We start from the raw sequence: 288,358 nt of genomic DNA on the forward strand, positions 1-288,358 counted from the left end.
TCCATCTCAGCAGAAGTGCTTTTGGACAGTGTATAAGAAGAATCAGGTAAAAACAAGGTCACATATCAAACTATCATTATAAAAATATAAACATTGGTATTAAAAATTAAATACTATTAAAAGCAAAATACACAAAACTCAGCCAAAGTGAGAGTGAATCTTTCCACCTCAGTATTGCAGCTATCTAAATATGTCCCTGGTTCCCTGGGACCCCTCCAGGCCAGGTGACATAACTAGGTCTTAAGGGATTTCCAGATGCTACCGGGTTATTTCTTACTAGAGAAAAAAAAAACCCCTTTGATTACTAGCTAAGAGAGTGGAAGAAAGCCAATACAACATAAGGACATATTTGAAAAGCCACACTGGAATTTCCATCTATTGATTTGCTTTTTTTTCTTTTTGCTCTGACCTCTTGATCTATGATTTTATCAGTTTGACCTGCTTTAAATTAATCTGGCAGCCCAGCAGAGGGGGAAAATGTGATTGAAAGTGGTAAGACTTTGCCCTCATAAATTTGAAATGAAGACCAGAGGCCACTTTGCTGAGTTGAGCCAATTGTGGAAATACTTGCGGGCAAGAATTGAAAGCTGGTATTCTTTATCTGAGACAATGTCACAAAGCTTTTGAGTCTGATAAGGCTTCCCTAGATGACCAAACAGCCGGAGTAAAATAAATATAGAGGTATGTGGAAAATAGGTGTCCAATGAGGTAGGATTGAACCATGTTGTTTTTGTGAAGGAAACCGATGGGCCAAAGTTTGAAATAAATCACAAAAAACTCATCTGTTCAGCAAACATACACAAAATAAAAGAATATATATGTCAGAATTGGAGGATAGATTTTGGCAGGACTGAAGAACAACTAAGAATCTAAAATAGGTGTATCCAACCCATGGCCCTCAGGCTGCATATGACTCTGGACATCGTAATGAGGCCCCACAAGATAATAAAAATCTATTAAAAATAAAGGAAGTTTGTTGTTTATAAACAATTATATTAAATATTTTATATGTGGCCCAAGACAATTCCTCTTCATTAAATGCAGTTAATAACTACGATCTAGAAGTACTTTGAGTTCAGGTAGATGTTGCCCAAGTAAGGCCCAGTTGAAACAATTAAAAAAAACTTACTATATTCTTTCTGCTCAGTAGAATTAATATTCTAGCTGTTTATTCTCTTTTTATCCAAAGACGATTCTTCAGAACAATGTGTCGTGGAGCCAATAGGGTTGATCAAAGGCATTCAAGCCCTCTGGAGGAGATATTTTCAATTCACCAAAAAGTAAGCTGAGATCTCAGCAAATTATGGGTATTACGAATTTCAGAGGTTTTATGTGCAGTTAGGAAGTCTATCAAGGGATGTCTTGTTTGCAAAAACATATTCACACAAGAGTAACATTGTCCATATGACTAGAAACTCTGCAAAATGTTTTCTTACACTTTTTTGATCTTGAGTCCCAGACTCCTAATTGGTGAATTGATGTCTGTTACTTTTTAGGTCTGTTACTTTTGGCTATGTCCATTCAGCTGCTTCTTAAAGAAAGCATTGGTCTTCCTATCTCATTTTTAGCTAAGTTTTCTTTCTGTAGCTTTCCATGTGAGATGGTATCATAGCTACACTTATAGACCAGGTGTCCCTTTATTGTGCAAAAGATCAACATTAAATTCCTCCTGCAGGAGAGACTACCTGTTGTTCCAGATCCTTATATGTGTTGCTCTTAATAACATTAATTTTAATATACAGAGAAATTATTGTTGATACAAGTAACTAAATAAATATATCAAGAGGTGACTTGGCAGGTTAACAATGTAAAAACATTCTGGTGATTTGCAGTGGGGACAATTTAGGATACTCATCAAATCAGCAGTTCACTTGAATAAATAGCAATTCATGAATTTTAGTAACTTTCTGATAAATACTTTTTCTTGTGAATTGGAAACAAGACAAACTAAAAGATGGCATTTAACTGTATTTTGTCATTTGCAACAGAAGCAAATTCTGAGTTGAAGGAAAACAAAATTCTTACCTTTTTACTCCTTTTTATTTCAGTCCCAGGAACTATAGATTAGGGCGGGGGGGAGAACTAGTAACACACCAAAGAATTGGATTGCACTGGGGGAAAAACAATGTCAAACATGGGTTAACTATATAAGGAGATCTTTCAGAAGTGTGTAGCATAAGAGCAGCAACTATATACATTGATTTTAATCATAAGTAATATGCAGGACTTGAGTCACAAAAAGGCAGATAATCTCTAGATGGCAGCAAAGAAATATAATTTAAAAAAAAAACTCTTATTCTTTGTTGGCATCTAGTGGTTATGAAAGCCATTTTCCTGTAGTGACTAAGACACTAGAATCCCCTGAATTCTAGTTCTGCCTTAGGCAGAAAACCAGCTAGGGTGACCTTGGATCAGTCTCTCGCAACCTTAGAAAGAAGCATGCAAGGACTTTGAACACCTTGAGAAGAAAAAAGAAAGATTCATATAAGGCAAGTTAAATTCATCTTACTTATTTTCTTGATACTTTATAATCCAAGGGAATTGGATTGTTTATACTTTTTTTTCTATTCTATTATTCTCTTTGTATTATTCTCCTTTCCCCCCCCCCCCACTGCAAATTCTGTTCATAAAACAGAAATCTAAGTCCAGGGCAGAAATGTACAGTAATTTGAGAAAATGTCTCAGACTTGACTCTCCCAAGTTTTCCTGTTGGCAAAAATAAGGAGAGGGGAGACTTGCAAATTTATGTTACTGTAATTTTATAATAAACATAGCATTGCTATTCATAACTTTGGTTTCTTAATCTAGTCTATTTTGAAGAGTTGACAGGTATAATGGACTTTGAGAAAAGAAGAAGAAGAAGAAGAAGAAGAAGAAGAAGAAGAAGAAGAAGAAGAAGAAGAAGAAGAAGAAGAAGAAGAAGAAGAAGAAGAAGAAGAAGAAGAAGAAGAAGAAGAAGAAGAGGAAGAAGAAGAAGAAGAAGAAGAAGAAGAAGAAGAAGAAGAAGAAGAAGAAGAAGAAGAAGAAGAAGAAGAAGAAGAAGAAAGAAGAAGAGGAGGAGGAGGAGGAGAGGAGGAGGAGGAGGAGGAGGAGGAGGAGGAGGAGGAGGAGGAGGAGGAGGTGGTGGTGTGTAGACAATGGTTCGATAAGAGACAACACAACTCACAGGAGAAATTGGAAGTGGCAATTTTTTCAGAAGACACTTTCCCTTGGATTATAAAGGTTTGGGGGAGATGTACTATCACATTCGTGAGCTTTCCTGTAATACCACTTCTCTGAATAAATTCAGCACTGCTCCTTCTTATGGCTGTTATGAAGTCTACAAGACAATGCTATTGGCAGACTGGAGCATGAGTCTAGGCATTCATATCTCTTGATCTTTGCAATTACTTATTAATTGTCTTTGGCACCCTATACAAGTTCTTAACATCCATCTTACACATTTCCATGGAATAAGTTGACCATAATTATAGCTAGCATGATTTATAATTTAGTGTGGAGTAGGCATATATACAAAATAATGATCATTTTCTGAGAGGCTCTGAATTGGTTTTTATTTAATAAAAGAGGTTATATAATGGAGCAACTGAATGCACTACAGAGTCCCATTCCATTTGCAATATTTTAACATTCAAATGAAACAATTTGCAAAGATAAAGATAATATATTTGAACATTCATTAGAAGTGAAGCTTGCACAATGTGATTGCTTGGATTGTTGCAATTTGTCTGGAGCTGCATACCCAATGGCAAAGAACATTTTTTCCCTATAAAAATGTAACAAGAAAAAAAAATATACAAGAGAATACATTAAATCCATTGGAAATTCTCCATAATGGAAGTTAGCTTGCCTCTCCAAAGAATTTCTGTTGGAGGTTATATGTGATTATGATCCTATTATTGGCTATTAAGGGAGATAGTCTATTGGTGTTCTCATCACAAAGCAAAAAGTCTCTATCCATCAGATGGCAAAACACAACTGGTTTGACAGAGGGGTTAAAGAGGCCATCTATGTCAAAATTGAACAGCCCTCAACAGACGGGGAAGGATATGACATCATCTGTCTCCAACCTACCATATAGTCATTTCAACAGTTCCAAGAAAGCTACACACCAATTTTCATCACTCGGGTGTCCCTGAAGACATAGATAAACCTCCAGGTGACCTTAACAACTTCCTAAAAGAATGCAAATGTCTGCAAGGAATATAAATCCTTCCATTCCCCACCATCCAGTCAGAGCTGAAGGAGCTTCTTGGATGAGAAATGAGATGTTTTCAAACAAAAACCAGAAAGTTTTTCAGAAATGTATCTTGAAAAAAGCCCCTTTGAGACAACCATGACCTGGATGACTGAGAATCTCCATAGACATAGTTCTTGTGTGCTCATTCTCAACTGCTACCAAAGTTCCCTGTGTTCTCATCCACCTCAACCCTCAACTCAGTCATGGTGCCAAATGGGGGCAATAAAGCTATGGCAAACTCCTATTAACTAGCCACCTTCAAAGGGCCTTTATGGAGCTCCCACTCCAGCTGGGAATTCATGGGAATACTCCCTTATAGCCAAAACTCTGAAAGAAATCCCAAACATGCAATTTAGATGATCCTGGCTGTGGTCTAGTCCAGAGTAAGCCAATCCTCTACCAAATGAAACAATACACCGCATATCATCAACATACAAAATTATCCCCAAATCATTGAACCAATGCTCCATGGTTCACCAAATTTCATGACAAATGAAACAATTGCACTTAAAGATTTGGTAGGCAAAATATGTATGATTGATTTAGGAAGAGAGAGAGGGGGAGAGACCATGAGAGACTGATTCTTAGTGATGCCTTGCCCAAGCCCAGATATGAGCGTGAGATCTAATGAATTCAATCCTTTATTTGCTTACATCTAATAGACAGAATCTTGCCAGACTAAAGCTATAATCCTCTAAGTTACTATGGACATTCTGAGAGATTCTAAATTGTGGTTACCATCAGCCACACACCCCTCCAGCTCAGAACTGCATAGTTGTTGATCCAGGCCTTTTTCTGTGTTGTCAAAAATTCTTCCTCGCTGCTCCTGCAAGTGCACATTCCATCACAGTGTAGTCAACACAATATTAACATTGAAATTGTCTGCTGGTTCTTCCAATATCTTTTTTTTTTTTTTTGCATCTTCATTCATCTAAACAGGTTGTGTCAGATTCTTAGAATAATGTATTTTGTTTTTCCTCTCTATCAGACTCCGCTCTTTAAAAAAAAAATGATGTAGTCCTCAGAGGTGGTATTCAGCAGGTTCCAACCAGTTCTGGAGAATGGTAGTGGAAATTTTGAGTAGTTCAGAGAATGGGCAAATACCACCTGCCATGCCCACTAAGCCACGGCCACAGAACTGGTAGTAAAAAATATTTGAATCTCACCACTGGTGACCCTTACCCTGGTTGGGTCATTCACTGTCTATCTTCTCTTTTTTCATCCTAAAAGCAGCCAGGCAGGCAAAAAAATCTTGGGATGCTAGAACTAATGAATGTTGATATATGTCTGCGTATTTTCAGAGGAAATTAAAGCAGATTGGATTTACACCAATCTGCATATTGCCAAACATGAGTGGGAAAACATCAATGTAGATATGTATAAATAAGAATAATAACATCTGTATATACATGTAGGAGGAAAAACAAGTTTATAAAGGAAAATGTATTTCTTATTCATTTCTGAGAAGTAAGATTGTAGCTAACTCAGCAACACATTTAAGTAGGAATGCTTTCATGATAGCAATACTCATTATTTTGGTTAAGTTCAACATGTGGTAAGCTGCTCCTATTACATTTTTTAGAAGAATGGAGATTGCTCAGCATTCAGAACAACAGAGTTGGAAGGGACCATGGAGGTCTTCTAGTCCATCTCCCTGCTTAAGCAAGGGGCAATATATTATTTCAGACAAATGGATTTAGCAATCTCTTATTTTAGTATTTTAGTATTTATTTGATTTGTCAATCGCTTGGTATAAGTATCAATATAGGTATAAGTATCAATATAGTTTTGAATACATGAGATAGATACTTATAAGAAAAATAAGAAAACAATAGGACAGGGACGGTAGGCAGGATTGGTGCGCTTATGCACACCCCTTACAGGCCTCTTAGGAAAGGGGTGAGGTCAATAGTAGACAGTCTTAAGGTTGAAGTTTTTGGGGTTTGGGGAAGAAACCACAGAGTTAGGTAGAGTATTCCAAACATTGACCACTCTATTGCTGAAGTCGTATTTCCTGCAATCAAGTTTGACTTGACTGCAGTATATTTTTATAAAACTAAAAAATATTTATAAATTTATAGAATATTTATAAATTTATAAAAATACAAAAAGTATATTTTTATAAAACAGTGTATTTTTATAAAACTGCCATGATGGAGCAGCCACAACTTCTGGATGCAAGCCATTCCATTGATGAATTGTTCTTGTAATCAGGAATTTTTTTCATTAGTTCTACGTTGGATCTCTCTTTGATAAGTTTCAAAATGTTACTTCTTGTCCTGCCTTCAGGTGCTTTGGAGATTTGATTGAACCCCTCTTCTTTGTGACAACTCCTCAAATACTTTGTAAAGTAGGTTACCAGATCTTTTCCCACAAATCACTTCCCAATTTTCCATTGTTTCTGCCTCCCCAGCAGAACCTCTGTAATTCTGGATGGTCTTGAAAAGTTAAGCAGATCGGGAATATTACCATATATGGTGGAAATGTAGAAGAACCAAAGAGTTTTGGCATAGAATCCAGAGTTGGCTTGAGAAGATGATAGGACATAAAATGGAATAGAAACTGGAATTTTTCTTACTCGGAATCATAAAAGAAAAATATAACAAAGAGATGATCTATTTAATAATACACGTGATCACCACAGCAAGATTAGCCTTTGCTCAAAAGTGTTGATGAAGGTGAAATAATAAAAAAAGATACGGACTTGTACTGAGATGGATAAATTAACTTTGGAAATGAAAGACAAAGATGAAACATAGAGTATGGGATAAATTCTATCAATGATGGGAAAAAAACGATCTAGAACCAAAAGATAGGCGAGTTGGGAGAACGGATGATTAGAAATAGAAAATATTGTATAAATGTATACATGTAAAAATGTATATAAAATATGTATTTTATGCCATAATATGCATGACAAACAGGATTGTCAGGATGATCACACCACATCCAATGTTTTTTAATAATTTACTCAATAAAACTTTTGTACTGAAAATTTAAAGAAAAGAAAAGTTAAACAGATTTGGATGGGGAATACCAAGAAATTTCAGACCTGCAGACTTTTTTAAAGACAGCATTAACAAGCATTGATCACTTCCAGCATTAATCACTTCCTTGCTCCTATAGCTGTGAACACATCAAGAAGGTCCAGTCAAGGTCAACCTTTGCTAGTAAGCATAAGCAAATTTTGCCTACCAATTTTCCTGGACAAGAAGTTGAAAGAACAGCCATTTTTTTCACATATTTAGACATATTCATGACTATCCATCAAGATATATAATAAGCAGCTCCCTAAGGACTCATTTTCATCAGCTCATGACCAGTGGAGAAAAAAATGTTTACTCCATTAAAACCAATATACCTTACATTATACACATGTAGTCTATATTTGGTTGCAAACTAGAGCAAATACATTATTAGAGCAATTCTTCATCAAGAATATTCAGTCTGGGGTAGCTTAAGAAAAGGTGAAAGGAGGGGATGTTGAAGCATGCAGGATTATGCATGATATGGAAAAAGTGGACATGGATTTTTTTTCCAGCAGAGTCCAGTAAAAATAATTGATCATGAAATAAAGAAATAAAGGGGAAGGTTATGGCAAAATACGCAATTTAATATGTCTAGTTGATTAGGGCACTTTGATAGAGAAATGGAGATGATGGAGGCGTACACACACACACACACACACACACACACACACACACACATAAAGTGGAGGAGAATATGGCTGGAATTGTCAATAGCTGGATAACATTAATAGGAGAGAACTATTTCACCCACAGTCTGCTTGTGAATCTCTCATAGGCAACTTATTGACCTGGGAAGAATAGTACTCTGAATTAATCATACCTTCAGTCTGATCTAACCTGGCTCATTGGCTTTCTCAATTGAAGAGCTTTGGTCAGACAGGGTGGTTGGTTAGATTTGCTTCCAATGAAAGACAGCTGAGCTCTGTTCTGGTTCTTGACAAAGGCAGAGACTCTGCTCCCTAATTTTATATACATAGTTTTCTCCTGCGTAAAAAGACCTCAGGATCACCAAGCAGATCCTGAAAACTTAAAGCCTTCCATAGCAGGCACTGAAAAAAGCTCCCTCCTCCTCCTCTTTTGTGTTTTTAAGCGCGACATTAAGTACAAAAAGGAGGGTAGGGAAGGATATCTGAAACATGCAAAATGTACATTATGGAAACTTAGTCATAGTCTGTTTGTGCTATACATAGCATGTATCAGGAGGAAATGCTTGCAACTTAACATAGATCTGTTGTTGGAGCAATTATAGAATGTAGGTGGATGCCTCAATAATAACTCTGCACAATCCTAATCAGGAACATATTCTTTTGATTGGTGAAAATAGCTGCTCCCTTTAAAATAAAAGTAAACCTAGAGGAATGAAAAGTATACATTTTCATGTATAAAATCTTCAAGGACAAGATTTCAGCTATTCATTCTTTCAGATTGACAGCCAGATAATCTTGACACTGTTTTTTTCCCCAACATATGATTATCTGGAGGTGGTGTACAGAAATATTCTGTTTTGTATTCTGTTAGCTATAACTATTTAAGCTTATTATACATCTCCGCTTGTATTATGGGGCATAAGATCAAGTTCTGAGCACCAAGGATCAAGTATGCCTATTAGCCAAGTGTTTGTTTGTTTGTTTTTAATAGTTAATAAAATCATATAGGATTATATTTTGCATGTGGTATGATAAAGTTTAACAACATGCATGCAAGTACCAGAGCAGGGGTGGGTTTCTACCAGTTCTGTCCACCTCTGTAGAACCGGTAGCTCTGAAGAGCAGTAGACATAGAACCGGTTCTATGTCTGCTGATGTTTTTGTCCACTCGCCCACCCGGGCTCTTACCTGATCTTTATTTCCTGATTTTTCAACTTCAGCTGTCGAATGAGGCACAGCTGCAGTTAGAAAAGCAAGAAAAGAGGGCTGTTTCAAAGGCTGCTTCTCTGCAGGCAACTGCTGATGACGATTTACAGGCATGCGGCTCACAGCCTGTAGGGAAGCTCATAAATCCCGAACCTGTAGCCAACCCTGTCGTATCCCACCCCTACACCAGAGGATATTTTTTTGTGAAAGTAGAGACCTAAAGGTAGCAGCATTAAACTATCACCATCACTGTCAACATATATGTTTATCCAAAATAAAATATTGCATGCAAAATGAAAGGAAATTGCATTTAGCTTGTTGCATACCTTTGCAATTAGCCTTTTAAATTTTTTCCTGTTTAGGAATAGTTATTTTATTAGAGTTATTTTATTAAATTTTTATTTCTGCTTTCAAGAAAAATCTACATGCCATTTCTACAATTGGCAATATACTGAATTTCAGGACAGGTCATTTAAGGGGAAATTTAAAGTTTTTGCAAGGTTGCAGGTTTAGCAGAGGTAGTTACTGAAAACTTATATCACCTGACAAAGTTTTCTCTCTCTCTTGAGGAACTGTTTGAATTAAAGAATTCAAAACTGTACTTAGAAGCCTAGCTATTGCATTTTTGCTCTCCATATACCTATACACACTGGCATAATACTGTATATATCTATTATGTGCTGATGTATTACATCTTACGCACAGTTTGAAGATTTGTGCTGTGAATTCAAATGAATGTAACCAGGTGCTGGGTCAGGTATTTCTACCCTTTAAATAGGAGTATTAATTATATCTTTTTACAGCTCATTGTTCTGCAAGTTGGTTTCATATATGCAAGCAATGGTGTCAGATTAGAGAAATATTTCTAGTAGCAGTTCTAGTAATAGCTAATAGTGATACAAACAACCTGCTTGAAGTACATAAGCTAGAACACTATTTCTGCTGCTGCTACTACAACAACTACTATTTTTTCATGCCAGCCTCCAATAGTACTAAATAGGAGGAATCATCTCTCTCTCTCTCATCTACATTTCAAACAATTGTATTTTATGAAATTCATATCCTTGGTTTAGTTAGGTTTAATTCTGCAACCGTTTTAGAGTACATTATTTCTCTGTCTAGTTTTTTTCAGTATATGATGAGAATATGACAGAAGAGAAGTAAACATACACCCAACTCTTCCTTTTTATCCTTGTAATCTCTTAATATTGAGTAGAGTTGGGGCAACTGGATGGAACTGAGCATTTACTGGCCATATGCCCTTTCTGATGCCATGCGGAGTTCACAGGAGATAATTTTTCTTTGTGTCCTAGGCCACCATGCCACCCAAGTAAACACAATCCACATATTTATATACAATATATGGGAGATGACAGTGGCCTTATAAGGAAGACCTTACAGAGGAGCAATAGTTGCCTGTGTCCAAAGCATTCTTTAAGTTACGCATGTCTCCTGGCAGTGCTAAATAGCAATAGCAACAGCACTTAGACTTATATACCACTTTACTGTGCTTTATAGCCCTCTCTAAGCGGTTTACAGAGTCAGCATATTGCTCCCAACAATTTGTGTCCTCATTTTACCCATCTTGGATGGATGGAAGACTGAATCAATCTTGAGCCTGGTGAGATTTGAACTGCCAAACTGCAGGCAGTCAGCAGTCAGCAGAAGTAGCCTGCAGTACTGCACTCTAGCCAGTGTGCCACCAGGGCTAAATAAATGACAAGATACAGCACTGCATGTCCTCTTGGGCCTCATAGCCATGACAAACCGAAATATATAAAATCTTTATCTAGTAACTGACTTTTTATTACGTGATTTTTTTTTAACATAGTGAGTTGAGGGGAAAGAATGCCATGGAGTTTCTTTGTCCATCTCTTTGGCAATCTTGATGAGAGCAGGAACTTCAGAAATAGCCAGCAGGGACTGATAAACAGAGAAGGAAATCTGTAAATCTTATCTTCATTTTTTTTTCACAATTTTATCAAACTACACAAGGGTACAAAGACCCAAAATCAAAGCTGATCATTTTGCTTTACAGATGAGATTCCAAAGGATAATTCAATGAATTCCTTTCAATCAAATCACTTCATTTTGTCACTGAGCAAGGATCTCAGTTAGATAATCTTTGACACCCCTTCCAACCAGAGGTGGTATTCAGCAGGTTCTGACCAGTTCTGGAGAATTTTGAGTAATTCATAAAACTAGCAAATACCACCTCTGACTAGCCCCACCCCCATCTATTCTCTGCCTCCCGAGGCCCAAGTGGCTCGGTCTTCTTTTGTTGCCCTGCATAGGAGAAGGGAGCTGGAAAGCAGGTTAGTGGGGTGGGGTGGGAATGGGATTTTGCAGTATTCTTCCTCTAGAGTGGGGTGGGAATGGAGATTTTTCAGTATCCTTCCCCTGCCATGCCTGTCAAGCCATGCCTACAGAACCGGTAGTAATTTTTTTTGAATCCCACCACTGCTTCCGACTTTGATTCTATTCTATATAGCACCAATTAGCCTGATGAATTTGATACAGTTAACAAGAAAATCTGCTTACATTTAATCACGTTCCCTATTTGGTTATGCTCTGAATTACAAGTTGGTGGCAGCGTCTGTAAACCTTCTGGGGACTGCAGTTGAAACTTTGGGAAGTTGAAAGGGCCCTTGGGACAAAGCTTGGGCACCTCTATCTTAAAGAATTTTGATTGTAATCTGCTATCCTTCCACCTTCCTCTTTAATCAGGACAACAGCAATTCTAGGAAGAATAGATCTGGGATTTGTCACTTGCCTCCATACAGATGGAGATGACCCATCTATCATTCCTTTAGCTCTGTCAAAAGTGTAATTTCACTTAGTTCTTCCATTTCTTCTTGGGCTGACCCCCTCTCTGTGAGGTTTCCAATTTCCACTTGTGCCTCTCCTTTTCTGACATTTCTGAAAATCTTTACTGAGATGCCTCGGCTGATGGCAAACCAATTACATTAAAAGCAATTTCCAGGTCATCTTTGCTATTTTCTTCTTAGCATGCCAGTGAAATGCATCGCTTAGGTCAGCCAAGAGCTCTTTGCTATTCAAGAAGTGTGTTCTCCCCATTACCAAGCTTCATGGTTTATACTAATGCTATTCTGAAAATTCCCAAATGTTTCCCCCCCCCTCCAACAATATGTCAAAAGACTTACAACTGTGCTCTCTTTGCCCAGGAAATGAACATCCTAATTGTCTCATTGGTCCATAGCAGATCATCATAGAAAGACTCTAAAGACTCTTAATACTGAAGAGAATGGGCTCCCCACATTTTGACGAGTCGTATTTTAGTATCACTAAACAACACAGAAAAACATTCTGGCTGAAAGCATTGTGCTGAAAGTGTCTATTGGGCCCATCATGATCTCTGGTGAGCTAACTTAATTACAAATCTGCCATGGAAACATCAGCATGGTTCCAAGTGATAGATAGCCATTGTTATCTCCTAAAACACCTCTAAGGAGGCAGATGGAGGATTTAGGTAAATGAACAGAGCAGATGCTGGCAGAAGATGGGTAGGCAGGAAGAACTGCCATAAACTGAGGTTTAAAGAACATTAGGCTTATTGTTGACAAACTATGTTGCTTTCATTTTGGGGTCTGTTTATTTTTTACGTTATCAAACAGAAGTCAGAAATGTACCCCCATAGAAAACCAACCAACTCACTTTTGAATGGAGAACTAAAGGGACATTTCCTTAGGATAAATGCAATTCTTGGAAAATTGTTTATCTCAATAACCAATCTTTCAAGATACTCCTATTCATATGAGATAATGAGTGAGCATAGGACCTTTCTGTTAATTTAAAAAAAACTTTGGAGCATATTTGGAAAATCCTGGATTATGTGCAGGTCACTAAAATCGGCACATTCATTAAAACTAAGACATATTGTGCTTACATTAACTCTCTCTATATTCACATTAAAATAATTTTGGCTACATTATCCAAAGAACAAAATGTGAACTATGGACTATGTATACATGTGATGCTTGTACAGTAAAAATTCATTACTTTATTAAGAGTAGCCATGACATAAATCAGAAGAGCTGTTGACTAGTGTCCCTTTTCTTCCCGGAACCAATTTGGAAATTTCAGAATATTTAAGATACAAAGAAACCCATTATGCACTTTAAAACCAGAACCAGAGAGGAAGGGAGGGAGGAAGGAGGGAGGGGGGAAGAAAATGAAGGAAGGAGGGATGGAGGGAGGAAGGAGGAGGAAAGGAAGGCATGAAGGAGAAGGGAGGGAGGGAGGGAGGGAGGGAGGAAAGGAAAGAAGGAAGGAAGGAGGGAGGGAGGGAGGAGGGAGGAAGGAAGGAAGGAAGGATGTTTTTATAAAAGGGAGTTTCTGGATGCTGCAATTTGGATGCTTATAGACCAGGTGGCTATGAAGCACTGATTTATGACACAAAAACTAAGAATAGTTTCACTTATTTTCATATTCAGTCTGGTATTTTGTGTCTTCCAATCCTATGGAACACAAACATAAAACCTATCTTACTCATTTTCCATACCAACAGACTTACTACTTAAAATGCAGTATTTCTCTCTTTCATTTCTTTTAAATATGTGGGAGATTATGATGCCATAAAGGCAACAATGCTTCACACATTCTATTATTGGTGAAACAGGCACCAGATATTAATTGACCTGAATGTTCTGTTTTAATTTAAAATACAATTGTCTTTGGTTGAATAAGCACAGATTTACCAATGGCACCAATTCTTAAAAGAGGCTATAATCTAGGCAGATAAAATTCCTTGTACAAAAGAATTAGTTTCCTTTTTAGCAATCACCTCTCTCTCTTTATTCCAAGGTCACATTAACTGTTGAAAACAAACTAAAACAAGGTCTGATGTAGTGTGTTATATAAATCCAAAAAAATGACATTTCTTTTCAGATTATTACATTTGTACGGCTACAGATTTTGCATCTCTCTGAATCTTGCCTCTTTTAAATGTTTGGTATCTTTGGGGCATGGTCAGTTAAGAGGATGTTAGAATTACATTTCAATGACCCCTCAAAACCAAGAAAACCTATCTTTGTATATTCCAGGTTACTTATAACCAGATTGTCTATATATTGTGAAGTGTGTGTATAATAGGGTTTCCTCTATGAGAATGTTGATTGCATCTTGTAGAGAAAATCCTATCTATATCTATATCTATCTTATCTTATCTATCTTATCTTATCTATCTATCATCTATCTATCTATCTATCTATCTATCTATCTATCTATCTATCTATCTATCTATCTTCTATATCATCTGTCTGTCTATCATCTATCCACCTCTCTCTCTCTCTCATCTCTATCTACCATGTTTTATTTCTCTATCATCTCTTTATTTCTCTATCTCTATCTAATTTTCATGTATAATCTGCATACACATACACACATACACACCTGATGCAGATTATACACGACTTATCCTGGTCATACCTTTTGTCTTCCAATAAATGGAAGGAATTTATTTAAAAAAAAAATGATTATAACTTTTAAGGAGAAAAAATCAAATTGCCTACCAAATCTTCTTTGACACAAACTGATAGGAAATAGTAAAGTGAAACAAAGTTTTTTTTTTTCTCCTTCTCTCTCTCCGGTTACTAGTAAGCATTTTTAAAAGGTTATTGTTGAATGATCCTTGAGATGCCCTTTTGAAAAAGGGGATTGCTTTGCTCTTTTTTTTAAAGCCTCTGCTTATCCTGTTGTTTAAGCTATTATTAAGGTCATGTGATTCCACATTTTATTATACAAAGAAGCTTTGGCATCTCTTTGGTACTATTTATCAAACATAGTATATGCAGAGTTATAAATTCATTCCTATACAGTATTGCCTGTTGGAATCTAGAAGCTGTTCTTTGAAAATTGGTTTGGCTTTGAGATAGCTGTACAGAACACTCTGAACTACTTTAGGGGGGTGGCACAACCAGTAAACAAACAAATAAATCTCAAGTTGTCTGAAATAATGAATGGCTTCTAGAAGACTGGTCAAGCAAATGCTTTCCTTGTAGAACAATGACTTTGCTAATCTTACATTCACATGAAATGCATAGAGAGATCTGTATTAAAACAATGCCACTCTTTTGTTAAAAACAACAAAAGTTCATTGTTTTTATTCTATTTCTGCACTGATTCATTTCCAAGTATTTTCAACTCACTACTCAGTTTTCATTCTAGTGGCGGAAATAAAATGACACGTACAAGGAAAAATCTTAACATTTTCATGTGTAACAGTAGTGCAATACGGAAAACATATTCTATATATCTTGTAACTGTTTTGATTGAGCCTTCCTTCCCTCCCTCCCTCCCTCCCTCCCTGCAATTCTTATGAGTGAAGTACACATTTCTTCTACTTCCCATTGTTTGTTTTCTCCTTGTCCAGATTAGGAAGTTTGTCTTCCTCACTTTCAAAGAAAAATGAATGGGTATATTAAATTGGGGGTGGGACAAGTATTTTGGTGGCTTTTCCAGCTATACTCACATATTGTACTTAGCCATTGTTTTCATAAATATGGTTCATTAAATCCCCTAGCTTAAGATGGGCTCACCCATGATGCTCATCCATAAACTCTGGCTTGTGAACCAGAAATGCTTAGTCAAACACTATGCACTAAGCCCAACCCAAAGAAATGTCTAATTTCTGGTCCTTTCTTGTTGATGCAGCCTGAATTCTTCTGTGGAACTGACTTTATGAATTGATTTTTAAGGTGAACAATAGCTCTTAACCTTCAGTGAGCCATCATCCTGGGGGTGGAAATTAAAAAGTTTGCAATTGAGTTACATTCCCAATTGGATTTGTTAGTCACACCCCAAGGGGTTTCCTGTAAATGGAAGGAAATAGTATCTTGAAGACCCCAAAGTCTTCAGCCATTAGAGTGATGTTCTGCAATATTAATGAGAATGTTTCCCAACTATTGCCACACATCACATTTATGTTTTTATTTATTCATTTATTTCACATCTTAATTATTCTTATAAATAACTCAAGTGAACATACCTAATACTCCTTCTTCCTCCTATTTCTCCACAACAACCCTGTGAGGTGGGGTGGTGTTGAAGGAGAGGGATTAGTCCAAAGTCACCCAGCCAACTTTCATGCTTTAGGTGGGACTAGAACTCACCATCTCCTGATGATTAGACCAAAGTCAACCAGCTTACTTTCATGTCTAAGGCATGACCAGAACTCAAGTCTCCTGGCTTCTTTCTAGCTAGTACATTAAATGCTAAACCAAACTAGACCAAAATGGCTTAGTTTGCCTTTATAAAGCCTGTTGGAAAATATCTTTGTTACAAAAAAAAAACAGCCAAATGTTTAAATAAATTTTCATAGAGAATCCTGTGATGGGTTTTGGAGTAGCCTTCCCTTCCCCTTTCCTGGCATCGCAGCCTCTTTCAGCATCCTATAATAGAACAGCTTCTCTCATTTTACAGGGCTATTACAAACTCCATCATAGTGAATTATATGGTGGACTAAATCGGATTCCACTTTCCACAAAGCCAGAATATTATCATTCACAAAAAATGTACACATGTAGGAATAATGTACATCACATCTAGCTTATTAGAGCCATAACTATGGAAATCCATTCTCTGGTCTCTGGTGTTTCATCATTAGCAGTTTGGCTGCTCGTGACATCTGCTCCCGAATGGAAACAATCTTCTAGATGTGGTGAGTAGCTTCTTTTTCTTTTCCAACCTTTGAAGGCATGCTCAACATTATGGACTGCTCTTCAAAAGAATGATGCATATTTCTTGGAAGACATTTTTTCAGGCTGCCAGAGTTCCAGGAAATGCTATTTGGCAGGCTATCGAAGCACCATATATAACTCCTATGAAATGTATGCTAATCATTCTTATTTGTCCCAAGAAAGCCTGGCTATAATCCTCGGTAACCATTAGCGTCAGTGGTTTCAATCCACTACCTATTTGGATTGTTACTCAGAAGAATAGTGGAAGTGTTGTAACTGCTACCCTCTTCCTAAATATATCACTCTTTTTCCTTCTGCTTTTACAGGTGAAAGAAAGCAAGGGTGATATCTGGCACCCGACAGATTCCTACAATGCTTTCCTTTCCCTTTTCAATATAAAATAATTTCTATTTTCTTGCTATTTAATGTGACTTTACACATTTATTTGTATGTTTATGGTTTCATTTTAATTTTGTAAGTTGCCTAGAGTCGCCTTGTGGCAAGATGGATGGCAAATTTAATGAATGAATGAATCAATTAATTAATTCCTAATTTCAAACAGTTGATCAGGATTATGAAACTTTCATAGTTGGTCAGGAGGTTCTTGTGTCAAAATGAAAGAAATGAAGGGAAGGGAAGCCAGCTCTTAAGGGGCCTGGAAACTCTGATAAGAAATTACTAGCAAGGCTAAAAAACAAATGGGAGTGAGTACAAGTACTTTTGTAATTGCTATACCTTATCTAGTAAGACCATATTCCTGTTTAGGTAACTACAAAAATGTATATATACTTGCTTGAAATGGCATTCAGGGCTCTTCCAGTTTTATGGGAGAGCCCACCTTTGTCCAGTGCTGAATAAACATGTTATCTAGAAAGAAAATATTGTCTCTTTGTTTACACCGAACCACACCTAGTTATCTGCTTGACAAAACCTTGCCTTTCACTCTTTTCTTCAGCCCTCTAACAGCATCTTACAAACATCAGCCATTGCCAATTCTGAAAGCGATGGCATACAAACGAAAAGATCAGGGAGAGAAGGAGAAAGAAAGATCATAATGAAGAAAAATGGCCAAAAGAGGATGCCTTCAATTGAGGACCAGTATACTGCATGAGTCAAAAAAAAAAGGGCTGTGTAAATATCTACAGACCCCTCACATCCCGGACATAAACTGTTTCAACTCCTTCCCTCAAAATGAGGCTATAAAGCATTGCACACCAGAACAACTAGATACAAGAACAGTTTTTCCTGAAAGCCATCACTCTGCTAAACAAATAATTCCCTCAACGCTGTTCAGCTATTTACAAAGTGTACACTACTATTACTGTTAATCTTCTCATCACTACTTATCATCCATCCTCTCCCACTTGTGATTGTAGGACTGTAACTTAGTTGCTTGTATCCGTACATTTATATTGACTGTTTCCTAGTATGATTTGATTGTTGATTGTACCCTATGGCTATGATTAAGTGTTGTACGTTATGATTCTTGATTCTTAACGAATGTACCTTTTCTTTATGTATACTGAGAGTATTTACACCAAGAAATTCTTTGTGTGTCCAATCACACTTGGCCAATAAAGTATTCTATTCTATTCTATTCTATTCTATTCTATTCTATTCTATTCTATTCTATTCTATTCTATTCTATTCTATTCTGAATCATATATATATATATATATATATATATATATATATATATATATATATATATATATATATATATATATATATATATATTTGTGTGTGTGTGTGTGTGTGTGCATACATATATGTCTTATATATATATATATATATATCCTTCAGTTTTGTTCAGGTATTTTCTCACGTCATTATAGTTGTGCTTTTAAAGTTGTAGCAACGTTTCAGCAGAATCTCATCTGCCATCATCAGGCTTCTGTATTGTGTTACAATACAATTCAATATTGTGTTACAACTATAATGATGTGGGAAAATACCTGAACAAAGCTGAATGCCATACATGTAAGTACCCGTGAAAACTTAAGAAAAGAAATATGTATGTATGTATGTATATATATATATATATATATATATATATATATATATGTATGTATGTATGTATGTATGTATATGTATATGTATATGTATATGTATATAGATATGTATGTGTGTGTGTATATATGTGTGTGTGTGTGTGTGTCTGTGTCTGTGTCTGTGTGTGTACTGCTTCTGCTCTGTGGATGACTGTCCCTGGCCAATCTGAGCAAAATAGCTAATGATTGGTGAGAACTTGGATCAGAGATTTGTAGCTAATACTGTACTAGAATAGAAGTCACTGTTGCTTAAAAAAACTACATGGATGTAAAGACTTCTTCAATGACTTCTTCAGCTTCAACCACAATAATACACGGGCAAAAAACCGATACAAACTCAAGGTAAACTGCTCCAAACTCGATTGCAGAAAATATAACTTCAGCAACAGAGTAGTAAATGCCTCGAATGCTCTATCCAACTCCATTGTTAGAGTCTCAAACCCTCACAGCTTCAACCTCAAACTGTCTACCATGGACGTCACCCCGTTCCTAAGAGGTCCTTAAAGGGGGTGTGCATAAACACACCAGCATGCCTACCATCCTTGTCTCACTGTCCCAATTTATCTGTACTTACTCCCTTTGTTCTTGCTGATGTTCATACTTATACTTGTTATCTTGTACATGTTTGGCAAACAAACAAATAAATGAATCATGGAATCAATTATTAACCAATCCATCATCCTCCACTTAGAAACAAACAACCTACTCTCTAATAAACAGTTTGGTTTCAGGAAAAAACTATCATGTAATCTGCAACTCTTACACTGCAAAAACATATGGACTACATAACTCAATCAGGGCAAAGCAATAGACGCAATCTACATAGACTTTTGTAAAGCCTTTGATTCAGTGGTACATGACAAACTACTCCTAAAACTAAAATCTTATGGTATCTCTGGACAACTGCATAACTGGATAGAAGCATTCCTGTCAAACAGGCAACAAATGGTCAAAATTGGGAGTGTCCTATCAAATTCTGTACCTGTCAATAGTGGTGTCCCCCAAGGCAGTGTTCTAGGACCAACTCTCTTCATACTCTACATAAATGACCTCTGTGATCATATTAAGAGCAACTATGTTCTCTTTGCTGATGATGTAAAACTGTTCAATACCACAGACAATACTGCTACCCTTCAAAAAGATCTTGACTATGTATCAGAATGGTCAAACAAATGGCAACTTCAAATCTCAACAAATAAATGCTCTGTCTTCCATATCGGCAAAAAAAGATCTATCTATCTATCTATCATCTATCTATCTATCTATCTCTATCTATCTATCTATCTATCTATCTATCTATCTATCTATCTATCTATCTATCTATCTATCTATCTATCTATCTATCTATCTATCTATCTATCCATTCTTCCATCCATCCATCCATCTGCTAAATACCACTCACGCATCATCACAAAATCTCCAGAACCGTAAAGCCTACAAACTTGAAATTTGACATGTATGTTCCTCTTGGCTTCTAGGTGCTCACTAAGGAAGGATTTTTCGAAATGACCATCAGAGCATTAGTTATTATTATTAACATGCTCTGATGCTAAGGAGTTCTACTCCCCCTCCCCATCTGAAAAGAAAACACAAGCGGAGGAGAGGAGTTTCAGTTTCACAGCAGCAACAGCTTTAGTAAGAACAGTTGAGCTAAGCCATGCACAGGCTTCTTGCTGTCTCCTTCTTGCTCACACAGCAAATACTGTTTTAGTTTCCAAATAGCCCTCAACTCTCTGAGACACTGACAGGACGCTAGCCAAACGAATACCAATGGTTGCTGGTAGGTAGAGGCAGAATTTTTTTCTCCTTATTTTTCTTCCCAAAAACTAAGCCCGATCACATAGTTTTGTAGCGAAGCAAAGGTATCCAGCTAGTATTTGTATATAGCTATCAGGGGATTTTTTGCTAAGGAGAGAGGGGAGAGGGGAGGACAAAGAAACTGTAGAGTCTTTGAATTTCACATTGCAGACTCCAGGTTGTAAGAATGATGTGGCTTCTTTATATAAAAAGAACAAAAAAAAATGGCCCAGCTTAAAATGATGGTCCCTCTTTATGAATCCTGAGGTTTCCTGAAATTTTGACAATACAGAGCTTTGAGAATGTCAAATGTTTCTTAGATCTCTCTCAAATATCCCAGAATATCCAGACTTCAAAAGAATGCAAAGGTTTTGTGACCACTTATGAATTCTCTGGAGCATTTGGTGCTTTTCCATGGAAGATTAGCAAATGTAATTTGGAGGATATTGTGCAATGGTATCTAGCTCTGAAAAGGTTACTGATCCTTGAAATGTGGAATAGCTAAATAATAATAAAAAAGGTATTTGCTTTGAACCCTTTCCACTCCACAGCAGAATTTCTGTTGATTTCACCCACTAAACGCTATTAGATGAGACCATTTTCACAGGCACCTTAACATTTACCACAGATAGAAGTCTGATTAGCTCCCATCTTTCTTCAGATTCATTTTGTGCTTTAAAATTGCACAGAAACATAATTTAAAGAAGCACCCCATGATATAGGTTATTGCTGCCTTTTTGACTGATGCCAATGAGATTTGTGACATGCTTTGATTCTCCTACAGTGGAGACAATAGCATTTTAGGAAAGGAGGGAGGGAATCTTATTACTGCTGTGGTCTCTGTTGCAGTTTCAATCAAAAAAAGGCAATTGGAAGGTCATATACTTGAGAGCTTCTCTGCAAAGAAACCTGTTAGACATAACATGAAGAAATGTAATCACAGGGAGGAACTACTTGGCTTAAATTTCTGGGCAACTTAGAAAGGTAATTCGACCCACATATTGGAATACTTGTATTTTGGATTGGAACATTGACATAAACCCCAAATTTCATCTATAAAAGCAAACCATATTTAAGTCTCTGTGAGTTTGTGCGTGTGTGTGTGAGCACATAAAAATTAGAATGCAAATCATAGTTTCATTAGTCAGCTGAAGTTCAAATTATCTGTGCATCATCAGATAACATTATCACAAACACCCGGATTTTCCATTGAGCACAACTATTTTATCCGCTCATTAAAATATTTTATTGTTTCTTATTTACTATTAAATCCATCCTGTGCTTTACAGCTTATTGAAGTACCCAATGTGGCTTGCAATATTACACCATTTATAGCCTGCCACCTGCCCTAAGGATCTCAGGGCCAATTACAAGCCATAAAATCCACAGGATAACATCCTGAAATGAAATAAAAAGAAACCATATTTCAGGACCCATAGTAATAGAGAAGTAAAGATTATTATTATTATTTTTTAGAAAGGAAAAGAGCAGACAACCAGGTTTGTAGCTGTTATGTCCAAATGCAAGAAAGGACAGGCAGAACATCCAAAGAATGAGATTCCAAAGAAATGAAAGTAATTTGACTGTTAAATACTAGGAAAGGTCTTCTTCAATAACCCAGTCTTGAATATACAAGAAGACAATGGAGTTCCTCTTGCAACATTATTCCAGCTGATGATCTTACTACTACATTCTGCCTTAGTTTCAAGGGTTTTTTTTTTTTTTTTTTTGTCATCCATATAAAAAGCATTGCAATAGTCTACCTGGGAGGTTACCAGAAAACTATTCTATCCCAGTCTCCCATCCAGAGAAGCTCCCATGTCAGCTCCTAAACCAATTTTTGTGGTTTAGTGGCCTGGTGGTAGGGAGAGAGGGGAACGAGGCCATGTGAGTGGCAGGCTGATGTGCATGTGCAGCTGGTGTGGCCCAGTTGTAAATAGGCCACAGCCTGGTAATTGGCCATAACCCAGGGGCTGGGGAACCTGTCCTAGGTGATGGATAGTTGGGCACTGAGCAATAGAGGCATTCAGGCACCATGTTTGCTCTTTCAAGGATGTGAAACTCTATCCATAGTTTTTTTTAAAAAAAACCAATATTTTTCTCTAAGCCAGCTTACTATCAATGCTTTGGAGATCATTTTACATTCATTTTGTATTTATCAACTGTTCTTATTCATTTTCACGAAGTACAGAAATGTCCCTTCCATTCTCTGTTGTTTTCCTGAGATAGGAGTTGGCCAAGGTGGCTTCTGTATCTTTCATAGGACAATTATTCCCTCAGTGGCCTGAAATCTTGCAGGCCTATATTCAATCAAAAGGGAAGACATCAGAAGATAGAACTCCTTCTATCAAGGCTTTCTCAGCTCAGACAGGAAGCTTACAGAGTAAGGAAAGTTGGGTAACTAAAAAAACAAGTCAGTTAATGAATCTCTCCAGGATCTATTGACAATTAATTAATTATATTATTATAATTAACAACTACTTAATTAAATGGTATCAACATTGACAACAGTAAGGAATAGATTCCAAATTACTATAACACCCCACCCCCCCTTACAGAAACATCCTGAGAAGGAGATTAAAAAAAAATTGCAGAGAAATAACATTTCTAGGAATTTTCCCAGATTAAATAATTGTATATGGCTTATGGAGAACTATATTAAAAATAGGCATTATTTATTTTTAGTGTGTGTGGGGGGGGGGGAGGGGAGAGATGGGATTAACCATCATATGTTTTTGGGATCTCAATCTGCTGAGAGAAGAACATGAGTGAGGAAGAACTTGCAAGAGCTTCCAGTAGCCGTAATTGTATGAGCATTATAGATACTAACATTAGATTCAGTTCTCCAGGTGCTGTACCCCCCACCCACCCCAAAAAATTAAAGGAAAAATAGCAATAGCGATTAGACTTATATACCGCTTCACAGTGCTTTACAGCCCTCTCTCTAAGCAGTTTACAGAATCAGCGCGTTGGCCCCAACAATATGGGTTCTTATTTTACTAACCTCAGAAGGATGGAAGGCTGAGTCAACCTTGAGCCGGTAAGACTCAAATGGTCATACTGCTGGCAGCTGGCAATCAGAGAAGTAGCCTGCAGTATTGCATTCTAACCAGTGCGCCTGAAATTATTTTCAAAAAAACCCAGCAGTTGTGTTATTTCAAAAGGTTCAGAATGGCTGTATTTATCTGAAATCTAGCTGGTCAGGACTGGTCTCATGGCTGTGGGCAGAGTTAGCCTGAAATATTGCATTCTAACCACTGCACCACCATAGTTCTTGGAAGGATAGAAAGAAGGAAAATAAAATTCCCTAAAGAAATGGGGTCTTTTCAGAAAAAGTAAATATTGCGATGAATTTGTTTGTTAAGCATTGAATGCTAAATGGAAGGAGCTGTAGGGGAAAATGTGATTTTTTTTGAGGGTGGGGGGGGGGGAAATATAAGGTCCAAGAAAAGAATATAGATGTGGAGTGAAATCTTCAAGAGGAACCCTTTATACTGCAACATTTTTTGTTAGTTATTTACATGAAAGATTTTAATCTGAACGTCATGCCATCATATGGAACTCTCTACCCCATGAAATTATAACTGCTTGTTAAATAACAAAATAATCTTCTTTTGAAGTAAACATGAAAACATTAAGTGCCATACTGGAACACTATTTCACCCTTCTGCACGCACCCTTCATGCTGTTATGCTTAACTTTAATAAACAGCTATAAATGATCCTGTTTATAGTACATTTTTCAATGTATTTATGTTCTTAAGAATGTGGGAGGGAAGTGACATTTTTAAATAAATTGTAACATTGCTGTTATTACTTGTATCACACAGTCATTTGCTCACTTACATTGATACTCTATAGTACTGCATTCTCATTTTAATATATTGAGCAGAATGTTTTGAGATCAATAATTCAACTTTATTTAGTGGCTTTCAAGGATATCAGAGAAATGAACATTGAGGAAAACCTCCTTCCCACATTTATTTTATGAGTCCTAATGCTTAGTGGCTGATCTGCAAATTACAGATCAGATTATTAGACACACAAGGAATTTGTCTCCGCTGCAAAAACTCTTGGTTTGGCATGTACTGCCCTTGTGTATGCTTGTGAATTGAACATAGAAAAGATAAGATAGAAAGAGTATTAATACTTTTGAAATTTGGTGTTGAAGATGAATCCTGAGATTAACATGAACATTGAAGAAAACAAACCAGTGAATCATTAAACAAGTCAACCCAGAGTTCTCACTCAAGGCACAGATGACCAGTCTCAAATTATCCTACTTCGGACACATTATGTGAAGTCCCAGCTCTCTGGAGAAGGCTGTAATGCTGGGAAAAGTAGAAGGAAAGAGAATAAGAGGATGACCAGCAGCAAGTTGGATGGACTCAGTTACAGTAGCGATGGGTGCACTGTTGGAAGATGAGAAAGACTAGGTTAGGGATAAATCAACACGAAGAAAAACTCTCTATGTGGTTGCTAAAAGTTGAAAATGACTTGATGGCACTTAATCAAACCAAATGAGGGTGTGTGTAAAGGCCACTGTGTTAAATCATGCTATGGTTTAATTGTTTTGACATTGCATCAACCTAGAAATTTTGGGCATGATGAATTTGAAACATGTACAGGTCTTCATAAAATCTAATTCACTTCTGCATCTTTTATTATTATGGTTGGTCACACAGTCAGTTGTTTAGACTGGATTGCCATTTGTCCATCTATTGAGCCTTTCTCAAGGACCTGGCATAAGCAGTTGTTGTTGTTTAACAGTATTAAAGGCACTGTCACAAGATGTAAGATATTCAAGTAAAGCTGCCTTTTGCAATTGACTGGTGGATGGTATTCAAATTCCTTCTTTGGTTTCTTTCATCACAGTCATTCTACTTGAAGGGCAGGAAATTCATATATTGGCTGATATCCACATAATGTACTTATAATTTAAAAGACTTTAAAAGAAATTACAACTCTCTTCAAGATGCAGGTAACACCAAAAGAAACCGTGATCACAAAGAAGGTATTTATAAAAAAATATATTTCCATAAAGTAGGAAACAATACAGGTATTTTGCTTTTTTTTTCCCTTTTCTTTTTCTGAATACAATACATTGAGAATTTTTTTTTAAAAAAAGAAAGCTTCCAAACAGAAATAGGGAAAAAAAGTAAAATGATTTTTATATACCATTTAATTTTATTACACAGACGCTACTTCTAAATGATAAGTTTCCATTACAAATTGAGGATGCTGACAGCTTCCATAGGTGGTTTTCTCTGAACAAGATTTTCATACAGAACTATGAATATTCTAAGGAAAAAAAGAAATAAAAGCTAAGAACATTAGCAGAAAATATATATATATATACACACTGGATCCTTTTCTAGCACAGCAGAAAAACCGTATGATACTTTGTGTGGAATTTTTAAAATTTAGAGTCATTTTTGTTTCTTTGTTTTAATATTCACATGAACTGGTTTACTTCCACCTGTTTGTGCTTGTATTGAACATAGTTAGAAGGCTTATGATATAAATATAAAAACATCCAAAGTTAATTTCCTCTAGGGACATTTTTTTTTTCACTCTCTAGCATTCATTTTTTTACTCCTCTACAGCTAACAATCCTTGTGTTTTGTTTTTGAAAAAGCATGTTTCAAATAACATTCACTATATATAGAAGAAATCACTCTAAAACTTTTGTCAGTGGATGGAATACAATACTTTAGATGGTTATTTTTTTTTCCTTATACACTTCCAAAACCCAACCTTAATAAATAAAAGCAGTAATGGACATCAATAAAATATTTATTTCAAGGATTAAACAAATAAATGCATTCTTTAGCAATAAAACCAGCTTCAGTTTCATATATGTGAGTCCATCCTTCACTGATTCCTTTCTTTTTTTTTTCCCTTATGAAAGTCAAAAAATGATCAACCCGTCTAGAAAACAATCCATATTGTCAGATTTCCTCCCCACAACTGTGGATTTTGAATCCTGTCCCTGGAATGGATTAAGAACATGTGAATATTTTAAGGCTTGACACAATATTTAAAGATGTTATTGTTCGGTCTGTGGTGGTTGTTTTTTTTTTGTTTTTTTTTTTGCAGCCAACAATTATCCTATGTACAACTCTGAGTCACTGCACAGTTGAGGCCAAGAGGTTTTTTTTTTTTTTTAATCAATCCTGTCTTTAAGAAAAGAAAAAATCAGCATTGGAAAGACGACTGATATTGCTTTAAATTTTTATGTTTTTTTCTTTTTCCCTTGTGAAATCTTGGTGGGTAGTAGGGAGATAAACTCTTTGTTCTTAATGGACTCTCAGAAGATAATCTTCTCTACCCCTCCCCCCAAAAGTCCTACAGAAGTCCATTAGGAAGCAAAATACCTTCTCCATTGCATTACTGGTTCCTGTTGCCAAAGATGATGAAAGCTCTAAACCCCATCTTCAGAGTGGTCATGTGAATATAGAATATCCAAAGACTTCTAGACACTCTACATACTTAACGCCACACTCCACGAGACTCGACCTCCTAACATATATATTTTTTGATTTATGCACTTTGTTTTTTGTTTTGTTTTTTTGGTTCAACATTACAATGTAGTTGATTTTAAAAGATGACTGGTGCTAAAGTTGCCCCTAAACAAAAAGCCACATAAGTCATAGTGAACTGTGGTGGCCCTAGAATATTACATGAGAGTTTTAAGTCAAAGACTGGGAAAAATAGTGAACATTTGTAATCCACTGTCAAGTTTCTTTGTCACTTTCCCCCACTGAATATAATTCCCCAAGTCTTTTAAAACGGGGTCCCCATTCACTGAGGTAGTCAAAATTTTGATCTGAGTCTGAAGTTGATGACTCTAAAGAACTTAAGGAACCAGCCACCGATCCTCTTCCCTCATAACCATATATCTGGATTGAGTCATACGGAGGAGCTGTGGGGTCATTATCAGCCTCGTGGAGTCTAACGTTGATAAATTCATCAACGTCAACCCCATTAGGGACTGGTGCCAGGCCCTGCCTGGGCATAAATTGAAGATCAGGTTTAATATCCTTACGGGGTAAAAATCCATTTATTCCGTCTGGGTTCTGCAACGTCGCGATGTCGAATGCCTCGGTGTCCTCTTCACCACCCCCTTCGTCATCGTACCGGATGATGTTTTCTCTCACGTCTTCATCATCTTTAATAATCAGAGGTTCATTCTTATGTCTCCTTAATGTTACAAAAAGCACCACAATGACTGCAAAGGAAATATCACAAAATGGTGAGCCCAGACAACAGTTTCTAATACAAAGTCTGGAATCATAATGAATGGAAGTGAGAAGAAATGAAAACATCCCAAGCACCAAACTATTGACCCTCCATTTGAATCCGTCTAGCAAAAATGAGCTTTTCCCACTCTAAATAATTGATCAACTACTTCTTACTCCTCCCGCCCAACATTTGCCTTCCTCTGGATCATCCTACATTCTGGAAAAGCTGAAAATTCTTCAAGGTTGCTCTTCATAGGACTTAGGTTTATGCTTATATACTTAGGTTGTAAGAGGCTCTTAGGTTAAGAGCCATGGTGGTGTGGTGGTTAGAATGCAGTACTGCAGGCTACTTCTGCTGACTGCCGTCTGCCTGCAATTTGGTAGTTTGAATCTCACCAGGCTCAAGGTGGACTCAGTCTTCCATCCTTCTGAAGTCGGTAAAATGAGGACCCAGATTGTTGGGGGCAATAGGCTGACTCTGAAAACTGCTTAGAGAGGACTGTAAAGCACTGTGAAGCAGTATATAAGTCTAAATGCTATTACTTCCTCTAATCACCCTACATCCCACATTGTAGAAAGGTTGACAATTTTTCAGGCTTTCTCTTTAGCTTGCCTTCATGGGACTTAAGTTTATACTTATACTTCTCTAAAATTTACTATAGCCCTTCAACCACAATTGCTGGAATCAATGGCCCAACCTGAAGCTGTTTTCTCTCTTACATAGATAAAATGTGACACAATCCTTACAAGAAATGTTAATATAGGTATAAGAACATCCAAAGAAATAAATCCCACACACTATCTAAAGCTCCAAGAAATTGTAGTACGGGCGACATGCGTAACACGGGAACACAGCTACATACACTGTCAAGTGTGTCAAGTGTGTCAAGTGTGGCCTTTGGCTATCAAGAAGTTCCGATTTTAATTATTATTAGTTATAATTATTAATTATTGTAATTATTAGTTGTAATTATTTATGTGCCACTTAATTATTTATGTGGAGCTTTTGAGAGTTGAAGCTTAAAATACCTGGAGGACACTAACACTTTTTATCTGTGTTCTCTTAGCATAGATTTACTTCCATCAGGATTTAATTCCAAGTTCAGTTATTTGGAGACAAATTGTATTTCCTTCCCCTCCAGAAAAAGTGAGAAATTTAGCATACAAAATAAAATATTAAAATATCTTTAAATATCTTTAAAATATAGATGCACACTTGAGGTGTGTTTATGTGTACTGTGGAATTAATATTTTGCTTTCTTTAAAAATGGTTGGAGAAAGATTTATGCTTCGCCAAAATTTCTCAAAAACTTTATTCCCCTGCAAAAAAGATACCACTTGGAAACTTTTTCTTCGCTCTCTTGTTTTAAGTTTATTGGTATCAGAAAAGGTATTTTTGTAGGGAGAGTTTGTTGTTGTTACATTTCTTGTAAGGATTGTATAAACCTGAAAGCCCCCAGTTGTCCAGATCAACCAATCTGAAACAAAAAAGCACAATAACAAAACTCCCAGAAAAGTGTCTTCCTGTGGTCTTTCCTCCAGCCTGACGATTAAGTATGAAAAATCAAGGAGAGAAGAAGGGGTATTCATACGCATCTTTGGTTATCTTAAAATTAAATAAATACAATAAAACAACAACTCTACTTGGGAGAATGTTCCCACAATTCTCTTGTCCTTTGGAAAACAAAAACAAATTTATTTCCTAAAATGAACATCTAGATTAAAATACAGGGTATTTTATTTTTATTTAGTTTATTATAATAACAAGGGCAGTTTGGAAAAGAAAATTGAAGACCAGTGAAGTCTTCTACAGATATTGACAAAATAAATTTTGGGTGATTCTGCTTTATTTTCATTCGTTACTAAGAATGCTTTTTCAATATATTTCGTTCTTATTTTTAGCCAAATTTATTTTCGAGCTTCTGTTGGTCTCTACGAGTCCTGCTTTGAAAAAGTCTATTTGAAATCTGAGAGCCAGTGAATCTATAAATGACAGGATGTGTTTTTTTTAGAAAAATAATCATACACAAAAGTGAAAAAATGTACTAAATCACCTATGTACTAAATCAGCTTTCCCCAACTTGGGTTCTCTCCAGATGTATGAACTTCAGTTCTCAAAGCTCTTAGCTGATTGGGGAATTCTAGAATTTTAACTCTATGGCGTTGTTATTTTAGTTCTATTTTTAAGCTTTGCACCTCCAGACTCGGCTTTTCTAAAAAAAAAAAAACTTCATTTATACTAAGATGTTTTGAAACTAGACAGAGATAAGTATTTGAGCCGGAAAGTTTGCCTGATAAAAATATTTTAATGGAATGTCAACTCATTTTCAAGAATGTTTCCTTTCTTTTTATGTCACTATTTTATACTTTTTGCATCTCTCACATTGGGTTAAATTTGTATTAATGCTGTTAGGCATCTGGGTTGCCATTGACAGAAAAGTGGACATAATTGGAAGAAATTAAATGAATGAATGACTTGAATTGGCATATAAAAAACAGCAGGGGTTAGGTTAAATCAATCTATACTCATATTTCTTTCCCAGAAGTTTTCCCTGAGAAGTGCATTTGTTTATTCATGAGATTTATATCTCTCTGATCCAGATAATCAAGGCAGCATACATTTCCTTCTGTTGGTGTTTTTTTCTTCTATCATAATTAGCCTTTGGTATGGTAGGGATATGAATATGATTTAGAAGAAATGCTTTGAATTTCACACAAGTCTAACCACAGAACCCCTCTGCTTTCATTAAAAGAGATGCAGATTTTCTTCAGGCTCAAGAGCTTGAAAAAAAGTTGCGGCTACTTTAAGGGCCTCATTTCAAGGATTCAATGAATGAGCTGAAACAACATTTTTAAAGCTCACACAAACACCCCCCACCCCCCCCAAAAAAAGATGATTTAGGGACCATAAGAAAGATGTCTATCTTCTGAATCATTTTTGAAGTGGGAACACCCAAAGAGAGAACAGACCCAAGTCACCCTATGACCTTTTATGGCCTAAAATGAATTTCAATACTTGTCATCCCAGTTTAACATCCTAATCACTGCAACATTTGTGTCTTTCCCAGCAATATATCCATACGTACCTAAAAGCAAAATGATGCAGGCCAGAATTGCTATTAAAGCACCCATGCTGAGACCGATTGGGAGAACATAAGCTTCAGCATTGCAGGACTGGGCAATGCCATCATTGCTACAGCCACATACTTTAATGGTAAGAGTACTAGTGCTACTCATTGGAGGATTCCCACTGTCACTGATGATGATGGGTAAAAAATAGACTTCTTGTTTCTGCCGGCTGAATCCATTGCGTTTGGTCAAAATGTTGAACGTATTATCTGGAAGGGATGAGATGGACAGAAAATATTATTTTCAGCTTTCCTAAAAGTATTAGTCTTGTGGTACCTTCCTGGTTTGTTTTCTGTGCAAGATTCTAAATATCTGTTATTAATGGAAGGGCCAACATGGTAGTGTTATAATATATGCTGCCTATTTTTTAAATGTTCATTTACCCAAAATATGGGTTTACTTACCTTGCTTGATCTCCCTTCTCCTGGTTTTGTACTGTTGAGACATTTGCATTTGTAAGTGTTGGTTTTCCCTTTAAAATAGGATAATCAAGTTCTTGTGGTCTTTCTTTACTCTTTGTGTAATGCAACCCTGTGTTGTTGTTAGTTGCAAAGTTGTGTCCAACCCATGGACAATATTCCTCCAGGCCTTCCTCTCCTCTACCTTCCCCCCAGAGTTCATTTAAGCTCATGCCAACTGCTTCAGTGACTTCATCCAGCCATCTCATTCTCTGTTGTCCCCTTCTTCTTCTTTTGCCCTCAATTGTTCTCAGCATTACGCTCTTCTCCAGTGAGTCCTTCCTTCTCATTAGGTGGCCAAAGTATTTGAATACAACCCTGTACCTCTACCTTAAATTTATAGCTTCACAGTAGCAATGTGAACATTCATTCATTAGAAGTGCAGCCCTCTTTTGAACAAACTTTCCATTTGAGATATATTTTAATCAAAAAGAGAAATAATGAAACATCAGCATTAACACCTATGCCTTCTCTTAGTTCAGCAGTGCCCAACATTGGCACTTTGGCATCCCGGTGGAGGGAGGGAGGGAGAGGAGAACAGGGCTGTGTGAGTTGAACTGCTCATGTACTTGCATGCACGCCAGTCCACTGCTTGCACAAGTTGAGCTGTGCACATCTGTGTGTACCACACATTGCTTGTGTGGCCCAGTTGTGTATCAGCCACAGCCCAGTAATGGGCTGTGGGTCAGGGCTGGGAACCCTTGTTTTAATCTATGGGTAAGGTGTCCCATACAGGTCCTGGAGATGAGAAAAGGCACACAAGGGAGAAAAGGCAGAGAAAAGGCACACAAGGGAGAAAGGCAGAAATTTGACCATGGATTTAGAAGATCCATTGTAATCCAATAAAGGAGAAAATTTGTTGCTCAGAGCTGAAATGAAGGTTTGTTTGTTTTTTGGTGTTCTCTAAGCTTGGTTGCTTTCTTGAAGAAAATATTGCCCAAACTAAGTAATATCATCAGCGATGGGTAATGGAACATCTGCAAAAAACAGCCAAGAATCAAAGAGCACCCAGGATCCCTCACCCATTGTATTCATTTGGATAAATGGGACAAGCAATGGCTTCAGTACAAATCATTATGTTTTCCCAAAGTGATATTATGTTTATTTTTAACAGCTTTGGGCCCAGTTGTCATCAGTAAAGCACTGGTCATTTAGCTTGTGTATTTGCTGAATTTACTGAGTCCTTTCTTTCATTTAACATGTAAAATATAGCCCATGCTGCAAATGCTCAGGTGAAGTAAATGGTGCCTTTATTTAATAGCAGGTATTATGAGTATATTAAATCAAATAGCTAAGGATCCCTCAAGTAATTATTGAATTCATTTTATTCCTGAATGCATGAGATTTTTCTATTGCATTAGGGAACTCTACATTATTGGCAGGCAACAGCTTGCCCACTATTTCTCACCTATTAGCATCTCTGGGAGAGGCAGAAAACATTTCAGAAATGTAACGTTATTTGATGCATTTCACATTAGCTCTTTATTGCTTTTAGTTGCAGAATTATAAAGAGCACAATGACGGATGTTGGAATGTTCCTACTCAGAAGTCCGCACACTTCAATTTGGTTCCCTCCCCACTCAAACACAATTTTTCATTTTCTTTTAGAAGTTAATTTGCAGATACTATCCAATTAAACTTTTTTAGTAACTCCCCCCCACCCTCAATATGGACTACAGGTTTTGTCTAGACTTTTTTTAATTTCAGGAAATCCCAAGCTTTCTTCCCATTTCTCCATCAAGCCATACTTATGCATAAAGCCACATGGGTGATATTCTATTATCTATATTATCCAGCATCAATGGTTCTTGGATCAGTGGTTATTAATGTTCACCAAATCTACCACCGGTACAGGTAGTCTATTTACAACCATTTGTTTAGTGAATGTTCGAAGTTACAATGTCACTGAAAAAAGTGACTTATGACTTTGTTTCCACCCTTATCACTATTGCAACATTCTTATGGTCACAATTTGGATGCACAACAACTGCTTCATATTTATGATAGTTGCAATGTCCTGAGCTCATGTGATCACCTTTTGCGAGTTTCTAAGAAGTAAGTCAATGTGGAAGTCAGATTCATTGAACAATTATGTTACAAAATTAACAACTGCACTGATTCACTTAACAGATGTGGCAGGAAAGGTTGTAAAATGCGGCAAAACTCACACAAAGGGCTTACTTAGCAAAAGAAATTTTGGATCATACATCAAGGAGTACAACCATTCATTTACTGACAGTTCAAAGTTACAACAGAACTGAAAAAGTAGCTTACAACTGGTCCAAACACTTACAACTACCAGAGCAACCCCATAGTCATGTGATCAAAGTTTGAGCATTTAGCAACTGGCATAAATTTATGATAGTTGCAGCATCCTGGAGTTACCTGATCACCATTTGTGACCTTCTCAAACATCTTCTGCCAAGGAAAGCCAATCGGGGAAACCTCAGTTAAGTATTTAACGAATTCTGATTCACTCAACTGCTGTGATTCACATAACAATTGTGGCAAAAGAGGCAGTAACATTGCGTGCGACTCATTAATAGCTATCTTGCTTAACAACAGAAATTCTGGTCCCAACTGGTGGTCGAAAGTTGAGGACTACCTGCATAAAAAGTCTTTGGTGTGAATTTCTCTCTTGCTGTCTCTCATCCAATCTCAGAAGATTTAATATTCTTACATGATACTAATAGATTCTAGTCATTTTTTTTTAAAATAAGCACGGTTATTTAATGGACACCATCTGTACGAGTATCATTTATTAATCCCAACTGGCAATTTTCAGACTGCCAACTTTTGATCTTGGTGACTTTAAAATCTTTTAGTATAAGTGGAGTAGCTTGCATAAAGGGGAAAATGTAACTACAATAATAGATCTGTCTTCTTGATTGCTTGCTTGCCTGAATTTCTACAGATTCAAATATTTTTTGATTTCTTTTTAGTAGAAAGAAAAACAGAAGAAAAGCAAATAATGGGCCAGACTTATAGCAGCTCTGAAGATTTTTTTTTTTTAAAAATCTGGTAGATACCAAAATAGTTTGACATAAAGCAGACCCATTGAGGTCTTAGATCCATTAAGACTTCTATGGAATCTTCTTATCTGATGGTGATTTTTTTTTCAGGTTCAATCTATCAATTTTTTATTAGTCATAGACCAAATTCACTCTCCCACTAATCTTGAATTCCATGAGATCTCAAAACAAGCTAAACTATTAACTAAACACAGAGAAGGTTGATACACTACTAACTACTACTTACACACAACTAACTAGAGCATACAAAACATTTGCTAAACCAATACTTGAATACAGCTCATCAGTCTGGAACCCGCATTATGTACCTGATATTAATACAGTTGAGAAAGTCCAGAAATATTTCACAAGAAGAGTTCTCAACTCCTCTACTCATTGTAGAATACCTTATGCCACCAGACTTGAAATTCTAGACCTAGAAACCCTAGAACTATGCTGCCTTCGGTCCGATCTAAGTATAGAATATAAAATCATACATTGCAATGTCCTACCTATGGTTCAGCTTCAACCATAACGATACAAGAGCACACAACAGATACAAACTCAAGACTAACTGCACCAAACTTGATTTCAGGAAATAATAACTTCAGCAACAGAGTGGTCAATGTTTGGAATATTCTACCTGACTCTTTGGTTTCTTCCCCAAACCCCAAAAACTTTAACCTTAGACTGTCTACTATTGATCTCACCTCTTTCCTAAGAGGTCTGTAGGGGGTGTGCATAAGCGCACCAATGTGCCTACCATCCCTGTCCTATTGTTTCTTTTTATTTTTCTTATATGTACCCATTTCATGTACTCATAACTATGTCTATACTTATACCTGTAATCTTATAATCACTTGACAAAATAAAATAAATAAATAATAAATAAATAAATAAAATAAATAAAGATGCAACATTCTAAAATATGGTGGGTTAAAGTTGTAGTTCAGAGTATATAAAAGTTGCCTGTGGTTGGGTTTTTAAAACCCTTCTGTACCATATTTTTGTGCAATATTCCCATGTTAATAAGCATATTATTAGAGTAGAATATTTGTAGTTTAGGATTGAACTGTAGAGTCATTGGTGTTCTCCGAGTTTGGTTGTTTTCTTGCAAATGTTTTATTACCCAACTGGGTGATATCTTAGCAATTAGTGAAGGTGCTGTTTGAGATCAAGATCAGAGAGCACCAAGGACTCCAGTAAACAAGTTTTTTTGACCCAGGAATGTTTTATTTGGTTATTTAAAATATGGATTTAGAAACAACTTTAAATTTCATTTATAAATGGAATAGAAATAATGGGAGAATTAGTGAAAAATATTGAAGGCAGTGGAGACTGACAGATCGATGTATATAAGCAACCATTTCCAATATTCAGTTCTTATGGTCTAGTTCTGAATCTGTGTCCAATAGTGATTGGAAATCCTTAGCATTATTACAGCATGATTATTTTAATTTTAATCAAGGATAGTTTTATTTATTAAACTGGACCAATGCAGGGAGGTAAGAATTCAAGGGAGTTTAATGGTCAAACTTAACAAATGTTTTCATAAATTAGATTTAAAACATTAACAAGAAGAAAGACCAAATAGAGGAGAAAGCAAAACTGACAGATTCATCTATCCTTTGATTTGACATATTGCCTTGAGGTTACAGGGTGCTACCAAGGGGTTTAGGCACTTTTTATTGAGTTTCTCCAACTTGAGACTTACAGGCCACCCATCTTCCTGACTTACTAGATAAAATCACTTTATCTGACTGACTTTCCCTTCCTGGCAAACACTTTAAAAATAGCACTTGAAAGCTGAGAAAACAGCAGGTGGCTTTTTGAGCTGTAGACACCAAGGCTACTGCATGAATTAGCTTGGAAACAGGTGTGCAAGAGGATAGTGGGTGTCTTGCTCTCCACTCATCTTCCCAATTAACCTCCTCATCCGTCATTATCTTGCTTTTCATGTATTTTATTTACCTGTGCCTTCCTTAACAAAGTAAAGCACTTTCCATGTGGAAATAAGTCAGTGATTAATACTGGCTCTATGTATTGCTATGTTCTTCAATACTTATTTAGATAAAACTCAGCAATAATAGAAGAGCCAACATATGGGGGAAAGATAAATAATTGTATCTTACTTCTTCCATCCCCTCCCTCTTCTTTCTCTGGTGTTCTGAAAATGGATTTTTTTTCCAAGGCCAAGAGCTACATCTGCCTTTGAGGGATATGGCAAGAGCCACACTTAAAAAAAAAAAAGAACTAGATAGGGTCAGGACAAAAATTGAATTGGAGTTCATATAAATTGAATCAAACAATAAGCTGCAGTTAATACTATTTATTTCCCATGTACCTAATGATTTCTTCTCCAGGTACATTAAAATTTATAATTTGGAAAGACAATTTGAAGGCCTTCATAGTTTAGGATTGTACAGACAGTCCTCTATTTACAACGTTTCATTTAGGGGTCATGCAAAGTTACAACGGCACTGAAAAAAAGTGTCCTAGATATTTTTTCACATGACAGTTGCAGAATCCCCATGGTCACATGATCACAAATTGGATGCTTGGCAACTTATTCATATTTAGGATGGTTGCAGTGTCCCAGGGTGATATGATCCCTTTTTGCGACCGTCTGACAACCAAAGTCAATGGGGGAAACCAGATTCACTTAACAGCCATGCTACTAACTTAACAATGGCAGTGATTCACTTAAAACTGTGGCCACAAAGATCATTATATGAGGCAAAATTCACTTAACAAGTGTCTCACTTAGCAACAGAAATGTTGGGCTCCATTGTGGTCATAAGTCAAGGACTACATGTACTTAGGTAGTTCAGAGAAATGGTCAAAAAAGATAGTCTGTTCACTTATGAAGGACTTCCTATATTCTCCTTTCTTCTCTCTGACTTGGTTACATCATCCTTAAATATATGTAAAAATATCTTTTCTGAAGTCTGCAACACCTCTGATTGCTTCAGTTTTTCTATTTAAAATTAATTTATTCCACTGTGATCAGTTTAGGACACTTTTTGAATGGTAGGGATGGCATTTAATCCCACCTCTTTTTAAAGGAATGTAATGGATGAAGCAAAGTGGATAGAATTAAATCATATTTTTGGTGGAAGTTACAAAAATTTGTCCTTCTTCAAAACTTGTCTATTTCAGGACCCCCTTGGAAAGTTTGGTTTTCTTGCCTCAAAAAAAGTTACAGAAGACCTTCTTATCTATGATATTCAGCAATGTGAGAACTTGTCCAGAAGCTCATGTACCATCCATGATTGAGATTGGTGGCCTTTCCCCACCCACACACACACACAAAAAAAACATTCACAAACCATTGAAATGATCTTTCATCCCTTTGTTGGGTGATCAACCATGAGATCTCTTGGTTAATGAGAAGAGTATAATATTGAAAAAGAACAAGCTGGTTTGTGTGGCATATGAAGGGAAGGAAGATTTTAAGCAGACTTGAGCCAATATTACAGTTGACTTAAAGCAGCAGGTCAACAGAAACAAAAAAAAAAAGGTGCTTTCATGTCAGGCTACATTTGTAGACTGATTTAAAAGAGGAAAATGATAAACAGCCTACATGTTAAATGTCTCTAAGCCATGCTTTTCTGAGAGCACCTGATGTTCCTTTACTTCATGAAACTTTCTTTAATAAGTAGACATCTGCAAGTTTCCCTGCTGTGCAACTTTCCAACTAGACAGCTTACTTTTCTTCTTTCCATTTTTTTTAAAATAACTGTTTAGAAATATCAAATCATTAACAACATTAAAGATTTTATTATAAGTTATCTGTGCTGGATAGGTTGCCTTTGAAAGGAAAGAAAAGAATTTTTAATTGGGAACTTTTACAGCTGGAGACTTGAGCAGCTTTGGCAAAGAACATTTCTTTATGTTTAGATAAAAGTTAGCCAGTCTCAATTGAAAATTGTGATGTTCCGAGTCCTTCTGTGTACTTGGTTAGGAATTACAATATGCTATACTAAGAGGGGCATTAAGTGGGATTTGAAGTAGGAGTTTTTTTGGAATTCCATAGTGGTGTGTTTGTTAGTTTCGAAGTCGTGTCTGTCCCATTGCAACCTATGGACAACGTTCCTCCAGGCCTTCCTGTCCTCTACCATCTTCTGGAGTCCATTTAAGTTCATGCCTACTGCTCCAGTGACTCCATCCAGCCACCTCCTTCTCTGTCATCCCCTTCTTCTAATTGCCCTCAATCTTTCCCCGCATTAGGCTCTTCTCCAGTGAGTCCTTCCTTCTCATCAGATGGCCAAAGTCTTTGAATTTCATCTTCAGGATCTGGCTTTATAAAGAGCAGTCAGGGTTGATCTCCTCTAGGACTGACCGGTTTAATTGCCTTGCAGTCCAAGGGACTCACAGGAGTCTTTTCCAGGACCCTAGTTCGAAGGCCTCAATTCTTTGGTGCTTAGCCTTCCTTATGGTCCAACTTTCACAGCCATACATTGCAACTGGGAAAACCATAGCCTGGATTGTACACACTTTTGTTGGTAGGGTGATGTCTCTGCTTTTTAGTATGCTGTCTAGATTTGCCATAGATTTCCTCCCCAGGAGCAAGGGTCTCTTAATTTCTTCACTGCAGTTCCCATCTGCAGTGATCTTGGAGCCCAGGGAGATAAAATCTGTTACTACCCCCATTTCTTCCCCATCTATTTGCCAGGAATTCAGATGGCTGGATGTCATGATCTTAGTTTTCTTAATGTTGAATTTCAAGCCAACTTTTATACTCTCTTTCTTCACCCACATCAAGAGGCTCTTTAGTTCCTCTTCACTTTCTTCCATTAGAAATTCCATAGTACTAGCCAGCAGTTGGAATAGCTTAGATCTCCTGATTAGTTTGGGGCACCTTTAACTATGCTGTACAGTTTCCCATTTTCATCATTCCATACATTTTGTCCTGGCCACCATCATTAAAGCCAAAGGATCCTGAGAGTTACAGCCTAGTATATTTTGTAGATTTTTTTTTCATAGGTTGTATTCCACCTTCTTAGATCATTTGGAATTTGGAATCAATGGCAAGGCTCCAGCCTATACTATCCAGATTTAGCCACAAAGATAATATAAAGCTTCTAAATCAAGATAAAATGTCCTGGAATGGGCTGAGGCATTTCCTAAATAATGTGTAACCAGAGAATTGGCTAGGTAACGGAGGTAGCCAAATTGTTAACCAAGGTAGAAAGTATGGAAAACACTAAGACAACGTACAAACCAGTTCAAAATCCAAGAAATTAATACCAGGAGTCTAGGGTAAAGTTACTATTCTAATAACAGCATATGAATTTTGTTTTCAGCACTGACTTGCTTCCAAATCACATGCATATAATTCACAAAGAGTATCATGACTCAAAAGTAATTTTAGCTCCAGGGGACATTTAAACACTTTTGAGTCTTTTTACTGGAGGTCTATCTGGCCTCACGTTTCTTTTCAAGGAATCTGGAGCAACTAACAGCAGAAGCAATGAAAAGGGGAAAAAAAGATTGACCAAATAGCTTAGAAAGGATCACATTTTTTAAAGAGTACAATACAGCAGGTTACAGACACCAAGCACAATATAAAAGACTCTTTATGTGAGCTTGACAATAAAGACAGAATTGTCCTATTTAGCCAGAAGGCTGATTAAAATAAATTATGCTACTTGATATTATCACTTTTATTGTCAAGCTCATATAAAGAGTCTTTTTATAAGCTGTTTTAAAGGGTAATGTTGTGGTAACCAAGCTGTATACATGTAGACATTTTCATTAATGTAAAATGATAAATTTTCCATAAACATCAAGAATTTACAATGTATGTTCTGGAAAAATCAAATTGATAGCCACCATAACATTTTATGTTATAAATCTTACAGAACTACAAATGCAGAAACTATTTTATAATTCCAGATTACTCATTTTGTTTTGCATCTTATAACATCATCTGATACACCGGAAACAAATATTACTACAAAGTATCCTGAATTCAGCCAAAAAATCACCTTGACTTGGTTCACTGGAACCATTTGATCTGAAATGATGATGATACTGATATTTAATAGGAACAACATTTAAGAATCTACAATTTCCACATAGAATTCTCTGTTGGGAAGCTGGATTCTGGTATTTGATCCAGATAGGCTCAAGGTTGGCTCAGCCTTTCATCTTTCTGAGGTTGGTAAAATTATGAGCCAGATTGTTGGGGCCAGTATGGTGACTCTGTAAACTGCTTAGAGAGGGATGTAAAATATAAGTCTAAGTGTTATTGCTATTCTGATGGAGAGTGTAATGGTTTTCTTTTTAACTTTAATTTTGATGTTGGCATAGTTTTGTGATCCACTCTGGATTGGAGTTCATAATTTCAGCAGCCATGTAAGTCTAAAAAAGATAAAATAAATTCAGCTTTCAGGGACAATTAGTCAATGTCGTAGCCAATGTCTTAGCCACCTTGAATGCCAAATCTCACTATTCCTTGCCCAGAAATATTATTTTTTTAAAGGGTCTTTCTTGTCCTGCAATAATTTAAAGTCTATACAACACCATTCAACAATACTGGAATTATTTGTAAATGAAACAGCAGAAAATACAGTCATATTACATTTATTGTAAGTGGTAGCATATGAGAAAAATAAGCTTACCCCTTCAAATCTTAGATATCATTTTTTTAAAAGAATCCTGGATCATCTCTTGGTATAAAAATATATAATAGGCTAATGGGTTTATAATCATGTTCAAAGAACAAATAATAGCATTCACATGAGTGATGAAAACAGGTAGAAAAGAACAACAATGAGCTTTTGGCCCTTCAAATGACACCACTATTCCCCATAATGAAATATGACATGGAGATAATCAAATATTTTAAATCTTTGACTCTGGATAGCCGATCCTAAACAGATAGAAAATAATGACATGTTGAATGTTTCTTTTCTGCCCTTTCCTCTTTAACCATCCCCTTTGGAACAAAATGAACTTTAAATAATTATGTGTTTAATTTCCAATTCTGTTCCTTTCAAAATGTCTGAACTTTAGATTCATGCAGATAATTGTCTCTAAAGCATGCCAAAACTTTTCTCTGATATTTTTCATTATTTCATTATTATTTTCTGACAAGAGAATAATATCCTTATAGGATCAGTTCCAGGCTGTATTCCTAGAACTTTTGATTTTTTTTTCTTTTTTTCTAGGAAATTTCACAAAACTTAGGAACTCTAACCCTAATCTGTCCGTTCAGTGTTCTTTTTCTTTCTTTCTCAATTTCTCTTTTCTTTTTATATTTTATCTTATGCATAAATTTAATAAAGTATATATATTTAGAAAAAAACACAAAATTGTATCTCTTGGCCATGTCGTGCAAGGGAATTCACTACAGAAAGCAATGATATTTGGAAGAGTTAGTGGTAAAAGGAAACCAGGCCACCAAAGAACATGATGGCTGTAAACAATCAAAGATGACACCAGCCAAAGCATAGAAAAACTCAAAAGTAGTGCAAGTTCAGAAGATGTGGAAAGAACTGGCCCATAAAATCTCTAAGAATCAGACATGATTGAATGGATAAAATCATCATCTTCATCATCATCATCATCGTCATCGTCATCGTCTTATCATCATCTATTAAGAAAGTCAAGAGCTTTGTTTTCTATATAACATTGGCTTGGAAGATTCTTTCATGTTCCGAGCACAGCAGGTATTTAACTAGGGGCTTTCGCACTGTTCACAGTCTTCCAAAGCCTTAACCATGAACCTCTTCAGATGATTCTGAAATCATATAGTAGAGAAAATCATTAACTTCATGGAAAGCAGTCTGTATTTGCCCTGGTTTTCCAACACATACTATAATGCACTCCATTTCACACAATCCCAAAGTCACCATCCAATGGCCATAAAATCAAAAGAAGGCTATAAGCTCCTACAAACTCTATTTTACTGGAATTCAACATAGTGCTCTCTAGAAGTTTTAGATTTCAAAGTATTTTAACTTTTATTAGCATAGTCAATGATAAAAGATGGTTATCTTTAATAAAATACTTGAAAGGGAGAAAGTTGTCTAGGCCATCCTCTGTCTTTTTCCTACATCAGAACCAAAGTATTCTTTTCTTTTCTTTATATTTCTCTAAGGAACTCAAGGAAACAGAGAAGGAGACTTCCCTTTATTTTATACTAACAACACTGAAACCTTCAGATTGAAGGACCCAAGAGATAATAACAGATTCAAAGTCAATTACTGAGTTCTCTGATCAAATGGAATTCTGAAGTGTTTTACTAGACCAAGACTGATTAACTGGATAACTGATGACGGATAACCATTTAAATTTGACATATTGCCAGGAATAATCCGTGGTAAATGTTGTTCATTTTCTTCCAACCCTTAGTGATCCAAAAAGCCTCCCATAAATAAAAACAAAAACAAAACCAGTTTTATGTCAATAATTGCTGTTTTGATTTCTTATAACTCAATAGAAGAGACTAAAGCTTTGCAAAATTTTGCTTTGACAATTTGATTCAAAGTTCATTCAACTGAAGTGTGAAATCTCCTGAACTCTGATCAATAATTCAGATAAGGTTATCAAACAAGATAAAATTGAAAGCCTTTCAAATAGTTTGATCTGTAGCATTAATTTTAATTAAAAAGTGATTAATGAAAGAAAATGACCATTAGGCATGACATTTTTATGAAATTACATAACAGAGGTAGCATGTTAATGAATACCTAGTGTTTCTGATAATATAAGAAATAAAACATTTATTTGGTTTTGTGAGCTTTCTAGAGGCACTTGGCCAACTGATATCCTGGATGTTTAGATGAAGTAACAGAAAAACAGAACCATTCACATTATGGTTTTGTAGACTGTGTTAAAACTGCCTTTATACTAAGAGGAACCCAAAACTGACATATTTTGTGCGTACAATGTAAAGAGAAAATGACCAGAAATAATTATGCTTTGTGGCAAGTAGAAGGAGAAAACAATGAAGAAAATGTATAAATAGGATTAAAGAGATTACTTGAATGTCCTTAGAAAAAACTATGGGTTACAATTAAATGCCGGTTAAGCCTCAATCCATAGGATCACTAGGAACTGGAATCAACTTGAAGACATAAGAATAATTGGATATGAATAAATCAGATCTTCTCTTTTACTTGTACTTGTTTGTGCTATACTTAATAATTATGGAAAGGAGAGCTATGCTTAATAATTATGGAAAGGAGGAGGAAAATGTCTAGAACCATAGAAGTGAATTTTTCCTTCCCTGGAGAAAAGTTATTTTTGAGTTCAATACCAGAAAAATGTGCTCGAAAGAGAAGATTATTTCTTAGTAAAGCCTGAATTTAGTATTCTTGAAACATTTACATTGATTTAATTTGTCATTCAGCTATTGAATAAAATCTGTCAAAGTCCACCCCACATAATGACCAGCTTCCTTGGCAATTTTATCTTCAGGGCTACAAGCATCCATCTCATCATAAATGCCACCAGACATGGATTAAATCATTCACCAAAGAACCTCACTGTGTAGGGGGATTTTTAACAGCTAAAAGGTGACAAGGCAGGTGACCAATTTAAATGCCTTTAGATCACACGTTCCTCCTCCCAGGTTGGATAATAGCTGTATCAAAAGAATGTTTGCCAGCTTTCCATGACTTCAAATGAAGGCTTATCTGCAGGAATATCCATTGATTTATCATCTACTGGATCCCAATGGTTAATAATAAAAAAGAAGAAGTATAGCTAGACAGGTTGAGGAGAAATTAATTCATATTCTCCCCAGCAATCCACAGTTGGAGAATACTAAATACAGCAATACTCCAGAGGAAGAACAAATGATTGGCACATAGATAGGAATGATATAAAACTGGCAAATTTAATAGTTTCTTTTCATTCTCCCTCTCTCTTTCTCATGCAGTGCACCCCTTTTCCAAGCAAAGGTTCATTTTCTAATACATCAGTTAATAAATTTCTTTCTTTTTTAAAAAAAAAAAGGAAAGCAGTTGCATAGTACGTGTGTGTTTTCCTGTGAGTAAATACTTGCCTATGTGTTTGCAAGCACCATTCCTTAATACAGTATATGCCTTTGCTATATTTTTTTTTCCTAACAGAACACAATTTATTCTTCTGTGTAATTTTTTTTTTTAATTACATTGTGGAATATCAATGTGGTTAATAATGAAGGTAATATTTTTCCCATTGAAGTTTAACAGGAATTTATGCAGTTTACACCACTATTGCTAAAGTACATCCAGAGTGACGTTTGAGTTGTTTCCAAACCAAAATTCAAATATATGCAAATGTTTTGTACTCCCCCCCCCAAAAAAAAAAGAATGTTGAGAAAAATGAACATAAAATCCTGGAAAGCATAAACTCCATTGAAATTTTATGCTTAATACAACAGCAAATCAAATGAATAAACAATGGAAACATGGACCACAATAATCTTGTGATTACCAGAAAAAAAAAAGTGAAGACAATAATACAGAACAGAACAATAATACAGGAACACCAGTTGAATCCCACCCCTGCATCCATCCACCCATCCACCTACTCCCTTATGTCCTTTTTTACCCAGATATTTTTGTTCTACAGCGAAGTTTTACAGTTTACGTTTTAGACTGCTTTCAAATTAACTGAAGTTTGGCACTTTCAGAATTTTTGTTCTGACTTACTTTAGGGATGATTGCTTTATTCCTGTTTTATGTTTTGAAGCAGGCTTTTTTTAACTGTGACTTTTTCCTTGTATACTGTTCAGGGATTCTTTGAGCAGAACAGGAAAAAAATCACCTTCTTCATCATCAATCTTTTTACAGTATTAAGAGCAGAAAAAGAAATGTTAATGACTGTGCCTTTCACAATTAGAACACTATTACAAGGCAATATAAGGAAGGCCCTTGTATGATCATTAGATCCTGGCTCTGTAATCAGCTGGACCCTTTATAAAATCTCACATCACTAAACTTGAACAAATGGTTAGCTTGCTTTTGCCTCTACTCTCCAATAATTCATTATTTATTTGAAGTGAAAAGATTCTTCAATAATTCAGCTGCCAGGATGCTGATTTAATGAGTAAGTTTGAATGCATGTATTTCAAAATCTATTAAATAGGAGATAATGATTACTTAAAAAAAATTGCAAACAAGTCTTGGCATTGCTTCCCCAGAATAAAGGTTATTTACTTAATGCAATGTCATCAAGTCATACAGAAATAGCATCATATCTATTTAAGGATAAAGTGTTCCTATGCCGTTGGGCAACTGAATTTAGAGGAGCAGAAAGTTTCAGAAAAGAAACTGATTGGAGGGGAGAGTTAAGGATTATTTAGCATGCCTAAGCTTTAAAAATGCATGGGTGTGTTGCTTTCCCACAGTTATGAGTTACATTATTGCCATTTTTAATTAAAAGGAGGAGGGGTCTGATCCATGTTTGATGCAAGAAAGTCCGAAGTAGAACATGAATACAGATGGTTGTCCTATCTTCTTTTTTATTTTATTTTTGGCCAAGATCTTTGATCTCTCCAGATAATTGGTTCCAGAAGGGGGTATTCAGCAGGTTCTGGCCAGTTCTGGAGAACCAGTAGCAGAAATTTTGAGTAGTTTGGAAAACCAGCAAATGCCACCTGACTGGCCCTGCCCCAAACTATTCTCTGCCTCCCAAGTCCCAGCTGATTAGCTGGGTCTTCTTTTGTTGCCTTGCACAGGAAAACAGAGCTGCAAGGCAGGTTAGTGGAGTGGGTTGGGAATGGGATTTTGCAGAATCCTTCCCCTTCCATGCCCACCAAGCCATGCTATGCCCACCAAGCCTACAGAAACGGCAGTAAAAAAAAAAAAAATGAATTCCACCACTGATTGATTCTGTTACTGAGTTGGCCTTTACGTTAATTTTATTCTAAAGTCTAAATGAATTATATCCCCTGTCTAACATACAATTACGAGGTGTAAACCCATTTATTGGAAACAAGGTCTTTGGTTTTATATATAGCAATTGATTCAACATTAATGAAAATTTATCTCATGTCTTTCATCGGTCTTGTTTTCTCCTGTGTCAATACACTAAATTCTTTAATTTTTCATTGCAGGTTGTTTCCTGAGTAGTTCCTTTATGGAAATGCAATAATTTGTAACCAAAGCATAATATCCAAAATCATCCACAACATTCTGCAGTAGATGCTCCCAAGTATTCCCAAGAATTCCCAGTATTCTGAGGACTTCGAAATGATGGATGTGCAGACTAAAACTACATTACTATGCAGTTCTATCACACTGTAATTCATAGCCAACAGGTCTCTAGGCTATTGATATAACCTTAAAGACTCCATCTCTTCCTTTGACATGGCCATTAATGAGCTCTGGGAAAATCACTGATTGTGAATAGCAGTTAAAATTTTTGAACACATAAGTACAGTTCTCTTCCCTATCCAAAGTCTGCTGTTGTTATTTAACAGAGGATAAGCCTGAGAATAAATATATCATTAGGGGACAAGTAAGCCTGTAGACAGGCAAGCTACTAGAATATCTACTCATTGCAGAATACCTTATGCCACCAGACTCGAAATTCTAGACCTAGAAAACCTAAAACTATGCCGCCTTCAGTCCGATCTAAGTATAGTATATAAAATCATACATTGCAATGTCCTACCTGTCAATGAATACTTCAGCTTCAACCATAACAATACAAGAGCACACAATAGATACAAACTCAAGGTTAACCGCACCAAACTTGATTGCAGGAAATACGACTTCAGCAACAGACTGGTCAATGTCTGGAACACTCTACCTGACTCTGTGGTTTCTTCCCCAAGCCCCAAAAACTTGATGAATGATGATGAATGAGACTTCATCGAAATGTCACCTAGATACTTCCAATTTTACACAGGAGAAAACCCGAATAACCAAAGATATATATATGTGTGTGTGTGTGTGTGTGTGTGTGTGTGTGTGTCCCTCTCTCTTTCTCTCACATACACATACACATCTATCCATCCATCCATCCATCCATCCACCCTCCCACCCAACCACTCACCCATCCATCCATCCATTTCTCATCCAGATACCTTGAAAGCAAACATTGACCGTGTCATAAAAATTAAAGGCAAATGCTCATAGTAAAAGAGAGAAGGACATTAAGAACATTAGTAATGAACACAGTAAAAAGTACAACCGCCAGTTCTATTTACCTTCATTTTCCTTAATTGTAAAATTCGGGTTGTTGGCCATTTCAGATGGAAGGTTATAAACAAAATAATGTCCATTTTTGGGATCATCCTTGTCAATTACTCTCATGGTATGAATGACCTAAAACAGAAAAACAAATATATTTACATGTAATTCTGAAATGTTCAATATAATACTGGCTAGAAACTGACCAAAATTTAGGTACAGTAAGAGGAATGCAAGACAATTCATCTCCTCTAATGTCAGAACTTTCTCTTATTAACATTCAAGGGATATAACATTTTTCCTAGGGATCAGGGAACTTTTTTTCCAATAAAATGTGTTAAATTTAGGAGATAAAAATTTTACTCTAAGGTGTTATTTTTCCAAGCTTTGGAGAATGATGGAAACACAGAAATAGTGACACTAATTGGCGTTGATTTCAGTGATGGAAAGATAGGCAGATGCTTAATTATCCTATGGAGTTAAATAGTTCTCAGTTTTACTGTTTGACTTCAAAGTAATTCCTTTTGATATAAAGATAACTTTTTAAAGTGTTTTTAAGACTATACTTAGGATGTGTAATTTGAGCTACATTATGTTGTATGTTAGAATATATTTAGTTAAGTTCTCTAGTGCTCTCTTCCTTTGATAAACTAAGCATTTATCAAAATTTTGTCCATGCTAAATTAGGGTGACTACAATGTTGTCATACATTAGTACCCTAAATGCTACATGTCCAATATCTGACTTATCTACAGTCCCTCAGATCTTGTCTAGCAATCTTTTTGAAGAAAAAGTTTGGGAATCGGTAATAATACTACATTTTTACTGATAATTTGGCTCATGGGGCAAATGAAATAATGATAGAGAATTTTTAAAAAATAACATTTTTTTTAAAAAAAATAATAACTCCAGTGGAATACAAACTAGAAATATATAAGAAACATCCTGCATTTTTTCTAACTCACTTATAAATTGTGAAAGTGGAAGAAAATGGGTTTCCCTCGAGATTGTCCACAAGAAAAACCTGAATATGTTTTCTTCAAGTAAATCTTATTTCTCCTTTTTGGTGTTCTCTAATGTTGTGAAGGACAGAAAGAAATTCACTTAACTCTATACCAAGACTGTTTTAAAATTTGTGCCATGATGACTTTATTGGGAGTCTGGTCAGACTCACAATTCAACACACCAAAAGCTTCTCATGATCTGCCTGTAGCATTCTGCAACCTGCCTTGTCACAAATGTGTTTTTTCCCCAAAAGGTAACTCGATAGCTTTTTCCTTGAAGAGGAAGGAGGACACTTTTTGCTTCTCATCCCACAACATATAAGAAGCTTCATCGGTTCTGGCAGGATGGTGGGGCCAAGGAGGGATTAGTTCTTATTACTTCATAGCCCCCACCATCCTGCCAGAACCACTGAAGGGTTTTTTTTTTTTTTGTGGGGGCGGGGGATGAGAAGTGTAACATGTTTGTCTTGTTCCTCCAAGAAAAAAATAGTCCAGTTGCCTTTTGGAAAAGGACCTTGAAGACAACTATGATCTGGATGACAGAGAATCTCCACAAACATTTTCACTGAACCGAACACACTCTCACCGAACCAGTAGTAACACCGGTTGAATCCCACCCCTGAGCTGTTTGTATTTTGAATTTACAGCGTCCGAACAATTTTTCATTGACCAGTTCTCTCTACACTATCAAGTTCTCATTATTGCATCTTCCTTCTCACCTATCTCAGTGCTGAGGGATTGCTTAATAACTGATTACAGTATAATAATGAGTATAATAATGAATACAGTATAATAATGAGTTGTCACTTTTTAACCTTGGAAATTACAACATTAGAAATGGAAAGATCTATATTCTATCTATCTATCTATCTATCTATCTATCTATCTATCTATCTATCTATCTATCTATCTATCTATCTATCATCTAATTTTATCCTAAAAACAATCTGATGAGATAGTTTAGGCTGAGAAAAAGGAACGGCTGTCACCCAGCATTCTCTATGACCAAATGTTGGTTTTCCCTGATCCCAGCCTAGCACTTTATTTATTATAGGAAATTTTAATGGTTGTACAGCTTTGCTTTAATGAAGGCATGGGCAAAATGTCTCTGGTGTCCCTTTACAAAGCCCTATATTGTATCACTTCTAAGGAAGGAATCACATTGGCTGTGGGTTGTTCCTCGATCAAAATGTAAGTGCACAGACAGTACTTGGCCAATGAAGGCACACTTGTTTTTATTGTACAGAGATAACCATATAAAAAAATGTAGGCCAGATACTTAAATAAATGCAAGAATACCCATACTCTATCCTTGAGAATTTCCTCTTTTCTTTTGCAAAACATTTGAAAAAACGGAATAAGTTTTTCTGAAGAAGGTTTTTTTTTTTTCTGAAGAAGAACTAGTTAAACCTACAAAATGTCCTTCACATGTCTGATTTTCAAAAGTGATTCAAAACGTAGTTGAGATACTCAACCATCCCCATTCGTATGACACATTGTATCACTAAGTGTGGGCAAACACAGGCATCATAATGTTGAAAAGTTATGTAACAGAAAAACCACACCATTGTAGTAGCATCTTCCCCCAGTTCCAAGACATAAATAAGTTCTAGGCTTTCTATGAGAAATTCAAATGATATTTTCAAGTATTCTGAAAAGAAAGTACTGAAGACTCTCTCATTGGGTGGGATGGGACAATTTCTTTTCAGAAATTTCAAGGCAAATTCCAGCACTGGGTTAATTTCTGTACTGAAAATGTCTTTTCTTTGCAATATATTTCCCCTCACAAAGGGAAATACTCAAGCATATCTTAAATCTTAATGGATCACATTGAGAGTGATATTTTCCTAAAAGCAAAGAACAAACCATCCATGTAGATAAATGTATATCACAGCTTCTATTTTCAAAGAATGGGTTTGCATGTTTGATAATTTGTAGAGGTTTAAATGGCTGGTATCTGTTTTGTTCTATTTACTTTTCTGATTTATGTCTCCTAAGATGGTAATCATAGCATTTTCAAAAGTCCAGTGAAATTAACTAGTGACAAAGTGGCAGGTAATCTTCTGTGTTTGAATTAGATTACCCATCAGAATTTGGGCATTCCCACCACTAGCCAACATATAGAAGGGGGTAAATGAGAAGAAGCAATGTTAAGCTTGAGAAGAGGGCATGAAACAGATGGAAGGAGACTTGGACAAGTAAAGAAGCCAGCAATTGGGTCAAGATCAAATAATGCATGGCCTACTTTTGAAGATCTATACTTTAGTATAGAATTGAGGATCTGCTAGCCTGATCAGGACAATTCACACAACCCTCTTTTTGCAGCATTCAGAGCATCTCTTAATATTACTTTCAAACTGAATTAGCTTTATGAAAAAATTTAATGTAAACTGAAAGAAACTTAGTTTGGGGTTGAGTCTAGATCAATTCCTTGTTCCTTTACCACCCACTTTGGGGAAGTCAAACCCTATTGTGCTGCTCAAAGCAAAATGAGGCCTCAGCATTCTTGCTGAATTGTAAGAGTTGTTCCAGTCAAAATCTGATATAACAACTACATTTTGATTCCCACAATGGATGAATGGCTGCAAAGGTGATGGAGTTAGCAGAGATGGCTAAACTGACTGCTTTGATTAAAGAAAAAAACCACAGTTGCTTTTTTTTTCTACTTTGAAAACACTTATGTACTTCCAGAAAAAAACTGTCCAAAATTCTGGGAGAAGGGGGGGGGAGAGAAAACTTTTGATGTTGGGTTTTACTGATTAGATAGGTTTGTTGTTATAGAAATGACTAGTTTATACTATTATGTAAAAGTAATAAATTGAAGTTGATGCTATTGTCTTTTTCTACTGCACTGAAGGTAGTTGGAACTCAATGCCTTTTCTTTCTTATCCTCTTTTTCCTTCCCCTTTCCCTCTCCTGTTTTCCTTCTATTTTCTCTTGTATTTTTGTGTTTTATATTATGAATTATTTTTTTAAAAAAAATCTGATATAGCAACTAATACAAAAGGACATTAGAGGACCTGTAGTTGTCTTTCTGTAAGCTACCAAGACTTACTACAACAGCAAGATGGGTGGCATACATATAAAATTAATAAATAATAAATAAATCTCTAGACACCAGAATGAGCATGTGTAAAACTTATCCTCCCCTTTATTGTGAGATAAGAATATTTTATATCAAGCAGCCTCCCCCCAGTTGAAAGGAATGCCATAATAAACATTATTTGAAATCCTTTAAAATGGAATTGAGTTGAAATAGAGTACAATGCCTTAGGAGATAGGAAATAACATTTTATACAAGTGAGTGCTCTTGAATAAAGGATATTTTTGGCTCAGTCCAATTTCTCTCCTTATTCAGATAGCGGGTATGATGACTCTTCTATAGGAGTTTTCTTTCCCAACTGGTGACTAATTAAATTAATTAATATTAGACTGTTGAGTAGAAAAAAGGAGGGGGGGTGCCTAAGTCCTCAAAGTTGTGTAAAGAACACCCAATGCAACACAATATGCTTTTTCAGCAGATTCGAGTTTAGCAGTCAACTGTTACAAATTTGGAATAAAAGTGTAAAGAATTTATCTTGCAATGTTGTATATCAACAGTTTTTAATGTATTCATTCATATCATTGGCAGCCGTTGTTGCCGTTCTCAATTATAGCAGGATTCAAAATAGAACACATGGAGAAATGAACTGCACCAGATAGTTTACCCCGTATATTTACAGACTGCAAATCAGGTTTTCTAAGAGGTTGAGATGTAATCAGCTCCCTTGAGGTGATTCAAACTCAATTTAACTTAGCTGTAAGTTAACCTGCAAATGTGTAAATGTATTCAGTGAGTGCATTTGTCCTTCATGTTATAAGATAGAGATTTAACTTCAGAAAATCTGAGGAATTCAGTTTTAGATTAAAGGAAAGCACCTATAATTTAATAAGTATCTTCCAAGGGTAGTTTATTATAGAATAGAATAACAGAGTTGGAAGGGACCTTCTAGTCCAACCCCCTGCTTAGGCAGGAAACCCTACACCACTTCAGACAAATGGTTATCCAACATCTTTTTAAAAACTTCCAGTGTTGGGAGCATTCACAATCTATGGAGTTGTACCACTGATTCATTGTTCTAACCATCAGAAGTTTCTTCTTAGTTTTAGGTTGCTTCTCTCCTTGATTAGTTTCCACCCATTGCTTCTTGTCCTGCCCTAAGGTGCTTTGGAGAATATAATTGACTTTTTTAAAAAAAGCCCTCAGAAATACATTCATAGTCCTAAAAAAAACTTGTGTCGTTCTGAATTATTGTTCAGTATTGAATCCCAGATATGTATAGCTTGGGTTCCCGATTCACGAGGCTGGAACATAAATGGTCACATCCTGGTTTGCTAGATTATAGTAATCATAACCCTGTCATTTCCAAATTCTTTTTTTTTTTAATGATCCAAAAGAGTAGCAGGAAAACTACAAAAGAAGGCAGGGTTAATTATAGTGAAGAAGAGATAAGTTAAAAAGTTCAATACTTTTACTTCTTTCACATGAAAGTTGAATTTTTTTTACATACTGAATTTGCATAATTTCAACTGCCTTTTAAGGTTGTGATTTCAGTTTATCAGTGTTGTGGTTTTAATTGATGAGATGGGTTAAGAAGGGATTCTTGCCTTGTAAAGCCAGCATTGGTATTATGAGATTTACTGAAATTGGTATGCATAATTAAATATTAAATGGTTTATCAAGATGTGTTCTATCCTAAGAAGTTGTGTGGTTTTCTTTTTGGTTTCCATCCACCTCCATCTCCTTTTCCCATCCATTCTTCTAAGAAATTCACCTGTTCTTTTTATCTTAATGCAATGCTTTTCGAATCTGGATAAATTACCCCAAATCGGGTAAAAGTGTTTTTTCATTGGGTATCAATGCATGTAATCCAAGCCCAATCTGATGTCTGTAACAGATAATGAAGTTGAAGTTTTAGGAAGCCCTAGTCTAGTAGTTATATACCTGCCTTTCCTTCAGCAACTCTCTCTCCATTATCTGCCTTTTCTCAGCTATGTTTTCCTTTCATCATGCCACATAAAATTATACACGGAAATTCTCAGCCTATCATCACCAATTGGAGTTATTTCCTTCTTCCAAATCTATTACTTGTGGGGGTCCTTGCTTCTTGCTGAGCTAGATTGCTTTCCTGCAGACATTTTATTACCCAAATACGTAATGCCATCAGTGCTAGAATGGAATGGGGCTTGGTCACTCCCCATTCACTTCTAGTATTAATGATGTTACTTTGTTGGGTAAGGAAAGGTCATCAAGAAATGGACAAAGCTCTGAGTGCACCAAGGCCCCACAGTTCAAGCCTGAGTTACCTATATCCTCTTTTACTAGTAAGATACGTTGTTAGTCAACATCTTATTACCATTACTTCTAACTCTTGAAGAAGTTAGAACCATCACAAATATTCCATCCTAAGGAAGCTCACTAAGTATGTCCTTGGCCACAGTCTTTTAGCAGTTTGACAGACAAAATTTGTTGTAGCTTTCTAATCAGAAAGTATAATCAGGGAAGGGGACTGGAATGGGATTGGCCGCTTGCCCTAATAGGGCAGCAATCAATCACTGATTCTTCCAATTTACAATATTTCTTTGCATGCTAAAGATAATTCTTTGAAAAATCCTCATCTTAGGGTCACTAGGAAAGTCAGGTGTTCAATCATTCAGCGATATGAAAGATCAAGCAATGATGATTTCTCCCACATAATGCATATTAAATAGGAAATTAAAAAAAAAAAAGAATTGTGCTAGATTGTCCCAATGGCATTTTTCAAAAGGCAACTGTATTTTGTTGACTTTTTTCCATGACAACATTTCGCTTTTCATCCAAGAATCTTCTTTAGTTCTGAAGAAAAAGAATGTGGTGGCGCACATGATTAGTTGAGTTGACAATATCTAAGCTTGTGTTTGAGACCTAAGTACTGCTGTGCGATGATATGAGTTTTCCTCATTTGCTCCAATTCCTGCCAGCCAACCGATTTGAATACATGCAAATGTGAGTAGATAAATAGGTACCACTTCCATGGGCACATTAAAAGGGACATGAAAGGAGCTCCCAACTGAGCATTCTCTGTGCCAGCGGTTACCAACCGGTGTGCAGCCCAATTGATGTGGACTGCACAGAAATCTCACCCCCATAGCACCCCCCCCAAAGCAATTAATCCAGGCTGTGCAGAAACACAAGGCTGCACAGCCCACATGGCCCACGGGAACCCTCCCTGCCCACTCACTCCTTACCCGACAAACTTGCCTCCTAAATTGCTATTTTTCCTTTTTCCGACCATCATCTGTTCTGCTGCGCCAGGAGATTTCAATTAGCTAGGAAGCAGGAAATGGTTGGATTTCTTGCTTTCTAGCTAGTTTTTAGATCTTTGGCTCTGCTTTTAAGCACAGCTGTACCTCCATTAGGACTGAAGATTCTATTATTCAGTGCAGACTCATGGCAAGCAAATTTGAGAGATTGAGCTGGCAGATAGATAGATCACTGAATGATTCTGTGAGCACCTCAATCTGCCTGCCTGCTTTGCTTGATTTTGGGTAAAAGTTGCTCTTTTGTTTATAAAAAAAAATCAATATTTATATAAATATTTAAAATATTTACATACAAGCCATGCCCAGCCAGTCACATGACCACTAAGCCACATCCAAAAATTAGGTCATGCCCACAGAACCAGTTAGTGGTCCCTGGGATTTAAAATTATGAGTTTGGTGGTCCCTGAGGTTCAAAAGGTTGGTGACCCCTGCTCTGGGCAATGGTGATGTCACTGGGCAATCTTTTCAAACTGGAAGCACCTTGGTATTTCTAACCTGAATGAGAGTGCAAGTTCTAAAGAAGCTTCTTGGATGAGAAGCAAAAGGCTTTGAAAGTAAAAACCCCAAGAAAGTCCAGCTGTCTTTTGAAAAGCACCTTTGGGATAACCATGACCTGGATGATTGAGAATTTCCATAGACAATTGCTTTAAATGTTAAGTTCCAATTGAAGGAGTTTTTTTGCTTTGTCTCTCTCACTTTCTAAATACATGCAAGATAATTGGAAGAGGTATTTACATTTGTTCAAGGGTTTTTTGTAAGAAATAACAGCATTTGTACCTGTCTAGTGTGAAATAATAGTAAGGTTCAATTTCTTGCCTTCCTCACTTCAAAAAATGGTATACTATCAGAAGGAAGGAATTAAGGGAGGGAGGGAATAGGGAGGGAGGGAGGAAAGGATGAAGGGAGGGAAGGAAGGATATCACAGGGATAAAAACAAGTGCCCATCATTATATAATTCAGATCAATTGTGGAAGCCATATTTCACTACTCTTATTATTCAATGTAGTAGTTGTTTGTTTGTTTTAACTGCCTGGAAATTCAGACTCTATTATCAGGCAAGCTGTTTTGGTAAATGGTGATTTTAATGACAAACCCCACAAGGCATAAAATTAGTTGGATTAACAACTTAAGTGACATGCTGTCAGTTGTTGTTTATTTAAATCAAAAGGTCACTGCTCAAAAGTAAATCAGGTATACAGAAAGCTGGGGATTTCTGTCACCCATGGATTATAAAATTATTTGTCCTGTGTCACTTTCTAGGAGATAAGGGTAAATTATATCATTCAACACATTTCAACATTATGGGTCTTCCTGGATGATGGAAGTGTAGACATTTGGTGAGTGTTTGGATGGTCATCGGATCAAACAACTGGAAAGAACAATTTTCTCCATCACTTATGTTGAACATGAACTTCCATAATTCCAAGACAGCTGCAGTCTTAAAGTGATGGGATTAGGAATCTAACACACTAGGGAATTCCAAGATGGGAAAAGAGAGTTTATAGAGTTTATTTATTAGATTTATATTCTGGCCTTCCTCTAGGACAGAGGTGCCAAATTCAAGGCCCGAGGGCCAGATCCAGCCCATGGGGTGCTTAGATATGCATTTGGGGCTGCCCTGGAAACAGTGAAGGACAGGCCCATGGTGCCTCTGCGAACAAAAATGGAGGTCGTGGCTCTCCCAAGTTTTTCACTGGCAGAGGGTTGCAGGATGCCACCCCAGCTGAAAACAGAGCTTGTGAGGGCCATGTGTACCTCCCCAGTTCCGTTTTCACTCGCAGAGGGTTGCAGGATACCATTGCAGCCGAAAATGGAGCTCGGGAGCCTGTTTTTGCTGGCAGGGTGCTTGCGCCACCACAAGTACACCTGACAAAAGTGACATCATATGGCCATGCCCACCCCAGCCCTCTGAGGTCAAACACAACTCTCAAGCGACCCTCAATGAAATGGACTTTGACACCCCTGTTCTGTGAGCTTAAAGTGACTTATAGAGTAATCACTTCCCCAAGCTTTTCACAAGTCCTCTGTGAGATAGGGTAGAGAACAAAACTCACCCTGTTCAGCTTTCCTGACTGAAGGATGAATCTTGAATATTTTAGGTCCAAGATTGTAATTTTTAATACACTATTCCACATTGGCCCAAATATGCTTTTTCAAAAGGCATTTGGACTTTCTTTGTTTTTCCTTGAAGATATTTCACTTCTCAACTAAGAAACATCTACAGTTCTGAAGTTCTGTCAGAACCGAAGAAGCTTGAGAAGTGAAACATCTTCAAGAAAAAAACAAAGAAAGTCCAGATGCCTTTTGAAAAAGCACCTTGACCTGGATGACTGAGAATTTCCATAGATATTTCACACTGGCTTTCTATACTGTTGAGTGACACAAACGGCCAGGGGTTGGTGTTACTAAATGGAGTTGAACTTTCAATGGAACAGGGCCAGTTTCACATCAAACCAGATCAACAGACAGGCAATCAAGAGGTGAGGGCGGGGGAGGAGAGCAGGAGAAGAGGGGGAAAGAGAGAGAGAAAACTGCTCAGGGTGAAGAACCAAGGCATATTTACTTTTCCCGTTTTTCCATTTTCGCATAAATACGCTTCATTCCCGGATACAAGTTCAGGAGCGTTGTCATTTACATCAAGAACTTTGATAGCAACAGGTACTCGAGATATTTGACTGGGATTTCCTAAGAGAAGAAAAACACAGCGGAGGGGAGGACAAAAAGAAAAGAGAAAAGAGAAAGGTAAGCATACTTCGTACCATACTACTAATGAACATCCAGGGCCCAAAGTAGATATACATATTTTTTTTTTTTTGTGCTGAAAGCTCAGTGACCCTTTTCTAGTTCTAATAATTGGGCTGATTGATTTCAAATTGGAGGGAGAAGTAAATGAAGATACAGAAAAGGGTAGCATTTAACAAAGGGGAGAAGGGAGGACAAATAAATCACTACTGAAAACAGCTTTTGCTAGAGATTAAGTTGATGAAGACCTTGGATTAAATTGGTAGATGTCTTATTTCTGATGAAGTTTGCATTGTCTTATTGATCAAGAGAATTCTGCATGGAGGAAGAGAGGCTGTAAGCAACCAAGATTTATTTTTATTCTTATCTTTCTCAGTTTACCCTATTAGCCAATCTGGACTACACTTCTATTATTTCAACTTAGTAAAAAGGAAAGGAGAAAAGAAAGGAAGGGAGAGATGGGGGAGGGAAAGAGAGAGAGAGAGGAGACAGAAGGGTTAAAACAAATCCAACAGAAGTGTTCTAAAATATGAAAAGCATAAATAATAGAAGTTGAGAGGAATCATTAAAAAGAAAAGGACAAAGAATATCTGCTACTTATTCAAGATAGTCGGAATATTCTTGGGTTGATTTATTTGATACAGAAGTGGGCTTTTGAACTCATGAAAATTATGCACAGAGGGGGAAAAAGTCTGACCCACATTTATAACTACAATTTATCATACTTCTCTTAATTCATTGCCTGGTTCCTATGTGTGTTTGCTTTTATATATCCTGTTTTGTTTCATACAGTTAATTTTCAAAACAAAGACCCAATCCAAAGATACAGTTTATAATTGTTGCTTATAAATAACATTTGCAGTCTTCTCCTTGACATATCAGGCTTTGAAGGTGACAATTTGCTGAAGATAGAATAGAATGATATACATTTGTTCCATATATTTGAATGCAAGTTAAGGCTACATTGTGCAATTCCATAAGACTAAACCAGCCAGCCTTTGTCAGTATGTCAACTGCTCACTAGCTGCCAAGAAACTATATAAAGAAGAACAGTGAGAATCACTTTGTCATTCACTGATGTATGGTATACGTTGAACATGAAAAAAACAATGTAAGTTCTTATCAGGGTGAGAATCATATCAGGGTACATTCTTATTACATGCTGAACATTCAGAACTCACAAATATGTGCGCACACACAGAGAGAGAGAAAGAGAGAGAGAGAGAGAGAGAGAGAGAGAGAGAGAGAGAGAGAGAGAGAGAGAGAACACATTGAATTTTCAGTGCCAAGTGTCACATTTAAGCACTCAAGATTTCCTTTTATCTAAATTAACAGAACAATGGCAGTTCAAATTTTAGAGACATTATACTGAAATGCAATTAATTAGATAAGCTTCTGAAGAAATTATTTATGTCTCTTGTGGCTGGTCCCAAATGTTTGTCTTTCATCTGAGCCACAAACATGAAACCTACAGTTATTATTCTTAGAAACTGGAAAACAATCTATATGACAATCTATATAACATTAAACAATCTATATAATTTGCAAAACTCACTGGAGAAAAACTTACTGAATACAGAAATTGTCAAGATGGACAGACCAAGAAGATTACTTAAGACACAGCTAGAAAATTATTTTTTCCTATTTCTTTGCTCCTGTTGCTCATGAAAGTTTGATTCACTGCTGCCTGATATGTTACATAGCATGGGAGGGTCTAAGTCTCATTCCAAGTTTTGCTCCTGAAATACAACTACTTTTATTTCAGAGTCGAAGATCATCAGAAACCCTACACTGAATGTCGTCCCATGATGAGAAGTTGTAAGATGCTACATGGAACTAGTCCTTTCAGTGATAGCCTTCTGATTTGTTAATGTCATCCCTGATATATATTCGGAGTTGAGTTGATTGTCTTTTTGGTATCAGCCAAATTTATTTTATTTTATCAGACAGTTTAATCAATGCATGAACTAATGTTAAGCATGCATACCACTTAGAAACTTCTGAACTACTCTAGTTCTTGCTTGTAAAGGTTGTATTGTGTATTTTAATTAGGATATTTAATTGTGCACTTGTATTAGGATCTTTTTTTAACAAAAAACAACATGGTTTAGTATGTCATGAGTTACTCCTCGAAAAGAGATCCTCCAGAAGAGCAAGAAACTCTTTATGCCATTCCTGATTTGTATCCTCAACATGCTACATAGCTGTATTGGCATTATGCTAAATCAGCCTTCATAAGCACAGACAAGCAGAAAAAATTCAATAGGTCATCTTCATCCTTGTGCAATACCACCTCATTTGGCAGTGCCCAGCAGCAATAGAACTTATAATACACAATTAAACTGATATCGACATATTCAATACAAAGGCCTGGATAGTTCTTAAGCATGAACCCTTTTCAAAAAGAGATTGGACAACCATTTGTCTGAAAGGGTATAGGGTTGAACTCTTCTAACTCTGTTATTCTCTTAAGAGGTTTATCATTGTAGCCCAGATAGCAGCATATATAACAAGGTTTTATGCAACAGCATGGAAGATTCATCAAACCCTGGTGGACCAATTTTCTTCAATGTATTCTATGTTACTATAATTCATTTACATGTTAGATACTATTACTTTGTTGTAATTTTAAATGTTATCACATTTAACAGAATTTTAGTATTTACATTATACTGATACTTTAATATAGGCTGCCTCCTAAACCTCATAGATACCAATTAGGTTGTTTTACAAACATATTTTAACTCTGCCTTAAACTTTATTTTATCACCCATTAATATACTACATTCATTCATTCATTCATTCATTCATTCATTCATTCATTCATTCATTCATTCATTCATTTGTTCATTTGTTTGTTCATCCATTCATTCATTCATTCATTTACAGACTGTTCTGCTTGTACCGGTCTATGCCTGCAATAAACTGAATAAGCCTATATGGTACAATGTGGTCCATGTTATTCAGATTTGTGTCCAGATTGGATTAGCAGATGCCTTATATCTTCACCCTCAACTTCACGGTCCATCCACTACACGAGAAGGATGCCACTGAATGGAACACTTACACTTTCAGTCTCCACATTCTACCCCTGTACCTTTATAGGATATCACCAGGTTCTGTCTCATCCCTTCCAGCAACTTTCATTCCTTACTCCTGGTAAGTGATTCCATATTTCTCTCTGTGATCCAAGGCCCCAGTCACTCATGGCTATATTGCTGGCTCCCAAGAGTGGGACATTCCTTGTGCCTATTTCATTGTGCCCATCCTTGACAAGCAACTTCCTTTCCATTGATTTACACAAGCCTTTAGAGGATACTCTTACCCCAAGGGACAGAACAAGTCCCTTTTACGTTGCCTGGAGAACAGTGGGAATTACTTTCTGTTATTGTTCTGTTCTGGAATTTCAAGTGCAAATGCAACTATGCCACACTAATCAAGGCAAGCTAATATGGGCCAAACTTGATTTTATTAAGCTCGAAGTGTTGAAAGCAAACAAAATTTAATTATATCCATTATTTGGCTTCATATCACTTCTCCCCAACCCTAAGGTTTGCAGAGCTAAAGCCCTTCACATTTATATTCACACTGATCAAGATTGTATCTAGTTGTATAACATATCAAGATAATCTATTTCCCAATCACTTGTTTTTACTCTGTGTTGTTTTAATCCTTTTCTCCTCCTTCCTCCTGCTTCTCTCATTGTTATCTTTAATATCTGATGTGACGTGAACAATGTAGAGGGAGGAAGGAAGGAAGGAAGGAAGGAAGGAAGGAAGGAAGGAAGGAAGGAAGGAAGGAAGGAAAGAAAGAAAGAAAGAAAGAAAGAAAGAAAGAAAGAAAGAAAGAAAGAAAGAAAGAAAGAAGGAAAGAAAGAAATGGAAAAGCTTACACAGTTCCAGTTTTGAATAGCTTGGTGTTCAAGAAATACATTCTGAAAGCCAGTCTGGTGTAACAGTTAAAGCACCAGGCTAGAAATGGGAGTCTATGAGATCTAGTCAGCTGGGTGCCATTGGACCAGTCACTTTCTCTGAGCCATAGAAGAAAGTAATGACAAGGCACTTCTGAAGAACTTGCTAAGAAAACTGCATGGACTTGTTCAGGCAGTTGTCAGGAGTCAACACCCCCTCCTGTCAACTGCTACACCCACTCCCCCAGAGAGAGCAGGGGAGAGAGGGAGGGAGGGAGGGAGGGAGAGAGAGATTTGAATAGAAGTTGCATTCTGGAAGACACTTCTGAAGTGGAACGGTATGGAGTAGAACAGATGGTGGGATTAAGACTGCTTGGCAATGTATCCTATATGGTATTTTAAGCACTATCCTTATTTGCCTATTCATTTCCACTCTCATTTTAAGGTAGAACAAGAGAAAACAGAAACAGACAATGGCAAACAGCTTCTAGAGTACTGTCACAAGTGGTCAACATTGCTATTTTTGATTGTTTCATAGGATACCTTTCTTTATAATATGTGCTTGTCACATAGTTTACTAACAATGATAAACTGTATTGAGAGACAACATTATTGTCTTTAAAAAACATATAAAAAAGATAAATCATAATACATTTTCATGCCCTAGGAAAAGCACTCTGCATTCAGAATTTCCTACATTTATTTACTTCTTCAGTGAACTTAATACCACTATTATCCTTTTTCTCATTTATACAAGAAAACAATACAAGATTAGGTATACTGACAGGTTTTTATCCATCAAACTCTCTTTCTTATGTTGTTTTAACAATGCACAGAGCTGCATTTGTATAGAACAAAAAAACTTGTGTATTTCTACAAATGTCTTTTGTAGGAGGGCAGCAGTGTTTAATACATCCCTTGGCTTTGGTAATGCAAAGGGTGATTGGAAAAGCAAATGAAAGTGAAATGTTGAAAATCACAGAGATGAAAACTTTACTTTTGTAAAAACTAAAAAAAAAATACTGAAAAGTCTAAAAAATACTACAAATCTAAAAATATTGAAAACCAGTGTTCTAAAGATTGTGCTACTGGTCTCAGAATGCACAAAGAATAAGACAGAGGTCACAGTGAAATTGTCAAAAAGAGGAAAGGGGCAAAACCAGTCTCTCACTCCTACATATTCCAGGCTTTTCATAGATGTTTATAACTAGCTACATGTGAAATCAATCCTATGTATATTCACCCAAAACTCAGTAACTAACTGCATTTGTGGTCAAATTGTAAGCTATCCAAATACTGAAATTGTATTTAAAATGCACTAATACAGACCTCATTTGGGACTGGAATAGGTGGAATTTAAAAGAATGGTTATTGCATTTCTGACATTTAATACCTACTTCGTTTAATAAGTGCTCAGTGGGCACACTGCCTCCAGTGTAAATGATTTTGGATAGCTTTCAAAAGACAAGCAGCTGAAAATCTATAAACAGTGGCATTGAGCAATCTACAAGTCTGATTAGTGACTCTCCGAGTTTTTCTTGATTCACCTTCATCAGGTGACATATATCTGCCAAGGTCATTTACTATGTGAAGGATCAATAGGTGATCTGGAGATATACAGGCAAAGGTGAATTTTCATTCTTCATTTCCTGAAGTCACAAAGGATTTAGGATTTATAATCACATCAATGCTGAGGTGCCATTAATTAAAAAAAAGCTACCAGGCCCAGTCTCAAGTTTCCCCACCAGATATGAAGTCCAGAGCATGTAAGGCAAAGTAGTCATCCATGTGCAGTTTCCTGGAAACACATCAAACCAAAATAGCTCCTGCAAAGTTTAAGAATAGAGTAGAGTAGAGTAGAGTAGAGTAGAATTGGACAGAACAGAATAGAATAGAATTCTTTATTGACCAGGTGTGAGTGGACACACAAGGAATTTGTCTTCAGTGCATAAGCTCTCAGTGTACATAAAAAAATGCATTCATCGAGAATCATGAGATACAATACTTAGTGATAGTCATAAGATACTAAATAAGCAATCAAATCATTCTAGGAAACTAAATAAGACAATATATATTGTAAAGATACAAGCAACAAGGTTATAGTCATAAGTGGGAGAAGAAAGGTAATAGGAAGGATGAGAAGAAGAATAGTAATACAGTCTTAGTAAATAGTTTGAATGTGTTGTGGGAATTAGTTGTTTAGAAGAGTGATGGCATTTGGGAAAAGCTGTCCTTGTGTCTAGTTATTCTGATGTGCAATGCTCTATCTATAACATCTCCAGGATGTCAGGGGTCTGTAGATATTTTCACAGCACTCTTTTTGACTCATGCAGTATACAGTCCTCAATGGAAGGCAGGTTGGTAGCAAATGTTTTTTTCTGCTGTTCTAATTATTCATTGAAGTCTATGTCTGCCTTGTTTGGTTGCAGAGCAACCAAAGTTGTTCAGTCAAGAGAAAAGAGAGGTTTCTGAGTGAAGGTAATATTCCTATTTGTATATACATCTATCCTGCTGACTCAGGTAGTGGTTACTGCATGCACGAACACTATTAGCTGGATAAAGAATCTCATATCTGCAAATGCATCAGTGCTTGGATCAATTCAGATTCACATTTCTTAGGTTTATTCTGACCTCTGCTGAAATCTCAGGGTTTTAGGAAAACTTCTCTATCATCCTTATCAGAAGATGTTAGGTGAGTGGAACCTTTTCAGTTCTCTTTTCAGTTCTCTGCATAGTTAATATTCCTTAACTGATTTGCTTGTTGGCAGGCAGCATAGACAGAGAGGTTTTTTTTTTTTTTATCAAATGTGCATGGTTATGATACCCAAGAGAAGTGGAGATTTATATCACAAAAATCTAGAAGGACAAACTACTGAAGAAACTTCTTGGATGAGAAGTGAAACATTTTCAAAGAAAACATGAAGAAACTCCAGTTGCCTTTTGGAACAATATCAGAAAGCGAAGCAGATTTTGAAATGATCTAAAAATATGAAAGTGTTGATTAAAAAATACATTAAGGGGGAAAAATGCAAAATGTTAAATCCAAGACAAGGGTAAAGTCTTCTGCAGACAAATTGCTTGGAAAATGAAGTACTATATCTGTTGAATTCATCCTTTGTTATCTCTTCTGTATGTGCTTTAAGAACTGCAGGAGGAAACCAGCCAAACCTGAACATTTTTATATCTATTGATCTCAAAAGGAGAAAGAAGGAGAATGTGCCAAATTCTCTCACTGAAATCAATGACATTTAGATGGTCTCACACTTAAAGAGATCATACAATATACAGCTTTGTTTCCCTGAAACTTTTATTTTCCGAAGAATAAAAATGATTGTTTAATACACAACAAAATGTCAGAAAGTATTAGAGTCATATCTCAAACATATTGGTATTACTTCCTCTGCTCACGCCCCCAAATCAGGAAAATAAACTGTGACAAGAAAATGAAGCACTTATTTCTTTTTAATCTAATGATTTAGTTTGAAGGTAATAAAAGAACAATTACCTTGATTTGAAAAATCTTTGCTTTAATCAGAAATAGCCATTGTCCATGCCTATTACTTAAAATAAGTGATGGATTTATAGTACAAACAGTTATGTTTAGTAGATATATCATAGGGATTCTCTAACTTTGGTGACATGAATCACAGAATTCCAATGCTTTCTCAGTGGGTAGGAAAGTCATTTTTGGGGAAAGCATTTTACTTAATTGTTCAATTTTGGAAAAGACCCCATCTCAGTATCTATATGTGTATGTGAAAATATTTACAGACCCCTCACATCCCGGACATGAACTGTTTCAACTCCTACCCTCAAAATGATGCTATAGGACACTGCACACCAGAACAACTAGACACAAGAGCAGGTTTCCCTGAATACCATCACTCTGCTAAACAAATAATTCCCTCAAAACTGTCAAACTATTTACAAAGTCTGCATTACTATGACTATTCATCTTCTCATCGTTCCTATCACCCATCTCCTCCTACTTATGACTGTATGACTATAACCTTTGGCCACAGAGTTGGCCAAAACACTAATTGCCAGAACCAAATGCCTGGTAGACAAGACACACATAAAGACTGAACTATGCACCCTGACTAAAGTACTGACAGATAACGGCTTCCACAAAAGCAAAATCACTGGCTTGATCCACAAAAACACACTGAGACATAATGGAGACCAAGAAGATGAACAGACCTATGGAACAGCTGTCCTGCCCAACATAAGAGGTACGACAGACAAAATCAGTAAGATACTACACAGCCATCACATCAAGACTGCCTTCAAACCAGACAGAAAAATAGCAGCCATCCTAAGAAACCCCAAAGATAAAATTGACCTGGAAAACCAAGGCATACATGAAGTCCCCTGTGCATCATGCCCTGCCACATACATTGGAGAGACCAATAGAAGAAAATGTACCCGCCTGGATGAACACAAAAATGCAGTAAAAAAGCTGGAACACACTTCCTCACTAGTCCAACACATGAAAGCAATAGGTCATAGCATCGACTTCAATGGCACCAAAACCCTAGCCACTATAGAAAACCCCAGCTACAGAATTATCAGATAAGCCATAGAGATTGAAAAAAAAAGACCTGAAAGCATGAATAAAAGAGATGATTCCACCAGACTGTCAATTATTTGGAAGCCTGCACTCACAAACAAAAAATCTCCACACCACAAGCCAGACAAACACCTGGCCACAAACCCTGATACCTCCAGCTCAAACACACCCCAACCAGCCACCCAGAAGAAACCCAGCTTCCTAATAAATGATACCTGTCCATTTACTCAGAGCCACACTAAAAGCCTCCAATACAAGGAACACTATGCTGCCAGCCAATCAAGACAAAAAAAGCTATAAAACATACAGAAGAGATTAGAAACACCAATCAAGCAGAACACAGCAAACTCCAAGACCAATAAACACAGACCAAGAATCCCAACCAATCAGGATGAAGAAAAAAACATTCTGTCACAGCAGTAGGCTAGCCCCAAATTTAAAACAGAAATGGCTGTGAAAGTCTGACTTACAGATGAACACAATACATGAGCCTGATGATGGCAGGTGAGATTCTGCCGAAACATCGCTACAGGCTGATTTGATAGCTGATTTGTGAAAATATCTACACCAAGTTTCAAAATATGTGATTAGTGGCAATGCCAATGATTTGCTTGTCAGCAATGGCATCTGGGAGAAACTATAATGATGTCACATGTCACACATGCCATCTCATGTCATCAACAGTCAACTGAAATAAATAGTGTATTTTATACCAGTTGTGTAACAGGGTAGATAATATCAGGTGATTTAGGAGATTTATCTTTCCTGCCCTACCTCCTGCGAAACTGAAGCTTTCTTGCACTAATAAGATTCCCTTGCACTAATAAGATTGAAATGAAGTCTATGCACTATAAGCACAGAAAGAAGCATTGTAATTGTGATATGGGTACAACTGCATAGCACTGTGTAAACTTGAATAATCCAATCTCAAGTCTTAAGGAATTCCATTGTTCTCCATATATTACAGAGAGCAAGCATAGTGAAGTGGATGTTATGGAAGTTAAAAATAAATTTAAATACCCACAACATTTGATTTTGTTACAACCTAAAACAGCCATCAATAGAAATATTAATTGTGCACTTAAAGCAGAATCATAAAACCCACTAATGTGTTATTTGTCAAGCCTGAGGAAAAAAAACAGGAGAAGTTAAAACTGCTAACAACTGTCAAGTTTTGGCTGTTCTGTTAGGATTTTCCATAGCAAATCCTGCAATTCAATCCAGAGAAAGAAGTGTAATATAATTCCTTTTAAATCAGTGGATCTGAAACCTACTTTTGGACTTCTTTGGGGTTTTGTACATTCATAATACAGTATGAAAGTAAATTTACAGCTAAATCCTGTTCACTGAAGTATTCTTTTGAAAAAACAAGCAAGCAGCAGAGCATAATTTAACAAGTCCATTGTAAGTCTTTATAATGAAGAGGTGACAGTAAAATATGTTGGAAGTCCAGTCCATGTCTACTGAGATTCTCACTCATCCGGCTCTTGGTTGTTCCAAAGGTGCTTTTCAAAAGCCAATCGGACTTTCTTAGTTGTCCTGAAGAAGCTTCTTGGATGAGAAGCAAAATGTTCTCAAGGAAAAAAGCCAAGAAAGTCCAGTTGCCTTTTGAAATGATGAAAATAATGTAATAATTCCAAGGGTTCCATGAAATTGAACTTGAGGCTGAGGCACAGAAATCTGTCTGAACAAAGTCAAAACAGAGTTTTGTACATAGGAGTACAGACAGAAATTCTAACAGAGGTTTCCCACAACTCGTTCATTCTAGAATGGCTTCTTTAACTCAAAGCTGATAGACCCCTTCCAGTTACAGTTCTGATTCTGGAAGAGGCCACAATTCCTTTATAAGCCTGGCCCTGCAATCTGGCATTTTCCTTCTCTTGGTTCTTTGCTCTTTAATCCAGTTCCAGTGACATTCTTTTGGGATAATAAATTAGGGGATTCCTCCAGCGATTGAGAAATGCAGGTTCCAAGACATGAAAGAGAATGACTTCTTTCTAGATTGCATCCTATGAGACAGAATTACATGCTTCAGGCATAATTCAATTCACAGAATCCCTGTGTTCACCTTCTGACAACTCTTCTTTTTGGAGATGGTCCAGGGAGATCATGGCAAGAAAATGCCACTGAACTGAGTGAGATCAATTTCAAGAGCAGCTTGTATAGCACTGTTGCACAATCCATTTTCTGTCAAAGTATAATCCCCTGGAAGCCATACAGTTGGCAGGCTTGAAGTGTTCTCACCTATTCTTTCTCCCTTCCCTTTGGATGTCTGTATCTTTCTTTCCCCAAGCTGCAGAGAAAGGATTTCTAGATCTTGTGGGATATCTGATTTTTTTTCTTCATTAGGCCTTTAAATTAAGGCTGAGGATGGAGGCACCTGCAAAGGGAGATCTGGAGAAAATGGCAAAAGCAACATCTTCTTGTAAGCTTGGTCCCATTGATATGTGACTGTGATGCCATGCATATAAAACACTTTTATCATTTGGATGAAAACCTCTGACCACATTAACCTAACATCAAAACAAGGGCTACAAGTTGATCCCTTCCTTGCACAGCCTTAATCCTGTTGTGTAACTGTATAAATGATAGGCTGAGCTTTTTTCTTCTGGACCTTCTTTACCGCTTCTCACCCAATACAAGGAAAATAAATTGTGGGAAGCCTTGTCATATTTTTGCAAGATGCTGCTGCAGAACAGTCACCATCTCTGATGTTATAAACATATTGATTTGGCTTTGAATCTTCCTGCAGTAAAATTGGCTTCCAGGGTAAAGTTGACTTTCACTCAAGTTCTCTATTACATGTTAGAGCACAAAAATAGCCAATCCATTTTGCAAAGCGCTCTTGTTAGCTGGATAAAGTATGAAACAACAACAAAGTCTTCAAGTTCAACTTGCTATATGATGTTTGTTACTTCTGAGTCATGCATTTACAGTTAGAGGAAATTCCTGGATGAGAGAGCAAAGACCAATCCCATGAAACCAATTTCACTTCTTTAATATGTACTCTAAGATTGGACTGTACATTTCTAGACCTGAAGAGCTGGCTTGGCCTGTTTTGATCGTGATTTACTCTGTGTCTTAATTTAACATTGCTCCTGATTCACAAAGGACTTTCTACCATCAAGTGTGAAACAGCATTAAAAGGGAGAGAGAGAAGAAAACAAATCAACAATGGCATTAATCATTTCCATGGTTCCATTTTGATGAAACTGAGTAGCTGATTTTTTTTTCCCCTATAAAATATCTACTTAGCCCCTTGGAAGTGAAGTTAAAAGTCCTGTTATCAATGTGATTTTTGTTTCGTTTCTTACCTAGCAATGGTTGAATAAAGGGAAAGGAAGGGAAAAGGGAAAATTGTATTCCATATAGTAACAAATTGTACAAAGGTTGGACCAGTGGTGGGATTCAAAAAATTTTACTAAAAATTGCTAGTTCTCTGGACTACTCAAAATGTCCACTACCAGTTCTCCAGAACTGGTCAGAACCTGCTGAATACCACCTCTGGGTTCGACTGGCTTTATATTTTATTGGCAAATTGCTTGACTAAAAGCTACACATCAGAATGCAGTTTTTCATAAATCCAAAGCCCGAAACCAACTGCATATTATATATTGAATTCTTTCATGCTTCTGGGATTCTATCTCTCATGTCTTTATATGTGTCTATTTAGTGCAAACAATTGCAAAATATTCCACATTCCATTCACCATTTTCTAATGTGAACACTTTAGGGAATCTGCACTGAGAAGATTTGCCTTCATATCCACCCTAAGTCATCAACTCCATTGGACAAAGGTGGATCACTTGCTCTCATTCATGATGGATCTATTCATACAACTTCATATGACAGTTAAAACCACTATCTCTGAAAGCTTTATCTCTTTTTAGACTAGAAAGTAATTGTATGAAATTGATTAGGGGACTGGAGACTAAAACATATAAAGAACGATTACAGGAACTGGTCTTGGCTAGTCTGGTGAAGAGAAGGACCAGGGGAGACATGATAGCAGTCTTCCAGTATTTGAGAGGCTGACACAGAGAGGAAAGGGTCAAGCTATTTTCTAAAGTGCCTGTAGGCCAGACAAGAAATAATGGATGGGAATTTAACAAGGAGAGATTTAACCTGGAAATAAGGAAAAACTTTCTGATAGTGAGAATAATCAACCTATGGAACAGAAGTTGCCCTTGGAAGTTGTGGAAGCACCATCACTTGAGACTTTCAAAAAGAGATTGGACTGCCAGTTAACAGAAATGGTGTAAGGTCTTCTGCTTGGGTGGGGGGTTGGACTAGATGACCTACAAGGTTCCTTCCAAATCTGTTAATCTATTAAAATAATACAAGGTTTCCTGTTTCATCTGGTTGGATTAGATCTCCGAGGACCCTTTCAAAATTTCTGTTCTGTTCTGTTCCGTTCTGTTCTGTTCTTGTCATGAGAAGAGTTACAGGTATGGAATGGACCATCCTAGATTTTCTTCCCTTCTCCAGAAGTCCTAAGAGCTAAGGACCTCAGGAGCAAGTGAGTTGTTTTAGACTGGGCTAATGCTTGTGAACAGGCAGGGGACAATTCAGAATGTAGGTTATCTGTCTGTAGTTTTCCTGAAACTTTTATATTTTTTGAACATATAAACTTAAGGGAAATCTATGAGAAACAAGATGACAAAAGAAGTATTTGTCCTAAGTAGAAATTATAGCCACTGTATCTTTTGCAATAACTCTTTTTTTTTCCAAAGAAGATGCTGTTAAAAACTTTTTGTAGTGAACATTGGTGCCTTTTGTCCAATCTATTTCAAATGTATTATTGTTGCTTAGTTCATTAAAACCACACAAACAATTTGGTCTTCAAAAGATGGGGCTGGTTGCATCTAGAATTTTTTTTTCTTTTTCTGTTCAGTGACTTTGGGGATTGAAATCTCAGTGCCTTTAATTCTTTAGAATAATTCCAAGGCCTAATTTGGCTTGGAAAGTCCATACAGTTTAGGAGCAGAAATAATTGGTTTATGACAAACATGAAATTGACTCCCAGGCTCCAAATAGGGATCTTTCTAATTTTCCAGTAATTAGAACCCTTGATAAATATTCAGTCATGATTTCGGGACGTTACCATTTATCTGTTTCAATCATTATGTTTCTCACATATGCAGCAAGAAGAATTTATTCTACTTCTCTTAGATATAGTTTTCATGCACAGAGACACACATACAGGGGCGGGGGGAGGGGAGACTCCATATTTTCTTTCTCTAACATTAATTTTCTTTTTCCAAATCATTTCTACAAAGCCAAGTTTTTCTTCCCCACAGAATGCTACACAGCTTGGTCTTTGTTTCATTGCAATTCTACTAAGAATAGGCTTTCTATGGTGATAAATGCTGCATTGATGCAAGTTGGTAGGGATTATCTAAAAAAAAAAGCTTAAGATCAATTGTGTTTCTAAATTCCTTCTGTTGGATTCAGTAGCATCATATTCTTCCTGTCTATTTAGTGGGATTATTGATACTAACCAGATGTGATTCAAAGTTGAAGGAGAGATAGCCAAGGAATTCCCAAGACTTCGAAATTAAAATTATTGTCCAGAAAGTAAAAACAACAACATACAGCTTCAAAACTATTGCCAAGAACCCTGTATGTGTCTATCCATGTAATTATCAAACATTGAGGTCAGCTCTAAATTCAGCTGGCTACAATTCATTTAGATTTTTTTAAAAAATCCAAACAAGTGATGTGATAAAAAATAAAAATAAAATTTTACATCTACTTAAGGGCTTGAACATTTGGCTTGAAGCATCATTAGATACTAGATGTTCACAAACATACATCTTTTCTCCTTTCTTTTTACCTGACAGATCCTCTTACATGATGAAGAAAAATTATATGTATGTATGTATGTATGTATGTATGTATGTATGTATGTATCTTTTTAATAAGAATCTACCAGACTGATAATATAATGATTATGGAATTAGAGTAGGACCTGCAAAGCCCACTGATCTTACTCAACCTTGGGAATTCAGTAAATAATTTAGGACCCATCACTTTCTCTTCAATCTGCATCATGAAATTGGCAGAGTGATAACCTTGGAGAAAAGGTTTCTATGAACTACTCTAGAATAAATTTAAGAGCTGAAGACCAACACATTTCTAGATCAGTGGGTTTGAAAGAATTTGAATTTTAATAAGCAAAATAAAATGTGGGAGACAACCAAACTGAACCTGAGCATGGGGTCAAATGCATCATTAGTCTGGCATCCCTGAAAGAGATAAAAGTCCAGTCCAGTCTTTTAGATCCATTGACTCTGATCTGGCACCTATTTGCCCTGACCATTAGTAGATTAGATTCTTATGTGTAGGTTACACAGAATAAATCCACAGTGCTTTCTGAACTCTGTAATTCCTGGTTTCTTGCATCTGAAAACTTATCTATGCTTACTTCCAATAGCTAATCTTGACTTTGATTTCAGGTCCTCCATCTTAAGTAGAAAGTGTCTCTTTAAATAAAAATGTCATTGCAGCCTCTTTGCTAGAGAAAATTCATTCAGTAATGAAGTTGTCATCTTTTCAACAGCACTTGAACATTTATTTTAATTTACAAAAGCCTTTAAAAGAAATACATGATGTCTATTTTACTTTAATGGAACAGAATTTCCGCCCCCCATGCTTTGTGCAACCCCTGCTGTTGCTAATGTGCTTTTGCTTTATGTATCTGAATGATTGTTGTTTTGAACCATTTGCTTTAATTATTAGTACCACTGTTGTTTTACTTTACATGTTTGCAACAAGTAAACATTAACCCCCACCCCCACCCCCAAACCAGCAATAGCAAGAAAACAGAAAACTGCCTGGTCACAGTTTAAAATTTATAGTTTTAGTAATTTAAACAAATACATACATACATAGATGATAGATAGATAAGATAGACAGACAGACAGATAGATTTTATTTGCCCAATCTGGACTTGTTGGTTGGGTTTATTATGGGGGAGTGAGTAAAATTTGGGAGTATAGAATCACAGCTCAGTCTAACAAATTTTTGTTCCATGCAGAAAGAGTCAGGAAGGGGATGGCATCTGTTCAAACTGCTATTTCCCCTAATGTCTAAAAGGTCTACACAGTTCATTTTTCTTCTGTTCTGCAAAGGTCACAATTTTTCCAACTGAAAATAAACTTTCATGTTTTGACTGTTCTGTGAGATCCTTCTATGACCTCATTTGCCAGAAGCATTTCTAAATGTTCTTCTCCCTCTGGTTTGAATTCTCAGCTTCCAGAAGACTACAATTTTCTATGCCAAAAATTAGATTAATCTCTTCTGAAAATGAGAGAATATGGTATGTTTGTGGAATGTACTATTATATATATACATATATAATACACAGATACTAAAAATGAAATCATGTCAGATGTCAATAATCTCAAATGCACTCAAGTTCATTATTAATAAGCTATAGCCCATACTGGACAATGGCACTACATTTTCTCACACATTGAGTAGCAGATCCATAATAATATACAGTTCACTGCTCAACCTGAATTCTTACAAACAACAGGAAACAACAGGTCAGTAACACCAACATGGCAGCCAGTTCCTGCAACAAACTAGCTATGTTCTTGCAACAAACTAGCTATCTACTCATATCTTTACTAAGGACCCATAAAACCTATACACCAGACAAGAAACACCTTCTTCACAAGTTCTTTCTCCAATGTGACATATGTCATCATCTTCCAGTAATGATCCTCTAGATTCTACATAGAATAAACAAGAGAAACTTTGCATAAAATAATTAACAGACACAAGATTGACATCAGAACTCAAAAGGAGGATACCATAACATCAAAGCACTTTAACTTTTCAGGATTCAAAGTGACTTTAGCAAATTGGGACTTTAAGAATACCATCAAGTGAGAAACATCTAAATGTTTTGGGCTATCTCAGAAGGGCTTAACAAACACAATTGATTTTAATGCATTGCAATTGCTAATCAGTTAAGTATTTGTAATCTGTCTCACATGTAACCTTCATCTGCATAAGTAGCTTAACTTTCTTCCTCCCCTACCATTCATTTTCTTAAATCTTACTATTCTGTCAGTGGTGGGGTTCAATTTTTTTTTTTACTACCAGTTCTGTGGGAATGGCTTGGTGGGTGTGGCAGGGGAAGGATACTGTAAAATTTCCAGTCAGAGGTGGTATTTGCTGGTTCTCCAAACTACTCAAAATTTCCACTACCGGTTCTCCAGAACTGGTCAGAACCTGCTGAATACCCACCTCTACACTCTATGCATCCAATAAAGATGTGGCTTATGCTTTCTATAAAATGTTAGTAAGAAAAATAATTTATCAGGCTTTTGATTTATTGCCATGATAGACTAACGCAACTTATTTCCTATATGGTCTGCTGCAAATGTCACCCAGAACAGGATATGTGTTCTGGATATGAACTGGTCTTGCAATAGGCTTGTTAATTGTCAAACTCCACAAAATATTGTTTTTTCTTACTTGTGCTAGGAATTCACCATCTAGCATTTTTTTGTAAAAAAAAAAAAACCAGAATTTTCTCGATTTGCATGTTATAATTCTGCTGAACATTCCTTACAGCAGGTTTATGAGGTTACAAACAATCTGAGTATGTTAAAAAAAATGTATTTAAGTGTTGCAAACTAGAGAACAAGTTTCAGGACCTCTTTCGGCCATGAAAACAAACCAAACCAAAAATCTACCTTACATTATTTAATGGCTCAGAATTGTGTAACACACATCAAATCTATTAGCTGGAATTAGGTCGATTCAGTGCCCCATTGCTAGAAGTATTAATATTTACTGAGTTTTATTGTGCAAACTGAATATATTGTATTGTTGTATCCATCAGACTTCTTTCAGTAATTTATTTATTTGTTCAATTTTTATAACTGCCTGTCTCAATTAATGATTTTGAGACACTTTGCAATTCATTATGTATCTCCTACATCACCAGCCTGAATTGTTTGTATTACTTTTGGCTTGGAATTGTTATAGTAGACCCATTGCCCTTCATTCCCTTTAAATTAATTTTGAACATACAAACATCTTTAAAACTCAATAAATATATTTTAAACAATTCAATGTAGTTTTTGATACTTTTTGAGATTGGTTGTTCAGATGCTTCATCACCCAACTAGGCAACGTAATCAGAACAAGTGAGGGTGGATTTGCTGTGTGCTTCATTCATATTGAAGCTGGTATTTTGGAACCAAATATTTAAAAAAAAAAAAAATCTAGACCTAGAGTACACAAACCTGGTAAAATCTCTATAGAAATGTCTGCATTCCATTGCCAACACTCATTTCTGATTTGAAAATGTATCCATTTACTTGGCAAAACCTTAAAAGGAAAGGCGGGGTAGCCAATGCTTTTTAGCAAACTAAACCAAGTAACTAAGTAAAGGGATTTCTGGCAATGCTTTTTCAGGAGGCTGTTAAATTTTGTATAATGTTTATATCTCATGAAAGGAAAAGGAGGTTGGTCCAAGCATCTAGGTATTATTTCAAAGGGAAAGAGAGAGAGAGAGAGACATCTACGTGCCATAAAAATGTCATTTCACACATGCTGCTGCAGTGTATTCATTAAAAGCATTACTTGGAGCATTTCCCATGCTGTTCCATTCCTGGCTGGCATAATTTTACTCTGGTGGCATATCTGATTAAAAAGAACCACAATAAACAAGAATACATGCAGATTACTCACTATAAACAATGATTTCCCTTTCTCTCTTTCTCTCTCTTTCTCTCTTCTCCCATCCCACTTTTCGGAAGACTAAGTGATAAATTACAATTGTTGGTAGCCTTAGCTCATTGAACCTTTCCAAGAAAATAGGAAACACACAACAGAGTGGCCAAAGACCAAATAGACCAAATAAAAATGAACAATTACTTACTTTCTTCCATTGCTACAATGGTTATATTATGCCATGTGCTAGTTTCTCTGTCCAGCGGTGTGGCCAATGTTATCTTTCCATCTTGAGTATTAATGTTGAATTGTCGCTCAAGGTCAGTGTTCCGATCAATGGAAAACCTAGAGAACAAAGATCCTTATTAAATTATTCAACTTAAATACTTGTGCCTGATCTGAATAGCACAGCTCTCATAAGCTGACACATCTGTTTTTGGTTGAATAGCAGTTATGTAGCGTCCATGGATTAAACAGAGCTCAATAATGATATAATTCAAAAGGCCCAATAAATAAATAAATAAAGATAGACAGAGGATCAGGAAACAGAATTATAATCCATGGAGTAATTAGCAATATGATCTCAGCGTGAAGGTTAGGAGCCGACACTAAGATCAGTCAGTAGCAGTCTTTTAAAAAACTACTGCGAATCAAGAGTTAATTAGATGATCCATCAATTTTATTGGACAATTCCTGTTGTATTTCATCACCACTGCTGATAATTCTGTCAATACATTAAGAGAGGAGGTTGTTTTGTACATGTCTGTGTGTTTTAAAGATGCAGCAAGCATTCTAACAAAAATGACTTTACAGTAATTAGATAAATATGTCATCGCTGTATGCTGTAAACCAATTCTCAAGACAATATCTGCTTTTTTAAAAACAAAATCTTTTCATGGGTAAAATACTTTTAAAAACTGAAAAAAAAAAATTACCATTTTGTGAACTGATCTCATTGGTGTCTCACAAAACAACTTTGATCTGATAGCAGAGCAAACAAGAAGGTACATTATGCAGCCTAAACGCAGAAAGCCAATTTGACAAAGCAAAATATTTCGGTGGTAAATTGTTCAAATGGTGCATTGAATAAAATGGTGATTTAGAACTCCCTAAAAAATTTTCAAGAAAGCTTTTACGCCAGCCCATTTTCATGGAATTGTTTTATTAATGCATTACTTGTAAAAGAAACCAAACTGGGAAATTAAACCTTTAGATTTCTGACAGGTTATGCAGAGAGCAAAAGAGAAAGCAAGTAGGCAAAGGATTGGAGGGGGAAAAAAATGATATTAGTACCAGCAACCACAGCTTTTATGGTTCTACTAAATCCGGAGAACGGAGAATTTAAATACAGAAGCATATTTAGTATCATTCTAAAGTGTGACATCTCCAAACATCACACTAACCCATTTGCATCTATTAATTAGAATTAGCTATCTCATACCACGACTCAGGCTGTTGAATACTTGAGGAATCTTTAAAAATGTTTTTTTCTCTACAAATTTTGTTTTGACCTGATTTGGACCTGATTTGAAAAAAAATGCATTGTATTAAAACTTGGTTATATATCCAAACTATATATTTGTCATACATAAAGGAAAAAGAGGAAAAGGAATAGCAGCAATTGTAAATGTACCATGCCCCTATAACTAAATACCATGCAGGATAAAGCCCACATTTCATCCTGTAACGTTGTAAAATTGGGGAATAAATATGGAACTTCAAGGCCATAAGAACCTTCGATAATAATAATAATAATAATAATAATAATAATAATAATAATAATAATAATAATAATAATAATAATAATAATAATTAGAATGTGCAAATTAATAAGCATAAATTAATTCATTTAAATCAAGGGTCTTCAAACTTGGCAAGTTTAAGACCTGTGGACTTCAACTCCCAGAATTCCTGAGCTAACATGATTGGAGGAGGGATTCTGGGAGTTGAAGTCCACAAGTCTTAAAGTTTGAGGACCCCTGATTTAAATGGCTTCACAGAATTTCAAGAGGAATAGTGTTTTAGTGCTTTTAAACCTTAGGTGATCTGACTGTAAAATGTAGTTTGAGAGGGTATTCATTTTTTTTTAAAAAAAAATGGAGACAGGCATGAAAAGTTTTGCAACCATAACCTGCCTCTTCTAGTATAGAAATATTCCATTGCTGGAGGTTTTCAAAGAATAAGGACACTTCATTTGGGCAGGGGGTTGGGCTTTGTGAATTGATGAGCCAACAGAAGCTCTTTTAAATTGCTGGGTGGACCCTTATGCAAAATACTTTGTGTCAACTGTAGCAACATTATGCCAGGCAAAAAGAAGAGGTAGACCTGAAAGAAGGAAGGTTCTGCCTTCCTTCTTGTGCAGATTGCTTACAAATAGCAGCAATCTGTACAGAGATGAAATGTTGGCATGAGTCTTAGGTAATTCAGCCAACAGCTTCCATAATAATTCAAAAGAGAGATAACCAGGGCATGAACCAACTGCTTAGCCATCTTGGTAGTGAGGAACTGATGGATCCTTTGAATATTTATGAAATGGAAATGAGCACTTTTCATTTTTTTTTTTAAATGGAATGTTTTAAAAGAAACCTGTAGCTAAAGCCTTGAACAAAAGGGAGAAAGAAAAGTGAAGGAACGGAGATGATATATTCAAGATTGGGCTACAATAATGTCTGTCCTCTGTTTGCTTTCATGTTCTATTTAAGACTCATCCAATCAGAAATTCTGCTTGGACATTGAATGTCAAATCATTCAGAGCAGTGACAAAAGAATAAATCCAAAAACCATCAATATGGATGCAATAATTGAACTTGAAAGATAAAATCAAAGAGGGTCCCAAACAGTGAACCTGAGGAATCCCCAGGGATAATGGAAAAGATCAAAAGATCAAACTATTTCATGAAATCAGAAATGCCTAATGCAATAACAAAGCACCCCCTATGTCTTATGATCCCTGAGCTATCTATATATAAGCAATTTGACATTGTCTGAACGTCCTGTACGGAGGGATGGATGGATGAAATTTCCAAATATTCATGAAACTGTGGTTTGATTGTTAAGTATACCAGTTAAATTGCAAGCTTTCTGAAGACAAAACAAAGCAGGATTTCCTTCTGTTCACTGTTCAGTTCAACTTAAGCCCCATCAGATAGATTTTTGAATGATTAAAGAACACATATTTAGAAAGATCACTAAATCTTTCTAATGAGCACTAAATAGGCAACCCTTCCATTAAAATGATGAACTCCGATTTACATCTGGAGCAAAAAGTCATATTTTCAATCAATTTTATTTAGTAACATAAATAATTTTAAGTTATAATCCCCATAGCTCTTTAAACAGAAGCAAAACTGGAGATTTGTGAAATTTTGCACATTGATTTTCAACAATCTCTTTGTGAGATCAAATTGTATTAAAAAGTTTTTTTTTCCTAAAAAACAAAGCCAGTTTATAGGTTGGCGGGAAGAAAAAGCTTTCTTCCTTTGATTTCAGACCAATATATACTGTATATATCACGTACAACGGTTTTGGTAATTATATGATAGTACCGTTCTTTTTAATGAGGATATTGTCAAACATCTAAGCAACATATGAAGGAACATTTTTATCAAATGGAGGAAGGGGATGGAAAGAATCGCTTACTAATTAATAGCTTTTGAAATTGCTTCAGTGATGCCACAGTTTATTGAGTAGTGGTGGCTGCATGCGAAAACTGAGTTTGGAGGGAGTAGATGGCGAGCCACATTTCTTCAGTTGATGGTTCAGAAATATGGATTTGAATGTAACTCTACCTCCTTGCGGATATTCATTTCCACCGGAATGCTGTTTTGTATTGATGCAAATTAAAGCTTTACAACCAAATCTGAACCTTCCCAGCCTTTCAGCTTTTTCCTGCTGAGACGTGAATCACAATATTGATACTGTAAATCACTGTATCTCAGCATTGCCAACCAGAGAGGGCATGCTACTAGGTGACTGAGATAAACAGCTACGGCTCGGGAAGGTACAAAACATTTTATCTGGGGTTTTAAAGCCTGCTGTGTATTAAGAAAATGATTTACTTTTGCTGAAGACAAAATACCCTTCTGGGCTCTATGTGTGGGGGTTGTGTTCATATGCATACACAAATATTCTTTTCTTTAAAAAGAAGAATGCAGAATGGAGAAAGACTAGATCCAAGAACCATTTGTCACCAAAATTTTGAAAAAAAAAACAAGCACAAGTTTGGAACAGTGGTGAGATTCAAAAAAATTTACTACTGGTTCTGTCGGTGTGACTTGGTGGGTGTGATGTGTTTTGGTGGGCGTGGCAGGAAAAGGATACTTCAAAATCCCATTCCTTCCCCACCTCATTAACCTGCTTTCCAGCTCTGTTCTCCTATACAGGGCAACTAAAGAAGAGCCAGCCGATCAGCTGGGATTCATTGGGAGGCAGAGAATAGATGTGGGGGGGGGCAGTCAGAGGGAGTATTTGCCGGTTCTCCGAACTACTCCAAATTTCCACTACTGGTTCTCCATAACTAACCAGAACCTGCTGAATACCAACTCTGCTTTGGAAGTATGGAAAATATCCCTCTTTGAATTCCAGAAAGAAGTGTTGGAAGTATATTATTTTTAAAAACATGGAGAATATAATATTTCAAAAAATTAAACTAACTGACACGAACCTATGGCTTTAATGCGTGGATTAAGACTTGGTTCTTTTTCTTAGATGACACCCTTCTCCAATTGTTCACATATCACTATACTATGCAATTCATCACAGCTCCCCTCAGTTTCAAATTACATTTTAAAAGGACTACATATGCTTGAGATTATAATGATTTTAAATAAAACTATGCCAACATAACTATAACTAAGAACATTTTAGTAGGGTCCTTGGTGCTCTCTCGGCCTGCTTGATTTCTTGCAGAGGTTTCATTAACCAAACTAAGGTAACATGATCAGTGCTACACCTCATTTCAACCCTCGGCTGCAAATATTTTCCTTTATTGGTACATTTCAGAATCGACAAGCGCCAGGGAAATCAGGAGATACAGCTAGTTCAAATTAGTATAAAGTTTTATTGTAAACTTAAGCTCTCTACAAGAATCTAAATTGCTAAAGGTCAAGGGAAATTAGTGGTAGTTAAGAACAGAAAGGAATTTGAGATGAGCTGGACTTAGATCTCTTGTGGGCACGTAGAGACTCATAACTGATGATACATTTGATTCCTCCCTTGGTCATCTCCTGCAACTACAAGTATTTAGCAAACTTTGAGGTTCTAATATGCCCATACTTTGGTTACCCAGGTTCTTATGAAGCAACAGGGCTGCATGGAGATTTGAATCTTCTCTCCAAAAGATATTTCAGAGCATACAAAAGGATGAAAATATACCAACTGTATTTGTCCTCAGGACCATATGATTTGGACAATGAATTTCAAGTACTGAACTTCCATAGCTTGCTTCATAAAAGCAAGCTGGAAATGACTAGATTAGTTCGTCAACTTTAATGCCAGCACAGTAGACAACTAACTCCTGAGATTTCTTTATTTTCATCATAGGATTTGAGTAAAGCGTTTAGGGAAAACTGTCAAACAGAAAAAAAAAAAGCCACATGAAAATAGACACATTGATGAATGAATTGAAGAAACTAGAATTAAGACAAAAACAGAAGCCACTTTGGATTTAGACTAAAAGCTGGAAACTTTTAGTAAATAACTGGACTTAATGGATGGAATTGGACCAATGTGTTGTGAAGATGAAGTTTGCAAATTAAAAAAAAAATATCTTGAAAAAGGTAGTAAACTAGATAAGATGCTGGTTTAGTAACTGCAAAAATGAGTACATCATCATCATCATCATCATCATCGTCATCGTTATCGTTGTTCTTGTTCTTGTTTTTGTTCTTGTTGTCATTCACACAGTCAGCCAGATGATTAGATTCCTTTTTTAAATCCATCTTTCAAGTCTTTATGAGGATGATGATGATGATGCACAAAACAATGTGAAATAAACAGCTGCCTTCATTTATAATCTATCAATATCACTGAATAGTCATCAGGGTTCTTTTTTCAATCCAAACAGTCCACTTCAGCTTGTGTCCAGTTAATATTTCTAGTACTGTTTTGTCTCATAGGTATGGTCCAGGTATTGACAACTTTGATGTTGTTTCTGACATTCATTTTTATCTTTAGCAAATTTCTCATTCTTGATGTATTCCAAGATGTATTCTTTGCTAATCAGATTTTTGACTTGTCCATGCTTGATATTATCCAACTATGAAATGTTCAGATAATTGTAAGTTTTGTCCTGATGGCGCCTGATAGTTTGGTTATACGGCATTTCAATTCCATGACTGTGATTTTACACCAATTTATTGCTACTGTAGCAAATTTCTCGAGGCCAAATTCTGTTGCTGTATCTGTGCTAAACATTCTCACAGTGTTTGTCAATCATTGGATTTCAATTTTAGATTTTCCAAAAAGCTTCAGATTATGCAAATGTGGGATGTTATTAGCATTGTTGCTGTTGGATACCCAACATCTGTTTTCTTCAGAATCAAAGGAAAAGCAATTACAAATAATAAGGGTGGTAATGAATCACCAGGCAGATGCCTCACCTAATGTTGATAAGGACTAATAAAGGCCTTATTTTTTATTTTCAACCATCAATTATTTCTTCCACTGCTTCTAGTTTAATGTTTTTATTGACACCAGTTGTTTCCAAATTTCTGATGATCCAACTATGTGGCAATGAACAAATACGTTGGTACAATTGCCTCTGGTTTCACTGAAATAGCTGGTTTTAGTTCAGTTGGATGATTTGTGCCTCACAGCATTCAATTTTCCCAGTTATTTCTGTTATTCATTGTTTTATGATTTCCAAAGCTTCTTCAACTTTTCTGATGCTGAGCCAATATTTAGTTTTAATTAGACTTGTGTTGAGCGCACAGTCTATATATATTTTCCCCAGTCTATATATATTATTTAAATTACTCGCATCTGACCTTAATTTCTTTACCTTTGTCTCCAGTCTAATTTTCCACTTTGGGACTGAAGATAATTTTGTTTTTAGTTTTTGAATTTCAATTCCCATTTTTGTTGTATTGTAGGCAAGCTGATAAGTCTGTTCAATAGATGATAATCCTTGCAAGCATCTTATTAACATCCATTATAAATGCTGGGTTGTTTTTGGACACTACTTTCAGTGCAGGAAGTCTTTCTTTTGGTAGTTCTGCACCTAACACATTTTTCTTTTTTAATTTTATTGTCTGGAGGTGAGTTTATAGTTTGCTTCATTGCTGGCCTTTGCTGATTCTGTTGTTATTACTTCTATCTTTTATGTAATTCTTATCAGCATTTTTATAATTATTGTTCCTTCAACTCTTCTACTATTGTTTAGGAACTTCCATTTTCACATTTTTTTCCTGAATCTCTTCCAATTGTGCATCCCTGAATAATTTATTTCTGGTAATGAACTTCCTTTGATCTGCTAATAATTACTCAGTGATAATTAATTCTGGATAGATTTAGATCATCATCATTCTTATTTTTATTGAGGATGGCAACAGATGTGTTTCAAGAATGGAGAAGGTAATAAATCAATTTGTTAAATATTATTTTAAATTCTATAATAAGCATCTAGCCATAGTTCAATTTATAAAATTAAATGAACAATAAAAAGTTCTCAGTAAATCAATTATTGAATCTGAAACATATGTCTTTCAACCATCTATGAGAACTATTTCTAATTTATTTCAACATATTTTGCTAAGAAAGGGAGAAAAAGGGGGAAAATCACATGTCTAGATGTCTTACAATAGGCAGATTTACATAACTACATATTATGATATGCTTCAAATAAAATCTCTTTAGAAAGAAAGTTGCATACAGATATTGATTTTTGTACAATCTGTTTCCCCTTCCCATTCACTCTTCTGATCACAGTTCTTTAGCTCACTCATCCAGTTGTGCTAACTACCTCTCCTCACGTCCCTGGATAGTACTGTACTTTGAAGGTCATGTAGAGTCATTGATGATGATTTGACAACATTAATGAGGGCTACAGAACCCAGGAAAATATTATTTGTATCCAAAGAAAACAATACCATATCTGAAAGCAATTTCCTTTTATTTATCCTGAAATATATGGAATGCTAAAGTCTGCACTAAAAGTAAACAACCATAAAATTCTGCTCTACTTAACAATATAGGAGTCTATAATAGGACTGTGTATGCTTCAAAAAACATTTGGAACATGTGTTTTGGATCTTGCACAAGCACAATCTCTCTCATCCCTAAGGAGATCCTGACTTTTCTTAGGGTTTCATGTGAGCCTGAGGTGGGAAAGGATCTCACTGCTTTAAGGAATCTATTAATTAAAATGAATTTGTAGCAGATGACCAGGCAGAATCTGAAGGAGGGGGAGGGGTCAAGCATATCAGTTTAGAGTCACTCTGCATCCACAAGAAACCTAAATTCAACCTCATTTGAATTCTAGTAGGAATTTTACCAACAATTTACCTGGACTGTTCATAGTTCAGATTCTTGTTTACAGATAGTTTGAAATAAACTTGTATTCATTTTGGAACCAACCCTGGCTCCCAATATTATTATTATTTTTTGCCTGACAGAACTGAAATTAAAACATTGACTTGCTCAGAAACCACAGATCAGCAAACAGACATAAAAATAACCTAAAGAAATGCAGGCTGTAAGCATCATAAACATTAGAAAGGCTGAATCAGTATGCATATCAGACAGAATCCAGATGAGAAAAGGGAGACACACATGTCACTTTTGTATATTTAATTAAAACACATGAAATGCCATCATACATGGCGGATTTTATGGGGCAGGAAATGCTCACAAGGCTTAAATAGGGTTATTGGCACAGAAAGATATATACTTTCAATAACCAGTCAGGAATGTCTGCCTCCAATTTTTTCCTCTTGTGACTTAATAACTTGAAATTTCTTATCTGATAAACCACCAGCCCTGTATAATCCTATTGCACAGATGGCGGCTTCAAAGAATTTGTTGTAGGCCTGCACTCATGAGGCAAAGTAACATTTCCAAAGCAATTAAAAATGAAGAAGTGCCTAAAGGTGATGGATTTAAGAACTTTTCCTCACGACATTTTCTGATCAGCCTGAATGTTTATGTAGATTTTTTTTTTTAAAGGAAAAGAAAAAGCACCTTGAAGACTGGCAAATTCAATCTGTAGCATATATTTTCTTAAGCCAGAAAATGATCTTGGAACAGATGCGCTTGATAGCCATTATATATAATTTTTTGGCTAAGGAGGAAGAGGAAGTGAGAGAAATGGAGAAAGTGGATCTTCAATACTGTGCCCGTGGACATTAAACTACACACACACACACACACACACACACACACATTCTTTTAATTATATTTAACATTTAAGCTAGCATGCTGCAAAGCAAAACACCAACATCCAGTATCATTTTTATATCAAAGCATACCGTTGGGTGTATTTGTTTTGTTAGACTTATTATTTCTTGCAATCAGAAGTTTCTTTGCAGTTCACAGTATGACCAAAAGAACAATACAATAAAAGACCTACCAGATATCATTTAAATTATTTCTAATAAAAAAGTCAACCTCTCTCATGGAAAAACAAACAAATGGATTACTAACAATAGTACAGTTGAAAAATAAAGATTGTAGCACTATACACTTCTATTTTATTTGTAAACATGCCCACTGGCTGGTTGGTGGAGGGTGAGCAGGAGAATAAAAATACTAACAATGGGTATCCGAGGAGGCTACAAAATATGGAACATCTTAATTCTGGCAGACATCTTTTATGGCAGTTTTTTTATTGTTTGTTCTTAAGTTTTACAGCACGCTCAGAGGTCCAAAAGAAGCTGGGTGTAGGAAAAGCTGTGGCAGAACCTGGGATTGGAGTTAAAAGACAGACCAGCCTAGAATCTCTACGTAGACACAAATAGACGAAGCCCAGCCACCCTTGAATCCCACTGACCTTTATCTAACTCAAGGAGAGGTGCTAATTCTCAGTTGAGAAGATCCCTGAATAAACACAAGTAGCAATACATCAGTACATCAATTAAATTGGATTTTTACATGTAGACCTTGTCTTTCATGCTTGGCTCAGGGATCCTAATTATTATTTTTGTATATTATTCATCTTTCCTTTTATTCCAGGACAAATTTTTGAAGACCATATCATTTGAAGCTTGCAAAATATTGGGCTCTTATATAAATTCTTCCATTCCCTCACCCTCTTGCCCCCCCACAAAAAAAGTCAGACATAACAGAGAGGATACTGTGAGAAATAGAGACTCTTCAAGAATATTTATTTATTCATTCATTGGCTATTAGTTGACTTCACTCGTTCAGTTGGCTCAATTTAAAGGAACCCACTGGTTTGATGTTAAGGAAATCACCCTCCCCACCACAAACATATTTTTTTTTTTTCAGGAATTACTTCATCTTCTGTTTCTCCCTTCCTTATTTGTTCTTCCATGGCATTCAGAATAACCATGATCAAAGACTGTATAATGGTTGTCCATCAGATGAAATAGAATAATTCTAATCAATATAAATCCAGAATTGAATCCAGAAAAAAAAATGAAAATGCTGAACACTTCATTTTTGTTAAATCCCCCCTAAAAAAAAAAAACCACCAATCAGTTTTAAGATCACTTTAAAAAAAATACCAAGAAATGTAAAATCATCTCTCTCTGGACCTGGAAAGATATTAGACACCAATGAAGCATGGGTATAATAAGGCCACTCAACAGAATTCTGTAATGCAACACTTATTGCAAAATTAAAGACATCAGAATAGTTTAGATCTAGTCACATGGGAAGAGGAACACTGGATGATCCATTAACTTAAGTTTATTAGAAAATGTATGAACACAACACTGAGAGATTTTTACAGTAGCTGCATTGAAGCTTAACTGTCTGCTACAGTTAAACAAAGTGGTGTAGTATGCAGAAATAATTGAAGAACTGGTATTTCTAGGTCAGACAAAGAAAAAAAAATCCTCTTATTTGAAAATCTTGAAAACTGTGGACTGAGTAGACTTTTCTTAGGAGGAAAAATGATCTGACTAAATTTAATTCCTAAGTTCTCCACAGGGGATAAAAAGTCAGACACAACTGGATATTAGAGATGGTATGAACTATTCAGCCCTTTGAGGTAACACAATGGTTAGAGTGCAGTACTGCAGTCTACTTCTGTTGACTGCCGGCTGCCTGCAATTTGGCAGTTCAAATCTCATCAGGCTCAAGGTTGACTCAGCCTTCCATCCTTCTTAGGTGGGTAAAACGAGGACCCAGATTGTTAGAAGCAATAGGCTGACTCTGTACACTGCTTAGAGAGGGCTGTAAAGCAGTATGGAGTGGTATATAAAGTCTAAGTGCTGTTGCTATTACCTTCCTTCCTCCCTTCCTCCCACCCACCCATCCATCCATCACATGCAGTGATTAGAATGTAATGTTGCAGGCTAACTCTGCCCACTGCCAGAAGTTCAACCCTGACCAGTTCAACTCAGCCATCCATCCTTCCAAAGTGGATCAAATGACGAACCAAATTGTTGGGGGCAATAGGTTGACTCTGTAAAGCACTTAGAGAGGGCTGTAAAAGCACTGTAAAGTGGTATACAACTCTAAGTGCTATGACTATTGTTCAGCAGGAAGAATTGTTTTAAAGCAGGAGTACCTTATAGAGCTTGAAGATCCGTCTGGATCGTGGGCCGTCACCTGACCAATCACGGAGTTAATAGCAGCATTTTCGTGCACTTCCAGCAGATAAGTTGGAGATGAAAAGACAGGGGGTTCGTCAGCATCTTCCACTACAATTTTTAATGTTGCCGTATCTTTGAAGGGTCCCATGCTGATGAAACGTGGATCAATATAGACATTACTTGCTTCTATCTTCAGAGTATAAGAATTTTTGGTCTCAAAATCCAAGGGCTGTTAATGATGACAAACACAAAAGCTTTTTCTAGATAGACACAACAGCAAGAACAAGACAATATAGTGCTGATACATCTGCTTCTCCTCCATTTCTTGACATTAATGCAATCCCTTTTCCCTTTCTTTTCTCATGACTGCAAATTTCATGAGTGTTTATTAATGTCTCATTTATTTGGTAAGCCTTAGTGAAACCCCACCAAATTCGAGATTTGCTGTCTCCATTTATTTTTATTTTTTTTAAATAACAAGACATATAAAGATTTCTCACTTGGATTTTTTTTTCTTTTTTTCCCTTTTTTCTTTTTCTTTTGCTACACAATTTTTTTTTTCTGCTAATGACCTACATTGCATATTAATAACTCCACTAATTGTCATTCTATTCACTGTAGTTAAGGAGCAAAGAGAGAGAAATTAGCAAATTTCATGTGGCAGAAGAATTCTATTGTTTGCAGAAATGTGTGCGTGTGTAGGGGGGGAAACCAGACTGAAGGTATTGTTCTTTGATTGAGATCAAACAAGTCAGAACAATTGAGATCTAGTTATATGGGAAGGGGAACACTGTGGTACCCATTTTACTGAAGTTTATAAGAATAGTTGTGTATCATAACCATCAAGAGATCTTTACAATATCACTCTTGAAGCTTAACTTTCTGGTACAGTTAAACAAAGCAGCATTGGAGGTATGGAAAGGTTTTCAAGGTGTGCAACATATGTTTAGCTGTGCTTGGGATTTAACACAATATTAGCAAAAATTGAAGCATTTATGTCTGACAGGCCAACTACATTCAGATGCAAATCATAATAATTCCAATTCAAAAATGGCAAGAACATAATAGTATATATAATGGGAAAGACCTCTGCCTATAATCCCTATGAGTCAAAACAACAACAAACCTCTGAGAAAAAAAAGAAAGAAAACAAATTTGTCTTCATGGCATAAGTGACTTTAAAAAATACATTTAAAGTCCCCATTTAAACATGGCACATGTTCTTTTCTCCTGGCTTAAAGAGACCCCACTATTGGTTTTATGAGACCTTAGAGTTGGTCATTGACAGCACAACTTGCAAGGAAATTCTGTGGCTGTTAAATTGAAGCTCATAGAATTAAGAAGGTGAATATAATTTTTAATCATTGAGAAACTGGTGGAGCACAGTTTTAGAGATTTAAGCAACGTGATCTTTGCTTTCATGGAGGTTTAAGTTTTCATCTCATTACAATCACAGGTTTTAGAGAGGTACCTTGAACAGAAAAAGTTGTTAAGTGCATAAGTGCACTGAAGATCTGAATAATTATGATTATATTAGTAAGCTAGCTAGTTAGTAACTGCTCGTGACCCATAACCTGCCTTTTCACATTTTCTCCCAAAACACTAGACTACAGGTCTCTACTCTTTATTATTATTCTTGGTCACAAAATCAGCCAGATGTTTAGATTGGGTTTAGCATTCTCATCTATCTATCAACTTCCTAAGGATCTGGAGTAGGCAGATGTTGTTGGGTGAGGCTAAAGTTATTGTTGCAGGATATAAGCTGCTCTAAATAAAGTTGCCTTTTCCAATTGACGGATGTTGATTTTGTCAATGTCAATGGGTTTTATTATTATTTTGTGCACAAGGATTCCAAGGGGCAGTATTACGAGACAAGAGAGTCAGCCCTCATACAATGGCTGTACATAGAAGCTGATGTGCAATTAAGTCAATTGTACATGCTATATGCAAAATGATCTTTGTATCAGGAGTGCCAAAAGAAAAAGAAAACAAAAACCTTCAACTATACAGCTTCTCTGTAGAGCGAGAGTGATTGGATATTCATATTCGCAATTTGCCAATCATTTCAATAGGCCTTGGAGAGAAGCACTTCTGATTGGTTTTGCTCATAAATATTTGAAACATGCAGATAAGAAATAATAATAAGAGTTACATGACTTTTTTTTTTTAAAAAAAGAGGCATCACAAATTTTATGACCACCCAAGATTAATATCTACTGCAACTTCAAGAACACTGACATGTAGGGATTCACAGCCCAACCCTTTGATGCCTCACAATGATTAACATTTCAAATGTACAAATTTGTCAAGCTTTAGAAAGATATATAAATTTGCATCACAATGTCCCACAGAATGGAACAAAAAGGAGGAAAGAAACCTAGAGAAGCTTAAATCTGCAATGCAAATACAAAGAGCACAAATAAAAATTCCAGAACTCTTTCATAGAGTCTCGGAAAGCTTAAGTATATATTCATATTTTCATATCTTTTTTAAAAATCAGCAGAGTTTTTGAATCTAGTTCTAATGTAACTTTGCCATTTTTAGTAAACACAGCAAGCACTTGCTTCACTGCCAACTCAGAAATTACTATGCCTTTGTACCGATGAATAGGTTGCTGGAAATCAGCATATACACAATTTGCCAATCACACAACGGTATCATTTGAACTGCTGCAAATTCAGCAGCAATAAATCATACGAGTCCAAAGCGTTTGTCAGCTTAGTGCTCCAAATGCACAAAGTTGTTATTATATGCAGTATATTTGAAATTAAAAACAATAACAGATATGCATCCACTATGGTGTGTGTTACGTGAAAACTATGTGCTTGATTGCAACCAAGGTCTACTAAAGAGTGCTGAACACAGTGGAAACTTAACATCTCTAGAATAATCACTTTTCCTGAATCTATATAAGAAGCAAGTAGTAGCTTCTGGTATAAAGGAGAGAAAGCAACATTTCATGGCTGTGGAAAATATCTTTATTTTGAGCTGAATGACATTGTTCAAATGGAGTTTCAAAACATTAAATATATCTTAGGTTTATCTTATGGCCTCTATGTGTTTCCCACTTCAAAATGAAAGTTCAGCAGTGATATTGGTAGGAGCCACTATTTGGTAACCTACTGCTCCTCTGCATGGAAGAGGAGAAATCACAGTGATTATTTTGCACTCATGACAGATAAACAGGTAACAGATAACAGATAGAGTTGGAAGGGACCTTATAGGTCAACTAGTCCAACCCCCCGCACAAGCAGGAGACCCTACACCATTTCTGACAAATGGCAGTCCAATCTCTTCTTGAAGGTCTCAAGTGATGGCACTCTCACAACTTCCAAGGCAAGCTGTTTCATTGGTTGATAGTTCTCACTGACAGAAAGTTTCTCCTTATTTCCAGTTTAAATCTCTTCTTGTTCAGTTTCCATCCATTATTCCTTATCTGGCCTTCGGGTGCTTTAGAAAATAGCTTGAATCCTTCCTCTCTGTGGCAGCCCCTCAGAAATCGGAAGACTACCATCATGTCTCCCCTGGTCCTCTTCACTAGATTAGCCAAGCCCAGTTCCTGTAACCATTTTTCCTATGTTTTAGTCTCCAGTCCCCTCATCATCCTGGTTGCTCTTCTCTTTTTCTAGAGTCTCAACATCCTTTTTTATAATGTGGTGAACAAAACTGGATGCTGTACTCTAGATGTGGTATTACTAAGGCTTTATAGAGTGGTATTAATACCTCACTTGATCTTGATTGTATCTCTCTGTTAATGTAACTTAGGATTGCATTAGCTTTTTTGGCTGCTGCTGCACACTGCTGGCTCCTATTTAGCTGGTTGTCCACTAAAACTCCAAGATCCCTCTCACAGTTACTGCCATTGAGCCTGTTTCACCTGGTCTGTATGTGTACTTTTGTTTTTTCTTGCCTAAGTGTAGGACTTTACTTTTCTCTACACTGAATTTCATTTTGTCTGATACGGCCCACTGTTCTAGTCTATCAAGATCCATTTGGATCTTGAGCCTATCTTCTTGGGTATTAGCTATTCCTGCCAGCTTAGTATCATCTGCAAATTTGGTAAGTTCCCCTTCTCTCATTGAAGTAGTTAATGAAGATATTGAAGAGTACTGGGCCTAAGACGGAATCTTGTGGCACTTATTTCTCTCTATGTAGACTTAGACCCATTAAGGACTACTCATTGAGTATGGTTTGTCAGCCAGTTGCGAGTCCATCTAGTGGTGGTGCTATCTATTCCACTTTTTTCTAGCTTACTAAGAAGTAGGTTGTGGTCTACTTAAATATGTCAGAAGCACCAAGACAGTTTAGCCAATGACATCACCGTTGCCCTGGGGACACCCAGTTGATGTCACCTTGTCCCTGGCAAGAGCTTGAGTGGCAGCTCTTGGGTCTCCAAAATAGGCTTGCTAAACTCCTGCACAGCATTCCAACCACTTGCATCACTGTCCTCCTAATTATGATAATGATGATTTTCCATCTATTAAAATACTTTGCACCAATTTTTTGGGGGAAGACAGATGCCAAAAATGTCAATTAAACACAATGACGATGGAACACAATCTGTATTAGGAAAGAGTATATTGTTGTTCAGAGGAGGGTTTTTTTAGGGAATTTAATAGATTATTGTAAAATGGCACTCCCTTAATTTGTGTGAGATCTGGACTAGCAGTGAAACTAGTTGGATGGACATTGAGAAAAGGAGTAGGATATAGCATACTGGAATTTACAACCATTGGATTTGGTGATGGCTTCAACAATATTACTAACTTCTTGGAACTAAACATGACACATTCATGTAGTTCTATTGGCAACAATGTGGAAATGGTTTTTCATTATTTTCTTCTGGGATGTGTTTTTTACTTCTCAACTCAATTTACAGTTCTTGGATTTCTTGGTGATCTTCCAAGAAATCTATTAAACAGGTCATAACCTGCTGCTTAGTCTTTTTGATATCAACCATGGTACCTAGGAAATCAAATATATTGAGCTGCTCCATATCTTCTCTGGTCCCCATCCAAAATTGTGCGCCTCTGCTTTAAGAGCTGCTTTGTGTATTGCCAGGGTTCACAAACCCATATTTCTTCCAGTTCCCATGCCATTTACCTTTCTTAATCTAATAATGCCTTCCTGAGATTGAGAGTCAGAGGTGATCTCAAAGATATCCATTCCATCTCCTTCAATAATGTCATAGGATGACTTCGCATTCTCACCAATGTCCAGGTCATTTGCTTTAACCCTTCCTATTGCTTCGCCGACAGCAATGTCTTCCAATACTGAGAAATGATACAAACCTGAGAGAAAGAGAGAGGAAGAGAGATGAAAAGAACAGCCATAGCCTAGCAACCTGAAGAACAGTAAAACTTATTGCATCACCTATTTTCTTCTTGTTCTCTATTTCTTAAATGTGGCAGTTTAGAATGTAGTCATATTTTTACAGCTTTCTTGGGCTATATGTCACATCATATACAGTACACTCTGCAAGAGGATGACAAATAACTAGGTCTAAGAATGATTCATTGTTCTAGCCCACTTATAACTGATACTGCTAATGCAAAACATTCAGCTATTTTCAGCAACAAAATGAAAAGGAAAAAGAAAACATACAACTTTCCAAATGTTTTGAAAACTGTCTACTTATTTATAGATCAGCTGCTAAGGATATAAAAGAAATCTAGCACATATTTCTTTTCATTTTAAATTGTATGGTGCACCAAAGTAAATTCCATTATGGCATGGATGACAGCAACATGGGAATTTGATGCTTTTAACATGTTCAGTTATAACAAAAAAGTAAGAAACGTCAAACAGGTTTCAAAGAATGGTGTAAAACCAAGGTATAATTGGAAAAAGTACTTTTAAAATGAAGTTAAGCCAAATCCTCATTTAAATATACCATATTTAGTGGGGCATTTCTAAAAGAATTCTCTGTTTTATGCTTTTGATTTCAGAAATATATTTGGGTGACTCAAGGTTTGGGGTATTAAAATGTCTAATGAAATATGGGGATGTGGGGTTGGCTATGTAGAAGCTCAGAGCATTTTTAAGTGATTCATGGAAATGCAATAATAGTCAAAACATGTTATATTAAATCTCTAGGTTGACCAGATCTGATGGGAATAGAAGTGGGTGCCTTTAGTCTTCACCCAGGGCCAAATTCTCCATATATGATGGTCTGGATCTTTTAAAATCTTGATGCTAAACTCTGCAAGTGTTCCAATTCTAATGTTCCAGACAAGTGATTTTTCCCATAGGACCATAGAAGGAGATGAAACTCCAATCTTCCTAAGAAACTTAATTAATAACCTTTTTTTATATAACTGGGCAGAAAAACAACGTATCAGTTTCACCCCTCCATGGTATCACAGCAAAAAAAAAAAAAAAAAAACAGTGGAGAATTTATATATTGGCATACTAATTGCTGCAAATTAATTAATGTTTAATTATGGAGCTGAGTAAAGAGAACAAGTATTGCCAAGTAGATGAATAAGATCTGGAAAGTTGTACCTATTTGGAGATGTTTGGCAAAATATCAAAGGAAGAGTATAAATGTAAAATAGAACAATGAACTCTTGCATTAGCTGAAATTTGTTCCTTCCAACTGACTACTTTAATTAGAATGTACCCTTTGTTTACCCTCTTTATTTATTTTATTTGGTCATTCATTCATTTAGTTTGTATCTACCACATTGAACCAAGCATTTTGAACCAACGGCAATACAACAAAACATCCATACTAAATGTAATAAAATCAATAATAATAAAGCCATCAGTCATTCATAGATGCCATCTCAATTACCATAAGCCCTCTAAAAAGCTTCCAATTTTTAGCAATTTTCAGAAACATAACCACCAATAAAAAATATGATTTATGAAATAACATTCCATGCTGTTTATCATATCAGTGAAAAATATCCATAATTGTTTCAAATTGTCTGAGATAATTCAAACATTAAAAAGGGAGATTAAGAATCCTAAACTTTTAAAGAACATTAAATTGAGAATTGCAGAAGTTTCCTCCAAGACCTTTTCATTAAACTAGGACTAGTAGAACATGCTAATGGTTTCACCCATTCCTAATTCAAAACACAGGAAAATATTTCCTACCTGCTTAAACTGGTTTCCAACAGAGTATTTTACATCACCTATCAGTTTCTCATTACTTAGAGAAAGAATGGAATTGTTCATTCTAATGACATCTCTGACTTTTAGTAATGATCTGGAAGCTGGCAAAGCATGGGTAATCTCTGTCTCCTGAACATGTCTACAGATGGCCTAATTATGCATGCTTCTTAGTAATTCACTTGCTTCAGCTCTGGGTAAGAGGTGAAATTACCCATTTCAGGGACTACCTATCTCTGAAACCAATCAAATAGCATTCACGCATACCCGATGAGTCAGACAGTCTTAAATAGAAATACCAGGACTTCATCTTCTCATTTTTTGGTTCCTTTCATAGGAAGAATTTACTAGTGTCATAATATAATTGCCATAACTATTTGCACAGATTATCTCAGTATGTCTCAGAATGGTTATGAAATATATGTACCCAAGAAGCCCTGTTTTGGGGACACACATTTAGTTTAAAAATATTAATAAATCTGTGGGTGAAACAGCATTATGCTAACAACAACAACAAAAGAGTCTTTATTAATAAATTGTTTCATTCTGTTGACAGAATCCAACCACCCAAAAGAGATATATTGAAAGATTTTGAAATCTATTGAATAGAACAGTGGTAGACAACCTGATGCCTTCCAAATGTTTTGAATATTTTACCATTGTACTGTAGCTGATGGTGAGTGGAAGTCAAAACATCTGGAGGGCACCAGAATATCTAACTTTAGGAGATAGCAACTCCATTTTAGGGTTAAGTTTAGGGAGTTTGCTATTTATCTCTAAAGGAAAATAGATTCTATTCAGATTAGAAAACAATGCTATCTGGGATCTGCAGACTTGGAGATAATTTAAAAAACAACAACAACACCCTACTCTGGATCCAGAAAACATTCTTTCTAATGGGTTGGAAGCTAATTGTTGATAATGGCATTTCTCTCCTGAATTGGTTGGTGGACCAACTTCTTGCTGGGCAAATAGGACATATGAATCAGCCTTTAGTCAAAGCTGGACATGTAAGGTTATTTGATTGAAGGCATTGTTAGAAAATAGAGGATGGTGATACACTAGTGTTTGTTGAAGGTATATCCAGATGCCCAGAAAAAAATAAGAAAAGGTAATCTAAGCTAAAATGAAATTAAATGAAATGTATTCTGGGTGATAACAAGGAACATCCTTAGAGGATGAGTGTCAGTTTCCCTTTTGGTGCATGAATGCTTTATGACTTCTCACATCTACCATGACCAGCATGTTGGACATGTCTAAGCCACTTAGTGGCAGCTATTTTATGAAAGTAACCATGGCATATTTTCATCATTACAAACAGTCTCCTTGGCCCAACAGATTTGTCAACCTGAGCTATAGAGGATCACTCACCACACTTTAACATACGCTAATCTTCTCCCAAGTACATTACTCTAGGTAGATGACACTAAACTTCCAGAATTCACTTCTCCCACATGACCTCTGCTAAGAATTCTGGGAAATGACTGCATACCTGCCTAACTACTAGAATGGAAAAGGTGATACCACACAAACATACTTAATACAATTTAAAAATTATTTCTTGTAGCCAAAAGTCATTGAAATTAAACTTCCAATGGTCCTTTAAAACCTAGGTATTTTCCAAGGATTAGATGGGGAAATAGAGTTGCAGTGAAAAGGCTGTGTATTTTTAAAGGTGCTACTTTTATTTCTTATGAATGTGCATTAATTTCTTTTCTCGTTGGTATAAATTTGCCACAGAAACTCAAGACCACCTTATAAAGGTGATGAATAAATTTAATAAATATATTTTATGTCTTGCTCTATTATACCATTATTGGCATAAAATTCAGATGTGTAACTATCCATTTAATGTTGCAAGCTTTGGTTTGGGAAGCTCAAAGACGTTAGTAGAGATTAAACTGTGATTCAATCTAATATTTTGTCCGATTCTCGGAAGGAAATGAGGAAAAAAGGCTGCATGCAACTTTTCTTTCTGCCAATAGCAGCAAAAACAAATATAATATACTCTGTTTCATACATCTCCTTGAAAATCACCATTTGTGATAATTCAAGAGCCTTCGTGTAAAAATAAATATATAGATGAAAATAAAACCATACACTGGAAATGTTCATTTGTAGCCTTAAGATAGAATTGATTTCTTTGTTCCCTACATTCAGATTCTATGCCCATTATATCTTATGCTTATTGCCTAAAATAATGCATTATGGGCTACAAAAACAAAATGGCAGTTAATTATGTACTGTATTCTTTCTTAGTGTTTCCAAGGTTGAAACATAGATAGGGATCTCACTGGCAACCACTAAAATAATTCATAATATACAAGCAAGAAATGGAATTATAATAAAAGGCTATCGCAGGAAATTTTTCAGATGGGTTCTATTGTTTAATTAGGCATTTCCTTAATATATTCAAAAATACATGCCACAACTCATACTCATTTTTTCACTTTTTTAAAAAATCTATAGTTTAAGGATATAATAAGTTGGATCACAGATTCCATTTAAAATGCCAGTACTGGACACAGTTTCTACTCTTAATCAAGATGGTGCCATGGTCTGATATATATTGTGGATACAATCTGAATAGAAAATGAGTCCAAAATTATCTTCACTGAGGTGATTTCAAGAAGCAAACTTATAGAAGGCTGGAGGCTAAAATATATGAAGAATATTTACAGGAATTAGGTCTGTCTAGTCTAATGAAAAGAAGGACTAGGGATGACATGATAGCAATGCTCCAATATTTGAGGGGCTTCCACAAAGAAGAGGGGGTTAACCTATATTCCAAAGCATCAAAAGGCAACACGTGAAAGAATGGATGGAATATAATCAAGGAGAGAAGCAACCTAGAACTGAGGAGAAATGTTCTGACAGTGAAAACAATTATCCAGTGGAACTGCCTGCCTTCAGAAGTTGTGGGTGCTCTATCACTGTAGCAGAGGTGGCATTTAGCAGGTTCTAACCATGTGATGACCCAGGGTGGGATAAAAAAGCAACAAAGTCACAAAAACAGGTGAAGTCCCTTTAATTCCTTCAACTTGGCTTCAAAGCTCCAATTATCATTGACTGGAGAGAAAATTCCCCCACAAACAGTTGCAAAAAGGGAGAACTTCCATTCAAACTCAAAATACATATAAATTATAAATAGAAAAAACAACAATACAAACCACACTGAACAATTAATGAGACAATGTCTTCAAGCCATCCACAGGTATAGAAATACATACACTGTGAAGTATGCCAGAATTCAGATAAGAACTGACAAACTAGAAATATTTTCACGCTTCGCATACAGCACTGGCCCATGCGTAGTTTGTCCTTTTAAACAGTCTCACCGCTGCAGCCCATGAAGGGGATCAAGGCCCTTTCCTCCCCCATAGACCACACCATTCACGTTTCTCCCTTGTCTGCTACTCCCTGCGTGCCCTTAGGATGAAGAGGGGATGGGCCTGGGTCCTCCTCTGACTGCTCAGCCGGCCTCTGCCCTTCCCCAGTTTCCTCCACAACCTCTGGAGCCACACTCCCACTCCCTGTCAGCTGTTCATCCTCTCCCTCGGAGTCAAATTCTAACAGGGGCATGACAGACCAGTTCTGGAGAACCAGTAGTGGAAATTTTGAGTAGTTCAGAAAACCGGCAAACATCACCTCTGACTGGAGATTTTACAGTATCCTCCCCCTGCCATGCCCACCAAGCCATGTCCACATAACCGGTAGTAACCTGTTGCCAGCCAATCAAGACCAAAAAAAGCTACAAAACAGACAGAAGATATTAGAAACACCAATCAAGCAGAACACAGAAAACTCCAAGACCAATAAACACAGAGTCTAGACTAAGACTCCCAACTAATCAGGATGAAGAAAAAAACAATTCTGGCACAGCAGTAGGCTAGCCCCAAATTTAAAACTGAAATGGCTGTGAAAGTCTGACTCACAGATGAACACAATACACGAGCCTGATGATGGCAGGTGAGATTCTGCTGAAACGTTGCTACAACTTTAAAAGCGCAACTATAATGATGTGGGAAAATACCTGAACAAAGCTGAATACCATACATATAAATACTCACGAAAACACACACACACACACACACACACACACACACACACACACACACAGTTTTGCCCCGCAAAATCTGCTGCTCTTGTGAAAACAAGGGCTTCTGTAACTATTGAGTTTTATTTTATTGTACATTATCTATATCTATATCTATCTATCTATCTATCTATCTATCTATCTATCTATCTATCTATCTATCTATCTATCTATCTATCTATCTATCTATCTATCATCTATCTAAAAGCCAAGTACCACTCACTCATCACTAAATCTCAAGAACCGTAAAGCCTACAAGCTTGAAATTTGGCACGTATGCTCCTCTTGGCTTCTTGGTGCTCATTAAGAAAGGATTTTTTGAAATGACCATCAGATCATTAGTATTTCTTATACAGTAATTAACACACTCTGATGCTAAGGAGTTCTACTCCCCCTGCCATCTGAAAAGAGTTCCGTTCCAACTGCCAGTTGCCTCACATTCCGTTACCTTAGTTCAAACTGGCAGACATTCCACTCCTTCATTCAGGAGCAGCCTGGGGCTCCTTACAGTACTAAATGTCGGTACTTCACCTAAATGTCTATGCCTTCCATCTATGGAACTGCTTCTGGACTCAAGGCAGTGGGAGCAATATTTCCTTATGTGTTTCAATCACCGACCACCACTGAGCCAACTGATTGTGAACCAAATTTCTCCTGCATAGCTTGATCACAAAGTTTCATCATGAAGCATGATGAAAACTATCCAGCTAGTTTGATATAAGTGCCCCTAAAATTATTTTCAAGAGAACGCTGTAGTTGTGAAAGTTCACTGTTCATATTTCAAAGGCTCAGGAGGGCTGTATTTATGTGAAATAGCCATAAATACACATGTATATTTTGCTCAGAAACAATAAAGATACATAACTCTCTCAATACTGTCTGAGTTCATTAAAATTTATTGTGAATGTGCCAAGTGTTACATCTTATGAATATTGATTGCCTTCCTGTTCAGTGTGGTTCTACTGTAGCTATGAACATTCTGCTTTTATGCTTGTTTATTTTTATTTTCCCAGAAAATACATGTAACAATGTCTGTGTACCTATATATCTATTATATTTTTCCTCCAGGACTTCAAGGCAATATAAGTAGATATCACTAAGTACTAATTAGGCTACCTGTCAATTTCTGTTTCAAATGTATTCAATACATTCCATGACTGAGTAAGGATTCCAATCTGAATCTCGCCCTAGACCAAGACAATAATTACTATATTACTCTTATTTTCATGAAAATCATAAAAAGTTCTTCTGGCAAATATATAGAGTTGCTGCTGCTATTAATCTTTCCTGATAGCTAATATAGCTAGATTCAATTTCCTGTAAAATCAAACACAAAACTAGAGCTGTTTCATACTGCCCAAAGATTTGAAGCCAATGTGCGCGGAGTTAATTTTTATTCCCTAAAATATCCAATTAGATTAAAACAATGAGCAGCAAACGGATTACAGCCATAGCAGTTAACTGATGGCACCAAAACATTTCCTGTGGGAAACAGATTGTAATTTATCACAATCTGAGTGTGACTTTTAATGTGGTTCAGTCTTTTTTTTAAAAGGTTTGAGGGGCAATATAATATGATAGATTAAATGCTCACTATCAACCAGTATTATGTACAGGAATGGCCTATCCAGCGTAACTATGGAATGAGGAGTATTTTATAATTACTCTAGCTTTAGCTAACACATAACCCATCATTTATGTGCAGTGGTTTATAATGAAATCTTTATTTTTTTCACTTTTAAGAGAAGAAATGAATATTAACTGCCTGTTCAAGTAGATGAATTCCTAGGTTTGTAGATTGGCTCTAATTCCTATTATTGATTCTTTTTTTCTCTTGTTCATCTAGAAATGATTCAACATCTGAGAGATATTAAAATAATATTGTGATTCAACAACCAACTTTCTGATTTTAGCTATGTGATTGTTTTTATAAGCTAACCAGAGTTCTTTTAGATAAGGAGTCAGACAAACCTTTTAAATAAACAAATATTGCAATATAAAACAGCAACCAATTTATAATTGTAACACAATGAGCAGCTACTATACAGGAAAAAATGCTGAGGGAATGACTAAGATTTAGGAGGTGGCCAATTGTGTTTCCATAAATCACTTTACTTATTTACTGAACTGGTCAATATTTTGGTTACACATAATACGCTGACTATAAACTAACCAAATAAAACTGCAAGTCTACTAAGATACAGATGAAAATTAAGGTTAGCACTAACTAGTTTAACATGTGTGACCATACTTGCTCCATCATTCACTAACCTGATTAAGTTGTGTTGGGCAAACAGAAAATCTGTCTTTTTTTTTTTCAATTGTTCTGCTTCCCTTTCATAGACTGGTTATAATAAATGAAAGAGAAAAACAGCTAACAGTGATGGATGCTTATAAGAAAGTTATATCAGAATACACCTATGTCTAAATAAAACCAACCCTTATTATAACTCTCAAAAAGCACCATATAATAGATCAGCAAAGCATAGCACCAAATATGGATTTTGAATTTAAGATCAGCAATTAACTAGAGCTAGTATTGTTTTTCCAGTTTTATCTCCAATTATGCATTGGTCGATTTCTTGCTTTTAACAACAACACTATGTATCTTTTTAGACATGTCACTCATTGACTCTAGCGTAACACTAATCTAACAGGGCTTTGAAAGCATTGGAGATAGCAGAAGGCTAAGAAATAGATAAAGAAAAAGAGAAATGCAGAGAAAGGGGAAAAGGATGGTATGGATATCAATATTACAAACAGATTTGTATTTTTTTTTCCTTATGGATTTCTAGGGCTCACATTTTTGAACTTCTCATTAATTCAAGCCATGACCCTAAAGCTGTGTGACATTACTCAGTCCCAATGCTGTTATATATGAACCTTACATATCAATATTTATTCTCTGTATGTCAGACACCAAAAGTGCCTGTTAGAAGTAGGCATCTCAATAGGATGACTTGTTGGGATAGGGTGACCTGACTTCAAATCAATACTCATCCACCCTTCTCCTTTACACAGGTCAAATTTAAATTTAAATAGCTGCAGGGATCAGTAAACCCATGGCCATCCAGAGATTGTTGGCAACATGATATAAAACAAGTCCCTGTGTTTATAATAAGCATTTTAAGGAGAGACTAAGTACAAGAAGGTCAAAAGACAAACTGTTTGAAGAACAATGAGATTGGATGTGTGATGAGTGCCAAGCAGAGAATTCTTACTTCCTCCAAGCAGGAAAACAAGAGCATTTAGAGCTTCTAACATGGAAGAAAAAGTTTCTATTAGGCTTTTTACAGGCGTAACTTTCTTCTGCTTAGCAACTGGACAAATCTTTCACCCAGTTTATTTGCCCGTAGACTGGGAGGAGAAATGAAAGAAAGGCAATGAGAAGACAAAAGAATCTAACATCTCTGGGTTGCTGATACACTGAATGATGCAACCATTTTATTTCTCTTTTCTGTTGCCCCAGATAGTCATATTCCAAATAGTCATATTAACCTGCTCGGTTGCGAGTTCTAATTGCTTGGCCCAGAACATGCCTAAATCTCACAATAAAAGTGTATTAAACCATGATGTGATCAGTGCGTTTGTTAGTTTTTGTTCTGGAGCTTGTGTGTTCAGTAACTTGACACTTCTTTGGGCTGAGTGGGAATGATTAGTCTGAGATTACACAGCTAACCTCCATGCTCAAAGGGTATATGGGGCTCTATTAGCCCTTCGAGGTAGTCTGGAAAGATGCTCAACCAGGACTAGCGGCACTGTGTTTATTGTAAGGTTACATTTAACAGAATCTTGTGAAACTGAAGGTCCCCTCCTCTCTTTTTAGTCTCTGGAAAACTAGGGACAGTCCCTTCTGAAATGCTCCCTGTGTTTTTCCTCCTACCTGCAGTCTGAAGTATCTGTTATCAGACCATTGAAATATGGTGGCTCAGTGGTTAAAATGCAGTACTACAGGCAAATTCTGCTGACTGCCAGCAATTTGGCTGTTTGAGTCTCATCGGCTCAAAGGTTGTCTAAGCCTTTCATCCTTCTGAGGTCAGTAAAATGAGGACCCAGATTGTTGGGATTGATATGCTTCCTCTGTAAACTGCTTAAAAAGGGCTGTAAAGGCCTATGAAGTAGCACATAAGTCTAAGTGTTATTGCTATTGTCCTGGCTGTGGATCTTCTTCCTGTTCCCCGAAGGCCATTCCCACACACCATCACCGTTTTTCATCCCTAGTCTAACACCTACAGCACTCCACCATTCAACTGTTCTATTTTATGCAATTAGCAAACTTCATAAATCATACACTGTGGTTATGTACAGTATGATGTAAATACAATGGCTGGGTTTCAACTTAAAGAAGACACCCCTCTTTACAAACCACAGTGATTAGATTTACACAGTGTGCCAAGATAAAACCACACAAGGCACTTAGTTCCTTCCAATGATATGTGTATACAATTATTATCTTTCTTGGCCTGACGTCTGATTATTATGGATGCATCAGAAATGTCACTTACTTTGTGCAAACTTTGGAGCATTGTCATTGACATCAGTCAGGGTAATAGTCACTGTGGTGGTTCCAGAAAGTCCACCCATGTGTCCACCCATATCCTTTGCTTGGATGACCACGGTATATTCCTCTTTGGCTTCCCGGTCCATGTTTGAAAGAGCAGTTTTGATGATAGCTGGAGAAAGAAAGAATAAAGAAAATATCATCAAAAAAATGGGAAGTGGGAATTTCATGCAATCTGACCAAAGCTCGATTTAATATTGGGGATGATGCTCTTGAAACTATATCCATTCAAAGGTAACACAAGAAGAACCCATCTGGATAAGGCCACTGGCTTATCTGTACTAACATATTTAATATATATGAAATTTGGGGATCTAGTTTTGGGATTACTCACCTCCTTAACTGTCAGTTGATTTGGCTTACCTGAATGTCTAAGTCAGGGGTGGCAACCTTAAACACTCAAAGAACCACAACCATCCTAACCAGAAGCCCACTGTTCATTCTGGAGCCAACCAGAAATCTGGTTCCCCCACCATACAGTCTTGTCCTAGCATGGCATCTTTTTTCCTCTGCTGACCGGAAGTCTGGTTCCCCCCCCCCCACAGTCTCCTCCTAGCACAGTGTCCTTTCCCCTTTACCTGCCCTAACCGAAAGCCCTATCAACTGATTGGCAACAGAGAGTCACGGCAGAGGAATGAAAGAGCCACATGCAGCTCCAGAGCCACAGGTTGCCGACCTCTGGTCTAGGTAAATATCCACTTTCTTCTTCACTGTTCCATGGATGTCCCTCCAGAAACTGCATGCTCAGTGGCAAAGGTGCCTAACCTACTCAGCACTTTTATCATTCTATGGCTCAGGGTGTATGAGAGCTATGTTTCTTTTGCACCCAGTAAACCACCTACACTTGGAAAGGAGTGTAATTGCCTGCTTCCACTCTACTCCCTGGAGAATGAGGTCAAGGCATGCTAGTAAGGATTTCAGAAGTAGAAACCAGACCACTAATAATAGTCTCTAATAGCATGACTCCACCCAAATCTCTTCAGTTCAGTTCTGAAACCTTCTAAATTCACAATTAATTCTGCAGTTTAACTTCCACATTTGGCTCTCTTGCACTGCATGATGAGCTACTTTGCTTCAGGCAGCCCTGGGAAGGAAGGGAGATGAAGGGAAGGGGAAAAAATTAAAAGAGAACTAATGCCTTCAGAATATAATTATTTACACCTATAGTTTAGCATGGGTAAACAGTTCCCTAAAAACAGGGAGCGCACACACACACAAAACTATCCTGCATTTTATCTTTAATGATCAACTGTTAGTCTTCAAAGATGCTTCAGTTTTAGATTCCATCTATGTTTAAGTCAATCAGATAATTGCCTCTGGCAGTCTTTGTCCCTCTTCACCTAAAGAAAGATATTTCGAATATCAAGGAAATATGAATATTGTTGCTGTCCTTATTACCAAGCCAATGTTTCTATTAGTGATTTCCATTAGGCTGGAAGTGCAATACATTCATAACAACACACAACCAAAGCATGGCCTACTTAGTTCTGGATGGATACCATACAGTGCAGGGTGGCCAATACTATTTATTTTCAGTCTGGCCAGGAGAGATTTGGATGGACAAACAGGTCTCTTAAAGCATCTAAGAGTAGCTTAAACCATGGACATTTGGATGGCTTAAATGGGTGAATTGGGCGACTTAAATCCCTAGATTCTTAGCCTAAAAATGAAATGCTCATATAGAGACCTACAAACAGGATGCAAACATTGGTTTCCCCCATTCCAAAGCTCATCTGTATGAAGAATGGGAGGTGCATTCAGTGCTCTGTGTGTGGGGATAGGGTTAGGCTGCCATTAAGTTATTGTTTTTACTTGCACATCCCAAAGTTTCCCAAAGTTCAGTACTCTGTACTGAACTGCCAGAGGCAATTATCTGAACAACACCCTTAAACACCTGCAAAATGTTGTTATGGATCAGAAAATGACTGTGGTCTACTGGCTATGAGATCAGAACCAGTCTTTATATGTTGGCTTGGAAGGCTACTCTTGAGCAAATTGGCAGAGGCGCCACCCACTTTATGAGATCATTTGCAATTCCTTAGAGCACCCAACTCTGGTTTGGGCTCTGAAACTTAGAGAGGGAAAACCACCATCCTTCCATCAGGTTTGCCCGCAATCTCCTCATTTAAAAATAATAATAATAATAGAAAATATAGACATTAGAAAAGAAACCACAAAAGTCCATTGCAACAAGCTGAATTTCTTAACACTTTCTCTGCATACTGAACATGCAGTCTATAATAATGGATTAGTAGCCCCCCGGGCAGCAGGGATAAAAATGATAATACTGTCAGCTTTTGTGGCAGAAACTATCCATTTCCGGCGAGTGAAACTTGAATTTCCTTTCCTGCTTATTAAATAAATGATTGGTGGTGTCCATTCTTAGAACATCTGGCAGCTTAATGGGAGTACATGAAGACATTGTTTATGTATGTATCTATTTACATATTCTTAAAAATGTGCTAATTGCCTTCTTCGAAAGGAAAAAAGCAAATTTAATTGACGAGTCAGTTAAATAAATATCAGTGACAAAAGTACGGTCTGCAAAACAAGACATTCACAATAGGAAAAGGCAGCTAAAAGGAATGCAGCTTAAACCAACAGGAGAGTGAAACCAATTTTTGGAAGTACATACAACAACATATGTTTCTTTTTCTTTTGATAATATTTATGTTGTGATTGACAGGACTACTGAAAGATACCTGTAGAATATAGAATTTTCCTTACGTTAGGGTAAGAGCCCTTTGAGCATTGAAGTACTCTCATCTTTTTGCTTCCTATATACTGGAAGTCCTCAACTTGCAACCACAACTGACTCAAACATTTCTGCTGCTAAGTGAGACAGTTGTTAAGTGAGTTTTATGCCACTTTATGTTCTGACCCAAACCTTGTTCCAAGGAAACAAACACGAAACAGAGGTAACAGAAAAACCTTTTAATGATTCTTTACGAATTCCGTTCATTCATGGTTAAAAGGCTGTTTCAAATTAATTATCTCTGATAAGAACGAGCCTTGCCAAGGTGGTGTAAGGCTACCAAGAACACTAGATAAAGTTACTAAGAAATAATTCAAACACAAAGAGTCTCCAAACACCAACCAAGATATTTCGAACGTCCACAAGGCTTGAGTGCAAAAGCTTCTTTGCTTCCTGCTAAGAACTGTGGTTTCTCAGCTGGCTTTTATCTCTTGAGGGAGGGGCCATTACCTCGCAGCCTTATTCCTGAGTCGCCCATGCTGATGCAGCTGCTCTTTCCTTCAAGCAGCCCTGCATGCATGCACACTAGGCACAGGCTCCTCGGGGGACTCTTCCTCACTGCTGCCAGCCTCCACAATCTCCGAAGGCAGCATTCCACTCCCTGATGGTCCTGGCCCCATCCCTGCCTCACACACAGGCCCCTCATCTGAGTCCTCGCTCTCTGAGACCTCAGGTGTCTGCACCTGCTGCTGGTGAACCACAAAACTTTATGACCTTTCTTGCCACAATTGCTAAGTGAATCACTGCAGCTTTTAAGTTAGTCATAGGGTGGTTAACAGAACACATTGACTTTGCTTGTCAGAAGGTCACAAAAAGTGATCAAATGACTCCGGAACATTGCAACCGTCATAAATGTGAGTCAGTTGCCAACTTGCGAAGCATCTGAATTCTGATCACATGACCATGGAGATGCAGCAACTGTTGCAATTGTGAGAAATGGGTTTAAGTCACTTTTTTTTCAGTGTTGTTGTAGTTCTAAAACAGGAACTGTTGTAAATCAGGAACTATCTATATAATCTGTTCATTAACTATGAAAAACAGGAAGGTGGTCTAGATAAGCCACGATAATTTCATTTTTGCCTTATAATTCTATGCAAAGGGGGTCAGTGAGCAAATGATAATAAGGCAATAAAACTTAGTTTGAAGCTATGGTTTGCTTTTGATATACGGATTACGAATGTGCCTTAGAGTAATATGTTAATAAGGTACACATGGTTCATTTAGAGTATTTTAGCTTATTCCTCATTTTTATATGTCCCTTGAACTTGTAATCACTCCCCAGGCAAAGAAAGAGTCACTGAAACAGTACAGAAAGCAAATTACAAATTGACCAAATAACTCATAATTATTGTGTTGATCCATTAAACCGCCTGTGGTTTATTTACCCAATCAAGATAAAAATAAATAATGTTTTAATGCGAGACCTGGGCATGAAATGTAGGGTTGCTTGCCACTCAATCAAGATCTGTTTCATATCAGTTTTATGTGGCAGTTTAGCTGGAGGTCTGTTGTATTACCTCTCTTCATTAAAAAAAAAAAAATCACAAGCACAAGCACAAGCAATGTGGTTCTACGTTTTTTTCTGATTTTCTGTAGTAGATCTATTTGCACGTCAAACTTCCCAATACCGTTTGTATTTCTAATGAATGTCTTTTTTTGTCCACATGGTTGTACATGTAGTCCTTGATTTACAGTGGTTCGTTCAGTGACCCTTAGAAGTTACAACAGTACTGACAAAAGTGATTTATAGCCATTTTTCCACACTTATGACCACTGCAGCAGCTCCATGGTCTCGGCTGAAGTTCTGGAAACCATAGATAGGAAATAGGAGTCAGCAAACTGGAAGGTTTGCAGTATCTTTATTCCTCTACGTACACAGTAAGAACGGTTTATTTCGATCCAGGTTAGCACTGGAAGCATCTGCCTTTCAGTGTAATTTATCCCCATACTCACCTAAATGCCTCTAACTCCGCCTTATGCTTGTTTCCCAATCACCCTATTATATCTAACCTTCCATAAACCCTGCATCCTACACCGCTCTCTCTCCTATCTCCGATTCCCAGCTAATTCCTTTTCCCCAATCCGACAGTTTTCCCATTCCAACCCCGCCCCACAGGTGTTCTGGCTGAAAGATGTCCAAAGGCTGCTGGTAGGGATTCCCCTGTCGCCTCCCTCATCGACATCATAGGTTATGTCAGGGCTTCCCCCACCCAACCATGGTTCCACATCCCTTGCTGCTCAGCTGCCCTCAGTGATGTCATCAAGAAGCGCTGAATCTTCCCGAGATTGAAGACGCCGTGGCTGTCCGGTGCCGATTCTCATGGAGCCCGACACACAGTCATGTGAACAAAATTCAGGAGATTGGCAACTGGCTCTTATTTATGACAGTCACAGGGTCATGAGGTCATTGTGGAAGCCAGATTCCTTTAACAAGCGTATTACTAACTTAACAACTGCAGTGATTCACTTAACAATTGCAGTGAGAAGGTTGTAATATGAGGCAAAAACTCACTTAACAACTGTCTCGATTAGCAACAGAAATGTTGGGCTCAATTGTTGTTGTAAGATGAGGATTACCTGCAGTTAACGTATGTATTGTAAAATCTCAAGCACACAGGAATTTAATAAATAATTGTGCACCACCTGCAGAGAAGCTGAGGAACTGAGAATAAAATTAGGTCCTTTAAAAACACAGGCTAACCAACAATCTGTGATCTTTTCATGAAATTCCCTTTTTTAAAACTGTTGTTTCATGAACTGACTTTCGTGAATGCTTTTTAACATCAGGGAAGACGTATAAAACATTCTATGCCCTTGAGTATATAACACAACTCCCACCCTGTATTAAGGAATGAGTATTTCTTTGTCATCGTTTTTGTTTCTTAAACTTCCTTTTTACCAATCAGCTCTTGTCAGCTATGTTTTACACTGCAGATGCTAATAGGTGAATGAATAATTAGGCAACCATTCCCCAGATGGCATGCAGTTCCCCTTTGTCAAACCTATTTCTCTTTATCATAAAACTGTCATAGAGAAACCATTTCACCATCAAATATCTGTTTAGAAAAGGGCAAAACACAATTGTCAGTACTGTGACAGATGTAGAAGATGGCCACAGGGAAAGGGGGAGAGGAACCCCAGCTTTTTTTTAAAAAAAAGAATGAGAATTGGATTTTGGAAAATCAGTTCTGTTTTAAACTGCTTTCAGTTCAGTGCTTATTTGCAGAGCCATCACTCTGATAACATCAAAGGCAAATGGAATTATGTGGAAAAATTCTGGATTACATTTCACATCATTTACTGCCAGTTACAAGAAAAAAGGTTAATGGAGCAAAGAGAGAAAAACAGAACACTGTACGTTGTTAGCTGACTTTAAAATAGGATGGGTTCCCCCCCGAAAAAAAAAATCTAAGAAGAAACAGAAATGAATATTGAGCTAGGGCTAATTGGGAAGTTGGCAAAGTCAACTAATTAAACGTCACTATTAAAGTGGTGAAGGGTTGGGTCTGCTCTCTGAGGTGCGTATTTCTTCATTTTAGAAATTAGACTATACCCCACTTCAGGGGTGCCACATCTGTGCAACGTTTGTGGACAAATAGCAAATGGCAAATCTCAAACAGGGTGCATGTAGTTTTCAGAGTGAGTAGAAATACTAACAAATTGCAAGGAGAATATAACATTTTCTTTCCGCTTTCGCCCCCCGACCCCCTGCAAATCCATATATTTCAATATCTAAGAAGGCAAAACCACAAAATATTTTAACCCTTGAAAACTGTATCACAAAAGTGCTCTTACTTTGGGAATTCCTTATGAGTGATAAAAAAAAAAAAGGTCAGGAAATGATTTCAAGTTAAGTTTGATAGGTCCTAAAGGCAATGTGTGATTGTTGTTACAAATCTATCAATATTTGCATCATTTTTGAACACACACACGCATACACACATACATTCTAAGAGAGGGGGGCAGAGGGAGAGCAGGAGAGAGTGGGGAGGAGGAGGAGGAGGAGGAGGAGGAGGAGGAGGAGGAGGAGGAGGAGGAGGAGGAGGAGGAGGAGGAGGAGGAAAAGACCTTGGTGCTCTCTGAGCTGTGTTGTTTTCTTGTGGATGTTTCATTACCCAACTAGGTAACATCATCAGTGCTAGAAAGGAATGGGGTTTGTTCCCTGTTTATATACAATAGCTTGCCCTGCCAGCATTGATAAGTTTCAGAAGAAGAAGAAGAAGAAGAAGAAGAAGAAGAAGAAGAAGAAGAAGAAGAAGAAGAAGAAGAAGAAGAAGAAGAAGAAGAAGAAGAAGAAGAAGAAGAAGAAGAAGAAGAAGAAGAAGAAGAAGAAGAGGAGGAGGAGGAGGAGGAGGAGGAGGAGGAGGAGGAGGAGGAGGAGGAGGAGGAGGAGGAGGAGGAGGAGGAGGAGGAGGAGGAGGAGGAGGAGGAGGAGGAAGAAACGAACCAACCTTTTTTTTTCCTGATGTACTTCTTCCCATCCACTAAGTAAAACAATGGGTAAATAGACTCTCAGAATCAGTCTTTTATTATTTTCAACATCCTTTCTCAAAACAGAGAGATACAAAGAAAATGACAATGAACAGTAGAAACGACCCTTCTAAGATTACCAGGTTTGCAAAAGCAGCAGAGATTTTTAATGGATCTGCAAAGATTGAATAACAGCTTTAAGAGTCTATCAAATGCTATAGCCTTAAAACTTCAATGTCATCAGCTGGCTTTTATAAACTCCTATCACAGTGATTCCCCCCACCTTCTCCAATGTGCTAATCATGCCATCACATTTGTTAAATCTGCAGAAATCTTTAAATGTATCAGAAACCTGGCAGTCCTCATCCCTGATACTCAGTGTCCATTGCTAGAGCAGCTTCCTTGAATTTTCAAATCTGCAATCTTTGTAAACCATCGTATTACAAGACAAAGGCTGGCAAGTTCTAACTTTTATCTGAACCATGTGCGGCAGCTGGGACAAAAGCCATACAAGAAGATCAGATACTGGTCTGACATGCACAATGTTCCCTTCAAAGAGCGATCTGACCATTTAACATGGTGAATTGCTTCTTCTTCTTCTTTTTTTAAGTTGCTTGGGCATGCTGCCTATAACAGAGACACAGGTGCCCAATCTTGCTTCGTATGCTCCATGAATGCCAAATAATTCCATTTGTGCCCTCCAGATTCTTAGCCTTCTTCAATTTTAGTGGTTTTTCCATAGATTTTTTTTTTTTTAAGCAAAAATTAGCCCACTGTGTTTTAGAGCGTAAACAGCCTGGCACCTATGAACTCCAATGTGGTCAGGCATATTTCTGTTGGTGAGCTCAATTTAACCTTTAAGATTTATAAAATAATAATAGCAATAATGATAATAATTGGGTAAGGGGGCTCTACCCATTAAAAAAAGAAAATACAAAGATATTGTGATGAAACAAGTTTGAAGAGTAACATGATTTATTTTCCTTGGCTCAAAAATTCGCAGGGATGGTGTCCATAGCCCTGAAATGAAAGGGTAGCACCTTGGGAGAAAAAACTACGAAACAATTGAAATGCAAATATATCACACTGATATCAAAGGTCTGTATTGTCAAGGCCATGGAGTTCCCAGCTTTAATGTAAAGCTGGACCCTCAGAAAGCCTGAACAAAGAAAAAGTCATGTCTTTGATTTGAGGCACTGGAGAAAACTGTAGAGAACCCTTTGGAGCACAAGGAAAACAAATAATTCAAGACTAGTTGAAGCAAAACCAAACTGTTCGCTGTAGGCATAAATAATGAAGCTACAGCTTACAGATATTAGACATACAGTGCAAGGGCAAGCGTCATTGGAGAAGATTCTGATGCTTGCAGAAAATCAAAAGCTATTGAAAGGAAGGTCAACAGAAGAAAAAGTGCACAGAGACAGTCAACGAGGACACAAGAAAGTCACAGTCTTGATTATTGAGCTGGGGAAGGAAAGAAGGGAGACCGGGGGAAGGAAGGAAGGAAGAAAGGAAGGAAGGAAGGAAGGAAGGAAGGAAGGAAGGAAGGAAGGAAGGAAGGAAGGAAGGAGGGCTGGCTTGCAAAATTCAGGAAAGGCAATTACCAACTTGCAAAATGAAGGCAAAATGATGTTCTTTGGGTCATGAAGACTCAGAAGGAGTTGAATGATTAATCAACAACAAAAAGAGAGCATAATATGGATAGCTGGGAACAAACTTTACTAATGTACTGTATAGTGAGGAAGAATCTTTTGTGAAACAGACAGTCTTCAACTCAAAAAGGTGCTTCCTGCTGCAGAGACAACAAGATTCTGGATTTCAGGGCAAGAAGATACAATTCTTCTTGATGAGCTCTTTGTGTCAGTTGAACTGGCAGTTTCCATAGATTCTGTGCAAGTGTTTATCTCCTTGCCCAACTACAAATACACAAGAGCAAGCATCTAAATCTATCAGAACAGTCCGGATGTCTTCATGTTCTCATTATTGTACTCATTATATTTCTGGTACTAGATAGGTAACTTTCACAACAGAAATTCTGCCCTGTTTATGTAAGTTCTCTACAAGGTTTAGAACCTCAGTTATTCAACCATCAAAATAATTAATGTGCAAAGGCTAAGCCCCCAAATTAACTCTTTATCCTAAATGAGTAGCAACCGTCTGAAAACATTTCCCATTTCTTGTTATGGATATGGAGAATATCTTTAATGCTGGGTTCTCTTTTCTGGGTGGGTTGCATGGAAAATGTGAGATAGTCTCTCAGATTATTCTCCTCTTTGTAAGCTTTCAAACAATGCTAGAAACCACCCAGCTTCTGAAGCCGAGACTAAAATTTTGAATGAAATGTATGCAGTCACTTTGGCTGAAAGATGACCATCTGCCTTGGATACAGAAACAATGGAACAAGCAGTATTGTTTAAAATAATCAATCTATAGTCATATTCATTTTTGAAATTTATTATATGGAAAAGCTAAGACCTAGATTCTTTTTCTTTCTTTAAAAAAATAGCTTTATTACACTGAAGCTTTCATCCTTTAGATTAGTGCTTTAACATTTTAAGTTCACTCGGTTCACAGGACTTCCCACAAGTCAAATAAGAAAGCAAGCTACTGTCTTAGTATAAGTAAGTGCATCTGGATTGTTATATATATCAGGACAGAATCCTAGTGAGTTAAGTACTCACTGTTTCACTTTTAATTAGGCACAAACAACTTTTTGCGGGGTTTAAGAACCAACTCCTCACTTCTAATGTTAAGGCAACAATATTATGGCCTAAATCAGGGGTGTCAAATTCGTGGCATCATGGCATCGTCATGTATGGTGCCTAGTGCATGACGCATCCAGCCCATGGGCCACGAGTTTGACAGCCCTGGTCTATATGGTCTAGAGATTAAGGCACCAGTCTGGAAACTAGGAGATACTAAGTTCTAGTTCCACCTTAGCTATGAAAGTTGGCTGAGTGATGTTGGGCCAGCCACTCTTTCTTAGCCCAACACACCTCATAGGGTTATTACCATGGGAAAAATAGGCGGAGGAATATATATTGGATATGTTCTTCGCCTTGGTGAAAATCATAAAGGCGGGATAGAAATAAATGAATAAAACTCTATCTAGCTTTTCTTCTTTCCCCATGTCTCTTTCCTCATTTTTTTTCCTCTATCAACTTTTTCTCCATTGTGAAGAAGTAGAAAACCCCAGGATATATAGTGGGATAAATCTCGGTCCATTCCTAATGATCCAAAAAGCTTAGAATGTGTAAAGCTGCTCAGATGCTATGTTTGGTAGCATCTGAAGCATCAAAATTCCCCCAATTCAGTCTAATTCAAAAGGTGGGTGATCTATGGCTATTTAGATGCTAACAAATAATACCCAGAATTCTCATCCAGTATGATCCATGATGAAGATGCTGGGAACTGTGGTTTTACTACCCCTGGATGATCACACTTTGGCTGTCTTCAATGTGATTGGTAAGCAACAATAGGATTACCATGTACCTTTCCTTACACACACCCAGTTTTTTGTTTTCCTAATTATTATGTTGTTGAGGCTCTAATTAAAAAGAAGCCATCTATTTTCTGGGGACATGAAATCTCTTCATCTCCTCCTGCTTTAAACAAATCAAACCTTTAAATAGAACCCAAGTGGTTGTGTTATCTAATTCTAGGACAGTACCTTTGACACTTCTTTTACACAGCTACAAACTGTCCCCTCACATGCCTTCATTAACACTTTTCAAATATTTGAGCAGTGAACCATCATAATTATCTCCTGCTCAATTGTTATCCAACTAATATCGCACATCAGATTCCATCATCTCTCTTTCTCCCTCCCTCCCTCCCACTCATTTTAACACTCAATTATTTTACCCCAGTGAAAGAACTCCAACATCGTTGCAGTATTTCACCAAAGCAGAGTGATAAAATTGCATGCCACAGTAGGAGAAAGAAAAGGTGGGGAGAAAACCTGAAATGTGTCCAAGACTCTTGAAACAAACAGCAGGAGATGCTGGAGATGAGCTACATAGAAACGGTCAATAAATCAGAGATGGGGCCAAATTTTAAATTTGGTAGCCAAAGCTGATGTCTGAATGAAGATTTGGTTCCTTAAGAATCAAAAATTGAATATTTCCTCACAAGGAAATACACTTGTATGAAAGTGCTTTCATTTTCTTATTTCTATAGTTTTAGCCTCCTTGTAACTCCAAACCAAGTACAGTGATTTGAAATGAGGGACATGAACTTTAGAAGAAGAAAGAAATGGTTACTTTACATTAATTTTGAAATATATATGGAATTATCTTTGTCAGATTTATATCTTGAACACAACAAATATATACATAAAAATCATTGAAGATAAAAAAAGCCAGCTCCTTTTTACCAGTTGAAACTATGTTAGAATTCTCTCATAAGATACAACTTATCTGAATCCCTTGAAATTCTGATTCCCTTGTGATTCCCTGATAAAACTTATGCATTACTTTATTTCTCTGCCCTTTCCACTCTGGCTCTCAGACTGTCACGTTTAGAGATAAAAAAATGCACCTCCAATGCAGAACAGATAACAGATAATCAGAGTTGGAAGGGACCTTGTAGGTCAACTAGTCCAACCCCCTGCCAAAGCAGGAGACCCTACACCATTTCTGACAAATGGCACTATTTCTGACAGATGGTACCATTTCTGACAGAGTCCAATCTCTTCTTGAAAGTCTCAAGTGATGGCATTCCCACAACTTCCGAGGGCAAGCTGTTCTATTGGTTGATTGTTCTCACTGTCAGAAAGTTTCTCCTTATTTCCAGGTTAAATCTCTCCTTGTTCAGTGTCCATTCATTATTCCTTGTCTGGCCTTTGGGTGCTTTAGAAAATAGCTTGGTCCCTTCCTCTCTGTGGAAGCCCCTCAAATATCGGAAGACTGCTATCATGTCTCCCCTGGTCCTTCTCTTCACTAGACTAGCCATGCCCAGTTCCTGCAACTGTTCTTCATAAGTTTCAGCCTCCAGTCCTCTAATCATCCTGGTTGCTCTTCTCTGCACTTTTTCTAGAGTCTCAACATCTTTTTTCTAGTGTGGTGACCAAAACTGGATGCAGTACTCTAGGTGTAGTCTTACTAAGGCTTTATAGAGTGGTTTTGGTACCTCATATGTTCTTCAAAGAATATGTTCTTCTTCTTTGTTTTGTCCATATGTTTTGCTTGCTTGTTAGATAAATAACATTTACGTACAGTTGATTATCACAGGAACCACAGAATCAAAGAGAAGTTAAGGGCATCCAAATTCAAATTACAAATAAACCCTGTTATCTTCTTCAAGTCTTTTAAGGTTTATAGGTTAACTCCAATATTACCTGGAGACATCCACTCCTGAAAATCAGACAGCTCCAATCTAATGTACTCCGTTTAATAAACCAACTTCCTCATTATGCACCAGTTTTATGTTTGCATTACCCTCATGGTATATGGTCTCAATTGCCCACCTGTGCAACTACACGGCACTTAATGGTAAGCTCAGATGTTACTAAGGGCATTGCTGAAAGTTAATAAGATTACAAAGATGACCTTGTAAACATTTTTTGGGAGGGGTGTTTAACCCAAATAAAGTAAAACACAACAGAAAACAGTTCAGTCTCTCAGGTCACACCTGCTGTTGCAAAGATGTTAATAGGTGGGAGGTGGGAAGTGGGAAACACTTTTCAGTAGAGGATCAGAAGCCCATAAAGACACTTATATCAAAACTAGTTCAATTGATAGCATAAAGTCTGTTTCCAATTAATGTTCTCATAATGTTTTCTGAAGAGTGAACAGATTTGGTTTCATGACACTCACATTATTCATCCAAATTATGAGTTGGGTTTGCCTGAGATAAGTTTCTCTCAAGTTTCTACAACACATTAAAGTCTGGGCCATATGGATACCATCAAGACAATTTACATCTCCCTAAGAAGAGTTGTGCTGTATTAGATGAAAAGCCAATAGAGCTGATCACTTTGATCGCAATTCTGATTGATCTTTGATCAAGATAACAACCTGTCTCTTTAGGTTCTCTAATAACCATTTACATAATTTACTTATAGAAAGGAGTGATAAAATCATGAAAGGAACTATTATCGTTCAAGTCATCTAACATCCTATTAAAAAAAACATCCTAGGACAGTAGACATTCTCACAGTTTTGGTATGGAATTTTGATTTGAAACCAGTTATGTTGAATAACTTCACAAATTGCTGACCCAATTAATGTGCTAAATGTAAGTAGATGTCTTCAGATCAAATAAACAGTTTGGTGGACTTTTGCACAATGTTACACAACTTAACCAAACCAAAATTGTGGTTCCATCTGAATTTATTTAACTTGACAATTCAAGTTAGATTTGACTGGAGTCATTGAGAGAATTTGAACCAAACCTATATAAATCCATATCAATATCATTATCAATTTATATCTATTAATCTAACCTTCTACAGTGAAAACAAGTTCAACCACAGATAAACTTAACTTTCATATATATTTTCTACTTTTAGTGTAGGAAATAAGAAGAGGAACTCCTGTATAAGGAGTTCCCCAAACTCTGCAAAATGTTATAAATAAGAGAGACAAGAGAGACAAATGCTTTGAAAGACACCAGAAATGTTGAATACAAAACCATCCATCATGGATAAACTCCACAGCTAATTAAGTGGCAGACAACATTTGAAGAAGACACAGTTTTTAATCCAGTAACTAAGGGCACTTTCAGGATCTAGCCCATCAATGGGTCTTAAGAAGATTGTGGATAAAGCTGGTATTATAACCATTATAACCATGTGCTACAAGGAGATTAAGGGATTATTAGTTCTGGATCTGAACTAATATTCATTGGCAAATCTCTTTAGGAAATGAAATGGAAAGCTTTCATTTCTTGGAAAGCTATAGTGCAAACAACTTGAGCCATAGGTAAACTTTCATTTTACACTGTTCATTTGAGAATGAAAGGGAAAGCTCCTAGTTGAGCCCTGATGCTTCAGCTACACATGCAGAAAACCCTAAATTCAGTGCCTGACATATCCAGTTAAAGGCTTACATTTATCACATGGTGAAAGTAGCGATACTTGGCACAACATTATTCCAAGAACTTTGCCTGGAAAACATAGACAATGTGATCAGGAGATGTATAGAATTCATTTTTTTAAATCAGCTTATATTTTTAGGAAGTTGGGATGATTTATTCAACATGAGTAAATTCTTAACATTTAATTCATATTCTTAATAGGCCAATTTCTAGGCTTTTTTGTCAGGTGGTTTGTTTTTAAACAAGAGAAATATTATGCTGTAAATTGTCATATTTGGAGGACTCCCAATTTTGAAGTAGACCTCATGCTACATTCAATCACTATGGCTTAGATAGATATCAAAGTAATGAGTCTGGTATGAGACACCTTCTTGGTGACTGTATCCACATTTGATAATGAAGAAAATATTTCTAAGTAAATGTGTTTCATTGTTCCTTGGGTACCAACTCTTCTTCTTTCTTCTTTCCTCTTCCTCCTCCTCCTCCTCCTTGAGGAATAGACTTAATCTTGCCCTCCTGACCAAAAGTAACTGCTGGTGAAATCTTAACTCTTTGTCCAGGCTGACAAACAGGTATTTTAAAAAAAGATTTCTTTTTTTAAAATATTGATTCATCTTACTTTACTTAATGAGCACTAACTAAAACTTGGACCCTTTAATGTTTATTTCCCCAGAAAAACAAGTAAGATTTTACCATAGTGAAGAGAATTGACAATGTTGCATTACTAACCCAAAAGAACTGCCTAAAACAGATCTTGTAACAACATTTCAAATCTGCAAAGATCTCCAGCTATCCGAGGAACTGCATCTAGCAGAAAGGGGGAAATACGTTATGTAGAAATCCTCTATTAGTCACTGTCTCTGGAGGAAAACAGTCTCATCACAGCTGTTTCCATATCAGTTTGATATTTTCTTTCAAAAATGGCCACATAACAATCTTTTTATTATTATTATTATTTGGGGTATAAACTTTGCCAGACCAATTCTTGAATACAGATCATCCACCTGGAACCGACATTGTATATTGGACATTAACACAATTGAGCAGGTTCAAAGGTATTTCTCAAGAAAACTACCCCACTCCCACACTCACAATAGAATCCCTTATGCCGCCAGGCTTGAAATTTTGGGCCTGGACAATCTGGGACTGCGCCACCAGCAGTCCGATCTAAGGATAGTTCACAAAATTGTCTGCTATAATGTCTTGCCTGTCAACAACTTCTTCAGCCTCAAATACAATAATACATGGGCAAACAATTGATACAAACTCAAGGTAAACAGATACAAACTCAATTGCAGAAAATATGACTTCTGCAACAGAGTGGTCAATGCCTGGAACGTCCTACCAGATTCCAACCCTAACCATAACCTCAAACTGTCTACCATGGACCTCACCCCATTCCTAAGAGGTCCTTAAAGGGGAGGATGCATAAGCGCAGCAGCTTGCCTACTGTCCCCATTTATCTGTATTTACTCTCTTGTTCTTGTTTATGTTCATACTTATACTTGTTACCTTGTACATATTTGACAAATAAATAAATAGCTCCAAACATCTTCAGGAAACATTTGGAAAATGGCAAGGAGGAGAAGAGAACAATAATCAGATTAGGACAGGATTGTCCAATTCCAGGATCAAATAATCAGAACAAATAATAGGAGGGATGGACAGAGAGAAGAGAAGACAGAGACACAGAAGGAGAAGAGAAAAAGAGACAAAGGAGCAGATAAATGCATATCTCTGGGGTTGCAGAAAAAGAACAAATAGCAAACAAGATGAAGAATGACAATGAAAGCCACAGAATGAGGAAACAATGATCCAACTGGTCATGGTTTTCTAATATGTGTATGTTATAGGTATGGTGTGGAGATTAAAGCACCCGACTAGAAACTGGCAGGCAGTGAATTCCAGAATCATCTTGGCATGAATCCAGTTGTGCGATCTTGGAATTGAAGACACTAATATGGTAAATCTGCCACCTCTCTGCACTTCTCAATCACAGGAAGGAAAGATAAATAGTTTCCTTATTGAATCTTTTTTTTGTGATTTAAGTGCAGTCAGTTAGGATAGAGTTCACCAGAAGAGGTTTTTCTATAGTAAAAGAAAGGATAGTCATACATTCATCTCAGCCACTAGTTAAATGTCAGAATCCTCTCATGTGCTTTTCTTTGAAATTCTTCTCTCTGAAAAAAGAAAATAATAATAACAAATTCTCTTTCACTGAAAAAGTGTTTTGGTTTTTCTTGCACAACTCTAAGAGATATTTTCTCTTTGCAAACATCTACTTTGTCATTCAGATCTGTAGCCTGCCCACCGTTGTTGAATATTCTCTGTATTTATTTTACCTCTGGTGAACATAGATATTATAAAATCTGCAAAACTACTTTCTCAGTGAGGCTGTGAGAACTCGGTATCATTTATATGTTTTATGCATGGGAGTCTCTGGAAAGTTTAAAATTCAGAGTGCCACAAACTGCTGGAAACTCTACCCCTCTTTTATCAGTTACTTCTGGCTTTCCAGCAACCTCATGTAAAACCTCATAAAAACACTCATGGTGCATATCATTTATTATCACACTTATTACTGAGAAGTGCTCCTATTGTCAAAAAAAGGGCTCTTTTCCAGCAAATTTCTCATCTTTTGCAAATATTTATGTGGTAAAGAAGAAGGTTTCTTGAAAAACCGATTGCCTACTTTTTTAATGGTGTGTGTGTGTGTGTGTGTGTGTGTGTGGATAGATAGATAAATAGATAGATAGATAAATCTTGCATTTAAAAAGTAAACAATTGTTTATTCAAGAAACTTATATATTTAAGAAACCTATATTGCAGTGGGATGAACAGCAAACAAACTTAATAAATTACTAAATCAATAAATTCCCTACCAGGAGGTGACTGAATTTTATGTCACAAAATTGACTTCTAAAGAAGATTGAAGTACATTGTATGTATTATGTTTTGAATAGTCAGAGCTTCTAATTCAACAATGTCATTCATTAGGAAGGAAAAAAAAGTCTCTCTTATCTCTTGAAGTTTTAAGAATCTTGTGTATTCATCTGAAATTTAAAGAGGGCATTTATATGGAAGGAAAGAAGGAAGGGAGGGAAGGAGTATTTTAAATAAAAAAATACTAATAAATAAATAAAATGTAGCAACACACACACAGACACACACACATAAGAAGCCATGAAAGAAATATTTATGCCTGAACCATTCAAAAGAAGAGCAGAAGACATAAAATTGTTTGGTGCACTGAAAGGCCATTTGAATCCAAAGAGTTCCACAATATTGTTTTCTGCAGCACAGTTCCTGACTGCCAGTATTAAAAATGCTGGTTCTACTCAAGAGCATATCTGTATATGCGCAAAGAGAGATTAAGAGAGCAAACATCTTCATAGACATCTTGTGCATAAGAAATATCACAGCCTCTGCACGTTTTAACTCCCTCTGTGTATTTAAAACCTCTTCCCCTCAAATCCAGAGATCGAAAACAAAAATGATTCTGACTTAATTCTTTGAACTCTAAAGGTACATTGCAGTGCTACTTACATGCTCTCACATAATGAAAATGGTAAATGTTAAAATTTCTTGTTCTGTTTTAAGGACAAGCTATGCTAATATAAGGGCACTTTTATCTTAAAGAATCAAGTGTATCTCTCACTCATCCCTTATCTATTGTCATTCTCAGCCAAATCTATAATCTAAAGGAGTGAAGCTGCATTTCCCCCGTCATTTAGTTCATAGTGCTGTGGAATCTCCTCCCTTCCCACTGCTTCCTGTTCATTTTTCTTCTTCTTTTTAAAATAAATTTTATTAAGTTTCCAAATTTTAAAAACATAAAATAAAACTTTATACATCTTCTTTTGATTTGAAAGCCTTAAGGCAAGGTCTTTAACTTTCTTCAAGACCTTGTTTGCTAAAAAAAATGGTACATGAACCTGCTTTGAACCATATTATTGTGGTTCATCTAGCCTAGTATATAATCTAAGCTGAGAAGGCTACATGGTGCTTTTCCCAGAGTCTTGCAGGAACTCCTAGAGATCTCCACAATTGTTACCAAATGGTAAATATTGATGTGAGAGAAATACAAAGGGAGTCCTTAGCCCAAAAGTTCTAGAGTCTACCCTGAGAGACTAGGAGAAAACCACATTTCACAGAGTCCTTGAGAAGATAAGATTTAGAATGAGAATATTGATTAAAGCATTGGACTAAACCTGGGCATATTCAGATTCTCAGCTACAAACTTGAGCTGGACTTTAAAACTGAATTACTGCAGAAAGTCCATAAATAGGGGAAAATCTTGAACTCTGCCTTAAGCTCTTTAAAGTAAAGGTAAATGTTCCCCTCGCACATATGTGATTGTTGTTTCCGGCTGAAAAGGGCGGTGCTCATCTTCATTACAAAGCCGAAGAGCCAGTGCTGTCCGAAGACATTTTCATGGTCATGTGGCCAGCAGGACTAAATGCCAAAGGTGCATGGAATGCTATTACCTTCCCACCAAAGGGGTCCCTATTTTTTAATTGCATTTTTACATGCTTTCTAACTGCTAGGTTGGCAGAAGCTGGGACAAGTAATGGGAGCTCACTCCGTTATGCGGTGCTAGGGATTCGAACAGCCAAACTGCCAATCTTTCTGATTGACAAGCTCAGCATCTTAGCCATTGAGCCACCGCATCCCATATGCATAACTAAGGTTCTAAACCTTATAGAGGATATACTTTACATTTATTTACTGGGATATAAATGAAACCAATTACTAAAAAAATATAAATTTATCATTCCAAACTGGAGATGTCAGAGATTAAAAACATAGTCTCTTGGGTGAAAAACACATATTTTCTCAGTAGCCCTTTCTTCTGTGTGTGAGCTAGTAAACTGGTTTATTTTTGTAATCACAAGTGATAATGTAAGAATGCCACAAAATTCAATAAAATAATAAATAATATCTTTGTTACACAACTTCTTCCCCCTCCATAAAAGTAACACAACTTTTTTGCCTCCATAAAAGTTAACACAAGTGAGGTTTTATGACTGTAACAATAATTTGCATTCACAAATACTATCAAAATGAGTTCCTGTTCTTCATAAAGCAGACTAATTCACTGTTTGCTTTCTTCCTCTTACCATCTTAGTTACCTCAACAAAATTTATAAATGTCCTTGTTTCATTTTAAAGTTTCTGTTTTGTCAGTCCTTTGGGTGGAAGAGTGAGAAATGACTCACCTACTTATGCTCCACAGATTGACTAATGTTAGCAGCCATCCACCTACACATTATGTTTAAAGGCAGGACACAAAACAGCATTGGGGCAGCAATCCTTTTTCTCATATCGCATATGAAAGTCAGTTGATATCCTGAAGCACTTACCTGTGTGTGGCTCAACTGAAAAATAAGGTTGTCCTTCCAAAATGCTGTAGACTAGCTTGGCACTGTTTCCATAAACGGGATCATCTGCATCGGTGGCTGTTACTTTAGTAACATAAGTACCTAAGGGCAAAAAGAAATGAATATTGGATTTTGTTCAAGGCTCTGAAATATGTGTCTCCCAAATATCAGTTCCATTGTAACTTTCAAAGGTTGTAAGTTGAGGACTACCTGGAATCAGGAAAGCAAAATAGAAACAAATGAACAGAATGAAGCATCCGTGTTCAGAGACAATAAACCTCTCGTTGCAAATGAAGAGAACAGTGGAATCTTTCAGCAAGACCATGATCCGAAATTTACTTTCAAATGAACCAAGAAAACCATGAAAGAATGAGAAAGTCTTGAGGATGCTCTTCAAACTCCCCAGATTTGAATATCTTAAATTTACAAAGCCTGCAAGGATATGTAAAAATGTTTCTAATCTGGAAGTATGCTTCAAGGAAGAAGAGGGGGGGGGGATCCAAATTAGTAGAAAAATGGCTAAGATAGTTAAGATAGCTAGACTACATGAAACGTTTTGAAGTCATCTTTTCTGTCAAAGGAAGAGTTGTAAGGAACTCCCAAATTGATAATAGAGAATTGTTTGTGGTTTTCTTTCATGTTGTCTTTGAAAATAGATTTAACTAACGTTAGGCAAAATGAAGAAAAACTTATCAGCTCATCAAAGTAGAAACAGATAAATACATGCAGGCACCTCCCAAGCCATTAGAAGCTCAAATATGAATATAATTCTTCCAGTAATCATACTAATAGAATAAGAAAGCAGAATGATCTGGAAGATAAATATTCATTTTTAATATCATACCAATGTGGTCCTGTACATAGTAAATATTGTATTAATCTTGCTTTAATGATGGTAGATTCAGTAGTAAAATGTTTATCCTTGTGCACTGATGTAAGCATTGATCGATTTAATTATATTTATTAGGCTGCACAAAATAGTCATGCTTTATCCCAAGATCTTTTGCACCAAGGCAATAACACAGACTCCCTTCATGCTTCCATTAGAATTGTCAAGACAGGGCCCTTGCTTCACTTAAACACACACACAAACCACACATAGTGGTTTATGTACATGTGGTATGTGAGTCCAGATTTGACAGGCAAAGCAAAGCACAGTGTTCATTTTGCTCTGCCAGTTAGAAGCCATGTGTTGTGACACTTTTCAAAAGAGCTTAGAAATCTGCTTTGATCAACATGAAGTGTCCCTTTGAGGCTTTCTGCAGCCCTAATATTTATGTGCCATTCTTTGATTTTTTTCTAAATCCACTGCACATACAACATTGAGGTGCTGTGTCCTAAAATGTTAATTCAACAATACAAATCAAATCAAATTTTAAAGCTACCCTCCCTTCTGCAGTCAAAGGGATAATCTCCATTGATTTCTGCTGGCCTTCTTCTTGTTCATTGACTTTTTCTGCAGTGAATCAAGTCCTATTAATTAATCATCCCCCCCTCCCCCGTTCAGTTTGAACTGATCTGCTTTAGCTGGACTGTTCTGATAAAAACTGCATCTCTTGAGTATCCTAGTTCCAGCCTTGTTATCAATCAAACCAACATCCACATCCTTTAGATGTACTTCCAGAATTCTCTAACCAATATGAACATTGAAATCTAGACATGTGAAATATACTTAGGTTGGCAAAGAGTTAAACAGTGGTTTTCAACCTGTGGTCCATGAATCAATGGAGGGGAATGTGATATCCTCACAGGACCTCCATCTCCTGGGTATCTGTGAGAGCTTGAAGGAATATTATGATTTAAATCTTGAATTAAGATTTCAGGGTCCATGGTGAAGAAAAGGTTGAGAACCACTGAGTTAAACTGTAGTTTACGAATGACCAAAAACATCAGTATTTTTTTAAAAAAATATATTAATAAAATAAGGCGCAGAGACTCTTCAATGAAACCTGCAATAGGCCTGTAGTGCTTTGGAACTATCAAAATTATTCCTCGTTTAACATAAGATATTTTGTACATTTCACTGAGAAGCCAACTGATCCATGCTTCTTGGAATAAGAGGCAGAATGGAATACAGCCAAGATAGAACAATTTTCAAAGATGTCTAATAATTCGCAGCAATCTCAGCCAAAAAAGAGAGAGATTTTTCTTCAGAGAGTCTCAATTTAAAATGGTGCATTTTAGAACACATTGTGAAGTGAGACTGCATGCATTGCAAAAGGGTTGAGCCATGCATGAATATACAGCATAGGCTGCAACACGTTTTTTTCTATTCATAAAGAAAAAGAGTTCTATGTTTTCAGTGTAAAAATTTCAGGGACAAATAGCGTAATTTTATTTTAGAACAGTTACATTATTTGAGGTATCTTTTTAAATACTTTGTAGAGTGCAAAGCTACCTATCGGAATTAAGTGGACTTCCTAGCATTTGGGAAATAATCATATCAAAGGACTACAAAACTATAGATGAATAATATAATATATCATATTCCATTTAAGTTTTTTTTCAGGAAGAGATTTCAAAGAACTTGGCAGTGGTTCAGCTGCCAAATAGAAAACCAATGGTTTGAACGTGATATATTTTCTTTCTCTCATTCCCAGGTACAACAGCTTGAGGTAGCTATAGCCAGATTCTGAATATCATTTATTTTCTTTTCAATCACTTCACTTCACTTGGTTTCTTTTACTTTGCTTTGTTAAGAGAGTTCTTTCTTCAAAAAAAAAATGAAATAAAAGCCCTTTCTTTAGCTTTTCCAGGTCACTCTTTTGATTTTGGTTGCAGAAAAAGCTAAACCAATCAAATCTGAGTCAATTCTCCCAGCTTTGTATCCCACATATCATTTACATCTATCTATTTGAAAAGGAGTGATGACATTAATGCTTAGTGTGTCTAAAAACAACTATCAATAAGAAAAGTTGGCGGACAAAAGCTGATATGCATTCCTAGGCACACAAACTTTGACACAAGTCCCAGTTCTTACTTCTGAAAAGACATGTTTAGCATCTCATTAAGACTTGGCTTCTCCACAGGGATTCAGCACCATTTCCAGGAATAAAATTCAGTTTATCACTTCCAAGTCAATCATTCCAGCTCCAGAATTGGCTCAATAAACCTAATTGCCACAGGAACTGTCTAACTGAAACCAAATAATAATAAAAAGCTCAAATAAGTCCACTGGAAGCTTCACAAAGTAGCTAGCCAAAAATTTCTGGATGCATAGCGTAGGAGCATATAAGTGATTTTAGAGTGCAACTGTGAGTTAAGCCTGTATGTATGTATGTATGTATGTATGTATGTATGTACATAGATAGATAGAGATAGAGATAGAGATAGAGATAGAGATAGAGATAGAGATAGAGATAGAGATAGAGATAGAGATAGATAGATAGATAGATAGATAGATAGATAGATAGATAGATAGATAGAGATTATTATATAAGCTGTATACTCACTATTTTACATTGTAGCCAAGTGTCATTTCTTCAGTGTTGTCACATGAAAAGATATACTTAAATATATACAAAATGTGAGGGGTGTACTAACTTCTGTGATATACTGTAGATATATAGATCAATATGAAACCTCATCTGTGGGATGCAAGCAGCACATGAAATCACGTCCCCTCCGGTCCACAGAGAAACCTCTCTCCATGGAAGCAGTCTCTGATGCCCAAAAGGTTTGGTGCCACTGTGTTACATAATCTATCTTTATAATTATATAATCTAGAGCCTCGGTGGCACAGTGGCTAGAGTGCAGCACTGCAGGCTACTTCTGTTGACTGCTGACTGCCTGCAATTTGGCAGATCGAATCCCACCAGGCTCAAGGTTGACTCAGCCTCCCAGCCTTCCAAGGTGGGTAAAATGAGAACCCAGATTATTGAGGGAGATAATGCTAACTCTGTAAACCACTTAGAGATGGCTGTAAAGCAGTATAAAGCAGTATATAAGTCTAAGTGCTATTGATATTGCTATCTTATATATTTTCAAGCAGTTGCTGAAGAAGCCTCACTTCATTCGGCATTTACTTCACTGTCTGAATCTCATGCCTGAAATTTTCTCCTCTCTTTTTGTGTGTGTGTGTGTGTTGAATATAAAGGCATCACTTTTCATAGCCTATCTTCAGTACCTAAAGGTTAAGGTATGAGTTTATTTGTTCCATAAAGCATTAATTACTTTATTTAAGCCTGTCCATCATAGCTGGTCTGTGTTCAGCACAAATACCTACAATTGATAAATCTAGAAGGCTGAGAGATTAAATATTCATCATATGATTTCACATTGTTTTTGTAATGTTGAAACTCCTTACACATTTTGGAACCAAATCTTTATGTCCTAAGATTTAAGGAAGAGAGTCCATTTCTTGTTTAAGCATGTAATCAGCTGAGTCTAGCTCATGTATCTCCACAGTTTGTGTTTTAATCACAGACTGTATTCACATGGAGATCTGTTGCTATAATGAAGACGTATTAAACCTTAATAAATCTCACACAATGGATTACCTCTTCCAAAATTGAAACTGGGGCTTTTAAGATTAGTTTGTATTGCAAGCCACAATAATCTAATTTGGCTGTTGCATTAAAACATACTGGAGTAGACTGACACTAGCATTTTCACCTTCCCACAGAGCCTCAAGCCATGTCATTGTTTAGTAATGTCTCCCCAATGTCTCTCTTGCATTCTCAGTGACAACCATGTTGCCTGACATTCACAAACTTGGAAAGTCCCCAGAGTGAAAATTGCAAGGAAGAAAGTATTGAATTAATCATTGCTGAGAACATCATGCAAGCAAATTGCATAAACCAAACTAAGAACCTATTTTGGTCTAGTGGTTAAGTTACCAGGTGAGAAAGAAGGAGACCATGAGTTCAAGTCCCATCTTAGCCATAAAATCTTTGAGCCAGTCATTCTCTTTTAGTCCATCCCACTTCACAGGGTTATTATTCTGGGGAAAATCACAGGAGGAAGATGTGCTGATATGTTTGCCACTTCGAGTTATTTGTAAAAATAATACTGGTGGGATACAAAAAAAGAAATGTGAATCCACTCTTCTATATAAAACTGTAAGCTCTATTCCAGCATCCTCCTCTTCTGTTACTGTTGCTAGGGTTGCTATTTAATATTATCTATAATTTATTTCATCACATATAGACCATTTAGCATCTGTAAACAGCTGGCAGACACTGACTTTTGAGATTCAGCACAGTATTTGACAGCATTCAACCATGTCCTGTAATGGATACTGAAATAAGTATGTATCTGTATGTATATGCATATGCATATGTGCTGCATATATGTACTTTTACTTATTACTTTATTGTAATTACTTACTACTTATAACTTACATGCTTATAGTTTTATGTATGTATAGGTGTTATGTCTCCTCTTGGAGATTCAAACGAACAAACACAAAGCAGCCGTTTCACAATCAAATCAAACTGTAGAAAATAACAAGATAACGGCTGGCAAAAAACTGTTAGGACTTCCCTTCAAAATTCAAACAAACAGAGATCTCTTTGCAGTAACGTCCTCATTCAAAATAGACATTTTGTTTCTGGCAAAAGGCACCAGCTCAGCTGTGTCCTTTTATACCCATTAAGGCAACGTGCTAATTAACTGGCTTGCCCTTCCCTGGTTCTGACGTCAATCCACGATCTAACAGTCATCAGATTCAAAGTTTCTTAACAGTACCAATCCTTCCAATCACAACACATAGGTATACATTATAATTTTACTTATTGCTTATAATAATTAGTTATTATAATTTACTTACAAGTAACTCTAACTTTTAAGTTATAATAGTTACTTATGATTTTATCTTTTTTATTAGGTATTTGAGCAGGAAAAATAATTCATGGGTGGGTTTTAAATGTTAATTAAAAATAAAATAAAGCCCATCCATAAAGTCTAGCCATCCTGTAGAGCATTTACTTTAAAAAAAAAATCACTTATTTTGCAAATGCTGGAGTTTAAAAAGTTGACTAATTTTGCAGGTTTATTTCCAACCCAATATCTCAAAGTATTTCATGCTATGTATGATTGGATTAAATGTTACTTTTTCTTCTTCTTTCTTTTCATTTTAAAGAATAGCATGCTAGGGAAAAATAGTGATTAAAAGGGCACAAAAATGGCACAGAAGCACAAATTATCCTGTGAATTCACACTTAAAGGAAAGTCCTCAAATCTGCCCTAGAGATACGTGTTGCACCTGGATTCTACTGCAAGCAGACCTATAAATGCTCTTTATGGGAGTTGCACTTTACTCTGCTTTCCTAGTCTAGGTCAACCACTCTATAAAAGCATGTTACCAGCATCTCTGTTTCGATGACCCCAAAGCAGTGGTGGGATTCATTTTTTGTTACTACCGGTTCTGTGGGGCGTGGCTTGGTGGGCGTGGCAGGGGAAGGATACTGTTTATCTATTTAATTCAGGGTATTTTCTGAGCTTAACTTTCTTCTGCCATTGTCACCACAAACCTATTGAAGTAAGCCATTCTGCATTTGAGACATCTCTATTTTAAAGGAAGTGGCTGTTATTATCTAAATTGCACTTGATGTTGCTTATAAGAAGATAAGATGTTTTGTAAAAGATGACTGCAATAATATCAGAATTATTTTTCTTCCTTTCAGCTACACAATTAATGCTCTTTTATTCAATATTAGCACATTTGGGATAAATATATACAGAACTTTTAGCACATTATTTTTAACAGCCTGCTGAATATGTGCTAATCACACAGTAAGTGCTGACTTCAAAGAAGAAGAATGTATATTAATTAATAACTTGTAATATGATTTAGATGTTAACCTTAATTCACCATTTTATTCTGTTTGTGTCATGCTGAGATTTCACTTTGAAATCCTTTTTTTTTTTTATTTCACACCAGGGAGAGAAGATTAATGGAAATCTCATCCATGTCATCCTGCATAGAATCACCAACTATTCTACTCTGCTTTATTTCTTCCAAGTGCAAAATCATGCATTTGCCCCCTAAAGCATAGCAAAATACCCATTGCACAGAAGACAAATTGATGTTGCTAAAAAAAAAAAAAGACAATTTAGAATTATAAAGAACAGACAAAACACCCAACCACCACCAAGAAATAATCCAGCTAACATATACCTTTCATAAGTTGGGAATGTGTGCCAAAATCTATAGCTATTAGCTACTTCAGTTGGGAAATGAATAAACCTTGGAATGAAAAAAAAATTGTAAGAAGGAGAACATCTTCCACTATTGCCCAGGGTCCTCAGCTAATTTTAATGATATTGGAAACCATTGGAAAGGCAGGGAGATATTGGTAGGGTGAAAACTTATTCATGCCAATGATTATCTTGTTGAAAGTTTTTATTCATTTATTTACTTTATTTTGTCAACCTTGAATTGCACCATCTTCGGTCTGATCTAAGTATGGTATATAAAATCATACATTGCAATGACTTACCTGTCAATGAATACTTCAGCTTCAACCATAACAACACAAGAGCACACAATAGATACAAACTCAAACTTGATTGCAGGAAATAGGACTTCAGCAACAGAGTGGTCAATGTCTGGAATACTCTACCTGACTCTGTCGTTTCTTCCCCAAACCCCAAAAACTTTAACCTTAGACTGTCTATCAACCTCACCCCTTTCCTAGGAAGTCTGTAGGGGGTGTGCATAAGCGCACCAACTTGCCTACTGTCCCTGTCCTATTGATTCTTTTTATTTTTATTATATGTATCCATTTCATGTATTCATAACTATGTTTATACTTATACCTGTTATCTTATAATCGCTTGACAAAATAAATAAAATAAAAAATAAAATAAATATAACAAAGATTCATTTTCTTATTGTGTTTAAACATAAATTAGTCCTATATATTTCTAGTCAAAACATATTAAAATCCCCTATAAAGTAAAGATATGTTTCTTCTGTAGTGTTCCATTCTCACTTTTTTTTAATGCAGAAGTCAGGGGACCAAATCTTCACATTACTCAGAAAGAAAATTGCACAAACACCTTGGAGGTGGAAAAGTATGGATGGCAACTTGCCACTGAAATGTGAATATCAAGAGAGAGGCGAGGGAAGCTTACATGCCCTAAGGGAATTTGCTCACAGCATTTGAAATGTTCATGCCTTAATTTTCAATGAAGGGGCAATTTTGTTGAAATATTGCAATGACTGAGAAATAAAATAATGGAAATATATATACCCATAGTATATAGCCTAAGAGGACTATTTCAGCTTCTACCTCTTTTTCTCCTCCCATCACTAAACTCTAGGAAAATATTTCCACTTTGCATCTTACAACATGTGAACAGTTTCAACCATATTTCAACTGAGAAATTGTAAACATCCTAGACCAAGCTGAATCCAAAATTGCTGGGGAATTCCTGGAAACTTTGTACTCAGACAAATCAGCCATCAACAGGCACATAGAGATAAACCACATTTACAAACCCCTAAAAATGTCTATGGGGATTCTCAGTCATCCAGGTCATGGTTGTTCAAAAGGTGTTTTTTTCAAGAGGCAACTGGAGTTTCTTGGAAGAAGCTTCTTGGATGAGAAGCAAAATGTCTTCGAGGAAAAACAAAGATAGTACAGTTACCTTTTTGAGAAAACCATTGAAAAGAAAAAGTAAAAAAGCTAAGAAGGAAACAAGAAGACCAGAACACATCCACTTCACTACCCAACACCCAGATAAACAGGGAGTAACACTAGATAAACAATTAAGCAGAAAACTATATCCTGATGAAGGAAGTACCAAGGAGAAAACTATACCACCATCAACATGGCAAGGCAACCTATTGTTTATAAACAAGGAGAAAATCTCACACTCACCAGTAGTGCTGAATTTACCAAATCAGATAGTGAATATCTATTAATTACTAAAATTTTGCAAATAATATTTTTTCATGATCCAGAAAGGCTATTTTAAGTATGTTTAGTATCCCTAAACACAAACACACACACACACACACACACACACACACACACACACACTCAACTGACCACAGGAAGAAGTGATAGTTTATCTATAAAAGAGAACTAGAGGGTATCTAATCCTGAAGTCAACCCCTTTCCTGTTCTAGATTATGTAAGTTTTCTGACCACAATAATATTTGCTTAACTTCTTTCTCCTTATTTATCATCTCATAGATAGCTGTTGTCATGGCAACTCAGTTCCTTAGACTAATGTTACTATAATCTTTCAGAAATCTGTCTAAATTGTTGACATGCAAATTTTTTGAAACAACTCTAAGAAGCATTCTGTTTACTTCTATTCCATTAAAAATACATTTGATTCATGCAATGGTTATCCTTTAGATCAGAAATCATCATTCTGTTGTCTTATAAAAAATCCCAGCTGGTTTTATGTGGTCCTCCTAAACCTAGTTTCAAAAAGGTTCCTTTGAGCAAGCAATTCACATTTCTATCCAGACGGTTTCATTTTGTTTTTTTGTTTTTTTTTCTAGGAGACTATAGCTAAGGAAAGAGAGTGAGGGAAAAAAGGAACTATCTCCCAAAGAAATCCATGAAGAGTCAAGAGAGAGAGAGAGAAAAAAAAATATTAAAGACAAATTCTGTGTGGCCTTAGTCATTCTGACTCTACCTTAACCTTGTTTAGAAGAAGTGGATTCTTAAAATAAATGATTGTCCATAGAATGCATGTAGTCCTCAATTTAGTTGTTAAGTGTGTTTTCTCCCATTTCATGACCTTTCTTGCCACAGTTGTGAAGTTAGTAGCACAGTTGGTAAGTGGATATGGCTTTCCCATTGACTTTGCCTGGCAGAAAGTGGACAAAAGTTGATTACATTAGCCCTGGACACTGAGGTCATCATAAATATGAACCAATTGCCAACCATCCACATTTTGATCACATGACCATGGGAAGGTTATAATGGTCATAAGTGTGGGAAAAAAAAGTCATGTCACTTTTTTCAGTTCTAACTTTGAATGGTCAATAAATGAAAGGTTCTAAGCTGAGTTGTATCAGGAAAACAAAATAGAAATGAATGAATAGAATAAAATATTCATGTTCAGATTTGATTCCCCCCACCCACCCCCCAAAAAAAAATGAGTATTTCGGCTATGCAAAGCCTGTAAGTATACGTAAGAATGTTTCTAATCTGGAAGAATGCTTCTGGGAAGAAGAGAGGGAGAGGGAACCCAAATTAACAGAAATATATGTGTTGGCTACAGGAAATGTTTCAAAACCATCAAGGAAGAGTTATAAGAAACTTCCAAACTGGTAAGGGAGAATCTAATTTGTGCTTTTCTTTCATTATCATCCATCATTCATTTCTTTCATTTTCTTTCATTTGTTTCTTTTTTTTTAATATGTATCAGGTCCAATGAAATCCATAATTTATTTGAAAAATAATAAAAATATGTATGGTAAAAGGTAGAAGCTATCCTTGCACATACGTGCAAGTCGTTTCCGGCTCTAGTATGAGAAGATACTAGAGTATCATACTCTAACATGTATGAGAAGGCACCAACAGACAAATTCCAAGCAGGTTGCTTATCTGTTACACCAGCATTAATCCCAAAAAACTTTGAACAAAGTCTTTAACAGAGGGCTATTTTGCTTATAAAATATGGGGGGGGGGGGATTTTGCAGGCAATGAAAAGTTCTAGGGAAGCACCCAAAGCAGGAGCAAAGTTTGCCTTGTTCTTCTGTTAAATTGTTTATTTCCTATAGCAGCAAAAAAAAATGTATCTGTATTATCCAAAATTATTACTGAATGCAAGGAAATGTAAGCCAAGACAAACAGTCCCCAAAGGTGTGAAATACATGGCTAATGATCAATTCAATTCTGTACAGTTAACACGTACTTTTATAATAAAATAATGCAGCTATATATCATCCCCCCATTCAAAAACATAAACAAGTATATGTTTCTTTCTAAGATTATGATGTCTATTGTACGCTGTTGTTCTGGCTTTTTCACAAAGATCAAAACTGGTTGAGTATCAAAGCAGATTCAGAAACCTTTGCTAAGCTTACAATGGAAAGAAACTGTTTGGAAATAGGTGCAATCAAATGGTGAAACCAGCTGGTTTATAAAGGCTGATTCTTGAAGAAAGTACCATTTGAGATCTACTTTATTGTCTTATCTGTATGCAAGGAGGACCATTATCTGCCTGGATTTCAGGCAAAGATAACGGAACTGAGACCAAACCACCATGGCTGGTTTATGCCATAATCTTTTTTATTATGTCAGTCATTTTATTATGTCAGTCAGCCAGATGTTTGGCATTTTACCAATTTGGCATTTTACCAATCAAAACTTTCCCAAGAACCTTGGATACTCAATTCTTCTTCAAATTATGAGACAAATCATTGCAATTCTAGAAAGTGTAAAAGAAGTACGAGAAGAATAAGCGAAATATTCAACCTGATGTTTAGAACTGGTAAAATTAAGCTGCCTTCTTCGGATTATTATTATTTTAATATTGTGATTACAACAATTTGGTAAGATACAAAGGTACAAAAATCTTTTGGCTTGACAGCTAAAGTATCTGTGAGTAAAAACATCTAGTTTCCCCTAAGTATTTCAGGGGGAAATCCCAGGAACTCTCTTTGGTGCACGCACGTGTGAGACAAACCAGTACTTCTCAATATGACACAACAGTGCCACCTAAAGCATCTGGTAACCCCAAGCTATCAGCCCTAAAGAAACCAAGTTCGTATTTTCTTTTCCAAAACAGCTTTTCTAAGATGATCCTTGGCATTGCTGATGAAAACTCAGCCGCATCTTTATCATTCCATCAAAATTTGTTAGAAAGGTGCATCGAACCAACAGATCCATGACATCAGAGACAGAAGATTTTGCTGCACTGACAAAGCAATATTCAATCCATCAAGTTATCAAGCTATCAGTTGCTTCTGCATTCCACTGAAATGAGTGATCAGATAGAATAGAATAGAATAATGGAGTTGGAAGGGACCATGGAGGTCTTCTATTCCAACCCCCTGCCTACGCAGGAAACCTTACACCACTTCAGACAAATGATTATCCAACATCTTTTTTAAAAAACTTCCAGTGTTGGAGAATTCACAACTTCTGGAGGCAAGTTGTTTCAGAAGCAGGAAGTTCTGCTTAACAGTTTCTACATAGGAGGACAAGATAATTTCTCTTCATCTCCTCTTCATCTCCTCTAAAAATGCTGAATATTGATAATAAGGGGAAAATATTGATCTGGGAACAGACCGTTCTCCAGGACACTTTCCTCCCCTCAGGACTGTGCATTTCTTTTTTTCTAGAATCAAATTCTCCAAACTAGAAGCAATTTGAGGGGTCAGAAACATGGTATTTCAGATTACAACAGGCTTGTTTCAGAACCATGCAATCAAAATTGAGCTATTTCTGGAGGATTTGCATTTGGAAGCCAACAACCAAACCGCCCAGAATGGTATGGTCCTGGAGGATATTCAATGTGGTCTCGGAGAAACCAAAATTATTTAATTCTGTGGCACATTCCATTTTTGGATCCATTAATTCTGCATTTCCCTACTGGTAATCTAGTTCTTACTTATAGGAGATGATCAGGTTGAGCTCAAGGGAGGGGTCAAAAGTGTCATCACCCTTGAGTCTCTTCACACCCACAAGAGACCTAAGTCCAGCTCACCTTGAATTTCATTGACTTTTATCTACCACCAATTTGCTTTGACTGTTAGTAGTTCAGATTCTTGTAGGGAACATAACCTTGCAATAAACCTTTATATTCATCGAGCTACCTGCATTTCTGATTTTTTGTGCTTCACAATATTACTCAAAATGTTACAAAGATATTAGATGATTCCATATCTTACAGTTGGATTTGTTTTGAATCTGAACGTTGTCACTTTTACTTTTTTTGTTTGCTAGAAGTCAGTGGCTTTCATTCCTGACACAGGCAACAGAAAATTAAATAAGATTCTACTCAGTTTTCACACTTAACAATGAATAATCCATTTTGGGGAGAATTGTGCAATGATTGAGTTCATATAATAAAGTAATTGGAGGTGCAGTTGATTAATTATTATTTGTCATACAAACACAACCATCCACTAGACAATCATGGCTTACTTAAACACAAATTAGTCTGACTCCAACACATATAAGAAACTGTTGTCTCTCCCTTTTGGATGGATCCTGCCTGTGTGGTTTATGAAGTGAAAAAGAAGTCAACTTTGCCACCTTTACTTGGGAAAAGATCAATTTGATCTTGTTCTCTTATGCAATGAAAACTGGGATTGCTGTTTCTTCCTTGTGAATATCCAAGAAAAGTTGTAAACAGTTCAAGGCCTGAGAATCACACATAGCCACTCAATCCATTCTTGCAATCCCTAACATTGCCAAAAATCAATAAAATTCTGTCCAACTATGTTGAATTTAGAAACACACAATGCCTTAAGTAGATTTAATATTCTTTTTTTAAAAAAGAGGGAAAAGAAATCATCCTAGAAAGAATGAGGTCCTAACACTAATACTTCTGTGTTGGAAGCACCAAAGTGTCTCTGTGTTGAAATGATTTGTTGGTGACATCATGGTTGCCCAAGGGAAGCCCAGTTGGAGTCTCCTTTTGAAGTGGTGCCCATTTATCTGCTTGCAGTCACCTGCTTTTGAACTTCTGGGTCACCAAAGCTGAAGTATGTGATGGGACTTCACCCTGCCTCATGGCAGTAGCAAGTCTTCTGATCATCATCCCAGCCTCCTAAACTCATTAGCCATTGTGTTTCTTCACCATAAAATCTATCCATATCTCTATCCCTATCCATATACGTCTCCCATTATTCACTGCTGATCTAACCACTGCACTCTACAGCCTTCCAAAAAATTGTACTTATGGTCTCTTAAATAAGAACCTGTTACCCATTTCTACCCTGAATAGTCCATGATGGAATCTATGAAGCCCTCAAATTATGAAGACACAGTACAAGCCTTTTCATTTTTAGATAATGGTACAGTGTTATATGCAAGATAAAGAGTGAGAACATTAATCTTTCCAGCATCCCGCAAATAAAAGGCTTCTTTTTTTCTCAAGATCCCCGAGTTTTCTTTGCAGAGTGCTGGAGAGATTAATTCATTCACCCTTCTATCTTGCTTATAACTTTGTGTCATTATCTAAAAATGAAATGGCTTGTACAACATCTTTGTCGCTTGAGGGCTTTGCAGCAGACACAAGTTTGCTACATCCAGGGCATGCAGCATCATACAGCAATATTATTTCAAAGCATGAATGTTTCATGTGGGAAGGAAGGAAGGAGGGAAGGAAAGAAGGAAGGAAGGAAGGAAGGAGGAATGTCTTTGTATTTCCTTAGATTGCTTAAGTATTTATTTCAATTTTCTTTTTTGTAATATTTTTGAGCTGAGTTGCTGGTTGGAGGCAATACAATTGTTAATGTTAATTTGTTTTCTGTCACATCCTTCCACATTTTAAGGCCCCCATGTTTCAGATAGGAAAAAGCCCCAAAGGAGGACTCTTGAACAATTCTTAGGATTTCATAAAAGCACAAGAACTATATGAGTCTGAAGTCCATTGAAGGAATTGAATTCATCTTTGCCAACTCATGATAAATGAGTTGGCAAAGATAAATGGAAGACCACTGGGTCCACCCATGAAAATTTCTTAAAAGCTCTTTTCCTCTTGGAATAGCATTTGAAAGCAAATTCTTGAATAAGAACTGGTAGAAAAAGAGAAACACAAAGAGAGAAAGAGGGGAAAACAGTATTGCTATTTGTTCCTTCCCTTTTTCTATGCAATTGTTCCAGATTTTAAACAAACCATCCATCTGTTCTGTTTTCCAAACTTGGACCAAATAAGTGTTTCATTTTTTGTTTGTTTGTTTGTTTGTGTATGCTTCTGAATCAGTGTCTGTGAGTATCTGGGCTAGTGTGATGACCTGGGGCATGGCACAAAGGCAACACAGTCACATTAGTAAGAAGAGTCCCTTTGATGCCTCCAACTTTGCCCCCAATGTCCAGGTTACCTTTGGCTGGAGAAAAAAACTCTCCCAGGAACAGTCTTTAAGTGGAGGAAATTCAGTCTGAAAACAAAGTACATCTAAACTGTAAATAAAAATCCACACAAACCATGCTGCAGTAATTAACGGGACAGGGCAGGATAAGGAATTCCAGACTTGAAAGGCCAGCAAAACACACACAGTTGGGAAGATGCCAAGAACCCAGATAAGCTTCGACAATAACAGTTAACTCACAATTGGCTTCCAACAAGTTGCTGCACGCAGCTTCCTTTTTTAAACACTGTGTTCCCAGCTGCAGCTAATAAAGGGAATCAGGGCCCTTTCCTCCCCCATAAGCCACACAACCCATGTTGGTCTCTTCTCCATTCCTCCCTGCATGCTCTAGGATGAAGAGGGGGTGGGCCTGGATCTTCCTCTGAATTCTCTCTGCCTTGCTCTACCTCTTCCCTGCTCTGCCCAGCTGAACTTTGCCCTTCTCCAGTTTCTTCCATAGCCAACGGAGCCACACTCTGACTACCTGTCAGCTGCTTGGCCTCCCCCTCAGAATCAGATTCCGACAAGTGCATGACAGCTAATCCATGCAGTTTTCTTGGCAAGCTTTCTTGGAAATGGTTTCCTCTTGACTTCTTCTTCCTAGGGTGGTCAGTCTAAGGTCATCCAGTTGATTTTGTGCCTAAAGTGGAATTGGAACTCATGGTCTTCCAGATTCTAGCCTGGAGCCTCAACAACTACACTAAACTAGATCTCAGTTGCTTTATAGAAGCTCCAAAAATGGACATGAAAGCAATAGCTCCTTCTTGCTGTTTTTTCTTCTCCAATTTCTGATATTCAGAGCTCTGGACCATGAATTTCCTTTAGCTATCATGGCCTTTCACTTTGACTTCTATGATTTTGTCTTCTTTAGCATAATCTCTTAAAGCTATTAAATCTCCTATCTTGGAGCATTTCTTTTATCTCTTTCAAATCGGTCACCAAGTTCACTAAATGTCTTCGATGAAAAAGTAGGATTTTTCTCTTCATTATAAATTCTCTTCCCTTTTCTCCATTCCGTGAATCACTTTTAATTTTTATTACGGTAACATATAATTACAAATAATTTTTAGCAGATAATAATTTGGGGGAGATGTATTTCTTTTATTCTTTAAAATTGTAATAATAATTGATGGTATTACTTTTGTTTTTTAAGCATGTGCTAAGATTACACTTGTGAAATTGTCTTGAAGCTTTGACAATTAAATTAAAGTTGGGCTCCAAGTCAGGAATTTATCGAAATTGGAAATCCTCTGTTATTAGAAGTATAATTATCCTAGAACAATTTAGGAAAAATAAAGTCTCCCTCTTGGACTTATGAGTTGAAGTTGCTGTTTGGGGATGAAGCTTGAAAAACACACCCTATGTATTAAATATATCTCCCTCTGTATCTCCGTATAACAGAAATGGTAATGTTGAGTTTCAAAAGATAAAACACAGATATACACACACTAAGTTACCTGCCTTTCAAACCTCAAAGCTATCTAGAGCACCACTGCATGTTTAATTCTGAATTTTCTGTATTTTATGAGAGCTTCATTTCAAACATAAGAACAAAGTATGTAGAGAAATAAAATTGAATAAACATACAGGTTCAATTATGGCAGTAGCTTGAAAATGTGCATATCAAAAAAGGACAAAAATGCAAAGTTATAAAGTTATACATTGACATGAAATATAAAAAAATGCAGAATACCTTTGCAAAATATATTTTTCACAAATGGGGTGATTTAATGTAGGCCACTGCTGTTGCATAAACTTAGTTATTCTTCAGTGGGTATGTTTTATTGGTATATCCACTTGAGAGCATGGTCTTCATTGTATGTCTAAAACTTGCAACATGTCTAGTAAATTCTGAGCAATTAATGTAGAATCCTCAACTTAAAAGTATTTTTAAAATTATTTTCAAGACTCTCCTGATTTCACCTCCAGCCTTCCACTGCACTGACAGTTTTTTTTCCCTTACAAGAAAATACTTAACATTGACTAAAAGCATGAAGAAAGCCAGTGAATGTGGCAGCAACAGGAAAGCTATTAAGAATAGTAACTGGCTCAACTTTTGAGTCTTGAATTTTCTGCTACATCAAAGGTTAAAAGGCAGAATTAACTGTTTACACTGAACTGCCTTTACAGCCATTTGTAGTTGGAGCAATTCAGTGAGACATGCACACAATACTTAAGAACAATCATCTCAGATTGAGGGCTTGCAAAGGAAAGAGCTAAACACCTATTACTCTGAGCTTCTACTGTGCATTCGGTTGGGAAAAGGACACTTTGAAAATGTTTCTCACGGTTTTTACACAACTGTCTTCATGCAACTGTCCTCCTATCTCATTTTCTGTAACGCAAGTGAGTAGCTAAGATTTCCCTCTCTACAGCTACATGGACAATTGCTGCGAGCCATAATGGCTATTATGTTACCACCTGGATCAATGGTGTCTTGCCTATGAATTATCAGTTACTGAAAAACAACACTGAGTCACAACTACTATGGGAACCAGAATACTAAGCTAGAATGTCCCAAAGGTGCTTTTTTGAAAGGCAACTGAAAATGTTTTGCTTCTCATCCAAGAATCTTCTGGATTATTCTGGATAGAAATGATCATTCGTTTGGAAGAGACTTAACAGAGGCCATCTATGTTAACATGGAGGAGCCTTCTCTCAATAGAGGAGGAAAGATAAGACACTACCTAGTTCCTACCTATTTCCTGCCTACAATATAGTCCCATGATGGCGAACCTATGGCACGCGTGGCAAAGCTGGCATGCAGAGCTATTTGTGCTGGCACGTGAGCTGCAGGCAAACTTACCTCCCTGTGTATGCGCGCAGCTGCCAGCTGATTTTCAGCCTCCCAGAGGCTTGAGGAAAGCCTTTGCAGGCCGAAAAACAAGCCCATTTTGTCATTTCCTGTATTTCTGGAAATACCGGAAGTGATGAAATGGGCCCCTTTTTCCGCCTGCAAAGGCTACAGAAGTTTTCTTTAAACCTCTGGGAGGCCAAAAGGGCCTCAAACGGGCTGAAAATCAGCTGGGAGGTGCAGTGCAGGTAAGGGGGTGGTGGCGGGGGATTGCACATGCATTTGCAGGGGGGGACGTGCATTGCCTTGTGGGTGCTGGCAGGTGAGTGCGCGCACACTTTTTGCCACAGGAGCCCAAAAAGTTTAGTGACCACTGATATAGTCCTTTCAGAAGTTCTGAGAAGATTCTACCTTCATTTGCAATCTGATACAGTTGATCCTGAGGGCTTAGATAAACCCCCAAATGGCCTCAAGAGCTCTTAGGGAGAGTGATAATGACCAGATGACTGCAGAGGAAATGCAATCTTCCACGCCCTTCCCCCCTATTCTTGTTAGAATTAATCTTTCCATCGTGCCTACTATCCCCACCAGAAGCAAAGAAGCTTCTTGGGTGAGAAGGAAAACATCGTTGTTTCCTTCCTCAAGGGAAAAATAGTCTGGTTGCCTTTTGGGGAAAAAAAAAAAACAGTTTTGGGACAACTATAACTTGGATGAATGAGTATCTCCACAGACACTAAGATAGAATGTGTGACATGATTTGGAAGAGTTCCTAAGGAACTCTGAAATAGCTTTACTGCTGTTTGATGCAAATGAAAACAGCCCTGTTGTCCTGATATTCTTCCTGCATTTTTTTTTTCCTTTTTCTAATTTCTTCTGTTGAACGGGAGAAAATCTCCTTTTAAAATCTCCTTTAAAGAGAAGGGAAAAAAATCATTGACATTTGTAGGAGGTAAGTTGGTTTCCTCGCCAAGTAATTGCAAGAAGATTGATGAGCATGTTTCCCATTTTTCACTGGGCAATCACCCTTTCAACAGCTTTATTAGGTTCCGGCATGTATTTCAATAAAATTCCTAAGAAAGAAATCAGAAGGAAATGTGTCTCATTGGGCAGTCAGGGAGAGCCATGGAAATATATGCATGCATGCATACTTTCACACACATACACATACACACACACACACACACACATACACACATATCAGAAAACAAAACCAACTATTGCCTTCTCCATTGTGTCCTTTGATCAAGTGCACTGAAAAGCATTGTAAAGAAATTCAAAAGAAAATACTCAAGCACTCTGAACAAAATGTAGAAAACAGACATTTCTTTTGCTAGGGGAAAAAAAACAACTTTTTTTTAGAAAACCCTTTTGAAAACCCATTCAGACTTCACTATAGCATTATAAAATGATAGCAAACTAAGCATGGGTTGCTTTTAAAACCAGGCAGTAGGGAAAATTACTTCAAGCACCGTTCATGGGAAGGATTAGATGGACTATTTTTTTTAAAAAAAAAAATCAAGCTAGTAAAATTAATGGACCCAAAGCTGATAGTGGTTTGGGTATCCCCATCTACTCCTATCTACTAATTCATTGTTTTTATAAGGGGGAAATCACATTGGCATAAAACAAAATTCCACTGATCTCGATTACTGTGAGAAGAAAGTAAGTGCAAATGAGTCTCAAATAAACACTGTCACTTCTCAGTCCAAAAAATATTATCTTCTCATTCAATGTTCTCCATAACAAGCTACTCTGATCTCAAAATGACATCGTCACAATTTCATTGCATCAGTGGTTGCACCATTTCCACCATTACCGAATCATATGCATGTCGTTATTGGCTTTCATCCCATCTTGGGGTGCTCATCTTCTTATTTTGCAAACATCTCAGTCAAAAGATGAGGTGCTGACAATTCTATCCCTGCTCCATATAATACATCTCCAGATCATCACCATCTTCTCTATAGTCTCTGAAACTCAAACTAGGAAAGGATGAAGAAATAATGATATATTGCATAAACTTCCTGCCAAGTTTTTTTTTTTTTTTGTGAGCTTCAAGAAAAATCTTACTTTCCTGATGATAGAAATGTACAGCTTAACTCAATAAACTTTTCATTTGATGAACAACATCTTACCCAGGAAGCTATCTTTCATATGCTTTGCTTTGAATAGTAGCCATTATTAACATTCACTCAATATTCCATATTTTCTTTGTTCTTTGTTCTTTTCTCTTTTTAGTGCCAAGTGTTTGCATTTTCTTGCCAACATGGTGGCAAAAACATGTAAATGTCTAAGCCATAGCCTTTCAGTGCCCTGGGGTATAATTAAAGGAGCTTAACATATTAAGCACACGTTTGAGTCACGGACACCAACACAATAATGGAGAACTCCTATGCCAATTTCGACAGAAGCAGTTGAAAGGAGCAAAGGCATTCCAACTACAGAAGAGCTGGAATTGACAAGCCAGCTCAATCTCAACTTTACAAATGCTTCTGGGCCCACTCCAGTTAGTACAGACGATTGCTTTTTAGAACTGATTGTGCTGGCTGTCAGAAAAAGAGCATCATTGGCCTCTTACACTCAGTGTGGATGGCTGTACTTCTGCTTTAAAACTGCAATAGGACAGTCTATTGTTGTTAGATCCAAGACATGACACAACACTGAGAATAAAGCATCCAGGCATTTTTCCAAGTAAACATTTATGGGCAGATAGCCTTGACAGCTTTATAGAAATTGCTGAAAGTCACATTGTTGGCTACCTTCAAATGAAACAAAATTTCCTCGGAATGTCTATGGGCATGTATACAGAGAGAGAAAGACAGAGAGAAAATTTGCAAAGGAAACTGAGAAATGGTAAACAGGAATTTACAAAACCTTCTTCTGGTCCTAGTTAGCATGGTGAACAGTGAGGAACATGGAGAGATTCCATTCCTCATTTGAAATGTCACAATCTGTCATTATTATATAATTATATTTCCTGTACTTTATTCTAATAACTCTGTGAAGTAACAGGCTATTAAAAAATATGATGGCTCAGATCATGTCATTTATTTTCACAACAATGTGTGGATTTGAAGCTGGGTCTGCATGATTCTGTCCACCTTTGTTATAATGTGAAAAAGATCTCTAAAGCAGCAGACTTTATTTGTGCAATTTAATTAATATTCATTTTTTATCAAAAGCTGAAGGATGAATTTGAAATCTTCAGGTATTCTCCTTGAAGTAGATTAAACTGAAAGCTTAAGATCATAGAAGGTATTTTCAGATTAATTAATGATCACTGTAGTCCAAATAAGCAGTTTTTGTTGATAGGGAAACTGATGGGTCAGTTCATATTTGATATGCCACATGGTTGAACATGTACTTATCTATAAATTTGAAGTGACATTTGCATTTATCTCTATTAAAAAGAAGGCAACTGGATATTTGTTTCTCAATATATAGATCATCGTGTCTATCAAAATTTCTAACTGTATTAGTATGCCCTCCGCTCCAGTTAGCAAATGTCACTTTGTCCAACAATTGAGCCGTCCTGCCAACTATAACTTTGTGCAAGGATTCTCACCAAACAACATATTCCAGTATGCAAAGCTTCATTACCAGAAAGGTGTTTTTGTCCCCCAAAGTAGTCCCAACAAATCTCCCCTATGTTTTCAGTACTTCTTATTTTGCTTTGCATTCTCTTAGTTCAAACAGCTAATTGAGTAACATCCAACAATGGACTTTTTGCTCTCAGATAGATTTTTCACAAAATCACTGTGAGCTAATTATATTTCAAAAGAAGTGGGCGTATAGGAGAAGTTAACATGTAACCATAGATCCTAAGTGCTGCACATGAACTAGGGGAAAAAAAAGAAATTATCCAGATAGATAAATATTAACCTAACGCTAATGGTATCAACAAAGAAGTGCTGGAACAAATATTGATAAACAGTTTCAGCAACACTATTCTCACAACACCTGAACTGTAATGCAAAACAACTTAATTGTTCACCAAACAATTCAGCTTTCAGAGGGATGAGAAATAATTGTTTGGAAAAGAAAGCTCACTCAAACACAAATCTGGAAATGCAAAATCAGGAAGGAACAAAACGCTTTGTGAAGAAATGTGGAAAATCTCATTCTGGCATACATACCTACAAGAGACATTTCTGGAACAGTTGCATGATATGGGCCATCTACAAATTCTGGTGGGTTGTCATTAATATCTTGGACCTTAATAATGAATTCTGAAGGAGGCTCCAGTGGTTTGCTTGTATCCCTATCGACTGCTTGAGCAGTCAACGTGTACTCTGCTTTTTCCTCCCGGTCAAGTCTTTTCATGGCATGGATGTCTCCTGTCTTGTCATTGATCACAAAAATAGTCCCAGCACCATCGCCTGACAAGATGTACTTGATCTTACTGCTTCCTGGATCCATGTCCGTGTGTAGCTGAAATTATAAATAAGCAATTTGTTTATTGTATTCATTCAGCTCCCCAGCTTTCTCCCCTTCCCCGCTGGTATTTTTATCCAAGATCTATTGAACAGTCTTAAAATACACAAGTTATAAAATTTGCATCCATGTTGAAAATCATACATATGTTTCTGCAAAGGTGTAAATCACTCTGTTTAGTCCAACCAACTGTTCTATCAATGCCTTCTGTTAGCCCTCAGAGATAAGCAACATTTCAAAGCACCTCTAATGCATCTGTGAAACTATAAGAAAGTAACGTTCATTAACCACTTTGTTATTCAGACATTTATCTGGGAAAGTTTTGACTTTCAGTTTTCGGGGGACAGGGTTATATCTGAAGACAGCCAAATTTGATCTTATTTGTTTTGCTTAATTTGAGTCCTGGCAAAGGGTTATTTAATCTAATGATTAGAATAAAAAGGAAAGATAGAAGTATCATTTCTAATGAACTGCCAAACTGAAAATCAGCTAAGATAGGATTCTTTGTGAGCATGCTGCCTGAATAGTAAGTTACTCTCTATTCTCTGGATATTATGTATTTTCATTGGAATCATGATTAATCACTTTTCAAGTACTTTCCACAGCTTGAGGATTTACTCATCTCTGCAAACTGGTCTTTTGATTTCTAGCAGCACACTGTCAATTTCACAGCAGCTTATATTACTACATATGAGGACAGTTTTGTCATGTTTCCAGCCACTGACTCTCTTCTCGTTCTCATAAGGATACAGACCCAAACAGAAATACTAAATATAGTTACCTCTCGTTGCATCACCAATGAATGAAATCTCTTTCTACTTAATGATTCCAAAACACTAACTGATCATTAGAAATATGTGGAGATATTAAAGGTCTAGCTATCCAGTCTAGATGAAATAGCTTTTCTTTCTTCATTGGAAAGGCTATGTAGGTTATATAGATACAGGGGCTTCACACTGTTGAAGCCTGGTTGAAGATGTTACTAAATAATTCAATTCAATTCAATTCAGTTTATTATAGTCATAGACCAAATTCTTCAGTGTACTTCATGATGATTCTAGATAAGTTTATTAGATTTAAACATATTTATCTTGTTTATTTCACAAAGAGCCACCTGAAATGTGAAATATTAGATAACAGCAGAAAGAAAAGCAAGCTTTTCTTTTTTCCTAATAAATCTTCACTTTTGCTGCTGGAAGTCTAAACACAAGCTAATCTATCAATTCATTTCCTCCTTAATGTTAGTAATTCACTACGACAGTAATTATTTCCTCCTGTTAAAATCAATAATACATGTGGCAAAAAAAATAATAAAATAAATGCATTATCAAGCCAGCTATATGAAACTCCCAAGTCATTTTTTAAATAATAAACTAATTATAAAAAAATAAAAAATAAAACCATCTTTAAGAATGTTTCAAAATCTATGTCACTTTTCCTATTTTTTTAAAGTCATTAAACGTACTAATTTTATCTCCCAGGATGTAATTTCTTAAGTATCATAAAATATGTATGAGGATGTAAAGTCATTGTTAGGATTCAAAATTCTTTTCTCATGTCAAAGTTAAAGATAATTAGGTTCATAATTATGTGGGCCCACAATGAACAATAGAAAAGAATATAGGATGAGTTTCCTCTACTGCTATTGTGGAGATATACACTTTAAAAAAAAAAAAACCTACTATTTGTATCTGTAGCAATATCTTTGGGTTCTAGTTTCCAGCAAAGGAATTTAAGATTGTTATATTGGATGGGTTAGGAATTAAATGTATTTCCATAAATCTGCATATTACCCTTTGAAGACTGAGGTTGTTTTTTCCAGTTGCCTATTTCAGATGATCAGCCTTCATAATGCATGCATATATCCACAAGAGTGGAGTACTCCACTTACAATAGTTCACTTAATGATCATTCAGTTACAAATGGCACTGAAAGAAGTGACTCATGATCATTTTTCACACATGACCATTACAGCATCCCCATGGTCATGTCATCAAAATTCAGACACTTGGCAACTAACTCATATTTCTGGTGATATTGTCCTGGGGTTTGTCATGCCCCTGTCGGAATCTGATTTGTATGGGGAGGCTGAGCAGCTGACAGGGAGTGGGACTGTGGCTCCATTGGCTGTGGAAGAAACTGGGGAAGGGCAAAGGCCGGCTGGGCAGAGCAGGTAAGAGGTAGAGCAGGGGAGAGGGAATTCAGAGGAAGATCCAGGCCCAACCCCTCTTCATCCTAGGTTGCATGGCTTATGGGGAAGGAAAGGGCCCCAATTCCCTGCATTAGCTGCAGCTGGGGGAAAAAAGTGTTTAAAAAGAGAAGCTGCGCACAGCAAAGTTGTTGTGAGCAAATTGTAAATTATCTGGTATCTTTGAGGCTTATCTGGGTTCCTGGCATCTTCCCAACTGTGTGTGTTTTGCTGGGCTTTCAAGTCTGAAAGTCTTTCGCTTGCCCTGTCAAATTAATTACTGCAGCCTGGTTTGTGTGGATTTTTATTTACAATTTGTATGTACCTTGTTTTAGACTGAATTTTCTCCAGTTAAAGGCTGTTCCTGGGAGAGTTTTTCTCCAGCCGAAGGTAACCTGGACATCGGGGCCAAAGTTGGAGGTATTAAAAGGAATATTCTTATTTATGTGACTGTGTTGCCTTTGTGCCACACCCTGGCTCATCACAGGGTCAAATTATCAACTTTTGCAACCTTTTGACAAGCAAAGTCAAGGGAAAGCCAGATTCATTTTACAACCGTGCTACTCATTTAACAACTGCAGTGATTCACGACAATTGTGGCAAGAAATGAGGCAAAATACACTTAAATGTCTCCCTTAGCAACATAAACTTTGGGCTCCATTGTGGTCATAAATCTAGGACTATCTATATATAGTATACCAAAACTATCTTCATCTTGACTAGGGTCATAGCTGCTCTACAAACAATCATTTATTTGCTCATTATACTAAGGATAACATCAGGGCTGTCTTACCAGCATTATGGGCCCCGGGCAAAGCAGTGTACTGGGGCCCCTACATCAACTACTCACCGGAATAAAAATGTAAATGTTCAATAAAATTAAACATATATTTGAATGTTAGTATTAATAAAAAATGCAGTAAGATGTAATAAATATGTTGCTGTATGTATATGATACATTGAAGGGGTTAACATACACAGATTAGTATGGGGCCCCTATGCTCGTGGGGCCCATGGGAAAGTGCCCGTCAGTCCCATGGTTAAGACAGCCCTGGACAACATGACTCATTTTTGGCTTGGTATACTATTTACAAAACTGTGATGTCTTGGGTGTGTTGGAAACAAACCATGATAGCTTGCTGCACTGTAGGTATCCATATAATTTTAGGAGGTTTATTAAAATGTTGCAAAAATGATGATTCAGTACAACCTTTGACTCAGTCACCATCTCAAAATGGTTTCAACTAATTTCTACATCCTCTTTCCCATTTGATATCTTTCAAAGGAGATGGAAGGATTAGCTGCAATTTTACTCCAATTAGATTGTGTTCTATCACCACAGACTCATTCAATGATGACAAAATGAATCATCTGAGACACTGAAGTTCTATCGCAGAAGAATGTACAGTAAGTATGTGTACAAAACACTCCCAGTTAGAGGTAAATGTTTGTTTAATAAAAAGGGAGAACAAGAGGACTTTTAAACCTTTGTGAGACAGAAAGTTGTCATGACAGTCTTAATAAAAGTCAACAATACAAAGGCTCAATACTATTAAAATATGCATTATATTTAAAGCCCCAGTAGCTTCTTTAATCTCTATAGAAATAAACAAATATAGATCACATTGGGGATCTGAGTTTCTCCCTCATCCAAAAGGAAACAAAGTATGAACAATTTTAAAAAACAAATATGCACACAAAATAATACAAAACATTTGAGAATTGGATACACAATTCCAGGTGAACACAGAAGAAGGTGAGATATCAGATGAAATAGCTTTACAATTCTCTCCTGTAAAACTTTCTTCAACTGAAGCTCAACTTCTAATGGCTTCATGGACATGTCCATCTCATTTTTTTTCCTGGCAACAATATAAAAGTAGTTTGCCTTTTCCAGAAACATTTCTTTCAAATTTCTTACTCTAGAATTACTCCATTCAAGGAGTAATTATCTAAATAAGATTCATCCTGCTCAACTTTTCAAGATAGACTAAGGTTAGAAACGAATTGGTTTATTGTTTTTTCTTCTTTTCTCTTCTCTCTCATTCTGTGTTGATCCTTGCAAACTACCAAACTATTTGAGTACTAAGAAGCCTAGGTTGTAAACGTTTGAATTGGCTACTTGTGTTATATTATCACAATTTGGATGCTGATTCAGGCTGGGATTATGAGGTGTACTTGTTACACGGATCACACATTACGCTATTACATTATTAAATGTTTCAATTCAGCCACATTGTAAAGTTTATTGTTTAGTATAAATATACATCTAAGCTTAGTAACCTATTCTACAACTTGTAAGAAAATAGCTTATTCTACTTGTCAGTAAGCAAATTATAGTTTTGCATGCTTGCTTCTTCAGAATCTTTCAAAATATCCATCTAGCTTTCTTCCAGAAGGCGTTAACTTTTAAAAGAACCAGTGGCTTGTTCAAGGAACAATAGATCATACTGAATTGGAACTTCAATTTGGAGAAGAAATTTCCTCCCTTGAAAATAAATGAATTACTGTTTCCCTTGAATGCTTATGCTGGTAAATGATCATTTAAAGGATATGTCACTGATGAATGCATTTATCATTCTTTAGGTGCCAAAAGTCACCGGTGGTAGTATAATATGTTCTCCTTGCCACCTAATGGCTTTTCCTCTATTGAGTGAATACAGAAATCATAAAGGACAAATAAGAATAATAAAGATAGGGATAAGAGCACAGCATGAAGAGGTTGTTGAATTATTTGAAGCAGTGGTGTATATTAATAGATTCTAAAGGTGTTGACATCTCTCACTTTTGAGCTTGTAAGCTTAGACTACCTGGCATCTGGACAAAAAATGAAATAGAATTTAGGAATCAAAATCAGAACATTGCTAGGATTGTTAAATCTGCTTTCTCTCCCAAATTTATTGGTGAATGAATCTGCCAATGTTTCTCAAAATTTTTCACAATAGCCATAGGGAATCTCTGATAGCTACAGTTGAACTTAAAATGGGTTTCTAAGTATTCAGTTTTGGTTTCAGATTGCTGATTTAAACACACACACAAATAACATATTCTCTGTTCCAATTATCTGCTTTATTCATTATGTATTATTTTGTTAGGTTCACCATGTATTCTACTTACAACTCTAACTGACATATTGATGGAACTATCCAAATAGTTAAGGTATTTTGATATGAACTAATAAACAAATGGGAATGTAAACTTAGTCCAAGGCAAATTGCCCACCAGAAGGAAACAAATTAAAAATAAAGTATACACACATAATTTCACCCCATTTAAAACAAAAAAGAATTTAAACACTTAGTTCACCCCTGCTTATTAAAATAATATATAGTATGAGTTCAGATTTCATAGTTTGCAAACTATGGATTATGGATTAGTGTATTGTTTGAACCCAATCAATGATACTCAACAATTCAGTAACAGCCCAATTGAATGCTGTATATTATCTTGGATTATCATATTCATACAAACTAGTACTGGAGTTTGTCAACTTCCTGTCATCATCCCAATCAATGAACTCAGGGAAGTCAGGACTATGATGCTTGGATCAGATTCAGAAAGTCCTTTATTGAGCACATCATATCAGCACTTAGAAAGGTGAATCTAGCTCTAAATTATTCTGGCACTTAGGGATAGTTAAAAGAATGAAATCTCCCTGTCCCCTTTTGTCTCTCAGATCACATGGGCCAATCAGTCCAGATATAGGTTCCCGTTCAACTTCAACAGGTGTCCTGTCAAGCCTGAATTTAGTTTGGTGGTGGAATAGCATGAATAAAATGGTTCTTTGAGGAATTTAAATGCGTCTGATTTCGTTTTATGATGATTGCATTACTTGGAACCTGACATGTCCATTGACATCACTTTGGTTCCCATGTTGGCTGCTGGATGTTATGGCTACCCAGATGAGGCACCACACTCCTAAATTCTCCCACCCCTCTCCCTGTGAATGGCAACCAAGAAACAAAAAAGAAGTAAGCATGAGAAAGAATGGCTTTAGCTTAAGTAATTTTGCAGGTTGATCCCCACAATCTACAGTCGATCCTGAATGTGTGCCTGATTTCCTGCATTGAACAGAGGATTGGAATTACAGAGCTCTCTCTCACTGTGTGGTGCTAGGACTGACCCAATTATATGTTCAAGGAGATCGAGTGGGACAACTTGCCACAGTCAACTCATCATGGCCAACTCACTGCAGGACAACTTGCTGCAGTTCAACTCAGTGTGGGACAGTTTAACAATTCTGTTTAATTATTTAAAATAAATAAAAAATATTTTAATTTTTGCCAATCACATTTTATTTTTATGTCCATTCTTTAACGTTTTTATTCTACCATTTTTTATATATATATTAGTGTATCTTTTGTCCCACAACCAGTTGTCAGTGGTGAGTTGGCTGTGGTGAGTTGTTCCACAGCAAGTTAACTGTGCCAATTGGCCATAGCGAGTTGGCTGTGGTGAGTTGGCCTCGGCAAGATAGCCATGGTGAATTGGCCATGACTAGTTGTCATAGACCCCCTAGGAGAAATTCACATGAGCAATCTTTTAAAAGGATTCTTTATGATACATGAATGCAACTGGAGAACAAGCTGTCCATTTGTAACCATAATTCTGTCTCCTAATCCATCTCTGAAAATGTGATTCCTTTGGTTCTCTCATTTCTTTCAAAAAGGCTAAATGACTAACAGCTTATCACAGTGGGCCTCATGAGTCAACCATTCTGCTGTTTTATTTTGAAAATCTCTATAGTGTTGGACAATATAATGAAGCCTCCTCCATTAAAAAATAAATTTACACTTCTCCTAAATTGAATTCATTTCCCTCTTCTGTGTGAATGCTGATATAATAAAAGAGACTAAAACTGTGACAAATACTGTTCTGTTCTAGAAGTTCTTCAAATTTCAAGATGTAGTTTACAATTTCTATCTGCTCATGTAACATGTAAACAACTCAGGGCAACATGGGATTAATTGTAATCTGCAATGTTTTTCCCCTTTTCTGGATTGGCAGAGCTAGCTTGGCTAATTTTGTTTTGTTTTTTTTGGGGGGGGGCAGGGTTAGTTTGATGTGCTTTGTCTAATTGTTTTTTAGTCAGTTTTGCACTTTGTAATTCTGCACTCCCATTTTGCAAAATAATAATAAACAAGTAAGAATGTTCAGGTTTTGAGTTATAGGAATCAGTATCCTGCTTTAGCACTGAGCAAATCAAATAGAACAAATGAAACTGAGGATAAATCCAGAAATCCTAGCTTAACTTGGGTGCTGAACACTGTGAACAGAAGCATGGTTATTAATTCAGACATCAGTGCCTAGGAATCCAGATTCAGTACCAAGGAATTCAGTGCCTGGAAATTCAGGATTCAGTACCTAGGACAGCAATCTTGCAATTGAGGTAAAGGAAGAAGTGATAACCATTGTTAAGTATCACCAATAAATGAAATTTCTCACCAATTTTTCAGGACAAATATGTTGGTTATGTCAACAACCTGCAGTCCCTTAGGTCTAAGACTAAGAAGCATGAGGCTAAAGATGGGTTAGATCACTAACAAAAAGAAAGAAATGACTTAAATAAACTGCCATGTGTATAAGAAGGTCCCATGTTTTATGATGAGAGAGCATTCAACCCCATAAAACAGCTTCATTCTAGCATACAATAAAGATTTGAATCAAGTTTGAGCTATAAAGCTTTTAAAGACTATCAGAATTTAAAGTTTGGTCCAGAGCAGTTGAGTGAGTATTTTGTTTTAACAATGGTTTGAATGGTACATGCTCAAAGTTGGGAGCAGCACAGTCACATTCACATCCACATTTCTGGAAAAATTACAAGGCTTAAATGTGGCTCCAGATGAGATCATCACCTTTGGTTTAGCATCCCTATTTACATCCAACCCCCCCCCAAAAAAAACAACAACAACAACACCCTACCATATAAATATATTTTTAAAAAAACTAAAAGAAGAATACAACACAGATGAGAAGAACCTAACCAGGACACAAATCATGAAGCTATTCCAATACTGCCAACATACCTTCTCCACATTCAAAAGAGAAATGTATGAACATATAAAAAGGGCAATCATGGGATCCCTAATATCAGGAATTACTGCAGAAACTGTCCTGTGTGAACTAGACCACCATGCATTTCAAAACTACACACCTAAATTCTGGTGTTTCTACGTAGGCATGTTTGTCAGCATCCAAAGAAACACACTGAAAGTCTTTCATATGCTCTTGTCAGTTAACAGGAGTTCTGGCTTATCAAATACTTAGGAGATGAGGGCTTGGCAGCACAAGGAAATGACAGCCAATTGCCAGCCATCAACACACCAATCAGCCATGACATAAACATGACTCACATAACAGCCCAAAGCACATATTCCAGTGAGAAAAGTTCCCTGAAAATGTGCTCTAAAACCTTGGAAGAGTAAATCCCTGGTCCAAGTGACTGATTCAAATACAATATCTAGAAATATAGCGTTCCTTTCTTCAATATAAAGCAATCATACACAAACACAACTTTATGGTTCTAATATCTAGAAGAGCCTTCTGTACATATAATAGATATGGAAAATGATGTTTTGGTCAAGGCTCGGAACAACAGAAACAGCTTGATTAAGTCAAAACATCTTAATCAGAAGAATCATATCAATCCATAAAACAATATAACACTTGAGATAAATTAAAGGCATATTTTGCTTCTTCTAGAGAGCAGATTTTGAGCTTTATGTTCAACAAATCTACAAATCCTTCATTTAGAATGCAATGGGATATAGTGTACCTCTTTAAGTTTTGGAAATTTGGAAATGAAATATATATTTAGTAAATTCTTTTGAAATTTACTAATAATAGCATCTTCCTAAAACCTACTGATGAATGATTCTGCATCCAGTGATTCCTGATTTAGTGATGGTAGATACCCTATGCTGTATGTCCATCCATTATGGGTCATTATGTGCAACTATGTTTTTGATTATCAAGTCTGTTGAAGAACAAGATCTAATGGCGTGCAAGATGGATAGCAGCAAATGTTGTATCCAATATTTAGTGTACACATGAAAGAATAGATAAAGGAGAACATTAAGGACACACAAAGAAATATAATCTGAAGGAATAAGGTCTATACAAAAGCAATGCTAAAGATATCAGTTATGATCAATACTCTAGTTATCAGTTATGATCAAAAGTCTACTAGCACATATGTTTATAAAGCAAAGCATCTTATTACTGTCACTTAGATAAACAAACAAATCAAAAAGCTGAAAGCAGCAATAATCCATTTTTACCAGTTTTTTTTAAGTGGTAATAAGCCAAGATAAAGACAGTGGTGGCTGCCAGTTTCTTGAAGTTTTATGACAATGCTGCTCTATTCATTGGTGCTTAATATAACAACCTAAGTGTTACAAACATTCACAAAATGGTTCCATGGCACACATAGGCCAAAAAAAAAAAAAAAAAGATTCACATAGAACAAAACTAGGAAAAATAAAATAAATAAAATAAAAGTATCATTAACACACAAAAGAGGACACAGTTCCATATAGGATATTGAGGGTTTTTTTTTTTAAAAAAAAATCAAGTATAGACCCAAAGATTAAGGATGAGAATTGGCTGTAAGACTTAAATGAGTATACATCTCTTTCTTCCTGTTTACATCCTTGTATTTCAATTACTTTCCACTCTGCCCCAGAAGGCCTTACCTGGATTTCCTAAAACTAATTCACTTCATTTTGAGCTTGGCTACTTATCTTGGCCCCAGACACAGAAAAACATTCCCATGGAAAAGAAGAATATTCTTACCACTTCTTTCACTCTATATACTTTGACTCCTTTACCTCAATTTGAGCTCCCAGGGAATTGAAAGGGAATTTGGAAAGAGTAATTTCTTTTTTTTTAATTTCATCTCACATCTTTTATGAACTCTCAGGAGACAAATCAGTTCTGAAAATGCCAGGCAGAGACCTCAAATATTTGGTGGTTTTTGTTGGCACTTCTAAGCTACTCAAGTATAATATTTTAAAAAAAAAAATGGTTATGGAGTCCTTTTTGCAGATCTTATGAAAAAAAAAGTAAGCATGGGAAGGATCCTCATACCTTAGCTCATTGTTACTAACTCACACTAGGTGTTCTAGTAAAGTATTAAAACATTAAGGGAAAAAAAGAACGGAAGAATTCAAAAACATGCCAAGAAGGGCATCACTCAAGACATTGTAAGTCTCTTACAAAACTGGCAGGGCACATTAAGTTTTGAGCTAAAAAAAAACACGCAACCACGAGCTATTTAACATCCAGATACCCCTTTACCGATTACAACTTATGACAGCTGGATTAATAAACAACCAAGACAGTGTTCTCAAAACATGTCCATCAAGAAATAACAAGTTATGCTTGACTGAGATAACTTTATCTTCAAGCATGCTCTGAAAGTTTTTCATTTGCTGAAAGCCATTTTTTGCTCCCAGTGAAAACACAAGGCATATCTGACTAAATTTGACAACTGCAGAATGGTTCCTTAGTCAGGTTATGGAGCAATATAAAGGACTGAGGGTAAATTGGGAGAAGGAGGGGAAAAGTGCCATAGAGGGTATACCCCTTCCAAGTTACATCCACAGAAGGATGTTCTGTACCTTATAAAACAAGCAGTTATATACATTCAAAGACACAGAGAGGGAAGGTCCTAAAATGTAGACAAATGTCCACAGCAGGCCATTTGTGGGACACCAGAGGCTGCAATATTACTTCTTCTTTTATGCCATTAGTACAACAGAAAGAACAGAAAGAAATTACAAAACTTTTAGTGGGAGGAATCTGGCAAGCCGATTTTTGCCATTTGCTAAGGGACAAAAGGATCTTATCACAACCATGGCAACTGTGCTCTCTCACTAAACAAAAGCTCCTACGCCACAGATATTTTAGTTGTTTTTAATTTTATTTTATGTTTCCTCTACAGAATAAACATTTATTACTCCGAGGGCAAACAGACATCCAACACACCACTGGATTAAGAGACGGCATCTAGCCCAAACTGAGCCAATGATTGGAAATGCTTCATGAAGATTAATAACCATAATTATTAACAATGATCAGGTTTCTATTTATTTGCTTCCTAGATTTATGTGTATCCTGCTTTGCTTTCAAGAACTTTACTTCTTTCTTTCTTTGTCCTCCCTTGTAACCATAACAACTCTATGACCAAGGCTGGGCATAGACAGAATGGCTGGCCCACAAAATCTAATGAAATTCATGAATGATATTGGATTTGAATCCAAACTCCCAAGTTCTAATTCTCTGTGTTAATTGTTATACTGAAGTCTTCCCTTATTAATTATAATTGCTAAATTGGAAGCCAATATTAATCACAGTATGTCATTCCTATGGGGTGTGCATATTATTTATTCTTCTTAGACATTTTCCAGAAGGCCAGCTGCTCATCTAGGAGTTCCCTAATTATGGAATGTTGTCTGTGATTACTGACAATGGAAATTGCTTTGTTTTGCTTTGTTTTAATGATAACTTTTGTTTAGTTTTCTCCTTTGTTATTTTTACAATAAGGTGGTAATCATATCCAAACATCTACTTCCTCCTATTTTCTTCACCATCATAAGTCTCCTAGGTGACTTAGGTTGAGAGGAGAGTGACTGGCTTTCATGGCTAAAGGCAGGAGTTGAACAAACAGTCTCTTGTTTTCTAACATGGTACCTTAACTGCTATAACAAACTGGTTTTTGCTTGTTTGGTGCCCAGAGTGTCTTTATATGATAGGCATCATGTAAATTGGACAAATAAATCTAAATTTATGCTCAAGTAAGGATGAGGAACTTTTTAATGTATCAGTCTTAACAATATGAATATAAATTGACAAGAGATGATATAACAGAATCCTGAAATGTGATAAAGGTGTGCAAAATGAACAGGCAGATATTGAAATCATCACAGTTATTATGTTTGCCTATTGTGTGTTTTTTTTAAAGTAAGAGACCTTGGTGGCAACCACACTTTTATCACCTCGAGATTGTCTTATTGCAACGTATTGTATCTGAGGTTGACACTCGAAAATTCTGGGTGGTACTAAACATGTCAGCCAGATAAGTCAGCCAGTATATTATATTGGCTTGGTCTGGTTGCCAATATGCTTCTGAATACAGTTCAAAAAAATGGCTTTGATGTATAAATCCCACTATGTTTTGGGTTCTAGGTATCTTTAGCTAAATATCTTATCAATGTTGTCTATTTTTTAAAATTTTGGGAGAAGGAGGTTTCTTAGTTCAATCCTATTTTTAGTTAAATGTTTCCCTGATATTGGTGTAGTGAATCATGGATTATGTTTTCACTTTTACTTATGTGAGTTGCCCAATGTTGTGTGAATTAAGACATCCAATCAATAAATCAACCAACTGATCTTGCAAAATAGAATAGCTGTGCCATTCTCTAATCTATTATTTCCCATTATAGAACAATAGATCCAAAATATATGCTGCAGAGAACTAAGGAGGAGTATGGAATTTTGTCTTGTTCTAAGCTTATGACTTCAAGAAACTAACATTATCTAAAATTCCTTGTAGATTACTTATCCTTACATTTTTGGTGCCCTGATTTAAAGCAGTTTGCTTAATATATATGCATGTGTACTTGTGCATACATGTCCACACAAACACCTATTGGAAAAATAACTGCCTCCTTGAAATATCTCTTTCTCTCACTCTCTCCAGTAAAGTATTGACAATTTATTCTCCTTTTTTAAAAAAGGGGATCAATAAAATAGTCAATAGAGTTGATTCTACAAAGCACATCAGACAAGAATTTAACAAACATATAACGGTCTCAAATTACCAAAGTTGCACTTGTACCCTTGATAATCACAACTGGGAAAAAAAAAACAATATCCATCAAAACCAGATAATGAGACCCCAAAAATAATCTCCTGAGATGGCCAGGAATCAAATTGGAAAGAATATGAATGATTCTAGCTACAAGCTGTCTCGCAAATTGGTCACAGGGTTAAAGAACCTTATACTACCACCACCATCCCAAATCAAACAATTGCTTGACCAGCAAAAATACAGGATTAGTTTTATATATATACTCTTTTACTGTCCTTTATATATCAGCTGGCAGGGGGCTTTAACTCATTGATTAATCACATTCATGGAAGCTTAAACAACAAAATTACAATTTTGTTCTTAGGTCACAAGGATAGTCCCAGATGACCGCACACTTTTTTCCAATATTTCCTGAGCAAATGAAGAGACAGACTCCTTGTTCACTTCACATTGTTCAAAAAATAAATGTGTTGATACAGGGAGCAGAGATCGGTACAACCGACTTTTAATTCTAATCTACCAATACTGAATTGTATATCTCCAGAGCACAAAAAAGAAAAGCTTAATTTTAGGAACATGCAGGTATAATGAATTTTATGTTAATTGTTGAAAAATTGGGCCTCTGCTCTCCAGATTTCAATTATCATCTTTCACCCTGATAGTCTTCTTCTACTTTTAATAGATATTTCACCATGGTTTGGAGAATGGTGAGTTATTACAAAGTTCTTCAGAAGATGCTAAATGTAAAAAACTTCACAATCAAATTTTCAGAGTGCACACTTTCACTTCTTAAGCATACCTAAAGCTGTGCAGAATTTTCTCCTGGGCTAACCTCAAATGTCCACACTATACTTTCCAAATTCTGGTTTGACAAGATATGTATCTATGACAAAGCTTTTGTGATCAGTAGATCCCTAGTTGCTAAAATCATCAATAATCCTTATTCTTAGGCAACATTTTTTCTCTCTAGAACAGAAATGTGAGTCCCTCCTGTAAAATAAGAATATGATGAGCCAGATGGTTGAATGTGCCAGAATGATTTGCTATGTACAAGCAGACATGACTCTTTGTTCTAGTGCATTGTTCCTCTATTTGTTAAGCCATGAGACATTGTCTTGGATAGGATAATTTAATGCAGATTTGTATATAAAATAAAGTTAACCAATAAGCAATGCACATTGGTTAACTTTATTTTATATACAAATCAGATACTCAAATCCATACTAATTTCTTCTTAATTCTTCACTGACTGGCCTTTCATTTTGGAGTATGAAAAACAACAACACTATCCTTAAATCGTCAGTTAAAAAATAGCAAAGCTCCAGGACACTGCGGATCTGTTTTTCCTCCTTGTTTATCCAAAATAACGCCATTTTTCCAGTCCCTAAGGTTAGAATAACTAACTCCTTAAGAAGTCCAATACATATGAAAAGAGGATAAGACCAACCTGGATAACTATGATCTAATCCTGCTTGGTTGTAATTAGTACATTATATGCAAAAATCTCTTCCAAAATTTTTCTGATCTGATAATCTCCCCCCAAAAAATTATTGTCAGAGGATACAGAAACTTCTGACCATATTTTTTGATAAATGATCAATGGATTTACACTGCACCATCTGCCTGCAAAATATTACAGCAATAGGTGGCAATATTAAACAAACAAACAAACAAACAAATAAATGTAAATCTGTCCACACTGTAGCCATAGATTTGAGGATGGATTTCAACTAATTTTTCAGAACAAGTAATGGCAAAAAAAAAAAAAAAGCTTCTTCTATGAATTGTTGTCTTCTTAACTTAATGATAATTTACTCAAAACATTAGATGCAGGTCTACTGTGTCAATGGTAGAGAACTGAACCAGTTTATACTCATTATCTTTTCAATGACTCAATGATAAAAGCTCTCACTGCACTTGAATTTCACCTTCCATCCTTAATCCTTAGTCTAATTTCCATACTATTATATGCTGATGATACCGTCATTCTCTGCTTTACAAGTGGGGCTGAGGTGAAGTGTTTGTATACTGGCATCATTCTGCACAACCTCATGCTAGAAATCAATTATTCAAAAACCAAGCTCGTGATATTCCTAAGGCATTGTTTTAATCTGCCTTGCACATAGAAAATTAACAACTCTATTGATTGAGCAGGTAAAGGCTTACAAATATCTCAGCGTTTATTTCCAACCTATCCCTTCAAAGGGCATTCACTGGCATTCCAAAACATCTTCCCCTTGATGAACATAACAGGGACATATAACAATGTTCCTTCCAAGATTGAGTATCTTTCTGATAGTAAATCTCAGACAGTTATCTTCCTGGCTTGCCCAATCTATCATTCCTGGAGAGTGGAACCCATTTAATTGCTGAATACTTCAATTGGCATCAAGAGAACTTTTTATTTAAGTGTTCAGTTGAGCCTTCAGAAAAGTGGCTAAAAGTTGTAGTATAGCCATTCCTGTGCAAAGCTACTGGGATTAATTAGAATTTACATACTATAAAAATGTATATTTTACCATGTTCTTCAAATGTTATTCAGTACTCAACTTCCTACCTTTCCCATTCCTTCTCTTGGTTTTTATTAGCAGGCATTTATTTATTTTATATTGCATTGATATTTTCTCCCTATAAGTTATTTTAAGCATCTGGCCTTCAGTGGCAATAAAACAGATATTTCTCTTAGCAGGCAGGTTAAGGGCAATGTCCATTTTTTCCCCCTTAATTACCATCCCTTTTTGTCGTTTAATATGGTAGCTCCTAATTTTTCAGTACATTATCTGTGTTATATTATGCACAGACTTGTGTTGGTGTATGCATTATAGTATCTGATTGTTGAAGGATATTGATTAATAAATACAAACATCTAAATTTTATATAATTTAAACAGAATTACCCATGTGCTTATTAAATGTAGATTTTTTTTCCACCCAACCTTAACTTATCTTGATGTGATTACTTATTCTCACAGTCCAGTCCGCCTCTGAGTTATAGATGTGTTAGTTCTTATCACTGAAGCACAATGCCTATTTTTCATGGGTGAGATATATTAGCAGGCAGATAACTTGATCTATGTGATGCTGAAGCACCATCTGAGATTGGATTTTAAAGATGTAGAATAAATGCTAGATGAATGCCAACAAGAGCTGCTTATCTCATTCATTTAAGGTCTTTAAAGCATTCGATAATATGGGTATTTTCCCAAAATCCATGAGTAGAATGTCAATTTTCTTGTTTACACCACAATAAAGTTGAAAAGATGCCTCCCCTCCAAATTGCCTGCAACAGACAGACTCGATACATGGGAGAGGGGGGGAAAATGCCCCTAATTTTCATGATTTGTTATAAGTAACTAAAAGGACATTAGGGCAATCATCTACATGAAGTAAATAATAACTTGTTTTTGATGTAGTCTAGGACTGTGCTGCCAAGTATATAAGCCTTAAATGAACATACTTATTCTAGAGGCAACCTATTATAGAAATCTAGAACAGAATTCTCAAGCCATCTGGGATCCCTAAAAGGGACCTTTTTTAAAAACAGCATTTTGTCTCAGGTGATACATAATAATAAATGGTGCATTGCCACTTTAAGAAAAATCCCATAAAAATAACAATGCATGCATACATAATCCATGCATACATAATCCACCTAACATGGTTGTTGTGGGGAAAACAGGAGGAGGAAAGTGTGTTGGATGTGTTTGCAGCCTTGAATTATTTGTAAAATAATAATAATAATAAAGGTGAGAAGCAAATGAAATAAATACACAACCCAGAGAGGCATGGGTGCACACAGGGGTGGGCTGCTGGGGGCTCGCCAGGGCTTCAGAGAGCCCTTAACCCCACTTCTGGCTGGCCCCGCCCCTCCCAGGAGTCCCCACGTGGCCTGTTTTGGCTGCAGATAAGTGCAGGGTGCATGTAGAGGCTCAGAGAGGATGAAAAATGGACCTCCTGGGCCCATTTCCAGCTTCCAGAGACCCTCCAGAGCCTTGGGAGGCAGTTTTCACACCCCCACCTGAGGCTCAAGGAAAGCCTCTAGAGCCCGGGGAGGGCAAAAACCATGGTGCAGGAGGCCAACAAGGCCACGCCCACCATGGCCACATCCACCCAGCAACTGGGCAGAGAATCCTTTGCTAAAATTTTTGAAGCCCACCCCTGGGTGCACACACACACACACACACAATTGTATACATACATGCATACACACTGATTTTATTTTATATGTGTTTTGCTTTGAAAAAGTCAGTTTGCCATAGTGGTTAAACGTCAGTATAGAAACCAGGAAACTGATTTCTAATCCCACTTAGAGACAAAGCCAGTTAGGTAGCCTTGGGTCAGCCAGCCCAAGAAAGGAGGCAATGACAAACCACTTCTGAAAACTCTTGCCAGAAAAACTCCGGGCACTTGTCTCTGTGAGAATTGGATTGACTGAAAAAAGTGTCTTGAAAAAGCTTTGCTTTGACTGCTCAATGAAGCCAAGAGCTGTGTTTTGAAGTAGCAAACATCTATTACAGCAAAGCTTAAAGATATTTCCAAAGATGAAACTGGTGCCACCGCTGGGATTCTTGATTAATTTTACAGAACTCGGTGGCAGCAAATTCTACACATTCATCCCCACATTCTAGAATAGAGTAGAATAATAGGAGAGGAGAGGACAGGAGAACACAGAACAGAATAGAATAGGACAAGATATAATAAAATAAAAACTTCATTGTTAAAATGAAATTTCATTGCATTCAGCTATCAAAAGATAACCATTATGCATATACCCACATAAATTACACACACACACACACACACACACATATATATATATATATATATATATGTTTTCTGAGGTTCTCGGGTATTTATATGTGGATCTTTGGTTGTTCGGGTTTTCTCCGCGTAAGATTCAAGTATCTAGGCAACGTTTCGATGAAGTCTCATTCATCATCTTCAGGCTTCTGTCTCCGGCTCTGTGCTTTTCAGAGTAATGTGAGATTGCAGCTGCTTCCTCCTTTTAACTGCCAGTGGGGTGGGACTTGATTGGGTGGGGGCTTGGCTGTGTTCTGATTGGGTGGGGTGTGTTCTCATTGGTAGGGGTTTGGTTGTGTTCTGATTGGTTGGGGGTTAGCCGTGTTCTGATTGGTTGGGCGTGTTCTGTTCAGGTGGGGGCTTGGCTATGCTCGGTTAGTCTTAGTTGCTGGGGATTTGAGCTGGAGAGTTGTGATCTTGCTGTTTGGCTTCTAGTTCGTGGTCCTGTTGCATCTTCATAGTGGGTGTCGGTTTGCTTCATGTATGGCTCGGAGGGGTTTGAAGTGGGTAGTGATGCAGCTGTAGTGCAGCTTCTGGTCCATGGTCGTGTCTCATCTTCTGAGTGGGTGAGAGTCTGTTTTCTACATGGAAGTGTGGTGGTGGCATCTTGTGTGGCTCTTATGGGTGTGGGTCTGGTGTCCTTCTTCATGTTAGGTACTCGTCTGTTCATGAGGCGGGTTTCCAAATGGCTGGAAGGCGGGAGGTGTCATCTCGTTTGTTCATGCTGTGTGGGCGTTTTTCTATCTCTATGGCTTCTCTGATTATTCTGCTGTTGAAGTGTTCGGTTTTGGCGATAGTTCTGGTATTTTTAAAATCAATTTCATGTCCTGTGGCTTTGAGGTGTTGGACCAGGGAAGAGGTCGTTTCTTCTTTTTGATTGAGTTCTTATGTTCTTCAATGCGTGCATTTATTCTTCTGTTAGTTTGTCCAATGTATGTGGTAGGGCAGGCAGTGCAGGGGATTTCGTATACTCCTTGGTTTTCTAATTCGATTTTGTCTTTGGGGTTTCTTAGGATGGTGGATATTTTCTGTTTGTGCAGAATGCTGTTTTGATGTTGTGTTTTTGGAGGATCTTGCTGATTTTGTCTGTAGTGCCTTTTATATATGGGAGGAGGGCTTTGCCGTTTTCTTGTTCTCTGTCTTGGATTTTGGTTGGGGTTTCTTTTTGGATTAGGTGGGTAATCTTCTTTCTTTGGAATCCATTGGCTGTAAGTACGTTGGTGAGAGTGTGTAGTTCGGTTTTTTGGTGTTGTTCATCGGCTAAGCATTTTGTTCTGGAGATGAGTGTCTTGGCTACGGAATTGATCTGTGCTGGGTGGTGGTGTGAGAGTGCATGTAGATAGCGGTTAGTGTGTGTTTTCTTCTGGTAGATGGTGTGTCCTAGGGAGCCATTGGATCTTTTGTATACCAAGACATCTAGGAAGGAAAGAAGGAACCCCACTCAGACCAATAGTCAGCTCCATAGGCTCACCTCTACAAAACCTAGCCAAATTTCTCGCCAAACAACTACAACCTTATGCAGAATCCATCAACTCACACGTAAGAAACTCATTCCAGTTCATCGAGATCATAAAGAAACAAAACTTACAACCTAGCGACCTACTAGTAAGCTTCGATGTCATATCCCTCTTCACCCAAGTGCCAATAAAAGAAGCCTTGACAGCCATCCAAAACAAATACAACCCCCCCAAGCACATCCTAGATCTAACCAACCACTGCCTATCCAATACATACTTCACCTACAATGGACAAAAATACAAACAAATAGAAGGAGCACCCATGGGATCACCCCTCTCACCTGTCATCGCTAACCTCTACATGGAACACTTTGAAACACAAGCTCTAGAAAAATACGACCACAAACCCAAACTCTGGCTCAGATACGTAGATGACACCTTCATAATCTGGCCACATGGGAAAGAAAAACTGAACAACTTCCTCACACACCTCAACAGCCTACACCCCAAAATACAATTCACCATGGAAACAGAAGCCAACAACCAACTTCCTTCCTAGATGTCTTGGTATACAAAAGATCCAATGGCTCCTAGGACACACCATCTACCAGAAGAAAACACACACTAACCGCTATCTACATGCACTCTCACACCACCACCCAGCACAGATCAATTCCGTAGCCAAGACACTCATCTCCAGAACAAAATGCTTAGCCGATGAACAACACCAAAAAACCGAACTACACACTCTCACCAACGTACTTACAGCCAATGGATTCCAAAGAAAGAAGATTACCCACCTAATCCAAAAAGAAACCCCAACCAAAATCCAAGACAGAGAACAAGAAAACGGCAAAGCCCTCCTCCCATATATAAAAGGCACTACAGACAAAATCAGCAAGATCCTCCAAAAACACAACATCAAAACAGCATTCTGCACAAACAGAAAAATATCCACCATCCTAAGAAACCCCAAAGACAAAATCGAATTAGAAAACCAAGGAGTATACGAAATCCCTGCACTGCCTGCCCTACCACATACATTGGACAAACTAACAGAAGAATAAATGCACGCATTGAAGAACATAAGAACTCAATCAAAAAAGAAGAAACGACCTCTTCCTGGTCCAACACCTCAAAGCCACAGGACATGAAATTGATTTTAAAAATACCAGAACTATCGCCAAAACCGAACACTTCAACAGCAGAATAATCAGAGAAGCCATAGAGATAGAAAAACGCCCACACAGCATGAACAAACGAGATGACACCTCCCGCCTTCCAGCCATTTGGAAACCCGCCCTCATGAACAGACGAGTACCTAACATGAAGAAGGACACCAGACCCACACCCATAAGAGCCACACAAGATGCTACCACCACACTTCCATGTAGAAAACAGACTCTCACCCACTCAGAAGATGAGACACGACCATGGACCAGAAGCTGCACTACAGCTGCATCACTACCCACTTCAAACCCCTCCGAGCCATACATGAAGCAAACCGACACCCACTATGAAGATGCAACAGGACCACGAACTAGAAGCCAAACAGCAAGATCACAACTCTCCAGCTCAAATCCCCAGCAACTAAGACTAACCGGAGCATTAGCCAAGCCCCACCTGAACAGAACACGCCTCCAACCAATCAGAACACGGCTAACCCCCAACCAATCAGAACACAACCAAACCCCTACCAATGAGAACACACCCCCACCCAATCAGAACACAGCCAAGCCCCCACCCAATCAAGTCCCACCCCCACTGGCAGTTAAAAGGAGGAAGCAGCTGCAATCTCACATTACTCTGAAAAGCACAGAGCCGGAGACAGAAGCCTGAAGATGATGAATGAGACTTCATCGAAACGTTGCCTAGATACTTGAATCTTACGCGGAGAAAACCGAACAACCAAAGATCCACATATATATATATATATATATATATATATATATATATATATATATGTATATGTATATGTATATGTGTATGTGTATGTGTATATGTATGTATGTATGTATGTATGTATGTATGTATGTATGTATGTATATATATATATATATATATATGACACAGAGAACCATCACCATTGTACACATATATATGGGGGGAGAAAGAATCCTGCAAGTTTATAAGACAGATGGCATATTATTGGCACAAGGAACAAAGCTGTTACAGAATCTAGTTATCATGCTACAAATACTTTGAAACCTCCTCCCAGAGGGGAGCAACAGAAACAGACCATAAAATAGGTGTATGGGGTCTCTAACAATGCTTTGAACTCTAAGCACTTAGTGCTTATAAGTAGTATGCTGAATAATGGGAAACAAGCTTCCTATAATCTTCTTGGTTGTCCTCACCACTCTCTGTATGGACTCTCTATCTGAGGCACTTCTAAAACCAAATCAGACAATGATGCAGTTTGTTAAACTTTCTCAATTGTGCCTCTGTAAAAAGTGACCAGGGCAGAAAGACAAAGTTGTTATCTTTTCATCTGATGCAGGAAATGCAAACACTGGTTTCCACACTTCACTGAAAATAACATATAAAAAAATCAAGTCAGATTGTTAGTTATAAGCAGCCCCAGATACTTAATGATTACTTAACATGAGCTTCAACACACCCTTGCTCCTCTTCCTTTAATCCCATCCTCTTGTTAACAGGAGGCATAGATTATTTTGGAAAAGTGAATAGCGCTTTTTGCACAATAGAAGACCTGGTTACAAATTATGAGGCTGAGCCCTAACAACATACAAGCAACAATGACATCACATCACAACCTCTGTTGCAAGTGTACAAGTGACAACCTCATCCTGTACATCAGGTCACCACAGGTGCTCAACATTGGCTGCTAAAGTAGGAAACTGCAAGCGTGTGTGTGTGTGTGTGTGTGTGTATGCTTAATCAGTCATGCATTAAAGTATTTTGGGTTATTCCTTCCAAGAATACAAGCACCACATGGATTCATCATAAGCATGTCTTCTAGCCAAATGTACTCAAGGAAAAGCTATTGCTATGAATGGGGAAATTAATAAATAAAGCGGGGTTTCTCAGAATACTTTAGTTTACTGGAAATCTTTGTGCCTGCCTGCCTGCCAACTGGAGATTCTTTCCTGAGATTTCGTGTTTCCTCTCATTATTGGCAGAAATACATTTTCTAGGATAGCACCCAAATTATGGAATTCACCTTCCAGGCACATTACCATGACATCTTCATTGCTACCCTTTGAGTCTCGACTATTGTTTATTTCAACTTTTGATTGTTTTCCAGGATCATTATCTTCTCCTCTTCCTTCTCCTCCCTCCTTATCATTATCCTTTGTTTCTAATTTATATATTCTGGCATGGTAGTTTTATTATGATGCTTTTAGCTTTGTAAATTCCTTTTTCAGCTTCCTGATGTACATGGGGTTCATAAATTCTCAAAACAGGGGGAAAGGGAATGAGGTTACATGGTCAGTCCAGGAAAATAGAAGCATCTCATAAGAGAGATTCATACTGCTCTTATTGTGTGAGATGATTTTATACCAGAAACAAGGAAATACCTTTGTGTGCTGTTCTTTTACATATTGTATTCCAATAAGTTTCTATCCTAAATTGTGTTTATACTGTATTGTTAACCAATATACAAGGAAGAGGCTTATTGCTGAAGGAGATTTTAAAAGGTAGCACATAAATAAATTTACAACTTACATTAAAATTACGTTCTTACATTAAAAACTCAAATATACATCTGTTTTAAAGGAAACTTGGCACACTACATATTAAAGTAAATATTTTATTCTGTTCCATTGTTCATAGTGTTCTATTGTCAGCTGTGCAAACAAACTCTTTAAATTAAAGCAGTGTCCCCAAGATAAAATTTTAGTCTTCATTCTTGTATAATCAAAGGAAGATCTGTCTGTGTGGTTTAATTTAATAAATGAGGCATCATATCCAGCACTAAGAATAATAAACTCTCATCTGAAGCAAGTATTTTCATAAATTCATGCTGTTAAAAACTGCTTTCTATCAGAAATGGCCCAGACTCCTATGGTTTTCATTCAGATTTCCAGATTTAAACAGCAGGAGGGATTCTGTCCATGTAAAATATACTCTTATCATTACAGAATACCTCTCTGGTACTACAGAACTACTAGCCATAGTCATGTGGGGGAGGAGAGCAAATGGAGAGAAAAAAAGAAGAGGAAAAAGATGTTTTTATCTCTGGCTAAGAACAGAACAGCTATAAATTTGTGATTCCCTTCTATCCAATTTTTTTGCAGTCAAGTGTTTCACATTTTTATGCTACACAAGTTCCACATAATGAACACAGATGAATAATAAGCCACAAAGGCACCAAAGCCTCTGCCACAGTTGTGCATTTTTTGAAACAAAGCAGATTATGTTAGCAACTTGAATCCAAACAGAGGCACGAATCTTACCACTTGTGAATTAGATTTACTTGCAAGTAAATGTATAGAACACAGATCCAAGATTGAAATTCAGATTCCCAGTAAGATTCAAGGAATATAGATTTATATAATAGTCTAGGAAGATTCGCAGACATCCAGGTCATGGTTTACATTACAACACAGTCCTTTCAACAGTTCCAAGAAAGGTACACATCCATTTGCACTATTCAAGTGACTTTGAGTCTGAGGGCATAGATAAACCACCCAGTGGCCTCAACGACTCTCTCGGAGGGAGTGCTACTACCAGGTGACTGCAAAGAATATAAATCCTTGCATTCTCCACCATTCAGGCTGCAAGGAATATAATATAAAACCTTCCATTCTCCACTATTCATGAAGAAGGTTTTTGATAAGAAGAGAAATGTCTTCAAGGAAAAAAAAAAAAAAAGGCCAGTTACCTCTTGAAAAAGCTCCTATGAGATTTATATAATAGCATTCCATGCCTGAATTTTTATACCCATTAACTTTCTAAATGAAAAAAATTGTCAGCTGAACCCAGTTCAAAATGTCTGTGTCCCACTGAAGAAAAAAAATGCATACTTTTAATATGTGCTTATATTAAGACAGAAAGAGTAAGACGGGAATGAGATTAGGTAGCATTTCTTAATAATGGGAATTATTTGTTAAGAGTTAAAAAAAAAGGATTAAATATTATCAATTAAACAGTTTTACTATTTCAGGGAAGCAGCAGAATACAGAAATTGTTAGTCAATATAAACTACATGATGATCCAAATCCAATTTATGACATTTTTAAAAATACTAGCTGTTAAGCAGATCCAACTTCCTAATTGGACCTTTTTGCAAAAAAAAAAGGTGGGGCGGGGTGAAAAGAAAAGCTTAAAAAAATGAAAATCATTTTAAGAAGAGACTGGACAGCCATTTGTCTGAAATGGTATAACGTCTCCCTAGGAGCTGCTGATACAGTTCTACAGAGGAATGACAGTTTTTTCCTGAATGCCATCACTCTGCTAAACAAATAATTTGCCCAACACTGTCAAACTATTTACTAAGTCTGCATTACTACTACTATTAATCCTCCCATCACTCCTTATAGCCCATCCCCTCCCACTTGTGACTGTATGACTGTAACCTTGTTGCTTGTATCCTTACAATTTATATTGATTGTTTCCTAGTATGATTTGATCGCTTATGGTGCCCTATGACTATTATTAAGCATTGTACCTTGTGTTTCTTGACTCCTGACAAATGTATCTTTTCTTTTTATGTACACTGAGAGCATTTGCACCAAGACAAATTCCTTGTGTGTCCAATCACACTTGGCCAATAAAGAATTCTATCCATCTATCTATCTTGAGAAGAGGGTTGGATTAGAAGACCTCCAAAGCCCCTTTCAATTGTGTTATTCTGTTAACTGATCTTAGGAAGACAGGCAGAGACACTGATTTCTCAACACCTACACACCCACACACCCACGAATTCTCTGTCATCTGCATTGGCCAAATTCAGCTGATACAGCTGATATAACTGTACTCCACTTCCCTGCTCCCTGGTTACCCCTGAATAATTATGAAGAACACTCAAAACCCATTTCCAATCCACTTCATATTTCGACTTGTTGCATCTCTATTTAGTTAGAATTAATTTCAAGGAACTCTGCTTATGGCTGCATATGAAAGACTGTAGAAATGCAGAATCTGGTGGGGTGATTTTTTTTTTTTACCTGACTAAATGCCAGCAGCATATTTCTATGTCAACATAGCTCCAAGTCACTGTATCAAAAGGAGAAAACCAATTCCCTAAACCCATAGAAATTATTATCTGCCGCTGAAATCAAATAATGGAATATCAAAATTAGAGAGCTTGAAATGCCATTTTCAAGACAAAGTAGCCCTTGTAGAATAAATTATACGTATGCCATCTGACAAAAATAGTCAAGTGGAAAACATCAAGCTGTCGGGAACTCACAGTCCCCTCAATAATTCTCTCTGTGGCTATGTGTGTGTCAGTGCGTGTGTGTGATGATAGACTTCTCACTTGTTCCTTAAGCACATTTTAATCCTCTGGGTCCTTTTTAAAATTGAGTATGCAGGGATAGCAAAGTAATGTAGTATATAATGTGTTGGAATTGAATCCAAGGAGTTCCAGCTAGAAGACTTCATTACACTTCTTTGGCCCAGTTGCCTCACAACTATCTCTCAGGTTACTTTGCAAGGAGGATAAAATGTAGGAAGAGGATGCCCATGTATGTTATAGCAATAGCACTTAGACTTATATACTGCTTCCTAGTGCTTTACAGCCCTCTCTAAGTGATTTACCCAGCATATTGCCCCCAAGAAACTGGATTTTTCCAACCTTAGAAGGATAGAAGGCTGAGTCAACCTCAAACTGGTCAAGATCAAACTCTTGGCAGTGGGCAGAGTTAGCCTGCAATACTACATTCTAACCACTGTGTCAGCATGTCTCTTATATTGAACTCCAGGAGGAAAGAAAAGATATAAATATAAAATAATAATAATAATAATAATAATAATAATAATAATAATAATAATAATAATAGTGAAAAACATCAAAATAACTGCTCTCATTCCTATATTTAATTCTGCTTCATTGTTCTTGAAAATGCCATGCTACTAAGATACTACAAAGTGCTCGGACCTGATGCAGGCAGAAAAAAGCACCTCAGTCCTATTAATTAAATTAGCCTTCGCCCAGGGCAGCACGGTGGTTCAGAAGTTAAAACACTGGGCTTTTACCTGGAAAACCATCAGCCCAGGTTTGAGACCTGAACACCATACAATCAAGTGAGCTCCGGTCCTTCCCCCCACCTCCTGCCATCCTAGCAATTCAAAAGCATGCCAATACAAGTAGATAAATAGGTACCATTTCAGTAGGAAGGTAATAGCACTCCATGCTAGCCAGGCTAGTCTTTGGACAGCACTGGCTCAATGACTTGAAACAGAGATGAGCAACATGGAGTAAAATCTGTAGGAGCTCCTTTACCTTTCCCCCTCCAAACTACTACGTGAGTCTCAAAACAGATGTCACAGCTTTAAGACATTTTAATAAGTATTAAAGGTGGTTAACTCCCTTCCAGACTTTTACTGAAACAATCAATATGTTGAAGAATCAAGGTCCCAAGCAGGAAAACAAATGAGACAATTGCTGCTATTACACAAATCCAGCCAACTGTTCATGGAAATGGAAATCCCCTTGATGAAATGGTTTATAGCATTTAGGTTTTAAGATAGGAATATTCCAGGTTTCAGTAAGCTTTGGAACTTCAAGAGAGAAGTTCCAAAACTATAAGGCAGCATTTAACCAGTAAATGAATGCAGAACAATACAATGTGTCCCTCAGCTATGTTAGATACCCAACTTGAAGATCCAACAAACAGACAAAATTGAATGGGCTGCTTCCTCTGACATCCTGTACTTCCATTAAAGCCCAAGAAAAAGCATCAGGAGGTAACTTTCTGCTGAGATTTTCTTTTCCACTAGTGATGGTGCTGTCATTACTCAGGGTGAAGTCCTGCATTTAAGAAGTGGTTGGGGAATTTCTCCTTTCCCTGGATGGATTCTCCATTCCGGTTCTCTGCATTTGGTGCAGATTTTTTTTTTTAAAAGGAAAACGGGATTTAGATTGGGAGATCCTCATTTTCCCCCAGCCCTTTCCCCAAAAAGAGGGGTGAAGGCTCTACAATCAAGACGGTGTCCATTTAGCACCTCAGGAGTCAACCTGGTGTGCTAATAAAATAACACAAGACAAAAATCCATCGTAAGAAGACACTTTGCTTTCCTTTTAAAACAAACACTTTGGGCTTCATCTCAAAATGGTGAGACCTGATTCCTGACTACCGACCATACTTTTTTTTTTCCTCACATCTTTCGCAGAACTCAGGACTGAAGAAGACAAAATAACATAGCACCTGAATTCCTACACAACTGCATTACAGATACATTATAAAATAAAGGCTGAAATATTGTAATACTGGTATCCCTTGACTTTACAACAGTTTGTTTAGAAATAAACTTTTTCTTTTTTGATTTTTTAATATTTTATTAATTTTCCAAAGTTTAAAAACATACAATAAAACTATATGCATTGTTATCAACATCAAGGCATCTTTCACATTTCCTTACATTTTTCAATATATGATTACTTATTCCATTACATCTTACACTTGTTACAAATCAATATATTTTATCTTACACTTCAATCCTTTCTATAACACATATACATATTTACATACTTCCTCATTCTTTTCCTAATTGCCATTTTATTTTATTTTTATTTCTAAAGCACTCATACCAGGCATCCCAGGCTCTATAATATATTGAATATTTTTAGATAAACTTTTTCAAGTCACTTCGGAAAAAAAAAAATCTCACTTCTGGTCATTGCAGCATCCCCATGGTCATGTGATCAACATTCAAATGCTTCATATTTAGGATGGTTAAAGTGTTGTGTGATTGCCTTTTGCTACCTTCTAACAAGCAAAGTCAATGGGGATGTCACATTCACTTAACAAATGTTGTTACTCACTTAACCACCACCATGATTCACTTAACAAATGTGGCAAGGAAGGTCATCAAATAGGGCAAAATTCACTTAACAACTGTTGTGCTTAGCAAATGAATCTTTAGACCCGATTTTAGTTGTAAATTGAGGGCTACTTCTAAGTCTAAAACAGGGGTGTCAAACTCATGTCATGATGGTGGCATCATGTGATGTATCGGGACTTTTTACCCCTTCGCTAAACTGGGCATGAGCATGGCCAACGCATGATGCATCTGGCCCATGGGCCGGGAGTTTGACAGTCCTGGTCTAAGAAGTTCTTTCTTCAAATCTTCATGAACTGGTGAAGCTATTTATTCTCAACTAACTAACAAACAAATAAATAAATACATAGCTATAAAAATGGATACAACTATTTAGAAATCACTACTTAATCATTTCACATTTAGAAGTTTAACAGGTGTGTTCCAAGAACTCTAAATATCTGCATAAGCCCATTAACATTATTATTATGGCTAACACTGTTCAGCATATGGGAAGAAGTATAATCATAATTATGTTGACAATCTATATATTCACTGTTGTTGATAATGGTTATGATGTTTTAATGACTTGACATCAAGGATGAGGAAAGAAGAAATTCACAAAATGAATTTGTTAGAAGAAAACACCCCCAAAATGGAGACATTAGATGAGAACAGTCAAGTGCAGACCACAAAAAGATAATTAAACATTGTCATCCTATAAAGAGATACTTGGTTTAACCATGGCTCACTGTACAAAATGCAAGTGACTGACTTGGGTTATCAAGGAGAGAATCAACCTAGTGCTCGTTCTCTGGAGGTTTTTAAGAAGAGACTCAACAGCCACTTATCTGGAATAGTATAGGGTCTCCTGCTCAAGCAGAGGTTTGGATAGAAGACCTCCAACGTCCCTTCCAATGCTGTTATCTCTTACTTTGCCATTCAGTGCTATATATGGCTTCATTCTTGACTGTAATAAAAATTCTAACCTATCTGAATCAAAACTATTTTGAGGTCAAGAAACTTGTTTCAGATTGTAAGGAGAACTGTTCCTAATAAGATTGCAAAAGTCCAGAACAAACATTTCAAATTCAATACATTTGAAGTACACTTATCTATTTGTGGCATTGTGTGATGAAGCACAAGAAGGTAACCCAGTATACGATATATCTGTCGATCTAATATTATATAAATTATTCTTTCACTGGCTTGCCAATGATATTTGTCATCTTTGGATGCAGTAGTATGAAATAAATTAGAAAATCTTTTGAAATATATGTGTCAGTCACCTGCCCAACCTGCCCCATTTCCTTCAAGGATGAAATTGTGGTTTATTTTATTTTAAGTGAGGGGGGGGAAATCTCAGAGTTTCTGGGAGTTTTAATTCTTTTGAAAAAGAGCACAGCTTATTTCTCTTTGAAGTAATAAAAAGAGACAGTTCCCTAAATAAAAATGGAGATGACAACCACAGCGCAGTCTCCTGCTAGGAAATGTCTGTTTAAATAAAGTAGCATTTGTTGGTTTTATTCTTCTTCTTCTTTTCAACCCAGGACTGATCTCTTTGTTTCATTAGATAAGAAGTGGAGTTTTAAAGGGGTGGGGGGGAGTTTGGGAGGGGTGATAGCTAGAAGCTATCTGGCAAATATATTGAAGGTACCAAATTGGAGTGCAACTGATTCTCAAATGGATGTGCTAACAAGAATGGAGAACAAAAAATTATAACGGACTGGGAGAAGGGAAACTGTCTTTGGTAACTCCCAATAGTTCTCCTGGTTAATCTGGGGAGCAGACTTTCCCTTTTTCCTGGAAGTCACATTTAATTCTTCTAAACATTCAACATGTGAGCAGAGGAAGGTTCAGAATTAATGAGGGACGATGAACAAGAAGAAGGAAGATCTTGGTGGAGAGCCGAACTCTGTTTTATTTTATGTTTAACCTGGCAGTTACCTTGGTGATAATGAAACCCAGGGCATTGTTCCACAAGTAGGAACATTTTATATTCAAGTACCAAGATTTCTTTCTGATTTCTCCTCCACTTTCTTCCAATACTTTGAACAGGAGAGAAGCCTAGCCTATCTGCTGAAGGTGGGTGCATGCCCTCTTCAACAGAGAAGGTTTTTAATCAGGGGGATCTTTCAGGTCAGATTTTCTAAAAGGCCTTATTAGTTTCCATTTTCAACAGGTTATTTTTCCCCATTGATCTTTTAAAACTTCTGGTTTCAGAATCAGGCATTATCCAGAAAGAAGCAATAAGGGATGTTAGACGCTTCTGTTAATTGCTCTTTCTTGGATATGTGACTCTAGAGCAGGTAAGTGAATCCCTGTTGTGAACAGAGAAGCAAAAGTGAGAGAGGTCTCTGAGGAGCAGCAATGTTCTGCAGAGAGATGTGACTTCAGCAATTGTGTAGAAATCCTGGACAATGTCTTTTTTTTTTTTCCTCCTGCCTTCCCACAAATGCCTTGTTTTGATTTACATTTTTCGTGACACATAGCAGATTTGGGCTTGCAACAAGTATTTGTTCTCCTTATGTCTCCACTGCCTTAGTCCTTTGTTCCCACTCTACACATGCACAACACCCATATTAGCTTATGAGCCTGCATTTCAGAGGATCTCACCGCCTGTCCTACATCTCTGACAAAGTTGACATCCTGGCAAAAGCACCAAATGAAATGAACCTGTTAGGTTGTTGAGCTTCAGCAGTATGGCTGTGCTAATGGAAGAAAGAAATGTGCTGGCAATTAAAGGAGGAAGACGTTGTCTCGAAGATGCATTTGGATTAGTCAGCCATTGAAGCTGAATAAACGTACAGGATTCCCTCTTTCCATCAAGTGTTAGGCTAGCCAATCATACTTGCCTGCTTCCTAGCTTCCTTCTTGTCCTGAAACTAGACTTTGTGCAGTTGACACAATTTTATTATGGTTTTTCACAGTCAGCCAGGATCTGATATACTTTCCCAGGATCTGGACTAGGTAGATGCTGTTGCTTGATGGCGTTAAAAGTATCAACACAGAATGTAAGCTGTTCCAAACCAAGCTGCCTTTTGTAATTGACTGGTGGTGATTCTGTCAGTTGTTGATGGCGTTTGTTTGAGTTATACTATTTGAAGGTATTTGGACAATTACTAAATGGTAGCAGAATGTTTGGACTTGTCTGTTTCTTTTTTACTGCCATTCTCGGATGCACTTGTTGAGTTAAGAATGCAGCTTTCTTCCATTGTGCACATTCATTTACTACCAACTTATCCTTTTCTCTCCCCTCTCCTTAGAATTCATTATCTGCTCCAAAACAACATCTTTATGCACTGATTGAATTAATACATCATAATAACCCATGCTTGATTTGAGTGCAATACTTTACATCAGGGTCCCCAACCTCTGAGCCAGAGCCCACTATTGGGCCTTGCAACCAGGCCACAGAAATGGCAGGCGAGTGTGTGCACGCATCCCCACTTGCGCAAGCAGTGGGCAAGTGCATGTACACACACTGTATTTGTGTGACTGGAGGGTCTGCATCAGAGGTGGTATTCAGCAGGTTCTGACCAGTTCTGGAGAACCGGTAGCAGAAATTTTGAGTAGTTCGGAGAAATGGCAAGTCCCACCTCTGACTGATGAGATGAGAGTCTTCTTTGATTGCCCTGCACAGGAGAACAGAGCTGGAAAGCAGGTTAGTGGGGTGGGGTGGGGTGGGAACGGGGATTTTTCAGTCACCTTCTCCCAGGAGTGGGGAGGGAATGGAGATTTTGCAATATCCCTCTCCTGCCATGCCCAACAAGCCATGCCCAACAAGCCACATCCACAGAACTGGTAGTGAAAAAATTTGAATCACACCACTGGTGTGCATGCAGACCACTTGCACAAATGGAGCTGTGCACACCTGCCCATTTGCCATCCATGTGCATGGAACCATCTTCTCTGTGCTCTCTGGCAGTTTGCAAAGCCAAAACAGTTGGGGAACCTTGTTTTACAAGGCCCCAACATGGATTATACTTTGACATGTTATGTTAGCTCAGCAAACTTTGGTTTACTCAACAAACTGTGTTAAACAAAAAGTGGATTAACATATATAACAATCTAGCTGGCGTGTTGATTTAATGTAACTCTTTTTTTTTCATTGAAACTTAAAATTCTTACTTTATCTCAGCATGATCTGACTTTATGCAAGATTAGCAACACTGTTTACTAATTTATTTTACTCAGAATCAGAATAATTAACTTTTTAATGATTTTCCCCAGTCACAACCAACTTTATTTGAAATGTCCAGCATGGTTCATCATTAAGCAACCAAACTGTACTTCAGCACTATACTTCTGAAATTTTATTCATGAGATTCTTATTTTTATTCATTGATATAATGTCTTCAACAAACATTTCATATGAGTTGTCATTCTATGAGATCATCATATACCACCAATTGGCATGGAGAAAAACACAATAAAATATATTCATATCCCATATCTACTTCCTTTCTCTTTCAATATTATATTCAGGACTAACAGCACTAACCTAGCAGCTGTAATTTCAGAGTGAACAAAAATCTTCTTCATATAATGTATAATTAGCTAATGGACTTCATTACAACACAACATAATGTTGTGATCCCTGCTAGCATATATGGCTTTGAAAATGGGTTCAGCATTAACTGGCTGCAATTGTTAAAAATAGAACACTAAAGGTTTATGGTAAGTGAACATTCATTTAGCAAATATTGATGAGAAGGAACCATTGATTTTGGGAAGATGAATAGATGATGGATGGACGGATGGATGGATGGATAGATAGATAGATAGATAGATAGATAGATAGATAGATAGATAGATAGACAGTCAGACAGACAGACAGACAGACAGACAGACAGAGGCTTTCAGCCATCAATAAAATGGTGCTAGCCTCATGATATTCTAAAACTGATCTATTGATAAAAGCATATATGCAGAGGCAATCCATTGAAAATGTCCACTCAGTGTTCAAACATCTCAAAGTCATCCAATTCAATGCATTGGCGGATTTAACTATTTGTTTTGAAGATTCCATTCAGAGAAGTCATTTGATCAAATTGTCTTCAAACTAAATCATATTTTGCCGAAAACTGGTCAGCTGCTGGCAGTCAAAAGAGAGAATGGTGTAATACATTCATATTCAGCCATAATGGAGTTGATTGTTGACTCAGCATCATTTATATAATCTATAAAATTACTGTGCAATCTACAGTAATTTTTGAGGCATAAACTACAGTTTGAAACCATGATTTGCTGAGAGTTTCTACATCTTTTTTTTTTTTAAAGTACTTCTTGATGATTGTTTGATAATTCTGAATTCAATATCCTGTTTTGCTTTTGTGCTCTGGTTATTTCTTGTGAGCAAAAGAAAACAAAAATAACACAAAATTGAGACAATAAACCATAGTTACTTTTCTTAACCCCAGACACTGACTTTGGTTTATTCAACAATTAGACACTGGCTTAACACGAAGTTCAATTCAGCCAAAACTGTGTTATACAGATTATATTTAAGGCATATTTTCATAGATATTATGATGCAAGATTCACCCTTTTATTCCTACATTTCATATTTTATTCAATTATGTAAACGTTTCGATTGCAATATCACAATCAGTGTTCGTCACCCACAAAACCTGTGAATTCTTATTCATTTTTCTGTTTCACTCAAAGGTGACTCCCTATGTTGTAAACAAAGTACACAATTTTTGGTGGTTTGTTTTTCTCTCTTTGAAGTAATTACTTATGTTTAATTTCAAATTAGTGCAACAATACTAATGTGTATGAATAACAACAACAATATCCTAAGCTAATGAGATTTGAAAAATAATTGTTAATAGACCAACACTGAATTTTCAAAGAGATTGCATTGTCCTTATCTTTTCCAGTACAATAATACGCTTTGTTTTGAAGACTTAAAAAAATAATGCTTTTAAAATCAGCAATTTTTTCTCCTTCCAAACAGGGGTGGGGGAGGAATGCTGAGTTCATTTAAACTCATTTTTATGAAATAGAATTTTTACTCTTTTGCAGTCAGCCAAGGTTTGATTTCCACAGCTGAGCATCACTGACTGTTTCATATCTGAAGATTAAACTGTACAGCCTCTTCTGGACCATTAACTAGAAAGCGAGTGTGTTTGCAGACTGAAATCATTATGTCTGTCTGGTAATGCTATGCTTAGAGAAGATGCCACTATACTACAGAGGAAGAAAAAGAAAAGAAAAGAAGGAGAATTGGGGAAGATGCTTAAAATGAAGCATTGAGAGCAATCATGAAGGGATTTTTTTTTTCTCCTTCAGCTATTGTGTATGGAATTAAAGCCTTTCACAGTTATCAATGACTCAAACCTATTTGAATTCCCACAATGTGGTAAGCCATAATGGATTCGGCTTTAGCCTGCTGAATGAAACCAACCATTGTTGTTCACTAGCTTAGGTTTGTGGTGCAGGATGATGGGCGAACCCAGCACACCCTGATTTAATCAGGAGAAGCTGACTATCAAATCATGGTTTATCTGCAACCACTTCTACTTTTTTCTCGTGGTGATGGTGAATTCCTTTTGAAGCATGGGAAAACAGAGTGGCTGAACAGAGACATGATGCTTTCAAAATAGGTTTTGAAAGCTACTTTATTTCCTAAAATTCAACAACGAGAAGCAGTGAACAAATGCAGGAAGTTTTTTTTTTTCTCCATCTACATGATAAGCAGGCTCACAATTGGGTAAACGGTGGTCAACCAGTTACATTGGGAAGGTAACCACTCTTTTGCTCTGGCTGTTGTTCTTCTAGGCACATCATTTATGATTTGGCAAGTATAACTTTCTCCTTTTGTCCTGGCCACTTTTTACAGAGGCTCGACTGAGAGCATTTTAACAAACTGCATCATTGTTTGGTTTGGTGGCTGCAATGATTCAAGGAGAAAGTCCATACAGAGAGTGGTAAGGACAACCAAGAAGATTATAGGAAGCTTACTTCCTCTCATTCAGGATACTGCATATAAGTGCTATGTGCTTACAGCTCAAAGCATTGTTAGAGACCTCACATACCCCCTTCACGGTCTCTTTCTGTTGTTCCCCTCTTGGAAGAAGTTTTGAAGTATTTCTAGCAGGACTACCAGATTCCGTAACAGCTTTGTTCCCTAGGCCATCGGTCTGGTAAACTTGCAAGATTCATTTTTCTCTCCATGTACAAGTATATATCTGAATTAAACTGTTGTTTCTCCGTGTCATATAATATTATGTGCGTATACGCATAATTTTTTATTTTTTTATTTATTTATCTGTTTAATCATCTTCATGTAGTATATATTAGAAGTGGAGAGCCTTTGAGAACTGTAGGCAACAAAATTTCATTTTAATGTATGATGATTAGTGTACATTCAAAGTGACAATAAAGTTATTCTAGGTCTAAGTCTCTAAGTGAAAGAAGGATTTATGGATGGAGGGGGATTGTTAAAATCATCACAGTGGCAGCTGATGATAGATGGAACAATGATGTAATAAATTACCAGGCTGAGCCCAAGGGAGGGGTCAAGCACACCATAGGTTTAGAGACCCACAAGAAATCTAAGTCCAGCCTTGAATTCCCTTGACTCTTATCTTCCACCAATTTGACTTGACCTTTAGTAATTCAGATTCAGAGAGTATGGAATAAACTGGTACTCATTTGTACAGCCTTTATTCCTTATTTCTCATGCTCGCAATTTTGTACACATTCAAAAGGGGTGGAGCTTGTTGGAAGATGTTCTGCCTGCCATCTTGCCTATTCTGACTCCTCTCCATGGTGGATGCTACTGGAATAAAATATGCATTTAATAATATTAGCTATCAGCATCTTAATCTTCCCTTTAAAACTGCCTAAATTTGTGTGACAGTCCTACGCTGTGGACTCTACACTGTATAATGGAATCATTTATTTTATTGGTTTGGAATCATATTCAGGAGTCAACAACAGCTGATCATGAATTCTGACATCGTGAGATGTTAGTCATCTTTTCCAATTCTGTCAATGCTGACCTAGGCAAAAGGTCTACTGAACGTGGATCTTATTTTTCCATAAGTATCTATAGGATTGCAATAAAACAGCTGATGCTTTTCATTTGAGAGAATTAGATCTGCTAAATTTAACAGGCTTTGTTCCCAAGGGAACATACATGAAGGAATTCTTATCCTGTGCTTGTCAAAACTGTATTTCTGCTTACATTCAAATGTTTTGCTTGGGTTGGGATGGATGGGAAATAAATGTTTTTACATTAGAGTATAGGACCGTCACTAATTTCATGACACAAGGAAGAGACATGAGGTCCAATGAGTAGAGAAAATAAAAGAAAATGTAATTCCTGTGCAATTTGGCTCCAACTCAATGCTCCAAACAATAAATAATGGGATTAAGGTCTGAAATACTATGCCCAGCTATTTTCTCCTGTAGCAATTGCCTTGAGGAATGAACTTTACATTGTCTGCATTTTAAAGAGCTACGATTGTCCTATTTTTTTTTCTCCAGCCCTTCCATCATTTACGATGCCCTTACTGAAAATAACTGCAGTCTAATGAGGAATGTAATTGAGGCTGCCTCTTTTTAATTATCAAATTTTAAACAGAAAGCCATTCTTAACTCTGATGGGCAGGGGACTTATTTATTTATTTGTAAATCAAATTGATAGGCTGCCCAACTCATAGGCACTCCGTGAGACATAGAAGAGACAATATCAGCCCATAGAATACAAGGAATCGAAGGAGATAACATTGGAGGTGTGGAAATCTACTGAACAAATTAATAAGATGGCCACATTGTCACATGTTTCTTAATCTACCACCTAGGGGTGGAGGAGCCAGGTCTTTGGATAGCAAAGTCTGGGCCACTTGAGGGATACATTTCCAGAGCTAAGAAGAAAAGAAAAAAGAAAAAAAAGAGAAAAATCCTTGGAAGAGTTAAAAGGCAGAAAGACAGAAGAAAGAGAGGGATAAAAGCAGTCTTGTGGAAAATATCCTTTGGAAATTCAAGTGTCTTGCTTCTATAGGAGCTTTCCCCCCTTCTATTTTAAGAATCAAAGAAAGCAAGAAGCTAAATAATACCTTGTGTGGCAGTTCAGACAAGTCTGTTGGTCTATTCTACAATGAAAAACACGACAGAGGAAGGAGGGAACCACAAACCTGCTGAGGCATACAGAGGACTGCCTCTCCCTAAGGATATCTGCCCAATACACCAGATCAGATAGAGTAGGCCTGCATCAGGTTGCTCTCCTTAAATGTTGCCATATTGTGGGGCTTGAAAATATGCCTTTTCGGGGGGAAGTCCCAGTCCTATGGAACACCCTTCTCCTTAAGGACTGGCAGGCCCCTATCCTTTCAACGCTCCAGAAGGTGATAATAATACAAAGGTAGCAAACTATTAATGCCTTATTCCCTAAGCAAACAAGAAAATGCATCCATTCTTTGGAGAGGAGGGGAAATGGAAGCAAACCTCTAATCTCATTTATATCTATGCTGTATGGTTCAGGACACCAAATGTATATATAGGACTCTGAGAACATAGAGAGTAGAATCTTCTAGTCCAACCTGCTGTTCAAGCAGGAGATCTTATACCATTCTAGAGAAATGGCTGTCTAGTCTCTTCTTGGAAAGCTTTAATAATGGTGCACCCATAACTTTGGGAGGCAACTTGTTCCACTGATTAATTGTTCTCACTGTCAGGAACTATCTCCTTAGTTCTTGGTTGGATTCCATCTTTTACTTCTTGTCCTGCCCACAGGGGCTTTGGATAATAAGTTAACTTCTTCTCTGGGACACTTCTCATGTTTTGGAAGGCTCATACAGTATCACTCCTAGTCCTTGCCTTTATTGAGTAGACATATGCAGTTCCTTCCATGGTTCATCATATGGTTTAGCATCCAGACCCATTATCATCTTTGTTGCTTTTCTTGGCACTCTTTCTAGAGTCTCAACATCTCTTTTATATCATGGTAACCAGAAATGGACTCAGTATTCCAAATGTATTCCACCACCAAATAAACCTGGTACTAAGATCAGGCTGCCAATTGGGATGAAGGACACTTACTAGGAATTCTAGATATGTTAATGGGCTAAACAAAGACTGAAACATAACTCAGGAGTTGAATTTCACGGGAGATCTGTGAAGGGTAACACTGTATTATGCCTTCCCAACCTGTCAAGTAGATCAAGTCAAGTCTTCACCACATTCTCTGCCTCACCCAATTCAAGCATTGGGTTTAAGAATTGTTTTAATTGAATTTAAACAAAGAGGAAGCTAGCAGGTTGCACACAGGTGTTCATAGAATGCACCAGACCTTAAACCTTAAGTCAAAGGAGTAGCTGTGTTCATATAAAATGCTTTGATGAAATAGACAAGCCATGGTTAATGGGATAGCCTATTTATATAACATGCTATAGCAGTGGCTGGATTGTTCAAGAACATGATTGATCACATTACCCAATTTATTTCATTTTGATGTGTTGTGCAATTTCAGCCATTTATTTGAAGGAATTTCTTTGGAAATCCCAAGGTCTTGCCTTGAAGACTGAGAAACCCTTGGAGAGCTATGCTATATTTGCTACTCAAAAGAGTGCTCTGGAATCTAATATGTTGAGGTTTAGCGTTAGCTTTTATTGGAAAACGTAAAAGCTTGAGTCAACTGTGAGTTAGAAAAAAGCCAACTTAATAGATATAACACATTCTTATGGACGTGGGAAATAATATATTGGCAGTTCTATTTCAGATCAGTGCTGGGCTTTTTAAAAATCATTCTCAGTCAGTGATTTGAAAACAAATGGCTTTCATTTTATTCTCTAAACGTGCAAAAAATGTTGAAATGTTAATTAAAGTAGGGATTCTTTAATTATTCTGATTATTTGATGTCTGAGAAATGTTGAAAGCATCCTTTTTTTCAATATATGTTACTCCCTTTCACAGTCTATAGTATCCTTGGCTTATTATTGGAGCAATGGTGGCACACTTCTTAGAATGCAGTATTGCAGGCTGACTCTGCCCACTGCCCGGAGTTCAATTCTGACCAGCTCAAGGTTGAGTTAGCCAACCTTCCTTCTCAGATTGTTAAATGGGGAGTCAGATTGTTGGGGCCAATATGTTCACTCTGTAAACAGTTTAGAGAATGCTGTAAAGCACTTAGGGGTGGTATAAGACTAAGTGCTGGTGCTATTATTTTATTCCAGGTATGTGACTTGCATAAAAATTACTATTCCATTATACTGCATTAGTTGTTTTTATGATGGACTGCAGCTTGATGAAAGCCAACTGTAGAGCATAGTATAAAAACTTTTAAAATATCATGATTTAATCATTTTTTTCTAGGAATTCTATAAGAAAAGCATGAATTCAATTCTTCACTCTTAAACCTTATCCTTGCAACTGTCAAGGGCTTCAATTTGGTGCTATACACAATCTGTGTTATTGAGCACTCAGATCAAGACCAGCTGCAAAGCCCTTATAGCCCAATGACGCTCCAAAGAGTTGAGATGGTTGCTTAACATCTTTTCTTTTGCTTTGCAGACTTTTCCAAAAATGAGTATTCTGTGGTATATCAAAGCTTCAGACATTTACCCTTGTCATCTTAATTTCCTACACTGATATGTTTCTGGGAGGTTTCTGGGGAGAGGCGGGGGACAGAGGAGAAAAAGAGAAAAAGATTTTTTTTTCTGTACATTTATTATTACTTCCTGGGAAGGAAGGACAGCGTTAAAAATAATGATGATGACAAGGAAGCAAATGTCTGAGATTGAAAATGACAGCAGACTACGATGGAAGAGTGTCAGTCTTTGCTATTGAATGCCTGCCATAGAAAGGCAGACAGAGATGAACAGATGGAGAGTAAGTCAGAAAGTGAGTATAATGTAGCAACTGCTCCTTCTGCTTCATGCCATCCTGTAAGAAGAGGGGAAGGGAGAAACAAGAAGGGCTGAAAAATGAAAGAAAGAAATATTTCCAAGGAGAACATGGGAAGGAAAAACCAAGAGGCATCCTCTCTCCTCTCCTTTCCTTTCCTCTCCTACCATTCCCTTTCCTGCCCTTTGCTTTCCTACCCTTCCCAAATTATATTTGGGACTTATTAGTAGAGAAGAAGCTAATTAGTGGATAACTAAAAATTCTTAAGTCCTAGCACTACAATACTGCAAGTCAGTGGAATTATTTCCCAGAGCCATCTGTTTGACTCTTTCATTAATTCATACACAGTTTACACACATACAAATATCATTTCCTCTTCTAATATCTACTTAAACCCTTTTTACAGTCTTTCTCAAATACATGTAGTGGCAGTAAGTGCTTCGTATTAATTAAATGATTGATTGGTTGACTTATCAATCACACAGTTTGGTCTCCAATATATCCTTCTATGCTGTTCCTAATCTTTCATAATAGATGTTGAGGGTTGCAGTGGCCTAGCAATGAGTTGCATGAAAACTCTCCATGACAATACGATGAGTGAACAAACCCAGAGTAATCAACCTGTCCAGGTTAAACTAAGTCAAAAGTCCATCAAGCAGAGCTCACCCAGATTCTTCCATTTTATTTAGTTGGTGATGTACATCCCTCTGAGAGTGACATTCACTCAATAGACTAACTAATCTTGTTTTGCTAGAGTATTTGGAACTGGAACTGGAGTCCTAGCTTTAGGAACCATTTGTTACATAAAACAATCGTATCTCTACAAATCTATATTTTAGAGTCCCTCAGCACAAAGCAACATCTGCTGATATTGCCTCGACTTGGAAGTTAACAAAGGTCAAACCAAGTTAATACTTGGAGAGGAGCCCAGGGCTGTAGGTTAGTAGAGAGAGCCCCAGAGATGAACCTGGAGAAACTATGAAGAAACAGTTACAAAAAATAAAAGCATTCATTGCACCTTGGAAACCGAAAGTATTAGAAACAAGCTTGGTCTGCCTCTGTCCTAAATCACCAGGGTATAAGAGGGGTGGAAGGAAGAATAGGATGTCCAGATTTGGTTACTTTAGCCTACATCAATAAAGTAGACTTCAAGTTGAGCTTTCAGAGTGTACTAATGGCCTGGGCTGCTTCACAGAGTTGACTGGCTGGGAGGTCCTCCCCCCCAAAAAAGCACATCAAAAGACAATGGCAAACAAGTTCTATGCCTTTGCCTGGAAAACTGCAGGTGTGCAACAGGTGTGCAAAATGAAGTCATGAAGATATGCACTCAACATAAAATAAACATTTGCATTTTCATATTTTAAGGACTTTGTCCTGTTTTAATTTGAGTGAAAGAAGAATCAGCAAACACTTTCAGAAAGTGAAGGAAGATTGTTGGAGCTCTGAATTCCATCAGGAAAAACAATAGGCACTGGAGAAGCATGCCATCCAAAGCACATCAGTCTGCCACCAAGTTTGGTGTTTTCTGCTGAATTATTTGGTATTGATTCAATGATTTTGTTTTTAAAAAGAGAGAGAAGTTTTTGTCAGTTTCAATCCTCCACTGTATTTACATTAGCTGCCTTTGTCTCTTACCCCCAAATTCAGCAACTACAACTGTAAAGCATACATTAAATCTCCATGGTTTCTACAAAAAACAAAACAAAACCCAAGACTTCATGTTGTTTCTTTTGCCATTGACTGCTCCACCCAATTATGCCTTCTGTAATACTAGCAAATGAGAAGCTGCAGTAGCGTGCCTATAAATGTCATTGCCATGTGCAGACATCTAACATCTTTTCTTTATTTCACTGGAGTCTTTCCAAATCCTGCTTTTGTCACCAATGGAAAGAACGGTGACATTTGATGCACTGCTGATGACTTCTCACATCTGCTACCGAGTTGTAAATGCATGCTGAGGAGACTCCAAATATAGACCAGTTCTACATCAAAGAACAGAGAGAGAAAAAGAGAAAAGAGCTCTTTCTACCACCATCAGATCTGCAGGAAAAACATCACTAGACGTATCATTCCAAAAAAGAATTAGGTTGCTGTTTCTGTCCCAATGAGAGAGAGAGTGTGGGAGGAAGGGAGGGAGGGAGGGAGGGAGAGGGAGAGAGAGCGAGAGATAGAGAGGGAAGGAGAGAGAGGGAGGGAAGAAGGGAAGGAGAAAGAGAAGGAGGGAGGGAGGGAGGGAGAGAAAGAAACTTTTCAGAGTTATGACCTTTGCAGCGTCCCCATGGTCATGTGATCAAAAATCCAGATGCTTGGCAACTAGTTCATATATATGACCAGTGTCCTAGGGTCATGTGATCACTTTTTGTGACCTTCTAACAAGCAACGTCAATGGGGTAGCCAGATTCCCTTAACAACTGGGTTAGTAACTTATCACCTGCAGTGAATGACTTATTAACTATGGCAAGAGAGGTTGTAGAATGGGGCAAAACTCACTTAGCACATGTCTTATTTAAGAACAGAGTTTTGGGGGCTCAGTTTTGGTCGAAAGTTGAGGACTACCTGTACAACTTTTTTGTAAAAGCTACTGGGATCTGAACCAATCTTTGCAGTAAATAAAGACTGATCGATTCAGTGGGATTAAATCCTAAACATGCAGAAGGCAGCACGCTTGCCGTGAAATCCCATAGCAATTCAGAAGTAAGCTTCAAGGCCTTTTGAGTTTGAAGTTATGAAGGCAATTCTCAACTAAACAGGCATTGCATTTATGGAAGTCTTTCTTTAAAAAAAAAAAAAAAACCACTGCAATGTCTGCAGGAAATGAAGAATACTTTGCTCTCCATAGGCTTCACGATGGGGTAAACTTGTTTAATGACAAAAATCTACTAAAAAAAGGAAATCTAAAAGGAAGGGCTCTGCTGAAAGTTGTAAGTAAACAGTAACGGTTGCATTCAAAAGGAGAGTTTACCTAAGGAGAAATTGCATTAGAAAAAAAAAATCTAGCATTTTGGAAATGTATGTGTCAAAGAACAAAAGCCAAGCGATTTGCATTAAAAAGACCAATTCTCCAAGGCTTCAGGCTGCTTCTTGATGTTGCAGACAGAAAAACAAAATAAAATAAAATAAAATAAATCACCCTGGAGATTTCGGGAAATGAAGGTGCATAATTGTGGTTAATTATACAAGAAGTGAGATCCAAATCTTTAAGAGCTAAGCACTCCAAATCCACTTCTTTTCTCACATTTGATTTTTTTTTCCCCCTTTTTCAGACATTGCCTCCACTCTCTTCCTTTATAGGATGATGTTTACTCATTGGGAGGCATTTGGGTTTTTTTAAAAAAAGAATGCATCCAGCAACCTGATCACAACATTCTCAGCCATCCCTGGTGGCAGCTGATTTGTTTGAAGAGAAAGGTGGATATCTGTTTGTTCTATTGTCTCTCATCACAATCCTCACAAAAGTTCAAGCACACTGGTGCCTCTCCAGATATCAGGGAATTAAAAGCTCCGATATGCTTCACCAAGAAAGCAAATTTACATGTGTAAATAAATGTGAAGTATTTGGCAAAATAAACCAACAACAAAAGAGCCACAGAATGGCTTTCGGTGCTCTGCCAGCTACACATTTGAGGGCTTGGGGTGGGGGGGTGTTACAGCTCTAACAAATCCATGCAGGCTTTGGCCTACTTTCAATAACTATCTGCAAGAAAAACAGTTTAGACCTCTGGCAGGAGCAATCTGTCCATGTCTGCAGTCACTGGAGGGAGGGAAATATAGACATAGAGGGAAAAGGTGTCAGAAATAGGAATTTAAAGTACCTGAATCGGAGATAATGATTGTCCCGGCTTATTTTTAGCTTTGGCTCCATGTAACTGCTTGTTTAAAGTCTATCAAACATTGCCATGCAATCAGACTTGTCTGGGTCACAGAAGGGTAATGAGAGGGAAGGAAGGGCAAGAGATCAAATATATACTACTGTGTCAAACTGCAACTCTTCTACTGATGTACATGTCTGCCTTGTTGCCACATATGTAGAAAAGAGCAGACCTTGGGTCATGGTTCACCATCTCAAGGTTGGCCAGTGTTGGTGCTTTTAGAGTTAGGGATAGACTACAGCTTGCAGTCCCAAACAAATGCACCCCGATAAAACCGCAACTCTGCTGTGCAAAGAGTTTGCAAAGAACAAAGCAACTAGCATGGTTCTTGCTGCAGCCCATCAGCTAGATGGTGCCTCAGTAAATGGAAGAGGGAAAGTTCATGCATACTGAATGCAGTGTCTTAAAAAGTATGTACTGTATACATTTCACAAACAGAAAAGCTTTCCTTTCCTGAAATCAATCCATCAATTCATCCATCCATCCATCCATCCATCCATCCATCCATCTACCTACCTACCTACCTACCTACCTACCTATCTATCTATCTGACTTGCTTGCCACCATCACACCTAGAGGTGACTCTGGGCACCCATACAAATATTAAAAGTCAATAAAACATTGAAGCAATAACTACAGGAATAAAAACAGGAATAATTTACAATTAACAAGATGTAGATGAAGGGGGCAGGATGTGCATGGGGGCGGGGAGGATCTTAATCTGACAATCACCTCCAGCATGATGACTTCCCATTGGGCTCCCAGGCCAACTTGGAAGGTCTAGAGGATGGGGGCAGATCTCACTAAGTGGGGGGTGGTGGTTTGCAAAGGGCAGGAGACACAGCAGAGATGACTCTTCTTCTGGACCCCATCATTCCTGGAGTCCTCAAAATCCCCCTTCTGCTAGCACAGGTCTGGGTCAGTCTCATTGGGGTTACATGGTAGGGCCTGTGTTCAAGATAATGTCAAGGTAAGAAGGCAGAGTATATAGGGAATATTGACCTAGTCATTGCAGGTATGTTTGCTTGCTTACTTATATATTTGACTTGTATGACATCTCTCCTTGGAGTGACTGTAGGTAATTCTTGTTTAATAACCACTAATTCAGTGATCATTCAAAGTTGTAATGTTGCTGAATGAGTGGCATTTATGATTGATCCTCAAAGATCCAACTATCTCAGCAGCTTTGCAATCACGTGTTGGTCTTCCCAGATAAATCAGACAGGTTACAGAACTAGATGACCTAAATCTGCTTCATTGTTAGGCTACATTAATAGAATCTTGCAAGTATGAAAGTACTAACTTCTGTAATCCATTTAAATGCTCTGTTGATTGGCTAGGATGACAATAAATATTTATTTATTCTGTATTTCTATCCACCTTTGACTATTTTAGCATTTTTATCCCACTGTTATGTTACAGCACAACTTGAGTTACAATGTTAACAGTTACAATGTTAACAGTTACAATTGAGATTAGATTTTGTGTGTGTGTTTGTGTGTGTGTGTGTGTGTGTGTGTGTGTGTTTGTTGTAATCTTATGTTCCTGTTTATTACTGGTAGCCTTTAACTTATGACCCTAATTTAAAGTTGAATTTCTTTTGCTAAGTGATACAGGAATTAAATGTTTCACACCCAGTTTTACAACCTCTTTTTACTCAATCATTAAGCAAATCTCCTTAATAGTTACATTGCTTGGCAATGGACATTCCAATCCTGATTGTGGTTATACATCCAGGAGTATCCACAATTCAGAAAATCAGTCCAATGTGATTCAGATTTCAGGGTTGGTTGGTTTGTATAGTATTTTATCATGTATTTACATTTACTGGACACCTAACTGAAGTGGACAAAACTAGAAAAAAAACAGATAGAAACATTAAATCAGGCAGACAGCCCTAGCTAAAATGATCTAATAAAGATCAAAGAACATAACGTCAATCTGGCTTGGAAAGTTGATTTGATTTGGAGAATCGATGGAAACAGTGTTAAATTGAATCTCCATATAGCAGTTTATACAGGTGTGTTTTTGAATAGCATGATGGTAGCATAAAATCAGACAGCAACACGAAAGAAGAATTCTTCCTCAATGTGAACAATAATGAGATTTTTTTTTTAAAAAAAATTATTGCACTCATGTCAGAAGCACTGAGGCTCTTCCAGGCTGAAAGGATTAGCCAGTGACATCATCCTTGCCCTGGGGACCCCCAATTGGGGGGCTCCTTTTATGTCCCATGGCATTACCCAGGGGTCTGCTACAGTGATAGGATTCATTTTTTTAATGTCCCACGACATTAAAGTGGGTCTACTCTGCAAACCTCCTTCCCAGTGTTCCAACTATTTTGGGCACCGTGCTCCTAATAATCAGATTTTATAATGACTATAATAACAAACCAACCAAAATAATCTCAAGGTACTTGCCAAATTTTTGCAATTTCTGACTTGACAATTCTAAATTTCATAAGATTTCCACGGTATTTTATTTTACTTACTATTTTACAGAGTCCCTTGTGATTGGACTCAAACAATGACAGGAGCCGTTGTATTTACTGTTAATCTTACAAAAGATACTTTCTTTAAAAAACCACAGATATTTTTTTTTGTTATGTGCTATGGGTATAATATAAAGAAGATTGATCTGTGCAAATAATAGTATTCATCTTCAGAATAACAAGAACACGAGAATGTGGGGAATTAATAAATAAAGTCAAACATTTCCATTGTAATCCTTTGAGATTTCAAAGAAGTAGAAAAAATCCGATCACGGGGATAAATGATCCTATTTATAAATCAGATTGAAGGTTTTTCAGGGCCGAAAAAAGTAAGAATAACTGTAAATAAATATATTCTTTTCTCCCTACTTTGGCATATTGATTACATAATCATTACAACTGGCACAATTCTGCTGGAGGCTTAAAACTCACAAATTGCGGGTGTAGGTTTCTTTGGTGCTGATTTAAGCTGCAGCCATAATATAAAGATAGAAAATATTAAAATTTAATCAGTTCAAGGATTGCACAAAGAACCTGATCCTTATTCAGATCATCTTAGTTCATAGTTGATTATGAACTTGCTTCACTAGTTAATTCAGTAAGTGAACAGGCAAAGAGTCCACTTTAAATTACTATTCCTAATGCTATATGTGACACACAGGTCATTCATCAACAAGTATATAAATGGACCTTTACAAAGCAGTTTATACAGTCTTCGAGTTACACTTTACCCTTGTGATTTTGTGAGAATTTTATGAAACATGTTAATTTTTTAGGATTTTTTAAAAATTGTTTGGCCAAACCCTCTGTAATTCTATACAAATTTCCCAGCTAAATATTAGTCAGGTTCTGCCCTCAGTGATTTTTACATGTAGATAGATGAAATTTTTTGGCTGAAGACCAATTAATAATTAGAACGGAATTCTAATTTCAACTAGAGTTCCATAGACATGAAAAACTCCGTTTATATCAACATCCAATTTGGATAGAATTTTCAATTCATCTCTTGGGAAATGAAGAGTTCATTGACATGCTTTGAACCAGTCATAATATTTGTGAAAATTGAAGCAAATTTATCATGTGGGACCCTGATTTTTCTTCTTTCCTTGCATATAGCTGTACAGCAGTTTACAGGAATGGTACTTGCATATCTGAATTTGGTCTCAGTTAAATGCTTTATCGTTTTTGCATGTTTGGTATCATTTCTTTCCAAATACGCTGGTTGTTTGTGTGCACATGCATAAAGAGATGCACAGGCAGAGCAAATTTTGTATGATCAATGAAGGAAGAATATGCAGGCAGTGAGTACAGGGATTGTGAATTCGGGAACAGATTCAACATCCTCTTCCCTGGAATCAAGTTTTGCACTGTTCCATCTGTTCTACAGAATTCAGAAACTATAAAGTGGTCTCTGTGAATTAAAAGAAAAGAAAAACAAAAACATAGAAGAGCAAATGCTTTTTTTGAAATATCTTCTAGAAAATGGACATGGCTGTTGCTGTTATCTTGCCTCTTTCTTCTCCTATGTATTTAACTAGTGCACTTGAATAACGATGGAAATTAAAGGAAGGCAGGATGCTTTAATGATGCCGTAATGCAGAGCATTATGTGATTTAATGTGGTGGTGAAAGCAAGCTCCCAATGCAGCTCTTGCCCTGTTTGTATCAGAGAAATTAGCACACATATGGTCTATAAGACAACACATCTTTCTACAACAATATGTAGAAAGAATCAAGACAGGGGCAGCCATCTATTTTAACTCACAATTTGTTTTTGATTTGTTTTGTTTGTCAATGTGTTTGATTGATAGTTTAAATCCAGTTGGGAATATGTATGTATGTATGTATGTATGTATTGTGTGTGTGTGTGTGTGTGTGTTTATATATATATATATATATATATATATATATATATATATATATATATATATATACACACACACACATCACCATATATATACACACACACACAGACAATTATATGTGTATGTGCATTCAAAAACAACAAAATAACTGTAATGCACTTCAATAAATTCTTTAGATATACAGGATCAGTGGATTAAATATGGCTTATATTTGAATGAATGTAAAATAATGTAACAAAGGCTACAGTCTTATTGCAGATTAAGAATTTGAATAAGAAAATAATTATTTCCAAATAAATTGGACCGTGTGTCTTCTTTGTCTTGATTTTGCTAGGTGTAGCTATTGCCAACTCTGCATCAACGTAAGATAGAAATGCATGACTTTCGGGTAAATTAATTCACAGGGTTAGCTCAAGATATTTTGCTGTCTGCAGCAGAGACATAAATGATAATCCCATCCAGCCAAATCAGAAACATAATACCCAGAGCCACCAAACTTTTTTCCTGTATCTGGCACAGTAAAGCCCTAAAGCATTCTCTCTATCTCCAGTAGCCACAAATAAAGCAATAAAATGGTTCACAATTGCCTGTCTTCCCATGCTATCCAAAGTCTGATGCTTAAGGTAGCTGTCTCACCATCCTAATTGTAGGTCCAGCTTTGTTAACATGCACAATTAAGAAGCAGCTTGGGCCTGCAGCAAATATCTAATTCTAAATAAGACCAGGATTCAAGATTATCCAATACATTTTCCAATCTATTAAATAACAAGCTATGAGAAGTTTTATATGTCCTTAAAACATATCTCCTTTGATTTCCATCAATGTGTATTTTCAGTGGTAATTTAAAATGGGAGGAAAGTGAGATAAAACCAGACAAAATAATTTTTTTTTTCTATAATGGTTATATCTTAACTTTTACCCACCACTCTAAAAGGTCTGCTGAAGGACAGTTGGACTATATAGTTCAGCTATGGTTCTCAATTGCTTTCAACACTAATACAAAATATTCTTAATTACACTCATTTTATTTTAACTGAATATTTCATTGAAAAGTTATTCCATCTGTTTCTTTGTCTCTCAGCAAAATGTGGTAGTCTATAGAATAAATTTCTCAGCATCACATTCAAGATTACCTCAGAATATCAACAACATCATAAATGGAACTTCGTGGCATATTTGACTAGACTAATAGGGGTATAGAGAGACTAAAATTCCGAATATTGTAAGAATCTAATCTTTGGTTTAACAGTCTTTGGGAATCGGCCATTACATTTAGTCACAGGATGATTTACATTCTTGGTCTTAGAATAATATTTGAACACATGAAATAAGCTTTGCTATCCAAGGTTTTTAGATATGATTTCAAGAGCCATTTTGATGCACTGGTTAAGGCATCAGGCTAGAAACTGGGAGATCTCGAGTTCTAGTCCTGCCTTCACCACAAAGCCATCTGAGTGATGTTGGTCCAGTCATTCATTCTCTAGGATGCAATGGGAAACCACTTCTGACAAATCTTGACAAAAAAATCACGACTTGTTCTCTGAGAATCAGACACACAACTGAATGGAACAAAACAAAATCCAAGCTTTAGAGTGTAGGTTGTGTAAACTTGTGCCTTTGAAAGAAAATAATGTTTGGTAGACTACAAAACCAGCATTTAATAATTAAACTTCAATTGGCTTATTGAATGGTATTGAAATTCCCCTAAATATGGCCAAACTCATGGTGACTATTTTTCATCTCACCCTTTCAGCCTAGCCTTGTAAATCCAGGGTGCAGTGTAAATATATACATTTAGTGCTTTCACACTTAAGGGGTTACAGTACCAGGACTTAAAGAAGAGATTCCTAAAATATTTCAAAAGAGCAATATTGATATGTAGATTGAGATACTGCTTCAAGATTCAAATCCATCCCTTTCTGTTTAATGTTTCATTGAAAGTATATCTGGGTATCATTTTTTAAAAATCACCTGCAAAAATATATGCAACAGTTACAGGCTCTACTGAAACTGGTAAAGAGGCATTGTTGATCTAATGGCTGCTTTAGACTCCTTTACTGTGACAGCAATTTCACTTTCTCCAACTGGGAACTAATGAAATCACATTGTACTTTGTAGTTCTATGAAGTATTATCCCTTCTTAATTCTGAACAGACCCGATTGTCTATTGCTGCTAAGAACTACCACTCCTTCCACAGAAGCGTGGGTGATAATGAACCATTAACCTAAGCAAATAGGAAAGCAGACTCAGTAACTACTGAAAATTGGATGAAAGAGGAAAATAGGAGTAGAAACTTTGTGGGTTTCCTGGAATGGATCAAATCCTGTTTGATTGCCTAATGATTGGAACCATTTGGGAATCCTTTGTAGGGTCCATTCTCAACTCTCTTATCCTATTCAATGTCAGATTTTCTTTTAGACTTAAAGTCCTAAATCTAAATAGCAAAACAGCATAAAGATTTAAGAGCAAGATCCAATATATTCTAAATTTACTGTAGGTAAACAAAGAGTATTATAATCAAAAGGGCTGTTTTTCAATTATCACCACGAACTGCACCATCTGATTCCCTTCCTCCGTATATTTTTCTACATCTTTTGGATTGATCTCCTGTGGTATACAGTGCTTTACATATTGTGGAGTTCTTAAGCATCATGATTGAGGGTCTAGAAGGACTCACCGGAACCAACTTGTCAGGGCTAACTTGCGGCAGGACAACTATCCACAGCCAACTCACTGCAGGACAGCTCACCATGGGACAATCCAATGCTGTGTTAATCATTTCATTCTGGTACTTTTATTATTGGTGACCATGTTTTCATTGAAATTATTGTAACTCTTTTATTGCTGGATTAATTAGCTTTATTATTACTGACAAGGTGATAATGAAATTAATGTAACTTTTGAATTTGTCGAATTGTCCCACAGTGAGTTCTCCTGTGGTGAGTTGGCAGCAATGAGTTGGCCATGGATATTTGGTCGTGACAAGTTGCCCAAGGTAAGTTGCCCCATTCCATACAATAGAGAACTAAACCTGACATGAGAACCACAAGACAGTATAAATATGCAACTCAGATTATAATTGTAAGTAATAGCAGAATAATGCCAAGAATAAAGAGAGTATTTAAGGCTTCATCTACAGCTTCCTTCATGATGCCATCACCACCCTTTTATGGATTTTTTTTTTCCTTCTTAAAAAGCAATCATACACATCACCGATAAATTGGAACTGCTCTTGTAACCGCATTTAATAGTTAGAATAAAACAGGTATTAGAAAGAGGATAATGTTGAAATAGTAAAAGTTAAACATGCTGTGGCATGAGTGGTTCAAATACTCTCATTCTTTTTAGGGTCTGTTTCTACTTTTCTCAGTCTGCATTTTGCTAGGAAATCAAATGGTAAAACTTATTTAGTGTAAACCACTTAGAGTCTTTTTTTTAAGGGGTGGGAGCTGGGGTGGATTCTACCAGTTTGGACTGGTTGTTATGATTCTCTGTAATTCGGAGAACAGGTAAATCGGGCCTCTGGCTGGCCCCGCCCGTCTCCGCCCGCTTCTTCGCTGCTTGCCCATCAGTCCTGGGGCTATGGTACAGTAAATGAAATGAATTTATTTAAATATAATCCAGTAAATATTTGAGCTGCTATTTAGACCGGCACCTTTCAGCATCTTTGCAGGAAGATGCTGAAAACCTGGCGTACTAATTGTGCTGCTTCGGCAATTTCGACTGTGATTTCCAAGATGCTTGATAATATAAGTGGTTTGTAGTTATTCCACATTGTGATTGACAATAGAATGAAGTCTTCAGCTTAGTCTTTATTCATTTCTGTTTGGATGGTTTATTTTGGTGGGAGGGGGGTATCTTCTTTTGATTCCATGGGAACATAATAGGTATCATTAACAACAAAAATACAATATCTTTATTTTTTTCTAGGCAGAAGGCAGGTGTTAAATAATTGTTACTCTGAAGAATACTTATTTGCTTGAAAAGAAAGATTGTGTATATGTGAGAGATACACGGAGACAGAGGGGGAGATGAGAGACACGTTTTGCTGCTATTTGAGATTTACACCCCTCCAAAAATGCTTTTTTTTTACTCATTTTCTTTTCTTGTTGCCAGTCTTGTTGCTTCTTTATCTGTGGCCTCTTCTTCACATCATTAGCTCAAAACCTGGCAGGTAATTAAACCTGTCTTTGAATTAATCCTCTTCTGTGTTTGTTTCAGTAGGCTGCTTTGATTTTGGTCCCAATCTTTTTTTCTTTTTCTTTTTAAACTGAGATTTGATCCCTCATTATCAGACTTGAGGTCAAATCAAAGAGATGCCTCTCTTCCCCTCCAAATATTCATACAGCCAGCTTGAAAATATTTTCATGCAGCCTGGAGAAAGCCATCCCTGCCTTCATCCATCATGTTATGTGTCCTACACACACACACACACACACACACACACACACACACGCAAGATGTTTAACCTTCCAGCAAGATAGGCCTAACAAAGTTTTCACTTTACATGTGCTCAACTACATATTATACAAAGCAAACCAAAAATGTGAAGAAGTACCAAGATAAGTTGTGTAGGCCCACTTGGTGGTCTCTTATTGGTCAATGACTGAAAGTTCTGCCTGTCTTGTCTGTCAAATGATCCAAAATACTCATGCTCCTTCCATTTTCCTTGATTGTAACATGCTAACCACATAAAATCAAATAATCATCCTTGGCTAGAATCAGAGCTAACTATATCCTTGTCCTTCGTAGCTCTTTCTAAAGGCAGAACATTAATTAGGGGTCAGCTCCTTTTCTAGTTGACTTGTAGCATGTCAAAGCATTCACGGGACATAGAATTACATGGCCAGTTTGGGGAAATGATTCAAAGAAATAAATATATGTTATCAGTCTCACTGGAGGATTAAAAATATTGACTTACCCGTCCAACTAATATAGGTTCAGGTCCGGAAAATTCTTCTAACACAAACATTTGATTCCATACCCAGCCTCTCTTTGAACGGTTTAATACTCTTTGTTCTTCACTGAGTTCATTTAGTCCTCTACTGGACCTACTGGGTAGTACTTGAGAATGATTCATTGGAGCCATGTATATTGATGGAAATGCAGTAATCCATAATATTACTAATGGAACCCATGTATCCATAAGCATTTCTGCTAGTCCTTCTGGCATTGTTCCACACACTAAGCAAATCACCACTGAAGAAGACAACCCAATTATTCTGCTTCCTTCCAGATTGTAGTCATCCGATTCATCCTGCAGCAACGAAGATCTACTTAGTGTTCCATTGTGTTTTTAGACCAATGTAAACAAAAGGAGAGACTGCTCAGACAATAGAAATGCCCTCCATTAGAATTGATTATCTTCAAAGAGGCCTAAAAAAAATTCAGAGAGAAAAAACTGTAGTTAGCAATACAGTAAAACGATTGGGAATGTGTGACTTGGGTTTTTTCAAATCTGTAGATTCTAAGTTTGTACATTCTATTTTAACAATCCCATTTAAAAAACTCATTTCCAAGCATTTGGGGAATTAAATATTTGCATCTTTGAAGTGAAATGGAAGCCATTCAATAATTTCTTTGGGTAGGGAAACTTTTTCTTCCTTCCCACCAATCAATATGCACTACCATTTTTTTCAAACCATTTTAAATTTTTAATGCTGAATTCACACACCCCTTTGCTGGCATTTACACAGTCTTCAAAAATAATTTGTTCAATGGTGTTGAACCTAAGTTTCTGATTGTAGCAATGATGCTAATGATGATTTAGTTTGTTGTTTTTGTTTAATGAAACTAACAACAAAAGTTACTGGTCCTTGTAAAAATGGTGATATTGATGGTGGTGATTATATTAATTATTTTAACAACAAAAAAGTTCATTCTGAAGCACCACTTGAACTCCATCAATATTGAAAAAAATACTGTCAATCAATTGTAAAAGGCAGCATTACTTGGAACAGCTTATATCCTTCAAGGCTAATTTTAACACTATCAAACAACATCTGCCTCTCCTATAACATTTATATTTTGTTATGTTTCACTAATCTAGGTGGAATGTTAATATATATTGCTAGTCCATGTGCGATATGCCATACACTAAGTAAACAAACATTTCTCCTAAATCCTTGAGAAGGAGTCAATAGGCAAGTAAAATGCTAGTTCCAGTCAAAACATCTCTTTGACTATGCAACCAGCCACAATAATAATAAAGCACAAGCTTTTCTAAATAAATTATTCTGAAGCAACAACTGGTGGTGACACGATCAATAAGACATTATCTGATTGAATTGTGACTATGGAAAAATACTTAGCAGGACTTCTCTTAAACTGGAAATACGGAGAGAAGAATACATGGAACAGTCTATAAATTATATTTCAATGCAGCAAATAAAGTCTTTGTGTCTCATTTTGTATGTGGACACTATTTTGCAGTTATGTCTTTTCCTGCCATATGCTATTACTTAAATTAAATTAATCAATTCTTTCTATCAGAAAGAACAGAATTTTGTAGAGGATTTCTGTGGCCAATTTTTAAGGGATTCTAAAAATTACAAATTGAAAAATAAATGATGTTCTTGACGGGGTGGGGAAAGAAAAATATCTGCTTGAAATGATACTGTTTGCTATTTTGTTCTTCTCTTCTGTTTTCTTCTTCTTCTATCTTTGTGTTATTTGAGTACTAACTGGTTACTTTCTGTGAGACCTTTGCTCGGCTCGGCTGGCCAATTTTAAAAAGATATGATTTCTTCTGTAACACAAGCACACACACACACACACACACACACACACAGATGGAGAAAGAGAGGGAGAGGGAGGGAGAGATTTGCATCTCAGATTAGAAGCAATTAGAATCATTGTTCATAATAAATTTTGCTTCAGTTACTCATACCAGAAAATTGATTCCACTTTATATTTTCTCTTTTTCTCCTACTTTTTGTTGCCCCCACACTTTTTGATTTTACTTATTCTTTGTTTTTATTCATTTTTATTTTAAAACTTCAGTAAAACTATGATTTAAAAAAAAATTACCAGATAATTAATTCTACTCCATAAGTCAATATTTGGCTTCTGAATGAAGCAAGTTGGCCTCCATGTTTTAATAATTGCAAATATAAATGCTGGAAGCCAGAAAACTTTGCTATCCTTGATTTTTTTTTTTTTTTTGTCAATAGCCCTCTATTAAATTAAAATTGTGTGTGGGGGGAAAAAACCTCTTCTCCAAGTCCAGAATGTCTTCATTCAATTCTGATTTTTTGAAAGTTTCAGAATCCCAGTAATATTTTTTTGATCTTACCTGTTCCCACTCTTCCAACTCAACTCAGTTCAACTCAACTAACTTAATGGTCTTTCTGCGCCAACTCAGGAAGCTCAAACTGCCCAAGGAGCTGCTGATCCAGTTCTATAGAGGAATTACTGAATTTGTCATCTGCACTTCTATAACTGCCTGGTTCAGTTCTGCAACCCAACAGGACAGACACAGACTTCAGAGGATAATTAGGACTGCAGAAAAAACAACTACTACCAACCTGCCTTTAATCAAGGACCTGTATACTGCATGAGTCAAAAAGAGGGCTGTGAAAATATTTACACATCCCTCACATCCCAGTCATAAACTGTTTCAACTCCTTCCCTCAAAACAACGCTATAGAGCACTGCACATCAGAACAACTAGACACAAGGACAGTTTTTTCCCTGAACACCATCACTCTGCTGAACAAATAATTCCCTCAACACTGTCCAACTATTTACTAAATCTGCATTACTATTACTATCAATCTTCCCATCACTCCTTATTACTCATCCTTTCCCACTTGTGACTGTATGGACTGTAACTTTGTCGCTGGTATCCTTACGATTCATATTGACTGTTTCCTAGCATGAGTTGATTGCTTGTTCTACCCTATGACTATTATTAAGTGTTGTACCTTATGATTCTCGATTCCTGACATATGTATCTTTTCTTTTATGTACACTGAGAGCATTTGCACCAAGACAAATTCCTTGCGTATCCAATCACACTTGGCCAATAAAGAATTCTATTCTATTCTATTCTATTCTATTCTATTCTATTCTATTCTATTCTATTCTATTCTATTCATTATGTCTATCTGTCTAAATGTCTCTGCCTGCTGCCTGACTGTCTATCATCCATCCATCTCTCCATCCATCCATCCATCCATCCATCCATCCATCCATCCAATTTATCCAATCTATCCTGTAATCCTAAGTATCCATAAACAAATCTAAGGGTAACATGCATAACAAAATTGTTTTTTCAGTACTAGTTGGTTTGGGGAACATCCTATCTCTGGGAAGGGGACTGTATAAAGTGAGAAGGCATATCAGTGTCTTCTTGTCTGTTAACATCCTTTTACGTCACTCTCTCATCTCCTGAGCTGCCCTCCTTCCAGTCTGAAAATTACCATTAAGAATTTTCCATGTGATGTTTTTACTTGGGGTTTAATTGCAGTGGAAAGACACAATAATGAATGAGGGACGCGGTGGCTCAGTGGCTAAGATGCTGAGCTTGTCAATCAGAAAGGACGGCTTTTTGGCAGTTCGAATCCCTAGCACCATGTAATGGAGTGAGCTCTTGTCACTTTTCCCAGCTTCTGCCAACCTAGCAGTTTGAAAGTATGTAAAAATGCAAGTATAAAAATAGGGACCACTCTAGTGGGAAGGTAACAGTGTTCCATGCACCTTCGGCATTTAGTCATATCAGCCACATGACCACAGAGACACCTTCGGACAGTGGTGGCTGTTCGGCTTTGTAACTGATATGATCACCGTCCCCTAGAGTCAGAAACAACCAGCACGTATATGCTAAGGGAACCTTTACCTTTTTAAAGACACATGAAATATGGTTTTGCTGACAAGAAATAAATCTCTTGAAACACTTTCAATCACTTTCTAAGAGAGGTTAGAGCATGGCTCTACACATCCCATCATAGAAATAGGATCAAAATGTTCTCCTTTGTTCTCTTGTTTCCCTTCAGTCAAATTAAGAATGTTAAAAAGCTGACACAGAAACTGTATTTTTAACACTGCACAACAACTCTGTGTATTTCGGGGCACCTGACAAAACTCAGCATAAACCTTATTAGAAAACTAAAAATGTTGTGACTTAACTATAGCTGCCACATTCAAGAATGAAAGTGCAGTATTATATTTTTGTTGTTGTTGTTGTTGTTGTTGTTATTAGCATGATGAAGGAAGAAAAAGGGAATTAGCTGACTAGAAGTGCTATTTTTGCAAACATAGTGTCTGTTCAGGTGCTTTTAAAGGCACGCATGCATCCATATTATACACACAAACCACATTTGACAGGAGATTTAGACTTCTTTCTCTCTCAACTCAGAAGTGTTCAATTAAGTTTCCATTGAGCCATCACTAATGCATCAAGATTCATTAGCCACAATTGAATCCAGTCTTGGAATAGCTCTGTAGGAATCGCTAGTATTGCCAGACTCACAAAAAGCAGCATCAACCACAACAGAGAGAAGAAACAACAGCCACGATTTAAATGGATTTTACATTAAACCTAACTTGATTCTTGAGTTATTTTGGGCAAGCATGAGCCATAAAATGTATCAGTAGAGGGTTATAATCACAACATGACAGTGCCTGGATGCTAGCTTGTTTTAATGCCAAGGAACCCATTTGGCTGAAATATTCTTGCTTCATTTATTTTATAAACTCTGCTTTTCTTGTATTACAGGCACACAACAAACAATAATGACCATATGCAAGAGGGAGTGATTTCTCTTCAGATAACAATAGTAAGGAGTTTCTGAAAATGTAGTCCCTATAGACAGAAGTAACAGGTGTTTGTTTTTCTGGTAGCAAAAACAAAGGCCCCTAGTATGTGGAAAGGGATTTGTTATTAGAAATTATCAGAGACCTGAAGTTAATTCAGTAGATGACAGGAAACTGTTGACAGATATAAAGAAACAGATCACCCTAATGTTTATAGAGTTGTGGTATAAAACCTGCTTTGGTAGGATCATATGAGAACAAAAAGCATTTATAGAAAAGGAATATCCAATAGAGTATAGAGAATAGTAGAATATCCAATTGTAGACCTAATATAATTAAAGGGAAAAATTATTAGAAGTCACTGACTGTCCTACCACTTCCACCACCCTACTCTGATCTCAGTAGGACCATCTCCAAAACTCCAGAATAAAGAAGAGAGATTTACCAGTCAGACATCAACATTGAAAGAAATATTCATTGACTGCATCTTATCTCTTCCATGCTTGTGCATAAGTCTCAAGTTAAGAATGGATTAGTGATAATGTAGAACCTTTATTATTTAGAAATAGTCCCATAAAACCAAAGGGCTTCCATTCAGATAACCATATAAAGGCTTGTATTATGAGGCCAAATCTACCAGGTGGGATCTATGAAGCTATTTCTGTATTTGCTTCATTTAAGTAGTTGTTCTTTTGAAATCAATGAGATTTAAATCTACATAACATGCTTAGGGTATAAGCAAAAGGATGAAATATGACTAAATGTACTTGCATATATCATCTAATTGATTTTCCAGGTTAAGACAAGGCATATGATCATATAAAATGCACTTAAGTGCTTTGATCTTTATGGTGTAGTATACAAACAATGCAATTTTGTACTTAGGGGCTGTTGTAATAAGAAAAGCGATGCATTTCAAAACCCCATTATTAACTTCCTTTGGCTTATTTCAGAAACTCACTACATAAAAAGAACTGCATAAATTTTTTTTTGAATTTTTAAAATTAATTTTTAAGACGTGTAATGAAGAACCCCTTTTAATAAATACAAAATCATTTTTAAGGCTGTCTTAAACTACAAACTGGCTTTGTATCAAATAAGTGTTCATCACATATTTCCACTTTGATTTGCTCTATAATCCCCAGGGTTGCACATATTTACAACATCTTGAGAGTTGGGACCTGTTTAGAAATAACGCTTCCTTTAGGGGTAATCCATTGCTAATTCCATTTCACATTCATTGCTGCCTTGTTGATCATTGTGACTACAAGTTATAGATAAGTCCTCTGACCTCAACAATTCATTAAGGTGCATTTGATCGATTCCCAGACATTTGTTGTTACATTTCTAATGCTGCGGTATTGATTTTATTGAAATAAATTACACTGCCAAGGGTAAACAATTAAAAACTTTGTTTGATAGCTCTTTTCGTATGGAGTTATGGCAGAAGCAACGTTTGAGAAGACCACCAGTAAGGAGTAGTCAACTATCAGCTTGGCATCATTCAACGTAGGAGAAGAAGTCAAGGGGTGGAAGAATAATTGCAGGCAGATTTCTTTATTCTTACTCCAATTCAGTCCCTGGTTTTCATTTACCTTTGCTTTACAAAGAGTGGAGTGTTATGATTAAGACATCAGGGTACAAACCAGGAAACCATGAGGTTTAGCTTTGCCTTAGGCACAAAACCAGCTGGGTGATCTTGAGCCTGCCGTATTCTCTCAGTTCTAGGAAGGAGGCAATGGAAAACCACATGCAAAAAAACCTTACCAAGATAACTGCAGAGACTAATTCAGACATTTGCTTGGAGTCAAGTGCATGCACTTGCGGGCATACAGACATGCACAGACACACAGACACAATCACAGACACACACATACACAGACACACACAGGGAGGGAGCTCTTGAGTTTAGCCTGGGATTTCTGGGAGTTGGAAAGATAGATCCATGTAGTTTTCTTGGCAATAATACAGATATAATTTACCATTACCTTTTCCCATGATATATAGGTAGTCCTGGACTTACAACAATTCATTCAGTGACTGTTCAAAGTTACAACAGCACTGGGGGAAAAAAGACCTATGACCATTTTTCACACTTACAACTGTTGCAGCATCGCCATGGCCGTGTGATCAACATTGAGACACTTGGCAACCGATTCATATTTATGATGGTTGCAATGTCCCGGGGTCATGTAATTTATCTTTTGCAACCTTCTGACAAGTGAAGTCCATGGGGAAACCAGATTCACATATTGAGGGTGTTACTAACCTCACAACTGCAAACCACTGTGGCAAGGAAAGTTGTAAAATGGGGCAAAATTCACTTAACAACTGTCTAGCTTAGCAACAGAAATGCTGAGCTCAATCAGCTGTCTCACTTTTGCAACATGAAATTTTGAGCTCAATTGTGGTCATAAATTGAGAGCTACCTGCATTTTTAAATACCTTATGCCTATGGTGTTGAATGTCCTGATATTCTGAGCCTTCCACATGCTTTAACATTGGTTAACACATGCTTTCACATGCTTTAACATTACAAAGAATTAAAATCCCACTACAGCATGGATGGTGACATGTAACCCACCAGAGATCACTGAACAAAAAATTCATGCCCAGATTTGTTATTCAACAACCATCTACTTCCTAGGTATAATTAGTATTCCTTGCAGCATGGGTGAATTCCTCTTAAGTGTTTAATTTGTACTAACTGTGCAAAGTAAAATATAAAGAGCCCAAATTAAAATCTACGTGAAGCCTAAAATAAATGAGAGAGGGAGAACTTGCCTACCATATTTTCACATTTTAGAAAGCAATATTCTCTTAAAAACAATTCTTAAAATAATAACAACAATCTAGGAATGGAAATAAATTTGTATATTCTTCATTATAATATGAGTCAGTCTGTTTTGCATTCTGGAATTAATATCCAAACTGGGGTTTGAGTTCCCAAACTGAGTAACGCAGTTCCATAATGTAAAATGCATGCTGAATGCATGGCTTAAGAAATCGGAGTCCAGAATGGCCAGAGAGGTAAAAATTGCTGATTTTCCCCACCACCTCCCAAAATTGTGACTCTTAGAAAAAAATGTACATTGGAACAATGAATTATTTCTGCATGTAAGCTTGGAAATGTAGGAGAATTTGCATTCATATTTTTATAATAGCTGTGAACTGATACAGAATTACACATATGTGTTTAGGCTAGCGTACAATATAAATAGACAATATAAATAGCCATACATTTTCATAGTTAATTAATCTTTGCATTACATTGTTTATAAGCAATGCTGGAGATTCCTTTAAATAGCTTAGGTCTCTAAGCATTAATGCTGGCAAGTCAGTGTCACTGTCTTCATCTTATTTCTCAGTTTTGTTTTGTTTTTTGTTTTTTAAATTTCAACACACTGAAGCTGCCTGAACGTACAGAGTGGAATTATACATGAATATATTTGTGGTCTTCTACAGTATGTAAAAACAGATCAAAATGTATATACTTAGTCCCAAATGAATATATTATGCTGAAAAAAATAGAATTAAGGTCAGATAACAATCCTTTTCCATGTGTTTACTGAACATCTGCCAAATTAAACATGGCATTTCAAAAAAAAAAAAAGTACTTTTAAAAGTGAAAAAAGAAAGAAAACCGACAAATAAGAGAAGAGAGAAAAAAGAATAGAGCACAAAATCATTAAAAGGGAATTCACAAGCATCATAAAATTAGGTTACTTTTTTCAATATTCATAGATTAGTCTTAAGTGACTGAAAATGTATTGTCTTATAAATGAAAGATAAAGTTAAAATCTAAATAATATATGGATATCAACAGTATAAGTAATAAAGTAAGATTAAGCATATCACAGTATATTTTACCTAAGAGGCTAAAAATCTATCTTCATGTCCTTGAGAGCTTGAAATTATTGACTAATTAATAAAAATGGCATTGCCAGTGCTTCAGAAGCAAGTTCATTTATTATAAAGAAGTACTTTATGCGGTATCTTCTGGAACAGGTAATGATTAATATATATCAAACAGATCTAAAATACACAAGGAGTCACACATCACCCCATTTCAAACCTCAGTACAGTTAAGTATAGTGAAATGTACATTTCGGTGCCAGTCATCAAATGTTGAGGTAGAGAACTTAGAGAAACTTGAAGTGGTGGAATAAAGAGGAAAGACAACGGTCTATGGCTATTATCTTGTTTTTCCCTCCTTGAATTCATTTTCTAAGATGAAGTTTGGACAACTCATTAGGTAAAATCGGACATAGTCCCAATTTTACTCCCTGAGTTCTTTGATTATAGCAATAGCACTTAGACTTATATTGCTTCATTGTGCTTTACAGCCCTCTCTAAGCTATTTACAGAGTCAGCATATTGGTTCCTCATTTTACCGATCTCGGAAGGATGGAAGAATGAGTCCACCTTGAGCCACTGAGAATCAAACTATCGGCAGTGGGCAGTGAGTTAGCCTGAAGTACAACATTCTAACCACTGTGCTACCACAGCTCAGTATCAAGATTATCCTGGAAGGACCCTGTCATTTTCACTGTCCTCCTGCCTCATACACATAACGCAGTACAAAAATACCGACTCCCTTTGCTAATTGTTCCTCACAATTCTGTTCATCTTCACTTTCCCTTTTCTTTGCCTTGAACCCTTTCGATATTTCCTGATACTGGCAATCAGTTATCTCAGGGAAATCAAACTGAATGCATAAACCGAGACCCACGTATTCTCTCATTCACCAAGTTTCCCACCCACTGAGCCCAAAAGATTATTTTAAATGAAAAAAAAAAAAAAAAAGAACCTGGCTTGCTACAAGGAAAATCATAACATTATTATTTTTTTTAAAAAAAGTGCAACAATGCTTGTGGCTATTTGAACCCATAGACATTCTTATCATATCTGCATATATAGGGAGTGGCTTTAGGCCAGCATTTTCTTTGGAGATAATGTAAACAGGCACAGAAAATAGCATCGAGAGAGATGATAATATTACCAGTTTATCCTCTGACAAATTGAATTTTTTCTGGCTGGTCCTGTAGATTAGGGCAACCTTTATATGAATATTCAGCTCCTATCCATCCCCCATCTATGGAAACACTCATGCTCTGTTCTCTAAATTCCAAATGTGTCCATAAATCAAAGTCTCCCTGTTCTGATGCAAAGGAAAAGAAAAGAAAAAAAATGAATGTGCCACCTTCTTTCTTGGTTTAAAGGGCTTTTGGACAAATAAACCCCCTCTGTTTCAAGAGTTTTCCTCCATGGAATTTACCCCCAGGATGAGGATAATGAGGAAGACAATTTGGGATGCCTTGCAACAATTCAATCCGAGGTTTTTTTGTTTTTGTTTTTAAAGACAGTACCCAAGCCAGTCAACAACAACAGAAGGGTGAAGGAAGAGATGGTGGGTTTGTTTTGTGTGTGTGTGTTGGTATTTTACCATTTGCTCCGAAAGGAGCAAACTACACCTTTCAGGGTTGAGGAGACATGCAGATCGTTTCCTGTGCGACAGATGGAGGCGCTTCAGAAGTTAGGATCTAAACAGCAAACAGGGGACTCACAGTGTTCCCTGCTAATGGCAAGACACTGTAAGTTGCTACTGAAATAAAGTCACAATGTCTCGCTCTTTTCCTACAAATTATCATACACAGGCTCTGTGCAAAGTCTTACGAACTCCCTTTCGTTCTTTTTTCCCCTAATCCTTAACAGCACATTTGAGCCATAGCTTTTTCCTTTCCTTTCCTTTCCTTTCCTTTCCTTTCCTTTCCTTTCCTTTCCTTTCCTTTCTCCTTTCTCCTTTCCTTTCTTTCCCTTCACTTTCCTTCCCTCCTTTCCCCTTTCCTCTCCTCCCTTCTCCTTTTCCTTTTCTTTTCCCTTTCTTTCCCTTCCCCTCCCCTTCCTTCCCCCTTCTCCTTCCCTTCCTTCTCCTTTCCTTTCCCTTTCCTTCCCTCCTTTCCCCTTCCCTTCCCTTCCCTTCCCGTTCCTTCCCTTCCTTCCCCTTTCCCTCCCTCACTTCCTCCCTTCTTCCCCTTTAAGATTTTGGACCAGTCTTCTTTTTCTAACAGTGCAGGCAGTTTATACCAGGGCAGAACAGATTAGAAACACACACTAAGGAGCGATGAAATGAATAGTTCTTGTTCATTGCAGCCATCCAGCATTAAGCCTGCTAATTTGATGCATACACAAATGCAAAACTTTAAATGTTTTCAGTAGTTTCCTTAATGGAAGAACCTGAGTGCTTTCTCTCGGTAATTACATGAGCTTATTGCACTACTCACTTCTTGACTTTATTCAAACTATGCCCCCTGTTGCTTATTATCTTTGTTCATTGCAAGGATCTAAAAATCAAGTTCTTCAATCTGTTACCTTCCAGTTGTGTCAGGACTATAACACTCAGAATGCCAATTCAGTATAGTCTTTTTGGCCACACTACCTCAGAATTCTGGGTATTGTAGTCATAACCCAACTTCAAAGCACCAAACAAAATATTTCAAGATACCTATTCAAAATGAACACGAGCTCTCCAAGGCAAAACTGTTTCACAATTCAAATCAACGGCAATCTAATGTGGGGAGAAAAATAATATATCAGTCAGGCCATCTTTACGTCTTTTATAACCTGAAGCCATATTTCTCCTTTTGGGCACAGCTCCAGAAAAGGAGAAGATGAACTTTTACAAAACTGGATGAGGTTTGAGAAAAAAGTCCCTTTTATCACCATTATTACCATTTATGTTTTATACATGTATGTGCTAGAATACCAGAAATAATTGAAATTTCTGGATTATTGACAATCAAAGCAAAAACCATCCCAATCCAAAAGAGTTGAGTGCGTTTTCAAGTTGAAACAAAATTGCTATTGATAAGAATAATGGTAGATGAATGGATAGATGGATAGATGGATAGATGATGTATTAATTAATTTTACCTAGCCATGTTATTTGTTCAGTGAAAGGAGTCCCACAACTGAAAACCTCACTGTATGTTTTTAAAATTTTCCTTCTTTTTCCTATTCTTGTTGCTTTTGAACTGATCACACAATGGAGTGATAATTTACAATGAGAGCAAACATACCCACAGCCAAACGTATCATGACCAGATGACACATTTCCCAAAAATATTTTCCCCAATTGTTAATTGTTTGGGGGGACTGCAAAAATAAGGGCAATATTGTTCTTGGGTACAAATCAGAGAAAGGAAGACACCAAGTAGAACCCTATGTCAGAAATTATTGGCATATTCCTAAATAAGTGGTTTTTTTAAAAAAAAAACTTTGGCACATTTAAACGTAACTATCTTTTGAGGGGGTTATATAGGATGAACCACACTGAAAGAATTCTGTTTTGTGTTCTCTCTCTTCCTCCCTCCCACTCCGTTTCCCTACTCTCTCAACACACAAAACGCAACACAACATTTGATCTGAAAAGTAGAAAGGCATTTTGGTTTTTCCAAATAATGAGGGGGCAGGGACATGAGATTTAAATTGCAATTCCAAACTTCCAATTGTCACATATTGGGGAATGCAGTGAAGATTAAGTAAATTTGCAAAGCTTTCCTTCCTTAACTTTTTCACCATTAAGAGGAAAACAAATATGTATAACATTCAGAAGTGGAAAAATCACGTAAGATAAGACAGAGTTGATAGTGTTTCTAAGAGAGACAACTGTGCTGGATGGAACTGCACTCTCCCTGAAGAATCAAGATTACAGCTCTCAAGTTCTCCTGGACACAATATTCGTACTGGACAGTTAGGTATCATCAGGTACAGGAAAGGTTTACTCAGAAAGTGGAAAAAGTGAGCTAGTGATTCATGAATTGATAATGGTAAGACTGGATTGTGATGTACTCTTTGTGAGTCAGCCCTTGAAAATAGTCCCAAATGTGTGAATGTGGAATCGTGTCTTGCATAACTCATATACAGAAACCAGTTCATTGGCTGCCAGTTATTGTCCAAGTCTAATGTAAATTGCCCATAATGATATATAAATCTTCAGATGGCTTTCATACAAGTTATTTACAGGAATACATTCTCCCTTTTAATTCCTCTATATGCTTAGGCAGTGGTGGGATTCAACCGGTTCAACCGCACCACTTCAGCTTGTTAAATTGCTGACTGGCCATGCCACACCCCTCCCAGGAGTCCCCACGCCCTCCATTTTGGCTCACAGGTAAGTGCAGGAAAGCCTGCTAGACCCAAAACGGGGTGCGGGGAGGTACAGCATATCCCCTGTCCCATTTTTGCTCCCAGTGGGGTGCAGGAGGCCAAGTGCAGTTTGTCATACCCCCTGGCCATGCCCACCATGGCCACTCCCCCTCAGCCAGTCATTAGAGCAGAGAACCAGTTGTTAAATTACTTGAATCCCACCACTGTACTTAGGCCATCAGTGGCATGATCGGTTGCAAGTCTTCCCAATAATAAGTTTGACACCTTTAAGTTATGTCTTCTTTCTCTGAGGCAGGGATATTTTTATGGAACAAATTGCCAAGAAAATTCTCTTCTTTGTTATAATTTAGGAAGAAACTAAAGTCTTACTTATTGGTGCAGGGTTTTAAATGCTGTATTTTTTAATGTTGAGTATTTATTATATGAGTGTACATATGATTTTTTTTCCTTTTTAATAATGTTGCTACATCTTTGCAAGCTGTCCATAACTGTTAAACAGGTAAAAGGCCTAACATTTTTTCTAAACAAAATATAAGTAACCATACATGTTTATAAAATGAAATTACTGGTAATCCACAAAGACAACATTGATATTCTCAGCGGACTTTAGACTCTTCACTACTCATCCAGCCCCTTGAAAAAAAATTGGACATTGATAGAGAAAAATATTTATAGCTCAGAGTTGGTGCTCTCTAAGCTTGGTTGTTTTCTTGCAGATGTTTTGTTACCCAAACTAGGTAATATCACCTGTGCTGTTACAACTGATGATATCACCTAGTTGGGTAATGAAATGTTTGCAAGAAATCAACCAAACTTAGAGAGGATCAGGGATCCCTCAAACTGGACACCTACATTTTTTAACTTTGAAATGTGCCAGCAATAGATGTTGCCTTTGCCAAGTTCGGTGAATACAAAAGCAATTTCATTTTCTCAAAGATGTTCAGCATTTTTTAAAATTAAAACACTGACTTTTTATCCATGCGGATCAGGATAACCTAAGGCTGGGAGGGACATGGGCAGTTTGCTAGCTCAGAGGAGAGTCGTGATGCACCAGAACTCAACATAGGCAGTCAGCCATTTATGGCCTCAAGTGGCTTGAGATATTCCGGGCTTTGTCACACTCTTGGGACTTCAAATTCAGGAGCTGTCAAGCTCTAGTAAAGCACAGGGCATGGCTGGGTGGTCTGCGTTCAGCTTGATAGGTTACAAGTTTCTGCTTGTTTTATTTTTTCTCTTTCCCAGCATGGTGTGGGGAAAGAAAAAAAAACCTTCCAGTTCCTATTTTATTTCTCAGTTCTTTTACTTTCAAGTGTCCTTTGAAGAATATATTATGTATGAAGCCATCTACTAAATGAGGAGAAAAATATGTTTGGAAAGGAAGTTTATGTGCATGCAAAAAATAAAGGCGCAATATTTATCTAAACTACTCATTCAACAAAGTGTTATTTTTCCCATCTCTGACTGCAACGCTAAAAATGGGCCCTACTTACTATGATAAAGTGAGCCATTACTAAGGGAAATGGATTATCTCAAGTGCTTAATGTCATAAAGGACAGACATAAAAGAATTTATTCATCAAAAAAAATGCTACCGGAAGCAGTAATACTCTATTTTTAGCTGTGGATTTTTTTAAAAAATGTCCTTCATAAGTTCACCTTCGAAAACAGTGTTTTGCATGGATGAGGACTTATACTGGTTTTTCAACCTTTCGATGCTCATGTGTCTCCACCTGTAATGATAATTTTGGAGAAACTGCACTTACATAAAGATCCCACCATTGGGACATTGGTTATTATATAGAGACATTGATAAACTCAATAATAGTGTTTGTTTTTCCCTTCATGCTGTCTGCCAATTAATCCCAAGCAGATGTAAAATCCATAGAGGTATTTCTTCCTTAACAGCCCCTTTTTCAGTAACTATTTGAACTTATGACAGCATTGATCTTTCCACCAATTCTAGTTACAACAGCTACCTTGAGGTCATGTGATCGCCATCTGCAATCTTCATTGCTGGCTTCACTATTGATGAACAAAAGCAATGGGGAAGACAGCAGAAGGATGTATAGGATGACTATGTGATGTCACGCTTAATGACAGGGCAGGATTTACTTAATGACAATGGAAATGTCAGAAATATTGCCAATAAGCAGCGCAGTCATGCATTGGTGAGCTTTAGAACCATGTTGCTTAGCAACATAAACTTTGGTCCCAATTATTATTATTAACCAAGATCTACCTGTAATTAATAATTTACGGGAGAAGAAGGAGACTGAGGATACTTTTGGAAGTATACAAATTCAAACTTTATATATTCTCTCCAGAGGTGTAGGAAGAGTTTGGAAGTTGATTATTTTTTTAAAAAAAAGTCTGTGAATGTAGATTTCAACCTAAGTGCAATTTTTGTGCATAATGTGTTTTTGTGTCAGAAAACCATGCTATTAATTCTGGGAAATTGCAGAGGTTCTACAGACTACAGAAATGTATTGATGGCTCCCATATCCTGAGAGTCAAAAGTTTTCCACCCGTGATTGGTTTACTACATCAAAGAATTACCACTGCACTCATTGAGGATAGTTTTAATCTGAATATTCAACTAATCATAGCAATTCTATCATCTTTATAATTTGTTGTCACTGAAGTTGTAATGGCCCACTTTGTAAAATAAAACCCCCAAATAGTCTAATTTCTATGTGCTCCATCAACCACACATAATGGTTGTGAGTTGGAGGAGGAGGAGGAGTTGATGATCACCCATGCATATTAAAAGTGGCATTCTGGTTGATTGCCTTTTAATATCAAAATAGCAGGAAAATTAACATGTTCCTGTTTTCTGATCCAAAATTAATCCACATATTCCTTTCATTTTAACGAGATCTTTTAATGTAACTGATGAAAAAAAATGCATTACACATTTTTATGTGTAACTGGCAAAAATATGCATTTGTGATGGCACAGTGGTTAGAATGCAGTGTTGCAGGCTAACTCTGTTGACTGCCAGTTCAATCCTGACTGGCTCAGGATTGACTCAGCCTTCCATCCTTTTGAGGTTGGTAAACATGGACCCAGATTGTTTGGGGGCAATATGCTGACTCTGTAAACTGCTTAGAGAGGGCTGTAAACCACTATGAAGCAGTATATAAATCTAAATGTTATTGCTACTCCACCTGAATCACAAAATCAGAAGAATAGCAATCAATTGTATGGTGGTAATATCCTACTTAATGATGTTTACCATTAAAAAGTTATAGACAACAGCTATTACTGATAGGTCCATATGCAATGCAAGGTTTGAAATACCATCCCCTCATCATCTCTGCTTCACTCAGAAAACCACTGCTTTTAAAATATGTGAATATTTGGAGCAAGTGGAAACAGTGCCCCTTGTGCAAAGTGCCCCCTAAAACAATTATTTCTGTTCTGCAAACTGTTTCTGGCATACAAACCTTATATGAGCTGCTGAAAACAACACTTATTAGTTATTTTTTTATCCCAAGTACTTTTTTTAACTTTTGTACAGGTTTATTTGTTCCAAATAATTGTGTTTTATTCTGTTACTACATATGATGAGCTGATCAGAGTCATTCTGGAGTTGTGTGGCAACTAAATCAATAATTAAAATTAAATTAAATCATTAAATAATTTTAATTTGGTTTTGCAGCAAATTATGCCACCTCAACTAGAAATGTAAGACCAGCTAGGTTCTTTTGTCTCGCACAGTCAGTGGCCCATAAGCAAAAAAAAAGTTAACTTCCTGTCATCAGTAAACATCAGCCAATTGCCTTGCTGTAATATCTAGTGACAAACTGTATGAATTTACCACTATAAATCTAATGTGGGGACCTTACAGTATCTCAGGCCATAGTGCTTTTATATGTAGTCAGCTCATACATTCTATCGCTAGCCAGACAGTGTTGTGAGCATGCTCATGCTTATAACTATATATTTAAAGCAGGTCCCGCAGTGATAACAACTCCGTGGTGGCAGCAAAATATAAAATTGTCAGACTGATATTTTATGCTTCAAATTAATGCATATAGTACATTTCACCAGCTTTCCTCATAATAGCATTTCCAAATGTATTGGACCACAACTTCTACCATTTCCTAACTAGCATTGCCAGTGCTAGTAAGAAAACATAGGTATTATTTCTAGACTATGCCAAGCCAAAGAAAGGCTTCTTCACTTGAATAATGTCTGAAATGGACTGAATCCAGCTAAGCTCTTTGTTTTCCCCTTCTTTTGATTCCTTATTCAATGATTGCATTCCTATTTTGTGGCCATACAAACATCGTCATTCTCCATAAAGTAATACAACAAGATATATAGCAATCTCTGCTCCCTCTCATCTAGGCTTGACGTGATCAGAAGCATATTGTGCCAAACAAATGTGTCATTTTAAATGGAGAAAGCTAGAAAGTGGATATGCTAAGCTCAGTGAAGAAAATGAGAAGCTTTCAGTCACTACGTTGTGCCTCTTCTCTACTGAGGAGATTCTGCAAAACTAACATGAGTGAAACTGGAATTTTATTTGCTGAAAAGTCCAAACAGATGATGGTTGACAATTCAGCACTCTTTAAGACCAAGACACATTGCAGATTATCCATAATAAATAGTTTATCACTGCATTACTCTGAAGAAGCACCTCAGCTTCCCTTAGGGTTATTTCAGATTTTGCCATAGATCAAGAAGAAATGAACGACCAGTTTTGAAGACCTATAAGCCTTTTAAACTAGTTGTATTAAAAGAATACATTCTACTGTTTGAGATGGACAACTTTCCTGTCCAACTGTGTTAAATATACAGATTAGAAACAGACCTTTAGAAAAGTACTGAGGCTGATATTGCAGAGACAAGACAAACAGGCTGGTGTAGAAATATACCAACTTTTTGTATTGTTGCTTCGAGAAACGAAGATTGTGTTTGTGTTCAAACATACATATTTCTGCAAAATCTGTTATATATATAGGGTTCCAGAAAAGGTTAATTGGGTTCATTGAGAGAAAACTGAACACACACACACATACACACACACACACAAAGAGAGAGAGAGAGATCTGAAAAGATTTATATCATAGATGAAAGACCTTTAACTAGTTTCTCCCTCTGACCCTCTTTATGTGTATGTGTGTGTGTGTGTGTGTGTGTGTATCTTCATCACATCTCTTGAAGTCAAATTCTACAGTTCGGGTGACCTTCCAGTCACATCCTAAATCTCAACTGTTCAGCATGAAAATGTAAAGAACAATGAACATTGATTCCTTTAAAAAACAAAAACAAAATACCTTTGAGCAGAATGCGATCTGTAAAACAGATATGCCATACGTGGCTTTTAAATACTTACTGTATTTAATGTTGTCTAATACTATCAATGTCCTGCATGCATTGGCTTTTCAAATTACAGAAATTGCAAAGTGGTTAAAAAAAAGCCTCTTTGCCCTCATAATCTGCTGTTATTTTTCTCGGAGGCATATGCCTATCTTTTGGTGCAAGTAACTCTTCTATATTCTTGCTGCTGATATAACATAGAAATACTCACTCACCAGTGGCAAAAATAAAGAAAGAGAATCAGATCAGTCCAGTTAAATATGAACACCAGTTATTTCCCAAGAATTAAATTTAAGCACTAGAAATTTAATTATTGGATTCCTGAACACAAGCAACAAACTCCAACCCAATTTGAGTCAGAGTTTTTCTCTGAAAAAAATTCAAATCCCTACAATAAATCAATTGACAAAATAGTAACCAAAAATCCATGCTAAAGTAGGGCAAGGAGAACTATATAAATTAACTTTTAGGTATCCATAGTTTAACAGAAATGTTATTCCTTCTTCCAAACACTTTTTAATCAAGTCCCATTCTCAGAATTTGTTCTGCTGTTTCTATTGGTATATAGAGTTCATTACCATATAAAATTCTGATAATTTAACAGCTCAAAACTTTACAACCCCTTATATAGTTACCAGTACACTTATTCAATACCTAGTAGTCTACAACATATACAACCTAAGAAATCAAATGAAAATCAAATCAAATGAAGAAAGTAGAGTGCCAACTTGGCAGAAACTCTCTATAGTAAAATATAGCATAAATTACTCTATTGATAGATAATAATAAAGGGTGCAAATGTGTGTCAAAAATTCTACTGTCTGTAAACTAAATGTAAAAATCATTTTAAACAAAGTACTTAAAACAAAGTATTTAAAGAAGTTATAAGTATGTATATTTCTCTTACGTAGGATTAGAGAGCTCTAGAGTCACTATTAAATTTGATTCTCCATAAACACAAACTGATATCACTCAACTTCTACTACTGGTCTTTCTGAACTATTCAAGATCAAAGCGAAAACATAACTACATTACGAGGAACACAAGTTATATTTCTTCGCATTCCATTCATTCATTCTTTCATCCATTCATTCATTAAATCTCTGTGCTTAAAAATCTGCAACATTAAATAGCAAGACTAGAGCACTATCAACGCCAGGCCATCTATTTGATGTAAGTAAGGGAGTTCAATAACAAAAAATAAATAAAGGTAAAACCTGAGTTTCACAATCTCCATTCTGTAGGTAACTGTCATCCTTAAAGGTCAGCCTGAGTTTTGTTTCCTACTTCAGTGCAGGTATGTTGTAAAACAAAGCATTCATGTAGGTAGTGTCAGCAACAGTTTTCAATCTCCTCAACTCCGTTGAAAGCATCCCCTTGTTATGGATTTCCTTTCCCTTGTTGACTTTATCTCTCATCATGACAACATCTTGGTTGACCAACATTGTATTTTTCCCCATTAAAATTATGTTATGTATGACTATCCATGCTAGATTTGACCATTAATATAAAAGCATTTCTCCAGTGGTCAAAGATGTCCAACTGAAAGACTCTGATGGGACAAATATAATTCTCAGAAATCTTTCAACTTGTTTATGTTAAAGTTTAATTTAATCTGTCGACAATAAATGTACCTGGGAAACCAGGTGATTAAAATGCCTGGATCTATTTTTTTTTTCCCAGAAAAGGGTATCAATAGCATCTAGACAAAAATGTTAGTGCATACAAGTGTTCTTATACACCCATATGGCTGGAAAAAAAATATCAAGCTCTTTACATCTTTACTTACTTTCTCCAAATAAATAAAACTTGCAGAGAACAATTTTATATAAAAAGCCAATAATGTTGACAGTTCTATCCACTGCAGTGATAAAATACAGTTGGGGCTATTTTATATGGATATAAACCCGAACCAAACTGAAAATAGATCTAGACTGAACTGGAACTACTTTGGCAACCTTTTAATTACAGCTAAAAGCAAAATCCAAATAAGCCTGGTTCTTATTCTTTATAGGTTATGATTAGCAGAGTTCCCTGCCAGGATGTTAGGGAAAGATTCTTTTTTTAAGGGAAACAGAAAAAAAATTGTGGATTGTATGCAGCAGATAGAAAGTTAGCTGGAGAGATTTATTTAAACTGTTATTTGTCAAGAACTCTGACCTTTGATTTAAAATGCACATTTGCCTTCTAACGTCTTTTGAGGAGTCAACTGATTCCATGTAGTGGAAACATATATATATATTACACACACACAGACACACACACACACACACACCGTTGATGACAACCGATGGCTGCTATTTATTTCCTACCTGAACTGGTCCCTCCCTAAGTTTCAACCAAGTACTTGTCTGATCATGGTTACCTATGATATGATGCATCCTATACTTTAAGCTTGAGAGAGGATGAAAATTATAAAGAACAATATTTCAAAAGGAAGAGCAAAATCAGCCGCGTTTCATGGGGAAGACTCTGCTGTCTGATATTGGGTCTGCATAGATGAAGACAGGTATGCAAAGATTAAACTACTTCATAGCTACCCTTTGTTTCCTCCACATGATTTTTTTTTTCTCCCCTTCTCATTTTGTTAAAGCCAAAGTGGTCAGCAAAAAGCTTACACAACAGTTATGATAAGCACAGATTGATTTATGCATATTTATTGATAGTGTTTTCATTTAGTGATAATGAGTGATGCTTTAGTGCCATTGCAGCACAACACTATCATAATCTTCAGCTTTCATTCCTTAACATACTACAGCTTTTCTAACCAGCCTCATAACTGATACCATTTACAGTTGGATCATTCTGGCTTGGATACTTTAAGCAAACTTGTATTTCTGCAAAAAGCATTCCCGTTGTCCATATTTTCAATTTTAATTTGCAAAGAATCCTTGCTGGATTCCTTACCTCTTCACAAAGCCTCACATAGGGCAGTTCTATTCAAGTCTACTTCCAAAGAAGTTGCAACAATGCCAAGGGAAACAGGCTTTCAGAAAACCCAATCCATTTGTTAAAACAAAGTACCTTATTCCATCCCCAATACATTTCTTTGGGCTTTTTTTTTTAAAAAAAAGAGTGAATGAACTTGAAAAGGTTTGGCATAACTCCATTAACTCTCACACTGTTTCCTTGCAACTGAAGTGGACAGACGATAAGATTTCTGTTTATGCAAAGACAGTTAAGCTTTGAGACCACCAGCTATTAACACTATGGGGTCAACTTATAAAGAAGCAGAGATATCCCCTGGTATCAGCAGTCTCTCTTGACCTCTTGGCCCTTCTGAAGGATCAATAGTTTTCAAGCTAACCATGCATCACAGGTATTTCTCTAGCCAAGGGAAAGGGAATTTTAAAAATGGGGTTTAGACTTAAGAGTTTGGTACCTGTTGGCATCCGTATTTCATTTGTCTTTGGAATGGTTCCATCTTGTTCGCTCTTCAAGCTGTTCAAGTTAAGATAGAAGCTGTAAGCTTCAAATCACCATGGAATCTGCATTTAACTAATGCTGTCGCTCCACAAGCATTTACTAATGCTGTCAGTCCACTATTTTTTCCTACATAGTCTTTCACCATCACCATGTCACCCACAGGAAAGGGCAGATCTGCAGGCAGCCCTCCCTAGCCTCCGAGCCTTCATCTGATTTGCTTCCTCCCCCCCACCCCCCACTCCCCAGCTGAACAAAATGTTCTGCTATGGCTCACTGTACTCTGCAGGGAAGACTGACAGCTTGATGGGGATGTTACCTCCAGAAGCTGTGAGATTTAAGCAGAAATGCAAAAGAACATATTATTCTTCCAAGCCCTGACCCTTCCTCGATTCAGAATGAAATGCTGAAGGTGGTAGTGGTGGTGGTGGTGGTGGGTTGGAAAGGAAGAGACAGATGAAGAAGAACTGCCTTTGAATGTCTACTGAGCTTGCTCTGTTTGGCAAAGATGCCACTAATATGAGACCGGAGCTAAGGTGATTCCGGCAAGTTTCGTTTTGCATTAAGCTGCTCTGCTTCTGAAGCAGGACAAATAGAGGGAATAAATAGAGGAGGAGAGAAACAACTTGTAGATAAGAGGACTGTTTTCTGCAGGGATGCCCTCTATTGCATAACTCAAACACTGCCTGGTTTGGGAAACCGGGAGGAGACTGGACAGCTAGTTCTGGTTCTCCTGGGCAAGAAGCAAGGAATGGATGGAAGCTCCTTAGAAGAAGTTCCAACCTGGGAATAAGAGGAATTTCAGGAAGGTGAGAACTATTTAAGCAAGGGAACAGTTTGTCTCCTCCGGAGTTGTGGAAGCTCCATCACTGGAGGCTTTGAAGAAAAGATTGGACATTCATTTGTCAAAGATGGGATGAGGACTCCTGCCTTGGGTGGGGGGGTTGGACTAGAAGACCTCCAACCCTACGATTCTATGATTCCTCCTTCAGAGTGGTCCAGGAGATGTTGCTATTTTGAAAAAAGAGGAAGGATCCCTCTCTTTCCATCCATTGCACCTTCCTCTTCTATCATATATGGGTCTGGTGAACTGATGGCTTCCTTCCCCTTCTTCTTCTTTTTTTCCCTTTTTCATTCTTTTTCTATGGGAGTGTGTGTGTTTGTGTGTGTGTATGTGTGTGTAAAGGGGAAGGGGGTTTAATTTCAATGTCTTTCAAAATCTGACTGTAAGCCTATCTTCCAGCTAGGTGGAAAATAAGGAAGGGGAGGGGGGGTAAGAAGAGGAAGATGGAGAAGCTAGTGCGCTAGAGCTTGAAAACCCAAGCCCCCCCCCCCCCCCCCTTCAATAAGTGCACCTCGCACCACAAAACTGGCACCTTCCGCCGTTTCTCCCTCCTCTCCAGGAACGGCAGAGCCAGGAAGGAGGCAGGGAAAAAAAAAATTCGTAGCTGAACGGTCGGAGTTAGACACACTTTTTTTTTGCCTTCCAACCCGACGGAGCCATCACCACCCCCGCAACAACAACACCCCCTCTCTCTCACACACACACACACACACAACAGTCCTTCCACACACACACACACACACACACACACCCCCTTCTTCTGACGTGAGAACCTTCCTCGGGCAGGGAGAAAGGTGCCACTTCTGATGCGGGGGGGGAGGAGGATGAGGATGAGGAGGATATGATGAGGAGGAGGAGGAGGATGATACTCATAATAATCATGCTCCAAAGCAGGACTTACGGGGTTGTTTCCGGCTCGAAGGAGAGGAAAGAAGAAGAAGAAGGAAGAAAAAAAACCCGTTTGGCGAAGTCCCACCACTTCGGGGTGGCCGGGGGGGCAGGTGGGGGGAGAGGAGAGAAAGAAAGACGGCGGCTCAAGCCCGGAGAAGCCGGTGCGCTTCCCAAAAACCTCGGACCAAGGTGAGGGAAGACGTGTCCGGCGGCGTCCGCCTTGCCTTCGGTCAAACGAGAGAGGGCGAGCGGTGGGTGGCCGCCCGGTCCGGGCGAGCTTGCTCGAGCGCCCGCCCGCCGCCGGCGAGCCCCCCCGCCTCTTGGCGTCGGCTGTCGGGTTGCGGGGCGGCAAGTGTTGCTCTTCAGGCAGCCCCTTTGAGCCGCCTCGCTTTCCTGTCCTGTCCCGGGAGGGTCGCTGGGTCGCTGGCTTCACTTTCGGAGGGTTCCTCCGCCGGGAGGCTGTGTCGGGGCTCCCTCTCTCTCTTTCGGGGCCAAAGGGCGGCGGAGTTGGGGCTTCGAACCCCCCTCTCCTTCTCTCTCTCCTTCTCTCTCTCTCCTTCTCTCCTTCTCTCTCTCTCTCTTTTTTCTTTTCTTTTCAATGCCGGGGCTTCGTCTGTCGGTGCGAGGCTTTCCGGCGGCGGCGGCGGGTGCAGCGGCAACAGCAACAGCAGCGAGCGCGGCTGCCAAAGCCCATCTCCGGCGACGCGAGCGGGAGGGAGGGAGGGAGGGAGGGAGATTCCGAAATAAATCCGCTCATTCAGACGCCGACGGGCTCCGCGCGCGCTCCCCCTCCCTCCCCGCCCGCCTCCCTTCCCTTCCCTCAGCCCCCCGCTCGCCCGCCCGCGCGCGCGCGCGCTCCCCCCGACGCTCGCGCCCGACGCCCCTCCTGCCCGCCGAAAAGGAAGCGCGAGGTGGGAAAAGTGAGCGAGGGAATGATGAGTGAGACGCCTCCTCCTCCTCCTCCTCCTCCTCCTCTTTTTTCTCCCCCGGCACTTCGGATTCGGCCGCCTTGGGAGGCCGGTCTAAAAGGCCTGTGCTGGAGAGAAAGTGAGGAGGGGGCCGGGGGAGGACGGAGGAAGGAGACGGGGTGGGTGGAGGGGGGGGTTTCCCGCACACCCTCCCGCTTCTCCGCCCAGGCTAGCTAGCGCTCAACTTTCTAGCCTTTATGATGGGGGTGGGGGTGGGGGGTGTTGGTTTGTGTTTAAAGACATTCCACCACTACCACCCCCCTCTTATTGCCAGAAAGCCGCGATTTGCAGAGTTCTTTCTTTTTCTCTCTCTCTGTCGCGCGGCGAATTCTGTCTGCTGGAATGCCTGCTGGGAATCCCCTTCCTTGGGAACGCCGTGCGGAGAGTTTGGGGGGAGAGTGGGAGAGAGAGAAAGAAAGAGGGGGAAAGAGAGAGGGAGGAAGAAAGAGAGAGAGAAAGAAAGAGAGGGAAAGAGGGGAGGGAGAAAGAGAGAGAGAAGAAAGAGAGAAGGAAAGAGAGAGGGAGGAGAAAGAGAGAGGGGGAAAGAGAGAAAGGGAGGGAGAAAGAGAGAGAGGGAAAGAGAGGGAGGGAGAAAGAGAGAGAGAAAGAGGGAAGGAAAGAAAGAGGGAGGGAGAAAGAGAGGAAAAGAGAGAGGGAGGGAGAAAGAGAGAGAGAAAGAAAGAGAGGGAAAGAGAGAAAGAGAGAGAGAGAGAAAGAGAGAGGGAAAGAAAAAGGGAGGAAGAAAGAGAGAAAGAAAGAGGCAAAGAGAGGGAGGGAGAAAGAAAGAGGGAGAGGGAGAGAGAGAAGGAGTTGAGAACAAGAGTAGGGCATTGGGCAAGGAGGAGAGCTTTCTTCACTATTGCCCTGAAGATGTTACTTGGTTAGGGTAATGAAACGCCTGCAGAAACCAAGCAAGTTCAGAGGACCTCACCTGGGTTCATTCGCTTTTGAATTTTAAATTTTGAGAAGATTCTTGAGAAGGCGGTGCACAGCCAAGAAAACAAACCGATGGATCCTAAAGGTGATTTTTCAAAGGGCAACTGGACTTTATTTTCCCTTGGGGACGTTTCTCATCCAAGAAGCTTCTTGGGTGAGAAGCCACATGTCCTCAAAGAAAAAAACAAATTCCATCTGCTTTTTTTTGCAGGGGGGGGGCGGGGGGAGAACACCTTTGGGACAACCATAACCTGGATGACTGAGAATTTCCATAGACAAACCAATGGGTCATTGAACAGATCAACCCAGACATCTCCCCTGAGCCACAAATGACCAACTCTAATTGTCCCACCTTGGAGACTTGGATCTCTGGGGAAGGCTCTTAATGCTGGGCAAGAAGGAAGGAAAGAGAAGAGGATGATCCATAGCAAGATGGATAGACTCAGCTTCAGTGGTGATGGAGATGAGAGGCAGAACATCACGGATAGACTCTCAAAGAGTCCACAGGAACTGGATGGCATGTAATCATCTTCCTTCACTTACAGGAGAAAGATGAAGGGTGAAAGTTTTAGATAGGATTTTCAGAATGAGTGGGCAACATTCAGATCTTGGTCAAAAACTCAGTTTTCAGCTCCAAGCAAGACCATAGGATGAATCTGGTTTCTACTGAAAGTGGTACTGGTGTCGTCTTCTTACTCAGAAGAATTCCATGTCCGATAAGCTGAAAGTTCTCTTTAGTAAACGCTGTTTATTTTTAAGTGACTCTTCCCCCCACACACACCCCAAAAAACCCTGGCCATTTAATTTCAGTGAGTTCCATCTTTTCATGAGGGTTGTTGGGCTACTTTTCCCATAAAGGATAATATTTGTAGCTCAGGGTTGAAATATGAGGTCCCTGAGCTTGGTTGTTTTCTTGCAGGCATTTCATTAGCCAAACTAGGTAACAACATTGGTGCTCTGAGGAGGTTTTCCCTTCTGCTGGTAAAGCCAGTATAACATTTTCCCTCAGTATCTTCCCTTCTTCCTCCTCTCCTTCTTCATAACCACTTGCAAAAGGAGATAGAGAAAGCACAAACATTCAAATAATCATACACCTATGTGGGTATTACTCTTACTCATATATTCATGCTTTATTTTTGGATCAATGAATACCATTTCATGAGCCCCATTCAAGTACTAAGAAAGCACATCCCACTTCCAATAACGAAGTTCTGTCACCTGCTGAGACATGAAGCAATGCAATTCTGCTTCCAGTGAAGAAAAGAATATGAGTTCCTTGATCACAGAGATAAATCTCCTTGCCTTCTGAAATTATTATTTTAAAAAAAAATCAGTGCATTGTATGATATCCATTGTCCTCCTTTAGTTTATTGTTACTCTCTTTTGAATATCTTCTAAAAGGTAGAGTTATGAGAGGCAAAGAGAGAGAGAAATTAGTTTCAGTCTAGCATTTCTCTCTTTTTGGGGGGGTCTTTATTTCAAATGCCTTGGGTATCTCAAAGTTACCAAACACAAGAGAACAACAAAAACAGCAACAAAAAAAAGCTAAAGCATAAAATTCAGGGACTACTTGAAAGTCATTGTGTTTTTCTAATGTGGATCCAGGTTTTTTTTCCCCCCTCATTACTACAAAAGGAATGAATATACTCTGGAATACTCAGTATAGTAATACTCATGGACTGAGATAAGGTAGGGTGTGATTTGCTTCAGTTTGGCTTAGCATGTTTATAAACCCCAAAATTATAACATCTAAATTAAGTTTTCTGGAGGCAAGCTCAATTCAAAGAAATGTTTGCCTTGGCTTGTAACGCTGTAGATAGCCATTTCCATGGATGGAACTGACATTCATGAACGTATCTAGTTTCTTCTTTAAAACTTCCTAAATTGTGGTCATCAATATATCTGGTGGCAGCAAATTCCATGGAAAATTTGTCCTGTTTAAATAAATACATCGATGTATTCACCTTACATACATCTACAGATAATTTTATCTCTACAGTACTTAGCTAAAATGATATCCATCATGTTTGAGTTAGCAGAAAGTTATACTAGCATAAAATTGGTGGCCCTCATTGCCAAATATCTGTTTGCTAATGTGACAGTTTTCAAATACTTCCAATCACCTGACTTCCTCCATAGGTAATAGGAACCTCACAAAGTGTGTGTGTGTGTATACCACAATATGTTCTTTGCTTTTGTTCTTTTTCAAATAAACTTTATTCAGTTTTCCGACAATTTAAAAAACATAAAAACACAATTACATCAATGTTGAAGACATCATTTACATTTCTTAACCATATTCTTATGCTTAATTTTCTATTACCGTATTTCCCCATGTATAAGCACCCCCTTTGTATAAGCCACCCCCCCAATTTTTGGACTGTGAAGTTTTGAAAAAAATATTTTATTAGAGAAACAAGTTATGAAGAAAGAAAATTTACAAAGAAACAAAATTCGACGTCTAGATCTACAACTTCGGTCATGACGCCGAAAGCGGTGCGGGCGACGCTAGCAATCTACGCATCGGAACGAGAGTAGGAACGAAGCATTCAGGCCGATGCCTAGCGTATGCATTTCTATCGCGTACTCGCACTCGTAATCGTATCATCACGTACAATTTTTACAAAAAAGTATAGCATACTGCTGGAAAACCAGTTTATTCCTACTTTATTATTTTATGCATTTTTCACGTATAAAAAGTGTACCTGCTTTGTATATGCCACCCCCCTACTTTTTGGGCTTGAAAATTTTGGAAAAAAGGGGTGGCTTATACATGGGGAAATACGGTACATTGCAATAACTACATATTACTTTTCCTATTCATTCTCTATTCCTTACTCCTTCCTTATACACTTGTTACATAGTACATTTTCTGTTAATTCTACATTCAGTATATATAACTTCATATTCTTTAATTAGTTACAATATTACTTTTCTTTCTATTCTCAAACCATATATACCACCAGGCATCCCAGACTGAATAATATATTGATTCCTCTCTATCCTTTAACTCTAAAGTCAGCCTGTCCATTTCTGTGTAGTCTAGAATTTTCCTCACAATATGGTCTTTGAATAGTGTGGAAAATGGGAGAAAAATTGGAGACTTGTCTCATCAGCACCCATGATGAGGAATCTCATCATGATCCAGGAATCTGGATGACTCTGAATATGAAGAAGCAAAAACAATAGGACCTGTGAGAGGTCAGCCTCAGGACACAAAGCCAAGACCGACATGAGGCTGATCAAACATAGGTGAAGAGTTGGAGCATTCAGATGAGGGTAATATAAGTTGGAGTGTAAAGAGGAAAGCAGAGCAAAGGTGTTCTTGGCATACAAGGTTACAAAACTTGATTAGTGACAGCTTGCTGTCAACTGATTTAAGAGGCAGCCCTGACCCGTGTTCTTTTGCTGGAACAATTGTCTGATCTCTGACTATTGTGTGATGCTCATGTGTTGTATCCTTGGACTGGCTGACAAATCCACCTTGGCTATCTGACTTTCAGACTGGATTTGACTTCTGTTCTGGATATTCCTATTGGAAGTGAAACTATTCAGACAGGCTTCTGTCAGAGCCCCTGCTTTGTTTACATTACTTCTCTGCTGTTATCTCTTCAACTTTGTGTAAAATTGCTGAGCTCCGCATCAACCATATTTGAGCGTGTAGTTGGAAACCTGATTGAGGATACATCTAAAATCTTTTCCTCCAAGGACTAAGTGAGCTGTCCAAAAGAAGATGGCTGTAGCTGAATTTTGTTTTCACGGCTAATCAGTGGCTCTCTAAAATTTGTGACTAGGCAGCTTTTCTAGTGACAAGAAGAAGATGTGGCTCAAGTTTGCAATATTTCACATGCAGAACACTGAGTAGAGGGGGAGGTTGGGAAGGAGGAAAGGAAGGAAGGAAGGAAGGAAAACACAATTGGAAGAAGTTGAGCTTTCATGCTCAGCTCAAAAAAGCAGAAAGAAACCCAGGAAAAAGGCAAAACAGAAAAGGAATAGAGTTGCGAAAGAAAGAGGAAAAGGAAAAAAAAATAAACCAGAAATATTTGGAAATCATTTGTAGCCGAGAAGAGTGGGCAAGGAGAGCCAAATGAGGACAACAGATAAGGAAGTGAAAGCAGTAGAGGTAACCTGTGAAGCAGCAAAGGTGGGAAGCCTGCCAAGAAGAGGCAGAAGGAGAAGGGCAGGAGAGAAGAGGCCAAGACCAGCAAGAACAAAACAAATGAGTCGCCAGTTACAGACTACTATAGAATGCTACTGGAGGAGAAATTTGCTTCTTTTCCTTTTAACAGAATAGCCCTTTTGCTCCAGGTTTGAAGACATCATTTGTATTGTAAACCACTGAGGGTTTTGTTGGCAGTATAATAGATAAATCCACTCAAGAACAAAGAATGGTGTCCCTTTCTTTAGTGCTGTGGAATTGATTACATGCGTAAGGCCTGCTAATAATGCTCTTTAGCTTTGCTTTCCTCAACCCCAACAGGTAAAATCGGGATTGCCTCTCTTTGGGCCAGTTGTGGATGGATCTTCCTAGTTCTCATTTAAACATAGCTTTCTTTTTCCACTTTACAGGCCCCAATACCCATGTGAACACCTGCTAAGTGCTAATGGCCAAAGCATGATTTGTGGAACCATGGTCCATTGATTAAACAACATTTGGCTGGATTTGCAAGTATTGAAACTTAAGTTATGGTTGACAGTGGCTTGGTTCATACAGTGTACTCAATGTAAGCCAAACAACTGTGGATTAACGGGTACTATGAGCTCAACTTATTACTGCTTTCACTTCCTGCCCCACCAAAGTCAGGTCTTTTTTTTTTAATTTGTTCCCTATTTGCTTTTAAAATAATGATAAAAAGAGGGAAAAACAGAACATAAAGATAAAATACATACATTGTTAAAAAGAAAAAGAAAAAAACACATTAAAGTGCTTTACAAAGTAAAACAATATAATTAAAGGAAAATATTTTTACATACAATTTTATGTATGTATGTATGTATGTATGTATGTATGTATGTATGTATATCAACTACAATTATTATATAACTGTGGTTTTTTTCAAAGTATTGTAATTTGTGTAAATGAATAGGAAATGCAGCTTGGAAATAACAAAGTACCTCTTTAGTAGAAATCTTGGACCAGTGAGAGAGTTTCCCTTTGAAAGAGAACCAGGCTATTACAATTGGACTGAAAAAAAAATTGAAATGATGATAGGTGGAGAAAAAAAAAAGATCTAGAACATTTACTCATTGCTGTCATGTACTAGACTTCTAGACAGCCTCAATTTGGTAACTGTTCTGACCAAGGCTTCCTGAGACTGTAATTAAGCACACAGTTAAAACAACTCTTGTTTTATTTCAATGCTGGGAATTATGTTTATTCCCAGCCCCTAATGAGTCCCAACCAGTCTCTCAAGATAAGCACCCACCTTTATCTCCTTTGAGTTGCTGTCAACAACTAAAGGGCCGAATGAACTATAAAAAAACCCAACCGAAGTACAAATCCACACAGAGCTTCAAGGATTAATCCAAACAGAGTGAATGACTTTGCTTCCTGCAAAACCTTTGCATTTCCTTAGGGGCGGGGTAATCACCTCCAAGCCTTACTCCTGAGTCACCCCTTTGGTCTCAGCTGCTCTTGCCTTCTAGCAGCTCTGCGCACACACGCACTGGGAACAGGCTCCCCTGGTTCCTCTGCCTCCCTGTTGCCAGACTCCGGAGGCTCCAAAGTCAGTACACAACTCCCAGATGATCCTGGCTCCAGCTCTGCATCGGATGCAGGGCCCTCGTCCGAGTCCTCCCCAGACTCCCTGACTGGTCCCTGTTCTTCCCCACTGTCTGATTCCGCTGCCATCTGCACAGGCTGCCGGCGAACCACAACAGTAACACCATTACTGTCTACCAAGACTTGAAGGCATAAAAAATACAGAGTCAGTATCTGCCTAGGTGAATAACTGTTCATTTAGAAAGCAGAAGCCAGGAGTAACTTTTCCTCTGCAAGACTAAATGAATAAGACACTGAAAGCAGCTAATGGCCTGTTACTGAAAGCAGCACAGGTATAAAGCCTAAAGTTACTAGAAAATGGTTGCTGGAACACTCTCTGTTTACCAACTCTCAATTAGCCTTGACTTGTTTCCTTGCTGGATTATTTTGTGCTTGACATTGTTAAGTGTTTTGCCATACACCAAAGTGTCGTTTGATTTTTTTTCCCCTCTATTTGTGATGTCCATTGATTAGGCTTCTAAAATAACCAGTATTCCAAAGGAATAAGTCCGTGCATTGTCGATAATCATATTACAGTGAACGCAAAGAACAGTAAATGGGTGGGAACTGACTGAAAGATGACGAGCCAAACATAGGAGGAGATATTATTTTGGCAGGGCAAATAGGGAAAAGACCAAAAGAAAAGAAAAGAAAAAAGCATTGGAATTAAAAAGGGAAAGTAGAATAGTAAAGGGAATTGTTTTAATAAAACAAAAGCACAAGTTATGATAAAGTAACTTGCCTATGGCAAAAATTATTTTACTCAGATTGGGTCAATTGGGTTATAATTGTAATTTCATTGGTGTAGCTCTTTTATCTAAATTATGACTCAAACAGCATGGAATTCAGTTTGTTGTAATGGTTAAGGCATCAGGCTAGAAACCAGAAGACTATGAGTTCTAGTCCTGCCTTAAGCACAAAGCCAGTTGAGTGATTTCGATTCAACCATTTTCTCTCAGATTTAGGAAAGAGGCCATGGCAAAATCTTGCCTAAAAAGCAGCAGGGACTCCTGCAGGCCAAGATGTACAAACAAAGATCCTTAAGGGGTTGGGGAATAAAACATATGAACAGCTTCAGGAATTGGGTTTGTCTAGTCTAGTGAAAAGAAAGACTAGCACAAAGAAGAGGGAGTCAAGCTATTCTCCAAAGCACCTGAAGGCAGGACAAGAGATAATGGATGGAAACTAATCAAGGAGAGAAACGACCTAGAACTCGGGAGAAATTTCCTAACAGTGAGAACAATTAACCAGTGGAATGGCTTGCCTTTGTGGGTACTCCATCACTGGAGGCTTTTTAGAAAGAAGAGACTGGACAACCATTGTCTGAAATGGTATAGGCCAGGGTCTCCTGCTTGAGCAGGGAGTTGAACTAAAAGAACTTCAAGGTCCCTTCCAACTCCATTGTTCTGCTTCTGTGACAGTTGCCAGGAGTCAACATTGATTCAAAGGCATGCATGCACACAAACAGCTATTCTGCATATTTGTAAGTTGTGCAGAGCAGTTAAGGGAATGGGCTCTTTTTAAAAAGAAAAACTTGAAAAGTGTTTAAAATCCTGGGTATTAAAAAAAAAGAATGAATGAATAAAAGATAAATACCTATTTAATGTATGGGAAAGCCAGCGTTAAACTGACTTTTCGTGTACTGCAGACTGGAAACCAGGAGACCATGAGTTTTAATCTTGTCTTAGGCACAACCCAGCTGGGTGATTTTAGGCCAGTCACATGTCCTCAGCCCTACCGAGGAGACCGTGGCAATCAATAACCAAAAAGCCTGCCAAGAAAGTTAAATGGCTTAATTCAGTCATTCACCAGGCTTTAATCAGCGAGGTGAGTTCTGAAATTTCAGCGAAGAAAAATATATTGATGTAGGAGTCAAGGAATAGTAAAGAGAGAGAGCGACTATAAATAAATGTTCTGCCTTTCAAAATTTTAAGAAAGACCTTGATGAGATCTACTTTCAAATAAACACGAATAGGATTGTTCTGTAAAAAAAAAATTAATTGACCATAACTTGTGTGAAGACTAAATCCTATACATGCTTACTTGGCATAAGTCCCACTAAGATTAATAGAGCTTGCTCCTCAGAAGATATGGATGGATAAGATGACTACATACTGTACATTCAAAATGCCAAAAGCCAACTTCTCATATTGTTTCACCTTCACATATCATCTTCTTCCCTTTCGCTATTCTTTCTGTTTTGTTCTGCTTATCATTGAGCTGACATTCTATTTTGATTTTTCAAACCGTGCTACTTTGGGTAGCCTGCCATAATTCTATATTATTAAGAATCCTTGTATGATCATATTTATTCATAGATTTTATGTAAGGAATGCGAGAGTCAGTGTGGGATCCTGGTTAAGGTGCTGAATTAGGAAAGGGGATTCAGTTACTAGTCCTCCTGTAGGCACAGAAGCCAACTGGATCAGTTCAAGCCACCAGAATGATATACAAAAGTCCATGAACTTCAAAGAAGAGAAATGTATTTACTTTAATTAATTTGATTTAGCACCACTTGAATGACCCTAAGATGACAATATAACAAACCGGGGTATTTTATGGCTCATGGGCCACATCTGACCCTTTGACTATCTCTGTCTGGGCCACAGCATTGGTGGCATTGGGAGATGGGGAGTTGGTGTTGGGAGATGGGCCATGGGCCATGGGCCATGGGCAACATGGATGGGTGGTCATCCACAACAGTCCTAGTTTCTGATGTGGCCCTCAATATAATGAAGTGAATTTTAAAAATGCAAAGACAAATAATAGGACAAAAGAAAAAAATGGTTTATCTTGCAATATATTCAATATACAACTTCCCTTCCACTAAACAAGTTCATCTAAATAAGTTTCAAAACATTTTTAAAAAGACAGCAACTTCATGTTATTTTTATGTTTTTAGAGAAATAGCAAGCAGCAGAAAGGGAAGAGGAAAGAAAACTACATACAAAGTTAAGAGATTATATATATATATTTTCTTTTTGTTTACAATGTGGATTTTTGTTTGCACTTTTCCCTTTCTTTAGGAAATAAATGCTTATATTTCAGCATGATGTGTTCTTCAATTAATTGGGGACAATTTATGTAACCTGACAGTTGATTATTTGAATGAAGGGCAGAGTACAGGAGAAAGAAAACAGGAATTATTTTTTGTGCATGCCTAATTGTTTGCTTGCAAGTTTTTTGTTTGGACTTTTCAAATTTTTTTTCTTTACAATTTTCCTTGGCTTTTGAGTTTTTTTTTTCAGTACATGTGGAACCAACGAATCCAGAAAAACCATTGAGTATATATTGGAAAATATACCTGCAAACCAACCAAAAACTGACCAAGAGGTGCTAACCATTACTTCTGCTAGGTATATATCTAGTAAAAAAACAAACAAACTCGACTGCACTTCAAATACAGATCTTCAAACCACATGATGGACTTATTGCCTGTAACATGTTCAATTTTAGCTGATTTTTTATTATGTAATGTTCTTGAAAACATAAACCATATGTATTCTTAATATTTCATATCAATAAATAAAACAATGGAGATTAGAGAAAAAGTTAAAAAATTATAAAAACACTAATAAAAATTACACAATTTTTAATTTTGAATAGGAAAATACGTTGAGTTTCTTTTTTCTAATTATCTTCCTCTGGATTTTTAAACTCCATTTGTATTTTTGAGATTATTGCTAATCTGAAAACTGTATATGTAAGTATATCGCTATATCTGTACCTAGGGTATATATTTCCTGTTCAGTGGTTATATTTACTAGACAATGCTGTATTACGTCCTAGGATTGAATTGATTCCCTTGGGCCACTATAAACACATCAGACATGGAAAGAGATAACATCCGAGAATGTGGCTTTCATATATATATATATATATATATATATATGTTGTGATTGGAAGGTCCAATCCTGTTAGGAACTTTGAATCTGATGACTGTTAGATCATGGATTGACGTCAGAACCAGGGAACGTTACTCCCTTTAGTTTGATTTGATTGTGAAATGACTGTTGAATTTCAAAAGGAATCTTAACAGTTTTGCTTGCAGTTTTGAATGAGAACGTTACTCCTGTAGTTTGATTTGATCGTGAAATGACTGTTTGAATTTCAAAAGGGAATCCTAACAGTTTTGCCTGCAGTTTTGAATGAGAATGTTACAAGGAGGACATTTGATTTGCAGGACCGGCCTGAACCCTTCAACCTCCTCGGCTTCTCAATCAGGTTATCAGCCAGGAAGTCTTCAGGTGAAAGTAATAATTTAGATAATCGCTGGGTGGATATCAGAAGCAGGCGTCTCCTGACGAGAGAAACCAACGGGAGCACAGGAGGAGGGCAGATCAGTAATTAGACTAATTAGCTGCTGCTCTATAAAAGGAAGAGGGATGACTCTGCACTCTTGTCGGGAACAAATTGTCTGCAAGGAGAGCTGAAGACTTTGACTTGGAGGATTTGGGTCTGAAGTATTTTTGTTTGAATTGGATTTGTTGGAACTATTATTTTGGATTGTTTTGTGGAGGCTGGCCACAGCTGTGATCGGTGGAGACTCCTGGTTGCTGCCTTTGTTTGCGAGGACTGCTGCTTTCAGCCTTATCTGTTTATTTTTGGAAGGTGGGACATAACATATATATATATATGTATGTATGTATGTTGGATTTGCATTGGAATAAAAAAAAATCTTTTGGTGTAATTCCCACTGCACTTAATGCTACTTAATGATACTCTAGTGAAAGTTTTCCTCTGCATTCTGCATGTTTTTTTTTACTTGAAGAGATACTCTGGTGGCTTAGTTTTAACTATTGTGCAATAAATAGTTTGAATACTCTGGTGTTGTGTATAAACAATCAAGATGGCCAACTCATGTCTATATTCTCAAGAGTCCTCAATTCTCTAAGAAGTTATTTCTCCATATTGTACCATGGGACATAAAATGTGTCTGGGGCCATTCCCTCCACCTTCTCTCTGTCCCCCCCTTGATTTTTGCATTTAAAAATATTTTTAAGCACCATAATTGCAAAGCTGGCACGCTAAAAAAAATGATAATCAAAATGCAGATCTCTCTCCAACATCATCATTATTATTTTTATTTCCAACAATTCCAAAATGGAAATAATTTTCTTGCAAAATGAAATAATAAGTAGCTGCAGCCAAATACTTTGGAAATGTACTCCTATATCAAGAAAAAGTATGCTCAGTGTTAAAGCAGATGTTATAGAAAGCCTTGTTTTGCTGGTAGTTAGTTTGCAAGATTGGCCATATGTTCTCAAAATGTTCACTGGTAAGTGGCCCAAAAGGACAAATGGTATCATATATTGTTCAGTCACTCAGTTGTTTTCAGCTCTACATGATCTGGATCGAGGGAAAAGAACCCTGTCGTTTACTATCTTTGATTTTTGATTAATGGTTCTCTCAGCCATTTCTATAAGAATATACTGCACTAAATGATAGAGCAGCACCATTTGGGAATGAAGTTAGTCAACTATTAGTTCTTTGTTATAAAACCAAATTTTCTCCTTTTCTTCCAATATTAATTGTAAAACTGACTAATCCCAAATGAAATAAGATAGTCAGCAAGGAGGGCAAGAATAGAACAATAGACTGAAGATATCTTTTACCTTATTTTCAAAGCTTGAGAAAAACAAACAGGAAGATCAATAATGACAGAGAGATGATAGATGATGATGATGATGGATGGATGGATGGATAGATAGATAGATAGATGATAGATAGATAGATAGATAGATAGATAGATAGACAGACAGACAGACAGATAATAGGAGAGTGAGAGAGATGGAAGGAGTGGGGGAGAGAGAGAACATCAATTATTGCAGAAAATCCCATTCTCATGAATGGAGCTAACTTATTTTGGGATACATAGTCTTTGTTGTATGTAGGGGTATAAAATTATGGAACTTCAAATCATTTGGGCTATATTCATATTTTCCACTATTAAAGTAAATGCATGGTTTACTCAAGCCAATATTCCAGTATCATATACAACACTGAACAATGAAATGACCACACAGGATAGGATTATATAGTACAGTTTATCAGGAGAAAACCCAGCAATGATTGGCTAATTATCTATTCAATGCATGATGTGAACATAGCCTTGTCTTTGGTTCTTGGAGTTTGCAAAATGCTTGCTATTAGCTTGTGGGGCTATGCTGGTCAGGAGTTCAAAAGTAACAAAAAATGATATTTGGCGTTAATAAGAAGATTTTCCTACTTAATAGAGGAAATGTGGTCATGGGAAACGGAAGTGCAGAAGTTCATCGTAGCTATCTTGCAATTAAGGAGAAATTGAAACTAGAGCTAAAGACCTTTTCTAATTGACTAAAAGGTTAGAAGAATAGTCTATTTAAAAAAAATAAGGAAGATGTACCGTGTTTCTCCAACAATATGGCCTCCACCAACAGAAAGGCCCAGCATGATTTCTAGGCATGAGGTGAAATTAAGCCCCGCCCCCCAAACTTAGGCCTATTTAAACCATGCGTTTCCCCACCATTTCTCACATTGTTAGAACTACATGAGGTGAAGAGAAATGGGGGGGAAGGGGGAAATGGGTGGGGAGAAAACTTGCCTTTAGGAGTGCTCTGCAGGTAGCCTAGGCTAGAATACCCCTCTGGCTGATAGAATCTCCCTGAAGGCAGAGTCCCCAGCTGCTTCAGGGCGTGGCATGACTGCCCGTGTCCCCTCGCCTTTAGGCAGTCTCTTTCGGGCGATGGAAGCTCCCCAAGTGCAGTCACCAGCCACTTCCATTGGCCGGTAGTAGCGGCCTCGGGGCGAGGCGAGTATGTGTGTGCACTCGCCCTGAGGCCGCTTCTACCGGCCGATGGAAGCGGCTGGTGACTGCACTTGGGGAGCTTCCATCGCCCAAAAGAGACTGCCTAAAGGCAAGGGCACACAGGCAGCCAAGCCACGCCCTGAAGCAGCTGGGGACTCTGCCTTCGGGGAGCTTTCGTCGGCCGATAGAAGCGGCCTCGCAGCGAGGTACGTGCGTATGGGCCGCTCTAGGTGGGGGAGGAAATTAAGTCACCCCTGAAAAGACGGCCTAGCCGTTTTTGGGCGGGTCAACAAAAAATAAAACCCGGCCTTATTTTGTGAGAAACACGGTAGTTACTGCTTCAAGAAAGTGCAGATCAAACTTTGGAAGGGGAATCAGACTATTGCTGGAGAGAGAGAAAATGGCAGTGGAGCTTTGAGGAAAACTTACCTGCAGTTACTTTAAATTGTCTTATATTGATTTGGATTAAGAACCAATCTACAATGGACTGCTCATTTGTTCCTCAATGGTTTGTCTGATAGTGCAAGTTAAACCTTTTTGTCATTAGTATAGGATCCCTTATTTAATTAAACAGAAAATCTAACTGTGATTTTCCAATTTCACCTGCAGTGATCAAACAGAATAACAAACCACGGTTGTGATTGAGATGCAATTCTGAAGCATCCAATCTATGATGTTTAAGACACCATTGTTACATTATTTGGGGGAGGGAGTAGACTTTCAAGTATGCAGTTACTGAACCCAAAACCCATTTTCAGTAGAAACATCTGTTTTTCAGAAAGTTGCCTTCCTATTGATTTTATTTCCATATATATTTAGGCTGGCCAAAATAACTTACATTGACCTGTCAGTTCCCAAGAAATAAAAGAATAAAGTGCAGTGTTAAAGAAAAGAATAGCAGTATAAATATGTCTCACTTGCAGAAAAAGAAAAAAATAACTAAGTGGAATAATAAATTGTAGGTAAAGCAACAGGAATAAAGATCAGAAGTTATTAATACTATACCAGATTCTGCCTTGAGATTTCTCCAAGATTTTCTTTCCCTTCAAAGTAAGGTGTGGTTCTTTTTTAAAATTTTATTTTCAGGCTGTTCCAGAATGTCCTTCAAATTCTGAACCTAAACTTACTCTGAGAAGTAGTTAGTATTTTTCTTCTTGTTCTCTGTTATATCTCTTTGCACCAATCTGAGTCTTCCCGGACTGATACAGCTTCCAGAAAAAGGAAATAAAAAAAAAAAGCACCATGTGAAGTCTTCTTTCGAGATTTAATTGTCGTGTGGGGAAAAAAAAATCACTGAAGAAGAGACCGTAAAATGTTCCTGTTGTCCACTAAGGGAGGCTCAGCCAATATCACTGTACACATGTTGTGCATTGACAATAGAGGTTTGAAATTTGAAATTTACTGTGTCACTAAATTAGTAGATGAATATCATATTCCGCCCATGAAAATAATATTATTTTTTCTGCTTAAAATAAATTGTGAATTATGATGATAATGAAGAAGAAGCAGAGTTGAGAATGTGGAAAAAGAACTAAAATCCTATCTTTGTATTTTTTGCACACATGTGTGTTTGCCACAGGCACTTCTGCTGAAAAGACCTTCTATCCTTTTTCCAGGGGATCAGCCCAACCTGGGACACCAACACACTTTGGAAAGGTGTAAAAATAATGGCTTTTAAAATAAAAACCAGATTAAACGACACAATAATATAAAACATTCAACCTTATGATAAGAAATGTTGCTTAAACTAAAAATGTCTCAAAGGCTGTCCCTTGTCCAAAATGACCCTGCACCAATCCTGTTGCCTCTCATGGCAGCCAGAATGCAGGTAGCCCTTGACTTAGAATGGTTCGTTTAGTGACCGTTCAAAGTTACAATAGTACTGAAAAAGTGACTTATGACTGTTTTTACACTTACAACCGTTGCAGTATCCCCATGGTCACTTGATCAAAATTCAAACACTTGGGAACTTCTAACTTATGACTTGGGAACTTTTGGCAAGAATGGTCGTAAAACGGGGCAACATTTAACTTAACAATGGTTTCCTTAACAACAAAAATGTTGGGCTCCATTTTGGTTGTAAGTCGAGGACTACCTGTATATAACAAGTAAACAGATGAAAACGCCTCAGTGCACCCTAAAATAGAAAATTTCTACATTCTACAGATCACCTGCAGTAGTCCTGTCAATCACAACATAAATATTATCAAGGCTCAGAAGAAAAAGATGTTATTTTTGTTGTTGTTGTTGTTCTCGCTTATGTCTCACTTAGCAACATAAATTTTAGGCTCCATTGTGGTCGTAAGTCTAGGACTACCTTTATAGCTTCTAAGCCAAGATACCACCATCCTCTCTTCCTTGGGATGGCGATCTTGTTTAGAATGAATGAATAAAATATAGAATTGGAGTTGGAAGGGACCTTGGAGGTCTTCTAGTCCAGCCCCTGACTCAAGCTGGAGACCCCATATCGTTTCAGATAAGGGACTAGCGAGACTTTTTAAAAAAAACTTCAGGGATGGAGCAAAACCTTCGATTTCTGGAGGCAAGCAGTTCCATTGGTGAAATGTCCTCAAAGTTAGGAAGTTTCTCCTTAATTCAGGTTGCTTCTCTCCTTGATTAGTTTCCACCCATTGTTTCTTGTCCTGCCTCCTTTGGTGCTTTGGAGAATAATAATATCTCTCTGTCTGCCTCTCTCTCTTCCTCCCTCCCTCCCTCTCTCCCTCTCCCTCCCTCTGCTTTCCCTCCCTCTCCCCCTTCCTCCTCTCTCCTTCCCTTCCTCCCTCCCTGTCTCTCTCCCTCTCCCTCCCTCTCCAGTCTCCCTGCCTCCCCCTTCCTCCCCTCTCCTTCCCTTCCTCCCTGCCTCTCTCCCTCTCCCTCCCTCTCCACTCCCCCCTCTCCCTCCCTCTCCCCCTTCCTCCTCTCTCCTTCCCTTCCTCCCTCCCTGCCTCTCTCTCTCTCTCCCTCCCTCCCTCTCTCTCTTTCCCTCCCCCTCTCTTCTTCCTTCTCTCCTGCCCCCTCTCTCTGTCTCTGTCTCTGTGTCTCCCTCTCTCTCCCTCCCTCCCTCTCTCTCTCCCCTCCCTCTCCCCTCTCCCTCTCTCCTTCCCTCCCCCTGTCTTGGAATACATCCTCTTTTCCTCATAGCAGCTTCATTCTTTTCTCTCTCTTTCAAGTCATCCCCCTCCCCCCCTGACTCTAGAAAAAGTACAGAGAAGGGACTGGAGACTAAAACATATGAAGAATGATTACAGGAACTGGGCTTGGCTAGTCTAGTAAAGAGAAGGACCAGGGAAGACAGGATAGCACCCTTCCAATATTTGAGGGGCTGCCACAGAGAGGAGGGAATCAAGCTATTTTCTAAAGTACTCAAAGGCCAGACAAGGAATAATGGATGGAAACTGAACAAGGAGCGATTCAACCTGGAAATAAGGAGAAATTTTCTGACAGTGAGAACAATCAACCCATGGAACAGAAGTTGCCTTTGGAAGTTGAGGGAGCTTCATCACTGGAGGCTTTCAAGAAGCGATTGGACTGCCATTTGTCAGAAATGGTGTACTGTCTCCTACTTGGACAAGGGGTTGGACTAGATGACCTATAAGGTCCCTTCCAACTCTCATTATCTGTTATCTGTTATCTGTTCCCCTTCTATGACCTCTCTGACGATTGAAGTCAATGGGGAAGCCAGATTCACTTAACAACCGTGTTACTAAACTTAATAGTGAGTCACTTAACAAGGGGTGTCAAGAAGAGTTGTAAAATGGGGCAAAACTCGCTTAGCAACCTAAATTTGAAGCTCCATTGTGGTCGTACATTGAGGACTACCTTTAGCGCCATGTAAATATTTAAAGATGTAAAAATTATTAGTGGGAAAGAGATTCAGCAGCTCTATTAGAAGGTGGTTCAACGTGAAGATTCTGAAGTGAATCATTAAATCACTTTAAGGGGTGAAATTGAATTGTGCGCATTTGAATTAATTTAGAGATTTAAAGTGTGTGTGCCAATACACGTTTAACCAAATTAACCAGGTGAATCACCTTGATTTGATGACTCTGATCAATGGACTGAATGAAAACTTGACAGATAAAATCAAAGCAATGACTCAGGTTGACTCAAGTTGTTGAATCAAATCAGTGATTAAAATTGAATATTGGATGATTTCTGCATTCCTCATTCCAAGCTTTATAAAGTCTTATTCTTTAAAGATTCCTATGCTTTTGAGTGGTAGCACTTACATGATATTTGTTTTTTTTTCTCATACTGTACCAATCCTTCCTTTTCTTCAAGTCAGTCAGAGTTCATGAAAGAATGTACAACCTTTTTTTGAAGAGTGAGTCAAGCTATTCTCCAAAGCACCCGAGGGAAGGACAAGAAGCAATGAGTGGAAACTAATCAAGGAGAGAAGCAACTTAGAACTAAGGAGAAATTTCCTGACAGTTAGAATAATTAATCAGTGGAACAACTTGCCTCCAGAAGTTGTGAATGCTCCAATACCGGAAGTTTTTAAGAAAATGTTGGATAACCATTTGTCTGAAGTATTGTAGGGTTTCCTGCCTAGGCAGGAGAGTTGGACTAGAAGACCTCCAAGGTCTCTTCCAACTCTGTAATTCTGTTATTTTTTTCTTCAGAAATGAAAAAGCACAGCTGAGGTGCAGAGTCAATTATCATTGTAGTCAACCAAGTGATGAATATTACATTATTTGAATATTTAGCAATAATTTGGGTATATCAACATTGTCAACTTCACAAGGACTCTAGAAACAAAAGAGAAATAATGATTCTCAAAGTACAGAAAATTTACTTTACACTCTGAATTATAGATTTATATAGCATGTTATTGGTTAAAATTAGCAGTAAAGCATCGGGTTTTATGGATAGAACTACTTATTTTTTCTTCCCCCTACCAATATCCATTTTTTTCTGAAAATGCAATGAATATATGTTTAATCTGAAGCAACACCCAAGTAGTATTATTCAAGGGGTGTAACTCGTCCTGCTGCATTTTACTTTTGGAATGACTCCTAGCCAACTGAGATCATCAAACTTTGTGATGGCTTGCTGGGCATATGAAGGTATGGATTCTGAATCATTACAAAAAAAATACATAAAATACCCAGGATATCAAACAGAAAGCAAGGTAAAAGAGCAGAAAATGTTTTTCCTGCTATTCTTCACTTAGGAAAAGACATGGTGATATTTCAGCAACAGCTGTGTTCACATTTTGAATCTCACTACTGATTTCTTTGGACTGTTTTTACTCCCCCCCAGAGGCAGAAAAGAGAAAGAGGAATAAAAATAAGGTGTCTGCTTAAAAATTTTATGTCTTTGTTGATGGCTGCTGGATTGATGGAGCGGGGTAAGTCCCCAGATTATTTTGCCAGGAACATTGTTTTATAAACTGATACCCTTAGAAACGAGGTCCCAAGAGAAAAAGCTCTCTTGAAATGCGAAGAATGACATTCATTTACAAATTAGGATGTTTTCTTACCTTTTGCTAATATTGTGCAGTACTATGCCAGAACAGTGGGTGTGTAATGAAATAGCATTCCTAAGCTGCTATTTGCAATTTTGATTTCTTGCTGTCAGGTGGAGTATTAAGAGCAAAGAAATATACATTACGGGAAATCATAAAATTTTGAACCGAATAGCAATAGATCAAGCAAAACTCTTTGCTACCGCATTCTTCCCCCTTAATTTTGGGGGGTGCAAAGTGAGAAGGAAAAAAAATAAAAGATCTACTCCTACACTGTTGGTTTGCAATGCATCTTGTCTAGGGGAAAGTTTCCGTTTCAGAGGCTACAAATATATACATCTTCTGCTCTGCTTCAAGTGTCCTCTAGTGTGTGATAACTAAGCAGGTTGATATATCTTCCTCCTTCTCCTATTTCAAGATTTTAAAATCCCAAAGCACTCTATAATGTGTGTTTTTTTTTAATCTCAAAAGCCATGTCAATGACATATCTTGCCGTTTTAATTGTTTGCAGGTATGTACAAATAGCATTGATTTTCTGTAGGAAGTAAACTTGCTAAGATAAATTGGCAATGCTGAATTGGGTTGTATATTTGGATGGAAAGGTATGTTTCTATTTATTCATAAGGCAAGTTTCCACCAAGTTAAGTTCAGCTTCTGGTGATCTCATAGACATGTCCATTAGTATGGAAGTGTTTTTTTCCCAGGATGTTTGTCCCAATCTTGACTGTACTCCTTGTGCCTCCTGGCAGTCTCACCTCCAAGAATTAATCAGGAGGGTCTCGGTTAAACTTCCATGCCCAAACAAAGTTGCCAAATATGTAAATTTATGTTTTAAATTAAAAAAATCATTTGTTCTTCTTTCAAATTCAATACATTGTAAGGATATTGTAATTTCCTCTGATGAGTTTTTAACAAATTAATAGCCAATTTAATTATTCACTTTAGGTTTCTTTGCACAGTCAACTAAGACATTGATGTAAATGTCATCACAGCATATTAAGAAGAGCTATCAGAGTCTGGTATAGAGAGATATAACTGTTGAAAGAGTAATCTTGGCATGAGAGCCATAGTCAAGAATGCCATCATTTTGGTGTGTGTGATGTCGGAGGGCACGGTAATGTTGTGTTGATGGATTGGGTTAAATAAAAGATAGTGGGGCACTTTAAATCTGTCTTTTCAAAGGCCCCCAGAGTGCTCTAAGATTTTAAGGCATGTGATCAAGGTTTATATTTTGCTCCACAGAGTTCAACTCAATTTTCCTTTCTTCCCTTGTTCTGATCAATAACTATAAGCCATCTGTCTTTTGGTGTCTTCTGTTTGTCCAGCTAACTTAACCATGTCATTTCTGATTCATAGAGGCTCTCCATATTAAGAAGGTAATGTGTATTTTGTATTTCATTAAATCATGCTTAGTTTCATCATGGTTTATTGGGTAATTTACAGTGGCTGTTTTGACATAACATGGTAAGCCAAAACCAAACATGATGGATTGATGCAGTGGATGTACTCAGTTTTTCACTTCACTTGCTTCTGTTCTCTTTTCGGCTGAAGATATTCAGGATTGCACCTGCAGACTTTGTGTGCTAAATCACGAATTATGGTCTCACCAATGTGGCCATTTTACTCCAATGTATTTTGGAATTCCTTACCTGTAGAAAACATTGATTCAGAGAGAAAGAAAACACACAATTGGCCTATCTGCTTTGGGAAGGAAAGCTCTTTATTGAGGAAAGCAATTCCTATCCATGAAACTTCTTTTTATTAAATCAGCCAATTGACCTACCAACTGACTACAGATAGTCCTCATTTAGTGACCACAACTGATATCAGTAACTTGATTGTTAAGTGAATCAGTCCCTAAGTTAAATCGCAACTGTGCTTACAAACTAACTTCAGCTTTCTTCCTTTGCTTTACAGACATAATAGGGTTGTAAATGTGACAGCTGGCCAGAAAGTTATTTTTTTATCAAACAAGTTGCTAAATGAAGCAGCCTATAGCTGCTGCAGAAGGTAATGAGGACTACCTGTATTACCTTCATCACTCCTTTTAAACATACTCCTGAGATGTGTTGGGAGTAGACAACCTGGAATTACTAGACCAGCATGCCCTTTTTTAATCTAGAAAGGATTTTTTTTTAAGGCTGCCATAGATGAATTAGAAATTTCTAGATAGAGCCATGATGGCACAATGGTTAGAATGCAGTACTGGAGCTAATTCTGCTGACTGCAAGCTGCCAGCAGTTTGGTAGTTCGAATCTCACCAGCTCAAAGTTGACTCGGTCTTCTATTCTTCTAAGGTCGGTAAAATGAGGACCCAGATTGTTGGGGGGCGGGATATGCTGACTCTGTAAACCATTTAGAGAAGGCTGGAAAGCCCTGTGAAGTGGTATATAAGTCTGTGCTATTGCTATAATCACCAGATCATGGGTGTCAAACTCATGGTATCATGTTGCTGTCACATGATGTATTGCAACTTTTTTCCCCTTCGCGGAGCTGGGGAGGATATGACCTGTGTGTGATGCAGTTTGACACCCCTGCTGTGACTAAGAGCAAAGAGATTCAGAAACTCTAATTCTTTAGCCTAAATTTCTGTAACTGAGATATATCAGCCCCAATCCTAGATCTGTATTAATAAACAGCCTTGTTTGGATACAGAAGCTTCAACATGCTAAGCTACTGTGTACATTTTCATTGCTGACTTTATGAGTTGCAAAAACAAATTATTGATGGTTAAGTTCCAAAATTCTCACCTATGAATGCATCATGAAATTTTTACTCATAAAATTTACATCTGATCCTGAAGCTGTCTGTTGTTCATCCTTAACACAAAGGTTTAAATTCACTGAAAAGAGTAAAAGTATTGTCTTTGCTTGCTAGGTAAAAATTTGCAGCTTTTTTTTAAATTATTTGGCAACATGTTTTCCAAAGTAACAGATGAAAAGGAAAGAAATATGTTAAATAAAAACAACATTTATTAGAAAAAGTAATTCTAAATATTTAATGGCACAATTAAGTCTTATTAATGCAATACTCTTTATTCTTCAGCTTTAAAATGCACAAGGATAATTTCCTCTTTCATCTTTATTATGCAGTATTTTCCTCCAATTATTTGTTACATGTTCTCATAAAAAATTTACTCGTGTTAAGATTTTAATTTTAATGTTCTAAACATGAGCCTTTTCCATGAACCGCTTCATAGCGGAATGAAATTTGGAGTATAAATACAAATGTAAGTTATACAGGTGATGAACTGGTTCTTCTATCATTTTCCCCTACATTAGCATAACATCAGGTTTATTTTAGAACCCACAAACATTATTCTGAGATTAGATTCAGACAAATGGTAGACAAAGGGAACTGCTTAACTACTAGGATTTTACAGTTTCAGAAACAGTTTCAAAAAGGAGCTTTGAGATCCACAGAGGAACAGATCCAGGTTCTGCCTACAGCGCCCCCCTTTGGTCAGAATTACATGGCTATCCTCCATATCTGGCTCTGTCATTGAAAATATGCTTTAAAACAGGGGTCCCCAATCACCAGGCCCCGGACCGGTACCAGTCCATGGATCATTTTCTACTGGGCCGCCAGTTTGCTGGGCACCGCCATCTTGTTTCAACGAGAAAGTGCTTCCGGGTGAGCTTTTCCGGTTGGAAAGCGGCATTTGGGTGCTGTTGGAATCCTCGTGCCTTAGTTTCATCGAAGGGGGTGGTGGCTTCGAACAAAGAGCCGTCCCGATGGCGAAGGAGATTAAGAAAGCACAAAAAAGGACAAAAAAGGTACAAAGGAGGAGTTGAAGGTGGCGGGGAGAAGCGGGGGATGGCTGGCTGGCCGGTCGCTTGGCTTGCCTTGCCTTGGTCATGCGTGCTGATGCCGGTACCGGGCCGTGGATCATTTTGTGATGCTGGTACCAGGCCGTGGCACAAAAAAGGTTGGGGACCACTGCTTTAAAAGATTGCAGGGTTTACAAGATTATTTACAAATGTGCACTGTGACAGCCAGTTTATTGTAGTGGTTAAGACATTAGCAATAACAATAGCACTTAGACTTATTTACCTCTTTACAGGGCTTTACAGCACTTTCTAAGCGGTTTACAGAGTCAGCAATTTTGGATCCTCATTTTACCCACCTCGGAAGGATTGAAGGCCGAGTCAACCTTGAGCCTGTTGAGATTCGAACTGCCAAATTGCAGGCAGTCGGCAGTCAACAGAAGTAGCCTACAGCACTGCACTGTAACCACTATGCCACCGTACCTCATTATGCTATAATATAATAATATAATATACTATAATATAATATACTTTATACATACATAAATTGGGAGATCCTGAGTTCTAGTCTCGCCTTAGGCACAAGAACAGCTCATTCTTGGAGACTTCCTAGACAGATCCCTAGATTTTTCTGACTTGTGCCTAAGGCAATGTTACAACTCATGGTATCCTGGTTTCTAGTCTGGTGCCCTTAAATACTACCCCTGGTTGGCTTTCCCATGCATTAAATAGGTGTTTATCATTCATTCATTCATTCATTCATTCATTCATTCATTCATTCATTCAGTGTTTTAAACTTGGTATTTAAAATAGTTTTTAAAAATATATGTTTACTATTATTATTATTATTATTATTATTATTATTATTATTATTATTATTATTCACAAAAATGACAGTATACACAGCAAATAAGATAACCAGTATTCAGAAGTCCCATAGTAGTTTTGCATGCTCATTTTCGACCATTTTTTTCAGGCTTCTGGTCCCACCAGTTCCTTGCTACAGGCAGATGGTAGTTGTGACACAAGTTCCAGTGGACCATCTGAGCGACTGTGTTGTGATGTTGTTTGTAGTCAGTCTGAGCTATTGTCTTGCAACAGCTCATTATGTGATCAATGGTTTCATCTACTTCTTTGCAGAGTCTGCATTTGGGGTCATCAGCAGATTTTTCTATTCTGGCTTTGATTACATTCGTTCTGATGGCTTGTTCTTGGGCTGCAAGAATCAGGCCTTCTGTTTCTTTCTTCAGTGTTCCATTGGTCAGCCATAATCAGGTCTTTTCCTTATCTACTTTTCCTTGGATTTTTTCAAAGAACTGTCCATGCAGTGCTTTGTTACACCAGCTGTCAGCCCGAGTTTGCATCACTGATTTTCTATATTAATTCTTGGTTGTTGTTGTTGTTGTTGTTGTTGTTATTATTATTATTATTATTATTATTATTATTATTATCCTATTCCTTAATTGTTTTTGATACTTTATAAAAGTACATTTACACATGCATAAATACATAGAAACATACATAGGTGTTTATGGGTTGTATGTGTATCTTTGTGTGTGCATGTATGCCTTTGAATCAGAGTTGACTTCTGGCAACTGCCTGGGAAAATATCTGCTATTTTCTTGGCAAGATTTCAAAAGTGGTTTGCCCTTGCCTCCTTCCTCAGGCTAAGAGAAAGTGAGTGGCTCAAGGTCCCCCAGTTGGCTTTGTGCCAAAGATGGGACTAGAACTCATAGTCTCCTGCCTTCTGGCCTGATGCCTTAATCACTACAATAAACTGGCTTTCATTTACTTGATACCTATTGATGAAATAAATACACGTATATCCCCAATACACCTATGCACATTTTATTAGCATTGTCTTCTCTTTTGAAAGACAGTTTGAAAGTGATAATCTTTCTTTAAATTGCTTGAGAACTTTTTTATCCCGGCACTAAGCAGAATGCTTGAAAATATTAAGAACAGGAAACGCAGGAGTTCTAAGCAGAAGGAACAGCTGGATTCCCTGCCATGAACAATAGGGAACACAGTAATTTATTTAAAATGTATTTAAATGATTTTGGGCCACATTTCAGAGTACATCTCACCCCCACAAAATAAAAGAAAGCAATAATGGGGAAAAATTGAAATACTTAAATACGATTCTTAAGGATTGAATAACTAAATTGATGGGTTTTTTAAAAATAATAATGAAGTAAGAGCAAAGAAAGGAATAATTAACAACGGAAGGGGAAAAACCTTCATTTCTTGCGATTTTGAGAAAATGTGAACATCTTTAAACTCCCTTTGGAAGCAGTTCCCCTTCCCTTTTTTTTCCCCTTTCTCCTAGAGAGCTAATTGAATTCACAATACTCTCAGAAAGAAATGTTTAACACTATTAACCATGATACTGTTAATCGCCTTGCACCTGTAAGCAAATGAGAAGGAAAAAAAATGAAATTAGAAAAATAATATCATGGTCCCCATTTCTTTGTATCGCTGTAACCAATTGCCACCAAGAGGTCTTCTCATTTTTATTTGAAGTATAAAATTGTGCACTAAGTTAGCATGTACCAGTGGATTAGTCTTTGCTCTGTGGAAAGGGAACTTCACGAAGACGGTAGTGTCACAAAAAACAGGAAAAGCCCAAGGTCAGCCAGAAAACAAACTTACATAGGAAAAGGAATCAAATAAAAAGTATTAAAGAATCCCTACAGACAAAAGCCTAAGTAATTAAGAAAACAAGACAAATAGGAAAAGGAAACAAAAGATAATTTATAAAACCCTTACAAACACAGGACATACCAAATAAGCAAAACAAAGAGACAAAATACACAAAATATACATTACAAAAGGGACAGACAGGAGATTGCCACAGAACATATATGAAAAAATATCTTAAAGCTAAAAGAGATTACAGAAAACCAATAGTACAATCTGGCCACCCTGCGGAGTTTGCCTTCCGCATCCCGTGGAGTTCGCCCTCTGGCGGAAATAAAGACAAACTCAAACAGGATTTGAAACATTAGGCACAAATACAAACACTCACACAAAATCAACTTACAAAGGGAGAAAAGGGTATAAAAAACCAGGGACTTACCATAAGAAGCTAGGTAGCCCAGGAACGCAGACTTCTCGCTGTTCTCCGCCTCCCTGAAAAATAAAAAGATCCAGCTTTCAAGCAGTTGTCAGTATCTTTGCGCCGGAGCTCTCCCGGCAGGAAAATCAAATCCTCTAAAGAAAGGCATTTTGACATCTTTCAACAGCTCTATCAGCTAGCAACCATACTTTCATTTTACTTCTCTCACCCCCACCCATGTTATCAACTTCTAGGTATGATTTATTCATGCTCCCCCCCTATGTTTTTCTAACTACTTTTAATCTCTCCGTGTCTCCCCAGTTTCGTTCCATTGACCTTGCTTTTAGAGACTTTTTTCGCTCCTTTCTTGAAATACTTCCCTTCCTGCCTAGATTCATCTCATTTATTGTGATCACAGAAAAGTTTATTCCCCACTCAGCTCACAAATGAATAGGGTGGCTTGCAGAGAGCGCTTTGATTATACACGGCAGGGTCTGTGTGGAATACTAAAGTATCATGCAAATCAGCTGTCTTAAACCAATCTTTTGCTTTGGGAACTGCAGAAGAATATTTCTTCTTCTTCTTCTTCTTCTTCTTCTTTTTTTTTTTTTTGGCAAAGGGAAGGGTATTATATCACCTGAAACACAGTACCAAAAAAACAAACAAAAAAAAACCCAGCCTCCACTTAGCAAAAGAAAAAATTGCCCTATTAACAAGTGTTACATTTAATCCTGCATATAATAACAGCAGCAAGATTAGCACTCACACAAGGTTGGAAAGGAGATTCTATGCCAACAGATAGTTTAATTATCCTAAAGATCTTTGACTGCGCGGAAATGAACAAACTTTCATTAGAATTAAAAGAGGAGGACTCAGTTTATTATACAGTATGGGAAAATTGGTGCCATTGGTGAAATGATAGAAATAAGCAATTAAATAAATAAGGAATGTATAACTTGGAAAGATAGAGATATATATTTAAGAACAAATAGGAGTATAAAATATGCACTGGAATAACAATTGAAACGTAAGCATTGTCAAAATGGATTATAATGTACATAACACTTTCATTTTAATATTTGTATTGTATTTTGTATTTTAATGTTTTAATTTTTCAATAAAGGTTTATTATTATTAAAAAAAAACAAGTGTAATATTACAAGTCTTTGTAAGGAGGACCCAGATTAAAAGGAGAGATTCTACTCCCTATAATTTATATATTCTTGGTTTTATTTTATTTATTACTGTTTTATTATAATTGCATTCAATGAAACTTCCTGTGAATTAAACTGTCTTGTATATTTCCATGATTCTTATCAAGATAGGCATTATGTTTGTTTGCATTCAAACAATATGTTCAATGGAGAATCTTCCTCACCATATCTCACTCCCATCATGGTTGTGCTATTGTTCCTGGTAGCATTTTTGCCAAATTTAATTACTTGGCCTTATTTCCAAACTTTATCTGTTAACATTTATCAGTAAAACCCCTATACCTTCCATCTCTACAAGACTCACCATCATGTTTATTTTTAAAATTGTCAAGTGACATATTATTTTCTATTTGACAAAAATAATTCCCTTTAAATTCTCCATTATCTAATTTGCTAAATAAATAAACAATTCATTTCCCTCAATTCAATTCCACACAATTTGCCTGACCAATATCTTTTGTAGTCTCTACATTTTTATTATTTGGCACAGAGAATAAAAATGTAAGTGTTCCTCATGTACAAATTAGTTTGTACATGTTTATGTTAAGATGGAATATACCAATAGATCAATATGTAAAGATGTGTTATGCAAGAGATTAATCATGAATTTCCCTGTGTGTTATTCATCAAACTCACATCGTCATGGGGGTGTCATGTGATGTATCGGACTTTTTCCCCCTCAGCTAAACCAGGCGTGGGCGTGGCCAGTGTGTGACGTATCTGGCCCGTGGGCTGCAAGTTTGACAGCCCTGATCCTGACTAAGCCACAGAAATGTTTTACTTTGTTCAAAATACAGTAATCAAACATATTATTTAATGTTTCCTTTTTCTGTGTAAGGATATATATCCATTATTCTGGAAAATTGTCCATTAAGTTGTTAAATCAGCTAAAACAAAATAACTTTGTCATGCTAAGAAAGCATGTTAACAGTGAGAGAGGAAAGAGACAGAGACAGAGAAGGAGGGATGGAAGGAGGGAGGAAGGGAGGTCACAAAAGTAATACAGATTTCAATTTCTTAGAAGTCCTCTTCCTCTTCCACACTGCTCTAGACAATTGGGAAATAATTTCCATTCAATATCATTTGACTAGTCATCAGCTTAATGCATGATGATTTTGAAATTCCCTATTTATCATGATTCCCAGAAGCCCATTTATGAAGTTTGGAATGAAGGGTTTTATGTCCTTTCCCTTCATGAGTGTTGACTTGCGTATTTTGTTACTGAGCAGCTCCCAAAAACATATAGGAGCTACCAGCTATTTGGTTAAAACAGCCATCTTGCAAAGATGCTAATTTGCAAAGAGAAATTCAGCACACCTTCAGAATGGTGGGTTATCAAGAAGACACTGACTGAGGAGGTACACTCTGCCTTACTAAAGCCTTCCCTGGGATAGAATCTTTATTTTTAACATAGTGAGAGAGTTTAACAATGTGCAAAAAGTAGTTGTAGCTCAGCACTAAAGCAGACGTGATCCAGATATCTGTGTTTGAAAAGGCTAAGTGCTTAGGTAGGAAACAATTTATGGGAATTTATCTTACTTCATCTTACTTCAGTGCATGGGCTGCCTACATTTGTTAGAGTAATCCAAGGGGGCTGTCAATCTGAAATGTGTGCTTTCATCAGCAGGAAGATCAAAATCACAGCCTGATATCAGGACGAAAGCTCTCACAGGAAACAAGGTTAGCTATTACTACAACATCGGCTTCATGCTTGTGCACCAGCCTGAAGATGGCGAGTGGGACCTCATCAAAACGTTGCCAAGATACTCTCAATCTTACATGGGAAAAGATCTGAACACACCAAAACCTGCATGCCTGCACCAGTGAAAATCTACAAATATATCTATCTATATCTATATCTATATCTATATCTATATCTATATCTATATCTATATCACACACACACACACACACACACACACACACATGTGTGTGTGTGTGTGTATTAAGTTTTCGCGGGTACTTACATGTATGGTATTCAGCTTTGTTTGGGTATTTTCCCACATCTTCATAGTTGTGCTTTTAAAGTTGTAGCTACAACCATTTGAAGACATTACATTAATACCTTGATTAGGCATTCTTAACTTAAAAAAAAAAAAAAAAAGATTAGGTTTGTGTTTGTCTCTTTCTTGTGACACCATCCAAGGACAACTCCAATGTATATTAAGCTGTTCAATTTAATTCATTACCTTGAAGAGAAGTCAGAGAGCTGCAGTGATTTGAACTTGGAGCAAAAGACGCTGGCTAGGGCTCAATCAACAATGAGGACTGTTAATTTCCTTTTTTTTCCTATTTCTGATTGTTATGGCGTACCCTGTAAACTGAGTAGAGGAGATAAGTAGGGGAAATGATCAACCCTGAATACGAATCAACAAATGCAGTGGTAGGATTCAATTTTTTTTACTACTAGTTCTGTGGGTGTGGCTTGGTGGGTGTGGCAGGGGAAGGATACTGTAAACTTTCCCTTCCCACCCCATTTAACCTGCTTTCCAGCTCTGTTTTCCTGTGCAGGGCAACAAAAGAAGACCCAGCCAATCAGCTAGGACTTGGGAAGCAGAGAAGAGATGGGGGTGGGGCTAGTCAGAGGTGGTATTTGCCAGTTCTCTGAAGTACTCAAAATTTCCACTATAGGTTCTCCAGAACTGGTCAGAACCTGATGAATACCACCTCTGGTTACATGACTGCAAATAGAAAACCAAGTGTTGACAGTACAATCAAAATTTTAGTTTCCATTTATACCTTCCCGATTTTTTGGAATGATATTATTCTCATCAATGTCCCTTTAACTTTATTTTTCTAAAAGAAGTAAGGGCAGGCATTGCATAAAAGCAGAGGACAAAGGAAAAAAAAACATTTAATGCATTCCAGTTCCCCAGCTTAACATATGTAATATACACATGTTTAAGCCAGAATAGACTGTGCTGTTATTCTCATGCAGGTATGACCTCATGATGCAGACAAATATTATGAGGGTTTGTGTACCCAACAGATATCTGCCAGCTCCTTTCTCCAAAGAAAAATAACGCTGACATCAGTGAGAATAATCTTTCTCACTATCTCATTGTAATTCAGTGAAAAGGAATTCAGATGGCTGATTGACACCCATCTCTCCAGGTAGGCCTCATAAAGCTTCCTACAGTTGCCCTCAAACAGACCTTTAGTCTCCGATCCGCAGCTTGCTACATACCCTGCACCTCTGGGTTGTCTCATGCATAATAGATGCGATTAATGCGAAAGCAAAGCTAACATTAACAATACATAATCTTGAAGGCTGGAGAGGCAATACCTGGTTTCTTAATGGGCAACCAGAATGATCTATAAGTGGATTTAAATAGGTACTCATTGAAGATTATCTGAACACAATATGTTTTGTACTCTTTGCCTATCATTCCCAGAGGATGGGGAAATCCATTATCCTATCTAAGGTAGAATTAATATATATGCATTTTATAATAAGCGCTGTGTTTTGATGCTAAAGTCTGTTCCTTCACAGGCTCTGAAGCAGCATAATTTGATTCTGTATTCTATCATTTCAAACCATCCATCAATATCTTATCAATCCATCTTTGATAAATTAAGATGCATGTGCAAACTATTCACTAATAAAAGTAGCATTGTCTTGGAACATGCTTATATTAGTTGATACAGAAGTTTTCATCGTTTCTGATTAATTTATCATGGCATAATCACATATTCAAAGTAGCTAAATATGGCAAGGGTCAGAAAATGACAGACATTCTTTTATATACTCTTGGAAAGTTACAGGTTTTTGTAGCTCAGTGGTTGATAATTACCTTCTGTTGATGTTGATTGACAAATAACTTGACTAAAAATAAAGACTTAACTTTACTGTATATTTTAATGTATTTATTTTTAACGTTTTGCTCATTTAAAAGTGTTCAGTTAAATAAAATAAAATAAAAACCAGCAGCGCACTGATTAGATTAGATCACAGCCAGTTTGGAACATTGATACAGAAAGCAGGCTAGATTAAACATGGATTTTTCAAACCAAGTATAGGAGATGACCAGGCTGAGCCCGTGGGAGGGGTCAAACCAGGGATGGGCTGCTGGGGGCTCGGACAAGTTCGGGAGAGCCCCTAGCTAAGATTCTGTGCAGCTTGGAGAAACCCCAAATCCCACACCTGGCTGGCCCCGCCCACCCCACCACTCCCAGGAGTCAGGTGTTAGGCATCCAGAATTGTCCATGGTAATCAATCACTCCAAGACAAGTATAATCTCCAAATGATTTATTCGGAACAGCTCTGGTACTTCTATTGGATTTCCAAACTGAAAGTCATTTTCAGCGCGTTTCCACAAAATCCACCTTCTCTCCTCCCACTTTTTACACTTCATTAATCACGAGAACCAATTAACCGCAGCTGGAATTTTGTAATGCGACATACGAAATAAACTTTGAACTTTCCAACTCCTCCACCCCACCCCCTCTTTGCATCCCTTATAACAATCTTGGCAGCTGAATCTCATAGCTGACATCAGGTAAATGCAGGATGTGCGCAGAGGCTTGTGTGGGGGTGAAAAATGGGTTTCCTGAAAGTTTGGGAAGGCCAGAAATGGGCCCGTTGCCAGCTTCCAGAGAGCCTCTGGAGGCCATTTTCACCCTCCTGGAGGGTCAAGGAAAGCCTCTGGAGCCTGAGGAGGGCAAACTCCCCCTCCACCGTGGTGCAGGAGGCCGACTAGGCCACACCCACCATGGCCATGCCCACCCAGAAACCAGACATGGAACCCGTTGCTAAAATGTTTGAAGCCCTCCCCTGGGTCAAACAGGTCATCAGTCACAAATCCCTTCCTGCCCACAAGAGATCCAAGTCCAGCTCACCTTGAATTCATTTGACTCTGATCTGCCGCCAAATGCTTTGGTCATTAGTAGTTCAGATTCTTGTAGAGAGATTAAGTTTGCAATCAATCTTTACAGGGATTCCTCAATTTACAACCACAATGGAGTCCAAAATGCATGTTGCTAAAGTGAAACATTTGTTAAGAGAGTTTTGTCCCACTTTACGACCTTCTTTGCCACAATTGTGAAGTGAACTACTGCCGTCGTTAAGTTAGTAACCTGGTTGTTCAGAGAATCTGGAATCTGACCTTGCTTGTCGAAAGGTTGCAAAATGATAATCACACAACCTTGGGACATAGCAATGGTCATAAGTATGAACCAGTTGGCTAGCATCTGAATTTTGATCATATGACCATGGGGTTGCTTCAAAGGTAATAACTATGAAAAATGGTCATAAGTTACTTTTTTCAGTGATGTTTTAACTTTGAGATGCCACTAAATGAACTGTTATAAGCCGGGGACTAACTGTATATCTATTTGAAGTGCCTGGATTTTCTGATTTTCCAGGTGTTTCACACCAGGTTATCAAATTTCAATTCTTTTAATATTTTTCATTTTTTTAAATAAATGCTTTCAGTTTGTAAAAAAGTATTTTCTTCACACGTGCTAAAACCATCACATTTATTAAAAGTAACTGATTCATTTTGATAGTCTGAGCCAAACGAATTGTTAGATTTGCAGATAAATTTTGATTTGAAGATTTGAGTCACCCACTTTCAAAAAAGAAACTGATCCCTTTTTTGGGGGAGGGAGAGGAAATTCAATTTGTCATCACTTTTGAAAGCAAACTTTTTTGCTGTTAGTAAATAGCAGTCACACCTTTACATGAATTGCAATTCATTAAAAGTTACATTAAAATAAAGGTAAAATAAGGAATAAAGAAAACAATTTATGCGTATCGTAGAGCAAACTTTTCTCCCCTTCTTCTAGTTTTTAAAACAGATTTGATGATGCAGGAAAGTGAAAGCTACAGCAAACTCATGCATTCTACATCCATTTCAACCCACCCAGCATAGAAGCAGAAGAAATTCTATTATAGCATTTAGCTGTTGGCCCAACATCAAGGACACACGGGTTCTAGTCCATCTTTTGCCAATAAGCCCATCATTCTCTCTCTCTCCCTCTCTTTTATAGGAGGGAAGAGAAGAAATGCTACATATGATAAGATATGTGTGCTGAAACAACATCCTTCCAATCTGCAAGTTGACTTATCTCCAATAATCTCTGGTCATCTGTGATGAAATTTCATCTTGGCTTAGAAGAACACGTTGTGATTTGCCAGCAGCTGGTGCAGACAGCAAAGGTATCGGATAGTGAGGATGAGAGTGAACCAGTCAGGGAGTCTGGACAGGACTTGGATGAGGGTCCTGCATCCAATGCAGGGATGGGGCCAGGACCATCTGAGAGTGGAGTGCTGCCTTCGGAGTCTGGCAGCAGCGAAGCAGAGGACCCAAGGGAACCTGTTCCCAGTGCGCATGTGCGCAGAGCTGCTAGAAGGCGAGAACAGCTGAAGCAGAAGGGGTGACTCGGGAGTAAGGTTGGGAGGTGACTGCCCCTCCCATCAGGGATAAAAGTCAGACCGCAATGAGGAAAAGGTTCGCAGGAAGCAAAGCAGTTCAGCAATTTCCAAGTCTTTCTTGAAGCTCTGTACTCTAGTCGTTTTTTTTCTGGGTTTTTGGGTTGGTTTATGTTAGCCTTAATTGGACTTCTGTTTCTTGGCAGCATTCTACAGCGCTGAAAAGCGTGCTCTTATCTGGAGGAACTGTGTATAATTAGTTTTGGCTGGGAATGCAAGTATTTCCCAGTGTCGCATTAAAATAGGTTTTACTTTTAAAATCAGTTTGAGCTATATTAAGTTTGACAAAGCCTGGGTCAGAACAGAACAAGAGGAGAATTACAAAACTCAAACACTTTATCTTTATCCTTTGAAGGCCAGCTCAAAGATGCTTTTCTTCAAGAGGCAACTGGATTTTCTGGTTTTTCTTTGAAGTCATTTTGCTTCACATCCAAGAAGCTTCTTTAGCTCTGAGTGACACGTCATTAAAGAAAAACCAGAAAGTCCAATTGCTTCTTGAAAAAAGCAACTTTGGGATAATCATGAGCTGGATGACTCCATAGATTTTGAAGGCCAAGTAAGCTCCTCCAACAGATATCTTCGAAGAAGGATGGCGTGACTTCCAAAAGAAAAGGAAATTTAAGATAGCCAACCTGGAGTTTGGATCTCCTGGTTAGCTGACTTCTAGGGATTCTTACAGAGCCTGCTAAATATTGGGCTAAGTCATAGTAAATTCATTCTGAGATGTGAAGTCTCTCGAATTCACATCTCAGAATGAATTTAGAAAGAAATGGAGAAAGAAATGGAGAAAGGAGTTATGATCTATTCATTGTTAGTGAATGAACCAACAAGATTGTAACACATAATCCATTGTTAAAATCACCAAGCATCTTTCCCCTTACAGAAATAAAGGCAGAATAAGATACTTAGTTCAGAAGCAATTTACATATAAACAGGCTGGAAGTTTCCTTATATACGTGTCCCATATTTTTTTTTCTTTTTCCTTTTAACATCCTGCCAAACTTTTGCAAAGCAGCTGAAGTTTTGGACTGACCACCTGACGCGCTCTCCATTTTTTTGATCAAACATCACTTGGCGCATGTCATCAGTATTCTTTTGTTCATCCCGTACCAATCAATTTCGTTCATCAAAGCTGTCTACATTTTTTTTTTTTAAAAAAAGGAATGTGGCAGAAGGTTGCCATCTCATCCCGGCTGCTTATGGAAATCAAGAACATGATTTAGGCTTAGCATAAATATACATAAAAATGGACTTAAAATTATATGCTGCAGCTTCTGATCATTTTTGGATTTCTAAGTCCCATCGTGTGAAATAAAGCATTCTGTTTGAGAGAGTCAGGAATGCTCAGGTGAAGAAAAATAATCACAAAATGGAAATGCGTTTTTCGGCAGAAGATATTAAGGTTATTTTCATCACAGCAGGCGATCAGTAAATAAGTCTTATTGCTATGAATACTCAATTTTATTTACAGGTGGCTTTTTTCTGAGGGGGAGGGGGGGAAATCCAAAGCAAAAATATTATTCAGTCTTTAAAAGCAAATTCTTAATATATATTGGTTTGATTTAGAAGAAAGGAGAATACACAAAGAAATTTTGCATTCCATGAATAGAAAAATACACAGAGGCTGTCGGGTAGATTTATATAACTCTGGCCTACAGGCAAATTCAGTAGCCTGCTATTTCTAAATGGACAAAGACACACATATATAAACTAATTACTGAATATGCATTCAAAATGCAATACAATGGATTTCAAAGTATCTTCCCCAAAATAGATGGATCTCGATGTGAAGAACTATATTTGGTCTGTAAGTACAATGATAGGTGCCATTGTAGAGTAAAAATGCTTTTCCTTAGTTGAAATAAGTGAATGGATCATATTCTGTTACTGCATCTCCCCTTGCCTAATGTTTGCTTCATCGGTTGTCTTTTTTCTTTTTTAATTGTTTTTATTCACCTTTTATATATTTTATTCACCTTTTATATATTTAGAGGTTTTTAAACATTTATTATGGTAATCATTTCTCCCAAGAATGCCTCTTAAAAAGGCTTTTTTCCCTTCTCTTTATGCAATGCTTTTGAAAATTTATTTTCATGAATGCCCCATTTATGGTTTTCTTCAAGAGAGAAAGAGGGAGCGAGAGAGAATAGGCAATTGTAACTTTCAGAAAACTTGCCATTTCTTTCTTTTGAAGTGGTTATTAAGGCATATGTAAACCTAGTTCAATTTTTGTTTATTAAGATATGAAATAAACACATTTTTCTGCCAGTTTCTAGCTCCCACTAACTTTTTGCAATTTTTTTCCATAACGTGCCAGTTATCCTCTGTGTAACAATACATGCTTTCTTCATCTTTCATGCTTCTGAACATATTGGATGGTGTGACTTGATAGTAGCAAGGCATACATATCTCTTTCTCATGCTCTTAAAGACGTACAAATGCTATCTCAAGTGAAAGGACCATGGGAAATCTAATGGACCAGGAGTGTTGGGAAGTTTTCTTTCCTAGATCCCCATGGACTTGTGAGGATACTGCAGAGCTCACGTTCTCAAAATCCTGATGTAGGACTACAGCCTTAACTTTTAGAGTACTCACAGAAGATAATAACATAAAAGCATGGAAGAAAAATAAGATTAGGAACTTGCCTGTTAACGTTTAAAATGTGATCCCCAGAAGATAAACAATTTGGAACAGTGAGTAACCTGGGACTGTTGAGAGAAAACTAGAGAGTAGTAAGCAATTGTTGGAACAGATGGTGCCTCTGGACAGCTCGAGCAGTACAGAAAATGCTTCTGTGCGGATATATTCAGAGGGACTCATGGGGACCTTGCAAAAAAGCAGTTTTGTTTGTTTGTCTTACATGAGTAAACATTGAAGGGAGACAACTAAATGAGAAAAAATTGAAATAAGTCAAAATAAACATCTTGCAGCTTGCCAAACTTCATGTTACTTGAGTTTTCCCCAAAGGAAACTTCCTTGGTTTACCTGCTGATGCCAAAAGCATGCATCTAGTATACAAGAAGCCTTCTGACCATCTGTGCAACTTGGCCTTAATTCCTTTTTGTTTTGGCTGCATGGCATCAGAGGTGGTATTCAGCAGGTTCTGACCAGTTCTGGAGAACTGGTAGCGGAAATTTTGAGTAGTTTGGACAACCAGAAAATTCTACCTCTGACAGGCCCCGCCCCCATCTATTCTCTGCCTCCCGAGTCCCAGCTGATCATCTGGGTCTCCTTTGGTTGCCCTGCACAGGAGAACGGAGCTGGAAAACAGATTAGTGGGGTGGGTAGGGAATGGGGATTTTGCAGTATCCTTCCCCTGCCATGCCCATCAAGCCACGCCCACCAAGCCATGCCACGCCCACCAAGCCACGCTCACAGAACCAGTAGTAAAACAAATTGAAACCCACCACTGCTTGGCATGATTAATCCAGATAGTCTTCAACCTGTAACTAATAGCTTCAGAGTTATGACAGACTCAAAAGAGTCCTTGCTGCAGCAATTTATATGATCACATGATCACATTTTGGCATTTTCCAACTGCCTCACTTTTATAACAATAACAATGGCACTTAGACTTATATACTATCGCATAGTGCTTTACAGCCCTCTCTAAGCGGTTTACAGAGTCAGCATATTGCCCGCAACAATTTTGGGTCCTCATTTTACCCACCTCAGAAGGATAAAAGGCTGAGTCAACCTTGAGCCTCATCAGGGTCAACCTCCTGGGCAGAGTTAGCCTGCAATATTACATTCTAATCACTGCATCACTGACCAGTTGTAGCATCCCGTGGTCACGTCTGCCTTGTGACTTGGTTAATGACCATCATAAACATAAAATCGTGTCCAGTCCTGTGGTGATTTGACTTTTAAAATGCAATGACTTACGATTAAAACTCTGGGCTCAGTCGTAGTTGTAAATCAAGGACTATTTGTATGCAGAATTGTGACAGTAGATCTGCCATGATACCTTTAGTTGAATTCAGAAAAGTGGTTGGTAATATTCAGAATTGAGTCCAGTGGGGAGGGCAGGAGCTTGGAGCACTTTTTTTGCTCATAAACTAGCAGTAGAAACAGTGGAAATCTTTTTTGCAAGGAAACATTGATAATTAGTACATTTGCCTGTGCAATTATTGCTTTATATGATACATGAATGTTCAAGGACTTTCATATTAAATTAACTTCACTTTACTTTACAATATCCCTGAGGATGGATCGGCTTTATCAGTCTAATATTGTAAATACTGGCATGAAGTTCATAACTAAAACAGACTTACACAACTCTTCTGCAAGCTCAATGAATGAATGGCCATGAAAATGAGCTATGTTCCATACAACTGAGTTATTCTGCAGCAGTGCATTCCCACTGCTCACCCATATGGCAGAATTGCTTCTCTATTGTTCATGGGTTGGTCATTGTGGAGAAATAATACATGTGTATAAGGGGTAAGGAACTGCAGATAAAATATTATGGAAGTATGGTAGTACTACACATGTATAAATGTTTTCCCATCAATGCTCTACAGGTAAAACTTCAGAAGAGTCTGTATACACCTCTAAAACTTTTGTAAAATTGGATAAATGCACATTATGAATCTTTCTGCTTCAGGCTCACGAGTAGAAGCAGAGTTGGACTATTACACTATTTTATTGATTAAACCAAGGCAACATCACCACAAACTTCTTTTAAGAGCCAGGAGCCAAGAATCAGAATCAAATAGCAGAAAAAGCACATCAGAGAGCAAATAATTGTTTATTGGTGCTTGTTGATGGTAAAGGGCAGGTAAGGATGTCAAGAGACAGAATAAAGAGTGAAAAAAAGTCAGCTAAGGCATAGACTTTTGAGCCATAGACTTATTTTGTAATCACTCTTCCTTGCAGTAGTTTACACAAAATTAAGTACAACGAAATGAAAGATGAACAAATTCACTCTCCTTACAGCAAAATTAGCAACATGTAAGTATGTTTTTCATGCATATCTGGAACATCTGACGAATCTACATACTTACAATGAAGGATACTGGTGGAAGATGACAAATCTAAACAAGTTTTTGTTCTGGTGCTACAGCAACAGCTCTTTTGAAGTTGCTACTAGATCAAAACAAAGACAGGCCTTCAACTAGCAACATGTTCCTTTGATTAACTTAATCCACATGCCTCTGGAGTGGAAAGTTAGTAAGTTAAGAAATGGTATTCATAGTTTACTTATAATACTAAAATGAGATAGTCTTGCCCCCTAGTGGAGGTAGGTTTGTAACAAACTTGTGACAGCTTTCAAGGAGGTAACACTATTCCTATTTAAATCATTTATTTTTAAAGTTTTTTTTTTTAAGAAAAAATACATGGCAAACTTTTAATAAGAGAACTTCATCCACATAAATAATTAAAATGGAATAAATGTATCAGTGAATTGCATGATCAAGCTATGGAGTTAAAGAGCAGAAGCCATTCTTTGTATTAATTGTATTCGTTTTATTATTTTCTCATGTATCTGCTGTGAAATGCATATGTCTCTGTTTGTAACAATGAATGGTGTTGTAATGAAATCCAGTCCCTTTCTGTAATTTATTTCAAAATATTTAACAACATTAGGTGCAAAGAAGCAGGACCACAATAAATTTTAATTAAGCTGAATTCTTGCTCATGTCTATACATAAGAATCTAGTCAACTAATGGCCCACATTAAATTGGCACTAGATAAGAGTTAACAGAATTTAGCAGGGGTTGGATTAGACTGCTTGTGGGAATGTAACGACTCTAGGCCAATGACTCTTTTTACTCTGCCCCTAGTTCTGCCTCTCCTTCTCTACAAACAACCACCACTAAATCTGTAGTTATTGATTTACAGCTTGGAGTGTGTATGATCTCAACACATTTATTTGTGTATTTGAAAATACAACGTACACAACTTTCTGTATGCAACAACTCTTTACTTATTTATTTATTAAACATTATACTTTGCCCAATAGATTTTGGACATTACCAGTCTAATAAAAATGTATATGATGGTTAAGAACAATCCATTACCAGGGTTTTAGCCATCAAATGCTTTCTCAAAATGCCAAATATTTGTGAAAAGACAAGAATGTGGGATTTTACAAAGTAGGATTTCTGCCTAGAGGACTATTTCCTCTAGGTATATCACAAACATGCTTTATGTTTGTACTATATATGAAAAAAACTGAACCTATTCCAGTGGCTTCCATGTTGTACCTCCTATATGTACCAGAACATTAATTACCTAAATGGTTCAGTCTATTCCTCACTTTATGACATCCACAATTCTTATTCATAATCTGATTTGTGGGCATCTGTTAATGGGGAAGACAATAAAATAGTATCAGAATGCTATGACCTAGATGCTGTTTTTGTATTATTATGGCATGCTGATTGATTATGGTGATTTTGAACAGTCGTGGGTTTCAAAGAGGTTTCCTATTGGTTTGGTGTGAGTGCGCACCAAACACGTGATTTGTGCATGGGTTTCAAAGAGGTTTCCTATTGGTTTGGTGTGAGTGCGCACCAAACACATGATTTGTGCATGCACAACATTTGCAACTCATCTTCTGCTGCAAGCCCTGGGAAGCAGACGAGGTTGAAAAGCAGGAAATATTGTTGGAGTGAACCAGTTCCCTCACAGATGATTGTCAGAGTTATCGGTTCAGGCGAACTGGGCCGAACCAGTAGAACACCACCACTGTTTTTGATATATATCAATCTGATGGCCTCATTCAAAGAGGGTTGTACCAAAGATAACCTTAACCCTAACCCTAACCACTGAACATTGGGACAGGATAGTTAACTTTTATATTCCCCATCTCTGCCTGCAAACATAGCCTAACATAGAACATTGTTATTAAATCAACAGACCACTACAACTGTTGCTTGAGAAGAAGTGTCTCATATTATAGAAGGTTTGTGTGGGTGTGTGTGTATATATATATATATGGCATTCAGCTTTGTTTGGGTATTTTTCCACATCATTGTAGTTGTGCTTTTAAAGTTGTAGCAACGTTTCGGCAGAATCTCATCTGCCATCATCAGGCTTCTGTATAGATTCTGATGAGATTCTGCCGAAACGTTGCTACAACTTTAAAAGCACAACTACAATGACATGGGAAAATACCCAAACAAAGCTGAATGCCATACATGTAAGTACCCGTGAAAACTTAAGAATATATGTATGTATGTATGTATGTATGTATGTATGTATGTATGTATATATTTCCCAAGGCTCCTTAAAATTGCTTTTGCAATGAAAAGATGACTTTGAAAAGTAATAAAACAAACAAAGAGAGTCTCTTTCCATATTCCCGAACTTGTGATTGTTTGTAAAGAGAACAATGTCCTGCTAAAGCAGGAGTATCAAACTCACAGGCTGCGGGCCGGATGCATCATGTGCTGGCCCTGCCCCCACCTGGTTTAGCAAACAGGAAAAAAGTCCTGATACGTCACATGATGCTGCCATGACGCTGCGAGTTTGACACCCCTGTGCTAAAGCAATTCATAGAGTATCATGAATTTCCCAGACTTCTAAATCTAATGGATTTCCATAAGCTGAATACTAGTATTGTAATTGGGCATTATGTTATGCTATATTGTCTCGAATGGGTGTCTTTCGGAATAACTATGATTGCTTTTGCTTGCTTGCTTGGTTTTTCTTGTTCAATGGATTGTGACATGGAGTTTCCCATGTGTTGCCTGTCAGTGGCATACCAAACTTAACTTTCTTAAGGTACTTTCTCCCATTGCAGAGAGGTGACAATCCACAGTTTGTAGAATAAAAAGTTAATAGAAGAGTAAAAAGTGAACTCTGAATTGACCTTGGATTTTATAACTTGATTATTTCTTATGTGTTCCTGGCTTGGAAGAATTTGGTTTTAATCCAAAGAGGTCTATGAACTAGGTTCTTGGTAAGATTATAACCTTATATCCTAGTCTACATTTGTATTTCTTTCTTCTTTCCTCCTTCCCTCCCTCCCAATTGAGCACTACAGATTCTCCATCCTGTTTACTTCTTAACATTTCTCTCTTATACTGTATAAATTCTGTCCAGTAACTTCTACTGCTGCTTTGCAGTTTAACTTCCTACTTAATTTTTTTAACTTAATTTGGTTTTGAGGGAATAGCACACTTTTTTTTTCTGAATTACTATAATTATGTAGAGCCATTTTTTTTATTCCCAGCTATTATCCAGACATGTTGCTGAAGATCCAGGATGGTAATTTCACGAACAAAGAAGGAAACTACCAGCAAATCAGATATTGTTTAAGTGACTGCAAAATGTTGCACTCAGAAAATGAAAAGGGATAAATTGAATTCTAAGTCATCTTCTTTAAACTGGTAGATTTTTCTTCTTCTTGGTTAAGGAAGATATTCCATTTCTTAAAATTAATCTTTGAACTATTTTCTTACTGACTTCTCATTATGTCCCAATACCCCAAACAAACTTAATTTAAAACAAATAATTTGTTGTAACTCAGGGTCATTTGAAATGAGGTAGGTGGTAAATAAATCTAATAATAAATAATAAACAATAAATAAATATTTTAAACTAAAAAAACCAGTTCTGGATCGTAAAAGTCCAGACAAACACTAGATGGCAAGAAAGACTGAGATTGTTCTATATTTTTCTATTGATATGTAGGGGTTGATTGAGGTTCTATAACCTTAGTAAAACTTAGTCAAACTTAATATAAGTGGGCCTCATGTGATAGAAAAAAAATCCTGCCACTCTAAGAAGAAATGTTTCTCTTTGTCACAGTTTGTGAGGATATCAAAAAGTAATTCATTTACCTATACTTTATTTTTTGCTGTCCGTATATTATATTTATAATGCTGGATGTTTTATTTTTGCAAACCAAGCAATTAAAGAAACAGGTAGCTCATGTATCATCTAATTAAATAACTAAATCGATTGTATGCTAGCTAAATATTACAGGCTTCAGGAATTGTAAACCTTATGAATGCAGGTTTATAACCTTGGCTAGAGAGTAAATAGTCCAGTTTATAAATAACCCTGTATCTGGCTTTATAAAACTCAGATAAAATCTATATCACATATTCCTATCGGTTTTCGATCATAACAATCTCTATTTTCCCATGTAGAGAAGGAAAACAGAGCTTTGAATTAGGAATCATAAGATCCCATGCTTTGTAGACTCTGGATCATGGGGTATTCCAGATCATGGAGAAGTCTATAAAAATGAACTATGATCCTAGACTCCTAGGTATTTTCATGTTCAGTTTTGGATGTGTAAGACCATCTTGGATCTGGTTTCTAGCCCTGACTAACTTAAAATTTTACACTGCTTAGGGAATTTATAAAGGAGAATGTAATAATGCTTCTGCTGATCCAGACTATATTACTATGGTCCCTTCAGATGAAGTACAAATGGCTGAGAAAGCATTGATAATGCATAAGCATTGGTAATGCAGAATGCATTTCCAAAAAAAATGCATTTGAATAGGTCCTACATATGCTGTAGTTTTTCCAACGGAAATGAGTTGTAGGAAAGCTAAAATCTGATATGTCTGTTCAGGTGGTTGGCTGAGGCAATGATGGCATGGAGAAATCAAATCTTACAAATCAATCAGGAATAAGATAATTCCTCTTCCAACTTGGGGTTCTTAAAAGAGGAAGGCACAAATTTTGTTCTGCCTTTTCTTTCAAGAGAGCTGTAGATCGTTACTTGTAGGGTCCTTGGTGCTCGCTGAGCTTGGTTGTTTTCTTGTAGACATTATCAATGCACTAGTTTGGTAATGAAACAGGAAAACATCCAAGCTCAAAGAGCACTAAGGACTCTACAGTTTAACACCAAACTACAAATATTCTCTTCTATAGAGAGCATTGTTTCCTACACTGACTCCAATCCAGGTAAACGTGCTTTGAGATGTGGCTTTAGGGCTTTTATTTTGTGGGTTTTTAAAGTTGTTAGCCACTCAAGGTCATCTGTGTGTCCATATACATTTGTGTAGTCTATAAATAATAAATAAATAGCAATACAATCTGGGATTCAAAGTGCAAGAAAAAAAAAACATGAATAAAGCAATCTAGAGAATACTCTAAATAAAAATAGATTCAAATCTGCAGGATTCTGATGGAAAGTTATTTGAGTTAAATGCATTTGTTATACTTTATTCTACTAGTTGGGAGTACTGTTGTAAATTCTGGGCATGGATAAGAATGCTTCTTTTCTTTTCTTTTTGATTTTCTCTTTTTCACTTTCAAGGCAGCCTGATGGCTCAGCAGTTAAGACACTCGGTTTGTCAGCTGGAAAGCCAGCAGTTCAAGTTTGAGGCCTAAGCGCCATGTGATGGGGTGAGCTTCTATCCTTGCCTCAGCTCTTTCGACCAACCTAGCAGGACAAAAGCAAGCAAATGCGAGTAGATAAATAGGTACCACTTTGGTGGGAAGGTAGCAGCGGTCTATGATACCATGATGGCCACATGACTGCAAAAATGTCTTTGGGTAATGCTGGCTCAATGGCCTTGAAACAGATATGAGCATCCCCCCCCCCCCAACCTATGGTTGGCAACAACAAGCAGAGTAAAATCCACAGGGATTCCTTTATTTTTATTTTTGTTTCATCTCTGGATTAGTTTCCGCACTTGATATACATAATAAAGGTCTGAATTGCTATTAGATCAGCACTTTCTCTCTGATAGGAGTCCAGCTGGTTGGTTGGTTCAGTTACTGAAAAAAACAAAGGAAAAATAAGTCATTGTCTCACTTTGTTCTGAGTAACTTGCAGAGAGATTTTCTTTGGAGAAATGTTTGGTGGCAAATTACTGAAAATGATGTCTCCGGAGCATGGTGTGATACAGTAGGGATGATAACAAAGGAATTTAGGGACTTCTTGTTAAGGAAGTCAGAAGGATGAAGCTATGCATCTATGTTTCTGTTTATATCATGTTTTACTGCAATAAGTATGTTTTTGGAAAATGCCCAGGAATGATAACTATTATCACTAAAATTTCCACTATTATGAATTTGGAAAGCGGTAGGATACAATCATTAACTGTACTATTAGACCAAACCCCATTGTCCTTAAAAGATTACAATATCTTTTTTGCTGTGCTGAACTTTTCTCATTACAATTGGAATTTACCGTAATGTCACCTTAAAATATCAAAGTGATTTCAGGAAAGACAACCAAGGCAGCAGTGCACAAAGTTTGTGACATGGTCACAATGGTTTTCATTTGACAAAGTGTTGAAATATCCATTAAAAAAAAAAGAGTTCTTTGAAATCCTTTGAAAACCAGACTTCAGAGCAATTTTAGGATGGAGCGCAGCAATTAAAGACCTGAAATTTGAATGTAACCTTCAAACCAATGATTGGAAGTCACTTAAAAAGAAGATTTCTTATACAGGGAAACACATGACCATCTATAACAGGGGTTAAAACTCAAGGCCCAGGGCTGGATCTGGCCCACGGTGTGCTTAAATCTGGCCCATGGGGTCACCTGGAAACATCAAAGGATTGGCCTGCAGTGCCTCTGCCAGCAAAAATGGAGCTTGAGTGGGCCATTTTCAGCAATGATGGCCTCCTGCAACCCTCTGCTAGTGAAAATGGAGATTGAGGAACCTGCATACAACCCGCCCAGGCTCCATTTTCACTGGCAGAGGGCTGCAGAAGGCTGTCATGGCCAAAAATGGAGCTCCATAAATGACCTCGAGCTGGCCCCACCCTTGCTATGCCCACCCCCACCCAGCCCACTGAGGTCAAACACAACCCTGATGTGGCCCTCAATAAAAACGAGTTTGAAAGCCCTGATCTACAAAGTAGACTGCATGATCATCCTGTTGATACACAACATTTTATAGAATAAGGAAACTTTTAATGAACAAAGCTCGTGCTTGCAGTCTGCCTTTGTATGAAATTAGTTTCCTCTCAAATGCCTGTTATTCCCGTTGTTAAATTACTTCAAGTCATGCTTGAAGGCATACATACTAAGCAACAATCAAGCAGGAACAACACTTTGCATATCATTAAATGCCAAATTCTCTCCAATGTTTTAAGGGTAGAACAGTGACCAGAAAAATGCATGGCTTTCATTCTGCTTTTTCCCTTCCAGCCAACAAGCAAATACAGACAAATATTTGCCAAGTATCAAACATACCATTAATATCTCTGTTCTCTTAACTATAAGTATGCAATAGTATCTTCTTCTATGGCACTACTAATTCTACTGTTTGTGTAATTGGTGCCTTTAGTAGAGAATCCACCAAGTGAAATATTAATATAAAACAAGACACTCTGTGAATTCTGACACTCTTTTGCATGATATGGGGGAAAAAAGGAAATTATACTAATGTGATAAAACTGAGTGATTAATGCCAAGGAGGATCACATTACAGAAACATTATATCATTGTATATCTGTGATGACCCTGGGTGGGGTACAAAATAAACACAGTCACAAAAATATTTGAAGCCCCTTTTATTCTTTCACTTTGCTTCAAAGCTCCAAATATCCTTGACTGGAGACAAAAAAAACTCCTCCACAAGCAGTTACAAAAAGGAGGATATAAATTATAAAGAGTAAAAACAACACAAACCACACTGAAGCCATTAAGGGAACCAGGCAAGATAAGGGTTTGAAGACATCCACAGATATCGGAACACACACTGGGAAGGACGCCAAACTCAGAGAGGAACAACAGACTAGAGATATTTCCATGCTTTGTTTCCAGCACTGGCCCATATGCATGTCTGTCCTTTTAACCAGTTCTCACAGCTGCATCCCATGAAGAGGATCAAGGCCCTTTCCTTCCCCATAGACCACACCATTCATGTGTCTCCCTTATCCTCTCCTCCCTGTGTGCCCTAGAATGGAGACGGGATCGGCCTCTAGCTGCCCAGTCAGCCTCTGCCCTTCCCCAGTCTCCTCCACAACCTCCGGAGCCACACTTCCACTCCCTGTTGGCTGTTCCTCCTCTCCCTTGAAGTCAGTCTCCAACAAGGGCATGACAACATCACATCACATCACATCACATCCTATTATATCATATATCATAGCATATCAATAGAGAGCCAGTTTATTGTACTAATTAAGGAACCAAGATAGAAATTGGGAGATCCTGAGTTCTAGTCCTACCTTAGGCACCAAACCCCCTGGATAAGTCTGAGCCAGTCACTCGTTCTTAGTCCTAAAGGAGGCAATGGCAAACTACTTCTGAAAACCTTGCCAAGAAAACTGCAGGAACCTTTCCATGCAGTGTCTAAGAATTAGAGATGATTGAATGAAAGAAAGAAAAATAAAAGAAATTTATGAAAAAGAAAAAAAAAGAAAAAAGCCGTTATATTTATTTGGAAAGATTTTTCTGTATCAATGACTTCCTAATAATATTAAATAAACCAGGGGTCTTCAAACTTGACAGCTTCAAGACTTGTGGACTTCAACTCCCAGAATTTCTCCTCCAATCATGTTAGCTCAGGAATTCTGGCAGTTGAAGTCCACAAGTCTTGAAGCTGTCAAGTTTGAAGAACTAAATCCTGTGACATCTCCTTTATTGATAAGCATATGAGCTATTAATATGGCTATTATTATTAATAATGCCACCTATTACATTACATCCAGTTTTGGAAAAACAAAACTGAATTTTTATAGAGACTATCAATCCTAGCCATTTCATAATAAATTTCATTTCCATTATTTCAATAGAGCTGAGCAAAAATTTCTTACTCATTTTTTTCTCTACAGAACTTTTGCAGCATTCTCCATTTAGTTATTTATTGGAGGTGGTGGGGGCAGTGGTTAACATTTCATTCTAAAAATGCTGGGGGATAATTTTGAAAGTGCAATTTTGCAAAGTATATACAACCGTGCCAGAGTTGCCACATCTGCTATTCCAGGTACTACTTGCAATGGCAGGAGAAAAATAAATAATTGACATAAAAAGAATGAGCTTTTCCTGCTGACAAATCTGTGAACTCTAATTCAAAAAAGAAAAGGGAAGCAAAAGGGAAAAGAAAAGGAGAGATGGAGAGATCCTCTGGCTACTGGAGAAATTCGAAGAAATGTTATGAGTGTTTCATCAGACTTTCCGGATGGGGAATTTGGTATGGGTTCAGATGACACAAACCTAAGGCCTTGCTCAGGGAATCATCTGATAAGACATTCAAGACCTTGTTAAACAAAAAATTTAATTTACTATGCCAAATCACCAAAGTTGCTGAAGGGGCTAGGAAAGTAGAGCTTGTGTCAGGCTCTGGAGCCAAGAAAGACACTTTGTGATTCTTCCAGGAAGATTTATTTATTTACTTAGAGAATTTATGTGGCTGCACACTCACTTTCAGTGACTCTAAGCACCCCCCCCCCCAAAAAAAATAGAATATCAAAGAGTAAAAACAATAATCCCTCACCCCATCTATGAGAGTCTATGTTCCTTGTTCCTTAGCTGTGGACAGAATCTTGCTAAACTGAAACACTCTACTATCTACATCAAGCATATAATCTGGGAACTATAAGGTGGAGCCATCTTCACTGTCTTTGTCTCACAAAAATTAACTGAACTGAGCTGCCTCTTGCTTCTTTGCAGCCCCTTCCTTCTGGGAATCCAGACTATATTCTAGCACAGAATAAGTGATTGGCAACTGATATAAAATCTTTGAATCACCCAGAGTTTATATAACTATTAAGAAGCCACATGTGCACTTCCGGTTGCAAGGCTTCGGCAGCGGCAGGAATCCACGACTCTGCGGGTCCCTGCTGCGCTCGCCACTGGAGTACCCCCGATCCAATTGGATTTGGGGGTTGTCGTTACCCTGGAGGGGTAATGGAAAATAGAGGAGATCCGGGCAGGGGTTTGGGGACATCGCAACCCCTTTCCCCAGCTGGCTAGACTCCTTTTTCCAAAGGCGGTGGAGCGGCGGTCAGCAATGGTGCCAAAAAAGAAATCTTCAACCGGCTAAGACTGTGCAGGAGGAAGAGTTTAAAAGAGTTTAAAATAATCATGCAGCCAGTTTCCAGGATGTCCAGCAAAGCTACAATCCATCACTTTTGCCTACTAAACCAGCTACTCCTGTCCAGAAATCCTGATAAATTAAGTGAGATACTCAGTTCCTTTTGCTCTTCTCCCTTTCCCAGTCTTGCAATCCCAGGAATTGCAAATGGCTGTGCAACTATTAACATCACCGAAGTTTATTTGGAAAGCAAAGGCAGGCAAATAAAATCAACTTTGCAAAGTTAGAAGAACTCAACCACTCTTGTCTTTGAGGCATCCAGCTACTAATTACTAAAAATTGCTTTCTGGTTGAGGGTATTTTGGGCTGTAAATCAAGGAAAGATGCTGCAAGTTAAGCAGTAGCAAAGTAAAACACCAGCTGGCTTTAGCAAAGGGAAATGAAAGGTTGAAAAAAAAATAGTATGGCTGGAGAATAGGAACCTGGTGAACAATGTATAGTTTTGTTTTGTTTGATTTTTGTTCGTTCCTGAACAGGAAGGACAAAGGAGAAAGGCTGGTGAGAAAGTGTTTATACACTTTGTTGAAGCAATTACATTAAAAAAGCCAACTGCCATTATGTGCTTTCTGAGTTGTTCCCACAAGCTACTGTTTCTAGTTTCCCTTTGGTGCTTTCCTTCTACTTAATATGATAGTTGGCTTTTTGCTCAGTGCATTGCTGCAAAGTGTCAAGTAGTTTGCCCTTTGTATGAGCTCTAATGACTCTGCATTGAAAAGATTTGCAGGCTCTTTTTTTATGACTGTCAGCAGCCACTGGAAAATTCCATGCTGGAAGCTTGCCATTAAACATTACTCCGGCCTGGATTAATGCCCATGTCTTAGTAATTAGAACTGAGAAAAGTAACAATAACTTTGTGGGCAAATTTTCCAGCAACTAGGAAAATGTGGGACACTCTTTTTTTAAAAAAAAGAAAGAGGCCTTCCTATTATTTAGCAAGGTAAGTTTAAACAAAAAATGATCCTGAATCTTGTGCTACATCTTCACCTGTATTGATAGAATAGTTGCTGCTCAGGACTGAATTGATCTCTGAATTTGTTGTGTTTTCTTGCAGATATTTAAGTAGCAATAGAATTTAGACATATATAGCACCCCAGAAGGCTTCACAGCACTCTCTGGCGGTTTGCAATATAAGCCATTATTTGCATATTTCTCCTAACAATTTTGGCCCTCATTTTACTGACTTTGGAAGGATGGAAGACTGAGTCAACCTTGAATCCTATCAGGATCAAACTCCAGGCTGTTGGGAGAGTTTGCCCGCAATATTACATTCTAACCACTGTACTACATGGCTCATTACCTAACTAGATAACACAGTCACTGCAATCTCAAAAAGCATCAAGTACTATTCATTTTCCACCTGTTGTTCCAGAATGGGGAGCAAGATGGAAATTAACTTTTCTGAGTATAGGTACACCTTCATTCCTCAGGTTGTTCATAATCAAGCTTGGGTCATCAGTTGTGGTCTTTCAAAGACCATCATGGGCCATTATTCACAAGATATGAATGTTATATCCTACTGACATATCTACATGCCTTTTTATTTATCTACATATCCTTTTATCTGCATATCTTTTTATAGATAAACTTATCTATAAATTACCAAAAGGAATAACAGAGTTGGAAGGGACTTCAGAGATCTTCTAGTCCAACTTCAAAAAAAAAAAAAAATCAAAATCAAACGCTTATTGTTAATGCATAACATGTGTACAACGAAATTAAAATGAGCCTCCCTTGGTTCAGCCTCCCCCCAAAAAACACAAAATACATCTCAATAACTCAATAAATGAAAGAAACAGAACTAACACATATTCCCTTATACCTATATGTATGTAACATATTATATTACACTTGTATGAACATGTTGCACATTCCGCTGGCCCTGCAAATCTATCATATTAAACCTAATTGTGGTGTTATATGCGTTTAGAAGTCTAACAGCCCACAGATCAAAACTTCCTGCTCAGTCAGGAAAACCTATGCCATGTGTGTCAAACTCCCTGTGTGACATTGCTATCACATGACATTTTGCATTTTTCTCATTAGCGGAGCTGGGGTGGGTGTGGCCTGCATCTGATAAATCTGGTTCACAGGCTGCCAGTTTGACACTCCTGACCTATACCATTCCAGACAAATGCATGCCCAATCAAATGCAATTCTGCCCAAGCAAAATGGGAGGAGGAGGGAACCAGCATACATTTTTATATTTTAACAATTTTTATACCATATGTCTTGAACATTTTTAAAAATAGCATTAAGTACAGAGGATACATAGGACAGAGAATAGGGAAATATATATAAAAAATTGCACAGGAGGATTTTCTCCAGAAAATGATTATATCTACATCTATTGTAGTCTTTTCCCCCCTAATATATATATATTAGATTGGCTGAGCATAGATTTAGCAGATTGGGAGTTACTGTTTTGGTGCACTTGTGAAGTTATCAACCCAGCCATGTGAAACTAGTTATTTGCAAACTTAACTATAGTTATTAAGTAATCTTGTTTCTTGGTTTCCACTTATCAGATTTTCTATCTTTTTTGGGTTGAAAAAATGGCCTCAGTTAATGAAGATAATGAACTGTAATGTTTTCTTAATGTAGAATTCCCCTCTTTTTTATCTCACTCTTTATTATCACAATCCTCTAAGCTTCTAACACATTGTGGTCATCAGTGTTCTCTCAAATACATTGAAACACAATACATGCTTAATTGTACAATGCACCTAGTCTTTAAAGCAAATAGGCATTTTCCAAAGCTCTCATTATAACAGATGCCCTCTGTAATTGGAGGGATATTTTCCAAAAATTAGCTGGAAATCAGTTTAATTAAAGTTCGTAAATTACTGTTGAAGTCACAATCCTGCCACAGTGTAATTGACACTGAATGATTAAATTTGCCATATTGAGCTCACAACAATATACGGCATGTGTCGCTTTGAAAAAACTATTTGTAATACATAAAAAAGAGATTCAGATTATTTAAAGTACAGCATTCTTCTTTTCACTTGAATAGACTTTTGAAAAATTTGAGTTAAAAGTAAGGAACGTGCATAAGTGCACCATCACGATGCCTCCCATCCCTGTCCTATTATCCCCATTTATTTGTACCTATTTCGTGCATTCTTACTCATGTTTATACTTATACCTATTATCTTGTAAGCAATTGACAAATAAAATAAATAAATAGATGTTTTGTACCTTAAAATAAAGAGATGGTGACATTTTTGGATGCAAGGACATCATATGGCTTGGGCAGAAGTGGGCATAGTCAGAACAAAATTCAATACTTGATTTAATTTATTTAAATTTGTTTAGTTAACATTATGCTTAGTTATATGGTAGAGATATGGAAACTGAAGCAGATCAGTTAAAGCATTGGTTCATTTTGGATCTCCAAATTAGATTGTCAAAAGGAGCTGATCCCTTCCAAAAAATGGGGGATCCATAAGACTTTTAGATCAATTTAGAAGTAATGCATTTAATTTTATTCAAAACAAGTATCCAATTTAGAAAGTCAATTTTATTCAATGATTCAGCTGACTGGACCTCTGACTGGATTTCTAAACTGAAACTATACCATGAAGTACAGTGATAGAAGTGGTTTCAAGCATTTTTTTTTCTTTTTTAACTCATTCAAATAATATAAGTCTGAAACAGTTTTTGCTGGCTGAAGCTTAGATTTGTGGAAATGAATGTTCAGTATCTCAGTGTGCTCAGGGAGAGAAATATCTGCCTCTACCGAGGATCAAACTCACAGCCTCCTGACTGTGAAGTAAGAATTCCACTTCTAGGCCACCACACCACTCTTTCAGAAAACACCATGATCTGCACAAAATCAATTATTGGGGTTGTGCATAGCATGAGCCCAAACATGGTAGCTTTATTTCTGCTTCACTATGTTTTGAATTCAGCCATTAGTACTTTATTCAACAAAACTATGGACAAATTGTCCATAATCATGCAGCTTTTGTGGTGAATTCTTGGCAAATGGGAATTCTTGTTTTCCAGATGGAAATTTTTAAAAAATGGGGGAGTGAAGCATAGAGTGTCTGCATTGCACTGAGAAAATTCTCCTTTTGAAAGACAGTAATTCTCTTTTTCTTTTATTCCTCTTGCCATTACACCATCACCACCAAAAAGAAAAAGAAAAGGAAAAAAAGATAAGGATGAGTCATCATTTATTAAAATGAAATGCATTTTCCATTTGCTCACTTTAAACCTCAAAACATTTCTTTTCCTAATATTCTTCAGGCTAATTTGTCCAGTCTCATTAGATGATAATAAAGTCTTGGCACAAGGCAGAAGCAAATGCTGGCATTATAGAGCTTTACAGTGACATTAAGGTGAACATCTGTTGTAGCTCTTGAACATCATTTAGCATGCTTGCAAGTTATCTTTAGGAGCTTGGGAATACAGGATAGAGGCTTGCATATGTTGTACCAGATTCTGTTTTGCGTTAGAAGTGGTCCTGTCCACAGTAGGAATATATCTCTGATCAGGGACCAGGGCTTATTCTTCTGATGTTGAACTCATAATGATGACCTTCAGAGCTTAGAAATGATTATGATGGGAGATGTTAGGATACAGATAACATAGGAAAGAAGAGAAGGAAAACCCAGACGTTGCAGAACGAGCAGTAAAATTTGGAAAGCAAAAGCTGTGTTATTGAGATCTGTGTTATATACAGAAGTTGTTAAATATCCTAGCAAAAATAACAAGAAATGCAATGCAAACCCTGGTTGTTTGAAACAATGCAGTACATTCCACAGTACAATGGTTCCACATTCTTAAAGAAATGCTCATCACTATAGAAAATAAGCGTTCCTCAGGGCTTTGCAACTTTAGGGCTGGCTAGGGGATTCTGGGAGTTGTAGTCCACACATCTTAAAGTTGGCATGGTTGAGAAACAACTGGGAATAAAATAAATACTTAAAGAAGTTAATAACTTGCAAGAGTGTGGTTAGATTACAGTAGTGTTTAATAAAGCTATATTTCTGCAGAGTAAAGTTTGTCTTCTTCATATTTACTGGGGTTGTGCAAAGATTAAATGTGGAGAACTTATTTAAAGACGATTTGATTAAAACTCTGACAATTTATAGGGTTTACCCAAATGCAAAATTTGCTTCCATTCAGCAAATGAGATCAATTCAGAGCTTCAATTATATAATGAATTGAATATGTTTAATTCTCACCTGAAGTAGTGTGAACAGGCTATTTTTAAATTGGTGGAAAATGCAACACGTATATTGTATTAGCACATATTTCAAGGGACCAAAAAATAAATACATCTGAAAACCAGATACTTTCTCTGATATTGTGAAATGTTCTCATGAAACTTTTGCAATATTGTTTGCTAGGCTGACCTGGAGTCCTGTAACTTTTGCAACTCCTAATTGACCTTTGATAGGTGCAGATTAGGTATCTGCGTTTTCATCACTCTGGTCATTGTGGGGAATAATTATACACATCATCATGAGCTGTGCCTCTCAAAAAACAATTTGGAATGAGGTTTTTGGCTGTCCTGTCATATTTGATCCAGTTGGGTAAACCTCTGAAGAATCTAGCCAAAGCAGACAAGCAAAAAGTCACTTTTACTACTGTGGTTTACATACCAGAATTTGTGCCTTTTTTAGGAAAAAAAAACAGGGCTATGATGATTTAACAGTCAATTGTAACTAAACTGTAGGCAAAAGATTACACAAAGGGAGTGTCTAAACCAGCTGCTGGGTTCTTCTACCATACATCTTCCAGCAAAGGCAAGAGAATATATACTTCCCTATTATTATTCACATAAATATTATAACAATTGTACATAAACCATCTTAGTTTATTCTTTTTTTCAGCTCTTTCCTTCATGCTGGGTAATACATTCATTCTGCTGTCTATGTCAAATTTCCTTTTCTTCTTTTTTCCTTTCCAATCCAATTTTTGTGCACACATTTTTCTAGATCTACAACTGTGGTGGAAAATAGGCTGGATTCCCAGGAGAGAAGGGCTACATTCCAGAGGGCAAAGAGACAGGAATGTTTAGATAATTTGGCTAGAAGAAAGAGAGTTAAAACATCTCTTCTCCAGCAATTCTCAGAGTGTATCTTTAATGATCCAAGTAGTTGCTTTTGTTTGGCAAGATTTCTGTCTATAGGAGAGGAACAATAAAAGGAAAATCCTCAGATGTAACTCTATGTATCTTTCTTGGTTCTTGGAGCCTGACACATGTCCAGCATTTGTTATTTATGTCCCACTCTTCCCATCCTCTGATTAGACAATGCAGCAAAGCAAAAAAAAAACAAAAAAAAAAACCAGAAGAAGGCAAATTCAAGTGTGGCTGCAATGACATATACAGAAGTCTCATTTTGATATAAACATGACAGGTTGTTCAATAATGTCATTAGCTCTATTGGGATAGCTTTGTTTTATTCAAGTTTCAAGAATGGACTTTTGGGGATTGTTTCTGTATTTCACCTGAAATTTCAAGAACAAGATTTTCCCTGGAATCTTTTCTCATAGTGGCATGATAGCTCAGCAATCACTTATTCTTTTCCCTTCTTTTTTTCAATTACTGCTTAAAATGTCTAAAACCAATTCCAATTTCTAGAAGAAAAGAAATCAGAAGACTGAGATGTGAGAGGGGGAAAGCTATTTGGATCTTTAAATGTTGGTTACTGTCACAAAATAGCACAAATTGGGCTGTCTCTGAACAGAACATTTATTTAAGCAAACTGCTTAATACTGTGTTTTTTCTTCTTGGCAGCTTCTGCTTATAATACTAAACTATAGGTCCCCTATGCCTCTGTTTGTCTGTTTTTTAAGAAAGTCTGTGAAGCCAGATGTATTTATATACATCTGGCTTCACAGATAGATAGATATATATTTGTTTTCTGAGGTTCTCGCGGGTATTTGTATGTGGATCTTTGGTTGTTCGGGTTTTCTCCTGCGTAAGATTCGAAGTATCTAGGCAACGTTTCGATGAAGTCTCATTCATCATCTTCAGGCTTCTGTCTCCGGCTCTGTGCTTCTCAGAGTGATGTGAGATTGCAGCTGCTTCTTCCTTTTAACTGCTAGTGGGGTGGGACTTGATTCGGTGGGGGCTTGGCTGTGTTCTGATTGGGTGGGGGTGTGTTCTCATTGGTAGGGGGTTTGGCTGTGTTCTGATTGGTTGGGAGGTTGGCCGTGTTCTGATTGGTTGGAGGCGTGTTCTGTTCAGATGGGGGCTTGGTTGTGCTCAGGTTAGTCTTAGTTGCTGGGGGGTTTGAGTTGGTGAGCTGTGATCTTGCTGTTTGGCTTCGAGTTCGTGGTCGTGCTGCATCTTCATAGTGGGTGTCGGTTTGCTTCATGTATGGCTCGGAGGGGTTTGAAGTGGATAGTGATGCAGCTGCAGTGCAGCTTCTGGTCCATGGTCGTGTCTCATCTTCTGAGTGGGTGTGAGTCTGTTTTCTACATGGAAGTGTGGTGGTGGCATCTTGTGTGGCTCTCACGGGTGTGGGTCTGGTGTCCTTCTTCATGTTAGGTACTCGTCTGTTCATGAGGGCGGGTTTCCAAATGGCTGGTAGGCGGGTGGTGTCATCTCGTGCTTATTCATTCCAATATATATATATATATATATATATATATATATATATATATATATATATATATATATATATATATATATATATATATATGAATGCCAGCATTTTGCTATTCAATATGCTACTTGCTATTTAAAATAAAGAAACAAATAAATACATTACAATTGATCAGGGAGCTTAGAAGACATCAAGGGCTTCCTCTTAAAAAAGACTTTTAGGTAGGACAGTTAAATTACTATTTATCTACTGAACTTAGGAACAATTAATTGTAAAATATGAAATGGTAGAGTATTATTGTGTTGAACAGTGCTCAATTATTTTATTTTAAAAAGCATAGTTTGTTCTGTCACCACCCTCGGTTTATATTAAAAGACATAGTTATGTATCATTCACAGTTTAAGAGAGTGTTAATAGACATTTGAAGACTCTGTCATGTTAGAAAATAGAAGATATAAATTGCCTTGAAATTAATATATTATGTTTGACTGCAGCTCTGTTGAGACATTAAAATTAAAATGAAATGAATATATAAGCAGTGCTAGGCTGCATAGGTCATTTTCAACATTTGTGTATGTGACATAATAACTTTTCCATAGCACTTACATGATTCAAATTCCAGACATTGTGTGGGCATAGAGCACATTTAAGAAGCTTCAGGTTGATGTTCTTCAGAAATCTTCATCCCTTAAAAAGATGAAGATTTGGTGGACATTGGAAATTAGATTTCATTATAGTTCAGTGGGTTCTATTGAACTTCCTTCACCTATAGCTATTTATTTTATGTTTTATTTTATTTGTTAATAGATTACCTTGCTGCTCATTGGGCGTTCAAAGTGAAATGTAGCTCACTCTAAGCATTCTTTTTCCAGTTAGGTATCTTAAATTGAGTAGTGGAACATTATTCAATGACCCAGAAAGTCTTTGTCTTCCAATCTTCATGTTGTACAAAATAGATAATCTAGTATCTTTGTATATCGCATAAGGCTACAGAAGAAGCAAGCATTTTACTGCTGTAAGAACAGACTTTTTAGAAGCACAATTCTCTTTGGTTTGAAAGAGTTCAGGGAGGAAATGAGGAAGAAAAGACTCATTAACTGAGATTTTCGAAAGGTCATGTCAATGAAGAGTTTAATCTCAGTAATTTTAAATTTTGAAAAGGAAATTGATGGAAGCATAATTGGCTAAGTGTAACCAAAAATACATCTCATTTTACTGTGGTTTGGAGATTTTCTTGGAGCAATGACATTTGATTTTAATGTTTTAGACTTTTTATGTTTTTTATAGTACATCTTGGATTTGTAACCTGTTTTTTTCCTTAAAAAAAAATTAATATATGTATTATCTCTTCCCACATACACACAAATTTCTATCACCTATCTGTCTATCTCCAGTATCTGTCTACCTAACTATCAGCATTTTTATTCTTGAGTTTGCTGGAAAACATCCTAGGATGGCTTACAAATATGAAGTATGAGATAGCTCCAATCTTAGGAATACATGGACATAAAAGAAAAACAGATCAGGTAGAAAGAATAGTAGGAGAAGGCAAATCACAACTCAAAGCTTTTAAACATATGATTAGTATTAGGGTTATTAGGATTATCATGAAATATTTGATCTGCTACTTGAACTATTTTTATACATGAGGATAATACCGGGGACAAAGCAATCTTTATCCATTTATAAGGCCTGGGTCACATTTTTCAGCAATTTAAGGCTTGCTTTATGGCAGAATTTGTTAGATTTCATCACTCTGAGATAAAATGAAAGCCTGCATGTTGCAAACTGTTTGAAGCAGCTAAAACCAATATCCATTCATTTCTGTTCCTTATCTCCAACCCTGTATTGAAATTCAATGTGTTTTAATACGACCCACAAAGTTCCTTAATGATATTATCCTTTGTGATGTTGCTCAGATCCTTCAATTTTAATTAAACTTTCAGCTGTTTTAATTTATATATTTGATTTTTTTCCCCCTTTTCTCTTTTACAGCTTATTATTAGCTGCCTCGTGTGTTCAAATGGAGGAGAAAAGTGGGGATACCAGGGAAACAAAGAATGAGCATTATCAAGACTGCTGAAGCAACTTTTTATCATCCCATCTCTCCCCACCACCTGCACTTTGTAAGGCTACATCTCAAGTTATTTTAAACAAGCATTTTAAAGGATTTCCTTATCTGAAGAATTTTAATTGAGTAAATGCATTTGCCAATAAGTGTTTGATGGATATTATTTAAACTGTAGTTTAGGGCCACATAAAGGTACACCTTTTAATAATAAGTTCTTTCAGTGCTTTGATCTCCAAGGAAGATCAACAGCACAATTAAAGTGACCTATCTCTTCTTAATTTTTTAAAGTTTACACATTAAACTATATTCTGATTTTCTTTGTCCAGATGACCTGCATCTGTCTAACCCTGAACAACTTATTTTGCCTCTTATTTTTTGAAAACAATTAATAGAGAAAACAACATAGTTATCCCTTCTAAATTGATGCTTGTATATCTATCTATCTATCTATCTATCTATCTATCTATCTATCTATCTATCTATCTATCTATCTATCTCTTTGGTTATTCGGGTTTTCTCCCACGTAAAATTGGAAGTATCTAGGCGGCGTTTCGATGAAGATGATGAATGAGATTTCATCAAAACGTCACCTAGATACTTCCAATTTTACGCAGGAGAAAACCCAAATAACCAAAGATCCATATATATAGGTCTGGGGAAAAAGAAAAGAACCTGGAAAGCAAACTGGCTATGTAGTTAGAGTGGGCTCTAGCACTTAGATCATTAGAGATGAATACTCCAAGGTCCTTGACAGAGTTTGGATCATCAACAAGGTCTTGACTATTCAGCCTGTATTTTATTTTCTGATTTTTTTTGCCAATATGTAAGACAGAGCATTTATTTGTTGAGATTTGAAGTTGCTATTTGTTTGACCAGTCGAGGTCTTTTTGAAAGATAGCAGTATTGTCTGTGGTGTTGAATAGCTTTACATCATCAGCAAAGAGAATTCAGTTGCTCTTAATAAGATCACAGAGGTCATTTATGTAGAGTATGAAGAGAGTTGGCCCTAGAACACTGCCTTGGGGTACATCACTGTTGACAGGTACAGAATTTGATAGGATGCTCCCAATTTTGACCATTTGTTGTCTGTTTGACAGGAATGCTTCTATCCAGTTAAACAGATGTGTTGTGGTTAGCTGGCAGCAGGTGTGGATGGCTGAGGAGAACGAGAACTCAGATGCGGAGCCAGGACCATTAGGGAGTGGACTGCTGCCTTCAGAGATTATGGGGGCTGGCAGAAGCGATAAGGAGGTTCCTGAGGAGCCCGTGCCAAGTGCACATGGGTGCAGGGCTGCTCGTTGAAAAGAACAGCTACAGCAGCACAGGCAACTCGGGAGTAAGGCTGCAAGGTAATGGCCCCTCCTTCAAGAAGATAAAATCCAGCTGGGAATTGGACATTCTTTGCAGGAAGCAAAGACATTTTGAAACTCAGCCTCATGGACATTGCAGTATCTTAGTTGGTATATGAAGACTCTTGTGTTGTGCTCATCAAAGTTAATTAGTTTGCAGCAGCCTTTTAACTGGGGATTTGTAAGAATCATTAAAAGGTTTCTGTTCCCTTTGGTTCGTGTTTGTTTTATTGGAAAAGGGTTTGGATCAGAACAGAATGGCACTGAAAAAAGAGGCCATTTTTCACACTTATGTCCATTGAAGCATCCCCATAGTCAAATGATCAAAACCCAGATGCTTGGCAACTGACTCATATTTATGACAGTTGCAGTATCCCAGGGTCATACAATCACCTTTTGTGACTTCTGACAAACAAACTCAATGGGGAAGCCAGATTCACTTAAAAACCATGTCATTAACTTAACAGCCTCAGTGATTCATTTAAAAACGGTGGCTAGAAAAGCTGCATCATGGGTCAAAACTCACTTAGCAACAGAGATTTGGGGCTTAATTGTGATTGTAAGATGAGGAGTACCTGTAGTTGAAACAGGAACAGGTCAAAGCTTGATGAAACAGGTTCAGTGTCCTGCTCACTTAGGCAGGACAGATTCTGTTGGAAGAAGATTCAGGACTTTTTGAATAAGAACAACGATTAAGGTAGAACAGGGAATGTTCACTCTCTTTCAGGATGTCTCAGAAAACAGATTGTTCTAATTGTGTGCATTTCCCCAACTAAAATGGATGTTTTAACTGTTTTGAACATGATGTTGAATCGTTCTGAGCTCATAGGATTTTCAACACTATGCTCCAGACATGAAAGAACCATTTCACAATCCCATATTTTACCCTCAATAATGGGCCAAAAGATCTCCCAGGTATAATAAGCATGCACAACCAAGAATACAAGCTTGGATGATGATCATGTGAGAGGATATCTGGCTACCAAACATAATTCCTTATAAGCAAAAATGCACTGATTAATATGGCCTTGTGCATAAAAGAAAATCTTTGAAAAGGTTCTCTAAGGCCAGAGGTGGTATTTAGCAGGTTCTGAGCCAATTCTGGAGAACTGGTAGTGGAAATTTTGGAGAACTGGCAAGTACCACCTCTGACTGGCCCCACCCCCAACTATTATCTGCCTCCCATTGTGTCCCATCTGATCAGCTGGGTCTTCTTTTATTGGCCTGCACAGGATAACACAGCTGGAAAACAGGTTAGTGAAGTGGGTAGGGAATGGGATTTTGCAGTAACCTTCCCCTGGAGTGAGGAGGAAATGGAGATTTTACAGTAACCTTCCCCTGCCACGCCCACCAAGCCATGCCCACAGAACCAGTAGTAACTTTTTTTGAACCCTACCACTACCTAAAGCCTACAGTTGAAGATGAGTTGATGTTCTGATAGCTGAGATATAAAGATTTGTGGCCATTGTTTGTTAGAATAAAATGTTTCTTCATCAAACCCTTGGAGCTGTTTTACATATTTTCTTGAGCCAGAATGAAGTTTTACAAGTAAACCATGGCTTGTTTAAAATATTGTTTGAAAACAGCTGATCTTTTCCCCCCAGCAATCCAAAGTTAAACAAACAATGGATTCATTACTGAGTGAATCCAGTTTCTGCTAGAAAAGTACTGTTACTGTCTGGTGGTAAATCATCTTTAACCTTTATCTTGGTAATTAGTTTTGCATAGCATGTTAGACTAGATTAATGTGGGGTTAGTAATTTGTGAATCAGCATGTCGTAGGAGCCAAATCATCACATTAAGTCATAATATGCTTTATGAGCTTGAGCAGAACATATTATATTAATCCAACAATTGTACATTTTTAATCCAGATTTACTGTGGTCTGTAAATCCAGCTAGAATCTCCTTGGACTAGATATAGCTTGGTACTGCATACTGATATAACCTTATCATTTAAGTATATAATTCTTTTGTTCTGTGAACTCAAAGTGGTATTTATAATTTTCCCTTTTTCCATTATTATCATCCCCATAAATACCTATAAAATAGATTTAATATATTTGAGATATCCTGTTTTTTTTCTTTTAGTAAATACCCAAAGGTGAATAACAAAATGTCATCCACTTAGGTTCTATGTTAGATTATATATGAATGTGAGTCTCCTTCATCTTAAACAAAGATTTCAACCACTACATTGATCTTCTATGTCAAATTCATTAGTGATTCCACTACCATTGGTGTTTCCTGTTCATCATATTGGCACCAATTCTCCTTCTGTCCTGACCACTTTTAGCAGAGGCATGATTGAGAGCATTTGAACAAATTGCATCACTGTTTGGTTGGTGGCAGCAGCGCCTCAGATAGAAAGTCCATAAAGAGAGTGTTAAGGATGGGAAAATGATAGGAAGCTCACTTCCCATTATTCAGGATACTGCTTATAAGTGCTATGTGCTTCCAGTTCAAAGCATTGTTAGAGACCCCACACACTCACTTCACTGTCTGTTTTGGTTGCTCCCCTCTGGGAAAAGGTTTTGAAGTATTAGCAGGACTACCAGATTTTGTAACAGCTTTGTTTCTTATGCCATCCATCTGGTAAACTCGCAAGATTCATTTTTCTCACCATGTACATGCATACATCTGAAATAAACTGTGTTGTTTCTATGTGTCCTATAATATATGTGGGTATATGTATAATTTTGTATTTATTTATTTTGTCATGTTTATGTAGTGTATATTAGAGGTGGTGAAATCTGTAATGCAATGAATTTCATTTTAATGTATGCCCATTAGTGTACATTCAAAGTGACAAAGTTATTCTAAGCCTAAGTGTAATTCCTGAATTCCAGCTCAATTTTCTCTTCTGCAGTTTCTTGAGTAGTATTCTAAACATTCTCTCTCTTTCTCTCTCTCTCTCTCTTTCTCTCTCTCCCTCCCTCCCTCCATATGTGTGTGTGTGTTTGTGTGTGTGTGTGTGTGTGTGTGTGTGTGTGTGTGTACGTGCATGCCCTTGAATCAATGTTAATTTCTGGTAACCAGAATGGAACAACTTTCCACAGCCAACCTGCCATGGCCAACTTGCCTCGACCAACTCACTACATGATAACTCACCATGGGACAATTCAACAATTCAATTTTATTATTTAAAATAATTTAGAAATAATTTTAATTTTTGACATTCACATTTCATTTTGTCCCTCCTTTTGCTTACTTTTATGATTCTATCCCACCGTTTCTTAGATATTAGTGTAACTCTTGTCCCACAGTGAGTTGGCCCATGGTGAGTTGGCCATGGCAATTTGTCCTATGGTGACTTTGCCATGATGCGTTTGCTGTGGCAAGTTGGTCATGGTCCATTGCACGCAGTGAATTGGTGCTCTGGTAACTGCCTGGACTCTGCAATTTTCTAGCAAGATTTTGGAAGTGGTTTGACATTGCCTTCTTCCTCTGAAAGAAAATGACTGGCTCAAAACCACTCAATTAAAACACTTCACTGGAAACATCATTTCATGTTATAGAACTTAGGGTTTATATACATTTATTTTCTTTTCTAAGCGGAGGCCAAGATTTAGGTTTGGCTAATATGAATGAAATTCCAGATGGCTTTTAATGAAATGCCCATAGTAAAATCACTATTTTCTTCAAAAATGACTAAATATTTTTACATATATATTTCAAATAAAATGTTTTTTTTAAAAAAGACATCAGTCTACAGTCTGCTTAATTAATTAGAACTGAACTGATGTATGCAACATCTCTTCCCTTTAAAAGTTGTATGGACTGATTTTGATGCATAGTATTTAAAATAAATTTTCAGAAAAGGAAATATAGGCATTCAGTTATAAAACACTTTGTAGTTAAATATTTTGTAAGATACCAGAATAATATGTTAGTTTACTGAAAATATTCTTTATTTTTATATCTACTGATACAAAATAACTTATCTTGTTGGTTTAATCAGGAAAAGGATGGCCTTCAGTCTGATTTAAGGCACTGAAATCTCTTCTGTGATTTTGGGGGAGGATTTTCAGGCAGAAATCTAGGATGCCACTCATCAAAATAAGCAGGGAACTTTTAATCATATCATAAATGGCTTGCCAAATTTTGAAATGACTGAATAAAATAATAAAATTGGAAAAAGTCATTCAACCTTACTTGTTGCAAAATTATCTTGAATAGAATCTAGCTTTTGGATTTGAACATATCCAAAGAACAGAAATGTATTATCTCCTCTGGCAATTACATCATGGTTGGATTGCACATTCCATTATGAAGTTGTCTCTTCCATTTCTATCATTGTGATAACTTCTGTTTTTTTATTTATTTATTTAGAAGCATAATTGGTGCTAATAGATTATTAAATGTATTTTATTCCTTCCTTCCTTCCTTCCTTCCTTCCTTCCTTCCTTCCTTCCTTCCTTCCTTCCTTCCTTTCTTTCATGTGTTATGTTAAAGTAGTAACAACTTTAAATAAAGACTGTCTCTCATCATTGCTTGCATAGCAATATAAATATTAAACTTCTATATTAATACTGATAAGAATTATGAAGTAAGGGACAAGTTCCAGTGATGACATGAAGAGGTGAACATCCTTGAGAGAGTAGGAGAATGGTGTTGCAGCAGAAATCAATAACCAGAAGAAAAAAAATAAATTAAAAAAATAAGTTCTGGGATATTATTTAAAGGGATTAAACATCTAGATTGTTAAAATCAAAAGGAAATTATATCTATCTATCTATCTATCTATCTATCTATCTATCTATCTATCTATCTATCTATCTCCCTTTAGTGGACTTTTACTGATTAAATAACTGACTAGTAAGACTTTAAGAATTTATTTATTAGATAAGAGATGACATGAGAAAAAGAGATCACATTGTATTTTTAGAGAATGTGATTAGTTACTGAAACTGTGATGCACATGTGATGAGGAAAGAAATATAAGTATACACACACACAAAATGCACACATTCATTTTCTTTTTCTATATTGTAGTTTTATTTTTCCCTTCAATTTTTCTTTGAATTTTCTTTTTAGGACTTTTTTTTTACTCTTCAATACCCCTTTTTTCTTTCCCCCTTTTTTATTCTTCTATCCTTATTTAGCTTTGCAATTGGTTTTTTTTTTTTAATCTCTGCAACTTTAATAAAATTGTTACAACAAGAAAAGAAATGAATAGAGCTATGATGTGAAAGCTATCTCATTGCATAGCTACTTCACATATATGGTGGGATGCATTGATGAGGACTCAGCAGGTTCTTAGGATTCTCTTTGCCCTTTGAACAAAGGCAATTTATGGCTTTATTAGATTGCATTAGCAATCTCAGAATTGTAGGCAACTATCTTTAATTTTCATTCTTAATAGTCTGGGGGGAAGTTCTGCGTGAATAAGGATTGGGTCCATAAATTCTTTTCTCCTATTTCCCCTTTTTAAAATATTATATTTTTACTAGATTATACTGCATTACCCTTCTTTCACTTAATTATTTTGGGATGCTTAAAAATGTTGCTTTATAATTTCATTGGTGACTGCTTTGCTGGTGTTTGTAAGACACCTGGATTATATTCCTTTCACAAGTCAAATGTAGCGCTTAGGTATAAGTAATAGAAAATGATGCTATGTAAGTGTTAATGCAGGATATATGTTTGTGTATCTCATTAAAATGACAAAGAAAAAGAAAACGGATTCATTTGGGTGGAGCCTATTGTCATGCTGTTAACTGCTTTTTAAAAGTGTAGCTGGTTTAAAAATACTTGTCTGAAAGTATGATAATGAAGAAAGTGTTGGATTGTGAAGAAATGGTTAAACTCACATTGGAACTGCAAGATAGAGAAGATATGGAATATTACACTGTCAGGGATAAGTGGTTTAACTGATTAGACAGTAGAAATAAAAATTAATGTATTTATGTATGTTGACCTAAAAGGAAATGTCAATTTCACAGAGTTGCAAAGATAGTATATGAGTTTTTAAATGTGGAAAAGTACAATAAAATTATTTGAAAAATAATAATAAAAAATATTTGTCCTTTTGCACTTAGATATACAT

At 37.1% G+C, this 288,358-nt stretch overlaps 1 protein-coding gene across 3 annotated transcripts; it reads right to left on the minus strand.

Moving 5' to 3' along the window:
* Positions 1 to 24,089: 24,089 nt before the first annotated feature.
* Positions 24,090 to 222,032, minus strand: CDH8 (cadherin 8). 3 transcript variants are annotated; one of them, XM_087940575.1, is made up of 14 exons: positions 221,978 to 222,023; positions 220,192 to 220,250; positions 198,479 to 198,933; positions 144,970 to 145,264; positions 123,027 to 123,146; positions 103,346 to 103,513; positions 92,729 to 92,916; positions 87,601 to 87,854; positions 76,117 to 76,253; positions 57,554 to 57,675; positions 47,662 to 47,779; positions 30,997 to 31,248; positions 25,845 to 27,897; positions 24,090 to 25,078 (listed from the first exon to the last, which is right to left on the minus strand). In XM_087940575.1, exons 3-13 carry the CDS (start codon positions 198,728 to 198,730, stop codon positions 27,404 to 27,406), a joined length of 2,400 nt encoding a protein of 799 aa, XP_087796701.1. In that variant the 5' UTR covers positions 198,731 to 198,933; positions 220,192 to 220,250; positions 221,978 to 222,023; the 3' UTR covers positions 24,090 to 25,078; positions 25,845 to 27,403. The 3 variants fall into 3 exon arrangements, with proteins under 3 accessions (XP_087796701.1, XP_087796702.1, XP_026569897.2); XM_087940576.1 differs by lacking the exon at positions 220,192 to 220,250 and having other exon boundaries at positions 221,978 to 222,032; XM_026714112.2 differs by lacking the exon at positions 221,978 to 222,023 and having other exon boundaries at positions 27,715 to 27,897; positions 220,192 to 220,295.
* Positions 222,033 to 288,358: the final 66,326 nt, after the last annotated feature.

The sequence above is a fragment of the Pseudonaja textilis genome, chromosome 11 (genome assembly GCF_049901715.1).
Source record: "Pseudonaja textilis isolate UNSWEBS1 chromosome 11, rPseTex1.2, whole genome shotgun sequence".
Classification (NCBI taxonomy): Eukaryota; Metazoa; Chordata; class Lepidosauria; order Squamata; family Elapidae; genus Pseudonaja; species Pseudonaja textilis.

What these genes read in the sequence shown, in the direction of transcription:
- CDH8 (XM_087940576.1), bottom strand. Translation starts at nt 198,730, where the DNA reads ATGCCAGAAGGACTAGCAGAAATGCTTATGGATACATGGGTTCCATTA. An exon ending in TGCTCCAAAGTTTGCACAAA is followed by an intron (nt 92,917 to 103,345) that starts GTAAGTGACATT and finishes TCTTTCTCTCAG; the next exon opens with GTTTGTATCATTTCTCAGTA. An exon ending in TACAATTAAGGAAAATGAAG is followed by an intron (nt 31,249 to 47,661) that starts GTAAATAGAACT and finishes CATCCCTTCCAG; the next exon opens with ATAATACGTTCAACATTTTG.